Source organism: Phyllobates terribilis, unplaced genomic scaffold (genome assembly GCF_046119375.1).
Source record: "Phyllobates terribilis strain yellow unplaced genomic scaffold, ASM4611937v1 Scaffold_7__3_contigs__length_470593459, whole genome shotgun sequence".
Taxonomy (NCBI): domain Eukaryota; kingdom Metazoa; phylum Chordata; class Amphibia; order Anura; family Dendrobatidae; genus Phyllobates; species Phyllobates terribilis.
Window position 1 is genome coordinate 262,362,598 of NW_027362767.1, and position 222,019 is coordinate 262,584,616.

The following is a 222,019-nucleotide window of genomic DNA, read 5'->3' on the forward strand; positions in this document are numbered from 1 at the left end:
TGTGGCTGTTCCACTGCGTGCTCTGGGTGCTGTGGGTGTCCCGCTGCGTTTTCTGGTACTTTGGGTGTTCCACTGCGTACTCTGGGTGCTGTGGGTGTTCCCGTGCGTGTTTTGATTCTGTGGGTGTCCTGCTGCCTGTTCTGGTTTTGTGGGTGTCCCACTTCATACACTGGGGGCTGTGGGTGTCCTGCTTCATACTCTGGGTGCTGTGGGTGTTCCACTTCATACTCTGGGTGCTGTGGATGTCCAGCTTCACACTCTGGGTGCAGTGGGGGTCCAGCTTCATATTCTGGGTGCAGTGGGTGTCCCGCTGCATACTCTGGGTGCCCCGCTTCATACTCTGGGTGCTGTGGGTGTTCTGCTTCATACACTGGGGGCTGTGGGTGTCCCACTTCATACACTGGGGGCTGTGGGTGCCCCACTTCATATTCTGGGTGCTGTTGGGTGTCCCGCTTCATATTCTGGGTACTGTGGCTGTCCCGTTCATACTCTGGATGCTGTGGGTGTCTCGCTTCATATTCTGGGTACTGTGGGTGTCCCGCTTCATACTCTGCATGCTGTGGGTGTCCCGCTTCATATTCTGGGTACTGTGGGTGTCCCGCTTCATACTCTGGGTGCTGTGGGTGTCCCGCTTCATACTCTGGGTGCTGTGGGTGTCCCGCTTCATATTCTCGGTGCTGTGGGTTTCCTGCTGTGTGCTCTGGGTGTTTTTGGTGTTCCGCTGCGTGCTCTGGTTCTGTGGGTGTCCCACTGCATACTCTGAGTGCTTTGGGTGTCCCGCTTCATATTCTTGGTCCTGTGGGTGTCCTACTGCGTGCTCTGGATGTTGTTGGTGTCCCGCTGCGTGCTCTCGTTCTGTGGGTTCCCACTGCATACTCTGAGTGTTGTGGGTGTCCCGCTTCATACTCTGGGTGCTAAGGGTGTCCCGCTGCATGCTCTGGGTTTGGGCATGTGCCACTGCGTAGTGTCCTGCTTCATACTCTGGGTGCTATAGGTGTCCCGCTGGGTGCTGCGGCTTTTCCTTCAGTTGTCTATGACCTCCTGATGTGACACTGAGGAATGTGCATATCCATAGATAAGTGCTGTGTACAGGAGATCGCCTCATAATAGGTTACCTATTTATCACCAGTCATACAGGGAACCTTCTGGGAGCAGTGCTGTTCAGGACTCTAGGAAAGCTGGGTGTGTGATGTCACTACAGGCTGCACTGAATCAATCTCTGTGGGATCAGTCAGCGCTGGATGAAGGGCTCTGGGATTTAGGATCGTTTCCTCATCTACATGAGGAACAACACGTTTGACCAGTTCTCCCACTAATAAGAAAAGGCCACCGGTATCTCGATTTCACAACTAGGGCGGACTGGATATGATGGAAGATGTGTCATGTTTCTCACAATTATTGTGTGAGGGAAGCCATAGACATAGTCACCAGCTATCCCGAATAGAGGGAAGGAAGGATTGCTCCTGCTCTCGCTCACCCGGCCAGTCCATATTTTATATTCCAAGTGCTTATTACTGATAAAAACACATAACAAGAATACTGGATCAGTCAACAACTGCTTGCTGATGGTTTCCACATAACAACAATAGAAACAATTCAAACAATGTTGATTCGTTGACACAAAATGACCATCTACCTTATAATTAAGTGACAGTGGTGAACAAGTCATCCAGAGAGCTGTAAAAATCAGGTTAAACGTGTTACACCAGTAATGTCGGATAGTGTTAGAGATGACTAACAAACATGGAGGATCTGCGACATCAGTTGTCACCGGCAGGATCGGCCATCTCTCTTGACGACCTGGCCGTATATAACTTTGTAGGCACCAGGCGAGGAAGGGGTTGTGTGCATGCTGGTAGGACAAGGGAGCTGTCGTTCACCCTCACATGAACATCACCACACTTACCCACGGCAGGGCCGGCTCCAGGTTTATCAGGGCCCTAGGGCCGCTCTTCACTTTTGATCTCTCCTTCTCACCTTCCAAGATTTTTGGTAAATTGTTTCTTTTTTTTGTATGCTGCAAGCTGTAGTTTTCACAACTACCATTTTGGGATCCACCTAACATTCTGATCTCGTTTTGTTTTATATTTTTTGGGATGCAAAGTGACGAAAAATCAGTGATTCCGCAATTTTGATGTTTTTTTTCATTTAGGCGTTAGCTGAATAAAATAAATATGACATTTTATTAGTTCAGACAGTTATGCACATAGGACTTGAATCTGTGTGATTGCTTGTGATACATGTAGGGCAGTATGGTGGCTCAGTGGTTAGCACTGGGGTCCTGGGTTCAAATCCCACCAAGGACAACATCTGCAAGGAGTCTGTATGTTCTCCCTGTGTTTGTGTGCGTTTCCTCTGAGTTCTCCAGTTTCCTCCCACACCCCAAAGACATACTGATAGGGAATGTAGATTGTGAGCCCCAATGGTGACAGTGCCGATAATGTCATAGTTACATAGTTTATAAGGCCGAAAAAAGACAAGTGTCCATCCAGTTCAGCCTATTTCTTGTGCACTGCAGCTATTCCGCAGCATTGATCCAGGGGAAGGCAAAAAAACCCCATGCGGTATAGGTCAATTTACGTCATTGAGGAAAAATTCACTTCCCGACTCCAATCTGGCAGTCAGATTAAATCCCTGGATTAATTAACTATCACTAAGCATAAGATGTAATTTTATTGTTCTCAAGAAAGGCGTCCAGGCCTCTCTTGAACTCATTAAGTGAGTTGGACATCATCACTTCCTCTCCCAGAGAGTTCCAGAGTCTCACGGCTCTGACCGTAAAGAATCCCCTTCTATGCTGGTGCAGGAACCTCCTTTCCTCCAGACGCATAGTGTGCCCCCTCGTCTTTGTCACCATCCTTGGTATAAACAGGTCATGGGAGAGATCTCTGTACTGCCCCCTGATGTATTTATACATGTTTATGAGGTCTCCCCTAAGCCTTCTCTTTTCCAACGTAAATAGACCTAATTTTGACAACCTCTCTGGGTATTCTAGTCCCTCCATTCCCTTTATTACCTTAGTCGCCCTCCTTTGTACCCTCTCTAGCTCCAATATGTCTTTCCTGAGCACCGAAGCCCAGAACTGTGCACAATATTCTAAGTGCGGCCTTACCAGTGCTTTATACAGAGGAAGAACAATGTTCTCATCATATACCCCTATTCCTCTTCTGATGCATGCCATGACTCTATTTGCCTTCGCAGCTGCTGCCTGACACTGGGCACTCCAATTTAATTTGCTGTTAACCAAGACGCCCAGGTCCTTCTCCATGTCAGATTTCCCCAACGGTTTCCCATTTAATATGTATGGGTGACTGCTGTTTTTCTTTCCCATGTGCATGACCTTACATTTATCGGCATTGAACCCCATTTGCCACTTTTTGGCCCAACTCCCCAATTTATCTAAATCCTCCTGTAGCTGTGCCCTATCCTCATCTGTATTAACTACTTTACAAAGTTTAGTATCATCTGCAAATATTGCTATTTTACTATGCAACCCTTCCACTAGATCATTAATAAATATATTAAATAATATAGGGCCCAAGACAGACCCTTGAGGCCCCCCGCTAGTAACCCTGACACCCCCTGAGCTTACTCCATTGATAACCACCCTCTGCTTTCTATCACTCAGCCAGCTATTCACCCACTTGCACACATTATCCCCCAGACCAAGCATTCTCATTTTATATACCAACCTTTTGTGTGGCACGGTATCAAACGCTTTGGAGAAGTCAAGGTATACAACATCCACTGACTCTTCCCGGTCCAGCTGTGAGCTCACCTCCTCGTAGAAGGCCATCAGGTTTGTTTGGCAGGAGCGATCCCTCATGAATCCATGTTGATATGGAGTTAGACAGTTATTATCATTAAGATATTCTACAATAGCATCTCTAAGAAATCCTTCAAACAATTTACCCACAACAGACGTTAAGCTGACTGGTCTATAGTTCCCAGGGTCACTTTTAGACCCCTTTTTGAATATTGGTACCACATTTGCTTGGCGCCAGTCTAGTGGGACAGTCCCTGTCCATAAAGAGTGCTTGAATATAAGATACAGCGGTCTGTCTATCACATTACTTAATTCTTTTAGTACCCGGGGGTGTATGCCATCTGGGCCTGGTAACTTGTCTATTTTGATATTATTTAGGCGTTTCTGAACTTCCTCCTGGGTTAGGTGGGTGATATTTAGCGGAGGGTTTACTTTATCACTCTGCATTTCCTCCGATAAATTGTTTTCTTTTGTGAAAACAGTGGAGAAGAAGCTATTGAGTAGGTTTGCTTTACCCTCATCGCCCTCTATGATTTTACCCAGGTTATTTTTCAATGGGCCAACTCCATCAGTTTTAATCCTTTTACTGTTTATATAGTTAAAGAACAGTTTGGGATTCATTTTACTTTCTTTGGCAATTAGTCTCTCTGTCTCCTCTTTTGCTATTCTTATTTGTTTCTTACAGATTTTGTTTTTTTCCCTATAAGATATTAGCGCTTCCTCGCTGCCTTCTTGTTTAAGTTTAGTGAAAGCCCTTTTTTTGTTTTTCATTGCCCTCTTGACTTCCTTATTTAGCCACATTGGCTTCCTCCTATTCCTAGCCCTTTTATTCCCATAAGGTATGTACCTTCTACAGTGACTATGTAGGACTGTTTTGAAAATTTCCCATTTTCTATCCGTGCTCCTATTACTAAAGATACTATCCCAGTCTATAAGGTGAAGGGCATCTCTTAGCTGATCAAACTTTGCCCTCCTGAAGTTCAGTGTTTTTGTGACTCCCTTGCTGGGCACCTACTGAAGCACATGTGGAATTGTATAATGTTGTAGTCACTATTTCCCAGGTGCCCCCCGACCTGCACCTCAGTTATTCTGTCTGGCCTGTTAGTTAATATTAAGTCTAAAAGGGCCGTCCCTCTAGTTGGTTCCTGCACAAGTTGTGACAAATAATTGTCTTTGATAATTGACAGAAACCTGTTTCCTTTCTGAGATCTACAGCTTTCAGTTTCCCAGTCTATATCGGGGTAGTTGAAGTCCCCCATAATAATCACCTCGTTATTTTTTGCTACTTCGTCTATTTGTCTCATTAATAGACTTTCCGTGGCTTCTGCTATATTTGGTGGTTTATAACAGACTCCTATGATAATTTTATTATTGTTTTTTGCCCCATGTATCTCCACCCATAAGGACTCGACCTCCTCATTTCCCTCCCATACATCCTCCCGTATTGTAGGCTTTAGACACGTCTTTACATATAGACAGACTCCACCCCCTTTCCGATTTCTTCGATCCCTTCTAAACAGACTGTAACCCTGTAAGTTAACTGCCCAGTCATAGCTTTCATCTAACCATGTCTCGGTTATTCCCACTATGTCATAGTTACCTGTAGATATTTCTGCTTCCAGTTCATCCATCTTGTTTGTCAGGCTTCTGGCATTTGCTAGCACGCAGTTGACACGATTTTGTTTTGTTCCAATCTTCTCCCTGTGGATTGTGTTAGAAATTTTCTTACCTCCCTTCCAAGTATCTTGTCTTGGACCTTCTTTGTCGCACTTCATATCTTTCATTAGTATGTTCTCTGGTTTCATGTTCGTGTCCGGCGTTTTTCTTCCCATGTCTGTGAAGCGATGTGGAATTAATGATGTTATATAAGTAAAATAAATAAATAAAATACAAAGTAATAATGTAAAATTACTGATCTCCTATGATCCCGTGACACAGGTGTATACAAACATGGTGGGCACGGGGCCATTCAGAAAACCCATGACAACATCATCAGCTCCCCATTTCTAACTGCTTAAATGCCGCTGTCACAATTGGCAGCAGCAGCATCTAAGGGGTTAAGCAGCTGTGATCAGAGCCCATGTCACACATGCAATATGCAGGGGGATGAGTGGCCCCTAGGTGCAGTGGATATAGCCCATGCAGGGCTAGCTGGGTGCAGGTGCCAATCTTGCCCATGTGCTTGGTTAGGCAGCAATACCAGTCACAGCCCATGGGCAAGAGTGGTGCTATCTGTAAAATCACATTCTAGTTTCCTTTTTGAAGGGTATTCCCAACTAATAAAGTGACGACCCCCACAGACCCTAAAATTAATTGTAACATCTTTCTTTTTAACGTTTTCCCTGCACAGTAATCCTCCCTGACCAACTGGCTGCACAGGGGACTGCAGCTGGCCCAATTCACTGTGGTGGAGGCACATGCTCCAGTTTTCCGCACACAGGCGCCAATTTTATATGGAGCTTAAAAACATTCGGGTAATAAAATAACATTTCTTAGGCCAGATGCGAAATCATCGTGTATAGCCGGGGACTGGTGCATGTGCCTGGCAATATATCACCATGGAAACATAACCATATGGACTCAGACTTCAATGCCCTTGCAACCAATCAGATTCCAGCTCTCATTTTTAACCCCTCAACCCCCCCTTGGACACATGAAAGCGGAAACCTGATTGGTTGCCACGTAAATCTCCCCTTAGTACTGGCTGTGCCGCTTTTTTTGCACTGAGATTGTGAACTGTAGCAGGTCAGGGCTATAATATCCAATAGGACCGGGACTCTGGTGGTGAGGCCGAGACAGTGCACAAGCGTCACGGGTACAATTCCCACGTGTAAGGGGAGGAACCAAAGCGTCCCGCTCAGCGGGGAGGCTTTTCCAGGTAACACCCGGTCCCTGGTAACCGGCGCCGCGTTGCTAAGGAGGCAGGGAGTCAGCAGCAGAAGGTGGCGGGGAGGATGAAGCAGCCCCGGGGGCGGCAGGAGGAGCCGTGTGGGGTAACTGCTCTTCCTTTATGTGTATACTGTGTGACTACGACCCGCATCACCCCAGCCTGTGGGCGTTCTCTCATATCCCGCACTATTTGTCCATCAGTTGTATCTGCTTTCTTATATCCGCTATTATTTTCTATGTAGACATGTGTATCCTGTATATTCTCGCCTCTTATGCGCCATATTGTATCTGCACGTGACGTCACATTCGCAGTTTCGCCATGGAGTCGTCCTGTCAGTCATATAGTTAGGCCGCGACGATTGTGTGGCGAAACATCGCCGTACGCCGCTGCTAAATCACAGCGAAAGGCAAGCGAATGGCGCAAGGTGCCGCGACCACAATAAGGGTATGTGCACACGGTTAGGAGCCGCTGCTGGATCACAGCAAATGGCGCAAGGTGCCGCGACCACAATAAGGGTATGTGCACACGGTCAGGAGCCGCTGCTGGATCACAGCGAAACGCAAGCGAATGGCGCAAGGTGCCACGACCACAATAAGGGTATGTGCACACGGTTAGGAGCCGCTGCTGGATCACAGCGAAAGGCAAGCGAATGGCGCAAGGTGCCGCGACCGCAATAAGGGTATGTGCACACGGTTAGGAGCCGCTGCTGGATCACAGCGAAACGCAAGCGAATGGCGCAAGGTGCCACGACCACAATAAGGGTATGTGCACACGGTTAGGAGCCGCTGCTGGATCACAGTGAAAGGCAAGCGAATGGCGCAAGGTGCCGCGACCGCAATAAGGGTATGTGCACACGGTTAGGAGCCGCTGCTGGATCACAGTGAAAGGCAAGCGAATGGCGCAAGGTGCCGCAACCACAATAAGGGTATGTGCACACGGTCAGGAGCCGCTGCTAGATCACAGCGAATGGCGCAAGGTGCCGCGACCACAATAAGGGTATGTGCACACGGTCAGGAGCCTCTGATAGATCACAGCAAATGGCGCGAGGTGTCGCGACCACAATAATGGTATGTGCACACGGTCAGGAGCCGCTGCTAGATCACAGCGAAAGGCAAGCGAATGTCGCAAGGTGCCACGACCACAATAAGGGTATGTGCACACGGTCAGGAGCCGCTGCTAGATCACAGCGAAACGCAAGCGAATGGCGCAAGGTGCCACGACCACAATAAGGGTATGTGCACACGGTCAGGAGCCGCTGCTGGATCACAGCGAAACGCAAGCGAATGGTGCAAGGTGCCGCGACCACAATAAGGGTATGTGCACACGGTCAGGAGCCGCTTCTGGATCACAGCGAAACGCAAGCGAATGGCGCAAGGTGCCGCGACCACAATAAGGGTATGTGCACACGGTCAGGAGCCGCTGTTAGATCACAGCGATACGCAAGCGAATGGCGCAAGGTGCCGCCACCACAATAAGGGTATATGCACACGGTCAGGAGCCGCTCCTAGATCACAGCGAAAGGCAAGCAAATGGGGCAAGGTGCCGCGACCACAATAAGGGTATGTGCACACGGTCAGGAGCCGCTCCGAGATCACAGCGAATGGTGCAAGGTGCCGCGACCACAATAAGGGTATGTACACACGGTCAGGAGCCGCTGCTGCATCACAGCGAAAGGCAAGCAAATGGCGCAAGGTGCCGCGACCACAAAAATGGTATGTGCACACGGTCAGGAGCCGCTGGTAGATCACAGCGAAAGGCAAGCGAATGGCGCAAGGTGCCATGACCACAATAAGGGTATGTGCACATGGTCAGGAGCCGCTGCTAGATCATAGCGAAACGCAAGCGAATGGCACAAGGTGCCGCGACCACTATAAGGGTATGTTCACACGGTCAGGAGCTGCTGCTAGATCACAGCGAAACGCAAGCGAATGGTGCAAGGTGCCGCGACCACAATAAGGGTATGTGCACACAGTCAGGAGCCGCTTCTGGATCACAGCGAAAGGCAAGCGAATGGCGCAAGGTGGCGTGACCACAATAAGGGTATGTGTACACGGTCAGGAGCCGCTTCTGGATCACAGCGAAACGCAAGCGAATGGTGCAAGGTGCCACGACCACAATAAGGGTATGTACACACGGTCAGGAGCCGCTGCTGCATCACAGCGAAACGCAAGCAAATGGCGCAAGGTGCGGTGACCACAATAAGGGTTAGTGCAGACGGTCAGGAGCCGCTGCTAGATCACAGCGAAACGCAAGTGAATGGCGCAAGGTGCCGCAACCACAATAAGGGTATGTGCACACAGTCAGGAGCCGCTGCTACATCACAGCGAAACGCAAGCGAATGGCGCAAGGTGCCGCGACTACAATAAGGGTATGTGCACACAGTCAGGAGCCGCTGCTAGATCACAGCGAAACGCAAGCGAATGGCGCAAGGTGCCGCGACTACAATAAGGGTATGTGCACACAGTCAGGAGCCGCTGCTACATCACAGCGAAACGCAAGCGAATGGCGCAAGGTGCCGCGACTACAATAAGGGTATGTGCACACAGTCAGGAGCCGCTGCTAGATCACAGCGAAACGCAAGCGAATGGTGCAAGGTGCCACGACCACAGCGAGCGACTTATAACAAGCCGTTTTTTGCGTCTTGTTTGCGGCGGCTGCGTAACGATCTTGTCCACTACGTTTCGCTGCCATGTAGAAATGGATCAGTGTCATCTGTGGCCACAGCCAGAGAGTAAATGTCGGTCTGCACTGCCACTCCCCAGAAGGATCGCACTCGTTGCTGTTTTCGACATAAATCAACCACGAGTTGTTTTTTTTGTTACACGTTGCGGTTGTAATGCGGTTATTTATTAGGTCTAGGACACATCGCACATTATGTTAATTGTTGTGTAGTCCTAGACTAAGGATAAGGCCTGATGGTGCAGATGCTGCTGAACCCCCCCCCCCTCCTTCCCTATGTCAATGGTCAGTTGCCGCTTAATTTCGTTTCACTATTGGCCGCGCTGTCACCGTCTGGTCGAGCCCTTACTTACTGCCATTATATGCCTCCTACTGGTACAATGTACCATTTTGGTGTCTTCTTGTGTAGCAGAGGGGCCTTAGGCCCCCTTAGGGACCAGGTGCGACCTATTCCACTTCTCCATCTGCACTCTCAATATTTCCAGACAATGTCCTCCCTTAGGCCACAGCTCCACTATCAGTATTCGGTCAGTAATTTTTCTCAGGAGTGGGAGCCAAAACCAGGAGTGGGTGATAAATACAGAATTGGTGACTTGTTTCTATTATACCTTTTCTCTGATTGTTCCAATAAAAACAAGTCACCAATTCTGCATTTATCAAGCACTCCTGGTTTTGGCTCCCCCTCCTGAGAAAAAATACTGACCAAATACTGATAGTGGGGCCGTGGCCTTAGAAGCGGATCCTACACTTTTAGGGAATTGCTATTTAAGCAATAAGAGCATGTTTTAGCAAATCATTGAGACCTTGGTGCCCCCTAGAGGAGTGTAGTGCCTGCTGCTCCTTTGCTAGTGTTTTCATCGAGCCGTAAATCTTATTCTTTGAGCCAAGCTACTGCTCCCTGTTATCAGACAGGCTGACTGTAGTCTTCTTCACTGGCATAATTGACAAAAAATACAGAAACCTCCATGCTCTACCTCTTCCTAAACCACTAATTTATGTCCCATATCCAGTGCTGAGATCTCGCCCCCCCCTCCGAGACCCTTCCATCATGTGTGACTGATCTCAGCCCTGAGGCTCATTATACGCTGCTGACTATAGGCCGTGGCCCTTTAAATCCTTGTCCTCAGCCTTTTGACACAGTGTAAAGACCTCAGGCCACGCTGAACCCTCCTCTCCCCATAGCGGGCGGGCTTGCGTCCTGGTGGGGTTACGTCAATCAGACTGACACCCTTTATCCTAATGAGATCTCCCTTAGAAACTTAATGCCGAGAATTGGGACAGGTGAGCGGACGCCACATTTTCCTTTCTCCTTCTCTGTAATAATTGTCTGCTGTGATCAGATTTGTGAGATCCCCCGAATATGAAGGGGCCAGTCTGTAAATACATGAGAGCCTTTCTATATCCGGATAGTCTGTAATCTGCTCAGACTGGAGCGAGGATTGTAATATATCCAGCGGTAATGAGCCACTTATCCCACTCGTCTGTCTGGTGTGGATGCCCCGGTAGTAAATATATTGGTAATGTTATTAATCTGTGGCTCTTCTCCTCTGCCGACGTTGATTTTTAGGAGGCACATCTTCGCCTCAGAACTACTGATGAGGGGTCCCCTGTATTTTCATGCCACGTCCATAGATGAATTTTGGATGAATTTCCGCTTTCACTATTTGAAGTGGAAGATGAAAGAGGGGGAAACATTAACATGCTGTACACTTCCTTTGTTCTTAGCCAATCAGTAACAAGAGCCTGAGGAGCAGTGATCATTTGAGAGGGTTCACATGGACATCACCGTGATCCAAGTATCAGTTCTGATGGGGGAGCTTCTATATGTCTATTACATAGAACAGATGATACCGTGACGTTAGTGATTCCGGATCACCAGACGTTCATTTGTTATCTTTCCTCCTGGCAGGTGGCACTTTAGGATTCCTGATGTCTGGCCCTGTCATTCTTCATCGGCTTCTGTCATCCCGTCACCAGTTGGGATAATGGGAAAATTCCAGAGTAAAGTCAAGCGGAACAGCTCTAAATACAGGTAAATATGTTACCAGAGATGGGAAAACCAAAGACTGCCCCCCCCCTCCAGAGGACCAGCCAATGTGCAGAGGGGAAATTTTGGAATCTTTAAAGTAACGGTGCTAATCCCCCCCCCCTCATGTGGAAAAGCTTCCATATTTCCGCTGTACACATTGCATCATTGCCCCATGTGACCAAAAAGTCTTTAGGAGAAACTTTCATCTACTGGTGCTGACCCTGTGGGGAGATCTTGGGGGGCACAGCTAGGTAGGTATGACTTACTTGTACCCCCCCATTCTAGTACTGCAGCACTCTGTATACATCTCAGCCATAGACCTCAGCACTTTGTATCATCTGTCCTGGTATACATTCACATTGTTTCTTCCATGTGCAGGGCTGACAGTCACGTAGAGGAGAGGTTGCCGGTTCAGACAGTCCCGCAGTACAGTCGGGCCCACAATGACGCCGTCACCTACATCGCTGCCCTGAAATCCGACCTCTGCGTGTCAGGTGGCAAAGACAAGGTAAGTACTTAACCGCGGAGTCGCTGAGCACCGGATACTGCGGCTGCCCTGCCTTGTAATTAACAGACCGGGGCTCAGATTCCCACCTGATGACGGGCAGAGGTTAGGCGTGTTCATTGGCTGATCCCTATCATTTCATTGTGATCTGTATACAATCTACGGACCAGACAGACATTTGCCCAATAAAGATCCATATTATTGTCTATTCGATCCTTTGTTTCCAAAGCAGTGGAAATGTCTTTTGACTGCTTATCCCCCTTTTTGCCAAGAGAAAATGATGAGAAAATGAGCCGATCATGTGTGCTAAAGGGATCGACCAGAATTAGAAAATCATGGCTGCTAAATGCTAAAAGCAGCGCCACACCTGCCAACAGGTAGTGTCTGGTATTGCAGCTATACTGATGTGAATGCAGCTGAACTGCAATAGCCTGAACACATCACGTGCTGCTTTTGGAAGAAAGCCGCCATGTTTTTCTGTTGTGTGACATCCCCTTTAATAGAAGGTGAGGGTGTGATATTTGCTGGCTGAGTGTACAGCCAAGGTATGTTTTGTGCCTTATTGTGGGGTGATCAAAAGCCCTGCTTTGTGGTGCATAGAAATGTTTTCCCTTCCCGTGCCCTGTGGACATCGTACGTGAATCACTTTGCCCCAACGTATCGAGGTCCCCTGATAGCTTTAAGCATGGGTATGGCGGCAACTTCTCAATCACCCGGGTCTGGACGTATCTCTGCTTGCTAAATTTGGGGGCAAAGTATGACTGATGCTTTACTATCTTGCAGGCTGTGGTTGTGTCCAATTGGAGAACGGGCAGTGCCCTGAAGAGGTTTGTGGGGCACGAGCGAGAGGTGTCTAAGGTAATTCTGTGCCTACGGAGCGAGATGTAGAGAGCACACATCACATTCACACGGGTGAGAAAACAGACGTGTTCATCAGGCTGTGTCATGTCTCCACCGTACAGATCGCCTGCGTGTTCGGATCCAACCGCATCTTCAGCGCCTCTCGGGATAAGTCCGTCCTCATGTGGGATCTGCACTGTAAGGCTGGCAGTGCCCAGAAGTTCATCGGGCATCACTTAATTGTCACTGGATTGGCAGTAAGCCCCGGTCTGTACTCGCTCATGCACACTGTTATTCTTATATTAGTTGTCACCCACCTTCTGACTTTCTTCTTGTCACTTGCAGATTGTACCAAGATGGTGACGGGGTCTCGAGACAACACCCTGTGTAAATGGGATGTGGAGTCCGGACAGTGTCTGCTCAAAGCTGCAGTGTCCAGAAATTTGGTAAGTTCAGTGTTCTAGATAGGACTGAGGTGCTGCCACAATGTGCTGCACATGATCTCTGTATAGATAGCAGTGTGGGGGGCAACAGTAGCAAATCTGAATTATTTCACTATTCAGCATCATGTCCTTCGGACAGGCTGTCAGTGTGTGATTGGTGAAGGTCTGCTCAGCAGAGCATAATCACTGTGTGCAGGATCCTGACCTCGACGCTCTGCCCTATAGGTGACGCACTTATGCTGGGTTCCCGGAGAGTCCTACATCGTTCAGACCTCAGAGGATAAAAGCACCCGGTCAGTTATTCTTGTGTATTCAATAGGATGTGATGTCTCACCACGTACAAGCATTATATGTGTGATAAACAGGCAGAATTCAGATCCAGTAATGACATGCTGGAAGGCCAGGAACGGTGCAGAAAGCAGGGATGTGGGTGCCTGACCCCACACACCACTTAGGTCTCCCTCAATTTGTCAGAACAGAGGTCTGCTTGGCTGTTTTACAACAATACTCCTCCTTTTACCGGTAGTAGTAAAACATTTTTTACCTCCTTTTCACTTTCCTAGTTTTCTGAGTAGATGCCTCTCTTTCCCCAGTAGTCACAGCGGGACCCCTCTACTTCCCGAGTAGTTACAGCGGGACCCCTCTACTTCCCGAGTAGTCACAGCGGGACCCTCTACTTCCCCAGTAGTCACAGCTGGACCCCTCTACTTCCCCAGTAGTCACAGCGGGACCCCTCTACTTCCCCAGTAGTCACAGCGGGACCCCTCTACTTCCCCAGTAGTCACAGCGGGACCCCTCTACTTCCCCAGTAGTCACAGCGGGACCCCTCTACTTCCCCAGTAGTCACAGCGGAACCCCTCTACTTCCCCAGTAGTCACAGCAGGACCCCTCTACTACTTTCCAAGCAATGACAGCAAAACTCTCTCATATAACATAACCTTGCTCTCACAGTAGTCACATTTGATTTCCACATTTCCCTCAAGCTCCAGCATTGAGAAATGGCAAAACCGATATGATACTGTAATTTCCCTCAAGATCAATAAAGTGTATCACAGTAGCAGAACATAGAGACGAATTACAACGTAACAGTAGAATTTTTCAGGTATAATCTCATACATACCCATTCATGACCAGTCAGTACGATATACAATTATAGCACCAATAATACACCAGTCACTTCTGGAATTTCACACTTAGGTAGCTGTTGTACATTCCCTTAGCAGCCGGCACGAACGATTTCCTGTATCTTTCCTCCTTACACCTTAGTAGGATTAGACGGTTACTGAAGGTGCTCCTCTGCCTCATGAACTGCTCATATAATGGGGGTGTGTTATTGCTCCTTATCGCCATATAATGGGGGTGCGTTATTGCTCCTTATCGCCATATAATGGGGGTGCGTTATTACTCCTTACCGCCATTTAACGGTGGTGCGTAAGGCTAAGTGCCCACGAAGCAGAAATGCTCCGGATTTTTTCTGCATCTCCCTGGCAGGAAAAACGCATGCGGATTGTACATGCGGATTGTACATGTGGATTGTACATGCGGATTGTACATGCGGATTGTACATGCGGATTGTACATGCATTTTTCCTGCCAGGGACAAGCGGATGTGAAGCGTTCTTCACTGGCATTTCCGCATGCGGATTCACAAGAGATTTTAGCATCACTTGGAAAGTGCTTGACAACTTGGTCACACTATATAAATCCATGCAACCGTAGTAAAAAAAAAAAAAAAAAAAAGAATAAAATGGTGAAAAATAAAATATTATACTTACCTTCCGATGGCCCCCGGTCTCCTTCTCCTGTGTCTTCGACGGCTCACGGTGGTGTAAAAGGACATTTCATGACGTCATTTAGTCATGTGACAGGTCACGCGACGGCCGACGTGACCTGTCACATGACTAAATGACGTCATGGAAGGTCCTTTTACACCACCGTGAGCTGCCGAAGACACCGGACACATCGTACAGTAGACCGGGGGCCATCAGAAGGTAAGTATAATGTTTTTTTTTTTATTTTAAATTCTTTTTTTTTACAGGTACTGTGGTACCCGGGTCTGGATGAGAGTCTCCTGTCCTCCACACCCAGGTACCATCCACACATTGAATCGCTGAATATCCGCATGTGCACATGTACTCATGCGGATATTATGCGTTTCAATGCAAGTCAATGGCAGCAATTACGCCGCGTTTCTGCAAAATTAATGGACGTGCTGCGGATTTTTCCGCAATGATAATCCACAGTGTAAATTTCCGCAGCATGTGCACAGAACATGTGGATTATCATTGGGGAACATGGCAGACCTTCTACCAAGCGTTTTTTAAGCGTTTCTGCGGCGGAATTGCCACTGCAGAAACGCTTAAAAAACACATAATGGGCACACAGCCTTATTGTTCATTATCGCCAAACACTTCTGAATTCTTTTCTCGACTACCTCCTCAAAAGTGTCAAGATGGCAGCCAACAGTGGAGCTTGCCTTCTTGATGAGTTTATTTAGCTTATTAGCATCAGACACCCGCACACTACTTCCCAGGTATATGATTGCGGAAAAGATGGCACTTGCTCCTACGGACTGGGAGAACACTCCTAACATTACAGACGGGAAGAGGAGGAGGCGCTCTGCCTCTAGCTCATCCCTCCCATCTACATAGATGAGAGCTGCTACTGATACAATTCTATCTCAGTAATGGGAAAGTCTTCACTGAATGCAGATTTCACCTCAGAATTGAGAATTTTGATAATCACTGATCAATTTTGGCAGAGGAAGAAGCAGATTTCTCTGATTAGAGATATTACAAAGTTTCTTATTTTCACATGTACTATTGATTTATGAAATAAAAATTAAAATGCTGGTTATTCTTTAAAGGGTGACTCTACCCAAGCTGGAAATATCATATGAAAGAAAATCCGGCTGTCCTGCACCAGTGCTAGGAACTTCTATACTAATGTGCTAAACTACCCTAAGTTCATATTACCATTAATCTCTTCTTACCTAGTATATGGGACACCCGTGACCTGCAGGTGGCGCACACGTTCCCCATGAAACAATATATACAGACGCATTGTGATGTCAGTGAGGACGGCAACTACTGTGTGACCAGTAGCAATGGGTTCAGTGGACAGGGCTGTGAAGCTACGGTGAGACATTATACGGTGGACTGCGGGGTGTCCTTCTTCACATCCCATTGGCTCTTTGACACCAGCGGCTTTCAGAGACTTTTACTTAAAATCTGGCAACAACACAAGTAAAAACCCCTAAAAGCCGCTCACCTGTATATACCTCTCTATACAGGATTTGTGCCCCAGGTGGATGTTCTTAGCCCTAGAGATATGTGACATCTAGGGCAAGTCGTTTTCTACACTTCCTTTCAACTACCCCAGTCATGAACATGGCTGTCATCTCTCAACTGCTTGAAATGGCTGACAACAGAGAGCAGTAGGTTTTAGTCAACAACACAGCTTATGAAGTCAAACTGAACTTTAATGTCATCTTCACAGCTGTGGGACCTCAGGAAGACTAAAGACATAGTGTGCGAGTATAAGGGGCACCTACAAAGCACCACCTCCTGCGTTTTCCTTCCAAAGGGTACCTCCGACACCCCACTGGTGGCCACCGCATCACATGACTGCACCGTGAAGGTTTGGGAGCGAGATACTGCTGGTATGTGATCAGTCTATAGTCCTCTTTATGACTTGCGTGGTAAGTGATACTACATTGTCAGCACGTGCCATCACTTTATAATTGGTGAGATCTGACCCTGATAATGAAGGGGCTGCAGTGATGATTTATAACTGCAGACCCTTCTAAATGTTTCCAGCACAACAGCGCTCACATCATCCTGGCCGTACGAGGAACTGCAGCCAACCCTGTGTAATAGAATAGGAGGAAAGTGAGGGGATATACATATATAGTATCTGGCTTGTATTGTGGAAAATGTAGTCCGATCTTATGTAAAGAATTAATTTCCCACAGTGCAGTAAAGCATTGATCAAATGGATCAAAACTATTCCTAGAAATCCCCCTCCATACAAGCATGCGTGTGTCACCAATATGCAGAGGGGAATAAGTCCCATTGAACACCACTGAAAGGATTGAGCATGTTAAAATTTAATATGCCCCCTCTGTTTCTTACCAGTGGAGGCGGAACTTCATGGTTTGCTTCTTTCCCTCTCTCCCCAGCGTGTCGGAGTAGCCTGTTCCTGGACGGCTCGGGGCCCCTTTCGTCTTTGGCAGTTTGTGATAATTCATCCATCCTGTGTGCCAGCTTCAACTCCGGGATCCAGTCCCTACACATAGACTGCAGCAGAGGAGCCTCACTGCAACGGGTGGCAAACTTCTAAGCGGGGGTGCCGCAGAAAGTCCCCCTCCCCACCAATATCACACCCAGGGTCCTATCACTGCGGCAAGGATATCCACATTGTGTATGGGATAAAGAGGCGGCGATTACCTCTAAGCACTTCTATAGACTAATAATCACACTAGACGATGGCGCTCCTGTCCTGTCCTGCTGCTAGGGGCGATCTCAATGGAGTCAGTGAAAGTTTAGAGGCAAAACATGGCAGCTCAGTGGTTGGCATTATTGCATCACATGGCGGCAGTCCTGGGACATCAATCGAGAGATGTAGCACTGCCTATCCGTGACCTGTCCTCCTGATGAACACTCATACTTGAAGCGGTTTCCATTAGTGACCGCGCACTTAGATCTGTAACAGCCAATATTTTTGTAGATTTTTTTTTTTAATATTTGTGTATATGAATTATTACTGTATATTTGGTGTTGTGTAGATATAACAGAAGCGGTCATCACACCACTGGACCGGGGGAGATCAGAGGCCGCCCGGCTCTTCTGCAGTCGCTTATTTCCTGGGTGAATAATCTGGTAGGAAGATCCTTTCCTTGTGGGAGGGTTTGGCATTAATCTTTCATTTATGCGGAGCGGTAGACCCTCTTTACAGATTTTCTCTTATTTTATTGTTCATCCGGATGATAATCAGGTTGCAGGCAGCCCCTGATCTCCCAGAATCCAAAGGACAGTTTGTTTTTTAGAATATGTGTTAACTGCGAAAGCATCTGTGACTTTTTCCTGTGGATTGGTACATGGAGGAGGGTGAGATCCTGGTCAAATTAATCCCTTTCAATGTACCGGGGGAGAATCCTGCAAGATCTGCTTTTTTCACAAGTGGATTTTGCAGCAGATTTGCAGCGAAATTTAGGCAGGTGCCAAGGATGATGGGACTGGACTAGAGGTGAGCAACAAGATTCACAGGACCCTGGCCTCGTCGGAAGTCTGTGCCCACCGGAGCAAATTTCCTCCTACCTGCCGATATCTCCTTCTCCGCACTAGTAGTCCCAGCACGACGCACTCACCAGGCCTACTGATCAGAAGAGGTGCCGGGACACTGGCAAGAAGGAGGTTCACAGGGCTCTGGTCCGAGGCTACACACTACCGACATGGCTGCTGGGCAAGGGTCCTGCAAATCTTTTTGCTCAACTCTTGATTGGATTAAGTTGTTGTTTTGTTTTTTTTTTACACTTTCTCATCTCCAATATCTAGATGAGGATTTCTAAAATCTTTCTAATATTTGAAGCCTTTTCATTTACTACCTTTTTAGGATCTCTGCTTACTGTCAGGGAACCCGTCCTGAGCTCACACAGCCGCAGGGCTCATTAGAAGCGGGAGGTCTGATGCACGGTACCATCCACGCACCTTATCCAAGATAACAGCAGGAATGATTCCTTTCACTTTCAGCAAGCAGAGATCTTGAAAATAATGAGGCGTCAATACCCAAAGTATATTACAAGTTTGTATAACTTTGACTTATATGCAAAAAATAGAAAAATGTGGAATAATTTGTATCTCCCCTGCGTTGGCCACATGGGGGCAATGTTGATAACCCCCCTCTAGCTGTTTAGGAGCCTGTAGCCTGTAATGGGAGGGCCATTATAGCCCCCATACAGACCCCTAATAGTTTACTGTGCCAGGAAGAACACTTGTTTTTACTGTTTGTTTTTGCATATATTTAATGTGTATAGTGACATTCCTTTAATCCAGCACCTGAAATTCCAGTAGTCCAGCATAAAACTGTACGATGAGAAGCAGAGGGAACCAACTAAGTGACAAAGGCAGATACTGTGGCAATGGGGTGAGGTTTGGAGGTTCTCTTCTCTTACAGGTTAGTGGCGCTTTGTCCACTGATCCAGAATGTCTGATAATTCAGCAGCGATCAGGTCCTGTAGTTCTGGTTCTGATTAGACTGTATAATGTTTACATTTTGTATTGTACTTTTGAGTTTAAGCCTGTGAGATAGATGCATCCTCCATGTACTGTGTGTAGATATGACCATACTGTGAGGCTTTATTACCCTCTGGATCCATGTTGTGCATAGGGAAATACTGAATAAAGCAGATACTTGTGCTCTGTACTTAGACTTTTGTGATATTATTTTATAATAAAAAACAACTCCCATGATCAAAGGTTTTCTGTTGATGCTACAAGTCAGGACCCCTGAGAAAGTAATGCCAAAACTAGACAAGAGTCAATGGAGCCCTGTGAAGGAGTATGAAGAAAGGGCGCTGTACAATCACATGATGCCCGCAGAACATTGCCCCTCACGCTACAGAACATTGCCTGACTGCACTGCCTCTGCCGGCTTATCTTTCCATGGTGCCACCTCCTCCCCATGTAAGTGACGTCCCCAGCCATCCACATGTTTTCAGTACCGATTCATCAAACCAGGCCACCTTTGCTTGCTCTATGGTCCTGTACCCTCTTTCTACCAAAGCTTTGATGCTCTGTGTGTCCTGACTCCTTTTTATCATACATGTGATGCTCTGTGTGTCCCGACCCCTTTCTTTCATAGCTGTGATGCTCTGTGGGTCCTGACACCTTTCTATCATAGCTGTGATGCCCTGTGTGTCCTGACTTTCTATCATAGCTGTGATGCCCTGTGTGTCCTGACTTTCTATCATAGCTGTGATGCCCTGTGTGTCCTGACTTTCTATCATAGCTGTGATGCTCTGTGTGTCCTGACTCCTTTCTATCATAGCTGTGATGCTCTGTGTGTCCTGACACCTTTCTATCATAGCTGTGATGCTCTGCGAGTCCTGACTCCTTTCTATCATAGCTGGGATGCTCTGTGTGTCCTGACTCCCTCTATCATAGCTGTGATGCTCTGTGTGTCCTGACTCCTTTCTATCATAGCTGGGATGCTCTGTGTGTCCTGACTCCTTTCTATCATAGCTGTGATGCTCTGTGTGTCCTGACTTTCTATCATAGCTGTGATGCTCTGTGTGTCCTGACACCTTTCTATCATAGCTGCGATGCCCTGTGTGTCCTGACTTTCTATCATAGCTGTGATGCTCTGTGTGTCCTGACTCCTTTTTATCATACATGTGATGCTCTGTGTGTCCTGACTCCTTTCTATCATAGCTGTGATGCTCTGTGTGTCCTGACACCTTTCTATCATAGCTGTGATGCTCTGCGAGTCCTGACTCCCTCTATCATAGCTGTGATGCTCTGTGTGTCCTGACTTTCTATCATAGCTGTGATGCTCTGTGTGTCCTGACTCCTTTTTATCATACATGTGATGCTCTGTGTGTCCTGACTCCTTTCTATCATAGCTGTGATGCCCTGTGTGTCCTGACTTTCTATCATAGCTGTGATGCTCTGTGTGTCCTGACTCCTTTTTATCATACATGTGATGCTCTGTGTGTCCTGACTCCTTTCTATCATAGCTGTGATGCCCTGTGTGTCCTGACTTTCTATCATAGCTGTGATGCTCTGTGTGTCCTGACTTTCTATCATAGCTGTGATGCTCTGTGTGTCCTGACACCTTTTATATCATAGTCAGCAGTACATTTACCAGTAATTTAAGGTTGTGTCGCTCTTCTGTGGGATCGGACCAGTAGGCCTCCTTCCCTTTCGTCACATTGAGCCTCGGATGCACATGGCTTTCGCTGGGGAATAAAGCTGTGCAGCAGGAATGACTGTAATACGTCCTTCCTCCAGCAGAGGGCAGAGCAGGTTTCCACCTTACGCTATTGTTGTAAAGGTTTTTTTTCGTCTGCATTTTATCAGTTTACCAATTTGTCTATTAACACTTCTTATGCCATGTTTTATGATAACTAGTAGGAATCCTAAGAATTTTGCTGATTTTTAATGTCTGCTTTTATGTTTAGCTATAGTTTAGTGTACCAAGACGAAGCCTGAAGAGAGGAGGGAGGAGGCCGTAAGTGAGATTAATGGTGCTGCATGGACACTTACAGGGATTGTTCCACTAAGATACAGTATGTATAAGGCCACGGCCCCACTATCAGTATTTGGTCAGTATTCGGTCAGTATTTTTTCTCAGGAGTGGGAGCCAAAACCAGGTGAGGAACAATCAGAGAAAAGGTATAATAAATGCAGAATTGGTGACTTGTTTCTATCACCCACTCCTGAGAAAAAATACTGACTGAATATTGATAGTGGGGCCGTGGCCCAAGGGTGATGATATCGTGTGAGTGGTAGTCAATTTACAATATGGAAGTCAGGAATACAGTGGGTTGCAAAAGTATTCACCCCCATTGCTTTTTACCTATTTTGTTACATTACAACCTGTATTTTTAAATATTTTTGTAATCTGATTTGTGTGTGATCAGCACTAAATAGTCTAAGTTGGTGAAGTGAGAAAAATATAAGCATAAATTTAATTTATGGGATCAAATAACTAAAAATTGTCATGTGCATATGTATTCACCCCTTTTGCTATGAAGCCCCTAAAAAATTTCTGGTGCAAGCAATTCCCTTCATAAGTCACATGTTTAGTGACAGGATGTCCACCTCTGTGCAATCTAATGTCACATATCTGTCAGTATATACACTTTACCTTTTCTGAAAGGCCACAGAGGCTGCAAGATCATTAAGCAAGAGGCACCACTAACCAAACAACACCATGAAGACCAAGGAGATCTCCAAACAAGTCAGGGACAAAGGTTGTGAGAAGAACAAGTCAGGGTTGGATTATGAAAAAATATTCTAATCTCTCATGATCCCCTGGATCACCATCAAATCCATTATCATCAAATGGAAAGAACATGGTACCGCAACAAACCTGCCAAGAGAGGGCCACCCACCAAAACTCTCAACCCGGGCAAGGAGGGCATTAATCAGAGAGGCACAGAGACCAAAGGTAACCCTGAAGGAGCTGGAGAGTTCCCAAGCAGAGACTGGAGTTTCTGTCCATACGACCACAATAAGTCTTACACTCCACAGAGGTGGCCTTTATGGAACAGTGGGCAGAAAAAAGCGTTTACTTACAAAAATTGTAAGGCTCATTTCGAGTTTTCCAAAAGACGTGGGAGACTCCCAAAATGTATGGAGGAAGGTGCTGTGGTCAGATGAGACCAAAATTGAACTTTTTGGCTACCAAAGTAAATGCTATGGCTGGCGCCAAACCAACAGGGCTCATCACCTCAAGAACACCATCCCCACAGTGAATCATGGTGGTGGCAGCATCATGCTGTGGGGATGTTTTTCAGCAGCAGGGACAGGGAAAATGGTCCAAGTCAAGGGGAAGTACAGGGATATTCTTGAGAAAACCTGTTTGTCAGTGATCTGAGACTGGCACGGAGGTCCAACTTCCAACAAGACAATGACCCAAAACATACTGGTAAAGCAGCACTCGGTTTAAGGGTAAATGTGTAAATGTTTTGGAGTGGCCTAGTCAAAGCCCAGACATTAATCCAACTGAGAATCTGTGGCCAGACTTGAAGATTGCTGTTCACCAAAAGAAACCATCTAACGTGAAGGAGCTGGAGCAGTTTTGTCTTGAGGAATGGGCAGAAATCCCAGTGGCAAGATATGGAAAGCTCAGAGACTTATGCAAAGCGACTTGCAGCTGTAATTGGTGCAAAAGGAGGCTCTACAAAGTACTGACTTTAGGGGGGGTGAAGTTTTCAATTATTTTTTCCTATTTGTTGTTTGCTTCACAGTAAAAAGAGAATCAAATGTTCATAGATGTAGGCATGTTCTTTACATGTAGATAAACGGACCGAATCCTATAGTAGTATGGCATACTAAGTAGTCGGGTTATTCCTCAAGATATACATAAAGCCTACAAAAAAAATCGAGTATCACCCAAGAAATATAGAACAATCATAGGTATATATTAGAAACAAATTTTATTAAATAGACATAATAAAACCGTACAACAAGAGTAAAAATAATAGGTCACTAGGGGTAGGAATACACACAGTTATAGAACGGCCGGTGTAGGTAAATCCACATAGTATGAGTTAATAAACCCTCTCATCAATATTATCACTGGTAGCAGTAAACCCCTGGGAGAATATATACAACCCAAATATCCTAAGGAGTCATATATGGGGATTGAGGAGCCTCCGTAAGATCGGGGCTACAACACTTGTATATTAGTGAGAGCCACATCAAGCGTGAATAGTAAATAGTAGAAAAAGGTAACGATCAGACCAAGAGGCTCACCCATAAAGATCTATGGATCCACTCAGCCGCTCTGAAGCCCCGACGCGCGTTTCGCACAGCTTCTTCGGGGGGCTGTGGTTGTGGAAGCAGGTGGACATCATTATATACCCTGCAGGGTTATGTTTGCAGATGGCGCCACTGCCGTGTGCGGCGCATGCGTGGTGACGTACGTCCCCATGTGCCGCGTCACGTCCGGCCAAATTCCCGAAGGGTCTTGTGGGTGGAGGCGTCACCACCCACAATCCCATCGTACGGAAGCCCGACAGGACGCAGCTGGGCAGGGACGGCACCACGCATGCGTAGCTCAGCGGCGGCCATATCTGGTAAGGGACAAAGTTTGGGCAAACGCATAACATTACAAGGATGGGATAGAGCTCAATATCCACACAGGAGGAATAGTAAGACACCAGCTACATCTACTGCTGGCCTAAGCCACAAACGTTATACAGAAAAATAATTGTATGCATAACACAATATATAATAATGCAATTACAATATTAAGTAGTCTGTTGGATCTTTCGATGTACTTTCAGACATCACTTCCATGTGGATCAAAGGTAAATGTCCCTGATATGTCCAATATCCTGTATGTTATTCAAGGTATAGTATGATGTCACCAAGATAGAGACACTATAAAGAAAACATATATAACATTAAAATCCACATTAAAAAGACAAGGGAGAAGGTTCTATAGGAATGAGGCAAAACTATTAAATTCTTTTAGACCCCTAGGGGTCACCGTGTCAAGGATCGCTATCCAGCGGCAATCCAGCTGTGCCAAAATGCGTTTGTAATTGCCACCTCTGGTTCCCAGGTGTACCTGATCGATACCTCTGAACTTGAGATGGGAGGGGTCACAATTATGGCACGACTTGAAGTGCCGCGGGATGCTTTTCAATGTTGTTACATCTGTGGTGTCTCGTGCCGAGGCCACGTCCCTGACGTGTTCTCTAATACGGACCCGAAATTCTCTGGATGTGAGCCCCCACGTAGCTCAAATTACAGGGACACGTGGCCAGGTAAACAATGTATGTGGAGCTGCAGGAGATATAGTGCCTGATTTTAAACTCTTCTTTACATGAACTGATGCAAACCCTCAAACAAACTGAAATTCAAGGTTGTGACGTAGCAAAAAAAATGCCAAGGGGGTGGATGAGGTTCTACAGTAGCTGAGGAGTATTATGAGGTTCTGCAGCAGATGAGGCATAAATTGTGATATTCTGCAACCTCAGCTCCTCATAATACACCTCAGCTGCCAAAACAAAGCTTCTTGTGACTTGGTGATGACTGTGGGACATGACATAGTGGCGGCTCCTGTGACTGGGCCAGGGCTTACAATTGTATCAGGGTCTATATGATAAATTTCTATAGTTCGGCACCTCTATGTCCAGTGATCCGGACCCTTTGCCCTTTACATTGCTATACAGGAGCACTCCCATCATACACTGGAAGAGCGGTTCCTGCTTTGCATGTGCTTTGAATGCAGCTGGGCTCGTCTTTGGCGTCATACCCCTCCATTGTATTTGTGAATGTCCTGCTCCGGCTGCTACAAGCCTTGTCTTGCCCTAATTACACCCTATTCAGCGGCTGCCATTCATTCCACGGGCGCACACCCAGTAACAACCCGTGGCCCCCGCTCCTTGGTTACACAGGGTGATGATGGGTGTCTGCACCTCTGATTATGTCATCGGAGATTACCTTGCATTGGATCATGTGCAAACAAAATGCAAAGTCAGAAGGGCACGGTCAAGAGGGCATGAGGTACAGTCAGAAGAGCACAGGCTGGAGGGCATGAGCACGGTCTGGAGGGCATGGGCACGGTTAGGAGGGCACAGCCTGTTACTAATCAGAGCTACCGTGCTGTGCCAATCCTGCTAATCCAGCAAAGCACAAATGTTCTTGACTATTGGCAGCCTGTAGAAACGGTGATCAGTTTATTTTCTTATCACTATTGTATCGGTGGGATGATCCAGCCACTGGAACCCACAATCCCTAGAATAAAAGGGTCCTCAGCTGCCCCTTCAGACTTTCCCTGCTCCCAGTTCAGATACCAGGGCTCTCCCCACAGCTGATTTTGCACAGGAAGCCTCGGGCTTTATGAGACCGCCACCCTTCAGCGAAAGATTACTTGTCTGATTGTACACAAACTTCATATTTTATTTGCAAAATGTAAAGATTGGTCAAAAAAATGCAACTATAGAGCGTGAAATTCTGCTAAATTATCTTATAGGGAGACGGTAAGAATAGTCCTAATTGTCTGCAGTGTGGAAGTCCGGTAGCTGAGACCCCCCAAATCCATACCTGGCCCAGTCCTTTCTTGCTTGCATCATTTTTGATTAAGATATATGGGCAGGAACAGAACGGCAAACAGGAGGATGCCGACAGTGAGAATTGTGAGCCCGATGCCCCACACGCTCTGGAAGAAGGCCCGGCAGCCTGTCCGCTGCACCGCGATGAGCCTTCCTGGGGCGGGCCGCTGCTCCCCACCGGCGGACAGCAGGTGTAATGTCACCACAGATCCTCTACCTTCCGATGAGTCTTTCTTTTGCCTCCAGCACAGTTTGCACCCGTCCGCCCAGACGTCTTGGAGAGTCTGCATCTCGGGTGGGAGGTGGGCTATGACGTCAAGATCGGGCTGCATTTTCGGGATCCCTTCCGGAGGGATTTGAGCCAAGATTCGGCAAAAAGGGCATGGGAACTCCTGAGACTTATGGAGGAACAGGCAGAGTCTGGAGAGGCACTCCATGCAGAAGGTGTGAGAGCAGGGAAGGAGCAGCGGCGTCTTAAAGACGTTGTCATAGGGGACATAGCAGATGGGACACTCGAGGAGGCTGCCGATCTGTTCTTCAGGACCAGAAGAGACCGTGGCCATGTCATATCCACATCTCCACACTGTCCAAGATGGGACTCAGCTGGGGAGACACAAGGACATCTATCACCTCCTCCTCACCCTTGGGTTAGGCTCGCAAAGCAAGCGATGGCTTCTCACCTGTAAAGGCTTCTCCATTTTTAGCGTCTCTCCATCTCGCTTGTCTACGTATTTTCCATGGAAGCTTCTTCTGGAGCCTCCGCTCTGGATCTGCAGCCTTCTATATACGGATCTTTCTTCTCTTGGTAACTGGCAGTTGGCTTCGGGTTTCATTCAGGCTTCAGCCAAGAATGATTCTTGGGTCGTCGGTCCTCCCTTCATCACATAGCAACACAAACAATTGGGGAAGGAACCATCAAACACTCCTCAAACACATTCTCTCACTGGAGAGAAGGCCGGACGGGCCCTCATTAGACACGCAGGTCACCGGTGATATCAGGGATTTGTGTATCCTGTGCTTGTAGATCTGCAATCAGTCACCAAGAGGCCGGCAATACTTCACACCGACCATGCAGAAGCCATAAACTTAAACGGTGGTACAGGATTAATGGCGCCACACCTGTCATCAGGTTGTGTCTGATATTGCAAGTCAGCCCCATTTACTTCAATGGAGCAAAGCTGCAATTCCAGCCACAACTCGGAGGTGGCGTTATTTATCCTGGCAAAGCATTTTTCTATTCTCCCTACACATATATATGTATATATAACCTGTAGATTGTGAGCCCTCACGGGCAGGGCCCTTGCTCCTCCTGTACCCGTCGCCAACTTGTATTGTTCAAAATTTATTGTAATTGTTTGTGCCACGTATACCCCTTTCACATGTAAAGCGCCATGGAATGAATGGCGCTATAATAATAAATAATAAGCCTGGTTTCAGGCAGGGTAACAACCAATATGGCTGTGGTTCTAGGTCTCACTCGCCTTTTCTTTAAGTGCATTTACTGACGATGTGACCACATAGTATGACAATGTAAAACATGCAAAAATGTGTGTGGGTTTTGTTTCCGTGGCACTCTTTTTACATATGTGCCATGCTGCGGGGTTGGCTTTTTCTTTAGGATGTTTGGGGCCCTTTGAAAACTATCGGTCTATAATATTTATTTTAGCATAGGTTATAAAATTGCAGGTATCAATATGCTTTCTGTATTTAGTTGTGTAGTGGTCGGTTGTTTTTTTTGTTTATGAATTGTAATTTTTAGAGGGCTGTTCCATAAAAATCAAGATATCTTTTTTTTTAATCAGCTTTTTTTTTTTTTCATTTTTAATCAGTTTGATGCAATTCATAGATTATTTGATTTTGAAGGATTATTCCCCCAAAAATTCAATTTATGCCCTTTCTATGGGAGAGGAGATACAGTAACTTGTTGGTTGCTGAGGGGTCTGAGTGCTGGGACCACCCATTAATCCCTAGCCCTTGGCTTGATAACAAGGCTCCACAGACCCATCCTGAGGTGCACATGCTCGGTCTCTGTTCCATTCATTGTCTATGGGGCTGCCACGTGCTGCACTCGGCTCTCTGCGGAAGTCCCACAGGCAATGAATGTAGCCGAGGTCATACCTGCGCAACTCCGCTGCATTCAGGATGGGGCTGCTGAGCCCCGATTTTGGGTTTCTGAGCCCCGATTTTGGGATTATTGAGGGTCACAACGATCAGACCCCCAGCTATCATAACTTTAAGGAATTACACTTTAAATCAAATGATCAATGAATCGCTTCACCTTGCAATATTAAAAACGCTAAAAATACAGGTTCTGAACACAAAACAAATGCTGAAAAAATGGCAAAATAAAACGTGTTGTTGGAAGAAAAAAAATGAATGAAGTAGTGTTTGCAAAAGGAATGATTGGTGTGGAGTTCTGTAGCGATCATTTAGTCACAGGGTCACCCGGTGTTATATTAGGGCATGGCCCCTGCTTGCTCCTCCCACTTCTGTGACTCCTCCTTCACCCTTACTCCAGGACAGTTCTTGTTTTTCTTTTTTTTTCTTTAGTGGTAGGAACTGTTACTGTTTGAGCATTCGTGACCCCTTCATTGTGCTGCTTACTGGAGACCCCTCAGGGCAGTGATTGATCACCTTATGGAGCAGCGGCCCCCTCCCCCTAGAGGAGATATGTAGTATTACATGGCACCCATAGGTCGGCTATAGATTCTGGCTCAGGGTGCAGGGCCCTCCCAAGCTGCAATACCCTCTCAGCCATCCAAAGGTGGTGTCGTCTTTAAGAAACAATCCTTTTTAGGTAGGGGGGTGTTTTGTAAAGTTGCAATGAACTAAACTACTTTACTGCCCGATCCATAAGTTACAGAAGAAATTTTCTACAACAAGGCGCAGATAAAACATTTTATTCCATGAGACTTTCATAACATTGTTTTGGTGCGATCATCTTATGTTGTGCCTTAGGTGCACAGTGAGACTTTCCATGAGTTTCCCCGTCTCTTAGATAAAGTAAGAACGCAGAACTGGCCGCGGGTCATAGTCTGATATTTTACTGTTCAGGTAAATGCCCACGGGCCGAGAGATTTTTGCAGATTCGCCGCACATTTTTCTACTTGCATTTCCCCAGTGTTGTAGCCAAAGACACAAAACTAATTATAGATTGATATATGGGACCATAAAACCCAGTAATGGATTCTCCCAACTTGGGCCATACCATATGTAACTATAAGGGGATGCGGGGTAACAAAATGGGTAATGGAAGGGGACCCGGCCTCAGGTGGTGCGTGAAGTCTTGGGAACAGTCTCTCATGGAGTTCGCCAGGGAGGGACCCTGACATCTCCCGGATAGAGGATAGTCGACCATCACGTTGGGTTAAAGGCGCAGATATGTTGGGAAAAACACCATGAAAAACAGCAAAATGATGCAGCAGATGAAGATCCAGAGGATGCAGCCGTAGTTCCTCAGCATGATGTTGCAGCGGTGATAATGAGGTTGTCGTGGGACCACCATCAGGTCACCGGGCTGGGAGAAACGTGGTTGTGTTGGACTCAGGAGATAGACGCTGATGACCATGTCCTGTTCCTGCCCCTGCCCCGGGGGGAAATGAGACAACGTGTTGGGTGTACTCATAGTGTAGTTATGGCCGTACCCTTTCTTCCAGCACAGTTTGGACCCTTCCATCCACACTTTCTGAAGCTCGCCCATCCATGGGGGGAACCGGGCTACAATGTTCATATTGGGGGGCAGCTGTGGTATGCCCCCTGGTGGGATGGTGACTATGGCCCGGCACATGGGACAGCAGAATGTCTCCAACTCCTTCTGGAAGATACAAAGCTTGGACAGGCACTCCATGCAGAAGGTATGCGAGCACGGCAGGAGCAGCGGGGTCTTAAAGACGTTGTCGTAAGTCGCAAAGCAAATAGGACACTCGGGCACCGAATACTCCAGCTCCATGGGAGGACTGTATTCAACAGGCCAACGGCAGGAGGTAGTTCACAAAGGTTTTATAGGACAAGACTTCAGAAAACGTGGTCCCTACAGCTTTGCAGATATCCTGACCACATCTTCAGCCCAAAAGATGGGAAGTTCTGCCAAGTCATGGAGGTCCTGATGAAGGCTCCCTGAATGTTCCTCCACAGCATGGGACTACGGTTGTGGGCACCGTCCCGCAGGAGAATGTCCAGGGCTCGGGTACTCGCTCGTCCGGTCTGTGTTCACACCGTGCCTGGTAACTATATTTACTCACTATGTTGGCGTGGCTTCATCAACTCACACAGGATCACGTTACTTCGGGACAATGACACCGCACATCACACCCGCTGCTGCACAACTTCTCATTGTGTGATCCCTGCGCTCATTTACATGAATGCAAATGGAAACCTTGTGTCAGAGAACAGATCCCTCTAATTTAAGGGGGTGCACATAACTTCCCCCACTAGTTACTGAGTGCAGATCATTTGTAAGGGAAATCTCAAAGCAAATATCACGTCACAGAATCAATAACCAAGAAAGAAGGACGACATCTCACATCGTCCTGTACCCAGAGTGCCAGCGTCATGATCCGCTACCCCGAAAGTCAGCGTCATGACCCTGTATCCCGAGTGTCAGTGTCATTATCCTGTGCCCCAAGTGTAAGGGTAGTTATCCTGTGCCTTGAGTGTCAGCGTCGTTATACGTACTATATAATGCTCCTGAACTGTTACAAGCCTCCGTTTTTTGGTTCAGTGGCTGCTTTAATTATCTCCATGCAGTTCAGTTTGTGTTCAGCAGGTGGAGAAAGAGCAGCGTCTTGTTCTCTGTGTCTCATAGAATCATCCAAGGGGTAACGTTTCTCCTTGTGGAGAGCGACCTGTCAAGCCTGATATGCCAAGGTGAGGAGACTTTTAAGATGCAATGCTCCTCTGGGAAATATGCAAATTGTCTCTTCAGTGAGGAAGAGGACTAGTACTCTGGCTTTTACCCTAAGTCATCTGACAAGGCTGGTTAGCGAGTTGATATTGACTTTTAGGATTGCTACTTCCTATAGGTGGCACTAGAGTCGTAGTCTCGCATAGAATCATAGAATGTTAGAGTTGGAAGGCACCTCCAGGGCAGGGCCGGCTCCAGATTTTCGTGGGCCCTGGGTGAAAGAGTCTCAGTGGGATATAGATATAGTACAATGCCGAAGATTTCACTTCTTACATTACATGAGTGATATCTATTGTAAATTCTACAATAGCTCAGAAACCGGCGAATCCTCGCAGCGCACAATGCGTGACCTGGGGGGAGTCAAAAGTTTTCATTTTAGACCGGACAGTATAGTCCTCCATACAGAATAATGGACCCCATATAATTCTCCATACAGAATAATGGACCCCATATAATGCTCCATACAGAATAATGGACCCCATATAATGCTCCATACAGAATAATGGACCCCATATAATGCTCCATACGGAATAATGGGCCCCATGTAATAGTCCATACAGAATAATGAGCCCCATATATTGCTCCATACAGAATAATGGACCCCATATAATGCTCCATACAGAATAATGGGCCTCATATAATGCTGCATACAGAATAGTTGACCACCTCATGGTACGCTGATCAGTAAGCCCATCAAACATCCATAGCTGACCACCTCATGGTACACTGATCAGTATGCCCACCAAACATCCATAGCCGACCACCTTGTAGTATGCTGATCAATAAGCCCACTAATAATCGGCGTGCCACGAGGTGGTTGGCTGTGGGTGTTTGAATTCATAATTTTTAGTGTAGGCGCTTTATATACTGTGTTTGATTATATCAAACTACTCTACTTTTACTCCAAAAGTTGGTGGATCTTCACTGTCTCTTATTGCAGAGCAGGCATTTGTCACTGAGGAGCACCCATCTGTTTCAAAACCATTGACACTGGTGTATTCATGAAAAAAACGTAGGTGATCATGAATGAGACGGTCCTGGGTTCCACTACGAACAACATCTGCAAGGAGTTTGTATGTTCTCCCCGTGTTTGCTTGGCTTTCCTCCGGGTTCTCCGGTTTCCTCCCACACTTCAAAGACATACTGATAGGCAATCTAGATTGTGAGCCCCATTGGGGACAGTGGCCATAGTGTCTGTAAATTATCTGAATTGTAAAGCGCTGCGGAATATGTTGGCGCTATATAAATAAAAAGATTATTATTAATGGATCCCATATAATGCTCCATACAGAATAATGGATGCCATATAATGCTCCATACATAATAGGCCCCATATAATGCTCCATACAGAATAATGGACACCATATAATGCGTCATACATGATGGGCCCCATATAATGCTCCATACAACATGGGTCCCATATATTGCTCCTTACATAATGGGCCCCATATAATGCTCCCTACATAATGGACCCCATATCATGCTCCATACTGGAAAAAAAAATCAAATACCTCTCCTTGTTCCTCGCTGGCTACAGCTCTGGACTCCTCAGCATTGCCATCTTCCCACTCTCTGCACTGTGAAGCTCATAGCTGAGGGCGCGCTGTAGTGATGTCATCTCGCCCTTTGGCCTGAGATGCCACAAGTCAGCAGATTCACAAGAAGCTGGAGCTGCGGGGAACGGGGAGAGGTAAATATTTCAAGTGCCGGGGCCCTGAGAAAGCGGCGGGACCCACTCGCGGGTGCTGGCATTAGACTCCCCCCAACTCACTGACCCCATAGCGCGTAGGTGTCCCTGACGGCGAGTGGATCCCCCGCTGGCTCAGGGCCCCGGCACTTGCCCAGGTGCGCCGGGTGCTGATGCCATCCCTGCTCCAGGGTCATCGTGTCCAACCCCCTGCTTAATGCAGGATTCACTAAACCATCTGAGACAGACATCTGTCCCTCTTCTTGAAGACTTCCATTGAAGGAGAACTCCCCACCTCTTGTGGCCGCATGTTCCACTCATTGATCACCCTCACTGCCAAAAAGTTTTTTATAATATCTAATCTGTATCTTCTCCCTTTGTTTCATTCCATTGCTTCTCGTGTTTCCATGTGCAAATGAGAATAAGGATGATCCCTCTGCTCTGTGACAGCCCTTCAGATATTTGTAGACCACTATTAAGTCTCCTCTTAGCCTTCTTTTTTGCAAGCTAAACATTAAACATTCCCAGATCCTTTAACCGTTCCTCATAGGACACAGTTTGCAGTCCACTCACCATCCTGATTGCTCTTTTCTGAACTTGGTCCAGTTTTTCGATGTCTTTTTTGAAATGTGGTGCCCAGACTGTACACAATATTCCAGATGAGGTCTGACCAAGGAGGAGTAGAGGGGGATAATTATTTCACGTGATCTAGACAATATACTTCTCTTAATACATACCAGAATTGTGTTTTCCTTTTTTGCTGCTGCATCACACTGTTGACTCATGTGCAGTCTGTGATCTATTAGTATACCCAAGTCTTTTTCACACATGCTGTTGCTTAGTTCTATTCCTCCTATTCTGTAGATGTAATTTTAATTTTTTTTGCCCAGATGTAGAATCTTGCATTTCTCCCTGTTAAATATCATTATATTAGTCGCTTCCCATTGTTCAAGCTTATCTCGATCCTTCTGAATCCTTTCTCTGTCTTCTCTAGTGTTAGCTAACCCTCCTAGCTTTGCATCGTTTGCAAATTTGATTAGTTTACCTTCAGTTCCCTTATCTAGATCAAAAAATGTTGAACAGGACAGAGCATTGTGGTACCCCACTTGAAACACTCTTCCAATTGGATGTGCAACCATTTATTATCCCTCTTTGAGTATGATCAGTGAGCCAGTTATGTATCCACCTAACCGGAGCCTTGTCAATCCTATACTTGGTAATTTTTTCAGTAGCGATAGTATGAGATACTTAATCAAATGATTTGCTGAAGTCTAGATATACTATATCTACCGCATTTCCCTGATCCACCCAGTCAGTGATTCCATTATAGAAGGAAATTAGATTAGTCTGGCATGACTTGTTTGCTACAAACCCATGCTGGCTCCGGTTAATTACTGTATTCTGATCCAAGTACTTGCATACATGCTGTTTAATTTGTTCAAAGATCTTTCCTGGTATAGAAGTAAGGGTCACTGGCATGTAATTTCCTTGCTCCATTTTCTTTCCTTTTTTTGAAGATGGGGACATTTGCCCATCTCCAATCTTCTGGAACTTCTCCTGTTTTCCATGAATTTTCAAAGATTCTGGCTAGTGGTTCTGCAATTTCCTCTACTATCTCTGTCAGTACCCTAGGATGTAATTCATCTAGACCAGGAGATTTAAATTCATTTAAATCAGCTAAGTATTCCCTCACCATCTCTCTGTTTATAGATGTTGTGGATCAGACCCGGAATGGGCATCTGCCCAGGCCTGTACTTATGTAAGAATATTTATCTGTATCTGTGGGTGGAGTTCATGCCCAGCATGCGTCCCCATGGGATCTGCTTCTCTGCGCACCCACCTGTAAAAGTTACCACTGATCCCGACATGCGTCCCCATGGGATCTGCTCCTCTGCGCACCCACTTGTAAAAGTTACCACTGACGCCGACATGCGACCCCATGGGATCTGCACCTCTGCGTACCAAGCTCTACAACCGCTGAAGCCTATCATCTTCCCCCATCTCCAGAATCTGGGTGAGTCCTAGCCACATGGAGCCCTTATTAGTGTTTGCAGCAGTCACATATATCATACAGTCCTGCTCATCGTTATTGGCACCCATGAAGTTTAAGTACATAATGTGGAATATCTCCTGAAAAATTGAATCAAGCAAAACAGTTTTTTTTCATATAGAGCACTAGTTTTAAATACAAAACAGCAAATGATAAACAATCATTTAAAACAAAATACAATAGGAGGAAAAAATAGAAAAACCTAAAGCTTGCCGTGTCACTGGCACTGGCATCCTTTTACATTAATTTAGTATGGAAACACATTTTGACTCGCCCGTGGTAAATCACAAGAGAGTCACCTGTGATTAATTGTCGGTGCCCATGTGACATGAATTAGCCAATGAATGACGACTTCGCTGTTTTAAAAAGCCACATGGTAGGCCTTGTTCCTTTGTCACAATGGTGAAGACAAATTTGCTGTCTGAGGACATCAGAACTGCTATTAGCAAACACAAGATTTCCAAAGGGTATAAGGCCATCTCCAAAGACCTTGGTATCTCAGTTTCAACAATGCGCAATGTTATTAAGAAGTTTGCCAAGCATGGAACCGTGTCTTCGAAGGTTGGTGCGAATGGTGGAAAAAATACCACGTCAAATATCCAAATACCTGAAGGCCAACCTGGAACAGTCTGGGGTCATGGTTTCAACAAGGACCATATGCCGCACACAAAACCAAGCAGTGCTTTATGGGCGAAGGCCAAGGAAGAAACCATTGCTGAAGAAAAGACATAAAAAGGAACGACTGACAAACCACAATCCTTCTGGGTAAATGTTCTGTGGACAGATGAAACAAAAATAGAGCTTTTTGGCAATGCAAAAGTTTGTTTACAGACGGCGCAATTAAGCTTATAAGGAAAAGAACACCTTACCAACAATTAAGCATGGCGGAGGATCCGTAATGCTGTGGGGTTGCTTTTCTATGTCTGGTACTGGAGGCCTTGACCGTATCACAGGAATCATGAAATCAGAGAATTATCAATAGATTTTAGAGCGAAATGTCCTACCCAGTGTAAGAAAACTTGGTTTGAGTCAAGGATCATGGGTCCTCCAGTAATACAATGACCCAAAGCACATATCCAAAAGTACACAGGAATGGTTGAAAAAGGAAAAATGGACTGTTTTAAAATGGCCAGCAATGAAGTTCTGACCTCAATCCCATTGAAAATCTTTGGGGTGAGCTGAAATCTGCCATTGGGAAAAAGAATCCTGCAAACATTCAAGAGCTTGAACAAACTGCAAGGGTATGTGCACACGATGCAGAAATGAAGCAGAAAATTTCTGCATCATTTCTGCATCTCCCTGGCAGAAAAAACGCATGCAGATTGTGCATGCGTTTTTCCTGCAGAATACATGCGGATCCACATGCAGATTCACATGCGTTTCCGCATGCAGATTGACAAGCGCTTTCCAGGCGATTTTAGCATCACCTGGAAAGTGCTTGATAACTAGGTCACACTATATAAATCCATGCAAACAGCATGGATTTATACAGTGTGAACCGAGAGAGTGTATATACTTACCTCTGATGGCCCGCGCTGTCCTGCTCACTCCGTTCTCCCGGCTGCCGGCAACTTTGAATTGAAAGACCTGCCGACGTCAGCGTCACGTGACCCGTCACATGACTCTGACGTCACCGCAGGTCCTACAACTCACTGCAAGTGCCGGGAACCAAGCGGGAGCGCTGCGCGGGCCGACAGAAGGTAAGAATACATTTATTTTTTATTTTATTCTTCTTTTTACAGCTTTTTTAATGGTACCTGGGTGTGGATGAGACTCTCCTCTCCTCCACACCCGGGTACCATCCGCACATTAGAACGCACCAATTACGCAAGTACAAATGCTGTCTTGCGGAATTGGCGCGTTCTAATGCAAGTCAATGGCGGCGAAATCGCCGCGTTTCCGCAAAATTAATTGACATGCTGCGGATTTTTGACCGCAGCGTTAACGCTGCGGAAAAATCCGCATCATGGGCACAGCACATGCGGATTTCCATTGGGGAACATTGCTGCCCTTCTACCATGCGTTTTTCATGCGTTTCCGCGGCGTTTACGCAACTGCAAAAACGCCGCGGAAACGCATGAAATACGCATCGTGTGAACACAGCCCAAAGGAAGAGTGGGAGAAAATTCCAGCTGAGAAGTGCAAGAAGCTTTTAGGTGGCTACAAGAAACATTTGGAAGCTGTCAGCAATGCCAAAGGGTGTGCAACCAAATATTAAGTACAGGTGCCTTTATTGCTGCACATGCTGTTTATTCTGTTTCTTCTTTGAAATTGCGACATGGAAGTTGAAAAACAGTGTTTTATTGTTGTATTACTTTGGACCATTAATTAAAAAATCCTAAGAATATAACTTTGGTACATTTCCATTTATTCCTGAAGATATTGTACAGTCTATGAAAAAAATTAAGCGGTTCCAATAATGGGGAGCAGCACTGTATACATATAGAGGGGCTGTGACTGCAGTGTATACAGTACATCATATAGGGGACTGACTACAGTTTATACATCATATAGGAATATGATGTATAAACTGTAGTCAGCCCCCTATATGATGTATACAATGCAATGACAGCCACAAATCTATGTATACACTGTAGTCAACCCCCTATATCATGTATGCACTGCAGTCAGCCCCCTATATGCAGTATACACCAGTCAGCCCACAATATGATGTATGCACCGCAGTCAGCCCCCTATATGCTGTATACACCAGTCAGCCCACAATATGATGTATGCACCGCAGTCAGCCCCCTATATGCTGTATACACCAGTCAGCCCACTATATGATGTATGCACCACAGTCAACCTCCTATATGTTTATACGCCAGTCAGCCCTCTATATGCTGTATACACCAGTCAGCCCCCTATATGCTGTATACGCCAGTCAGCCCACTATATGCTGTATATACTAGTCAGCCCCCCATATATGCTGTATGCATCAGAGTCAGCCCCTTATATGCTGTATACACCAGTCAGCCCCCCATATATGCTGTATACACCAGTCAGCCCACTATACTGTATGATGTATGTACTGCAGTCCGCCCAGTCAGACCCCTATATGCTGTATACACCAGTCAGCCGCTCCCCATATAAGCTGTAGACTCCAGTCAACCCACTATATGATATATACACGTCAGCCCCCTATATGCTGTATACACCGCAGTTGGCCCCCTATATGCTGTATATACCAGTCACCCCACTATATGATGTATGCACCACAGTCAGCCCCTTATATGATGTATGCACCGCAGTCAGACCCTACATACTGTTTACACCAGTCAGCCCACTATATGATGTATGCACCAGTCAGCCCCCTATATGCTGTATACACCGCATTCAGTCCCTTATATGATGTATGCACCACAGTCAGCCCCCATATATGCTGTATACACCAGTCAGCCCTCTATATGCTGTATGCACCAGTCAGCCCCCCATATATGTTGTATACACCAGTCAGCCCACTATATGCTATATACACCGCAGTCAGCCTCCTATATGCTGTATACACCAGTCGGCCCAACATACAGTGCTGGCCAAAAGTATTGGCACCCCTGCAATTCTGTCAGATAATACTCAGTTTCTTCCTGAAAATGATTGCAATCACAAATTCTTTGGTCTTATTCTCTTCATTTAATTTGCTTGCAAGAAAAAAACACAAAAGAGAATGAAGCAAAAATCAAATCATTTCACACAAAACTCCAAAAAATGGCCGGACAAAAGTATTGGCACCCTCAGCCTAATACTTGGTTGCACAACCTTTAGCCAAAATAACTGCGAACAACCGCTTCCGGTAACCATCAATGAGTTTCTTACAATGCTCTGCTGGAATTGTAGACCATTCTTCTTTGGCAAACTGCTCCAGGTCCCGGATATTTGAAGGGTGCCTTCTCCAAACTGCCATTTTGAGATCTCTCCACAGGTGTTCTATGGGATTCAGGTCTGGACTCATTGCTGGCCACCTTAGAAGTCTCCAGTGCTTTCTCTCAAACCATTTTATAGTGCTCTTGGAAGTGTGTTTTGGGTCATTGTCCTGCTGGAAGACCCATGACCTCTGAGGGAGACCCAGCTTTCTCACACTGGGCCCTACATTATGCTGAAAAATTTGTTGGTAGTCTTCAGACTTCATAATGCTATGCACACGGTCAAGCAGTCCAGTGCCAGAGGCAGCAAAGCAACCCCAAAACATCAGGGAACCTCCGCCATGTTTGACTGTAGGGACCGTGTTCTTTTCTTTGAATGCCTCTTTTTTTTTCCTGTACACTCTATGTTGATGCTTTTTCCCAAAAAGCTCTACTTTTGTCTCATCTGACCAGAGAACATTCTTCCAAAACGTTTTAGGCTTTCTCAGGTAAGTTTTGGCAAACTCCAGCCTGGCATTTTTATGTCTCGGGGTAAGAAGTGGGGTCTTCCTGGGTATCCTACCATACAGTCCCTTTTCATTCAGATGTCGACGGATAGTACGGGTTGACACTGTTGTACCCTCGGACTGCAGGGCAGCTTGAACTTGTTTGGATGTTAGTCGAGGTTCTTTATCCACCATCCGCACAATCTTGCGTTGAAATCTCTCGTCAATTTTTCTTTTCCGTCCACATCTAGGGAGGTTAGCCACAGTGCCATGGGCTTTAAACTTCTTGATGACACTGCGCACGGAAGACACAGGAACATTCAGGTCTTTGGAGATGGACTTGTAGCCTTGAGATTGCTCATGCTTCCTCACAATTTGGTTTCTCAAGTCCTCAGACAGTTCTTTGGTGTTCTTTCTTTTCTCCATGCTCAATGTGGTACACACAAGGACACAGGACAGCGGTTGAGTCAACTTTAATCCATGTTAACTGGCTGCAAGTGTGATTTAGTTATTGCCAACACCTGTTAGGTGCCACAGGTAAGTTACAGGTGCTGTTAATTACACGAATTAGAGAAGCATCACATGATTTTTCAAAGGGTGCCAATACTTTTGTCCATCCCCTTTTTTAGGTTTGGTGTGGAATTATATCCAATTTGGCTTTAGGACAATTCTGTGTTTTTTTCATTGAAGACAAATTAAATGAAGAGAATAATACCAAAGAATTTGTGATTGCAATCATTTTCAGGAAGAAACTGAGTATTATCTGACAGAATTGCAGGGGTGCCAATACTTTTGGCCAGCACTGTATATGCTGTATACACCAGTCAGCCCACTATATGCAGTATATACTGCAGTCGGCCCCCTATATGCTGTATACACCGCAGTCGGTCCCTTATATGCTGTATACACCGCAGTCGGCCCCTATATGATGTATACATGGGGGAGGGCCTAATTAGAAGTTCTGCTATGGGGCGCCATGATTTCTATGTACGCCCCTGTTTGGGAGCATCACTATTGGTTTATTATTTTAATAAAAAAATGTTGGAAAACCTGTTTAAATTGGTTATCCCACGATTGGATGTTATGCAATCACTGGTGATCTGACCGCTGGGACCCCCACAATCCTGAGAACCGGAGCTCTGAAAAGCACCATGTAAATGGAGCTGTGGTTGATCATACTCACTGCTGCGCCATTCACATGTGGCTCATCAGATAACTCCTTTAAGACAGTGATGAGGGGCATGATGAAGTAAAGTAAAATTCACTGATCGGAGGTGATGGGTTTTATGGTATGTGGGCTCGTGGGGTTTGTGTGCCATGGCTGCTTTTTTGTCCCAGTCCTGCCCTGGTGTGGATTCTTTTATTCATTCGATAGCTCAGTGAAGATCAGTTGATATTACACTAGATTTCTTAGTGAACACAGATGCAAAATAGGAATTTAAATGTTCGGCCTTCTCCACATCATTTTTGACAACCCTTTTCATCCTGTAAAAATCCTATAGCATCTTTGAGTTTTCTTTTTACATACCCCCAAAATCCTTTTTTATTGCTTTTGGTCTCCCTTGCAAGGTTTGCTTCATTACTGACTTTAGCTCTTCTAACGCTTGCCCTGCTTTCCCTGCAGACAGCATTATATTTTTCCTTAGATATGCTCTCCTCTTTCCATTTGATATACATTTCTTTTTTCCTTTTTAACAAGTGTTTATGTTCTGTGTTCATCCATCCTGATCTCTTTAAATGCTCCCAATTCTTCCTTCTTTTCGGAATCTCATTTAGCAGAATCTCCCATCCTTCTTGGACATTTCTGTCCTGTAGAACATCCGGCCATTGCACCTTTCCTATCCTCTTTCTGAGTCCCTTAAAATCAACCTTTCTGAAGTCCAACCTTAAAGCGCACCTGTCAGCAGGATTGTGCTTAGTAAACTACATACACTGTCAGGTGGGTGCCATTACACTGAGTAAAATGATACCTTTGTTGATGAAATCCGTCCAGTGGTTCTTTTATAATCTTTATTTCATTTCTGCCATAATGATATGCATGTGCTCTGGTGCTCTCATTATGTTTTCATGTATTCCTATCTCTGGCCTCTGACAGGTCACTGTGCTTTCAGTCACTTGCCTACTGTTTTAAATATTGCCTGTGCAATTTCTCTGCCAATGTGAAATTGACATGTCCCAAAATGGCCGTCGGAGCCTGCGCATGCGCAGTAGCACTTTTCGGTTGCCGATGCTACTGCGCACGCCATTTTGCTTTTGGAAAAATAATTTGGTTGCAGCAATATGGCGCCGCGCATACGCATTAGCATTGACAATCGAGAAATGCTACTGCGCAAGCACAGGCCATATTGCTGCAGGCGAGTTTCTTTTTCCAAAAGCAAAATGGCGCCTGCGCAGTAGCATCTCTTGGCAACCGACAGATGCTACTGCGCTTGTGCGGGCGCCGGCGGCCATTTTGGGACATGTAAATTTCACATTTGCTTAGAAATTACAAAGGCAGTATTTAAAACAGTAGGCAGGTGACTGAAGACACAATGACCTGTCAGAGGCCAAAGGTAGGCATATATAATGAGAGCACCAGTTATAACCCCTCCCTAAAGTCCCGCCCCTGAGCACAAGCATATCATTATGGCAGAACTGAAAATAAAGATTATGAAAGAACCACAGGACGGATTTCATCAACAAAGGTATCATTTTACTCAGTGTAACAGCACCCACCTGACCGTGTATGTAGTTTACTAAGCACAATCCTGCTGACAGGTGCGATTTAAAGTCTTCCTCCTCGCGGGTCTTCCGCCTTTACAGCTCATACACAGATCTATGTATCTCCATGGTAACAGCCAATGGGTTCATGGATTGTGTTACACAAAAATGGATGAACTCTGCACAGGTCAGTAGCACGGTATCACACAGGATAAGTTTAGATACACAGCTCAGCAGACAGTATCACACAGGATAGGATTAGATACACAGCTCAGCAGACAGTATCACACAGGATAAGATTAGAGACACGGCTCAGCAGACAGTATCGCACAGGATAGGATGAGATACACTGCTCAGCACCCACTTGTAAAAGTTACCACTGACGCCGACATGCGACCCCATGGGATCTGCACCTCTGCGTACCAAGCTCTACAACCGCTGAAGCCTATCATCTTCCCCCATCTCCAGAATCTGGGTGAGTCCTAGCCACATGGAGCCCTTATTAGTGTTTGCAGCAGTCACATATATCATACAGTCCTGCTCATCGTTATTGGCACCCATGAAGTTTAAGTACATAATGTGGAATATCTCCTGAAAAATTGAATCAAGCAAAACAGTTTTTTTTCATATAGAGCACTAGTTTTAAATACAAAACAGCAAATGATAAACAATCATTTAAAACAAAATACAATAGGAGGAAAAAATAGAAAAACCTAAAGCTTGCCGTGTCACTGGCACTGGCATCCTTTTACATTAATTTAGTATGGAAACACATTTTGACTCGCCCGTGGTAAATCACAAGAGAGTCACCTGTGATTAATTGTCGGTGCCCATGTGACATGAATTAGCCAATGAATGACGACTTCGCTGTTTTAAAAAGCCACATGGTAGGCCTTGTTCCTTTGTCACAATGGTGAAGACAAATTTGCTGTCTGAGGACATCAGAACTGCTATTAGCAAACACAAGATTTCCAAAGGGTATAAGGCCATCTCCAAAGACCTTGGTATCTCAGTTTCAACAATGCGCAATGTTATTAAGAAGTTTGCCAAGCATGGAACCGTGTCTTCGAAGGTTGGTGCGAATGGTGGAAAAAATACCACGTCAAATATCCAAATACCTGAAGGCCAACCTGGAACAGTCTGGGGTCATGGTTTCAACAAGGACCATATGCCGCACACAAAACCAAGCAGTGCTTTATGGGCGAAGGCCAAGGAAGAAACCATTGCTGAAGAAAAGACATAAAAAGGAACGACTGACAAACCACAATCCTTCTGGGTAAATGTTCTGTGGACAGATGAAACAAAAATAGAGCTTTTTGGCAATGCAAAAGTTTGTTTACAGACGGCGCAATTAAGCTTATAAGGAAAAGAACACCTTACCAACAATTAAGCATGGCGGAGGATCCGTAATGCTGTGGGGTTGCTTTTCTATGTCTGGTACTGGAGGCCTTGACCGTATCACAGGAATCATGAAATCAGAGAATTATCAATAGATTTTAGAGCGAAATGTCCTACCCAGTGTAAGAAAACTTGGTTTGAGTCAAGGATCATGGGTCCTCCAGTAATACAATGACCCAAAGCACATATCCAAAAGTACACAGGAATGGTTGAAAAAGGAAAAATGGACTGTTTTAAAATGGCCAGCAATGAAGTTCTGACCTCAATCCCATTGAAAATCTTTGGGGTGAGCTGAAATCTGCCATTGGGAAAAAGAATCCTGCAAACATTCAAGAGCTTGAACAAACTGCAAGGGTATGTGCACACGATGCAGAAATGAAGCAGAAAATTTCTGCATCATTTCTGCATCTCCCTGGCAGAAAAAACGCATGCAGATTGTGCATGCGTTTTTCCTGCAGAATACATGCGGATCCACATGCAGATTTCCGCATGCAGATTGACAAGCGCTTTCCAGGCGATTTTAGCATCACCTGGAAAGTGCTTGATAACTAGGTCACACTATATAAATCCATGCAAACAGCATGGATTTATACAGTGTGAACCGAGAGAGTGTATATACTTACCTCTGATGGCCCGCGCTGTCCTGCTCACTCCGTTCTCCCGGCTGCCGGCAACTTTGAATTGAAAGACCTGCCGACGTCAGCGTCACGTGACCCGTCACATGACTCTGACGTCACCGCAGGTCCTACAACTCACTGCAAGTGCCGGGAACCAAGCGGGAGCGCTGCGCGGGCCGACAGAAGGTAAGAATACATTTATTTTTTATTTTATTCTTCTTTTTACAGCTTTTTTAATGGTACCTGGGTGTGGATGAGACTCTCCTCTCCTCCACACCCGGGTACCATCCGCACATTAGAACGCACCAATTACGCAAGTACAAATGCTGTCTTGCGGAATTGGCGCGTTCTAATGCAAGTCAATGGCGGCGAAATCGCCGCGTTTCCGCAAAATTAATTGACATGCTGCGGATTTTTGACCGCAGCGTTAACGCTGCGGAAAAATCCGCATCATGGGCACAGCACATGCGGATTTCCATTGGGGAACATTGCTGCCCTTCTACCATGCGTTTTTCATGCGTTTCCGCGGCGTTTACGCAACTGCAAAAACGCCGCGGAAACGCATGAAATACGCATCGTGTGAACACAGCCCAAAGGAAGAGTGGGAGAAAATTCCAGCTGAGAAGTGCAAGAAGCTTTTAGGTGGCTACAAGAAACATTTGGAAGCTGTCAGCAATGCCAAAGGGTGTGCAACCAAATATTAAGTACAGGTGCCTTTATTGCTGCACATGCTGTTTATTCTGTTTCTTCTTTGAAATTGCGACATGGAAGTTGAAAAACAGTGTTTTATTGTTGTATTACTTTGGACCATTAATTAAAAAATCCTAAGAATATAACTTTGGTACATTTCCATTTATTCCTGAAGATATTGTACAGTCTATGAAAAAAATTAAGCGGTTCCAATAATGGGGAGCAGCACTGTATACATATAGAGGGGCTGTGACTGCAGTGTATACAGTACATCATATAGGGGACTGACTACAGTTTATACATCATATAGGAATATGATGTATAAACTGTAGTCAGCCCCCTATATGATGTATACAATGCAATGACAGCCACAAATCTATGTATACACTGTAGTCAACCCCCTATATCATGTATGCACTGCAGTCAGCCCCCTATATGCAGTATACACCAGTCAGCCCACAATATGATGTATGCACCGCAGTCAGCCCCCTATATGCTGTATACACCAGTCAGCCCACTATATGATGTATGCACCACAGTCAACCTCCTATATGTTTATACGCCAGTCAGCCCTCTATATGCTGTATACACCAGTCAGCCCCCTATATGCTGTATACGCCAGTCAGCCCACTATATGCTGTATATACTAGTCAGCCCCCCATATATGCTGTATGCATCAGAGTCAGCCCCTTATATGCTGTATACACCAGTCAGCCCCCCATATATGCTGTATACACCAGTCAGCCCACTATACTGTATGATGTATGTACTGCAGTCCGCCCAGTCAGACCCCTATATGCTGTATACACCAGTCAGCCGCTCCCCATATAAGCTGTAGACTCCAGTCAACCCACTATATGATATATACACGTCAGCCCCCTATATGCTGTATACACCGCAGTTGGCCCCCTATATGCTGTATATACCAGTCACCCCACTATATGATGTATGCACCACAGTCAGCCCCTTATATGATGTATGCACCGCAGTCAGACCCTACATACTGTTTACACCAGTCAGCCCACTATATGATGTATGCACCAGTCAGCCCCCTATATGCTGTATACACCGCATTCAGTCCCTTATATGATGTATGCACCACAGTCAGCCCCCATATATGCTGTATACACCAGTCAGCCCTCTATATGCTGTATGCACCAGTCAGCCCCCCATATATGTTGTATACACCAGTCAGCCCACTATATGCTATATACACCGCAGTCAGCCTCCTATATGCTGTATACACCAGTCGGCCCAACATACAGTGCTGGCCAAAAGTATTGGCACCCCTGCAATTCTGTCAGATAATACTCAGTTTCTTCCTGAAAATGATTGCAATCACAAATTCTTTGGTCTTATTCTCTTCATTTAATTTGCTTGCAAGAAAAAAACACAAAAGAGAATGAAGCAAAAATCAAATCATTTCACACAAAACTCCAAAAAATGGCCGGACAAAAGTATTGGCACCCTCAGCCTAATACTTGGTTGCACAACCTTTAGCCAAAATAACTGCGAACAACCGCTTCCGGTAACCATCAATGAGTTTCTTACAATGCTCTGCTGGAATTGTAGACCATTCTTCTTTGGCAAACTGCTCCAGGTCCCGGATATTTGAAGGGTGCCTTCTCCAAACTGCCATTTTGAGATCTCTCCACAGGTGTTCTATGGGATTCAGGTCTGGACTCATTGCTGGCCACCTTAGAAGTCTCCAGTGCTTTCTCTCAAACCATTTTATAGTGCTCTTGGAAGTGTGTTTTGGGTCATTGTCCTGCTGGAAGACCCATGACCTCTGAGGGAGACCCAGCTTTCTCACACTGGGCCCTACATTATGCTGAAAAATTTGTTGGTAGTCTTCAGACTTCATAATGCTATGCACACGGTCAAGCAGTCCAGTGCCAGAGGCAGCAAAGCAACCCCAAAACATCAGGGAACCTCCGCCATGTTTGACTGTAGGGACCGTGTTCTTTTCTTTGAATGCCTCTTTTTTTTTCCTGTACACTCTATGTTGATGCTTTTTCCCAAAAAGCTCTACTTTTGTCTCATCTGACCAGAGAACATTCTTCCAAAACGTTTTAGGCTTTCTCAGGTAAGTTTTGGCAAACTCCAGCCTGGCATTTTTATGTCTCGGGGTAAGAAGTGGGGTCTTCCTGGGTATCCTACCATACAGTCCCTTTTCATTCAGATGTCGACGGATAGTACGGGTTGACACTGTTGTACCCTCGGACTGCAGGGCAGCTTGAACTTGTTTGGATGTTAGTCGAGGTTCTTTATCCACCATCCGCACAATCTTGCGTTGAAATCTCTCGTCAATTTTTCTTTTCCGTCCACATCTAGGGAGGTTAGCCACAGTGCCATGGGCTTTAAACTTCTTGATGACACTGCGCACGGAAGACACAGGAACATTCAGGTCTTTGGAGATGGACTTGTAGCCTTGAGATTGCTCATGCTTCCTCACAATTTGGTTTCTCAAGTCCTCAGACAGTTCTTTGGTGTCTTTCTTTTCTCCATGCTCAATGTGGTACACACAAGGACACAGGACAGAGGTTGAGTCAACTTTAATCCATGTTAACTGGCTGCAAGTGTGATTTAGTTATTGCCAACACCTGTTAGGTGCCACAGGTAAGTTACAGGTGCTGTTAATTACACGAATTAGAGAAGCATCACATGATTTTTCAAAGGGTGCCAATACTTTTGTCCATCCCCTTTTTTAGGTTTGGTGTGGAATTATATCCAATTTGGCTTTAGGACAATTCTGTGTTTTTTTCATTGAAGACAAATTAAATGAAGAGAATAATACCAAAGAATTTGTGATTGCAAGGAAGAAACTGGAGTATATCTGACAGAATTGCAGGGGGGGTGCCAATACTTTTGGCCAGGCACTGTATATAGCTGTATACACCAGTCAGCCCACTATATGCAGTATATACTGCAGTCGGCCCCCTATATGCTGTATACACCGCAGTCGGTCCCTTATATGCTGTATACACCGCATTCGGCCCCTATATGATGTATACATGGGGGAGGGCCCTAATTAGAAGTTCTGCTATGGGGCGCCATGATTTCTATGTACGCCCCTGTTTGGGAGCATCACTATTGGTTTATTATTTTAATAAAAAAATGTTGGAAAACCTGTTTAAATTGGTTTATCCCACGATTGGATGTTATGCAATCACTGGTGATCTGACCGCTTGGGACCCCCACAATCCTGAGAACCGGAGCTCTGAAAAGCACCATGTAAATGGAGCTGTGGTTGATCATACTCACTGCTGCGCATTCACATGTGGCTCATCAGATACTCCTTTAAGACAGTGATGAGGGGCATGATGAAGTAAAGTAAAATTCACTGATCGGAGGTGATGGGTTTTATGGTATGTGGGCTCGTGGGGTTTGTGTGCCATGGCTGCTTTTTTTGTCCCAGTCCTGCCCTGGTGTGGATTCTTTTATTCATTCGATAGCTCAGTGAAGATCAGTTGATATTACACCTAGATTTCTTAGTGAACACAGATGCAAAATAGGAATTTAAATGTTCGGCCTTCTCCACATCATTTTTGACAACCCTTTTCATCCTGTAAAAATCCTATAGCATCTTTGAGTTTTCTTTTTACATACCCCCAAAATCCTTTTTTATTGCTTTTGGTCTCCCTTGCAAGGTTTGCTTCATTACTGACTTTAGCTCTTCTAACGCTTGCCCCTGCTTTCCCTGCAGACAGCATTATATTTTTCCTTAGATATGATCTCCTCTTTCCATTTGATATACATTTTCTTTTTCCTTTTTAACAAGTGTTTATGTTCTGTGTTCATCCATCCTGATCTCTTTAAATGCTCCCAATTCTTCCTTCTTTTCGGAATCTCATTTAGCAGAATCTCCCATCCTTCTTGGACATTTCTGTCCTGTAGAACATCCGGCCATTGCACCTTTCCTATCCTCTTTCTGAGTCCCTTAAAATCAACCTTTCTGAAGTCCAACCTTAAAGCGCACCTGTCAGCAGGATTGTGCTTAGTAAACTACATACACTGTCAGGTGGGTGCCATTACACTGAGTAAAATGATACCTTTGTTGATGAAATCCGTCCAGTGGTTCTTTTATAATCTTTATTTCATTTCTGCCATAATGATATGCATGTGCTCTGGTGCTCTCATTATGTTTTCATGTATTCCTATCTCTGGCCTCTGACAGGTCACTGTGCTTTCAGTCACTTGCCTACTGTTTTAAATATTGCCTGTGCAATTTCTCTGCCAATGTGAAATTGACATGTCCCAAAATGGCCGTCGGAGCCTGCGCATGCGCAGTAGCACTTTTCGGTTGCCGATGCTACTGCGCACGCCATTTTGCTTTTGGAAAAATAATTTGGTTGCAGCAATATGGCGCCGCGCATACGCATTAGCATTGACAATCGAGAAATGCTACTGCGCAAGCACAGGCCATATTGCTGCAGGCGAGTTTCTTTTTCCAAAAGCAAAATGGCGCCTGCGCAGTAGCATCTCTTGGCAACCGACAGATGCTACTGCGCTTGTGCGGGCGCCGGCGGCCATTTTGGGACATGTAAATTTCACATTTGCTTAGAAATTACAAAGGCAGTATTTAAAACAGTAGGCAGGTGACTGAAGACACAATGACCTGTCAGAGGCCAAAGGTAGGCATATATAATGAGAGCACCAGTTATAACCCCTCCCTAAAGTCCCGCCCCTGAGCACAAGCATATCATTATGGCAGAACTGAAAATAAAGATTATGAAAGAACCACAGGACGGATTTCATCAACAAAGGTATCATTTTACTCAGTGTAACAGCACCCACCTGACCGTGTATGTAGTTTACTAAGCACAATCCTGCTGACAGGTGCGATTTAAAGTCTTCCTCCTCGCGGGTCTTCCGCCTTTACAGCTCATACACAGATCTATGTATCTCCATGGTAACAGCCAATGGGTTCATGGATTGTGTTACACAAAAATGGATGAACTCTGCACAGGTCAGTAGCACGGTATCACACAGGATAAGTTTAGATACACAGCTCAGCAGACAGTATCACACAGGATAGGATTAGATACACAGCTCAGCAGACAGTATCACACAGGATAAGATTAGAGACACGGCTCAGCAGACAGTATCGCACAGGATAGGATGAGATACACTGCTCAGCACCCACTTGTAAAAGTTACCACTGACGCCGACATGCGACCCCATGGGATCTGCACCTCTGCGTACCAAGCTCTACAACCGCTGAAGCCTATCATCTTCCCCCATCTCCAGAATCTGGGTGAGTCCTAGCCACATGGAGCCCTTATTAGTGTTTGCAGCAGTCACATATATCATACAGTCCTGCTCATCGTTATTGGCACCCATGAAGTTTAAGTACATAATGTGGAATATCTCCTGAAAAATTGAATCAAGCAAAACAGTTTTTTTTCATATAGAGCACTAGTTTTAAATACAAAACAGCAAATGATAAACAATCATTTAAAACAAAATACAATAGGAGGAAAAAATAGAAAAACCTAAAGCTTGCCGTGTCACTGGCACTGGCATCCTTTTACATTAATTTAGTATGGAAACACATTTTGACTCGCCCGTGGTAAATCACAAGAGAGTCACCTGTGATTAATTGTCGGTGCCCATGTGACATGAATTAGCCAATGAATGACGACTTCGCTGTTTTAAAAAGCCACATGGTAGGCCTTGTTCCTTTGTCACAATGGTGAAGACAAATTTGCTGTCTGAGGACATCAGAACTGCTATTAGCAAACACAAGATTTCCAAAGGGTATAAGGCCATCTCCAAAGACCTTGGTATCTCAGTTTCAACAATGCGCAATGTTATTAAGAAGTTTGCCAAGCATGGAACCGTGTCTTCGAAGGTTGGTGCGAATGGTGGAAAAAATACCACGTCAAATATCCAAATACCTGAAGGCCAACCTGGAACAGTCTGGGGTCATGGTTTCAACAAGGACCATATGCCGCACACAAAACCAAGCAGTGCTTTATGGGCGAAGGCCAAGGAAGAAACCATTGCTGAAGAAAAGACATAAAAAGGAACGACTGACAAACCACAATCCTTCTGGGTAAATGTTCTGTGGACAGATGAAACAAAAATAGAGCTTTTTGGCAATGCAAAAGTTTGTTTACAGACGGCGCAATTAAGCTTATAAGGAAAAGAACACCTTACCAACAATTAAGCATGGCGGAGGATCCGTAATGCTGTGGGGTTGCTTTTCTATGTCTGGTACTGGAGGCCTTGACCGTATCACAGGAATCATGAAATCAGAGAATTATCAATAGATTTTAGAGCGAAATGTCCTACCCAGTGTAAGAAAACTTGGTTTGAGTCAAGGATCATGGGTCCTCCAGTAATACAATGACCCAAAGCACATATCCAAAAGTACACAGGAATGGTTGAAAAAGGAAAAATGGACTGTTTTAAAATGGCCAGCAATGAAGTTCTGACCTCAATCCCATTGAAAATCTTTGGGGTGAGCTGAAATCTGCCATTGGGAAAAAGAATCCTGCAAACATTCAAGAGCTTGAACAAACTGCAAGGGTATGTGCACACGATGCAGAAATGAAGCAGAAAATTTCTGCATCATTTCTGCATCTCCCTGGCAGAAAAAACGCATGCAGATTGTGCATGCGTTTTTCCTGCAGAATACATGCGGATCCACATGCAGATTCACATGCGTTTCCGCATGCAGATTGACAAGCGCTTTCCAGGCGATTTTAGCATCACCTGGAAAGTGCTTGATAACTAGGTCACACTATATAAATCCATGCAAACAGCATGGATTTATACAGTGTGAACCGAGAGAGTGTATATACTTACCTCTGATGGCCCGCGCTGTCCTGCTCACTCCGTTCTCCCGGCTGCCGGCAACTTTGAATTGAAAGACCTGCCGACGTCAGCGTCACGTGACCCGTCACATGACTCTGACGTCACCGCAGGTCCTACAACTCACTGCAAGTGCCGGGAACCAAGCGGGAGCGCTGCGCGGGCCGACAGAAGGTAAGAATACATTTATTTTTTATTTTATTCTTCTTTTTACAGCTTTTTTAATGGTACCTGGGTGTGGATGAGACTCTCCTCTCCTCCACACCCGGGTACCATCCGCACATTAGAACGCACCAATTACGCAAGTACAAATGCTGTCTTGCGGAATTGGCGCGTTCTAATGCAAGTCAATGGCGGCGAAATCGCCGCGTTTCCGCAAAATTAATTGACATGCTGCGGATTTTTGACCGCAGCGTTAACGCTGCGGAAAAATCCGCATCATGGGCACAGCACATGCGGATTTCCATTGGGGAACATTGCTGCCCTTCTACCATGCGTTTTTCATGCGTTTCCGCGGCGTTTACGCAACTGCAAAAACGCCGCGGAAACGCATGAAATACGCATCGTGTGAACACAGCCCAAAGGAAGAGTGGGAGAAAATTCCAGCTGAGAAGTGCAAGAAGCTTTTAGGTGGCTACAAGAAACATTTGGAAGCTGTCAGCAATGCCAAAGGGTGTGCAACCAAATATTAAGTACAGGTGCCTTTATTGCTGCACATGCTGTTTATTCTGTTTCTTCTTTGAAATTGCGACATGGAAGTTGAAAAACAGTGTTTTATTGTTGTATTACTTTGGACCATTAATTAAAAAATCCTAAGAATATAACTTTGGTACATTTCCATTTATTCCTGAAGATATTGTACAGTCTATGAAAAAAATTAAGCGGTTCCAATAATGGGGAGCAGCACTGTATACATATAGAGGGGCTGTGACTGCAGTGTATACAGTACATCATATAGGGGACTGACTACAGTTTATACATCATATAGGAATATGATGTATAAACTGTAGTCAGCCCCCTATATGATGTATACAATGCAATGACAGCCACAAATCTATGTATACACTGTAGTCAACCCCCTATATCATGTATGCACTGCAGTCAGCCCCCTATATGCAGTATACACCAGTCAGCCCACAATATGATGTATGCACCGCAGTCAGCCCCCTATATGCTGTATACACCAGTCAGCCCACTATATGATGTATGCACCACAGTCAACCTCCTATATGTTTATACGCCAGTCAGCCCTCTATATGCTGTATACACCAGTCAGCCCCCTATATGCTGTATACGCCAGTCAGCCCACTATATGCTGTATATACTAGTCAGCCCCCCATATATGCTGTATGCATCAGAGTCAGCCCCTTATATGCTGTATACACCAGTCAGCCCCCCATATATGCTGTATACACCAGTCAGCCCACTATACTGTATGATGTATGTACTGCAGTCCGCCCAGTCAGACCCCTATATGCTGTATACACCAGTCAGCCGCTCCCCATATAAGCTGTAGACTCCAGTCAACCCACTATATGATATATACACGTCAGCCCCCTATATGCTGTATACACCGCAGTTGGCCCCCTATATGCTGTATATACCAGTCACCCCACTATATGATGTATGCACCACAGTCAGCCCCTTATATGATGTATGCACCGCAGTCAGACCCTACATACTGTTTACACCAGTCAGCCCACTATATGATGTATGCACCAGTCAGCCCCCTATATGCTGTATACACCGCATTCAGTCCCTTATATGATGTATGCACCACAGTCAGCCCCCATATATGCTGTATACACCAGTCAGCCCTCTATATGCTGTATGCACCAGTCAGCCCCCCATATATGTTGTATACACCAGTCAGCCCACTATATGCTATATACACCGCAGTCAGCCTCCTATATGCTGTATACACCAGTCGGCCCAACATACAGTGCTGGCCAAAAGTATTGGCACCCCTGCAATTCTGTCAGATAATACTCAGTTTCTTCCTGAAAATGATTGCAATCACAAATTCTTTGGTCTTATTCTCTTCATTTAATTTGCTTGCAAGAAAAAAACACAAAAGAGAATGAAGCAAAAATCAAATCATTTCACACAAAACTCCAAAAAATGGCCGGACAAAAGTATTGGCACCCTCAGCCTAATACTTGGTTGCACAACCTTTAGCCAAAATAACTGCGAACAACCGCTTCCGGTAACCATCAATGAGTTTCTTACAATGCTCTGCTGGAATTGTAGACCATTCTTCTTTGGCAAACTGCTCCAGGTCCCGGATATTTGAAGGGTGCCTTCTCCAAACTGCCATTTTGAGATCTCTCCACAGGTGTTCTATGGGATTCAGGTCTGGACTCATTGCTGGCCACCTTAGAAGTCTCCAGTGCTTTCTCTCAAACCATTTTATAGTGCTCTTGGAAGTGTGTTTTGGGTCATTGTCCTGCTGGAAGACCCATGACCTCTGAGGGAGACCCAGCTTTCTCACACTGGGCCCTACATTATGCTGAAAAATTTGTTGGTAGTCTTCAGACTTCATAATGCTATGCACACGGTCAAGCAGTCCAGTGCCAGAGGCAGCAAAGCAACCCCAAAACATCAGGGAACCTCCGCCATGTTTGACTGTAGGGATCGTGTTCTTTTCTTTGAATGCCTCTTTTTTTTTCCTGTACACTCTATGTTGATGCTTTTTCCCAAAAAGCTCTACTTTTGTCTCATCTGACCAGAGAACATTCTTCCAAAACGTTTTAGGCTTTCTCAGGTAAGTTTTGGCAAACTCCAGCCTGGCATTTTTATGTCTCGGGGTAAGAAGTGGGGTCTTCCTGGGTATCCTACCATACAGTCCCTTTTCATTCAGATGTCGACGGATAGTACGGGTTGACACTGTTGTACCCTCGGACTGCAGGGCAGCTTGAACTTGTTTGGATGTTAGTCGAGGTTCTTTATCCACCATCCGCACAATCTTGCGTTGAAATCTCTCGTCAATTTTTCTTTTCCGTCCACATCTAGGGAGGTTAGCCACAGTGCTATGGGCTTTAAACTTCTTGATGACACTGCGCACGGAAGACACAGGAACATTCAGGTCTTTGGAGATGGACTTGTAGCCTTGAGATTGCTCATGCTTCCTCACAATTTGGTTTCTCAAGTCCTCAGACAGTTCTTTGGTGTTCTTTCTTTTCTCCATGCTCAATGTGGTACACACAAGGACACAGGACAGAGGTTGAGTCAACTTTAATCCATGTTAACTGGCTGCAAGTGTGATTTAGTTATTGCCAACACCTGTTAGGTGCCACAGGTAAGTTACAGGTGCTGTTAATTACACGAATTAGAGAAGCATCACATGATTTTTCAAAGGGTGCCAATACTTTTGTCCATCCCCTTTTTTAGGTTTGGTGTGGAATTATATCCAATTTGGCTTTAGGACAATTCTGTGTTTTTTTCATTGAAGACAAATTAAATGAAGAGAATAATACCAAAGAATTTGTGATTGCAATCATTTTCAGGAAGAAACTGAGTATTATCTGACAGAATTGCAGGGGTGCCAATACTTTTGGCCAGCACTGTATATGCTGTATACACCAGTCAGCCCACTATATGCAGTATATACTGCAGTCGGCCCCCTATATGCTGTATACACCGCAGTCGGTCCCTTATATGCTGTATACACCGCAGTCGGCCCCTATATGATGTATACATGGGGGAGGGCCTAATTAGAAGTTCTGCTATGGGGCGCCATGATTTCTATGTACGCCCCTGTTTGGGAGCATCACTATTGGTTTATTATTTTAATAAAAAAATGTTGGAAAACCTGTTTAAATTGGTTATCCCACGATTGGATGTTATGCAATCACTGGTGATCTGACCGCTGGGACCCCCACAATCCTGAGAACCGGAGCTCTGAAAAGCACCATGTAAATGGAGCTGTGGTTGATCATACTCACTGCTGCGCCATTCACATGTGGCTCATCAGATAACTCCTTTAAGACAGTGATGAGGGGCATGATGAAGTAAAGTAAAATTCACTGATCGGAGGTGATGGGTTTTATGGTATGTGGGCTCGTGGGGTTTGTGTGCCATGGCTGCTTTTTTGTCCCAGTCCTGCCCTGGTGTGGATTCTTTTATTCATTCGATAGCTCAGTGAAGATCAGTTGATATTACACTAGATTTCTTAGTGAACACAGATGCAAAATAGGAATTTAAATGTTCGGCCTTCTCCACATCATTTTTGACAACCCTTTTCATCCTGTAAAAATCCTATAGCATCTTTGAGTTTTCTTTTTACATACCCCCAAAATCCTTTTTTATTGCTTTTGGTCTCCCTTGCAAGGTTTGCTTCATTACTGACTTTAGCTCTTCTAACGCTTGCCCTGCTTTCCCTGCAGACAGCATTATATTTTTCCTTAGATATGCTCTCCTCTTTCCATTTGATATACATTTCTTTTTTCCTTTTTAACAAGTGTTTATGTTCTGTGTTCATCCATCCTGATCTCTTTAAATGCTCCCAATTCTTCCTTCTTTTCGGAATCTCATTTAGCAGAATCTCCCATCCTTCTTGGACATTTCTGTCCTGTAGAACATCCGGCCATTGCACCTTTCCTATCCTCTTTCTGAGTCCCTTAAAATCAACCTTTCTGAAGTCCAACCTTAAAGCGCACCTGTCAGCAGGATTGTGCTTAGTAAACTACATACACTGTCAGGTGGGTGCCATTACACTGAGTAAAATGATACCTTTGTTGATGAAATCCGTCCAGTGGTTCTTTTATAATCTTTATTTCATTTCTGCCATAATGATATGCATGTGCTCTGGTGCTCTCATTATGTTTTCATGTATTCCTATCTCTGGCCTCTGACAGGTCACTGTGCTTTCAGTCACTTGCCTACTGTTTTAAATATTGCCTGTGCAATTTCTCTGCCAATGTGAAATTGACATGTCCCAAAATGGCCGTCGGAGCCTGCGCATGCGCAGTAGCACTTTTCGGTTGCCGATGCTACTGCGCACGCCATTTTGCTTTTGGAAAAATAATTTGGTTGCAGCAATATGGCGCCGCGCATACGCATTAGCATTGACAATCGAGAAATGCTACTGCGCAAGCACAGGCCATATTGCTGCAGGCGAGTTTCTTTTTCCAAAAGCAAAATGGCGCCTGCGCAGTAGCATCTCTTGGCAACCGACAGATGCTACTGCGCTTGTGCGGGCGCCGGCGGCCATTTTGGGACATGTAAATTTCACATTTGCTTAGAAATTACAAAGGCAGTATTTAAAACAGTAGGCAGGTGACTGAAGACACAATGACCTGTCAGAGGCCAAAGGTAGGCATATATAATGAGAGCACCAGTTATAACCCCTCCCTAAAGTCCCGCCCCTGAGCACAAGCATATCATTATGGCAGAACTGAAAATAAAGATTATGAAAGAACCACAGGACGGATTTCATCAACAAAGGTATCATTTTACTCAGTGTAACAGCACCCACCTGACCGTGTATGTAGTTTACTAAGCACAATCCTGCTGACAGGTGCGATTTAAAGTCTTCCTCCTCGCGGGTCTTCCGCCTTTACAGCTCATACACAGATCTATGTATCTCCATGGTAACAGCCAATGGGTTCATGGATTGTGTTACACAAAAATGGATGAACTCTGCACAGGTCAGTAGCACGGTATCACACAGGATAAGTTTAGATACACAGCTCAGCAGACAGTATCACACAGGATAGGATTAGATACACAGCTCAGCAGACAGTATCACACAGGATAAGATTAGAGACACGGCTCAGCAGACAGTATCGCACAGGATAGGATGAGATACACTGCTCAGCACCCACTTGTAAAAGTTACCACTGACGCCGACATGCGACCCCATGGGATCTGCACCTCTGCGTACCAAGCTCTACAACCGCTGAAGCCTATCATCTTCCCCCATCTCCAGAATCTGGGTGAGTCCTAGCCACATGGAGCCCTTATTAGTGTTTGCAGCAGTCACATATATCATACAGTCCTGCTCATCGTTATTGGCACCCATGAAGTTTAAGTACATAATGTGGAATATCTCCTGAAAAATTGAATCAAGCAAAACAGTTTTTTTTCATATAGAGCACTAGTTTTAAATACAAAACAGCAAATGATAAACAATCATTTAAAACAAAATACAATAGGAGGAAAAAATAGAAAAACCTAAAGCTTGCCGTGTCACTGGCACTGGCATCCTTTTACATTAATTTAGTATGGAAACACATTTTGACTCGCCCGTGGTAAATCACAAGAGAGTCACCTGTGATTAATTGTCGGTGCCCATGTGACATGAATTAGCCAATGAATGACGACTTCGCTGTTTTAAAAAGCCACATGGTAGGCCTTGTTCCTTTGTCACAATGGTGAAGACAAATTTGCTGTCTGAGGACATCAGAACTGCTATTAGCAAACACAAGATTTCCAAAGGGTATAAGGCCATCTCCAAAGACCTTGGTATCTCAGTTTCAACAATGCGCAATGTTATTAAGAAGTTTGCCAAGCATGGAACCGTGTCTTCGAAGGTTGGTGCGAATGGTGGAAAAAATACCACGTCAAATATCCAAATACCTGAAGGCCAACCTGGAACAGTCTGGGGTCATGGTTTCAACAAGGACCATATGCCGCACACAAAACCAAGCAGTGCTTTATGGGCGAAGGCCAAGGAAGAAACCATTGCTGAAGAAAAGACATAAAAAGGAACGACTGACAAACCACAATCCTTCTGGGTAAATGTTCTGTGGACAGATGAAACAAAAATAGAGCTTTTTGGCAATGCAAAAGTTTGTTTACAGACGGCGCAATTAAGCTTATAAGGAAAAGAACACCTTACCAACAATTAAGCATGGCGGAGGATCCGTAATGCTGTGGGGTTGCTTTTCTATGTCTGGTACTGGAGGCCTTGACCGTATCACAGGAATCATGAAATCAGAGAATTATCAATAGATTTTAGAGCGAAATGTCCTACCCAGTGTAAGAAAACTTGGTTTGAGTCAAGGATCATGGGTCCTCCAGTAATACAATGACCCAAAGCACATATCCAAAAGTACACAGGAATGGTTGAAAAAGGAAAAATGGACTGTTTTAAAATGGCCAGCAATGAAGTTCTGACCTCAATCCCATTGAAAATCTTTGGGGTGAGCTGAAATCTGCCATTGGGAAAAAGAATCCTGCAAACATTCAAGAGCTTGAACAAACTGCAAGGGTATGTGCACACGATGCAGAAATGAAGCAGAAAATTTCTGCATCATTTCTGCATCTCCCTGGCAGAAAAAACGCATGCAGATTGTGCATGCGTTTTTCCTGCAGAATACATGCGGATCCACATGCAGATTCACATGCGTTTCCGCATGCAGATTGACAAGCGCTTTCCAGGCGATTTTAGCATCACCTGGAAAGTGCTTGATAACTAGGTCACACTATATAAATCCATGCAAACAGCATGGATTTATACAGTGTGAACCGAGAGAGTGTATATACTTACCTCTGATGGCCCGCGCTGTCCTGCTCACTCCGTTCTCCCGGCTGCCGGCAACTTTGAATTGAAAGACCTGCCGACGTCAGCGTCACGTGACCCGTCACATGACTCTGACGTCACCGCAGGTCCTACAACTCACTGCAAGTGCCGGGAACCAAGCGGGAGCGCTGCGCGGGCCGACAGAAGGTAAGAATACATTTATTTTTTATTTTATTCTTCTTTTTACAGCTTTTTTAATGGTACCTGGGTGTGGATGAGACTCTCCTCTCCTCCACACCCGGGTACCATCCGCACATTAGAACGCACCAATTACGCAAGTACAAATGCTGTCTTGCGGAATTGGCGCGTTCTAATGCAAGTCAATGGCGGCGAAATCGCCGCGTTTCCGCAAAATTAATTGACATGCTGCGGATTTTTGACCGCAGCGTTAACGCTGCGGAAAAATCCGCATCATGGGCACAGCACATGCGGATTTCCATTGGGGAACATTGCTGCCCTTCTACCATGCGTTTTTCATGCGTTTCCGCGGCGTTTACGCAACTGCAAAAACGCCGCGGAAACGCATGAAATACGCATCGTGTGAACACAGCCCAAAGGAAGAGTGGGAGAAAATTCCAGCTGAGAAGTGCAAGAAGCTTTTAGGTGGCTACAAGAAACATTTGGAAGCTGTCAGCAATGCCAAAGGGTGTGCAACCAAATATTAAGTACAGGTGCCTTTATTGCTGCACATGCTGTTTATTCTGTTTCTTCTTTGAAATTGCGACATGGAAGTTGAAAAACAGTGTTTTATTGTTGTATTACTTTGGACCATTAATTAAAAAATCCTAAGAATATAACTTTGGTACATTTCCATTTATTCCTGAAGATATTGTACAGTCTATGAAAAAAATTAAGCGGTTCCAATAATGGGGAGCAGCACTGTATACATATAGAGGGGCTGTGACTGCAGTGTATACAGTACATCATATAGGGGACTGACTACAGTTTATACATCATATAGGAATATGATGTATAAACTGTAGTCAGCCCCCTATATGATGTATACAATGCAATGACAGCCACAAATCTATGTATACACTGTAGTCAACCCCCTATATCATGTATGCACTGCAGTCAGCCCCCTATATGCAGTATACACCAGTCAGCCCACAATATGATGTATGCACCGCAGTCAGCCCCCTATATGCTGTATACACCAGTCAGCCCACTATATGATGTATGCACCACAGTCAACCTCCTATATGTTTATACGCCAGTCAGCCCTCTATATGCTGTATACACCAGTCAGCCCCCTATATGCTGTATACGCCAGTCAGCCCACTATATGCTGTATATACTAGTCAGCCCCCCATATATGCTGTATGCATCAGAGTCAGCCCCTTATATGCTGTATACACCAGTCAGCCCCCCATATATGCTGTATACACCAGTCAGCCCACTATACTGTATGATGTATGTACTGCAGTCCGCCCAGTCAGACCCCTATATGCTGTATACACCAGTCAGCCGCTCCCCATATAAGCTGTAGACTCCAGTCAACCCACTATATGATATATACACGTCAGCCCCCTATATGCTGTATACACCGCAGTTGGCCCCCTATATGCTGTATATACCAGTCACCCCACTATATGATGTATGCACCACAGTCAGCCCCTTATATGATGTATGCACCGCAGTCAGACCCTACATACTGTTTACACCAGTCAGCCCACTATATGATGTATGCACCAGTCAGCCCCCTATATGCTGTATACACCGCATTCAGTCCCTTATATGATGTATGCACCACAGTCAGCCCCCATATATGCTGTATACACCAGTCAGCCCTCTATATGCTGTATGCACCAGTCAGCCCCCCATATATGTTGTATACACCAGTCAGCCCACTATATGCTATATACACCGCAGTCAGCCTCCTATATGCTGTATACACCAGTCGGCCCAACATACAGTGCTGGCCAAAAGTATTGGCACCCCTGCAATTCTGTCAGATAATACTCAGTTTCTTCCTGAAAATGATTGCAATCACAAATTCTTTGGTCTTATTCTCTTCATTTAATTTGCTTGCAAGAAAAAAACACAAAAGAGAATGAAGCAAAAATCAAATCATTTCACACAAAACTCCAAAAAATGGCCGGACAAAAGTATTGGCACCCTCAGCCTAATACTTGGTTGCACAACCTTTAGCCAAAATAACTGCGAACAACCGCTTCCGGTAACCATCAATGAGTTTCTTACAATGCTCTGCTGGAATTGTAGACCATTCTTCTTTGGCAAACTGCTCCAGGTCCCGGATATTTGAAGGGTGCCTTCTCCAAACTGCCATTTTGAGATCTCTCCACAGGTGTTCTATGGGATTCAGGTCTGGACTCATTGCTGGCCACCTTAGAAGTCTCCAGTGCTTTCTCTCAAACCATTTTATAGTGCTCTTGGAAGTGTGTTTTGGGTCATTGTCCTGCTGGAAGACCCATGACCTCTGAGGGAGACCCAGCTTTCTCACACTGGGCCCTACATTATGCTGAAAAATTTGTTGGTAGTCTTCAGACTTCATAATGCTATGCACACGGTCAAGCAGTCCAGTGCCAGAGGCAGCAAAGCAACCCCAAAACATCAGGGAACCTCCGCCATGTTTGACTGTAGGGATCGTGTTCTTTTCTTTGAATGCCTCTTTTTTTTTCCTGTACACTCTATGTTGATGCTTTTTCCCAAAAAGCTCTACTTTTGTCTCATCTGACCAGAGAACATTCTTCCAAAACGTTTTAGGCTTTCTCAGGTAAGTTTTGGCAAACTCCAGCCTGGCATTTTTATGTCTCGGGGTAAGAAGTGGGGTCTTCCTGGGTATCCTACCATACAGTCCCTTTTCATTCAGATGTCGACGGATAGTACGGGTTGACACTGTTGTACCCTCGGACTGCAGGGCAGCTTGAACTTGTTTGGATGTTAGTCGAGGTTCTTTATCCACCATCCGCACAATCTTGCGTTGAAATCTCTCGTCAATTTTTCTTTTCCGTCCACATCTAGGGAGGTTAGCCACAGTGCTATGGGCTTTAAACTTCTTGATGACACTGCGCACGGAAGACACAGGAACATTCAGGTCTTTGGAGATGGACTTGTAGCCTTGAGATTGCTCATGCTTCCTCACAATTTGGTTTCTCAAGTCCTCAGACAGTTCTTTGGTGTTCTTTCTTTTCTCCATGCTCAATGTGGTACACACAAGGACACAGGACAGAGGTTGAGTCAACTTTAATCCATGTTAACTGGCTGCAAGTGTGATTTAGTTATTGCCAACACCTGTTAGGTGCCACAGGTAAGTTACAGGTGCTGTTAATTACACGAATTAGAGAAGCATCACATGATTTTTCAAAGGGTGCCAATACTTTTGTCCATCCCCTTTTTTAGGTTTGGTGTGGAATTATATCCAATTTGGCTTTAGGACAATTCTGTGTTTTTTTCATTGAAGACAAATTAAATGAAGAGAATAATACCAAAGAATTTGTGATTGCAATCATTTTCAGGAAGAAACTGAGTATTATCTGACAGAATTGCAGGGGTGCCAATACTTTTGGCCAGCACTGTATATGCTGTATACACCAGTCAGCCCACTATATGCAGTATATACTGCAGTCGGCCCCCTATATGCTGTATACACCGCAGTCGGTCCCTTATATGCTGTATACACCGCAGTCGGCCCCTATATGATGTATACATGGGGGAGGGCCTAATTAGAAGTTCTGCTATGGGGCGCCATGATTTCTATGTACGCCCCTGTTTGGGAGCATCACTATTGGTTTATTATTTTAATAAAAAAATGTTGGAAAACCTGTTTAAATTGGTTATCCCACGATTGGATGTTATGCAATCACTGGTGATCTGACCGCTGGGACCCCCACAATCCTGAGAACCGGAGCTCTGAAAAGCACCATGTAAATGGAGCTGTGGTTGATCATACTCACTGCTGCGCCATTCACATGTGGCTCATCAGATAACTCCTTTAAGACAGTGATGAGGGGCATGATGAAGTAAAGTAAAATTCACTGATCGGAGGTGATGGGTTTTATGGTATGTGGGCTCGTGGGGTTTGTGTGCCATGGCTGCTTTTTTGTCCCAGTCCTGCCCTGGTGTGGATTCTTTTATTCATTCGATAGCTCAGTGAAGATCAGTTGATATTACACTAGATTTCTTAGTGAACACAGATGCAAAATAGGAATTTAAATGTTCGGCCTTCTCCACATCATTTTTGACAACCCTTTTCATCCTGTAAAAATCCTATAGCATCTTTGAGTTTTCTTTTTACATACCCCCAAAATCCTTTTTTATTGCTTTTGGTCTCCCTTGCAAGGTTTGCTTCATTACTGACTTTAGCTCTTCTAACGCTTGCCCTGCTTTCCCTGCAGACAGCATTATATTTTTCCTTAGATATGCTCTCCTCTTTCCATTTGATATACATTTCTTTTTTCCTTTTTAACAAGTGTTTATGTTCTGTGTTCATCCATCCTGATCTCTTTAAATGCTCCCAATTCTTCCTTCTTTTCGGAATCTCATTTAGCAGAATCTCCCATCCTTCTTGGACATTTCTGTCCTGTAGAACATCCGGCCATTGCACCTTTCCTATCCTCTTTCTGAGTCCCTTAAAATCAACCTTTCTGAAGTCCAACCTTAAAGCGCACCTGTCAGCAGGATTGTGCTTAGTAAACTACATACACTGTCAGGTGGGTGCCATTACACTGAGTAAAATGATACCTTTGTTGATGAAATCCGTCCAGTGGTTCTTTTATAATCTTTATTTCATTTCTGCCATAATGATATGCATGTGCTCTGGTGCTCTCATTATGTTTTCATGTATTCCTATCTCTGGCCTCTGACAGGTCACTGTGCTTTCAGTCACTTGCCTACTGTTTTAAATATTGCCTGTGCAATTTCTCTGCCAATGTGAAATTGACATGTCCCAAAATGGCCGTCGGAGCCTGCGCATGCGCAGTAGCACTTTTCGGTTGCCGATGCTACTGCGCACGCCATTTTGCTTTTGGAAAAATAATTTGGTTGCAGCAATATGGCGCCACGCATACGCATTAGCATTGACAATCGAGAAATGCTACTGCGCAAGCACAGGCCATATTGCTGCAGGCGAGTTTCTTTTTCCAAAAGCAAAATGGCGCCTGCGCAGTAGCATCTCTTGGCAACCGACAGATGCTACTGCGCTTGTGCGGGCGCCGGCGGCCATTTTGGGACATGTAAATTTCACATTTGCTTAGAAATTACAAAGGCCGTATTTAAAACAGTAGGCAGGTGACTGAAGACACAATGACCTGTCAGAGGCCAAAGGTAGGCATATATAATGAGAGCACCAGTTATAACCCCTCCCTAAAGTCCCGCCCCTGAGCACAAGCATATCATTATGGCAGAACTGAAAATAAAGATTATGAAAGAACCACAGGACGGATTTCATCAACAAAGGTATCATTTTACTCAGTGTAACAGCACCCACCTGACCGTGTATGTAGTTTACTAAGCACAATCCTGCTGACAGGTGCGATTTAAAGTCTTCCTCCTCGCGGGTCTTCCGCCTTTACAGCTCATACACAGATCTATGTATCTCCATGGTAACAGCCAATGGGTTCATGGATTGTGTTACACAAAAATGGATGAACTCTGCACAGGTCAGTAGCACGGTATCACACAGGATAAGTTTAGATACACAGCTCAGCAGACAGTATCACACAGGATAGGATTAGATACACAGCTCAGCAGACAGTATCACACAGGATAAGATTAGAGACACGGCTCAGCAGACAGTATCGCACAGGATAGGATGAGATACACTGCTCAGCACCCACTTGTAAAAGTTACCACTGACGCCGACATGCGACCCCATGGGATCTGCACCTCTGCGTACCAAGCTCTACAACCGCTGAAGCCTATCATCTTCCCCCATCTCCAGAATCTGGGTGAGTCCTAGCCACATGGAGCCCTTATTAGTGTTTGCAGCAGTCACATATATCATACAGTCCTGCTCATCGTTATTGGCACCCATGAAGTTTAAGTACATAATGTGGAATATCTCCTGAAAAATTGAATCAAGCAAAACAGTTTTTTTTCATATAGAGCACTAGTTTTAAATACAAAACAGCAAATGATAAACAATCATTTAAAACAAAATACAATAGGAGGAAAAAATAGAAAAACCTAAAGCTTGCCGTGTCACTGGCACTGGCATCCTTTTACATTAATTTAGTATGGAAACACATTTTGACTCGCCCGTGGTAAATCACAAGAGAGTCACCTGTGATTAATTGTCGGTGCCCATGTGACATGAATTAGCCAATGAATGACGACTTCGCTGTTTTAAAAAGCCACATGGTAGGCCTTGTTCCTTTGTCACAATGGTGAAGACAAATTTGCTGTCTGAGGACATCAGAACTGCTATTAGCAAACACAAGATTTCCAAAGGGTATAAGGCCATCTCCAAAGACCTTGGTATCTCAGTTTCAACAATGCGCAATGTTATTAAGAAGTTTGCCAAGCATGGAACCGTGTCTTCGAAGGTTGGTGCGAATGGTGGAAAAAATACCACGTCAAATATCCAAATACCTGAAGGCCAACCTGGAACAGTCTGGGGTCATGGTTTCAACAAGGACCATATGCCGCACACAAAACCAAGCAGTGCTTTATGGGCGAAGGCCAAGGAAGAAACCATTGCTGAAGAAAAGACATAAAAAGGAACGACTGACAAACCACAATCCTTCTGGGTAAATGTTCTGTGGACAGATGAAACAAAAATAGAGCTTTTTGGCAATGCAAAAGTTTGTTTACAGACGGCGCAATTAAGCTTATAAGGAAAAGAACACCTTACCAACAATTAAGCATGGCGGAGGATCCGTAATGCTGTGGGGTTGCTTTTCTATGTCTGGTACTGGAGGCCTTGACCGTATCACAGGAATCATGAAATCAGAGAATTATCAATAGATTTTAGAGCGAAATGTCCTACCCAGTGTAAGAAAACTTGGTTTGAGTCAAGGATCATGGGTCCTCCAGTAATACAATGACCCAAAGCACATATCCAAAAGTACACAGGAATGGTTGAAAAAGGAAAAATGGACTGTTTTAAAATGGCCAGCAATGAAGTTCTGACCTCAATCCCATTGAAAATCTTTGGGGTGAGCTGAAATCTGCCATTGGGAAAAAGAATCCTGCAAACATTCAAGAGCTTGAACAAACTGCAAGGGTATGTGCACACGATGCAGAAATGAAGCAGAAAATTTCTGCATCATTTCTGCATCTCCCTGGCAGAAAAAACGCATGCAGATTGTGCATGCGTTTTTCCTGCAGAATACATGCGGATCCACATGCAGATTCACATGCGTTTCCGCATGCAGATTGACAAGCGCTTTCCAGGCGATTTTAGCATCACCTGGAAAGTGCTTGATAACTAGGTCACACTATATAAATCCATGCAAACAGCATGGATTTATACAGTGTGAACCGAGAGAGTGTATATACTTACCTCTGATGGCCCGCGCTGTCCTGCTCACTCCGTTCTCCCGGCTGCCGGCAACTTTGAATTGAAAGACCTGCCGACGTCAGCGTCACGTGACCCGTCACATGACTCTGACGTCACCGCAGGTCCTACAACTCACTGCAAGTGCCGGGAACCAAGCGGGAGCGCTGCGCGGGCCGACAGAAGGTAAGAATACATTTATTTTTTATTTTATTCTTCTTTTTACAGCTTTTTTAATGGTACCTGGGTGTGGATGAGACTCTCCTCTCCTCCACACCCGGGTACCATCCGCACATTAGAACGCACCAATTACGCAAGTACAAATGCTGTCTTGCGGAATTGGCGCGTTCTAATGCAAGTCAATGGCGGCGAAATCGCCGCGTTTCCGCAAAATTAATTGACATGCTGCGGATTTTTGACCGCAGCGTTAACGCTGCGGAAAAATCCGCATCATGGGCACAGCACATGCGGATTTCAATTGGGGAACATTGCTGCCCTTCTACCATGCGTTTTTCATGCGTTTCCGCGGCGTTTACGCAACTGCAAAAACGCCGCGGAAACGCATGAAATACGCATCGTGTGAACACAGCCCAAAGGAAGAGTGGGAGAAAATTCCAGCTGAGAAGTGCAAGAAGCTTTTAGGTGGCTACAAGAAACATTTGGAAGCTGTCAGCAATGCCAAAGGGTGTGCAACCAAATATTAAGTACAGATGCCTTTATTGCTGCACATGCTGTTTATTCTGTTTCTTCTTTGAAATTGCGACATGGAAGTTGAAAAACAGTGTTTTATTGTTGTATTACTTTGGACCATTAATTAAAAAATCCTAAGAATATAACTTTGGTACATTTCCATTTATTCCTGAAGATATTGTACAGTCTATGAAAAAAATTAAGCGGTTCCAATAATGGGGAGCAGCACTGTATACATATAGAGGGGCTGTGACTGCAGTGTATACAGTACATCATATAGGGGACTGACTACAGTTTATACATCATATAGGAATATGATGTATAAACTGTAGTCAGCCCCCTATATGATGTATACAATGCAATGACAGCCACAAATCTATGTATACACTGTAGTCAACCCCCTATATCATGTATGCACTGCAGTCAGCCCCCTATATGCAGTATACACCAGTCAGCCCACAATATGATGTATGCACCGCAGTCAGCCCCCTATATGCTGTATACACCAGTCAGCCCACTATATGATGTATGCACCACAGTCAACCTCCTATATGTTTATACGCCAGTCAGCCCTCTATATGCTGTATACACCAGTCAGCCCCCTATATGCTGTATACGCCAGTCAGCCCACTATATGCTGTATATACTAGTCAGCCCCCCATATATGCTGTATGCATCAGAGTCAGCCCCTTATATGCTGTATACACCAGTCAGCCCCCCATATATGCTGTATACACCAGTCAGCCCACTATACTGTATGATGTATGTACTGCAGTCCGCCCAGTCAGACCCCTATATGCTGTATACACCAGTCAGCCGCTCCCCATATAAGCTGTAGACTCCAGTCAACCCACTATATGATATATACACGTCAGCCCCCTATATGCTGTATACACCGCAGTTGGCCCCCTATATGCTGTATATACCAGTCACCCCACTATATGATGTATGCACCACAGTCAGCCCCTTATATGATGTATGCACCGCAGTCAGACCCTACATACTGTTTACACCAGTCAGCCCACTATATGATGTATGCACCAGTCAGCCCCCTATATGCTGTATACACCGCATTCAGTCCCTTATATGATGTATGCACCACAGTCAGCCCCCATATATGCTGTATACACCAGTCAGCCCTCTATATGCTGTATGCACCAGTCAGCCCCCCATATATGTTGTATACACCAGTCAGCCCACTATATGCTATATACACCGCAGTCAGCCTCCTATATGCTGTATACACCAGTCGGCCCAACATACAGTGCTGGCCAAAAGTATTGGCACCCCTGCAATTCTGTCAGATAATACTCAGTTTCTTCCTGAAAATGATTGCAATCACAAATTCTTTGGTCTTATTCTCTTCATTTAATTTGCTTGCAAGAAAAAAACACAAAAGAGAATGAAGCAAAAATCAAATCATTTCACACAAAACTCCAAAAAATGGCCGGACAAAAGTATTGGCACCCTCAGCCTAATACTTGGTTGCACAACCTTTAGCCAAAATAACTGCGAACAACCGCTTCCGGTAACCATCAATGAGTTTCTTACAATGCTCTGCTGGAATTGTAGACCATTCTTCTTTGGCAAACTGCTCCAGGTCCCGGATATTTGAAGGGTGCCTTCTCCAAACTGCCATTTTGAGATCTCTCCACAGGTGTTCTATGGGATTCAGGTCTGGACTCATTGCTGGCCACCTTAGAAGTCTCCAGTGCTTTCTCTCAAACCATTTTATAGTGCTCTTGGAAGTGTGTTTTGGGTCATTGTCCTGCTGGAAGACCCATGACCTCTGAGGGAGACCCAGCTTTCTCACACTGGGCCCTACATTATGCTGAAAAATTTGTTGGTAGTCTTCAGACTTCATAATGCTATGCACACGGTCAAGCAGTCCAGTGCCAGAGGCAGCAAAGCAACCCCAAAACATCAGGGAACCTCCGCCATGTTTGACTGTAGGGACCGTGTTCTTTTCTTTGAATGCCTCTTTTTTTTTCCTGTACACTCTATGTTGATGCTTTTTCCCAAAAAGCTCTACTTTTGTCTCATCTGACCAGAGAACATTCTTCCAAAACGTTTTAGGCTTTCTCAGGTAAGTTTTGGCAAACTCCAGCCTGGCATTTTTATGTCTCGGGGTAAGAAGTGGGGTCTTCCTGGGTATCCTACCATACAGTCCCTTTTCATTCAGATGTCGACGGATAGTACGGGTTGACACTGTTGTACCCTCGGACTGCAGGGCAGCTTGAACTTGTTTGGATGTTAGTCGAGGTTCTTTATCCACCATCCGCACAATCTTGCGTTGAAATCTCTCGTCAATTTTTCTTTTCCGTCCACATCTAGGGAGGTTAGCCACAGTGCCATGGGCTTTAAACTTCTTGATGACACTGCGCACGGAAGACACAGGAACATTCAGGTCTTTGGAGATGGACTTGTAGCCTTGAGATTGCTCATGCTTCCTCACAATTTGGTTTCTCAAGTCCTCAGACAGTTCTTTGGTGTTCTTTCTTTTCTCCATGCTCAATGTGGTACACACAAGGACACAGGACAGAGGTTGAGTCAACTTTAATCCATGTTAACTGGCTGCAAGTGTGATTTAGTTATTGCCAACACCTGTTAGGTGCCACAGGTAAGTTACAGGTGCTGTTAATTACACGAATTAGAGAAGCATCACATGATTTTTCAAAGGGTGCCAATACTTTTGTCCATCCCCTTTTTTAGGTTTGGTGTGGAATTATATCCAATTTGGCTTTAGGACAATTCTGTGTTTTTTTCATTGAAGACAAATTAAATGAAGAGAATAATACCAAAGAATTTGTGATTGCAATCATTTTCAGGAAGAAACTGAGTATTATCTGACAGAATTGCAGGGGTGCCAATACTTTTGGCCAGCACTGTATATGCTGTATACACCAGTCAGCCCACTATATGCAGTATATACTGCAGTCGGCCCCCTATATGCTGTATACACCGCAGTCGGTCCCTTATATGCTGTATACACCGCAGTCGGCCCCTATATGATGTATACATGGGGGAGGGCCTAATTAGAAGTTCTGCTATGGGCGCCATGATTTCTATGTACGCCCCTGTTTGGGAGCATCACTATTGGTTTATTATTTTAATAAAAAAATGTTGGAAAACCTGTTTAAATTGGTTATCCCACGATTGGATGTTATGCAATCACTGGTGATCTGACCGCTGGGACCCCCACAATCCTGAGAACCGGAGCTCTGAAAAGCACCATGTAAATGGAGCTGTGGTTGATCATACTCACTGCTGCGCCATTCACATGTGGCTCATCAGATAACTCCTTTAAGACAGTGATGAGGGGCATGATGAAGTAAAGTAAAATTCACTGATCGGAGGTGATGGGTTTTATGGTATGTGGGCTCGTGGGGTTTGTGTGCCATGGCTGCTTTTTTGTCCCAGTCCTGCCCTGGTGTGGATTCTTTTATTCATTCGATAGCTCAGTGAAGATCAGTTGATATTACACTAGATTTCTTAGTGAACACAGATGCAAAATAGGAATTTAAATGTTCGGCCTTCTCCACATCATTTTTGACAACCCTTTTCATCCTGTAAAAATCCTATAGCATCTTTGAGTTTTCTTTTTACATACCCCCAAAATCCTTTTTTATTGCTTTTGGTCTCCCTTGCAAGGTTTGCTTCATTACTGACTTTAGCTCTTCTAACGCTTGCCCTGCTTTCCCTGCAGACAGCATTATATTTTTCCTTAGATATGCTCTCCTCTTTCCATTTGATATACATTTCTTTTTTCCTTTTTAACAAGTGTTTATGTTCTGTGTTCATCCATCCTGATCTCTTTAAATGCTCCCAATTCTTCCTTCTTTTCGGAATCTCATTTAGCAGAATCTCCCATCCTTCTTGGACATTTCTGTCCTGTAGAACATCCGGCCATTGCACCTTTCCTATCCTCTTTCTGAGTCCCTTAAAATCAACCTTTCTGAAGTCCAACCTTAAAGCGCACCTGTCAGCAGGATTGTGCTTAGTAAACTACATACACTGTCAGGTGGGTGCCATTACACTGAGTAAAATGATACCTTTGTTGATGAAATCCGTCCAGTGGTTCTTTTATAATCTTTATTTCATTTCTGCCATAATGATATGCATGTGCTCTGGTGCTCTCATTATGTTTTCATGTATTCCTATCTCTGGCCTCTGACAGGTCACTGTGCTTTCAGTCACTTGCCTACTGTTTTAAATATTGCCTGTGCAATTTCTCTGCCAATGTGAAATTGACATGTCCCAAAATGGCCGTCGGAGCCTGCGCATGCGCAGTAGCACTTTTCGGTTGCCGATGCTACTGCGCACGCCATTTTGCTTTTGGAAAAATAATTTGGTTGCAGCAATATGGCGCCGCGCATACGCATTAGCATTGACAATCGAGAAATGCTACTGCGCAAGCACAGGCCATATTGCTGCAGGCGAGTTTCTTTTTCCAAAAGCAAAATGGCGCCTGCGCAGTAGCATCTCTTGGCAACCGACAGATGCTACTGCGCTTGTGCGGGCGCCGGCGGCCATTTTGGGACATGTAAATTTCACATTTGCTTAGAAATTACAAAGGCAGTATTTAAAACAGTAGGCAGGTGACTGAAGACACAATGACCTGTCAGAGGCCAAAGGTAGGCATATATAATGAGAGCACCAGTTATAACCCCTCCCTAAAGTCCCGCCCCTGAGCACAAGCATATCATTATGGCAGAACTGAAAATAAAGATTATGAAAGAACCACAGGACGGATTTCATCAACAAAGGTATCATTTTACTCAGTGTAACAGCACCCACCTGACCGTGTATGTAGTTTACTAAGCACAATCCTGCTGACAGGTGCGATTTAAAGTCTTCCTCCTCGCGGGTCTTCCGCCTTTACAGCTCATACACAGATCTATGTATCTCCATGGTAACAGCCAATGGGTTCATGGATTGTGTTACACAAAAATGGATGAACTCTGCACAGGTCAGTAGCACGGTATCACACAGGATAAGTTTAGATACACAGCTCAGCAGACAGTATCACACAGGATAGGATTAGATACACAGCTCAGCAGACAGTATCACACAGGATAAGATTAGAGACACGGCTCAGCAGACAGTATCGCACAGGATAGGATGAGATACACTGCTCAGCAGACAGTATCACACAGGATAGGATTAGATACACAACTCAGCAGACTATCACACAGGATAGGATTAGATACACAGCTCAGCAGTGTCACACAGGATAGGATTAGATACACAGCTCAGCAGTGTCACACAGGATAGGATTAGATACACAGCTCAGCAGTGTCACACAGGATAGGATTAGATACACAGCTCAGCAGTGTCACACAGGATAGGATTAGATACACAGCTCAGCAGACAGTATCACACAGGATAGGATTAGATACACAGCTCAGCAGTGTCACACAGGATAGGATTAGATACACAGCTCAGCAGACAGAATCATGCAGGAGAGGATTAGATACACGGCTCAGCAGACAGTATCACACAGGATAGGATTAGATACACAGCTCAGCAGTGTCACACAGGAGAGGATTAGATACACTGCTCAGTAGACAGTATCACACAGGATAGGATTAGATACATGGCTCAGCAGACAGTATCACACAGGATAGGATTAGATACACAGCTCAGCAGACAGTATCACACAGGATAGGATTAGATACACGGCTCAGCACACAGTATCACACAGGATAGGATTAGATACACAGCTCAGCAGACAGAATCATACAGGAGAGGATTAGATACACAGTTCATCAGACAGTATCACACAGGATAGGATTAGATACACAGCTCAGTAGACAGTATCACACAGGATAGGATTAGATACATGGCTCAGCAGACAGTATCACACAGGATAGGATTAGATACACAGCTCAGCAGACAGTATCACACAGGATAGGATTAGATACACGGCTCAGCACACAGTATCACACAGGATAGGATTAGATACACAGCTCAGCAGACAGAATCATACAGGAGAGGATTGGGTACTGCACACGAGATGATTGACAGGCTTTGCTCCGCCTCCTGATCAGCGCTCACCTGTTACCTGCACAATGTGTCAGACTTTGCTTCTCTCCTGGCGTCTCTTCTCCTCTCCTGTCTTCTCCTCTCTCCTGGCGTCTCTTCTCCTCTCCTGTCTTCTCCTCTCTCCTGGCGTCTCTTCTCCTCTCCTGTCTTCTCCTCTCTCCTGGCGTCTCTTCTCCTCTCCTGTCTTCTCTCTCCTGTCTTCTCCTGTCTTCTCTCTTCTGCCGCCTCCCTCGGTTCCTGGGCTCTGCGGCTCTTAGCTTAACCCCTTCCCCTGAGGGCTGGGATCCCGCAGACATGCCGGCCGCTCTGCCCGCTCCCGGTAAGTGTCTGCTCGTCTTGTGGATGATGGGAGTAGTTGCTGCTCCCCGGATGATCGCGCCTGGTACCGCGCTTGTAGTGTGGAGGAGCCACACAGTAATGTGCGTTCATAGATCCGGGTCCTCTTGCGATCTGATCAGAGAAACCGCATGGGGTTAGCTGCAGAGGACAGATGAACGCAAGAGGACCCTGTTATCAACGTGTGTCTGTGCCCTAATGGAGGGTAAATGCACGGTGTTGTCTTCTGTTATCAGCCATTCACACCCATAAGTGACTGATCTCAGCCTCTACCGAACTATTAGAAGCTGCCGGATCTGACACCAGCCAGTGCCTTGTGCAGCACAGAGGAGTCTGACCCAGAAAAGGCTGATAACATAGGACAATAGCTGTATATTACCTGCACTGCACAAATGGACAACACCGTCATTCCGCAAAATAATCTGTCATCTGAGTGAATCTGAGCCGGCCACAATGGAGGGTCCACGTCACTGATATGTGGGGGGATGACAGTAATGTACGAGGGTCCGCGTCACTGATATGTGGGGGGACGACAGTAATGTACGAGGGTCCGCGTCACTGATATGTGGGGGGACGACAGTAATGTACGAGGGTCCGCGTCACTGATATGTGGGGGGACGACAGTAATGTACGAGGGTCCACGTCACTGATATGTGGTATGGGGGGGGACGACAGTAATATACGAGGGTCCACGTCATTGATATGTGGGGGGACGACAGTAATATACGGGGGTCCACGTCACTGATATGTGGGGGGACGAAAGTAATATACGAGGGTCCACGTCACTGATATGTGTGGGGACGACAGTGACTACGAGGGTCCACGTCACTGATATGTGTGGGGACGACAGTGACTACGAGGGTCCACGTCACTATGTGGGGGGACGACAGTGATGTACGAGGGTCTACATTACTGATATATGGGGACAATGACAGTGCTGTACGAGGGTCCACGTCACTGATATGTGGGGGGGGGCGACAGTGATGTACGAGGGTCCACGTTACTGATATTTGGGAGGGGGGACTATAGTGATGTACCAGGGGGATTAGTGATATATGGGGGACATTGGTGATATTTCTTGTTCTCCTGTATACGGAAGTGACAATGTTTATCTTGATCCCCGGGACAGGGCGACATCCTGCTGCCTCAGGGCTCAGATCCGGATTCACAGTCGTCCTGGATTCTAGAGCCTGAGAAGTGCGAGCCCAAGACGGAGGGGTGCAGGGGCCACACGGTGGAGGTAGGTATGGGGGTTGGGGCTCTGTGATTAACCAAGACTTCCTAATGCACTACTCAAACTGTTTTTTATCTAGAACCCCATGAGTCACTGTCCTAGCTCTCCCAATGTTGGCATATTGTGGTCTGTTCCCTCCCACGCGTCACTGTGTAATTGTCCTCCGAGTGTCGCCTCTGTCCTATACCCCTCATGTCACAGCTATCCTGTGGCGATACATATTTTTACTGTTCCCTACGTCTCTCACTGGCGTCCTCCGTCTTGTTCCCTTCCGCATATTAGTCATTGCTGTGCATGATGCGATCCGTATGAGAACGCTCCCCATGTTTATAGGTACAATGTTCCCAGCGCTTCCTGAGCAGATGGCCGCAGCGAGTGACCGCAGAACGACGGGGCAAAGTTCTGTAGACACAGTGATAGAGACTTTAGTGCGGTCAGAGTTCATGGTGATTTTTTGGGGGTTGTAAGTAAACAGGATCCGTGAAGGGCGGTGGCGTCTGCTCCTATGCAAACTCCGTTGTCTCCTCGTGCTTCTTTACAACATTTTCCGTGTTTCTCTTTTAGAATCTAATTGATCAACATCCCGGACTGTAACCGGCAGTAAATGAGCGATAAACATGGCGGACGCTTCCAAGCCCGATCCGGAGTACGAGTGTCCCGTGTGCTGGAATCCGTACAACAACACGTTCCGCACCCCCAAACTGCTGAGCTGCCACCACACCTTCTGCATGGAGTGCCTGGCCCACCTGAGCTTCACCACCCAGGTGAGGAATCGCCTGCACTGCCCGCTGTGCCGCCATACCACAATGCTACGCCTGGACCAGGTGATCACAGACCTTCCCACCAACCTGGACATCCTCGGCCATCTCAAACTGGAGCCAGAGAAACATGAACTTTCTGCCCAAGACACCCAGAGACTGACTTTCTTCCAGCGTCCCTCCTCGGTCTATACTCTTAACGTCACCCAGGACACTGGGTCCTTGTACGGTGCTCAACAAACTCAGGTACAGACTCCCCCACCGGCCACTATTCCCTCTGACGACTCCTCCTGGCAGTGTCTCCGGAACCCCCAGTTCCGCATGTTCTCCTACATGATGATGACTATGCTGGTGGTCAGTATGCTTCTGATCTTCTCCATTTTCTGGACTCGCAAGTTACTGTGGGGACCGGGATGACCCCACTGGGATCTATGGACAGTCGTCTTGGAAGACGATGCAGCAAGATCTGTAGTATACGTATACCATTATACAGCATGCGGCCTAATATCAAGTCAGTGTTTCTTAATAAACCGTGTAAGGATCATATCCAACACTATCTGGTTTCCACATTTTAAATGCACATAGGATTGTGAGCCAATAATTGGTGTATCTTGCACTCCAGTCACATCCAGAGCTGCAAAGTTCTGCTGGTAGGTTCATACAGGGCAGAGACTAATAAGAGGTGGAATCTCCCTCTAATGGGTTTGATCAGCATATATTAGCTGATTATGCCAGTAAGACACTAGAGCCTGGCACTGCCCCTTCTGCGTAGGGACCTCAACGACAACACCATATAAATGTGTTCCTTCATGTCTGCAGGTTGAGTCTGGTTTTAAAGAGAACGTCCTGAGCTTCAATCTCACACCCAACCTGAGGCCAGATGTGGCGCTGTCTTTGGCAGCCATGTTTTCCTTACCATTTCTACATACTACCAACAGGCAGAGACAGATCCATCCACCACTATGCAATAAACATTTATTTTAGAGGTGTAAAAAATATATATACATAAAACTTAAACATTTCCAAGACTGCAACCCGTCTCGTGCTAGTTGTTCCAGAACTACAACTACCAGCATGTCAGAAGCTGGATTAACGTTCATTGGTTTAAATCGTCATTTTATTCCGCCATCCAAAGCTTGAAAGTTCTGTCGTAGGAGCAGGTGGCGATGAGTTCTCCGTCTGAGGATATGTCCACACCCATCACTTTCCCCTCGTGACCGGCAAGCGTCTTTAGAGGAGACCACAGCGGGTGCGTCCACACTTTGGCTGTGTTGTCATAAGCACCGGTCAGCAGGTATTGTCCATTTGTGGCTGGAACAGAAGGGGATGGGTGTTATATATTTAGAGGGACAACACAACTTGCTACAACTGCGGATCGCTTAGTGTTCGATAATAATTCAGGTGCCAGCAGCCACCACTAGAGGGCGCCTGTGCACACATTGGAATCAACAGATGGCTCTCCCTCGTGGTGGCTGCAATATCAACCTTTACCTGTGTGTCTGTGCGGATAACGCACAAATTGACCCTGTTAAGTAGCATCTATGGGCTGACAATGGCCGAAACTTGGGCCCGGCTTACAGTGTCACGTAGTCTATAGTGGAGATGGGTACAGAGTACGTGCCCTGTTATGTGACCAGACACATCTTGGCCAGGAATAAAGAGTAGATGTTGCAGAACAGGACCCAGCTATCAGCTGCACCATTCTGCCCCTATACACGTGTAGCGTAGAAATGAACACACTGATGATTTTCCAATCATGCACTGCTTTGGGGTTAGCAGGGGTGGGTGTTGTATTTTTGCAATGCTAAGGGTATTTATAAAAATCTGCAGCATGTAGCCTTAGCACTGCAAACTACAACTCCCACCATGCGCTGCAGCCTACAGCCACATATCATCATCTTCTCTGCTGCAATGCAAAATCCCCCCCCAAAATCCCATGAACTTACGCTGGAACCGCACTGCGCTGACCAGGTTCTGGTGAGCCGGGATGGTATAGATGCAGCGCCGCTGCCGGAGGTCCCAAACTTTACAGGTGTTGTCCCCACTGCCGGTAGCAATATGAAACCTGACACAGAAAACAGAAAAACATGAAGGGGCACAAGTAACCATCTTGTCTGGATAAATAATGTGCAGACAGTGAATTCCTTTAATCCACCATCTGATAATCTGGAATCTCAAGATTAAGCAGAAAGAATCAATTATGTGGCCAATAATAGCAGCAGATTTCATGTTTTTATACTGCGATGTCCACCATTCAGCAAGTCCGGATAAAAGGAATTGACTCGATCTCCACCCATCATCCGCTGATAATTCCCATCATCGTACCCATTAGGAGAGAAGTTGATGCTGTAGATTTCTTTCAGGTGCCCTTCCAGGAACATAATACAGCGGCCGGTCCGCAGATCCCACACTCGCCCAAAGGCATCCAGACCTCTGTGTTGGGTGAGGATGGAGAGAAAAAAAATAAAACCATGTAAAAATACATCTAGTAGAACGGCCAGCAATGCCTGCATCATGCTCTACGCAGGATGCGTCTGCTGATAGCTGTAGTTTCACAACAGCTGGAGAGCTGCAGGTTGCTGACCACAAAGCAGCCATGATTGTAAGTAGTTCAGCAGTTGCTGTGAAACTACAGCTCCCAGCAGACCCCATAAACATAAGTAATGTCCCCACCCTTAACAGCAGCGATAATATTCTCATTGCTCCTTACCCAGTGCCAGCCAAGGAGCCGTCCAGGTGGAAGGAGAGGTCGTATACCCCTTTACTGTGCCCCTCCTGATGCAGAATTTCCTCCTGCGCTTCCAAGTCCCACAAGCGCCAGGACTTGTCATAACTAAAGAGATAGTAAGGGGTTAAAAAATAAAATACCGCCTACTTATAGACTCGTAGGCAAATTGTACATACCATGTGGTGCCCAAAAACCGCCCAGATGGATGCCACGTCACTCGCGCCACCCTCACTGTGTGTCCTTCAATATCTGCAACTGGTTCATCGCTGCAGAAAAAGACAAAATGATCATTGGATCCATCAGAGGAGAGCTGGGATTTCTACACAAGTCAGTAAGTGATGGCCAGGGGCGCCATTCATATTTAAGAGGTATCGCACCTTGCACACCGCATATCGCAGTTGGAGCTCCATTTCGCTAATACAAAGCTCCTGCATAGAAATTATAAAGTAGCTCCCCACAATCACCACTGGGGGGGAGCAAACTGTACTACTCTGGCAATGTATACTCAGTATGCAGCGTGCTCCCCCTAGTGGAGCTCTGACATCACCAAAAAATACAAAACTTCCAGAACAGGTTGTCGGACCAGTTTAAGATAAAGTCTGTGGATCCAAACTAATCATAGAACGGATCCATATACTTATAGGATCCGCCGGGTAATACCGCTGTTCACCCCCAGAGCTGTTGTGTGCGCTTGATTCCCACATCTGGGGGATTCCACTCCCTGCGGGACATGAGTGGTGGGATGGGGGAGGGGTCACACGACGAGTCCACAGGTAGAGTGTGATATGTATTCCCCGCAGGGATCATTCACCACGACGACGGCTCCCGGCTCCAGTGCCGGCATTAATTACCTCTTCAGAGACTAAGGCAGTATGACTTAATGAGGAAGAGCAAGATAAATACTCATCAGACGGCTAATCACCGCGAGTAATGAGAGCAGGGGCCGCCAGCCATATTACACAGGCCGTGCTCGCTGCTCTCCAGGAAGGAGGCAAAGTAAAGCAGCTTATGGCAAGGTTCCTGCCCCATTATCACATCACCTGCTGCGCAGACACAAAAGCTGTTCGAAAATATAAGCCCTCTATTATTGTGTTCATAGCTCAGGTGAGAAGCAGGGTGAGCCCCACAATGACCATGGGGTTCAGGAAGTCAACCCTTCTATGTCCTGAGGGGTCCCTGCAATCTGTACAGTGGGACAGAGAAACTATTGTCTAGGGGGTTAACTGCAAGGAATGTATAACACACGTCTCTATGTGCCAATACAGCCTCATGTGAATGGGGAGTGAAGAGGAAACCAGGTGTACTGCACAAAAAAAGTATTAAAGGGAACCTGTCATGTCCTGTGTACTATGTAAACTGCCCCCAGGTTGTTGTTAGTGATGCAATGTTCATCACTAACACACTTTTTGCATTAAAATCGGCGCTATAATCTTTTGTAAAAAACACTTTATATAGATATATCTTACTTGCTCGTTTAGTCATAGGGGTGTTCCTTTCTTTATGCAATCTGGCTTGTCGCCCACTCAATTTGAATTGTCCCCGGTTTGCGCCGACGTCACATGAAGTCTTGTTGAAGTCCCGCACTTGCGCACTGTATGCTGTCAGCCACGCTTTGGCAAGGTGTATTGGAAAGCCGCATGTCGCCGTGTGTGCGCAGTGACGATCGGCTCCCAATTGCGTGCGCGCAGGGGGCTACTCGTCACTGTGTGCACGAGGCTTTACAATACACATTGCACAAGCGTGGCTGACAGCATACAGTGCGCACACGTGGGACTTCAACAAGACTTCATGTGACGTTGGCGCAAACCGGGGACAATTCAAATTGAGTGGGCGACAAGCCAGACTGAATAAAGAAAGGAACACCCCTATGACTAAACGAGCAAGTAAGATATAAGTATATAAAGTGTTTTTTTACAAAAGATTATAGCGCCGATTTTAATACAAAAAGTGTGTTAGTGATGAACATTGCATCACTAACAACAACCTGGGGGCAGTTTACATGCTCCAATTGACATGACAGGTTCCCTTTAAATTAATGCACAGGTGAACAAATACACCATGTGGCCAATACGCTAGCATACACATACACAATGTGTCAGCACACTGCGACTAATGAATACATGAACTACAAAACAGCCTCATTCATTAGTCGCAGTGTGCTGACGCATTGTGCCCCTTGTCCACCAATCTTTCCCACATAAGGTTTAGTTGCGAGCTATGCCTGGTTTCCTTTTCACTCCCATTCACGAGACTGTTTTGGCACAGGGAGGTAAGACATTTAGGGTTTAGGGACCATTCATATTAAAAGGTCAGCTTCATGTGGTTGGAGGCTTTTGCTCTCTTTTACGTTTTTCCAGCAATAATGGAGTTTGTGTATTCATTAGTCGCAGTATGCTGACGCATCGTGTATGAATAGTGCAGAAAATTAGTCTGAGCTTTAAAAAGTAGGCACACAAGGACAGCATAGGACAAGAGCCTGTTCTACAGGGGCCACAAGGCTGATATATACAAGGCTGATATAGAGGACCCTCGTCTACTAAGGCAACATGGAAAATATACGAGAAGTGCACAGAAAAATAGCCCATGAATAGGCATCTCCCTAAGACTATGTGCATACCGAGTCCTTTTGCCGAGTTTTCGGAGCAGAAACTCGGAATCCTTTTTTCAGAAGGATTCGTAGATTTCTGCTATAAAAGCACCTCAGATTCCAGCACAGCGACACCGCTTTATGGCCAGCCACGTCTGCAGAACATGAGGCCGATCTTAGGTGAAATCATGTCAGTGCCTTGGAAAACAGATGATAGTAAATAATTCCCAGAGGCCGGAGCTATATCCAGGGCAGATTACAGCACTACGTGAGCCCCTGGGGAGACCCTCACTCACAACACAACAGTGACGAGCAGGACAGAAGTGAAGAAAACATGAAGAAAAAACATGGGAACGCGCAGATACAGGAGGAGGTTATGGAGGGTTTTCTGGATGCACAATGATTGGTCTGTAATCTCGGCCAGCCTCGCACCAGGAGTGTCTCATTGTTCTCCTGCTCGATAAAAAAATCATGAAGATTCTTCTATGACAGGAGAGTCCTGTAAGAGGCAGCAAACCCTGCACATCCGGTGATCCCAGAGTCTCCCAAGCTGCAGCGCTCTGTGTGGACAGACGTTTTCTCACCTTTCCAGGTTCCACAGTTTGACGGAACCGTCCGCAGCACAGGACGCCAGATTCACGTCCTTCTCATCCAGCGACAGCGTGGACTTGGGGTGAAACACTATGGCGCCTACATTTGTGTTGTGTCCTGGAGGAAGAAAAAAAATCTCAATGTATTACCCCAACTAATGTCTCCTTCACTACCTGTGACATACAAAAAAAATATATATATTATACACACACACACTTATGCATATTTGGTATTGCTGTGTTCGTAAAAGTGTGATCTATCAAAATGGAAAATGAATCAAATCAGTAAACAGTGTAACAAGGGAAAAAAAAATCTAAACTCCAGAATCATGGGGCTTTTTTGGCCGCCGCAATTTTGCAATAGAATGCAATAAGAGGCTATCAAAACATCATATCTATCCCAAAATGGTATCAGTACAAACGTTAGCAAAGTTTTTTCCACCACTTAAATAAAAAACAACAAACTATATGTGTTTGTATCTGTGTACTTGTACTGACCTGGAGAATCATAATGACAGGTCAGTTTTACCATATAGCGAACATGGTAAACAAAAACAAAACCCAAGTGTATAATTGCACTTTGTTTTCAATGCACTTAAAAGTACAACTAGTCCGGCAAAAAACAAGAACTCGTACGGTTATGTGGATGGAAAAATGAAAAAAAGCTATCACTTTTGGAAGAAGGGGAGGAAAACAAAAAACAAAAAAGGAAAATCGCCTGGTTGTGAAGGGGTTAATGTCCAGTAACATAAACCCAAGACTCTCCAATCTTGTGGGAAACTACAACTCCCATCGTGGTGCAGCTGGAGATCATACTTGCCCCACACAATTATTAGCTCCCCTCACTTCTGCCCTCGCTAGTTACCTCTTAAGGTCCGTACAGGTTGACAATCTGGAATTGACCAAAGCTTGCACAGTCCGCTCCTGGGAAGAAAAACCGAAAATCATCAAAGTGACTGCGACCAGCACAATGGGGTCATCACACAGAACTGGACTGAAAGGGCTTGTCCAGAATGATAAAAACACTGCTAGTTTCTTTTAAAGACAGTGCCACCCCTGACTATGGGTTGTATCTGGTACTGCAGCTCAGCACTATTCATTTTAATGGGGCAGAGGTCACAGTACCAGATGGGTGGCGCTGTTTCTGACATAAAGTAGCCATATTTACACCCCTTCTAGCCCACAAAATCATCTCCTTCACACTAAATAAGTCAGTGTGGGAGCCACCACTCGGACCTCGACCAACCTGTAGAACAGTGAACACAGGGTTTTTCTGTGTCCTCCCCTGGTTCCTCCTGGCAATAAGACCACGGCCAGGAAGAGTTGAACGGAGCAGATGCTCCATGATTGGCAGCAACGATCATAGCCAAGCCTGATCGGCGGCTCCACTGAACAATGCAAGCACATACCGCCCGAGACACGCACACTAAGCACATTATAGAATACTTACCAGTCTGTCTCCTCTTCTTCAGATCTTCTAGATACCTGCACGGTACAGGACCTGTGGTGACATCATGGTCACATGACTGTGATGTCATCACAGGTCCTGAAGTAGTCTCAACATAGAAAACTACACCGATAATGAAGAACTGCTATTATCAATGTATTTTCTGCCGTAAATGCTGGGGTCTCTGGGCGATTGTCCAGTTTGGTCCCCCCAAAGTTGGTCCTGAGGGGATAACAGATTACTTAAAGGGGTTTTCCCACGAACAAAAAGTTCATTTTAAAAATTGTCTGTGTCTGACCATGTACAGAACATACCACATCTCCTGGGCAGGGGAGGAAGCAAAAGACAATACAGACATTACAGCAGGGGATCACAGGATTCATTTTCTGAGGTAAAACATTTCACTGCCTGTTTGTAACAATATTTTACCACACAAAATTAATCCTCAGCAATCCCCTGCTGTAATGTCTGTTGTCTTTTGCTTCCTCCCCTGCCCAGGAGATGTGGTATGTTCCTTACACGGTCAGACACAGACAATTATTAAAATGAACTTTTGTTTGTGGGAAAACCCCTTTAAGTCCCGCTTTCCTGTGACTGATAAGAGGATGCAGGTGAAGGATATAAACTGTAGGTCCCAGGGGTGAAGTATGCTCCGTGGCAGGTGATAGCCACCACAGTAGGGTCAGACTTTGTTGTCTTATGGATGAGACTAATTCAGATGCCTGAGACCGATTAGTCACTTACCAGCACGCTGTCGCCAAAAGTTTTGAGTTCGGACTAAAGTGACAGAAGGACAGAGGGCGGTCGTCTCCGATCTGACTGCAGAAATTGTTCAAGGACTGTGAAACAAGAACAGACAGCGATGGTCACAGTCTCAAAGTCTCTGCTCTCAGAGGCTGAATTCGTACCCACACCCTGTCCGGTGGAGCGTTTGGCCCAATGTATCAGCGTAGATGATGTTAAACACATCTGGATCCGGACTGGTAACGCTCACACTGATACATTGTAACAAATCTTCAGAAGTGTGTTAGTTCAGGAAAGCTTTCCAGGCTCCGAATCTACACTAAAGTGCTTTCATTTACTGAGAGCAGAGATTTTGGAAAGGCAGCATTAATAAACTGCAGTATCCTTATGTATAGCGTCTGCCCTCCATTCTACTCACGCGCAGGGAATTATGCAGGTCTTGTTTCTGGGATGTCCTGGTGGATTCTGGGATGACTCTATATTCCCGGGCATTTTCCAATCGAAGCATCGCCCTGCAGAAGACGGGCATACGGGGAACAGTCATGTCTATTGTAGAACTTATGGGCAAATACAGAGGAGGGAAATGATGACCAACCAATCATGTGGCTGCTTTTAGTCTCCAAACTCCAACCAATATGATTGGATAGGAACATAATCCAACACGATTTAAAGAAACACTCCGGGCAAAACAGAGTGTGCAGAGCATGGCACAGTGACCAGCACATGCAGCACCGATGCTCCGCTCGGCCACCGCGGGCCATGCACGCTTCACCAGGAGTGTTCCCTATAGGGTGACGAGACCAACTACACAACATACCGAGGTAAGGAGTATCGTGCAATCCACAGTCTAGCGATTTTCAGCGTGTTTGGCCCCTCGTGATACCAAGTGTGCTGGTACTGAAGACAAGAGCAATCCACTATAAGCGGGATCCAGTGCAATATTCCCAGAATGCAACGCAGCTTCATCCGGTCTTATGTCCCTCCCTCCCCACATAATCCTGAGTTTACAACTATATTCCTGAGCGGCACTCACTATTCTGCTGGTGCAGTCACTGTGTACATACATTACAGATCCTGTACTGATCCTGAGTTACATCCTGTATTATACTCCAGAGCTGCACTCACTATTCTGCTGGTGCAGTCACTGTGTACATACATTACATTACTTATCCTGTACTGATCCTGAGTTACATCCTGTATTATAATCCAGAGTTGCACTCACTATTCTGCTTATGCAGTCACTGTGTACATACATTACATTACTGATCCTGTACTGATCCTGAGTTACATCCTGTATTATACTCCAGAGCTGCACTCACTATTCTGCTGGTGCAGTCACTGTGTGCATACATTACATTACTTATCCTGTGCTGATCCCGAGTTACATCCTGTATTATACTCCAGAGCTGCACTCACTAATCTGCTGGTGCAGTCACTGTGTGCATACATTACATTACTTATCCTGTGCTGATCCTGAGTTACCTCCTGTATTATACTCCAGAGCTGCACTCACTATTCTGCTGGTGCAGTCACTGTGTACATACATTACTTATCCTGTGCTGATCCTGAGTTACATCCTGTATTATACTCCAGAGCTGCACCCACTTTGTACATACATTACATTACTTATCCTGTGCTGATCCTGAGTTACATCCTGTATTATACTCCAGAGCTGCACTCACTATTCTGCTGGTGGAGTCACTGTGTACATACATTACTTATCCTGTACTGATCCTGAGTTACATCCTGTATTATACTCCAGAGCTGCACTCACTATTCTGCTGGTGCAGTCACTGTGTACATACATTACATTACTTATCCTGTACTGATCCTGAGTTACATCCTGTATTATACTCCAGAGCAGCACTCACTATTCTGCTGTTACAGTCACTGTGTACATACATTACATTACTTATCCTGTGCTGATCCTGAGTTACATCCTGTATTATACTACAGAGCTGCACTCACTATTCTGCTGGTGCAGTCACTGTGTACATACATTACATTACTTATCCTGTACTGATCCTGAGTTACATCCTGGATTATACTCCAGAGCTGCACTCACTATTCTGCTGGTGCAGTCACTGTGTACATACATTACATTACTTATCCTGTGCTGATCCTGAGTTACATCCTGTATTATACTCCAGAGCTGCACTCACTATTCTGCTGGTGCAGTCACTGTGTACATACATTACATTACTTATCCTGTGCTGATCCTGAGTTACATCCTGTATACATCCAGAATTGTGAATCTACAGCTCTGAAGTGTAATACAAAATTAAAAACCACAATACATTGGCCAGTCTGGACCGGTCCTCCATCATACCTCTTCCCTTGAGGCTTTGGCTTTTTCATCTTCCTTCTTGGTCTTCTTCAGGGCATCTGTGCCGACCACAGAGAGAACGTTTCGCAACCTGCAAAGCAGAATGATCATTTGACATCAATCACTGTGTGATGGAAGTTTCAGGAGCCTGATAGAAGGGGGTCAGAAAAGTGTTCTAAGATCTCTGCTTTCTGTCACTGAATTAGAGAAATCAATGTTCAGCTGACAGGAGGGCAGGATTTGTTACAACAGACAGTTGTGATACACTGTAACGAGCTCTGCATCTGCGCGAATAAAACATTATCAGAAAAGCTTTACTGCACACATTCTCTCACCTTTCTCTCCGCTCCGCCGGCCCCTCTCCAAACAGAGTGATGGGCTCCCCGAGGGCCCTCAGACAGGCCTTCACCTCTGAGTCGTCGGTGGACACATTGATCTGTCGCGCTCGCTTCCTGCGCTCGAACTCGGCGAGGACCTCGGCCTGTCTCTCGCTGATGTGCTCTTCAAGGTCAAATGACTCCCCTAAGGAGGAAGCGGGATTAGAGGACTCCATAGCAAAAGAAACTTTCTAATGTGCTGTTTTTTTTTCTGATCAATTTCAACATCACTGCTTGCTGTCAGTGAATAGCAACATTCCTAGCTACATCAAGAAGCTGATCACTTGTCCTGTTATCACAGCTGAAGGTTGGTCACAATTGCATGCAGTCCACGTAACCCCTCAGCCAGTAAAAAGAGTTATTACCCCACAAAAATCAAGTTATTCCCTCCCCTCTGGAAAGAAGATAACTTGCTGATTGCTGGGGGTCCAGGGATCCCGAGATCGGGGCTCTAAACACCGCCCTGAATAGAGCAGAGATACACATACTCGACCTCTGCTCCATTCATTGTCTATGGGACTGAAGGAAATAACTGAACGCACTTCCATAGACAATGAATGGAGAAGAGGTCGAGCATGTGCATCGCCACACTCTCAGGCTCCTCTCTCAGACCCCCAGTGATCATCACGTTATCCCCCCACCTATATATAACTTGATTTTTAGCAGCAGCAGCGCACATATCACCCCAATGCTGATCATTTGTTACAATGTATCAGTGCAGGTAAAATGCAGCTGAATGAAGTCAGAGGATTGTCAAGACTGGATACAATTGCAGGAAACCCTCAGGAATAGCAGTGCTAGATATGTACTGACTGTAACCCTCTGGATGTAAACAGGAATGATTCTATTCACTGACTGCAAGAGAAGATCTTGATAATGCAAACACAAAGTACATGAGAAAGTTACAGAAGTTTTCATGATAAATCCTTGATGACGGGCAGCAAAGCAACGGTGAGACAAGGTCTCAGTCACCTCCTCCGATATTGATGTTCCCGGACTCTATGCCGGCCTTCACCGCGGCTTTCCCCATAGACGTCTCGCCCTTGGAGATTCGCTCCTTCTCTTTATCCGCCAAACTGCCATAGAAAATACGAGACTTCTTCACCACCGGAGGCCCCTCATCGTCCGACATGTCTGCTTCTGTGGAAGAGGCCGGGCACTGTAATAAATGAGGGTCTATATAAGGGGTCTGGGGCAGGTATATGGTTAGGGGGCCAGGTCAATGGGCAGTATAAGGTTAGGGGTCTTGTATAAGGTCAGGGGCTCCGGTATGGGGCCGGTATAAAGTTAGTGTTCCTGGTCAGGGGTCGGGTCCGGGGCAGGTATAAGGTTAGGGTGTCCGGATATGGTTCATGTCGCTTTCACACAGTAAATCCTGCCCGGTGTCTCGGTTACACCAGGCAGGTGGCCCACACAGCCAGCACTGAGGAGCTATACTGAGGGGCTCAGTCACCACCGGTTGCTGACACAGCGGACAAAACATGACACCGTTGCGGGGAGAAAATATCAGGAATTACCGGAGAAATAACGTCAATTATCTGCTCTCCGCCTCCAACAGCAGCTACACGTTACAGCAACTACTTCCGGGTCATCTGAGGGGAACGGGAATGACGTAAACCGGAAGTGAGAAGAGAGGGCGGAAGTAGCGGTTGTGCCAGGAAAGCAGGACAGGTGAGGACGCCGGGGAGGGTGATGTGCCCGGGGCAGAGAACACAGGAGGTACCGCTGAGATACATCTACCACAGCTGTATCTAATATCAAGGCTCAGGGGATAAGCTTAGTTGTATCACATCAGCTTAGATACAAGAGCTCAGCAGAGATATTACACAGGATAGGATTAGATACACTGCTCAGCAGTCAGTATCACACTGGATAGGATTAGATACACAGCTCAGCAGACAGTATCACACTGGATAGGATTAGATACACAGCTCAGCAGACAGTATCACATAGGATAGGATTAGATACACAGCTCAGCAGACAGTATCACACAGGATAGGATTAGATACACGGCTCAGCAGACAGTATCACACAGGATAGGATTAGATACACGGCTCAGCAGACAGTATCACACAGGATAGGATTAGATACACTGCTCAGCAGACAGCATCACACGGGATAGGATTAGATACACAGCTCAGCAGACAGTATCACACAGGATAGGATTAGATACACGGCTCAGCAGACAGTATCACACAGGATAGGATTAGATACACGGCTCAGCAGACAGTATCACACAGGACAGGATTAGATACACGGCTCAGCAGACAGTATCACACAGGATAGGATTAGATACACAGCTCAGCAGACAGTATCACACAGGATAGGATTAGATACACAGCTCAGCAGACAGTATCACACAGGATAGGATTAGATACACAGCTCAGCAGACAGTATCACATAGGATAGGATTAGATACACGGCTCAGCAGACAATATCACACAGGATAGGATTAGATACACGGCTCAGCAGACAGTATCACACAGGATAGGATTAGATACACAGCTCAGCAGACAGTATCACATAGGATAGGATTAGATACACAGCTCAGCAGACAGTATCACACAGGATAGGATTAGATACACGGCTCAGCAGACAGTATCACACAGGATAGGATTAGATACACGGCTCAGCAGACAGTATCACACAGGATAGGATTAGATACACGGCTCAGCAGACAGTATCACACAGGATAGGATTAGATACACTGCTCAGCAGACAGCATCACACGGGATAGGATTAGATACACAGCTCAGCAGACAGTATCACACGGGATAGGATTAGATACACGGCTCAGCAGACAGTATCACACAGGATAGGATTAGATACACGGCTCAGCAGACAGTATCACACAGGATAGGATTAGATACACGGCTCAGCAGACAGTATCACACAGGACAGGATTAGATACACGGCTCAGCAGACAGTATCACACAGGATAGGATTAGATACACAGCTCAGCAGACAGTATCACACAGGATAGGATTAGATACACAGCTCAGCAGACAGTATCACACAGGATAGGATTAGATACACAGCTCAGCAGACAGTATCACATAGGATAGGATTAGATACACGGCTCAGCAGACAATATCACACAGGATAGGATTAGATACACGGCTCAGCAGACAGTATCACACAGGATAGGATTAGATACACAGCTCAGCAGACAGTATCACACCGGATAAGATTAGATACACAGCTCAGCAGACAGTATCACACAGGATAGGATTAGATACACAGCCCAGCAGACAGTATCACACAGGATAGGATTAGATACGCGGCTCAGCAGACAGTATCACACAGGATAGGATTAGATACGCGGCTCAGCAGACAGTATCACACAGGATAGGATTAGATACGCGGCTCAGCAGACAGTATCACACAGGATAGGATTAGATACACAGCCCAGCAGACAGTATCACACAGGATAGGATTAGATACACAGCTCAGCAGACAGTATCACACAGGATAGGATTAGATACACGGCTCAGCAGACAGTATCACACAGCATAGGATTAGATACACAGCTCAGCAGACAGTATCACACAGCATAGGATTAGATACACAGCTCAGCAGACAGTATCACACAGGATAGGATTAGATACACGGCTCAGCAGACAGTATCACACAGCATAGGATTAGATACACAGCTCAGCAGACAGTATCACACAGGATAGGATTAGATACACAGCTCATCAGACAGTATCACACAGGATAGGATTAGATACACGGCTCAGCAGACAGTATCACACAGGATAGGATTAGATACACAGCTCAGCAGACAGTATCACACAGGATAGGATTAGATACACAGCTCAGCAGACAGTATCACACAGGATAGGATTAGATACACGGCTCAGCAGACAGTATCACACAGGACAGGATTAGATACACGGCTCAGCAGAAAGTATCACACAGGATAGGATTAGATACACAGCTCAGCAGACAGTATCACACAGGATAGGATTAGATACACGGCTCAGCAGACAGTATCAAACAGCATAAGATTAGATACACGGCTCAGCAGACAGTATCACACAGGATAGGATTAGATACACAGCTCAGCAGACAGTATCACACAGGATAGGATTAGATACACAGCTCAGCAGACAGTATCACACAGGATAGGATTAGATACACAGCTCAGCAGACAGTATCACACAAGATAGGATTAGATACACAGCTCAGCAGACAGTATCACACAGGATAGGATTAGATACACTGCTCAGTAGACAGTATCACACAGGATAGGATTAGATACACTGCTCAGCAGACAGTATCACACAGGATAGGATTAGATACACAGCTCAGCACACAGTATCACACAGCATAGGATTAGATACACAGCTCAGCAGACAGTATCACACAGGATAGGATTAGATACACAGCTCAGCAGACAGTATCACACAGGATAGGATTAGATACACAGCCCAGCAGACAGTATCACACAGAATAGGATTAGATACACAGCTCAGCAGACAGTATCACACGGGATAGGATTAGATACACGGGATAGGATTAGATACACGGCTCAGCAGACAGTATCACACAGGATAGGATTAGATGCACAGCTCAGCAGACAGTATCACACAGAATAGGATTAGATACACAGCTCAGCAGACAGTATCACACGGGATAGGATTAGATACACGGCTCAGCAGACAGTATCACACGGGATAGGATTAGATACACTGCTCAGCAGACAGCATCACACGGGATAGGATTAGATACACTGCTCAGCAGACCATGTCACACAGGATAGGATTAGATACACAGCTCAGCAGACAGTATCACACGGGATAGGATTAGATACACAGCTCAGCAGACAGTATCACACGGGATAGGATTAGATACACTGCTCAGCAGACAGCATCACACGGGATAGGATTAGATACACTGCTCAGCAGACCGTGTCACACAGGATAGGATTAGATACACTGCTCAGCAGACCGTGTCACACGGGATAGGATTAGATACACGGCTCAGCAGACCGTGTCACACGGGATAGGATTAGATACACGGGATAGGATTAGATACACGGCTCAGCAGACAGTATCACGCAGGATAGGATTAGATACACAGCTCAGCAGACAGTATCACACGGGATAGGATTAGATACACTGCTCAGCAGACAGCATCACACGGGATAGGATTAGATACACTGCTCAGCAGACAGCATCACACGGGATAGGATTAGATACACTGCTCAGCAGACCGTGTCACACAGGATAGGATTAGATACACTGCATAGCAGACCGTGTCACAAAGGATAGGATTAGATACACGGCTCAGCAGACCGTGTCACACGGGATAGGATTAGATACACGGGATAGGATTAGATACACGGCTCAGCAGACAGTATCACGCAGGATAGGATTAGATACACAGCTCAGCAGACAGTATCACGCAGGATAGGATTAGATACACAGCTCAGCAGACAGTATCACGCAGGATAGGATTAGATACACAGCTCAGCAGACAGTATCACACAGCATAGGATTAGATACACGGCTCAACAGATAGTATCACACAGGATAGGATTAGATACACGGCTCAACAGACAGTATCACACAGGATAGGATTAGATACACGGCTCAACAGACAGTATCACACAGGATAGGATTAGATACACGGCTCAACAGACAGTATCACACAGGATAGGATTAGATACACAGCTCAGCAGACAGTATCACACGGGATAGGATTAGATACACGGCTCAGCAGACAGTATCACACGGGATAGGATTAGATACACGGCTCGGCAGACAGTATCACACGGGATAGGATTAGATACGCGGCTCGGCAGACATGATGGGGGTAGTAGTTTTATAGTTGCAGTCCTTTGCAGTACAATGACAGTTCTTCCTTCTTTGCAGTTTATAAGATGCTGCGCAGGAAGCCCACCCGCCTGGAGCTGAAACTGGACGACATTGAGGAGTTTGAGAACATCCGGAAAGACCTGGAGGTGAGAAAAGTACAGACTACTCCCCCCATCCTCTCCATCTAATGGATAATGTACTGCTCTACACTGACACCCTGTGGTGGAGAGAGGTCACTACAGAAATTTATTTTTGGCTCTGAGAACAATTAAGTGGTTCGTTATATGATAAGTAACGCTTTTCCAGTATACTTTGTTTCAAATCACCACTGTGTAAAAGACTTGTGCTTCCTGTCAGTGAATGGAAACTTTTGACATCTAAGGGTTTCTTACAGTTGTATTTGTTCTACCTCAGACAATGGTCAGTGGTTCCAGACTGATACATTGTAACAAACAGGGTAGGGGAGAAATGTTGCTTAGGGATTGTCCAGAATGGATACAGCCCCTCAGCTGTGACAAGTATGTTATCACGGGGTCTTTTCTCTGCAGAGCCGGAAGAAGCAGCGGGAGGAGGTGGACCTGTCATCCAGCGAGCAAGATGCTGCCGCAGTCCTCCTCAGCGCCGACACGAAGACGCGAGAGCAGACTATACACGATCGGATCGGGTACAAGCCACAGCCGAAACCCAACAGTCACACAACACAGTTTGGAAACTTTGAGTTCTAGTGTCTGGGGGGGCTCCAGCACTTAAGACTTTGGGGTCCCATTGATGGAGGGGCTCCATGAACAATGTGCATCAAATTCGCCTATAACCTGCGGCCTCGGGGATCTGATTACTTTCTTACTTTTAGAGAATTGGCGTTTTGGATGTGAAATTTGGACTCATCATTAACTTAATACAACAGGTGAAATGTCGCAGAATTTGGACCCCAGGGGTGATTTAAAGGAAAGTTAAATATGCAGGCTGCAAGAAGTTATATTAGTGTCAGTAGCTTTTTAAAAGAAAGATGACATTTTATCTTCTATCTTTGATGTGCAATTGCTTGCCACCCACTACCAGGGAGTAGCCATAGGCCTGATGACGGTGGCTGTTCAGTGCCGAGACACGAAGCTGGAATAAAGTGACCGTCCTACTTATGGGCTGTCATCTCTTCCAGTGGCACCTTGTCTGTCTTCTACACTTCTAGTTACCAGGATTAGTGTTCAGTATGATAAACACTAAACCTTGGTTCGCTCAAAAAACAAAAAAAACAACAAAAAAAAGCTGCATTCATTTTGCTTGGGGTCACATTCACACCGGAGCATGATGACAAATGCTGATGACCTGAGCTACCAGCTATGCAGGGATCAATAATGTTAGATTGGGTCATTAGACCCAGAAAATGTAGTAAAGGCTAAATAAATCAGGTATCAGTTATATTATGTATTGTGGTAATCTTAAATTACAGCCTCTATTCTAATCCAGTCACATCCAAAGCTGCAATCAGCCAGCAGCAGTGCTACCAAATACATACATTTTACAATGCACTTTATGCTGCTTCATTGCATTGTGGAAAATATACACATTTCCTACTTTATATTAAAAGAAAAAAAGGCTTTGGTACTGTGTTAGCAATCTTTTTTTTAAACTGGCTCTGTGGGTAAAAACAAGATAGTCAGTAGAAGGTATCATAACTACAAGATTAACAAAAATAAATGAGGATACAAAGCAAGCTGTCGAGACTTGGATCTCTTCCTCAGGCATGGTATAACAAAGTATCTGAAGAAACAAATATACCTGCAGCATCGCACCACTTCTGCCGTCACCGGGTTCCAGAGGGAGGTACCCTGCTTCCTGTGCTCCTGTTCCACCACCACCGCAACCCCCTGTTCCTACCCAGGGCCCGCAGCATTGTTCAACTTCTACCACCGCCGGCTTCCCGAGGGACCATTCCTCCTGTGACCCCCCCCCCCCCCCGCCACAGAAATAAGATACCTATTTGGACTATAAGAGGGACCCTCATTTTATAAAAAACTATTTTTCATACCAAAATTTGGGTTACGTCTTATGGTCCAGTGCGTCTTATCTGAAAAATATGGAATACACAAAGAGCAGAGGCATGCCATAATAAATAGACATTTAAATAAACAAACTGAGCTCAGATAATTAATCTTTCATTAGATTAGTGGTGTGAAAGGTTTATAGTCCCAATATCCATGTAAGATCAGAAGCCTGGTGTCCTCCTGTCTCTGGAGCAGATGCCTCAGATTTCCACACAGGAATAAATATAAAACTAAAGTTTATATTCACAAACCCTTCAATGTTTTTTGTGATTTGAAGTTGTCTTTTAATATGACAACTTTCATATTTATGTTGTGTCCTGGACCACAGAAATGTTTGAATAGAAAAAGTACTTACGTCAGCTCACCCATTGAGGCGTCCGGAGCACGGATAGCCTGCAGTGCAGCAGGAAGACTAATTGATAGCAGAAAAATTATCCAGCTTGGCAGATGTGTTTCAGACAATCAGGTCTTTCATCATTGCAAGACCTGATGGTATGAAGCACATCTGCCCAGTACCTTCCCCGCATGGGGCTGTGACTATTATCCTATCTCATCCTTTCAATTTCTGTGGTCCAGGACACAACATAAACAATATGAAAGTTGTCCTATTAAAAGGCAACTTCAAATCACAAAAAACATCGAAGGGTCTGTGAATATAAACTTATTAGTCTTTGATTCCCTCCACACAGGACGATCTGTCAGGAGGATTTATGACTCACTACAAAATCGGAGGAATCTGCTCCCGAGACAGGAGGACACAAGGCTTCTGATCTTACATGGATATTGGGACCATAAAACTTTCCCACCACTAATCTAATGAAGGATTCATTCTCTGAGCTCAGTTTGTTTAATTGTCCATTTATTACTCCTTGCCTCTGCTCTGTGCATCTTCAGATATTTTGTCATACCATGTGAAAGCAGGAGACAAATGGAGCTTTTTAAATGCAAATAAAAAAAATCTTTATTAAATACATATTTGGATTATAAAAAGTCATGTAAAGTACATTAAAATACGGTGTGCTCAGAGCAGAACAGACACCCTGACGAGTAACCAGCCAAGGGTAGTGAGGGTATGAATATATTGAAGTGCAAAATGGTATAAAAGTTCATAAATGCACAAGTCCACATGTAGCAAACTGGCACAGAGAAAACCTTTTAAATATACAGTACAGACTAAAAGTTTGGACACACCTTCTCATGTAAAGATTTTTCTGTATTTTCATGACTATGAAAATTGTACATTCACACTGAAGGCATCAAAACTATGAATTAACACATGTGGAATTATATACTTTACAAAAAAGTGTGAAACAACTGAAAATATGTCTTATATTCTAGGTTCTTCAAAGTAGCCACCTTTTGCTTTGATGACTGCTTTGCACACTCTTGGCATTCTCTTGATGAGCTTCAAGAGGTAGTCACCGGAAATGGTTTTCACTTCACAGGTGTGCCCTGTCAGGTTTAATAAGTGGTATTTCTTGCCTTATAAATGGGGTTGGGACCATCAGTTGTGTTGTGCAGAAGTCTGGTGGATACACAGCTGATAGTCCTACTGAATAGACTGTTAGCTGCTTTTTTCTTGCCATAATACAAATTCTAACAGTCTATTCAGTAGGACTATCAGCTGTGTATCCACCAGACTTCTGCACAACACAACTGATGGTCCCAACCCCATTTATAAGGCAAGAAATCCCACTTATTAAACCTGACAGGGCACACTTGTGAAGTGAAAACCATTTCCGGTGACTACCTCTTGAAGCTCATCAAGAGAATGCCAAGAGTGTGCAAAGCAGTCATCAAAGCAAAAGGTGGCTACTTTGAAGAACCTAGAATATAAGACATATTTTCAGTTGTTTCACACTTTTTTGTTAAGTATATAATTCCACATGTGTTAATTCATAGTTTTGATGCCTTCAGTGTGAATGTACAATTTTCATAGTCATGAAAATACAGAAAAATCTTTAAATGAGAAGGTGTGTCCAAACTTTTGGTCTGTACTGTATATAGTCTGTAAAGAGGTGCAGACAGTGCTGCTATAATGCCCCATGAATGGTCAGAGCCAAGAAGCAAAAACTATTAACCCTCATAAGGTATAGTGCCAAGGACGTAACTGAAATTGGACTTATGGTAAGTCACTTACCCAGAGGCTGGAGATGGAAAAGGTGCTGTTGCGGCTTCCTAACGTGCGTTTCGCATTGACCGTGCGTTGCTTTTTCAAGGGAAGGTACTAAAATCGCCCCTCTAGGACCGTTAGGGAACCGTAGCAACCGGTCACATGGGATGTCATGTGACCGGCGGCAGGCCAATGGCGCTGCTTAGAGTGGCACATGTGCGTCCGGCAGGCCACACCCCCCTCCCCCTGCCGCACTCCCGGCAGTCAAGCCCGCAGGGTGCGCGCACCGCAGACAGTCAGCAGAGAGGGCTGCCGCAGTGCGCGCGTGGGCATAGAGACACCGAGAGGCAGCAGTGGGACGCGACCCCAGGAGGCGCATGCGCTCCACAGCGCCACCAATGGTGAGTAAACAAGAAAATTATCCATGTAATATAGTTATACTGGCAGGGCATAACCAGCCTAAACCCCAGAAATATTACAGGTGGAACAAATAAACAAAAATAAATACAAATAAGAAGAACATCAATTCTTAATTTGTTCCACAGAAGGGGGAGGAGGTAGGTGTCAATCTTGAACATTTCCTCAAGAAGAATGGTTTATGTCCCGCCTCAGAAACTATCATTCCAGAGGTGATGTGCATTGTAGGATATGATACTAAGATGCTTGCAAAGGCCAATAATCGGAGACAAAAAGGGTCCTAAATGGAATACATATTACATATAAACCCTCATAGAGAACCAATATATAAAATGACTTTAAAACTAATAGTCTATAAATGGAGGAATCCACAGAATAGATCACGGCCTCAGACTAGGGGTGAATCTTCTTCTAGATCGAGATCATCCCCTCTCAGGTCATCACATGAAAATTTCCAATTCAGCAGCCATAGGACATACAAATAATATTAATCGTGTTAAAACACGTCAGAATGCCAAGTGTCAGGGTCAAGGAGGTAGCCAGCCAGAGATGGATGCACAAGGAGGGCTACAGGTGATTCATTTGTCTACCCGTGTCCTCTCTAAAAATGAACTTGATGTTCTGAGCAGGGGTGTTACTTTTTCACCAACTAATGGGTTTCATTATTTTACAGCTCTGAAAGATCTGCAGCTCTTCTCCCGGAAATTGATTTTCAAAAAATTATATTACAAAAATCATACTACACCTTCACTTGTGAGTCCGGCCGAGAGGGAGGCCATCCAGGTGCAGGAGGACCTCCTTAATGAACAGACATCTGTTACCCAAGGTGGGTTCCCTCAGAACATTCTACCTAAAGGCCCCGTCACACTTAAGCGACGCTGCAACGATCCCGACAACGATACGACCTGTCAGGGATCGTTGCTGCGTCGCTATGTGGTTGCTGGTGAGCTGTCAAACAGGCAGGCTCACCAACGATAAGGGGAGCAGCGACATCGTGGAAAGAATCTTTCCACGATGTCCTGCTCCTGGTTACGAGCCTGCTGAAGCAGGAGCAGGCTGGTAACTATGGTAAACATCGCGTTACTAGGGGCACACGCGCACCTAGTAACCTGTTATTTATCATGGTTACCACTCTGCTACAGTGAGCAGGAGGTTACCGCTCACTTTAGCAGGCTCGTAGCCATGATAAACAGCGGGTTACTAGGTGCACGTGTGCAAGTGTATACACTTGCATTGAACATGACGATGGTTTGGAGGCTGTCTGCCTCTTCCTGGGTGCCTCCGACCTGGACGGCCCTTTGTGCGGGTTTATCCTTGAGCTGCTGCGCTTTATACTTACCCACAATTTTTTTTCCTTTTAAAGACCTGTTTTACCTGCAGAGGCGCGGCATGGCCATGGGTACGGCCTGCGCCCCCTTTTATGCCAATCTCTTCTTGGGTTCATGGGAGAGATACATTTTTGAGGGGTGTGGGCCGGTGACCATGTGCTGTGCTGGCACAGGTATATTGACGATATTTTGTTTTTGTGGAGAGGTACGGCGCAGCAGCTTGGGACTTTCATGGACAGACTAAATAAAAATAATTTAAACATCCGTTTATCATATAAATATCACTCAACGAAAATTGATTCCTTGGACGTTGGCCTCGGGGTAGACTCCCGGTCGTCCGTCCAGACTGACGTCTTTAGAAAAACAGCAGCAGTCAATGCTCTTATTCATGCTTCGTCTGCCCACGATCCCGCCACCATAAGGGCCTTTCCGGTCGGACAGTTCAGTTTCTCCAGGTGAGGCGGATATGTTCCTCCAACCAACTATTTGAGGCACAGGCAAAGGACCTCCAGACCCGATTTATACAACGTGGTTATAGCAGTCGTTCTATTAAGAGAGGATATGCCAGGGCCAAAACAACCCCAAGATCCCAATTATTATACCAACATAGAAGAGAGGACACAGGGAAAGACAAAATTTGCTTTATTTCCACATTTAATAGCGAGTGGAATATTATGTGGGCAATTTTAATGAAACACTGGCCTATCCTGAGTGCGGAACCATGTCTGGCTCACCTTTTGGGTGAACGACCGTCTATGACACCCAGAAGGTCTCGCAATTTAAGTATCTTTCTTTTCTTATAATCAGGAGCCATTACGTTCCTCCTAACAGTACGTTTTTGTCATCTTTTAAACCCACACTGGGGTGCTACCCCTGTGGCCACTGCCTGGCCTGCACAAATGTACTTCGCTGCAAGACCTTTGACTCTGCTGGAGGGGACCGACAATTTAAGATCCTACATTGGACCTCGTGTAGCAGCAGTAATGTTATTTATTATGCTACATGTGGGTGTCCCCTCATCTATGTGGGACTCCCCTCCAGAGAACTCAGTCAGGGTCCGCAACGATGTTAGGGACATTAATGCCGCAAGACATGTGACGAATACCTCGGAACTTAAAACGATTCCCCGTCATTTTAAAGAACTCCACAACTGCAACTCTCGATCCCTCATGATTAGGGGTATCGATCTGATACACCTTGGGACGAGAGGTGGCAATATAAAAAAAACTTCTTGCACAAGGCGAAGCATGATGGATCGTTACGCTTGACACCATGGCCCCCAAGGGCCTCAATGAGTCTCTTAGTTTTGCCTCTTTCCTCTAGATGACCTCTCTGTTTTCTTAAAGGATTAAAAAATTGACCAGTTTTGTTATTTTTCTGTTACTTCCCCTAGCTTTTTTTCTGCTTCAGTGCTGTTTCCCCTTCCCCCACCCTCCCATCCTGCCTTTTCCCTTAGGGTTTTATTTTATCCCCTTTTTCTCAATTCTCATTTTTATTATTTGTGGATTTGGTGTTTGCTTTGTCTGTGTTATTGCCCCATTTTATATATTGGTTCTCTATGAGTGTTTATATTAACTTTTGTAATATGTATTCCATTTAGGACCCTTCTTGTCTCCGATTATTGGCCTTTGCAAGCATCTTAGTATCATATCCTACAATGCACATCACCTCTGGGATGATCGTTTCTGAGGCAGGACGTAAACCATTCTTCTTGAGGAAATGTTCAAGATTGACACCTACCTCCTCCCCCTTCTGTGGAACAAATTAAGAATTGATGTTCTTGTTATTTGTATTTATTTTTGTTTTTGTTCCACCTGTAATATTTCTGGGGTTCAGGCTGGTTATGCCCTGCCAGTATAACTATATTACATGGATAATTTTCTTGTTTACTCACCATTGGTGGCGCTGTGGAGCGCATGCACCTCCTGGGGTCGCGTCCCCCTGCTGCCTCTCGGTGTCTCTATGCCTGCGCGCGCACTGCGGCAGCAATCTCTGCTGACTGTCTGCGGTGCGCGCACCCTGCGGGCTTGGCTGCCGGGAGTGCGGCGGGGGAGGGGGTGTGTGGCCTGCCGGACACCCATGTGCCACTCTAAGCAGCGCCATTGGCCTGCCGCCGGTCACATGACATCCCATGTGACCGCTGCTACGGTTACTTAAAGGTCCTAGAGGGGCGATTTTAGTACCTTCCCTTGAAAAAGCAACGCACGGTCAATGCGAAACACGCGTTGGGAAGCCGCAACAGCACCTTTTCCATCCCATTGGGGGGTCTCAGCCTCTGGGTAAGTGACTTACCATAAGTCCAATTTCAGTTACATCCTTGGCACTATACCTTATAAGGGTTAATAGTTTTTGCTTCTTGGCTCTGACCATCCGTGGGGCATTATAGCAGCACTGTCTGCACCTCTTTACAGACTATATATATTTAAAAGGTTTTCTCTGTGCCAGTTTGCTACATGTGGACTTGTGCATTTATGAACTTTTATACCATTTTGCACTTCAATATATTCATACCCTCACTACCCTTGGCTGGTTACTCGTCAGGGTGTCTGTTCTGCTCTGAGCACACTGTATTTTAATGTACTTTACATGACTTTATAATCCAAATATGTATTTAAAGAATTTTTTTATTTGCATTTAAAAAGCTCCACGATCAAGAGTCGCTGCAGGTTTTAAGCTGTGTGTTTATGCAGCGTCCAGATGTTACAGCATAGTGGATGGGATCTCTAGAAAGCCCATGTCCACTATGCGTCTCCGTGCATCGGGGGCTGCAGATCACCTGTGGACACTGACATGCCGCACATCTTTGAGGACCGCAGCATGTCAATTTCTCTTGCAGAGTGGCTAGTCTACGCAACAGAAATTTGAAAATTAGAATGTATTGAATGCGGTAAATCTGCATGGTTCAGTGAATACATGGATTTACCTGCGTTCAATAGAACGCAGCAAAAATGTGCTGCGTCTGGATTGTGGGCATATAATGTTATATTAAAACCACACTGGCGTTTGTGGTTTGGTTATATTTCTGGCTTAATATTTATGTTCCTCACTTATATAGCGCCATCATATTCCACCGTGATTTGCACACATTATAATCACTGTCCCCATTGGGGCTCACAATCTAGATTCCCTATCAGTATGTCTTTGAAGCGTGGGAGGAAACCGACGCAAACACAGGGAGAACATACAAACTCCTTGCAGGTGTTGTCCTTGGGGGTGGGGGATTTTAACCCAGGACCCACCCCAGCGCTGCAAAGCAACAGTGCTGCCCAATAGACTTTAATCACCACTATCGATTCTTTGCCTGAGGACCGGATTGTCATTGAAAAAAAGCTCAGCACTCAAGCTGCTTTTAGTTTAAAAACTCCTCAACTGTGACCCCTCTGCCCCAACCCCCCAAAAATGAGCTCTGATGAGAATAACTGCACCTAGCTGCAGTACCACCATCTACCACTAGAGGTCACTCACATCCAGTTGGAAAATTAAATAAATGACAAGCACAACATTTGCAAATTGCCACTATTAATATTTTATTAAAAGGATTGAATATTTTTAAGGTTTCAACTAGTGGAACAAAAAAAAACCCAATCATACATTTCTTCACTAGAAAAAAAATATAAAATAAGATTTTAAATAAAAAAGCTGAAACTTAAAAAAACGACGATTCTTGTGATCTACATTACAGGTCACCTATGTGACAACTTCATTTAGTTTTTGATTCTATCATTGATACTGCACCTAATTGTCAAAAAATGAGTAAATGGAGATCCTGAGCAGATCCTTGAGGAAGGGACTGTGCAGGAGAGGGGCTTACATGCCATTGGCGAGTTACGATTCGTCTGTATCCGGATAGGCAATGATCTCCATGACTTGATTTTTTATTAATTACGTATAATTGGGATTGAAGCTGAATTTTTGTCTTAGAAATATGAATTAAAAGTAGAAAACGTCACTGATTGGATAAGGATTTAAGCAATTAAGGAATTGTCCATGTCAACCATCAACTCGGATTTTAAGGCTTGGCTTGAGTCAATGGGGGCCCCTACTGGTTAAGGGAGGCATTGACTGAGTAACGACAGCGGGGGTTCAAGGAACAGTCCATAAACAATCCATTACTGGTCAAGAAATCCCCAAGTACGAGGACATCAAGGTGACGGTAATACACATCTGATATAAAATAAAGGCATAGGAGGATTTGGTTGCGTTGGTCACTCATCATCTCGGTCAAGGAGGCGGAGCTCTGTGCCAGCGTCACCAGAGGTCCCATCACCCAAACCCTTGGGGTGCTGGTCCTTCATTAATGGCAATGTTCGGTTATGTCCACCACCACAGCCTTCTTCCAGCTGAAGAGGAAGTAGCCGGTGCCTGCTCCGGCTGCCACTGCGATGCACAGGTAGGCGTTGTAGGTCATGAATACCAACATAAGGAAGTAGCTGACCACCACTTGGATTATGTGCAGGAAGGTCTGGAAAACGTGGGGTAGGCTCAGCATCTGCTGTCTGGAGGAAAGAATAAATATAGTATTATTTAAAAGGGGAAGTCCAACATGTGGGGAGAGGAGGGAGATGCAGCTGCAGAATAAATATCAATAATAGCCTCCACCATTTGCACAAAAGGGACGGCTGAGCCCTTCTTACCCTACGGTCTTGTGAGTCTCCATCAGGGTTGTGCCGTTGGGCCCTGGTACCGGCATGGAGTTATAGCGGATGCTGACTTGCGACTTCCTGAGCAGAGATTCCCGAGAGATCTTCAGCCCCTCATACAACAGAGCGAGCAAAAAGACAGCCACAAAGGCTCCGGCCATTTCTATTACCGCGCAAGGTGGAAAAAGATGCAGATCAGTATGTGCATTTTAGAGCAACATTTTACCTGCACTGGTACACTGTAACGGGGTTGCATAGCAGAAGAGAGATTATACTGCCATCTCACACGGTGCTGGTACACTGCTAGACTACGCCGTCACTTTACGATTAGTGGGTCTTAGATCTCCAGGACTCCAGCATCATCTATTGTCAAGTGTACGCAGCTCCTAAGCAGCTCTATGTGTCTCCATAGTAAGACTACAAACAAGCGTTGTGAAGCCTGATCCCGTAGTGATAGAGGGTAAAGAGTATCCTGACTCCACTACTGCCAGGATGAAGAATCGGCAGAAGGGAAGGGTTAAATGAAACGTTGATATGCGAGTACGTACTGACCTCCCGCCGTATTGATCACCAATCCCGTGAAGAGAAGCTCCACGTTATCGTATCCAAAGTAAAACGTCATGTGCTGCGGAAAAATAAGAAGAGATGTCAGCGGCCATCTGCAAGGATGGAATTTACACCCTCCACCCCCCATTTCTTGTAGACAGGAGGGCATTATGGCCCACCTGGGATGTAAGTCACTACCTGCCATGATGTCTGCTCGCCCTGGATGACCCTAAAAAGGTGCAAGGAATTATGAGCATCCAGGACTGGTACTCACCATCATATGCATAGACCCTCCGTCTCCACCTCCATGATTGTGCCCAGTCGTGGTGGGATGGTGGTGCCCACCTGAGGTGGGATGGTGGTGCCCACCGTGCGGATCAGACGTGGTCATACTATTGTGTGTGTGGGACATTTTGAAAACCTTCAAGAACAGCTATTCCCTCGTATCAACCCTAAAAAAAAAAAAAACTTCAGAAACATTGTTACATACTAAGAACAGTGGAAGATACAAAATAACAAAGAACAAATCCCAGAGTGATGGACGGTATTTAAGTAGAAGGGCCGCGATTCGCCCGGACGTCATCAGCGGAGGAGCAGAGAAAACTCATCCTGTTTTATTAGAGGTTTGTCTGTCCAGATAGCGCCCCCTGGGGACAGCCTCGGCCTTTTACTGGCTCCAACTGCAGATTGGACCATTAAAGCTGATAACTAATAAAAAGGAGAGACGGCCGATCTGTGTCATCAAGAAACGCCCCAACGGAGGATGAAATGTGGCTGTGTGTGGGTGAATAGTATATATCTGAGCACTACCCGTGAGTATATTCATCAATAAGAAACAGTAAAATTATATGATATATTATATAGATAGATATGCACACATTCTGACAGCAAGCAGAGATCTTAAAAATGGTAAGGAATTGAGACAAAAGTACACTGCTCAATAAAATAAAGGGAACACAAACAGAATATAACTCCAAGTAAATCAAACTGCTGTGAAATCAAGCTGTCCACTTAGGAAGCAACACTGATTGACAATCAATTTCACATGCTGTTGTGCAAATGTAATAGACAATAGATGGAAATTATTGGCAATTATCAAGACACCCTCAATAAAGGAGTGGTTCTGCAGGTGGGGACCACAGACGACATCTCAGTACCAATGCTTTCTGGCTGATGTTTTGGTCACTTTTGAATGTTGGTTGTGCTTTCACACTCGTGGTAGCATGAGACGGACTCTACAACCCACAGAAGTTGCTCAGGTAGTGCAGCTCATCCAGGATGGCACATCAATGCGAGCTGTGGCAAGAAGGTTTGCTGTGTCTGTTAGCGTAGTGTCCAGAGGCTGGAGGCGCTACCAGGAGACAGGCGAGTACACCAGGAGAAGTGGAGGGGGCCGTAGGAGGGCAACAACCCAGCAGCAGGACCGCTACCTCCGCCTTTGTGCAAGGAGGAACAGGAGGAGCACTGCCAGAGCCCTGCAAAATGACCTCCAGCAGGCCACAAATGTGCATGTGTCAGCACAAACTGTTAGAAACCGACTCCATGAGGGTGGTATGAGGGCCCGACGTCCACAGATGGGGGTTGTGCTCACAGCCCAACACCGTGCAGGACGCTTGGCATTTGCCACAGAACACCAGGATTGGCAAAGTCGCCACTGGCGCCCTGTGCTCTTCACAGATGAAAGCAGGTTCACACTGAGCACATGTGACAGACGTGACAGAGTCTGGAGACACCGTGGAGAGCGATCTGCTGCCTGCAACATCCTTCAGCAAGACCGGTTTGGCAGTGGGTTAGTAATAGTGTGGGGTGGCATTTCTTTGGAGGGCCGCACAGCCCTCCATGTGCTCGCCAGAGGCAGCCTGACTGCCATTAGGTACCGAGATGAGATCCTCAGACCCCTTGTGAGACCATGGGCTGGTGCGGTTGGCCCTGGGTTCCTCCTAATACAGGACAATGCCGGACCTCATGTGGCTGGAGTGTGTCGGCAGTTCCTGCAAGATGAAGGCATTGAGGCTATGGACTGGCCCGCCCGCTCCCCAGACCTGAATGCGATTGAGCACATCTGGGACATCATGTCTCGCTCCATCCACCAACGTCACGTTGCACCACAGACTGTCCAGGATTTGGCGAATGCTTTAGTCCAGGTCTGGGAGGAGATCCCACAGGAGACCATCCGCAACCTCATCAGGAGCATGCCCAGGCGTTGTAGGGAGGTCATACAGGCACATGGAGGCCACACACAATACTGAGCCTCATTTTGACTTGTTTTAAGGACATTACATCAAAGTTGGATCAGCCTGTAGTGTGTTTTTCCACTTTAATTTTGGGGGTGACTCCAAATCCAGGCCTCCATTGGTTAATAAATGTGATTTCCATTGATGATTTTTGTGTGATTTTGTTGTCAGCACATTCAACTTTGTACAGAACAAAGTATTCAATGAGAATGTGTGTGTATATGTAGCATTGGCGTCTCTGCCCCCTGCCAGGCAGAGACGCCGTCCCACTCACCTCCCCGCGCTCCTCTTCCTGCTGCCGGCGCGCGCAGCTCCCCAGGCACTGTCCTTAGGGCGCTCTTAAAGGGGCCGCGCGCGCCGTCCTAAGGAGTCCCCGGCCAATTGCCGAGGGTTCTCCCATATATAAGGCACCTCCTCCAAAATGGAGGTGCCCGAGCAAAGTTGTTGCACAGTGTTTCTGACCTTTGCTTCAGCCCTCAGGTCCCGCTGCTAGCCTGACTTCCAGTCCTGCCCGCCAGCCTCTTACCTGCCTATTTCCTGCTGTGCCTGCCAGCCCGCTCACCTGGGAGCACCTGCCTGTTACCTGCCGTGCCTGCCAGCCCGCTCACCTGGGAGCACCTGCCTGTTACCCACTTATTACCTACCGTGCCTACCCGGAGGCTCCTGCCGTCACTTGCCGTGACCACCTGCCTAGAGACTTCCGCCGTCACTTGCCGTGACCACCTGCCTAGAGACTTCTGCTCACCAGCCTGCCTGCTGTGCCTACCTGTTATTCTGGTCAGTTCCTGCCATCTGTACCGTGGGAGTCACCCGCTCCCTTACAAGGTCGTCCCCAGAGTAGCACCTGGTCCCTCTGCTCGGTCCCTCCCTGGTCACGGAGTCGTTAGCCGCCGTACGACCAGGGTCGGTCCGAGTTGATACTTAGTCACGCCCCCCCTGGGTCCCTCCTTGCACCGTAGCACAGAGGTTCCACCTCCCGGACGGACCCGTAACAGTTTGCTCGGGCCAACGAACCCGGTGGCACCCAAGCCCCCTCGCTTACGGACCTGTACCAGGAGGTTTCTCGTCAGAGATCCCAACAGGAAACCATTGTGAACTACCTGAGGAATGTCAACTCCCGTCTGGACACGCTGTCTGTCCCACCTGTATGCACCTCGAGTCGTGTGACTTCCGCTCTGGCAGCACCGCTGCCCACCAATACCACAGCATCCGGCCCAGGTCCCCAGCTTTCTGCGCCTCCTCGTTTTGGAGGTGACCCCGTCTCATGTCAGGGCTTTCTGAACCAGTGCACGCTGCACTTTGAACTCTTGGCACATCAGTTCATCTCCGACCGGGCCAAGGTGGCATTCATCATGTCCCATCTCTCTGAGGAAGCACTGGCATGGCTAAATCCCCTGTGGGAGAGAGGGGATCCCCTGGTGTCCTACCTATCGTCTTTCCTCGCTGCTTTCCGGAAAGTCTTCGATGAACCAGAACAAAAATCCTCTTCAGCCTCCTCTCTGCTACGTCTCTGCCAAGAGAGTCTCACCGTGGGCCAATATGCCATACGGTTCCGTGCCCTCGCTTTTGAGCTTGCCTGGGACAACGAGGCTCTGGTGTCCGTCTTCTGGGAGGGTCTTTCCGATCGGATAAAGGACGAATTAGCCGGTCAGGACATGCCTACCACTCTGGATGACCTGGTGTCACTAGCTACACGGACTGACATCAGTTTCCAAGAACGTACCAAAGAGACTACCCGGGAGAGAAAGTTTCCTCGCCTTGCTCCTACTTTCCAGAGACCTGCCTCTCAACCAGTCACTCCCCGGGCGCACTCGCCCGAACCTATGCAGATCAACCAGACCAAGATGGTCAAATCTCGCCAAGAGTCACGCCGAGCCGAGGGGAGCTGTTTCTATTGTGGCAGTAAGGAGCACTTCATCCGTTCCTGCCTGGAGAAGCCGGGAAACTCCAGTGTCTAGGACCGCTCGGAGAGGTCGTCCTAGGCAAAAGTAAGCCCTCTCCGTCCCTGACTGTCTGTCTCTATCTCCTGGGGAGAGAACCGTCACTTTAAAATTGCTCACCTGGATTCTGGAGCTACTGGAAACCTCATTTCCTAGTCCCTGGTAGAGAGATACCGGATTCCCACCAAACCTCTGGCTGAACCATTGTCAGTCGCCTCCGTGGATGGAAGACTCCTTCCGGTGACCATCCTGCTCGTCACTGAACCCATAACCCTGCAGGTGGGAATGCTGCACTCTGAGAAGATCTCCTTCCATGTGCTGTCCGGACTCTCTCACTCCCTATTGCTAGGTCTACCCTGGCTCCAGACACATGAACCCGTGCTGAACTGGCAATCCGGTGAAGTACTCCGGTGGGGGCAGGATTGCCATAGGACCTGCCTGGTTCCGGTTCACCCGGCTCGTCCTCCACCTACCCCGGCTAATTTACCCGGTTTACCGGCACCTTACTGGTCCTATGCAGATGTCTTCGGTAAAAAGGAAGCAGAGACACTGCCACCTCATAGGCCATATGATTGCCCGATCGACCTGGTACCCGGCGCCACTCCACCCCATGGGAGTATTTACCCGTTGTCGTCAGCCGAAACACGAGCCATGTCGGAGTACATCGAGGAGAATCTGGCCAGGGGATTCATCCGGAAATCTACCTCCCCGGCTGGAGTCAGATTCTTCTTCAAGAAGAAAGATGGTTCTTTACGCCCCTGTATTGACTATAGAGGACTCAACCTAATCACGGTAAAAAACAAATACCCCCTGCCGCTCATCTCCGAGATGTTTGACCGTCTTAAGGGAGCTAGGATCTTTTCCAAGCTAGATCTACGTGGGGTGTATAACCTGGTCCGAATCCATCAAGGAGACGAATGGAAGACGGCATTCAATACCCGTGACGGTCACTATGAATACCGTGTGATGCCTTTCGGTCTCTGCAATGCTCCCGCAGTCTTCCAAGAATTGGTCAACAACATCTTCCGTGATCTTCTTTACTCTTGCGTGGTGGTGTACCTGGACGATATCTTGGTCTTCTCTCCGGATCTTCCCACACACCGGAGGGATGTTCGTCAGGTCCTGCTTAGGCTCAGGCAGAATCACCTCTATGCAAAATTCGAGAAGTGCCTCTTCGAGCAGACCTCTCTTCCATTCCTGGGCTATGTTATTTCCCAGACAGGCCTACGAATGGATCCCGAGAGGCTCTCTGCTGTCCTAAAAAGTGGCCCCGTCCAGAGGGGTTGAAGGCAATTCAGCGATTCCTGGGCTTCGCCAACTACTATCATCTCTTCATCCCGCACTTCTCTTCCCGGACTGCTCCCATATCTGCGCTCACCCGTAAGGGAGCAAATCCCAAGGAATGGTCGCCCGAAGCTGAGGAGGCCTCTCTTTCTTTAAAGCAAGCCTTCTCCTCTGCCCCGGTGCTGCACCGTCCGGACTGCAACAAACAGTTCTACCTGGAGGTTGATGCTTCCTCCTCTGGAGCCGGAGCGGTGCTCACCCAAAAGTCTTCATCCGGGAGAATGGAAACCTGCGGCTTCTTCTCCAAGTCTGAGAGCAACTACTCCATAGAAGACCGTGAACTGTTAGCCGTTAAATTGGCACTGGAGAAGTGGCGTTACCTGCATGAAGGGGCTCTATACCCGGTGATCATCTATAAGGATCACAAAAACCTGGCATATCTCCAGAATGCCCAAAGACTCAATCCGCGTCAAGGCCAGTGGTCTTTGTTCTTCGCCCGCTTCGAGTTCGTCCTACATTTCCACCCAGCGGACAAGAATGTCAAAGCCGACGCCTTGTCCCGATCCTTCCTGTCCTCCGATCAAGAGGAGGAGCCTATGCACATCATCGACCCCTCCAAAGTGAAGAATGTGGCCCCCTTGGATCTGACTCGTCTTCCACCCGGTAAGACGTTTGTAGCGGTACCAGATCGTGAGAAGGTTCTTCACTGGGGTCATTCATCTAAACTAGCCGGCCATGCTGGCCAAAAGAAGACCTTCCTGCTCATCACCCGGCATTACTGGTGGCCTACTCTGCGCAAGGATGTGGTAGACTTCGTCTCGGCCTGTTCGTCCTGTGCTCGCAACAAAGTTCCCAGACATCTTCCAGCCGGTCGCCTCCTGCCTCTTCCCGTACCTGCTGCCCCGTGGCAGCACATTGCTATGGACTTTATTACTGATCTCCCTGTTTCTGCCGGTTGTTCAGTCATTTGGGTGGTCGCCGACCGCTTCTCTAAGATGGCCCACTTCATCCCTCTGCCTGGTCTCCCGTCTGCATCGGAGCTGGCCAAGTATTTCTTCCGTCATATCTTCCGTCTCCATGGCCTACCCCTCCACATTGTGTCGGATCGAGGGGTTCAGTTCACCTCACGTTTCTGGAGAGCTACCTGTAAGCTACTGGATGTCACCCCGGATTTCTCCTCTGCTTACCATCCACAGTCCAATGGCCAAGTGGAGCGTATCAACCAAATCCTTACCAGCTACCTCTGGCACTTTGTTAACGCTCACCATACCGATTGGGTGGAGCTCCTACCATGGGCCGAATTCTCCTACAACAACCATGAGAGCGAATCTACTTCTAAATCCCCGTTCTTCGTGGTCTACGGTCAACTTCCTCGGATTCCGTTTCCCATCTCCGCCTCGGTGGACAACCCTGCCGCGGAGGCTCTTGTCAGCGAATTCTCAACCATTTGGGAAAATACTAGGTCCGCACTTCTTCAGTCCTCCGAGCGGATGAAGAGACTGCTGACAAGAGACGTCTGGATCCGCCTCAATTCCGCCCGGGAGATAAAGTCTGGCTCTCTTCCAAACATGTCCGACTCAAAATACCCTCCTATAAGTTAGGCCCTCGGTTCATCTGTCCATTTGAAATTCTCAAACAAATCAACCCAGTGGCCTACAAGTTAAAACTCCCGGCCACCTTACGGATTCCCAACTCCTTCCATGTATCTCTCCTCAAACCAGTTGTGTTTAACTCTTTTTCCAACAATCTATGTACTCCCCCTGCTCCGGTTTCCGCTGAGGACGTTTTTGAGGTAGAGAACATTCTGGCCACTAAGAGGGTAAGAGGAAAAACCTTTTTTCTGGTGGATTGGAAGGGGTTTGGCCCAGAGGAGAGAACATGGGAGCCCCGGGAGAACATCCATGCCCCGCTTCTCCTTGAAAAATTCCTTTCTGGCATAAGAAAGAGGGGGTGTAAAGGGGGGTACTGTAGCATCGGCGTCTCTGCCCCCTGCCAAGCAGAGATGCCGTCCTACTCACCTCCTCGCTCCCCACGGGCACTGTGCTTAGGGCGCGCGCGTGCGCTCCCTCCCTCTTAAAGGGGCCGTACTATAATATAGATAGATAGAGTACAGACCAAAAGTTTGGACACACCTTCTCATTTAAAGATTTTTCTGTATTTTCATGACTATGAAAATTGTACATTCACACTGAAGGCATCAAAACTATGAATTAACACATGTGGAATTATATACTTAACAAAAAAGTGTGAAACAACTGAAAAAATGTCTTATATTCTAGGTTCTTCAAAGTAGCCACCTTTTGCTTTGATGACTGCTTTGCACACTCTTGACATTCTCTTGATGAGCTTCAAGAGGTAGTCACCGGAAATGGTTTTCACTTCACAGGTGTGCCCGGTCAGGTTTAATAAGTGGGATTTCTTGCCTTATAAATGGAGTTGGGACCATCAGTTGTGTTGTGCAGAAGTCAGGTGGATACACAGCTGATAGTACTACTGAATAGACTGTTAGAATTTGTATTATGGCAAGAAAAAAGCTAAGTAAAGAAAAACGAGTGGCCATCATTACTTTAAAAAATGAAGGTCAGTCAGGCCGAAAAATTGGGCAAACTTTGAATGTGTCCCCAAGTGCAGTAGCAAAAACCATGAAGCGCTACAAAGAAACTGGCTCAAATGAGGACCGCCCCAGGAAAGGAAGACCAAGAGTCACCTCTGCTTCTGAGGATAAGTTTATCCGAGTCACCAGCCTCAGAAATCGCAGGTTAACAGCAGCTCAGATTAGAGACCAGGTCAATGCCACACAGAGTTCTAGCAGCAGACACATCTCTACAACAACTGTTAAGAGGAGACTTTGTGCAGCAGGCCTTCATGGTAAAATAGCTGCTAGGAAACCACTGCTAAGGACAGGCAACAAGCAGAAGAGACTTGTTTGAGCTAAAGAACACAAGGAATGGACATTAGACCAGTGGAAATCTGTGCTTTGGTCTGATGAGTCCAAATTTGAGATCTTTGGTTCCAACCACGGTGTCTTTGTGCGACGCAGAAAAGGTGAACGGATGGACTCTACATGCCTGGTTCCCACCGTGAAGCATGGAGGAGGAGGTGTGATGGCGTGGGGGTGCTTTGCTGGTGACACTGTTGGGGATTTATTCAAAATTGAAGGCATACTGAACCAGCATGGCTACCACAGCATCTTGCAGCGGCATGCTATTCCATCCGGTTTGCGTTTAGTTGGACCAGCATTTATTGTTCAACAGGATAATGACCCCAAACACACCTCCAGGCTGTGTAAGGGCTATTTGACCAAGACGGAGAGTGATGGGGTGCTACGCCAGATGACCTGGCCTTCACAGTCACCAGACCTGAACCCAATCGAGATGGTTTGGGGTGAGCTGGACCGCAGAGTGAAGGCAAAAGGGCCAACAAGTGCTAAGCATCTCTGGGAACTCCTTGAAGATTGTTGGAAGACTACCTCTTGAAGCTCATCAAGAGAATGCCAAGAGTGTGCAAAGCAGTCATCAAAGCAAATGGTGGCTACTTTGAAGAACCTAGAATATAAGACATTTTCAGTTGTTTCACACTTTTTTTTGTTAAGTATATAATTCCACATGTGTTAATTCATAGTTTTGATGCCTTCAGTGTGAATGTGCAATTTTCAGTCATGAAAATACACAAAAATCTTTAAATGAGAAGGTGTGTCCAAACTTTTGGTCTGTGCTAATATATATATATATATATATATGAGAAACGTCTGACCTCTAATTGCAAAATTGCAAACAAAGGTTTCAGTACCAAAGTTCTGTTTTTCTATTGAATTAAATGCTAATTTAATGCAATAAAAGGCAAATTAATTGTGTAAAAATCATAAAATATGATTTTCTGGATTTTTATTTTTAGATTCTGTCTCTTACAAGTGACGTGTACTTACACATACATAAGGTATATACAATCTATATATAAATATGCAGTCACTGTGTACATACATTACATTATTTATCCTGTACTGATCCCGCGTTACATCCTGTATTATATCCGAGAGCTGCACTCACTATTCTGCTGGTGCGGTCACTGTGTACATACATTACATTACTTATCCTGTACTGATCCTGAGTTACATCCTGTATTATACTCCAGAGCTGCACTCACTATTCTGCTGGTGCGGTCACTGTGTACATACATTACATTACTGATCCTGAGTTACATCCTGTATTGTACTACAGAGCTGCACTCACTATTCTGCTGGTGCAGTGACTGTGTACATACATTACATTACTGATCCGGTACGGACCCTGAGCTACATCCTGTATTATACTCCAGAGCTGCACTCACTATTCTGCTGGTGCAGTCACTGTGTACATACATTACATTACTGATCCTGTACTGATCCTGAGTTACATCCTGTATTGTACTCCAGAGCTGCACTCACTATTCTGCTGGTGCAGTCACTGTGTATATACATTACATTACTTATCCTGTACTGATCCTGAGTTACATCCTGTACTATATTCCAGAGCTGCACTCACTATTCTGCTGGTGCAGTCACTGTGTACATACATTACATTACTTATCCTGTACTGATCCCGAGTTACCTCCTGTATTATACTCCAGAGCTGCACTCACTATTCTGCTGGTGCAGTCCCTGTGTACATACATGAGCTGTATGACTGTAGTGGAAGACCATCAGCTGCACATTTGGGTCTTATCTCAGAAACCTGATTACATTGGATGCAGGGAAAGGTCGGTGGTCGCCTGCAGCTTGTTCTCTGCTGTAAGGAGGACGTCTAATGGATCATGTTTCTTACAGGTAATCACATTAGATTGGACTAAATGCAATTTGTACCAAATAAGTGTAATTACGCCTAATATGTCACTGCCTCCTGCTTTTTCCCCTTGTTTTGGACAGATTTTGATTATCAGTTTTAAGACTCTTAGAGGAGCACACATTCCACCCCCACATAGCAGAGTCTGAAGAGACCACCTGAGTCAGGCAGTTCCTGCTGTACTCGGCACTCTACAGCATAATAGAGTGCTTAACCGGTGTGGACCCCCAGTGATAAAGAACGCACTCCTCATTCAGAGCATCCTCTCCAGGATGTCAAGTGTCAGTATGACTCCAAGGGAAAGTCAGGGCTGCTGAAAACAGGCAGATATTGAGGGGCAGCTCTAGAGAAGACTGTCAACCAAATTCAGCAAGCAAAAAGTATTAGTGCGTATGATATTACAAGCGAAGATAGCTGTCTATCCCGGGTGTTAGCATTGTCACCATCAGAGGGCACCCTATTGCCGTCTGTGCTATGGGGTCTCTGTCATTGCCCCCCTGATGGTCCACTATTGAAATACAGAGCAAGTCACTGTATTGGTTCTGCCAGGTGATGGCACGGATGACAGGTGGCGTTACATAACCCGGACATTCATGGTTAGAATATTGAGCAAGTCTGGAAAGGAGCACTGAACTGATTTCATCCTGTGAATGTTTAATAATCGGATGACGAAGGACGCGGAGGAAACATCACCGGGAAATCAGAAAGATTGCTACATCGGCTTTCAACATGGATGTCAGCACCGATGGCGTCTCCCTCTCTGGAGGACCCGGGGCATCCATCCAAGACATAACATGGATTTCAGTGGGTGCTATCCAATATAAAAACCAAAAAGCGACCAGCACCTTTGAACAGAATAGAGCAAGTGTGAACAGATGCAAGCTGCTATGACCATATAATATAGAAAGAAAAGATTACAGCTGCCTCTGTAAGCGCTAAATGCAAACATTGGACATATGAAATTTGAACTGCATTACTGCCATATGGAATATACTTATAAAAATGAAGGTACTTGGAGCATAAACTGGCCAATTCATGAGAGCCCATGGGCCACAATAAAGCGACCATACATTGATGGGACCCTACACCCAATATTTATCAAAACATGCAGAAGTGGTGATGTGTTTCGATTATACTTTTGCTCTGTTTGTTCCACTCCTGATTTTGGGTTACAAATACTGGTGTCAAATACTGACCAAATACTGAGGTGTGAACGCAGCCTTAAACTCACTCTGAAGAGCAAGGGAATAGAAGAAGGATCATTCAACGCTCGACAGGAGAAAACACCAGACAATCACCTAAAGTGATGTTTTCAGTGTGCTTTAAAGGGAAACTGTCACCCCACTGGGAGATATCTGACCTCTACTATGGCCATACAGGGTATAGAAAAGTAAATCTATACATACCTGTATGGTCCATAGTAGAGGTCTCATTACAGAGAAATGTAGATTTATCTCCCGGCGCATGCACAGAGCGCGGCTCACAGGGAGCGCCCTTTGTTTCCTCCCGGACCCGTTTGGCTGAGCACAGTGCAGCAGTGCTCTATTGCGCAGGCGTCGGGTTATCACTGCATGTCTATTGCGCATGCGCCGGGAGGTAAGGGAAAAAAGCCCACGTCGGGGGGGGGGGGGGGAGCAAATATGGTAAACGTGGACATAGGCGGGGAATTGGTGGAATAATAAGCAGATGGGCGTGGCTAGCTTGGCGTCCGGGGGACGCCAAGCCTGTGAAAAACCAAGTAGATAAAACTACATTTCTCTGTATTCAGACCTCTACTATGGCCATACAGTCATGTACAGATTTACTTTTCTATACCCCGTATGGCCATAGTAGAGGTCTGATATCTCCAAAGTGGTGACAGATTCCCTTAAGTAAAGCTGCCGGACCAGAGACCAGGGCTGTGGAGTTGGAGTCATGGAGTCAGTGTCCATTTTGGTGGAGTCAGAATCGGAGTCTGTATAAAATGGACCGACTCCAACTCCTAAAATATATAATAAATTGGGTACAGTAGTTCAATGTAGTTTGTGGGGAATATTTTTTCATAACAATTTGGGAAAGTTATGAAATGTCCTAGAAATGTCTGTCCTATTCCTGATCTAAGGGTCTAGACTTTTAGCCGAGATGAATCTGTGCTACAGTAAATTTATCACTTAAACATGAGCCGTGTATGAGGGAGTCAGAGCCAGAGGTTTGGCTTACTGACTCCACAGTCCTGCCAGAGACACACGCGATCATATTAAAATCATGATGAAGAGTGAAAGAATCTGTAGAGGGAAAAAAAGTGTGTAGGGAGGGGGTGCAAGTAGGCAAATAGGGAAAAAGTGAAATACGGAACATGAAAAGAGTGAAAAAATCTGCTTAAAAAGGTTAAAAAAATGAAAAAAAAAGGAAGAAAAAAGTCAAGGAAATTATGAAAAAAAGGGTAGAAAAAGGGGAAAAAAAAAGGAAAAGCAAGTCAAAACCTGGCCTCTGGTATAAAGGCAGGTGTACTAAGAAGTTTTTGGCACTTGTCATAAATAGGAGAAATGGATTGTGCAACAAAAATAAAGAATATCACAAATGTAATTGATGAAAGTGAATCCAGAATCAAGTGTGAATGAGATGGGCAGGATATTGGGGGCAGCGATGCCCAAGAGGGTGATGAAGAAAAACATGGACACATCATGCACAAAAATTTACATTTGTCTCCTAATTATCCCGTTCTTCCCAATTCATTTGCACAGTCCTGCTATAGTGAACCCCAACTAATCTGTGCCCCCCCCTTGTTAAACATGGTGGTTGAGGAGGCTGAGACATGCGGTGCCGTTTGCAGGCTCCTTAAGTTGTACAGCTGCTCCTCTATCGGCCTGTGACATGGAGGGGAGAAGGAAGTCAGTGGTGACCCCAAAAACAGCTCCATGCATCTCAACTTCCAGGACTCATGGAAAAGCGTATCAAAAGAATATTGGGGTTTACAATTCGGCCGTGTGCCATGTACCAAGCATCCATGCCAAGAATAGGTGAAGCAAACGATTGCAGCCATAAAGGGTCCACTCAGTCTTGCAGGGGCTGCACCTGCATATAGATGACTGCCCCTTTAATTGCAAAAACAAAACTACAATCTAAAATATTGGAGCGTTATTTACTATAATAAAAAATCAGAGCTCACCAGCCCAGAGGAGATCTCCTGACGAGTCCCAGAGGTGCGGAAGAGTGAGCAGAGGGTTAGGTACTCAGGAACTCCTCCCCTACCGGCTAAGAAACCGGCTCATCATTTACATGTGCATCATCCGGAGCGTGGACTCGCACCCCCTGACACATCCCTGTGTCCTAGGACATCCACAACACGCAGAAAATCATGGAAGTAATAATGGACATGTACAGTGATTGCAATCTCTATTCCTGCTGATAGCAGCAACATAGTTTCAATCAACTAGGAAGTTTCCATCCTATTAACATTAGATCTATTAAAAAAGGGAAAAACGAAAAAAGAAAAAAAAAATCCTATTTCATGGTTCCAGATAGAGGTTGTCAAATTACAAGTCTAGACCGAAGAGGCGAGACCACACTGTCATAACGAAGCCTCACCACTCTTCTTTATTAATTATGATTTTAGCTACATGAAAAAGTGTAAAAACAAACAAAAAAAACCCCACAAAATATAATCTTTACATTTTGTGCAGTGACAACAAATATATCTAAATACTCGCAATGTATCTGTAGGTCGCCCCTTTAAGGATCTGATTTTTACCCTCTTCCTTAATACGTGATGGGTCGAGCTCCTGCACACGACAATCCCTATAAGTACACAGTAAGTGTATGCAAACAGCACAACACTTTGGCAGAACACAGATTCCTCATCCACGTTTCCTTGATGGGGACAAGTCAAAAAAACAAGAGCAATGTCCAATGTCGCTTCTGTTATACGAGGTGTCAGGCTTAAAAACAAATAAATCCAAAAACAAGCAAACAAGATAGAAATAAGATGGGAAAAGTAAAAAAAATACCAAACAGAAGAGAATACAAAAGAAAAACAATGAGGAAATGCTACAGGTGATGAGCAAAAATATCAGAAGTACCCTGGTCTGGCGTCCAGTTCAGCCCTCCACTACAGCTGGGCTAGGGCAGTGATCAACCTCTGTCTGGCACCATGGGCATCTCTGCCACTCATTAGGTGACACAGGATTGCCAAAGCAGAGGTGAACGATGCTCTAGTCCAGCAGTCTCGAAAACCGTACTGGACCACGGTACTTTGGTATTTTCAAGAAATTAGCAAAAAAATATACATATAGAAAAAAAAGTTACAAAAATTAGGACATATACATCCACAGTACTGGACGAAAGTTTGGACACCCCTGCTCATGTAATGGTTTTCCTTGTTCTTATTCGAATGCACACATTGTAGATTCAGACTGAAAGACTATGTGTAACACCTTAGGCTCCTCACAGTGCCTCTCTGTAACTCTGATGACGGCTTTACACCCCCTTTTCAGTCTCTCCAGCAGCTCAATCAGGTTGTCTCCTGGAATCGCTCCCAATGAACAGATAGCCTTGTCAAGAGTCCATCTGTGGAATCAGAAAGTGTTTGCAACCATCATGGAGGTCAGAATCTGAAAAATTGCTAGAACCTGAAGGTATCTTCACTTGCAGTCATGAAAATTATCATTCACTAAGATGAAACTGGTCATGAACACCACTCCAGGAAAGGAAGACTAAGAATTACAGTACCTCTGCTGCAGAGGATAAGTTCATCAGAGTCACAAAATTCAAATTGACAATACTACAGACAACAGCCCGCAAAAATGCCATTATGTAGCAGACAATTTCACATCAGCTGTCCAGAAAAGACTGCAAGAAGCGGCCTTTATTGTTGAATTGCTGCAAAGAAGATGCTACCGAGGACCGCAAACAATAAGAGACTTGAGTGGACCTAACACAAGGACTCAATGTTAGATCAGGGAACATCTGTACTGTGGTCCGAGGAATCAAAATTAGAGACTTTTTGTATCAACCACCGTGTCTTTGTAAGACACAGGAAAATCCAACTTCAACAGCATGGCACCATAGCTTTCTGCAGTGACCACCGACCCATCTGGTTTGCTATTAGTGGGATCATCATTTGTGCTGCAACAGGACAATGACCCCAAAACCCTCCAGGAGAGGTATGGCGGCTGCGTAAGAGGACATGGTCTCCACAATCACCGACATCAAGTGAGATGGTTTGGGATGAGTTGGATGCAGAAGGAAGACATAGCAGCAACAAGTGCTCAGCACTCTGGGAACCCATTCAGGACTGATGGAGCCAGTCCAGGTGACGACCTAATGAAGTTGCTGGAGAGAAAGTCAAGAGGGAGTAAAGCAGTGATCAGAGTAAAAGGGGGGCACCAGGAGGAAACGAAGGTGCTACACATTCTGATTTGTGTCACATATTGGCAGCAAAACCACGAAGAAAGCAGCATTCAGTCTGAATCTGCAATGTGCACATTCCAAAAAGGACAAGTACAACCACTGCATAAAAGATGGAAGTCCAAAGTTCTGACAAGTACAAAATGTGTGTTTGAACGAATTGGGATCACCATTTTTCATAGATTCCCTATCGTATTCCAGGGTCAGGGGCCCCCGACTGCTCGTGGCGATTCAAAAAAGTGTCCTGCAGTAAAAGCCGGGCAGAGTCCAACAGACGGGTGTGATGGCTCCTTCAAGAAAGTTCAAACTCATTAAGACATTATTTTTTTGGTTTATGATGCCACCGTCCTTACAGCCTGACACTATGGAAAGTCATCACATGTCTACAGGTCGCGCCGTCTTATCTATGTGGGATAAATGCAGCTCTCGAGGAGGAGCGAAGGGGCTATTGACATTGATGTACATGTACTGTACATACTTAGGTACAGGAGAATGTCGCTATTAGTCTTTCACTGAGTCAGCATTTTGCATCACTGAGACACTGTCTTATTACGGAGTGTATGAGATAGTCACTGTGCATACAGTACAACTGTAGGAAGGGTCACGTCGTCAACTTACCTTGAAGAAACAAGCCAAAAGGCCAAGAAGAAAGACCTCTTGTAGTAAGCCGCTGAGTACTTGGGGCTTCTTTGCTCTAGACCTTGGCAGGTGGGCACCCTGAGCCCCCTCCCCCCCCCCCCCATGATATCCAATAGTCCCCAGTCACAGAAAGTGACAGTAAAGAGGGACACAAAAACTTCCTAAACAACAATGTGATTTACATGCAACCTTTTTTCCACTTAAGTCAATTAGATGTTATATATGATGCTTTGCAAAAGTTGCACCCGCAACATGGAGCCTGGAGGGGCCCAATAGGTTGCTTTGGCCCATATGATAAGACCAATACAATTAGAGACTCCATGATTATTTGGAAGATTTTGCATCGGGCCCATGAGCTTCAAGTTACGTTACTGGGTAGTGCCACAAAAGGTCTCTATACCTATAAGGGGGACGCGTGTTGCAAAAAAAAAAAAACTAAATGAAATAATGCAGCCCCAGCCTAAAGAGTGAAAAAAACCCTCTCAGGCTGTGTGCCCACGTAGCATTTTTCAAGCGTATATGCTGCGGAATTTCCGCAGCGTAAACGCTTGAAAAACGCATGTATATCCGCACCCCATGGTCCCCAATGGGATTCCGCAATGTCAATGCCCATGCTGCGGATTTTTCCGCAGCGTTTATGCTGCGTTCAAAAATCCGCAGCATGTCATTTAATTTTGCGTTTCCGCATGCAGAATTGCCTTTGTCCAATGCATAAAAAACGCAAGGCAATTCCGCATGTGGAAAACGCGTGATAAACGCGCGATAAATGCGTGCGGAATTCCGCATGCGTTTTTTCCGGGAGAGGACTTGCAGAAATGAAGCAGAAATTTTCTGCTTCATAAATGCAACGTGGGCACATAGCCTCAAAATTCAAAAAAAAAAAAATCAAAGTCACTAGATACAGGGGGCACAGGGCTAATCACGCTTTCCCTTTCTGACTGGGTTGTCACGTCGCAGCAATTAAACAATTATTTCTTCCCCAATTAGGACAGGTTTATTGATGTTCAAAGTCTCCCAAGTGAAGTCAATCATCCTCATCACTGATCAGCAAACCAGCGCTCCGCAGATCATTAACCTCACACTGATAAGCCCAGAAAAAAAAAGAAGAAAAACCCCTGCATGGATTCAGGAGCGAGAGCAAAAGCCATGCCGGATCCCTGGGAAGCCGCTCGTCATTCTGCACTTGGAAATGGTGAAGGAGCAGATTTAAAGCGTAGACTCCAGAGTCATTTTTACATTTATTTCATGCTTTACGTCCCCCTTACCTCCCCCTCCACTTTGGGCAAAATTCTACGCACAAATTAATTATCAATACTAAAAAGACAAGTGACAGGAAATTACATCCTGCACCAGTTAAATAAAAAAAAAGCGCTACCAGCAGTTCATGACGCAAGTAAAGATCGGAAAGCAGCGTTATTCCATGTCATAGTGAGCAAGAGGAAACCCTGATCCGTGTCCCCATGTGTGCAGCCGCGGGGCCCGTCCAGCAGTCACACATGGCTCCTCAGTACAAGGCTTGGCGAGAGGACAGGGAAATAAAGAATGCAAGACGGAAGCAATGACAAAGTCTATCCAAGATGCCAAGAAGCAGGATTAGTCAGGAACCGATCCAACAAGTAGTTAGGAACTGATCCAACAACGGACCCCCGAGATTACGTCACACCCGACGCCTGATGCATATACAACACAAACTCCTCCAGAAGAAGCTCACAAATCACACAAAAACCAACATCAAAACGTATAGTATAGTCCATCTGGAGGGGGGAGTATTATAGTAATTCTATTCTTTGTACATAGGGGGCAGAATTATAGTAGTTATATTCTTGTACATAGGGGGCAGTATTACATGTCACTGAATCTCATATTTGCCTCATATTTTGGTTACAGCAGTCCTCATTTACTTCCACTTCGGCCCACACACAATCACTATTGTTCGGCCCGGTACTCAGTCTCGGCTGCAGATTAATGAGGCTTCTGCTTGTTTGTGAGCGCTGAGCCGGAGTGTAGACAATAGTCACATATTTGGTGATAGCTGACATGTTGACATATTATTGAGGTTCCCGGGCAGGACCACTCAGGGAGAGAATCCCTTGTTGCAGATGAACTTTGATCCCAGTGATTTGTAACTTGTCACTTTTCTACAATCCAGCGGTGAACTGCAGCTTCACATACTACACCTCAACTTTAATGTGACCCTCACTAAACTCAATGACAGCACAAACCCAGGTCTCTGCAATGTCCAATAGAAAGAACAATCCTGAGTAGTCCATAAAGAAAGATTGGGATCCTAAGGAATCTGCGACAATGTTTCCAATTATATTGGTTAAAAAAGTTGCAAAATAAAAATGCAAACAAACCTCCCTTCTATTTCACAACAGCAAGCTCAATTTTTCTAAACAGAACCACAATCCCCAAGTCTTAAAGGGACAGTTACACAAAAGCTGTTATAGTCTAAACATCGCAGACCCCCGGGATGCAGAAAGCAAGAGCAGCGTGCGGCCTGACAGCATGTGATCAGGAGCGTGAATGACCGAACAATGCGACAGAGAATGTAAGTTTTTATATCCCTCCCCAGGATCTCTTTCCTCTTTTTAGAGGATCAAGGAACAAAACTTTCTATATTCGGGGATAATGGGTCAAATTGTAAATATATCACTTAAAATCTGACATTGCGGATTCTGGAAAAGATGGCTGATACCAGTGAGGGGTGTAATAGCGGGTGCGGATTGGGTCAGAAGCCGGTAATGAGAAAACACAAAGTAAACTATCCAACAAATAACGCGGGTGCCAAGCACAACAAGCCGGGCGCAATGTCCATGCAGTGCCTGTACAAATATGTGGGCTGGGATACACACAGGGGGGTGCCCCTTTACAGAATACTCAGACCCTCTCAACAGACCCATTACTTAAGAGACCTCCAGATTATTGGAACTGACAGATTATAGGACTATATACAGTATTTATAGATTTGGCCGAGAGGAAGAGGGGTAAAAGTGACCGGAGGGGCGGCAGCTACAATGAACTAGAATACAGACTGCAAAGAAAATGCCCTCACATGACCCCCTTAATCTCAGACAAACCCTCAGCAGGGGCAGCCTGACCCTAAAAGTCGGATGGTTAATCCTGGGAATGAGCTGCCAAGATCTGCAGAACTAAGCAGCTAAATCCATGAAGGTAGAGAAAAAAATGGCCTCTAAGACGTTCAAGCAGTGGCCTATGGAGGAGTTATATTTCTCATTGGTTATAGGGATGCTCATTTCCAATTAGGAGGAAAATGCCGGGGAGGGCATCTGTACTCGGGGCTGTGACAGGGGCCACATCAAAGGACAGATTTACAGAGTGAGTGACGTATAAAGTTCTTTTCAGTTATACAGGAATGGAACGTCAGAATCCTTCCCTACATAAAACTAGACATAAAGTCACTACATGGCAAAACTTTGTATTTCCTTCACTACATAAATGATACAGAGTAAAGAATTGGGCCACAAGTCCTTAATCACTGAATTCTAGTGTACACCCTCTGGCCCCTTCTCCCCCAGCCCATTGCTCCCCCCCTATATATAACCTCCCAGAACTGCTGGTGGTGCAGAGCTCTCTGATACCAGTGTCATCCTGTACTAGGACCAGCGGGGTAAAAAATCCTTTCATGACATTTCCGAAATCATCCCTATCATCTGTGAGTAATATTATTGAGAAGTGAAAGGAACCGCAGCAACTCAGCTATGAAGTCGAGACCCCGTAATGTTACAGAGCGGGAGCCGAGTGCTGAGGACAGAAAAGTCACCACCACTCTGCAGACCCTATAACTGCAGGGTCCAGACCTCCTCTGGTATAACCTCAGCACAAACACTGCGCCCCCGCCGGGAGCATCTTGCAGACGTACATCACCAAGCACAATGCTGAGCGTCAGATGGAGTGGTGTAAAGCCGCAACCACTGGACTCTGGAGTAGACGTGTTCTGTGCAGTGACAGATCGCACTTCTCTATTTGGCATCTGATGAACGAGCCTGGATTTGGTGATTCCAGGAGAACGTAGATGCATTGTGCCTGTAGTACAGATGGTGGAGGAGGATAATACTATGGGCTGTTATCAGGGGTCGGCCTTGGCCCTTTGGTTCCAGTGAAGGAAAATCCTACATCTTCATCACTAAACAATACATTATGGACAATTGTAGCTTCCAGCTTTGTGGGAACAGTTTGAGGAAGACCTTTTTATGTCCCCCGTGACTGTGCTCAGTGCACAAGGAGGGGGAGTTTGGTGAAAGAACATGAGCCCAGACCTCAGCCCCACTCAAGAATGGAGATTGTGAGCCTCGTCTTCACCAAATTCAGGGTCTAACCTCACAAATTCCCACAGATGCCTCCAAAAGCTTGTAGAAATCCTTCCCAGAAGAGCGGAGCCATTATATTTGCAGAGGGGACGACTCCATATTAATGTATATGGATGTAGAATGGGAGGTCAGAAAAGTCCTCGAAGGGGCAATGTGGAGAGGGCACATACTTTTCTCCAAGCAGTGTATATCACACTTTTACCACATTGCATCATTAGTATCTGCCACTTTTTCATATGACACCAGACATAAAGCCCCTGTAATGTGGTATTATGTAGACACTATATGACAACATTTTACTACTAATGGCACTTTATGCTTTATTGTTTACATGGCCCTAGAGCAGTGATGTCAAACTCAACCACACAGAGGGCCAAAATGAAAAACTTGGACAAAGTCGCGGGCCAACCATTATACAGTACAACAGAGTCCTCCAATACAGTCTAACGGGCCCCACAGAGTCCTCCAATACAGTCTAACGGGCCCCACAGAGTCCTCCAATACAGTCTAACGGGCCCCACAGAGTCCTCCAATACAGTCTAACGGGCCCCACAGAGTCCTCCAATACAGTCTAACGGGCCCCACAGAGTCCTCCAATACAGTCTAACGGGCCCCACAGAGTCCTCCAATACAGTCTAACGGGCCCCACATAGTCCTCCAATACAGTATAATGGGCCCCACATAGTCCTCCAATACAGTATAATGGGCCCCACATAGTCCTCCAATACAGTATAATGGGCCCCACATAGTCCTCCAATACAGTATAATGGGCCCCACATAGGGGTGATGGTTCTGGTGTCGTGGGCCAAATAAAACCACACCGCTGGCCAGATTTGGCCCACGGGCCAGAGTTTCACATATATGCCCTAGACTGTGCCTGTTTAAAACAGTAATACAGTGCCCATATGACATTTTTACTACTATTGGCACGATGTTTCCTATATGACATTAGATATATTGGCATTGTATTGCAGCACTACATTGGCATCATATGGCACTATTACTACTACTACTAATGGCAGCAGCATGGCATGAAACATAACAGTTGCATGACATGAGCGCTATATGGCACCTTTATATAATGCCGTCACTGTATGACAAATATTAGCACAGTTACACTGGTGTCGCACTACATCCCACATTGTGCACGGTCAGATGTAATTTCATGGCGCTAATACCTAGTAAGGAGTCCACGGCGATATCATTATCAGATGACCCAGCGCTGGGGCGCAGCCAATATGTCACAGAGAAGCTGCATGTGCCAAACCCTCCCGGACGGCACCCGCCAAGGATTTTCTGAAGAGTTCCCTTTCATTTTCTCCCAGTCTGGGGGCAGTGGGGAGATTGGCACAATTTTAGTAGAAATGCTAATTACAAGACTTACGAGAACAAAGTCAACGAGATCAGAATGCACATTAAGCCGCTGTCAACCATTCAGTGACTCCACCCCAAGGACTCCTAACGCTCATGACTTTAAAGGGATACTTCACAAATTAGACCCATCAGTCTCCCTCTGCTGGCAGAAAGAAGTATGTGCAAGGCAACAAGTCCAGGGATGCAACATTTTTAGTGGAGTGTGCCTTTAAGTTAAAGGGGGGAGTCCTTACGGGATGGAGAGGCCAGAGGTAAATATCCAGGTCTCCCTATTATAGGGTCCTATGACTAATAACTGAGCACATCCGCCCACATGACTGATGAGCAGTGAACTAGGAGAACTACAACACCCAGCAGAAATCTTCAGAAGATGTCAAAGAAGTTCTCCACCACTGAGGGTGCCCTAAAGCGGTTACCATGACAACTGCAATGGCAGAAATAGGGGGAGACCCCACTAAACAATGCCATACTACCACACTGGGAACCAGGACAGGGACATGAAGCACCAGCTGAGCCCCTCCTGGTCCATGACCCCAATATTCTGGGTCGGTGCTGCTCCTGGGAGGCTCTGCAGAGCATTGCTCTACCAGCGCAGGACGCAGAGCCTCTCACTGACCATGTAGGAGGGTTACGGTGACCCCTATTAAAGGTGAACTCTGCCTCCACGTGTAACTTTCCACAACTCTGATAGTTTGGCCCCCAGCGCAATGCCAGGGCCTCTCCCTCCTCACCCGGCTGCCACCGCCGCTGTCTGACCGCTGTTACCTCCGCGCTCCACAGCCACTATCCAGCGCCTCCGACTCCGAGAGATCCGCCGACAAGATTCCGCCCCTTGACGTCATCGAAGGGTGGGGCGTGATCAGAATGCCTCAATGAGCCATAACACCAAGCCACGCCCTCTCCTGCCAATCACCTTCTACTACCCACGGCAGCCGCTCTCTGATTGGCTAACCACAGCGAGGCGTGAAACCGTCACACCTGCGTTCCAGCGAAAGCCATGGGCGCCACGTGATACTTTTTGACGTGAATTCCCGACGTTCGCTTTACAGCAGCGGTAAAACGAGATCAGAGTAGGAGTGTAGGGGGTCAGCTGACAACCCTGTGACTGTCAGGCAGCCCGGAAGAGGCAGCTGGCTGGCGGTGGGGGTTTACTGCTCCGGGTCCTCGCTGCTCTGAAGCTGTCATGTTTGGGCCAGACGAGGAGGATGCTGACTTTTTGTCCCCTACTGGAGGGTAAGTGGCCCCTGAGAGCTGGGGCCCCTCCACTCACTGTCATAGAGCCTGGCTTCACATAAAGTGTAAAAACCCCAACAATCACTGTAACTTAGACACTCAGAGGCTGTGTGTGGAACTATAAGCCCCAGCATGCTGTGTCCCTTGGAATGCTGAGCCTTGTAGTTCATCAATACTTGACTTTCATTGTAATGTGTTTGTGGTCAGTGGAAACAGTCAGCAATGAATGCAGCGGAGGCCGTCAGCTTCATTAACCCTTAAAAGTTTCACAACTTTCTAATATGCTTTGTACATCAATTCCGCTCCCTGTCCAGGACCTCCGCTCGCAGTCAGTGAATGGATGAAGTATTGCCTGCTGCTAAATCTTTTGACTTTCAGATCTTTGTGTGACTATGGTAACTGCAGTGCTGGGAGTTGTAGTTCCACATCAGTCCTGCGTTACAGTATCCTGTATCATTGGATACCACTTTTAAGGAGTTGCAATCTCTTGCTCAATGTGATGTTGGATGTAGAGAGACGCAACCAAGGAAAGAACGACCTGTGCTGCGTTGTCCTGCGCTGTATGACGGATTGATTCATCCTGGCTAAAGCTTCCCTATAAATAACAACTGAGGTCACTATTGGCATTACAAGGAAGCGATTATAACCCCATATTGATGCACTGCCAGCGGATGACGAAACACAGAGGTCCCATTCACCCACTGCCGGCTCCAGTAATGATCACCGGGAAATCGCTGAAATACCAATGCGCTCATACAGCAACAATCCTCCAATCTGAGGTATAAGTGTAATCCAGGCAACGTGACACAGGCTGAAATAGCTGATAACAGGGAGTAATAGATTGTAGCTCTGTCCGACAGTCTTCTCTCCCCAGTAATGGCTGATAACAGGGAGTAATAATTGTACTCACCTGTCATACAGTCACCTCTCCCCAGTAATGGCTGATAACAGGGAGTAATAGATTGTACTCTCCTATCCTACAGTCACCGCTCACCAGTAGTGGCTGATAACAGGGAGTAATAGAGTGTACTCTCCTGTCCTACAGTCACCGCTCACCAGTAGTGGCTGATAACAGGGAGTAATAGATTGTACTCACCTGTCCTACAGTTACCTCTCCCCAGTAATGGCTGATAACAGGGAGTAATAGATTGTACTCACCTGTCCTACAGTCACCTCTCCTCAGTAATGGCTGATAACGGGGAGTAATAGATTGTACTCGCCTGTCCTACAGTCACCTCTCCTCAGTAATGGCTGATAACGGGGAGTAATAGATTGTACTCGCCTGTCCTACAGTCTCCTCTCCCCAGTAATGGCTGATAACAGGGAGTAATAGATTGTACTCACCTGTCCTACAGTCACCTCCTCCCCAGTAATGGCTGATAACTGGGAGTAATAGATTGTAGTCACCTGTCCTACAGTTGCCTCTCCCCAGTAATGGCTGATAACAGGGAGTAATAGATTGTACTCCCTTCCCCTGAGCTGGAAATGGCTGCTAACAAAGAACAATAGACTGTCTTCTGTACCTGGTGAGATCACATTTCCTATGCAGTGATTGGGTTACGAGGAGGAAGTGTTCTTGATAAGCAGAATGCTGAAAAGCAGAACTTCACAGTGGTTCTGCTGTGTAACCAGTGTCAGCTGAACTGATCCGTCATGTGGCTGCGCTCCTTGTATCAGCAGCTCCAGGGCCTCTCCATCCTGGGAAGGTTTCCTGACCTCTGAGGCAGTGGATCTACTTCAGGAGACGCAGGCGCCTGACACTGCTGGGTAACAACCTTGTGGGATCAGCAGTACTGGCCGTAATGGTTGTCACCCAACGTTCTAAGACAAAGCTCCATAGACCTATAGTAGTGCGTCCCTCCTGCTATGATTGCTATTTACACAGATTTGTCCGTGTTTTTATTGACGAATCTTCTGTGGAACTATTAGTCCCAGCAGTGCTGTCAAATCTCAACATGTCTTCCATAAGTTTGGGGAATTTTGCTGCCCCTTGTTTGATTTTTCATTTGTGAATATGGGGCATTGATGGAAGCATCGCCCCCTAATGGTTGGTTATTCACTGATGAATATGGGACAGTGATGGAAGCATCGCCCCCTAGTGGTTGGTTATTCAATGATGATTATGGGGTAGTGATGGAGCATCGCCCTCTAGTGGTTGGTTATTCATTGATGAATAAGGGGCTGTGATGGAAGCATGGAATCTTAGGGGTTGGTTATTCTCTGATGTGTATGGGGTAAAGATATAAGTATCACTCCCTGTGGCTTTCCATTGATAAATATGGGGCAGTGATGGAAGCATCGCCCTCTAGTGGTTGGTTATTCTCTGATGTGTATGGGGCAGTGATGGAAGCATCGCCCCCTGGTGGCTTTTTATGTTTTTTTGGTTAATGGTGCTTTGGCTGCCCTCGTGGTACTTATCTCTCCATAAACAGTCGTCTTTTTCAATGATCTCTTGTACTGAGGAGAATTGAGGGAATTGAGGATGTGACTGGGGCACCAGTGGCCGCGCTCCGAAACTGGTGTCAGATGATCTTTATTACTGGCGTTCGGGGCGGACATCCTGCTGCCTCCACAGGCTCTTTTGCGGCTGCTCAGGGCAGGGGATGCCGATCGCTGGGTGACTTCTTGGACTGAGGTGGTAGAATCTCACGGAGAGGTGACGGATTTCACACGCTCCTATCCATCTGCGTCACTAGACATGGGTCCTGGAGAGCCGGGGGAGAGCGCACCTCGACCGTGGAAGATAGACTACTTCTGGCACGAGAACCATGGGTCAGTGGTGGGTCTGGACGTGGAGGCAGACCCTTATTGTGCTCTTTATGCATCACTTTATTGCCAGGTTGTAAGATCTCTGCTTGCAGTCAGTGAAGTGGGATCCTCCCTATATACTCATTAACCTAATGTTTCACAGCAGAGGGGTCGGTCCATTTGTATTCACATTGTAGCAAACTTTCTGGAACCGGATGTGAACTTCCCATGGAGGTTTAGCTCCCAAAGTATTTTCTAGAATGGATACAATTGTAGCAAACCTTCAGCTGTGAGGAATTTCTTGCTCTTTTTCAGGTTGGATGTAAGGGCTATGTAATCATTCACTGACAAGAAGCAGAGATCTTAGGTATAAAGGACAGGTGCTGTGTGTAATGCCGTCTTCATATATCTCATAGGGCCAAGTTGGCATCTCTGTTTGGAATGGACCAGGGCGTCAGCGCGCAGGGGAATGAATCCTTCCACTACACCGCTCCAAAGCAGCCGAAGAAGGGCGGCGTGCCCGCGGGTGAGGATACAGGCCGCAGATTGCTCGCCGCGGGGAATAAACCTTTGAAGCCATTGTGGGAGCTGGCGGGGGTCTCAGGAAGGGAAGGGAGGCGGCTGTATGAAAATAATGTCCGCATTGTGCTTGCTTCTCTTTATTCACATTCCAGGTACAAAATCCCCCAAACCACCCGGAGCCTCTGGGGCTGCACCCTCCGTCCTGTACGCTACCGCCGTCCACGCCTATAAGTAGTAAGTCCCGGGCCGGCCTTTATATACTGCCCTCACCATCAACACCACCACAGTCTGTGTGTGGAGATGACGAGAAGGTGACATCTGTACTGTACTGACCCTGTATGATACCCCAGAGCTGCGCTCACTACTCATGTAATGTATGTACACAGTGACTGCACCAGCAGAATAGTGAGTGCAGCTCTGGAGTATAATACAGGATGTAACTCAGGATCAGTAATGTAATGTATGTACACAGTGACTGCACCAGCCGAATAGTGAGTGCAGCTCTGGAGTATAATACAGGAGGTAACTCAGGATCAGTACAGGATAAGTAATGTAATGTATGTACACAGTGACTGCACCCGCAGAATAGTGAGTGCAGCTCTGTACTATGTATGACATTATAAATACACTTGATCTGAATGGCTTCTTTGCCTTTGCTGTACAGTGTGAATGGACAGTATGTGAAGCAGGGTAAGTTCGGTGCCGCTGTCCTGGGTAACCATACTAGTAAGGAGGTGAGTCTGGATCTGTAGGGGGCAGTGTGTTAGGTGTCCTGCTGGCTCGCTGTGCAGCTCTCTGACCCCCTGGCTTTGTCTTTGTCCTGTAGTACAGGATCCTGCTGTACATCAGCCAGCAGCAGCCGGTCACCACCGTCCGGATACATCCGGGATTTGCTTTCACAGTAAGTCCACTGTCATCGTGCAGGACACCCGATCTAAATCCCAAGGGGATGTGCTCTCTCCACCCGGATCCCGTAGAACAATGCTTGTTGTTAGAAACTGGCAGCGATCCCAACAGACCTTCACATGGAGATGTAGCCGAGCCACCGAGTGTATCGGTGAGGAGCCATCCATTGCTCCCCATCAATTGTCGCCAGCTGTTCTCTTCCTAATCCTCCAGCACCTCCTCAGATCTAGAGGTTTGCGACCTGAAAGAGCGCCCCATCTCCTGGGGATATTACAGCTGGTCCCAATATTATCCTTTTAATGTACCTTGTTATGCTTTATACATGTTCCACAATGTGCCATGCTGCATCTCTGGTGCCCGGCATCGGGCATAACCTCCCGCGTAGTGTCTGTTCTAGGTACTACAGCTCATCTACAGTATTATAGTGAATGTGATCTGAGTTGCAGTACCAAGAACGGCCACTACATGGTGTGCAGAGCTGTTGTATTCGGCTCAGCTGCTGCAAACTGCGTGTGAATGGTAGGTGCTTAGTGCAGACCACCACCAATCCAAAAGCTAATGACAAGTCCCAGAGAACCCCCTTTAATGCTGTGTCTTCTGATCTGCGCAGGTGCAGCTTAATCATTACGCAGCTTTCTATGACGAGCAGCGGCAGAGCTGGTCTGTTATGTTCGAGTCCGAAGTAGCTGCAGTGGAATTCAGTAAACAGGTGAAGTATATACATGTATGTGTGTGTGTATATATGTTATGTATCTGCTGTGTCTAACATGCCGTGCCCATCACAGCTCTGCCTTGCCAAGTGTAACAGCGCCCCATCCATTGATGCCGTGGTCTCCCAGGATCTCCTCCCCGGTGATGGACAAGCGGCGGATGTTGGAGACTTGATGGAAGTGGCGTATACGGGCTGGTTACTCCAGAACCACGGGATCGGACAGGTACCATGAAGGGCATCTAGTAGTCTGTGACTGACCATGTCTTACTCTCAATCATGGCTGTGCAAATAATTACATAATTCTTGTAAAGAAGCGCCCTCTAATGAGCACAGAGGGAACTGCAGCTCTGGCATTAGAAGTGTTGATGCAGCTTTGCTCCTGTCTGACCATCCTGCATGCTTGTGGCTGTCTCTTGTGGTCATCGTCCCCCCTCTCCCCAGGATTCACTCATCACTTTTATTTTTATTTTCAGATGTTTGACTCCAACGTCCAGAAGGACAAATTACTGCGCCTGAAGCTGGGCTCCGGGAAAGTGATCAAGGTGATTTCCTCATATAGAGCAGAACTAGGTATAACCTGTGATGCCAGCGACCCGTCGGTCTGGCGTTGGACCCGTCGGTCTGGCGTTGGACCCTGTTGACACTGAGGCACTGGAACAAGATTGGGCAAAACCTATTATATTTAGCTAGAAAACGAGCAGTCCCGTCCAGGTGGAAAATGAATGCAGAGGTGAACGAATCTCTCCATTCACTACTATGGGAGTTACAGAAACAGCCGGTCATGTCTTGTGACTACCATAGAAGTGAATGGAGAGATCATTCATTCTCCACCTGGCCACTCGCTCTGGAGATAGGTGCAAGGACCCATCCAGCATTACGGCATGTCTTCTAGATATGCTATACATTTCTAAGGTAGAAGTGCCCCTTTAAGAGCATATTATAGCAGCAGTAGTATTTGTGGTGCACAGGATGGGTCACTTTTTTTTCTTGTTCGTCCAGGGCTGGGAGGAAGGAATGCTGGGGATGAAGAAAGGAGGGAGAAGGTTTCTGGTCATCCCTCCAGCACTTGGATACGGTCCTCAGGGACTGACCGGCAGAATCCCTTCTAATGCCACCCTCCTGTTCGAAGTGGAAGTGAAGCGGGTGAGTGACGTTCTACTTTTGGAAGCCATATTTTTTTTTTTTTAAATGATTGAGTCAACTATTGTCTGCACAGCTGTCCAAAAAGTATTGCTTCTACTGAGGCAGGAGGGATGTTCTTCATGATTTGCAGCAGGTGAACTAGTTTCCTGTTAATTAACCCTTTCCCAACATCCGCCATGTATGGCACATGTTGAGGCAAGAGAGCAGAGTTCTCTCCATACGTAGTGGGTGACAGCCAGGGCCGGCTCCAGGTTTTTCTGGGCCCCGGGTGAAAGAGTCTCAGTGGGCCCCTTTAACACATACCACGATTCATGATGCACAGATACTGCAGAGAAATATAAATATATATATATATATAGTACAATGCTGAAGATTTCACTTCTTACATTACATGACCGATATCTATTGTAAATTCCACAATAGCTCAGAAACCGGCGAATCGCTGCATACAGAATACTGGCCCCCATATAATGCTCCATACAGGATACTGGCCCCCATATAACGCTCCATACAGGATACTGGCCCCCATATAACGCTCCATACAGGATACTGGTCCCCATATAACGCTCCATACAGGATACTGGTCCCCATATAACGCTCCATACAGGATACTGGTCCCCATATAACGCTCCATACAGGATACTGGTCCCCATATAACGCTCCATACAGGATACTGGTCCCCATATAACTCCATGCAGGCTGCCCCCCCCCCCCCCTTATAATGTCCCATGCAGGATGTCCCACCCCCCCCCCATATAATGCCCCATGCAGGATGTCCCACCCCCCCCATATAATGCCCTATGCTGGATGTCCGTCCCCCCCCCCCTCCCATATAATGCCCCATGCAGGATGTCACTTCTCCCCCCCATGTAATGCTCTATGCAGGATGTCCCTTTCCCCCCATATAATGCCCTATGCGGGATGTCCCTCCCCCCCCATATAATGCCCCATGCAGGATGTCACTTCTCCCCCCCCCCCCATGTAATGCTCTATGCAGGATGTCCCTTTCCCCCCATATAATGCCCCATGGCTCCATACATTAAAAAAAAGAAATCAAATACTCACCTCACTCCTCCTCACCTGCTGCCGCTGCTGAGCTCCGGACTCCAGCGTCTTCCCGCTCTGTGCTGCGCTGTGACGGCTCAGGGGAGGGCGCGGTGGAAAGACGTCACTGCACCCTCTGACCTGAGACGTCACAGGGAGCGCAGAGCAGGAAGACAGCGGATCTGCTGAGGCACGGGGAGAGGTAAGTATCCGGCTGCCGGGGCCCTGAGCAAGCGGGGGAGAAGGGCGGGCGCTGATACCGCTCTCCTCCGCCCATAGCCCGGCGGGGTGCCCGACCGCCAGTGGGCCCCCCGCCTGCTCAGGGCCCCAGCATTTGCTCGGGTGCTGGCACCGACCCTGGTGACAGCTGTGTTGTACTGCTGACACCTTCCTCTAACAGCCTCCGATGGTTAACCGCTTAAATGCCATTGTCAGTCTCTGACTACTGCATTTAAGTGTCTCAATTGCAGTGGAGCTTGGATTCAGGCTCCCATTGCCACCCGTCCTCGCCATCTTTATACTCTCATGCTAGGATCATTAATTTCACAGGATATTAAAGAATATAATGCAAGCAATCAAACAATCACAGGTTCAAGTCCTATGGGGGTGGAAGGGCTAAAAAATACTGTGAAAACTATTACAAAAAAGTTTTTAAAAATATTACAAACACACACACACACACACACACACACACACACACACACACACACACACACACACACACACACACACACACACACTTGAACACACACACACACACACACACACACACACACACACACACACTTGAACACACACACACACACACACACACACACACACACACACACACACACTTGAACACACACACACACACACTTGAACACACACACACACACACACACACTAAAATAAAAAAAATTGAAGCCCCAACTTTTTTATAGCTCAAAAATAAAAGAATAAAATAAATAATGTATTTGGTTTTGCAGTGTCCAAAGAGTCTGATCTATCAGAATCTAAAATGATTCCACACCCGAACCTCAGTAAAAAGCTTTCCTTATGTTCCCCAAAATAGTATTGATAAAAACCGCAGCTTGACACGCAAAAAACGAAGCCCTCACACCGCTCTATAAAAAATCTCCAAAAAAAAAAGTTAGATGTCAGGAAATATTGATGCAAATTAAATTTTTTTTTCTTTTTTTTTATATTTTAGAATTCTTTATAAACCGCTAAAGCATTATAAAACTAATATTAGTACCACTGTAATCTTCTTGACCTGAAGAATCATGTCACCAGCTCATTTTTACTGCTCATTGAATACAGTAAAAAAAAAAAAAAAAAAAAACGAAAAATAAAATTGGCTGTGGCTTTGACAGGGTTAATATCCAATGTGTTTTTTTTTTTTAAATTAGATGAAACAAAAGGAGCAGGGATCTGACCGGCAGAGCATCGGTTCCCGGGACTCCCCAGTGTCCATCACAGACAGTATGCCTGTCGAGAGTCTACCGCAGCCGCCAACATCGGTGCCACCAAAACCTGGGTACGTGCTGATGCCGGCGCTGCAACCAACATGACGCTCTTACAGATCCATTACAGCATGTCATCCAAGTTTCCTCATGCTTGTGCCATTTACTCATTTATTCTCTTTTTCAGGGATCCGGATGTTCGTGCAAAGTCCAACTCCATCAGCGAGCAGTTGGCAGTAAGTGACCCGGGGCTGGCAGTAGCTGACCCGGGGCTGGCACGTTAAAGCTTATCAATCATTATTGAAGTTTTCACTGATTGGCAGAATCCTGATATGGCGAAGGCGAAGCTGATCTCCCGTATGGCAAAAATGGGTCAGCCCATGTTACCCTTCCTGGCGGGAAGTTCCACTCCACAACCGGACTCCAGTGACTCTGAGATCGAGGTAAAATGCTTCTCTCACATCGATAGACACCTACGACACTAAAGAGTAACCCATAAGAGTAATCCATATATTCTGCAACTTGCTAATACACTTAGTCTCCATTCCCTTACATTTCCATGATCTCTGCGTGCTTTCAGTGAATAGTAGCATTCTTTTCACTTCTAATCCCAATACTTTCCGCTACATAGAATTTTCTACAGTTGCATCCAGACACTTTATATGCTGGGATTGCCTGCATTTACACACCGCAAGGCTTATCTTTACACAGTTTTAGCTCTTCGTTAAAAAATAGTACGTTTCAATTCCTCGCCCTTTACAAGATCTTTGCCATACGAGAATGGAAACAAAGATTTAATAAATAGATATAAAACATAAGAAAAAAAATTAGTGCTGTGCCACATGAAATCTAAATGTATTTGCCTCAGTATAAAGGATTAAATCAATAAATAAATGTATATATATTTTTTTACAGGATCCTAACGCACAGAGAATTTCACCGTATCCCACAGCTCCGCTCCCTGTCCGGCCCACCCCACAGATTAGCCAACCCCCTCATATAGCAGCTCCAGGTAATGTGCTTACCCACCTGGGCACTTCACTCCTTTACTTTCGTTTTGGACTTTTTAATGGTTCCATTTACAGTCCCTCAGCAGCAGCCAGTGCCGGGGCTCGCCGCCTCGTCTGCCGCCCTGTTACCCGTCGGGCACCTCCCCTCCCAGGGCGTTCCTGCAGCTCCCGGCTTCCAGGTCAGTACAACTTTTAGCATTTGGTAGATATAACTGTAGAGCCATCTGGTGGTGGAGTTTGGAAATTGCAAGTGCCAAACTAGTTTATTTGCGAGTTGGTGGCATTGACTTTCTAATAATAAAATGTCTTGCATCCTTGTAAAAATCAGTTTATCAATTTTTGCCAGTCATATTAATTGTGCATTCCCCTAATTATCTGCCATTGCTTCCTGGAAACCTGCGGGCAGCTGTAATAAATATTATCTTTCAGCCGTACACTGGAATCCAGTATACGTATCCGCAGAACCCTACAACCCAGCTGCAGCCAGTCGGCCATGTCTACCCTGCTCCCATACAGCAGCCGGCGACTTACCAAGGTAAAGGAGCTATTCATTAAGCTGCCGTGATTTTGCAAAGCCGCATGGTTTGTTTTGTCAATGTGATTCTGACTGCAAGCTGAGATCTTGGAAAATAGTCACCATTCCCATGCTGCTGTCAATCACTGACAGCGGAAAATATATGTGACATGATTGCACCTCCTCCTATCAGCCATCCGAGACTCTATCACGGGTGCTGATGGCTTGTTACGACAGCTGGGGACTGAAAAGTAAAAAAGTTATGGCTCTTAAAAGAAAGTGAGGAAAATTGGTGGGAAGGGGTTAATGTATTAAGGCCTTTCGTTGTGTACTTTCAGCCTCGGGTGATGTCACTTCTTTCCTGATGACGGAGGCACGACAGCAGAGCACCGAGATCCGGATGGGCATCGGCAAAGTCATTGATAAAATAGACACCCTGGCCTCTAAGGTGAGGAGACCCCCGCATCCTCCGCTCTGCAGTGTCCTCTGCTTCTGGCCATCTCACTTTTGTGTCTGTCAGAGCAGGTGGACAATCTGCAGAAGGAGAATTCATCCGGAGCCTCTCATCTACTCCCCGGAATATCATCCATCACCATGGAAAGCGCCATGATCATGAATAATATCCAACGTATCATCCAGGTGAGAGCAGCGCGGGGCGGCAACTCGTCTCTATGCTGATCCGGATCGTTGGGGTCCTGGCAGGCATCAAAGGGTTACATTTTATTTTACCTACCAGGAAAATGAATGTCTGAAGCAGGAAGTTCTGGATAAGAGCAGCCGGATAGAAGAGCAGAACGTGAAGATCGGGGAACTGATAAATCGTAACCAGAGGTACGAAGGGGCGAAGATTAGGAATGATTGCTGGGTGTACGGCCGATCAGCAGGAGCTTAACCAGTTATACTAATTTACTTTTCTGTTTGATTTTGACATTGTTGCATTTACCATCTTCATCCTCTCCGGGAAGATATGTAGAGCAGAGTAATATGTTAATGGAGCAGAGGAACGACTCTCTGAAGAACTCAACTGAAAGCACACAAGCCAAGATGCTCCATGCCATGCAAGAAAAGGTATTTATAAGCCACTAGGTGCCTGTGCTTAATTCACCTGTCACTGCCTTATTTATAGGGATTATAATTACTACAATACTGTCCTCTATGTACAAGAATATAACTACTATAATACTGCCTCCTATGTACAAGAATATAACTACTATAATACTGCTCCTATGTACTAGAATATAACTACTATAATACTGCTCCTATGTACAAGAATATAACTATTATAATACTGCTCCTATGTACAAGAATATAACTACTATAATACTGCTCCTATGTACAAGAATATAACTACTATAATACTGCTCCTATGTACAAGAATATAACTACTATAATACTGCCCCCTATGTACAAGAATATAACTACTATAATACTTCTCCCTATGTACAAGAATATAACTACTATAATACTGCCCCCTATGTACAAGAATATAACTACTGTAATACTGCCCCTATGTACAAGAATATAACTACTATAATACTGCTCCTATGTACAAGAATATAACTACTATAATACTGCTCCCTATGTACAAGAATATAACTACTATAATACTGCTCCTATGTACAAGAATATAACTACTATAATACTGCTCCTATGTACAAGAATATAACTACTATAATACTGCCCCTATGTACAAGAATATAACTACTATAATACTGCCCCCTATGTACAAGAATATAACTACTATAATACTGCTCCTATGTACAAGAATATAACTACTATAATACTGCCCCTATGTAAAAGAATATAACTACTATAATACTGCCCCCTATGTACAAGAATATAACTACTATAATACTGCCCCCTATGTACAAGAATATAACTACTATAATACTGCCCCCTATGTACAAGAATATAACTACTATAATGCTGCCCCCTATGTACAAGAATATAACTACTATAATACTGCCCCCTATGTACAAGAATATAACTACTATAATACTGCCCCCTATGTACAAGAATATAACTACTATAATACTGCTCCCTATGTACAAGAATATAACTACTATAATACTGCCCCTATGTACAAGAATATAACTACTATAATACTGCTCCTATGTACAAGAATATAACTACTATAATACTGCTCCCTATGTACAAGAATATAACTACTATAATACTGCTCCTATGTACAAGAATATAACTACTATAATACTGCTCCTATGTACAAGAATATAACTACTATAATACTGCCCCTATGTACAAGAATATAACTACTATAATACTGCCCCCTATGTACAAGAATATAACTACTATAATACTGCTCCTATGTACAAGAATATAACTACTATAATACTGCTCCTATGTACAAGAATATAACTGCTATAATACTGCATCTATATGCAAGAATATAACTACTATAATACTGCTCCTATGTACAAGAATATAACTACTATAATACTGCCCCTATGTACAAGAATACTGGGAAACGGATAAATCCAGCGACAAACATCTTTCTTAAACACTTGTCTTTATTAAATGTGTTCCATAAAAAAATCACATTCCAGTTAAAATGCCAGACAGACGCGTTTCGATCTTCCGACCTCAGTCACTGCACACAATAAATCCGGATACATGCTACTTCTTATGTCATTTCCTATGGGTGCCTGTGATCTCCTTGACCAATAGAAATGAAGCACTGATATATATATATATATATATATATATGAGTACATAAAGACATACCCAAGCAGCCATACATCCTCATAAACACACATGAAGCATTTATAATTATAGCAAAGGGAGCTACTTCCAATCCTTATTAATAATAATATATCAAGTCCTGTCTGATGTTAATGCCTTCCGGTGATCTAGTTTCCAGGACATAAATCCACCAGGTCTCACCATTAGTCAGCTTTCTTTTCATATCCCCCCTCTTTCTGGTGGTTTAACCCTCTCTATCCCTCTGACCTCAAAGGATGACACATCCCCATTATGTGCTATAGTGAAGTGTTCGGATGCAGCGGAGGTTTTATGTAAGATTCTACTTGTAGCATCTGAGAGATGTCTTCTAATTCTGACCTTCAGAGGGCGCTAGTACATCCCACGTATTGCAGGTTACCAAGGTTACAAGTGATAAGGTAGGTTACATTAGTGGTATTACAGTTAATAAATGAATCCACATTATGCACACACGTTGTGTTACTGAGGATGTGACATTGTTGGAGTTGCATATACTTGCAGCATGTACACACCGTGTGTCCGCATTTATATCTGCCTTTCATTGCCATCTAATTTTTATTCAATGAAGAGCTCTCTGTAACAAACAAGCTTGGGGAGAGAATGTCCCCTAAACCTGGTGCCCGTTTGGCTACAAAATTCACTGGATTTGTCAGAATTTGCTCCAATTTAGTGTCCTGGTGGAGTAAGGTGACACGTTTTTAATGATATCAGTGATGGCTGTGAACTGTGGGCTGTATGTGGTGGAGATGGTAGCCCCTCTATCAGGCTCACTTGTATCTTTTTTCCCATCCTGCAGCATGTTAACCCTTTGTTCTCCACTATCTGATTAGCCCTGTTCAGCATCCACCTGGGGTATTTCCTGGGCATTAGTCCCCCTGCAGTCTGCTCAGCCTGGTGTTCATAGCAGGACGGGAGGGTAGAGTTCCTCTTAAATCTGAACAGTTCTCCTACCGGGACATTTTTTATAACATGCCGTGGGTGACATGAAGTGGCAATCTCCTTTCTATAAGGGGAAACTGTAACCCCAATATCCTTGTTAAAGGTTAGGGAGACATCCAAAAAATGTATAGTATTTTCCTCTATATGAGAAGTAAATTTCAAATTCATTTCATTGTTGTTATCCACAAACTCTGACCCCAGTCCTCTAGGACCACCCCATATCAGGAGCAGGTCGTCCCAATATCGACCATACCACCTGATATAGGAGGAGAAGGGACTGGTGCCAGAAATAAATGAACAGGTTCTCCCATTCTGACATGAAAATATTAGCAATAGATGGTGAGAAGCCCACTCACACCGGAGCACCTTGTCATAGACAGAATTCCCCTTTAAAGGAGAAATAATTATGTTTTAAATGGAATTCTGTAGCCATGACTATAAACTCCTGGATTGGTCTACAGCAGCTACTAAACTTCCCTAGGTGTCTGGATAGAATTGAGATGGCAGGTCGTGTGGTATGGAGGGATATAGGGCAGCGACATCGCAAGTCACCCATAGACATGTGTCTGGTCTAGGGATACAATAACATGTTTGTGTCTTTCAAAAACCCAGGTAAATTATAGGTCAAAGGTTGTAGGTACATATCTACCCATGAGCTTCATCGTTCACTGTAATACCCTATTCCTGCCACAATGGGCCTTAGGGCCGGTGGAAATGTCATCTTGTGTGTCTTGGGTAGTGAATGGAAAATAGGGGTAATAGGGGATTGTACAGTGAGTATGGAAATAATTCAGACCCCTTTAAATGTTTCACTTTGTTTCATTGCAGCAATTGGGTAAATTCTAAAAAGTTCTTTTTTTCTCATTAATGTACACTGTGCACCCCATCTTGACTGAAAAAAAACAGAAATGTAGAAATTTTTGCAAATTCATTAAAAAAGAAAAGCTGAAATATCACATGGTCATAAGTATTCAGACCCTTTGCTCAGACACTCATATTTAAGTGACATGCTGTCCATTTCCTTGTGATCCTCCTTGAGATGGTTCTACTCCTTCATTGGAGTCCAGCTGTGTTTAATTAAACTGATAGGACTTGATTTGGAAAGGCACACACCTGTCTATATAAGACCTCACAGCTCACAGTGCATGTCAGACCTAATGAGAATCATAAGCTCAAAGGAACTGCCCAAGGAGCTCAGAGACAGAATTGTGGCAAGGCCCAGATCTGGCCAAGGTTACAAAAGAATTTCTGCATTACTTAAGGTTCCTAAGAGCACAGTGGCCTCTATAATCCTTAAATGGAAGAAGTTTGGGACCACCAGAAGTCTTCCTAGACCTGGCCGTCCAGCCAAACTGAGCAATCTTAGGAGAAGAGCCTTGGTGAGAGAGGTAAAGAAGGACCCCAAGATCACTGTGGCTGAGCTCCAGAGATGCAGTAGGGAGATGGGAGAAAGTTCTACAAAGTCAACTATCACTGCAGCTCTCCACCAGTTGGGCCTTTATGGCAGAGTGGCCAGACGGAAGCCTCTCCTCAGTGCAATATTGTATCTAGACTAATGTCACTTTGAAAAATGAAGGCTTTTTGCGCATAATTTGGCCAATTTATGTGTGCCCATCAACCACGACAAGGTCACCTTCGTATGATGGGAAACTACGCTATGCTACCACTGGATATGCCACTCTTGGGCTGTAAGCCTGTATGGACAATATGTCTCTGCTTGGGCTTTTAACCTACAATGTAGTTTTGTGCCATGTCTGTGATCTGCTTTTTTTCATCAACATTAAACAACTGAATGAACATCCTCCAAGCCCGGTGATTCCATAATTTTTGCCAGGGGTTGTATAATACTGCCCCCTATGTACAAGAATATAACTACTATAATACTGCTCCTATGTACAAGAATATAGGTACTATAATACTGCTCCTATGTACAAGAATATAACTACTATAATGCTGCTCCTATGTACAAGAATATAACTACTATAATGCTGCCTGCTATGTACAAGAATATAACTACTATAATACTGCCCTCTATGTAAAAGAATATAACTACTATAATACTGCCCCCTATGTATAATAATATAACTACTATAACTACTATAATACTGCTCCTATGTACAAGAATATAATTACTATAATACTGTCCTGTATGTACAAGAATATAACTACTATAATACTGCTCCTATGTACAAGAATATAGCTACTATAATACTGCTCCTATGTACAAGAATATAACTGCTATAATACTGCTCCTATGTACAAGAATATAACTACTATAATACTGCTCCTATGTACAAGAATATAACTACTATAATACTGCTCCTATGTACAAGAATATAACTACTATAATACTGCTCCTATGTACAAGAATATAATTACTATAATACTGCCCCCTATGGACAAGAATATAACTACTATAATACTGCTCCTATGTACAAGAATATAACTACTATAATACTGCTCCTATGTACAAGAATATAACTACTATAATACTGCTCCTATGTACAAGAATATAACTGCTATAATACTGCTCCTATGTACAGGAGTTTGGAGAACTGTTAGCATACTTGCTCTGTCTGCCGCATGTTGTGTCCCCAACACCCCAACTTCATTGCTCTGTTATTCTCGGGCTTGTTCTCACTGTCGCTGCTTTCTCTTTCCCAGCATGCTTTGCATATGGATCTGGGCAGGTATCAGGTGAGGTCTGTGGGGACTTCCTTCCCTTCCCTTCCTTTCTTTCCTTTCCCTTTCCTTCCCTTTCCTTTTCTTTCCTTATATAATATGATACATTGCACTGCCAAGATAGGTTGCAGATCATCATAATTTGTCACTCTGCAACTGTTAGAAAACTACAACTCCCAGCATGCCTTGCCATCTTCAGGAATTACAGTTTTCTCACAGTTGGAGAACTGCTGTATTAGTGATCTCTCCATGATGGCGTCGCCCACCATCCGCTCCGTCTTACAGGCCAAAGTAGCAGAGGAGCTCTCCTCCGCCACCGGCCAGTTGTCCCGCCTTCAGCTGGAGGTCACCGCCTATCAGAAGAAGGAGATGGATCTCCGGACACAACTCGCTGCCTCCTTGCAAGAAGCGGAGAAGTGTCGGGTGGAGCTCGACTCTGTGCAGGCTCAGCTCATAGGTTAGTGCACTCTGCAGGCTCAGCTCATAGGTTAGTGCACGCTGCAGGCTCAGCTCATAGGTCAGTGCACGCTGCAGGCTGAGCTCATAGGTTAGTGCACGCTGAGCTCATAGGTTAGTGCACGCTGCAGGCTGAGCTCATAGGTTGGTGCACGCTGCAGGCTGAGCTCATAGGTTAGTGCACGCTGAGCTCATAGGTTAGTGCACGCTGAGCTCATAGGTTAGTGCACGCTGCTGGCTGAGCTCATAGGTTAGTGCACGCTGCTGGCTGAGCTCATAGGTTAGTGCACGCTGCTGGCTGAGCTCATAGGTTAGTGCACGCTGCAGGCTGAGCTCATAGGTTAGTGCACGCTGCAGGCTGAGCTCATAGGTTAGTGCACGCTGCTGGCTGAGCTCATAGGTTAGTGCACGCTGCTGGCTGAGCTCATAGGTTAGTGCACGCTGCAGGCTGAGCTCATAGGTTAGTGCACGCTGCAGGCTGAGCTCATAGGTTAGTGCACGCTCCACTGTGGCCCCTCGGGTCACCAACCAGCAGCGGTGTAATGACTCCATCTATACCCAGAGCTGAAAGAGACGTCAGAGCAGACCAAAAACCGCGCCAAAACTGAAAAGGACAGCCGCCGCACCCTGGGGCTCAGACTCTCTGCCCTAGAAGAAGAAATCTCAGACTTGAAGATCGAGAAGGAGAATCTGGAGAAGGTGACGCACTTCTGCTTTACTGTAATAGAAATCAGTCTGTGTGTGTACTGCAGTGTAAAGTACGGGGGATTTTAGACTAACATAACTTCCAGTAGACTGTGTTGGAGTCTTCATGTAAGTAGGATATATTTCCTGTGTGTGATGCAGAGTCTGACTGAGAGAAAGAAGAAGTCGCAGCAGGAGCGGCGGCGGGCTGAGGAGGAGCAGGAGGAGCTGCGAAGATCCTTCCAGGAGGAGAACGAGAACCTCAGGCAACAGCTGAAGAAAAGCCGCGAGCAGGTGACCGCCGAACAGGTCAGTAGGAGGCAGAGCGGCGGGTGTGCGGACAGTGGCCGCCCTCTGCACCAGGCCATACAGAAATATTACTGCACAGCGCCTGAATAATTCTCTATAAAGCAGCTGGATACACAGGGCCACGTAGTGTGACGGCAAATGGCGTTACACAGGATCCTGGCATAGTGGAGTGAAGGTTAGTGTATGTATCCCTGGTGGTCAGGGGTAGTAAAGCAATGACAGTGTCAGCATCCTTAGTCATCTAAAGCAGTGAAAGGGTTAATGACCGTATGCTTGCTGTGGATTTAGGGCAGCAAACAGGTTAATATTCCTATTCTTGATGGTCTAAGACAGTGAAAGGGTTAATGTGAGGATCCCTGGTGGTCTAGGGCAGTAATAGGGTTAAAGGGGTATTCCCATCTCCAAGATCCTATCCCAATACAGGACCTTAGGTATCCATTGCTACGTCCACTGATAAAGTCACAGTTAGTTAGCTAGTTGCTAGTGGTCTTAACCATGGATTCCTAAGGTCCTGCGATGCCTACACATGAGGTAAGAGAGATAGCGAATCAAAAATACTATACTACATTTCTAATTGGAGGTATTTGCTAATGTTATTATTACATTGCATCCAACCTTCTTCAGCCTCCAACTACACGTGGGACACCGCTCCCAACGCGTTTCGTCACCTCAGCAACTCAGACTCAGACGAAACGCGTTGGGAGCGGTGTCCCACGTGTAGTTGGAGGCTGAAGAAGGTTGGATGCCCCACTACATGGAGCTGTCTTAAAGCTGGAAGGCGAGAACTGACATTTCATAAGGTGAAGTCGTTCCATTAGCATACACAAGGTTTGAGTGCTCACCATAATTATATAAAGTGTATCAAGGTCCGTAAGCGCTGAGACATTGTCTTGACAGCTCCACTATTATCTGCCACTAATCTCGGTTATGTCACAGGTGGACTATATCTGGTTAATATACCGTTGAATTCCTGTATATAACGATGTATTGATTGGTGTGGTTATTTCTTACCACAGGCAGGCATTTACTTGATTTTAGGTCCTATTGACTTTTGTATTAATAATTTTACCTATTCATATTAAAAGTTTTGTTTTAACTCTTTACACCACAATATCTGCTTTATTATCTGCTTTACTGTGTTCTTACCTTAGAAACCCCATTGCTGTACTCAGTAAAGAGATTAATATAAATATCTCTAGTGGCTCAGGTTAAAAAAAGGGGTTAATTTAAGGATCCCTGGTGGTCTCGGGCAGTAAAGGGGCTAATGTAAGGATCCCTGGTGGTCTCGGGCAGTAAAGGGGCTATTGTAAGGATCCCTGGTGGTCTCGGGCAGTAAAGGGGCTATTGTAAGGATCCCTGGTGGTCTCGGGCAGTAAAGGGGCTATTGTAAGGATCCCTGGTGGTCTCGGGCTGTAAAGGGGCTAATGTAAAGATCCCTGGTGGTCTCGGGCAGTGACCCTGTTGTGGCGGTCACATGCTTACACTCTTGCTGTCCTGTCTGTGTGCAGCTCTCCTCCTCTTCCTCCCGGGATCGCGATGAGCAGAGGCTGATGGAGCTCCAGGATCAGGCCGCCCAGTTACAGCCCCTGAAAGAGAAGGTGATTGGGGGTCTCCATGTATAGGCCTCTATTGATTGTGCAGATTCTGGGTCACTCATGCCGCTCCATGTCTCCTTGCAGTGCACCCAGTTACAGAGCCAGATAACCTCCCTGAGAGACCAACTCGGAGAAATGCGCGATCGGGAGAGCGACCTGCTCTCTGCGAAAGACCGAGTGGAGCAGGTGAGGGGACACTGTTATTAACAATTATTAAAGGTTTTTTTTTTTTCAGTTTTGTATAATTAAGTTGCAATAATTTGCATAATTTCCTGTTTCTCACCATTTATTCCCCACCCTAATATCTCTGCTTGCTGACATTGAATGCAAACATTCCCTTTTCTATTCACAGCATAATGTTTCCATTTACTGACCACAAGCAGAGATATTGAAAATGGTGAGGAATTTATAGGAAAAGTATATTAGAAAGTTGCATTAATTATGTAATAAAAAGTTGTGTAACTGGTAAAACTTTGTTTTATTTCTTTCCTGATATTAATGTATTTGTTTTGATCACATTTGCGCATCATGACCTCGTCCGTCACAATTACCAATCTCTACTGCTGCCACAAGCAGAAATTATCCCGACTACGAGAGAGGTCAGAGCAGCTAGAGCCCCTGCTGCTGCAGGTGAGTCCAGAGCCATCCTGACCACAAACGCACGCATGCACACGATCTGACAATCTGGACCCTTTTGGTAACCTTTGTCTCCTCCTAGTGTACACAGCTCCAGACGCAGGTCGCTTCGCTAACGAGTCAGCTCGGGGACGCTAGTACGACTAAAGAAGAAGGCCGTCCGCTGGGCGATCCTGCCGAGGAGGTGAGACGCCACGTGATGTCTTAGTCTTCGGTGAGGCCGGGAATAGATGGCAACTAAGGCTGCGCAGTTGCATGACGGATGCATTGAGCTGTAACCTATAGGGTCCCTATATTTGTGGGGTCCCAAATCAAAATATCCCGTGGGTCTCCAGTTGTTTGAAAACTGAAACTCCCACCATGGTCATGCTGGGACTTGCAGTTTCTCATCAGGAGGAGAATCACAGGTTGCAGACTTTTATTATACAAAGTGATGTCATATGATGCCATTCTCTTTACTTTTAGGATCACTGGATTTATGCATTAATTGTCATTTAATTAATATTCATGATGTCTAATTAACATTTGTGAAGGTGGGTACTGATTATTATCCTGCTTGTCCCCACTTCCTTAGGTGAAGAAGATCATGAACGGAGTTTTCCAGTCCCTCCGGAAGAAGTTTGACTTGGAGGAGTCATACACAGGACGGGCAGTGCTGGGCGCCATCATGAGCACCATCAAGGTAGAGGTCGCCATTATGGTTCAGGGACATCGACGCACTAGCGAGTTTGTTACGGTGTATCAGTTTTGGTAGTGGCCTGTGCTGCTGTGTTTAGCTCACAGAGGATTGCCTACACCGGTACATCATATGTGTGAGAAAAGTAGCCTGTATGCAAAAATCAAAGCAAGCAGAGATCTTGAATGGTGTGGGGTGCTTTATATGCAGATGAATGTACAACCTCTTGTATCTTTTCAGGCAACCACACTTCAGTTACTGAATAAATCTCAGGACGAGCCGCCAGCAGGAAGCAGCAGTGAGGAGGAGACAGAGGAGGCGGACGGGGATGAGGAGGCGGAAAGAGCTGCACACCCTGGGCCACATGCTTTTGTGGCGACTCCTCCAAATCTAAGTGTACCCCCTTCTGCAGACCATGCACAGATTGACGAGACCCCCGAAACTAAAGAAGTTGTCAATAGGTATCCAAACCAAGAAAAATCCACAACAAAGGAGGAGGAAGTAGTGAAGGTGATTGAGGAGGATCTGGAGACACCGTCAGCTCTTGTGCACATGATCTCCAGTGATTTGCCGGAGTCTAGTATGGTTACCCAGGTGGAAGAGATCGCTGGAGAAGTGCCACAGTCTGGGACTACTGTCTGTGATGAAGTGCTGCTCCGTGAACCTTCTCCTGAGATCGGTGAAGACCTGAAGGGTGATATTCTTAAGTCAGAACAGCCTCCTGCTGCCTTATCCAAGACTAACGACTCTGAGGACGAGAAACATCGTCCGCCTCCATTCGGAAGTGATGAGGACAGCAGCCGCCCTGTACCGCTGAAGGGAGAGATCCCAACTCTCAGCTCTACGGGAAGTCCTGAGACAAAGGGGAAGGGGCACGTCAGTCCCAAGCATGAGGATACTGCTAATGTCAGGTTAGATGTCGGAGATCTGCCTGGTAATGCAAGGCGATGTTGTGACATGGCAGGTTCGGACGTGTGCATCTGATCCGTCCATAGAGGTGTGAATGGTGGCCAACGGGTCCAAGTTATATGAACTTATAGCTTGGCCATCGTGTGTGTTTGTGTGTGTGTATGTATATATATATATATATATATATATATATATATATATATATATATATATATATATATATATATATATATATATATATATATATATATATATATATATATATATATATATATATATGTGTGTGTCTGCTTTCACCGATTATCTGTTTTCTTTCAGTCTGGTGGAATCTGATGATGAAGAGAATTTGTTTAAATATTCATCTCCTGGGACCAAAGCGAAACATGAAGATGAAGAAGAGGAGGAAGTGGTAGGCTTCTAATCTCATTCACATAAGGGGTTTGTACAGGACTGACCTATGCTTGGGATGGGAACAATATCAGATGGTGGTAGTCCTACACCAAACACCACTAGTGATCGTTCTGCAGCTCAGTCACATTGAAATGAATGTGTTCAGAGCTGCAGTACTGAGAGCGACCATTGCTGCTGCCTGTATCTGGCTCTGTACACTATACATCCTACCTCTTTGAAGGTAAAATATTATGACATTTTGTAGTACTGAACCACTCAAACCCCTAGATGGTTTATATAAATACAAGTGGAGGACCCAGGTCTAGCAGCCAAGTCAGTAATCTGCGGCCTCTGGACATGAACTCTGCTCACCTCCCCCTTTTAATGTGACCTGTAAAGTTGTGTCAGTGGTGTAGTACTGACACTCTCCCTTTAAATGGAAGTAATATCACTAACTTCATGTGAACATGGCCTTATAAGTACCGATTACTATAGAAGTGTCTGGTGGTATCTCTAATCTCAGACAAGTAAGCCGACCGTGTCTTCCACCTTTAGAGCATGAAGGGACGTCCTCCTCCGGCGCCTCTCTTCGGAGATGACGAAGAAGATGAAGACTTGGACTGGATGGGGTAATTATGATCTCCAGGCCTTTAAAGAAGAACCTTAGTAGCAACATCTCAAGCTCATGAGAGTGTGACTGCCCAAAAACTGGAGGAACCATGAACTTCTAAAGTCACAAAGACACGTCTGCCACTAATGTCAGCGCCAAGGAATCCACGTCTGATGCCCATAGACTTATGTACTGGTGAAATAAAGGCTGCAGAATAACCTACATTTTCAGGTACAGCACCCAGAATACAGTGCAGGAAGGTGCTCATGACCCAGAAGGAAATGCAAGAAGGTGTTTATGACCCAGAATGCTTTGCAGGAGAGAATGTGGATTTGGTTACCTCTGCAGTCTGTGAGCAGGAGCTCTGCACCTCCATGTCTATCAAGTTATATGTTACTAACCGGATCCACATTTGGAAGCGTAACTAATTCCTTTGGTTTTTTTAATGCTCCGTAGATGCAAAAAAAAATAAAAATAAAAAAAATGAAGTTTGGCTATGTCCGATTTTCCCAGGAGCCTCCGCTTGTAATCGTTTGTTTTTTTTTTTTTTCTTTGCAACAATTTACGGTAGAATTTTTTTTCTATATATATTTATATAATAATTTTACATTTTCAATGTAAACTTTTTTGTCCAGTATTTTCTGGGAATGGAGTTTTTTTTTTTTTTTTTTTTTTAATCTGATTTTTTGTATAATACAATTATATTAAAAGGGTCATCCAGTGCTGCTCATTTTTGCAGCGCCGCTTGATGTCGTCCCTGCTGATGCAACGTCATCAGCGCCGCTCACCTCTCTAGGACAACCACTTACAAAGTTGTTTTCCCAAGATAGCAATGATCTACGTACCCATTGCTAGGAGATAATTTACTGATCCCTGGGACCCCCTGTGATCATGAGAACAGGTCTGAGAAAATCCTGGATAATTTAGAGATTATTTGTCTTAGGTTCACTTTTAATACATAACCATTTTTTTCCACTACAAGTAATCTCATACCAATCATACAGAGCATGTTAAAATGTGAATCATGTGATCAAAAATACATGGAAGCCCCCAACGCCCAGCTTATTACTTCATTCTGGCAGAGGTGGAAGAATCTCACTTCATAGTCTGTGAATGGATGAATCTCAGATTCCGCCACTAAGGGTGATGGGTAAGTAATGGGTTAAATAGTGTATAGGTGGTATCAGTGATCAATGCTACTATCATAAAGGTTATAAACTACATGAGTTCTGCTTGTTCCGTACACCATGCATCGTCCGGTGGAGTAGACCTTGGTGCAACTAATGATCTGCTCATGTCATCGTTGACTTGTGATTTCGGTAGCCTCTTTACTTCTCTTGCTCCCCTTACCGTCCGCTTACTTGAAGAAGATAAGTATAAAGAAAACACAGGCCAGTAATACGATAAGTCCCAATGCAAAGCAAAGTCTCAGACTGTCTGCTGAAATAGATGTCGGATTTGGCGAGGGGTGGGCTTCAGAAAGTGCCACCCTCCGTGTGATACCTAAGAGATAGGTGCTTCGAATTTCTTGCATGTACCTGCCTCCCCATAGCTGGCCTTCATCAGGGACCATAACTTCGCTGACCGTGAAGATGGATGGTCGGGGAGACTGCATGCGGTCATCGGAGAAAGATGGTGAATTTCTGCCACTGGAGAAACCAGAGGCCTCTGACTGACAGTCGTTGCTGGCCACCGTGGCCATTGATGCTCGGCGTAAGGTCTCTTCGTCAGTCTTCAAGGCTTGCACCCCTTCATCTGGTATTATGGTGACTTTGCGACAGAAAGGGCAAACCACAAAGGTCAACAGTAAGCTATGGCACACCATCTTCCGGAGACAGTGCACGCAGAGGTTGTGCCCACACTGTAATGTTTTTGGTGACCTTGACTTGGACGATGTCTTGTAAATCTCATAGCATATGGTGCACTCTCCAGGACTATCCACGATCTGGGCCTCCAACGTTGGCAAATCCATGGCGCCCGCCTCACTTAGGATCTACTTGCCCGAAATGTATGGAATTCTCCTTTAATTAATGAACATCCCATTCGTTACTTGCGTCTCCTGCTCCACGTGTACATGTCACCATGCCTTGAGACGAGATGTTTTGGGGTTTTTGATGGCCAAATTCTGGGTGGTGAACCTTGGTTTTGGTGTCAACTGGATGTCTGGAACCTCAAGTTTATCAAAACAAATCTTTATAGTCCCATAAAACAGCATCACCGAAAAGTACGTGATGATCTCCACAACTCAGGAGGGCCGAAACAGAAAGTTTGAAATCTCCGGAAATTGAAGGTAGGAATCTTTCTGGAGGAGCTGGAGAAATTAAGGAATCACAAAGTCCCACTGCTCAGCAGTGCTAATGTATGACCTGATCCTTCTCCAGCCAGATCATGAATGACCTATGGATCTACGGTCATCTCCAAAAATTGTCTTCCACTCTGCATTGCTTCCATTCTTCATGTAGAATATGGGTCTATCTCCGAGTACTGTCCACCTCAGGAAGGACCTGGTGCTCCAGAGGCAGATTCTCCAGAGGCGTCTAGGGAATGACTGCTCCAACCTTCTTGTGGTGCTGGGTTTTGTCCTTTGCTGCGTGGACTTTGAATCCATGTACAGGGCACGGCCGGTGGGTTTATCACTAACAGAAGTATGTGTTCCTGCATTGGATTAGGATGGGAGTAGTTGCATTGGGTATTTGTGGGGTGTGCCGGACTTTGGCTGCAGTGCCCGCTGGTGTCCTGACTGCTCAGGAGGAACAGGGTTAATCTCGTACATAAAGGGCAAGTTATATCAGTTACTGCAAAAACAATGAAAGGGTCAGTTTTTCTGCTTTGGTGTATATTTCTAGTGTGTGTCCTTACTAGCACTCACATCATACAGGAACTGAATATGACCGTATAGTGACAAGTTATGTAGCTTTCTAATATACACTGCTCAAAAAAATAAAGGGAACACTCAAATAACACATCCTAGATGTGAATGAATGAAATATTCTCATTGAATACTTTGTTCTGTACAAAGTTGAATGTGCTGACAACAAAATCACACAAAAATCATCAATGGAAATCAAATTTATTAACCAATGGAGGTCTGGATTTGGAGTCACCCCCAAAATTAAAGTGGAAAAACACACTACAGGCTGATCCAACTTTGATGTAATGTCCTTAAAACAAGTCAAAATGAGGTTCAGTATTGTGTGTGGCCTCCAAGTGCCTGTATGATCTCCCTACAACGCCTGGGCATGCTCCTGATGAGGTTGCAGATGGTCTCCTGTGGGATCTCCTCCCAGACTTGGACTAAAGGAGATGATGTCCTAGATGTGCTCAAGGCGTCTCCAGACTCTCACGTCTGTCACGTGCTCAGTGTGAACCTACTTTCATCTGTGAAGAGCACAGGGCGCCAGTGGCGACTATGCCAATCCTGGTGTTATGTGGCAAAAGCCAAGCGTCCTGCACGGTGTTGGGCTGTGAGCACAACCCCCATCTGTGGATGTCGGTTTCTAAACGTTTGTGCAGACACAAGCACATTTGTGGCCTGCTGGAGGTCATTTTGCAGGGCTCTGGCAGTGCTCCTCCTGTTCCTCCTTGCACAAAGGCGGAGGTAGCGGTCCTGCTGCTGGGTTGTTGCCCTCCTACGACCCCTCCACGTCTCCTGGTGTACTGGCCTGTCTCCTGGTAGTGCCTCCAGTCTCTGGACAATACGCTGACAGACACAGCAAACCTTCTTGCCACAGCTCACATTGATGTGCCATCCTGGATGAGCTGCACTACCTGAGCAACTTCTGTGGGTTGTGGAGTTAGTCTCATGCTACCACGAGTGTGAAGGCACAACCAACATTCAAAAATGACCAAAACATCAGCCAGAAAGCATTGGTACCGAGATGTGGTCTGTGGTCCCCACCTGCAGAACCACTCCTTTATTGAGGGTGTCTTGATAATTGCCAATAATTTCCATCTATTGTCTATTCCATTTGCACAACAGCATGTGAAATTGATTGACAATCAGTGTTGCTTCCTAAGTGGACAGTTTGATTTCACAGCAGTTTGATTTACTTGGAGTTATATTCTGTTGTTTGTGTTCCCTTTATTTTTTTGAGCAGTGTACTTTACGTCTCAATTCCTTACCATTTTTAAGATCTCTGCTTGCTGACAGTGAGCAGAATATTTGTGAAGCACACTTTTATCCTCAGATTTGCACCTGGGCGAGTAGTGTAGGACAGGATTTCAATTTCTGAGTATAAACAAGAATTTTCTTATTCGCTGTCAGCAAACAGAGACATTGAAAATCATATATTTGCTGTTTAGCTCACTTAGGATTGTCTAGAGGATGTAATAGTAACAAACCCTCAGCAGTGGTATGTGATAAGGACAGTTAACAAACCGGTGAGCTAAACCATTCACAGCACCTTGGTGCACAGCCCTCAAACTATTACTGGTCGGCATCCTAGGTGCCCCATCTGATTAGTAGGCCGCGCCGTGCCATGACTTGCGTCACAGCTTGGCTTCTACTAACTAGAAAAGACGCTGGGTATGGCGGCAGCTAGTAGGAGGTCTGCAGTGATCCGGCCCACCTGACACTTAGTGCTGACGTTGTGGCTCATCCAGCTCCTTGTCAGCCTTTTGGGTAGAAAAAGAGGAATGTTCATTCACTGACAGCAAACAGAGCTAGTGAAAATAGGCCGGATTTAAAAATAAATCTTTTAAGAAAGTTGTAGAACTTTTCCTTGACATAAATTAGGTTCCCATTAGAGGGAATTCCCTATCTGCCAAGATAGAGGTCTGATGTGACTGCCTGGATTTGATGGGTATTGTAGTACTACTCCTATCATCTGATTAGCACTGGTTCTAGAATGTTCCTATTGATGAGAATGCGTGGGAACTACAATTCCACTTAGAACCTGCGGACAGGGGTGGCGCTGTTTTTCTTTATCTTTAAAAACGTCTTTAAATATTTTTATTTAGGAAAAACACACGCTCCAGTCTCCATGCAAAGGCACTTTTTATTATAAGGACAGGTGTAGAATTTGCGGATATCCTCTTACAATGTTAATACAGATGTGAAACCGATGCACGAGGGTTATCTATTTCTGTGTGGCAGAGAGGATCTGATGGGGGTAGTAGTCCATACATATATACATCAATTTCAGGAACATGATCCCATTATACCCCATGGTACATGACATGTTAAAAATCCCCCCACATGCCCCATCTGGACGTGACTGGTCCCCCGTGTCTCTTCCTGCACAGTTTAACTGGACGGTCAATGATTTTCCTGCAGTCTAGTCCTAGCTCCCAACATTTTCATTATCTGGTCATGGGTGAGACATAAGACGGCCCCGTTAAAGATGGGGGCCACACCTACAGTGAGGAAAATAAGTATTTTATACACTGCCGATTTAGCAAGTTTTCCCACCTATAAAGAATTGTGTGATCTGTAATTTTTATCATAGGTACACTTCACCCGTGAGAGACAGAATAAAAAAAAAAGATCACATAGTATGATTTTTACATAACAGCATTTTATTGCATGAAATGAGTATTTGATCACCTACCAACCAGCAAGAATTCTGTCTCTCGCAGACCTGTTCGTTTTTCTATAAGAAGCCCTCCTACTCTGCACTCATTACCTGTATTAATTGCACCTGTTTGAACTCATTAACTGTATAAAAGACACCTGTCCACACACTCAATCACACTCCAATCTCTCCACCATGGCCAACACCAAATAGCTGTCGAAGGACACCGGGGCCAGAATTGTAGACCTGCACAAGGTTGGGAAAGGCTAAATGACAATAGGCAAGCACCTTGGTGAGAAGGCAACAACTGTTGGCACAATTATTAGAAAAAGTAACAAACACAAGATGACTGTCAATATTCCTTGGTCTGGGGCTCCATACAGGATCTAGCCTCGTGGGGTAAGGATGATTCTGAGAAAGGTCAGAAATCAGCCCAGAACTACATGGGAGGACCTGGTGAATGACCTGAAGAGAGCTGGGACCACAATCTCAAACATTACAGTTGGTAACACACTACGCCGTCATGGATTAAAATTCTGCAGGGCACTCAAGTTCCCATGCTGAAGCCAGCACATGTCTCGGCCCATTTGAAGTTCGCCAATGACCATCTGGATGATCCAGAGGAGGCATGGGAGACGGTCATGTAATCAGATGAGACCAGGATAGAACTTTTTGGTGTCAACTTCACTCGCCGTGTTTGGAGGAAGAAGAAGGATGAGTACAACCCCAAGAACACCATCCCAACCATGAAGCATGGTGGGGGAAACATCATCCTTTGGGGGTGCTTTTCCGAAAAGGGGACAGGACAACTGCACCGTATTGAAGGGAGGATGGATGGGATCATATATCGTGAGATTTTGGCCAACAACTTCCTTCCCTCAGTAAGAGCATTGAAGATGGGTTGTGGCTGGGTCTTCCAGCATGACAATGACCTGAAACACACAGCCCGGGCAACTAAGGAGTGGCTCCGTAAGAAGCATTTCAAGGTCCTGGAGCGGCCTAGCCAGTCTCCAGACCTGGACCCAATAGAAAATCTTTGGAGGGAGCTGAAACTCAATGCTGCCCAGCGACAGCCCCGAAACATGAAAGATCTGGGGAAGATTTGTATGGAGGAGTCAAAATCCCTGCTGCAGTGTGTGCAAACCTGGTGAAGAACTACAGGAAACGTCTGACCTCTGTAATTGTAACAAAGGTTTCTGGACCAAATATTAAGGTCTGTTTTTCTATTGTATCAAATAATTATTTTGCATTTTCTTGCATGAATTAAGTATGTAAAAATCATACAATGTGATTTTCTGGATTTTTTTTTAGATTCTGTCTCTCACGGGTGAAGTGTACCTGCGATAAAAGTCACAGACCTCTCTATTCTTTATAGGTGAGAAAACTTGCAAGATTGGCAGGGTATCAAATACTTATTTTCCCCACTGTACGTCTTGCTGTAGAGGGACTTAGCTGGATTTTTACCATCTAATACCCCTGATGGAAATGCACAAATTCCGACCCTAAGACCGGTAATATGCATGCGAAATGCGGCCTGGAATTCCAGCCCCAGTGAATCAGAAAAATGGCGATAGTGCTGGTTCTTATAAAAGCCAATCAGGTCGCTGTTTTTAAAGTTCAAAAGCGCCTCTAAGAAATTAAAGCTGGGACCTGATTGGTTGCCGTGGGCAACATCTAATTCACAGGTATTGCAGGGCATCGTTATAAACCAGGTATTGAATACATTGTAGGGAAGAACTTAATGACTAAACTTGGTTAAAATTTTTGTCTACATTTCCATAAAAACAAAGAAAAAAGAATTTGATAATGATAAAAAAAAGTCATAGCAAAATTATTTAAAAACAGACATGGTGATTATGGGCATCAAATAACCCAAGACCCAAAAGGGTTCAAAGGCTATAAGGCAAGATGGAGAGATGGGCCTGATGAGGCCGAGGCCTAGTTTGCCTCGGAGGCTGGTAACCCAGAGCGACCAATCTCCCACACTGCTAAGAGCTGCTCTCTGATTGGTTGCTATGGGTTACCAGCCTCTGGGCGTTTAGGCCACAACAAGGCCGGGTCATTTTAGCCCTTTAGGGATATAATAAGGAATGTCTGGACATGACCACCTGATAATAAAATATTTTTCTCCCTCATGGTACAATAATGCGATAATATGCCGCTCCGGCCTCACAGTATCACTATTTACCTCATCTATCACTATTTGTCGCGCTGACACTGAGTTTACCGTGTTCAATGGCCTCACCCATTAAGGCTTGTGGTTCCAAAAAAAAACAAAAACCCAAAACGCATAGGTCCTATGGAGAGAACCCCCTAAAGAGTGTAGATTATATGTAAATATCCCCAAAAGTGCATTTCTGGTGGTCGGTACAAGCGCACACCGGCCTTAAACGATTGGCGGAGAAACATCATGTGACCTTTCACACAAAGGCGTCATCGGTCAGGTCACATGACTTCCCAGAGCGCGCGTTCTCTTACATAACAGTGCCTGCTAGCGCCCCCAATGGGAACCTGTCATCTGTGGTGCGTTTTTACTGATCCTACAATTTGGGGTCTTCCAATCAGCATGATGGTGTCCACACAGCAGCGCCACATAGGAGTAGTAGTACAAAGGTGAAGGAAGCTCATGACATCGGGCTGTAAATTGCTATGAGTGCCGGACATGGTTCACATTGCCATACAACGTAATAAATTAATCTATGGTACACGTACATTTACATACAAAATGACATTTATAGAAATGGCTTTAAGGTCTGTGTCTCGCCGTGTAACCCTCCTCCGGCACCTTCAGTAGGATGACTATGGAGCACAAATGACCTAATAAAAAAGCCACTCAGGACATGGAGGAGTATATAAAGGTTGACCGTGGCCACGTAACGGCCACCAGACCCTGCAATGCTGTGACTATCCACAGGAGGCAGACTAGAAGTGCGGACATAAGCATCACTATAGACATACATGGCCGTAATCTACAATGCAGCGCACCCAGCAGCGAGCATCGCAGATTAAGACCTAACAGTTCGGCCTTCAAAACCAAATTTGTTCCTTTATTAGTGTTACGTGGGAGGACAGAAGCGGCCTCCTCTCTAAGGTTGATCTTAAGTGCTCTGGTAGATCCGTATACGCTGGCTGATGTCTCTGCGGCACAAGGGGCATGTCTGGAGGGCATCTCCACAGCTGGCGCAGCAGCAGACGTGCCCACAGGGGAGGAATATCGCCTGGGCCTGAAAAACAAAATGGACAGAGTAAGTAAATTGTCCCGTGACACAACCCAAAAGAGGCGTCATGTGCACATGGGTCCTAACATGGAGCACATCCTATATCGGGGGTATAGCAGGGCTGTATGTTATGCAGGCAGCATCTCCCTTGTAACAGCATCCACCCGTTTGGCATTGTTAATCTTTAGTAGCCTAATGTGTGCAGCCACTGGCTCTCAAGAAAAGTGGCTGATTAGTCCAGGAGAAGAAAGAAACAGATTTCCCTGTTCAGATATAATACAAAGTTTCTTATTTTCATGTGCACTATTACTTTATGAAATAAAAATTAAGACGACAGTTACTCTTTAAGTTTTGTCTTAAGCCTGTAAAATGCTGCTCAATGGGGGGTGAGATCTGGTGATTGACTCGGCCATTGCAGAATATTCTACTTCTTTCCCTTAAACTCCTGGGTTATTTTCTCAGTATGTTTTGGGTCATTGTTCATCTGTCCTGTGAAGCGCCGTCCAATCAACCTTGCTGCATTTGGTTGAATCTGAGCAGAAAGTGTCGCCCTGTACACTTCAGAATTCATCTGGCTCCTTATGTCTTCAGTCACATCATCAATAAACGCTAGTGGCCCGGTGCCATTGGAAGCCATGTATGCCCAAGCCATCACACTGCCTCCACCGTGTGTTACAGAGGATGTGCTGTGCTTTGGATCATGAGCTACTCCAAGCCTTCTCCATACCTTCTTCTTCCCATCATTCTGGTGCAGGTTGATCTTAGTTACATCTGTCCAAAGAATGCTTTTCCAGAAATGGGGGGTTTCTTTAGATTTTTCTTTGGCAAAGTCTAATCTGGCCTTTTCTATTTCTAAGGCTGATTAATAGTTTGCACCATGTTGTGAACACTCTGTATTTGCCCTCATGAAATCTTCTTCTTAGGCCACGGCCCCACTATCAGTATCTGGTCAGTATATTTTCTCAGGCGTGGGAGACAAAACCAGGAGTGGGTGATAAATACAGAATTGGTGACTTGTTTCTATTATACCTTTTCTCTGATTGTTCCTCACCTGGTTTTGGCTCCCACTCCTGAGAAAAAATACTGACTGAATACAGACCAAATAGGTGGGCCTTATGGTAGACTTAGATACTGAAGCACCTACTTCCTGGAGAGTGTTCTTCACTTGGGTGGATGTGAAGAAAGGATTCTACGATCATCCACCACTGCTGTCTTCTGTGGACGTTCAGGTCTTTTTGAGTTCCCAACCTCACCAGTGCACTGTTTTTTTGCAGAATGTACCAAACTTAATTTGGCCACTCCTAACATTTCTGATATCTCTCTGATAGATTTCTTCTTTTCTTTTTTTTCAGCCCAATGATGGTCTGTTTTCTTCCACTGAGAGCTTCTTTACCGCATGTTGTGAGTTCACAGAAACAGCTTCCAACTGCAAATGCCACACCTGGAATCAGCTCCAGAACTTATACCTGCTTAATTGATGATGAATTAATGAGGGAATAGCCTATGCAGCCCATTAAAGATAAATATTAAAGATCTGTAATTCCTAAACCCTTACTCTAATTATAATGCGAATATCCTCATATTAAGGCCACGTTCACACGTTCAGTATTTTACATCAGTATTTGTAAGCCAAAACCAGGAGTAGGTGAAAAATGCAGAAGTGGTGACGTGTTTCTATTATACTTTTCTGTGATTGTGCCACTCCTGGTTTTGGCTTACAAATACTGATGCAAAACACTGACCAAATACTGATAATGTGACTGTGGCCTAAAGCTCAGAGTCTGCATTTTAAGCCCATATTGATTATATAACTGTGCCTTGATTAACTTTTGGTAAACTGCTAAAATGCCGAAATGTGTGACACGGTCTAAATATTTCTAGACCTAACGGAACACTATAATACTCTAGTATTGCAGTACATAGAATAAGTGATCAAATGATCGCAGGTTCAAGTTCCCTATAGGGACAAAAATAAATAAAAATGTAAATAAACACCACAAATGTTTGAACAGCCCCCTTTTCCCTGTTTAAAAATTAAATAAATTAATCAAAGATACTTAGGCTATGTGCCCACGATGCAGAAATGAAGCAGAAAATTTCTGCAGCATTTCTGCATCTCCCTGGCAGAAAAAACGCATGCAGATTGTGCATGCGTTTTTCCTGCAGAATACATGCGGATCCACATGCGGGTTCACATGCGTTTCCGCATGCAGATTGACAAGCACTTTCCAGGCGATAGCATCACTTGGAAAGTGCTTGACAACTAGGTCACACTGTATAAATCCATGCAAACAGCATGGATTTATACAGTGTGACCGTAAAAATAAAATAAAGCTATACTCACCCCCGAGGCCCCGGCGTGGCTGCAGCGCTCGTTCCTGTCTGGTTCCCGGCATATCGCGAGACAGAGCGGTGAAGGGCCTGCGGTCACATGACTGTGACGTCACCGAAGGTCCTTCAGCGATGCCGGCATGCAGAGAAGCCTTCAGAAAGGTGAGTATAAACTTTATTTGTTATTTTATTCTTTTTTTACAGGTACAATGGTACCCAGGTCTGGATGAGAGTCTCCTCTCCTCCAGAACTGGGTACCATCCGCACATAGAGACGCATAGAAGCCGCTTGTCAAATGTACAGACACGCATTCTATGCGTCTCAATGCAAGTCAATGGCGGGATTTCCGCTGCGCTTCCGCAAAATTAAATGACATGCTGCGGATTTTTGTACGCAGCATAAACGCTGCGGAAAAATCCGCAGCATGTGCATAGAACATGCGGAATCCCCTTGGGGACCATGGGGTGCGGATTACCTAGCGTTTAACAAGCGTTTACGCTGCGGAAATTCCGCAGCGGAAACGCTTGAAAAATGCTACGTGGGAACCCAGCCTTAATATTGGTACGTCTGTAAGGGTATGTGCACACGTTCAGTATTTTGTATGCAGAAATTTCATCATCATTTCTGCATTCTCTTGGCAGGAAAACACAGCCTTAAAAACGTTGCGTTTTTCCCTGTGTTTTTTCAGTGCACGCAATGGGTGAAAAACGCAGGCAAAAACACCCAGAGAATTGACATGCTGCAGATTATTTTCTGCACCAAATCTGCAAGTCAAAAATACTCAACGTGTGCATGACACTTCAGCTTTCTTATTCACTTTGCTGGCATCAGGTTTTGCTAGGAAATCTGCACCAAATCTGCAATCTGTGCACACAGCCTAAAAGTCTGATATATCAAAAAAGAAAATTAATTAACCCATATGGTAAACGGCATAATGAGGGGAAAAAAAAATCGAAACGCTCGAAATACCATTTTTCGGTCACCGCATCTCCCTAAAAACACACCATATGCATCTCAAAATGGTATCAATACAAACATACATCAGCTAGACATGTAGAAAGTGGAAAGTAAGCGCCCCCACATATCAACTGAAAAATGAAAAAAAAGTTATGGGAATCAGAATTTTTTTTTTCACCACTTTATCCCTTCATGACCTAACGATTTTCAGTTTTTGCACCCTAATGTTTTCCTCCCCTTCCTCCAAGAGCCATAACTTTTTTTTATTTTTCCATCAATATAGCCGTAAGAGGGCTTGTTTTTTGTACTTTTGAACATCACCATTGATTTTACCATATAGTGTACTGGAAAAAGGGAAAAAAAATTCCAAGGGTGGTGAAATTGCAAAAGAATAGTGCAATTCCACAATTGTTTTTTTTTTTTTAAATTTTTTTTTTTTTTATTTACCATGTTCACTATATGCTAAAACTGACCTGGCTATAAGATTCCCCAGGTCAGTACGAGTACACAGATATCAAATATGTACAAGTTTTTTTTTTTTAAATTTAGGTGGTGGAAAAAAATTCAGAAATTTGTAAGAAAAAAAAAATTTCGCTCATATCGCCATTTTCCTGAGATCCGTAGTGTTATAATTTTTTCGGGATCTGGGGCTGGGTGATGGCTTACTTTTTTTTGCGCCCTTTATTGATACCATTTTGGGGTAGATATTATGTTTTGATCGTCTTTTATTGCAGTGTTGTGGCGGCCAAAAAGAACTTTAATTCTGGCGTTTTGATTTTTATTCTCGTTCAGATTAATTTATTTTATATTTTGATAGTTTGGACATTGAAAGCAACGATGCCAAATATATGTATTTAATATTTTTTTTTGGAATTGTTTTATTTTCAATGGGGCAAAAAGGGGGGCGATTTGAACTTGTGTTTATTTTTAATGTTTTTCATATTTAACATTACTTTTTTAGTGTTTAGTGTCTTCAATAGTCCTCTTAGGAGACTTGAAGCTGCGTTCGCCACAAAAATCACAATCTCCTATGAAGAGTTTCACAATGACAGACACAAGGGTCTTCTGCAGACCCTCAGCTGTCATCACAACCCATCGGCGCCCCACGATCACGTAACAGTCGCCGATGGGCGGGATTTGTGATTCACTTGTGGCTGGTGCGCTAAATCCTCCAGTCAGTGATTGACAGTGGGATTTAACTGGTTAACAGCCGCAGGTGGTGCTCCGATCCTCTAGTGGCTGTTAAAGGCACTTGATGGCTGATTAAATCAGCCAAAATTAAAAAACCCAACCACTCAGGGATGGGATTATAGACATGAGTGGATTTGTGGCTGGTTGTGCAGATCAATCTGTGGCTGCTGTACACAGGATACATCTCACCTCTAGCTCCATGCACACCACACACTCCGACAGCCTGTTCGCCACATCTGGTAATGAGAGCGTGGCAGAGCCCGGGCTGGGCTGGCTGGCAGCTGCAGGGGCACTAGGTTCAACCTCCGAGGGACTTTGTTTGTCCAAAGATTTGGGTGATTCTGTGAGACAGATTTACATTAGAACAAGTTAAAGGAGAACAAATGATGTATACATTGATATGAGGTGATCAGACGTGGAAGGTGCCAGGCCCAGAGATCAGAAGTTAGAATGGTTCCAGCGAGCGATTCTGGTGTTTGCAGGATACACAGGAAGCCTTACTGGGGTGGTCTGGTTTGGAGAATCCCCTTAGTTAATGGGGTCTGATCATGCAGAAATGATGTGTGTCTTACTACAATGTAATGTGTTGTGTCTTCATAGCGGCTAAGTATTCTAGTAACACTAGAGATTTGGGTCCCAAATAATTTAAGTGTAGATGATAGGATATCATCTTGCTTTGACAACCCCTTTAACTACCCACCCTTACCCCCCTGTCACTGCCATTCAGCGGCCCCACAACACCTAGAAAAGGAACGCTCTGGGTAAATCTAATCTGCTACCATAGTGCACTGCCTTCTGCCCACCTCCTGGGCCCACAGATGCCCCCTCCTGTACATTGACCACACAACTTACCTCTCCTGCGTTCTTGAATTTCTCTTGCCTTCTCGATAATGGATATCTGCAAGCCAACTTCCTCCACACCGATCTGCAGAGACAAAACACAACATGTCCCCATAGTAAATCCTTTGCAAACGTATGAGAGATACCGCACTGTTAACCTTGCACAATTACCTTCCTAAGATCATCCGGTGCCATCTTCTCCAGCATCTCCAGACAGAATCTATGGTGAGCAAATATAGGCAAATACTTCTCTGCAGAAAGCTCCTTGAGGAGATCCACCAGTTCTTGCTCCAGCCCTTCCTCCTAAGAAAGCAACAGGAGATGCCTGAGATCCAGAAAAGATCAATGATAAAGGGGGTTAAACAGTGATCTAGATCCCACCTGGAGCCTGAGCGAAAGAGGTTTCTGGTTCAGGAGCCTCTGGTACTGGATCAACCAATAGTTTTCTTGCCTTGCCTCGCTCTTCGCGTCCATTTGCATCTGGAAGAATAGGAGGTACATATAAGAAAATGATACCCTAATTCCACATTGGGATGGAGTGGCATGCATGCTGCTTCTCCATTTATTATGGGATGGATAGAGATAGTCAAGTACACCTTCAAAATAATGGCAGGCAGGTGCATGGCTGCCCCTCCCCTGCCCCTGAGAGATCAGGACCCCATTTTTGTGATCAGTGAGGGTCTTAGCAGTCAGACCCCCACTAACCAGATACTCATCATCTATGCCTACTTCAAAAAATCCCATTTTAGTTAAGAGGTGGGGCACCAATAGTAATAGGAATGCAATACTTCATTTCACCTGTGAAGGCACTGCAGAGAAATAGAGCAGCTGGAGAATTTATGATCAAATAAACTTTGGTGGCCCCAAAAGATTGTTCAAAATAAACTACCCCTTTAAGACCAGAACTCACCAACACGGCCAACAGCTCCTCTTCCCTCTGTTTCTTGTCCTTAAGGAGCTGCTGTAGGAGATCGCTCAGCGCCCGCCGCTGCTCCGCAATCGCCCACTGGTGCAACAAAAACACAGTTAGATACAGGGGGCAATGGAAAAGCACCAGCTGATCCTGTATAGGGGACATACATGCCATCAGCTCACAGGTCACTAACCCAACAGGTGGCAATATTCACAATGGACCACGTGTGGCTCACGGAATGGGCTAGTGGGGCAGCCATGGGACAAGCATGATATATGAATGGGAATGAGCTGCTGGTTGGAAGTAATGATGCAAAAGAACCCAAAAAAGCTAGTGAAACGAACACTACTCCTTTATGTACTAAGGCTTTACTAGTTGTTACAGTGCGTTTTTTGGGAATGTGCCAAGGGTAGCAGTTCGGGGCTGCGGTGCTGGCATTTGGGCTTAGGCTGACACTACTGGGTAAAAATATGCACCATTTTATTCTTAAGCTACAAAACCCGCATCTCTCCAACTACCCATCAAATACAGGGAAAATATTCTCCAAAAATCTGACGTTCCACTGCACAGCAAGTGGCATCTTTTTTTTTTTCCCAACTACAAAAAGGCAACAGCGCCACCCTCCATGGTTTTAAATTAGGTCAAATGTTAATTTTTAAAGCGAATTAACTTAGAAAGTAAGTGAACCATAAAAATAACTGGCATGTTCCTTCCATCAGCACGAACAGCTCTATAAAATGCGTATCAGACAAAAAGTGCAGACGCTGCTCATTAAAATGAATCATTTCCTAGAAATGGGCCGTAATGAGAGGTGTGCACAAACTTTTCATTAATAGAATTGTTATAATATTTGGGTTTATTGTACAATCAACATAAAACAGTAAAAACAGAGAACACAAAAAGGTACGAGAAAAGGAAAACAAATTCAATTAAGAACTTAAATTAAGGATTAAATCAGAACACAAAAATAATACAAATCTAAGAACATATAGAATATATAAAAGCAAGAAGCAACCAAAATACTAAAACTGGGACAGAAGTGCTATCCTAAAGCAATTCAGAGGCTCTCTAACTGCATTACTACCGGACGTAAAGCAGGATCATCTCCACCAGCAGAATAGTGAGTGCAGCTCCGGAGTATAATACAGGACATAACTCAGGATCAGTAATGTATCTACACAGTGACTCCACCAGCAGAATAGTGAGTGCAGCTCCGGAGTATAATACAGGATGTAACTAGGGATCAGTAATGTATCTACACGGTGACGCCACCAGCAGAATAGTGAGTGCAGCTCTGAAGTATAATACAGGATGTAACTCAGGATCAATACAGGATAAGTAATGTAATGTATGTACACAGTGACTGCACCAGCAGAATAGTGAGTGCAGCTCTGGAGTATAATACAGGATGTAACTCAGGATCAGTAATGTATCTACACGGTGACGCCACCAGCAGAATAGTGAGTGCAGCTCTGGAGTATAATATAGGATGTAACTCAGGATCAGTAATGTATCTACACGGTGACGCCACCAGCAGAATAGTGAGTGCAGCTCTGGAGTATAGTACAGGATGTAACTCAGGATCAATACAGGATAAGTAATGTAATGTATGTACACAGTGACTGCACCAGCAGAATAGTGAGTGCAGCTCTGGAGTATAATATAGGATGTAACTCAGGATCAGTAATGTATCTACACGGTGACGCCACCAGCAGAATAGTGAGTGCAGCTCTGGAGTATAGTACAGGATGTAACTCAGGATCAGTAATGTATCTACACGGTGACGCCACCAGCAGAATAGTGAGTGCAGCTCTGAAGTATAATACAGGATGTAACTCAGGATCAATACAGGATAAGTAATGTAATGTATGTACACAGTGACTGCACCAGCAGAATAGTGAGTGCAGCTCTGGAGTATAGTACAGGATTGTAACTCAAGATCAGTAATGTATCTACACGGTGACGCCACCAGCAGAATAGTGAGTGCAGCTCTGGAGTATAACACAGGATGTAGCTCTTTTGAATAAGGTCTGGCTCCCATCAAGCAGGTTCAACACCCAGTGATAGAGCAAATGTAGTATTACATTCAGCTATTGAGATGGACAGCCTGCAACAAGCAATCCCCACAGCTTTTTAGCAGATCTGCTCTGGCTGATAAATATGTCCCCCACCCAGTGTGTGACCCCCTAGTACATACTGACAAGGATTACCCTAATGGTACAGTCAGATAACCTAATGAGCCTCAGCCGAGTGATTCTATCCACTGGTGACAAGTATCTGGCGCTAAATGGACTTTTTCTTGAAATCTTTAGATCCAATAGACTTGTATGAGATGTTCATCCCGATCTCGGAGCTACGCAGCGACACCATAAATAAGAAGCGGAGCACCGATTACCTGACAACCATCTGAACATTTTCACATTACTTTCCGGTGGAGAGACTTTTTAACAGTTTTTAAAACTTTTTTTCCCTGGTGCTAATTATTGAATGCTCTGCTCACAAAGAGACGAGACACAGGACCGAAAAGTGTTAGTGACGAGGAGAACCCTGGACAAGACTGACAAGACGGACAGGACAGACTCGAGACCAAGAAGACTACACACAAGACTGCATGCCACATGGCATTAGCCATCACCTAAATCAGCGAGTTATGAGGCATTGGTTACCTCGTGCCTCGGGAGTAATGGCGGCCATTGCCGTGTATTAATGCCATTGTACTCGATATACCAGCAGCGGCACATCCCAATGGGGGGCAACATTATAACAATGATTGTAAAATTCCCTACCCCCGCCACGCGATCAGCTCATGCTGCTGAGGTTTGGAAAAAATAAAAATATAAAAAAAAGCTTCCGGGGGGGGGGGGGGGATTTTTTATTTTTAAGATCCCCGGGGTGACCACATACCTGGAGTTCCTCCGTTTCCAGTTCTTGCCTCTTTACCTCCAGCTGAGTCAGCTGCATTAACTCAGCCTCTATTAATAAAATCTAGACAGAAGATGAGACAGCAGGGTTCGGGTGAACAGGATTGTGCTTACGGAGCAAAGCCTAGGGGGAAGGGTTGGGGGTGACCTCTGCAGCAGCCTAGGGGTTAACCCCCATGGGTGCAATATGTTCAGTGTTGCAATTCATGCATCGGACGACTACAATTACCTGCATACGTGGCAAATGTACACACAATTCTATGTAGGCAATTACTTAAAGGGGTATTCCATCTGTTATTGCTAGGATATGCCATCACTTTATGATCCTGCATCAGCGCTGAAGCCCCTTTATTCAGGAGGGGTGGGGGTCCCAGAAGACTAACCATCAAGTGATGACATATTCTAGTTGTAGTCATATAAATTGCCTCCTAAAATTAAAGATTGCAGACTAGCCTGCAATATCAGACACAACCCCTGGCCATGTTTTTTCCCCCAATCCTTTAATTGTTCAATTTACACTTCCCCAATAAGCTCCCGCCAGATAAAGGAGCTGCAGGGGATGCACTTTCCTCCAGGAAGCTAAAAGGACACTAATGGAATTGTCATTTAAGCAATTGCCTGAATTATTTTGGCTCCTAGAAGCTACTAGAAAGAGTAATTCCGGATTTTGCAAAACAGTCGCAATCAACAGAAAATACTCTAACTTGCAACTTTTTTTTTTCCTACAAACCTTTGCAGATCTCACAGCTGAGGTTTTGTTACAATTGTACCCGCCTCTGTGAGCTAAAGCAGATCAGCTGCACACATCTCTCTCCCTGTCCTGATTGTTTTGTTACAGAGTATCAGTGCAGGAAAAAATAATGTACCAGACTGGATGAAACTGTAGCAAACCTCCAGCTGCCGTAAGTGTTTGGTGTAGTTTGGTTTTCCAGCCTCTGGGTGTAATCAGGAATGTTCCTATCCACCGACATGATTCAGAGATGGTGAAAGATTGAAGCGCGAAGTGAAAAAAGTCCTGAAATTTTCTGCGGATCTCGACGATATCATAAGAATAGGGAAACGTGTATAAGCCACAAAGAGATGAGCAGCGATTAGGAGCGTAAGATGTTCTGCTTTGTGGAGATAAGCGGCAGCGATGGCGACTGTTAGCTGCTGATCTCCCTCCGTGGAAGTACCAAAGCCGAACGGGCATATGCAGCCATCGCCAATCGTTTTGCAGGCTTGTGTCTTGCGTCTCCAGCTGGCACGACTACTACCCTCCCGCCTACTCCAAGCACATTCTCTCCGTTTTTCTTATCACGGATGTGACGCAAGAGTAAATCAAGAAAAAAAAAATAGCAAAGCCAGGCGGAGGAAGAGAGCAACACGGCATGCTACAATGTTGGCAATGAAAGGGAGGAGCGCTTCAGAAAAATAAATCCACAGATCAACGGGTTAACTGTAGGCAATACATCGGTATTTCTGGCTAAAGCAATTTTTTAGGAGTTTTTTGAACAAACCGGATGACCAAATCTCTATCTGACTGGTGGGGATCTGACACGCAGGTGGTGCGCCCCTTGTTTATCAAGCACAGCGCCACACACCTTGTTGGTGGCAGTGCCTGGTACTGCAAGACAGTCCCATGTAGGTGAATAGGACAGCTGAGCTGATGGTAGAGCTGCCCGGAGTCAGCCCCCCACCAGTCTGATATAGATGACCTATCCTAAGGATAACCCACCGGTATCAAAGTCTCAGAAATCCCCTTCAGTTTTGCAACTTTCTAATATTCTTCCTCTTCCCCTGACTCACCATTTTCAAAATCTCTGCTTGCTGGCAGTGGTTGTTAAGAATCCCATTTCCATCTACATCCTGAATGCCCATCCTTTCTAACATTTCACACAGCAGAGGATTTGTTACAGTCTCGACAATACTTAGCAGTCTAGCAAAAATCTCTCATCTGGATTTCTGCTGCAATGTATCGGCCAAGGGTTTAGCCCCTTAGTGACCAGACCAATTTTTTAAAATCTGACCAGTGTCACTTTATGTAGAAACAACTCTGGAATGCTTCAACATATCCCATTAATTTTGAGATTGTTTTTTTTGTGACACATGATACTTTATAATAATAGTAAATGTAGGTTGATATTTTTCTAAATAAATGCGAAACATATCAGAAATTTGACAAAAATGTTTTAAAAATTGCAATTTTCAAACTTTGAATGATTATCCCTTTAATCCCAATAGCCATACCACACAAAAACATTAATAAATAATATTTCCCTCACGTCTGCTTTACATCAGCACCATTTGTAAAGTGTTGTTTTATTTTGTTAACATTTTAGAAGGTTTAAAAAATGTAGCAGTAATTTTCCATTTTTTCACAGAAATTTACAAAACTTATTTTTATAAGGACCTATTCAGTTTTGAAGTGACTTTGGAGGTCCTCCTATATGTTGGAAACCACCCAAAAGTGATACCATTTTAAAAACTGCACCCCTCAACGTATTTAAAATTGCTTTCAGGTAGTTCATTAACCCTTCTGGTTCTTTTCAGGAAGTAATGGAAAGTGGCATGACAAAAATGAAAGTTTATTTTTACCACCTAAATTTTGATAACTTCTGAACAGGCCGCTATAGCCGGCAGACTCTAAGGCCGTTATTTGGCCATGAACTGCCATGGGAAACATCAGGACCACACAATCAAGATCTCAGGGTGCCGATGAGGTTAAAGAAGGAACCCCCACACTTTGTTAACTATTTAGATTCTGTAGTCACTATTGACAGCAGAATCGAAGGGGTTAAACGTCCATGGTCGATGCCAACACTGATCGTGACAAGTTGTCAGCTATAGTGTACAGTTGACAGCTACAGGATAGTCACCTGTCGGGGAACGCTAGTCTCTTATATCGCAGATCAGTAAAAAGACGTCTGGTGGTCACTAAGGGGTTAGAGAAATCGTCCCAATGGGACACCATTGTAGCAAACCCTATGCTGCGAACACTACTAGATCCGCCAGGATGTTTAGCCTGTAGATGTAAGCATGAATGTTCTCAAGTGGTGACAGCAAGCAGAGATCTTGAAAATGGTGATGAACTGATAAATAAAGTCTATGGCTTGTTGTGCCACGGCAACTCCAGAACAGGCACTGTTGAAAGTCACTCTCGTCCCACAGGCTGATATGGGGTCAGGGCGCAGCCTTACCCCCTTATCCTAAATTGGGGGGGTGCACAAAATACTGTTTCATCACTGAGTCATTTTTTGGGCTGCACCAGTATCCAGTTGGATTACATAGACTGAATGCTGTGTCTGCTCACCAAAAAATGTCCGCCCCACACTATAGAATACCTCTTCATCTCACGTACCTGTTCTCGTATCTGCCGATGCATCAGATCCTTCTTCAGCTGCAGGGCCTCGAAGGCTGCCTTCTGGATTTCAGACTGTAAAATGGAGAGACAACATCGGTTACGTGCGCCCCACCCTGTGCAGTGGCCACGCAGTGGCTTGTATGGGATGACATACCTCTTGCAGGATTTGGCTGATGGCTTTGTTCTGATCCAGCTGCTGCCAGGTCTGAATCTGCTGAATCTTACGATCCATTTCTGCCATGCTGAGAAAAGAGAACATCGGGGGTTGTCATTACTGATACACATGTCTAATATAGCGCCGGAGAGTGGGGGGGCAATGACCAAGATTTAAAGGACACCACCTAGAATAGCTGTGACTTTTCATGTGTTGCCAGAGCTATAATGCAGTGTATCGGTTTTACCGTGTATCCCTTTAATCATCCCCGCTGGTGGGGGTCCGCAATCCAAAGTTCCATCAATCACCAGGTGGCATCAAGGGGAGCATTTGGGGGTCTCAGTGGACCTCCTGTTAAAGATCGGGATTTGGCTGGTGGGTTGTACATAAGATAGCTTGTACAGACATCCCATTTTTTTTTAAGCTGTCCCTTTAAATTCGGTAACGGTAAATAACAGTTGTGCAGATCACCTATCACCGACTGTTCCGATCCCTGCGGCCGCAGTGGTCTCTTATAGGAAATGATTAATAGCTCATCACTGATCTCCCATATGCAGGGGTAATCATCAACAAACGCCGAGAGCGTGCAAGTTATTAGGTGACTTATGACGAGCCCCCACGCAATCATTGACCGCTATCATGCGTCGCTCCCGTCATCAGTGGATTTTTCCACCTCACCTGGAGCAGGTCTGATAAACCATCTCTTGGCGCCGGGATTCGTACGTCATCTGCAGCAGTTTGTTCTTGTAACTTTCGGCCAACATTTGTTGCATCGCCGCTGAAAAGAGAGAAAAACATTGTGTAAATGCAGCGCAAGTGGAGTAGTGTCACGTGCAGCCTGGCTCCTCTGCTAAGGGCCTATGCACCGCGTTCCAAGTTATTATGCTAATTAGATTTAAGTGTCAGAAAAAATGTATTTCAGAAAGATGTGTCTCAAGGTCTCTGAATCACTAAAATCAATCTCAAACACCTGGGATAAAGTAGGAAAACTACTTAAGGACATTTTACATTATTAAGCAACCACAGGTTTCACACAATAGGAGAAAGAAAAAGGATCTCTCTGCTGCCGAAAAGCATCAAACAGTGCAATGCCTTGGACGAGATATGAAATCATTCGATATTTCACATGATCATCGTACTGTGAGGAGACGTGTGGCTGATATAGACGGGTTCGTGCAGATAAAGGCATAATGAGGAAGGTTTCTGCCAGACAAATTCATCGGACTAAGAGAGCAGCTGCTAAAATACTATTATAAAGCAGCAAACAGGTATTTGAAGCTGCAGTTGCCTCTGGAGCCCCATGAACCTCAAGATGTAGGATCCTCCAGAGGCTGCAGTTGTGCATAAACCTACTATTCAGCTGCCCCTAAAGAGTGCTCACAAGCAGAAACAGTAGCAGTGGCCCAGATGTACAAGACGACTAACAGTCTAGTTTACTGATGAGTGCTGTGCAACCCTGGATGGTCCAGATGAACGGAGAGGTGGATGGTTGGTGGATTGCCACCATGTCCCGACAAGCTGCAACATCAGAAAGGAGGTGGTCGGAGTCATGTTTTGGGCCGGAATTATGGGGAGAAAGCTGGTAGGGCCCCTGAAGGTGTGAAAATGACCTCAGCAAATATATAGTTTCTGACAGACCACTTTCGTCCATGGTACAAATAGAAGAACCGTGCAATCGGTAACAAAATCATCTTCATGCTGACAATGCACCATCTCATGCTGCAAAGAACACATCTGGCTCACTGGCTGCTATGGGCATAAAAGGAGAAAAACTCATGGTGTCGACTCCATCCTCCCCTGACCTCAACCCTATTGAGAGCCTTTGGCGTATCCTCAAGCAAAAGATCTGAGGGTGGGAGGCCATTCACATCAAAACAGCAGCCCTGGGAGGCTATTCTACCATCCTGCAAAGAAATTCAAGCAGAAACTATCCAAAAACGTACAAGTTCAATGTAGGCCAGAATTGTGAAGGTGATATCAGAGAAGGGGTCTATGCTAACATGTAACTTGGCCTGTTCAGATGTTTTTGAGTGTAAAAGCTTTTGATTTTAGTAAATGTGACCTCGTAATGCTGCAAATTCAACAAATGATCATTTTCAGTTCTTTACAACCTATAAAATATTTGGAAATTCTGTTGTGCAGAATAATTTGGAACAGCATGTTGTGTTTTATCATTGGGAGGTTTGTCCAATAACATGTGATTTATAGGCCACGTTCACACATTCAGTATTTGGTCAGTATTTTACACCAGTATTTGTAAGCCAAAATCTGGAGAGGATCAATCAGAGGAAAAGTATAATGGGAACACGTCACCACTTCTGCATTTATCACCCACTCCTGGTTTTGGCTTACAAATACTGAAGGTGTGAACATGGACTTACTCTAATAGTTAATGATTTCAACTTTATACCGACTTATTTGCATCAACCATTTAGGAAAATCAGAGTAAAATAGCATTTGCATAATAATTTGGAAAGCGGTGTAGGCCACATCGGTAGGGGGTCAGACATACTATATTTGCAGGTACATCCCTTTTAGGAAGTGAGTCCCATAAATCTTGCTTTAAAAAAACTCTTAATTTGGCCTTATCAGTCTGTAAGTGGGTGACAATATGCCCACTCTTACAGCTGCTATGGGGTTGGATACCCAGCTGTCTGAACGGCACCACTTACCAGCCACTTCTTTTCGGCGCAGATTTTCTGCCTCTTCCTGCGTAATTGCCATAAGATGCTCCATTTTAATCCTGCAAAGCAGAACATAAATGAATAAAGGGAGATAAATGCAAACTCCCAACACAGAACAGCCCCTGTCTAATACTATAATGATTAATGGCCTCACCTCTCATCCTCCAGGGACTTCAGAATAGACGCACTCTGCTTCTGTCTGCAAATTAATGGTAAGGTTTGATGAGAGAGAACCAAAATCAAATCAGACAATGCACAGAAGAAGAAGAAAAAGAGGCGTTTGCATATATACCATGTAGGGGTTTCTGCCCTCTGGTAGCCACTTGGATATGCACAGGCACAGGGGGTTTTATCAAAGCAGAATAAAGTTTATTGTCTTTCATAAACTTTACAGTTCCAAAATGTAACGGACCTTTCTTCAGCACAAATGAATAAGAAAACAGACCTTTCTCTGGGTAAGGCAAATCACCCGCTCCCACCAACTTGGTATTACAGCAACCTCTCAGGCTGCAGTACAGACTATCCACCAGCTGTTATACTCCAGCCTCCGCACACTACACTACCTGGGCTGGACCAGGTGCGTTTTATTAGGCCAGTAAAATCCGGACTGGGGTATGGGAGCGACCTTTCCCACCCATGCTCTTTTGGTTGCTCCTAAACCCCAAAACCAAAATCCAGTAAAAAATATAACCATCCAGAACCTTACCTCCTGCTTTCTTACATAACCCCCCCCCCCCTTTCTTCCTCTACTGCCCAAAATCATGGCTGGGCACCAGCTGCCAATAAACAGTGTACCCTTGACAGAGCATCTGCATTTCCATGTGGCTTATCAGGCCTGCTCTATAACTGAGTAATTTTATCACATGAGAAAACCCTTCTACCCGAGGAGATTATCGGGTGTTCCTCCCCATTTACAGTTAGATCCATATATATTTGGGCAGAGACAACATTTTTCTAATTTTGGTTCTAGACATTACCACAATGAATTTTAAACAAAACAATTCAGATGCAGTTGAAGTTCAGACTTTCAGCTTTCATTTGAGGGTATCCACATTAAAATTGGATGAAGGGTTTAGGAGATTCAGCTCCATAACATGTGCCACCCTGTTTTTAAAGGGACCAAAAGTAATTGGACAGATTAAATAATTGTAAATAAAATGTTCATTTCTAGTACTTGGTTGAAAACCCTTTGTTGGCAATGACTGCCTGAAGTCTTGAACTCATGGACATCACCAGACGCTGTGTTTCCTCCTTTTTGATGCTCTGTCAGGCCTTCACTGCGGTGGTTTTCAGTTGCTGTTTGTTTGTGGGCCTTTCTGTCTGATGTTTAGTCTTTAACAAGTGAAATGCATGCGCAGTTGGATTGAGATCAGGTGACTGACTTGGCCATTCAAGAATATTCCACTTCTTTGCTTTAATAAACTCCTGGGTTGCTTTGGCTTTATGTTTTGGGTCATTGTCCATCTGTAGTATGAAACGACGACCAATCAGTTTGGCTGCATTTGGCTGGATCTGAGCACACAGTATGGCTCTGAATACATCAGAATTCATTCGGCTGCTTCTGTCCTGTGTCACATCATCAATAAACACTAGTGACCCAGTGCCACTGGCAGCCATGCATGCCCAAGCCATCACACTGCCTCCGCCGTGTTTTACAGATGATGTGGTATGCTTTGGATCATGAGCTGTACCACGCCTTCGCCATACTTTTCTCTTTCCATCATTCTGGTAGAGGATGATCTTGGTTTCATCTGTCCAAAGAATGTTCTTCCAGAACTGTGCTGGCTTTTTTAGATGTTTTTTAGCAAAGTCCAGTCTAGCCTTTTTATTCTTGATGCTTATGAGTGGCTTGCACCGTGCAGTGAACCCTCTGCAGTTACTCTCATGCAGTCTTCTCTTTCTGGTAGATTTGGATATTGATACGCCTACCTCCTGGAGAGTGTTGTTCACTTGGTTGGCTGTTGTGAAGGGGTTTCTCTTCACCATGGAGATTATTCTGCCATCATCCACCACTGTTGTCTTCCGTGGGCGCCCAGGTCTTTTTGCATTGATGAGTTCACCAGTGCTTTCTTTCTTTCTCAGGATGTACCAAACTGTAGATTTTGCCACTCCTAATATTGTAGCAATTTCTCGGATGGGTTTTTTCTGTTTTTGCAGCTTAAGGATGGCTTGTTTCACCTGCATGGAGAGCTCCTTTGACCGCATGTTTACTTCACAGCAAAACCTTCCAAATGCAAGCACCACACCTCAAATCAACTCCAGGCCTTTTATCTGCTTAATTGAGAATGACATAACGAAGGGATCGCCCACACCTGTCCATGAAATAGCCTTGGAGTCAATTGTCCAATTACTTTTGGTCCCTTTAAAAACAGGGTGGCACATGTTAAGGAGCTGAAACTCCTAAACCCTTCATCCAATTTTAATGTGGATACCCTCAAATGAAAGCTGAAAGTCTGAACTTCAACTGCATCTGAATTGTTTTGTTTAAAATTCATTGTGGTAATGTCTAGAACCAAAAGTAGAAAAATGTTGTCTCTGTCCAAATATATATGGACCTAACTGTATCTCCTTGGACATGACAGCTTCTATCCTGAGATCCAAAGCATTTCTCTGGACAATGAACGATTTGGACAAATCCGGCGCCACCACCACTGGTTGCCTACAGAGGGCCAGATTAAGCTCCTGAAATGCCTTCTCGGCCTCTGGAGGCCACTTAACCACAACTGATTTTGTGCCCTTTAGATAGGTTAGAGGTGCTGCTATTACGGCAAAATTGGGGATAACCCGCCTGTAATGACGTACAATTCCCAATGCTCTGACCTGTTTTTTCATGAAGGGGTGAGGCCAGCTCTGTATCGCCTCCTTAGACATTACCTCCCGATGGGCTTTAAGAATACTATTGGGCTTTGAATAAGGCCGAGCGTGAGGCTCTGTGAGCATCTCCTGCTTGATGAAGTTAGTGAGACCGGATAACTCAGAAAACATGTCCCTATTTCGGTGTAACAATTTCCGGTACTGCTGTTTTTGGGAAGGTGACAAAGTTTCTGCCACTTTGATACCCTCAATGTCGGTATCTCACTGGGCCAACAAGCAAGAAGTTTTGAGCGGGTCCCTATCCTTCCAGGGATTTAGTACGCGGATATAAAGGGAAGGCCTTCCTTTTCCGTAGTCGTTGTATTTGATAGTTGACCTCTCCCACCACCCTATAGGGTCTTTGCCACTTGGTAAGAAACTTGCTCTCCCCTGTGAGCACTAACACAAGTACTCGATCTCCAGGCTTAAATTGTCTCGCTCGAGCTGACTGATTATATTCCCTGGCTTGTGCCATGAGGAGGCGCTCTTTTACCTCGGCCCTCACTTTGGTTCCTCTATACAACAGATCATTATTCCTAGCAAAATATGGAAAACAATTATCGGCTCCCGAGGAACACCATTCAACACAGTTATATTTTCCAGGGAACCTTTCACCATTAAGTCCCTGAGCATAGTTGTCCTGGGACTCCTCCAGGCCCGGGGCATTGGCTTTAGCGGATACTTCCTCATCCTGCTTTCCCAGTGGAGTGGAAAATCTTGTCCAATAGCATGCCATAACTCCTCAACCATTCCTACTTGGTAGGACACAGAACCACATTCTGTGCATATATCGACCTGGGCCATGGGATAGTTCTTGGCATCTCCATGAATACATCTTACCTCCTTCTCAGGGATTAGCACATGCAGAAGTGTGGCCCTTACCAGGGTCACCAAGCTCCAGAAGCCCCTTCAGTCACAAGGCTCACCATCACCTGGCACAGCTGAGCTCCTTAACCAGGGAGAATGCGGGATGTGCAACATGAGAAGCATCGGCCTATGGAGCAGTCCATCAATTCTGGGGTCTAGGACAATGGTCTGCTATATGACCCAGGGCACGACACCTTCAACAAACAATGGTATGAGATGTACCCCTTGACCTCTGCTCCGACAGTTCCTGGATTTTTGGGTGCCAGAAAGATGACCTCAGGCTCCCTTGACTGCTCAGGGAGTTATCCACAGCCAAGTATCTTTCCATGAGGCTCTTTGCATTCTGGAGTTCTCCTTGAGGAACCCAGCTTTGCACGGACTTAGGTAGTGAGTGGATAAAGCGGCCCACTACCACTCTTTCTACCATCTGTGCTGGGGAGCAGGTCTCACACTGCAGCCATTTCTGGACCAGGAGTAACAGGTCAAACATCTGGCACCGGGGAGGCTTGTCCCTATGGAAGCGCCAGAGGTGCACCCACTGCGCCCTGACTGCCACGGTTACGCCCAAATGTGCCATAATCTCCGCCTTCAGCTTGTCGTACTGCTTGGCATCCCAGAGGGCAAGATCGTAGCACGCTTTCTGCAGTTCCCCAGTAAGGTATGGAGCTAGAACCTCGGCCCATTGCTCTGGGGGCAGTTTTTCCTGTCAGCCAACAATGATAGTCAGGAAAGCCTCGTCGTCCTCCAGAGTCATTTTCTGCAAGGCCTCCGCTACTGTTCGCCTCACTCTTTAGATGGCGGATGTGCCGTCTCCATGGCCGGAAGGTTTCTGTCAGGAGAGCCATCTGCTGCCCCTTTTGTTGCTGCTGGTAAAACTGCTGGGTCAGGATTTTGTTGGTTTTCTGTTGGGTCTGCTGCTGCTGCTGGTACTGCAGATTGGCTTGGACCAGTTGCCTAATACGCTCCTCTATGCTTTCAGACTGTGCTTGCAATGCTGTAGCTGCCTTTACCCAGGGCAGTCAACCTTTACACTGCAATCACTTGTGATCTTTGGGACTTTTGCCCACATTCTCCACCAATTATAATAGAAGCTTCAGATCTCTGGTAGACACTGGACTGGATAAGCACAGGCACAGGTTTTTTTTTATATCAAAACAGAATAAAGGTGATTATTCTTCATAAACGTTACAGCTCCAATATGAAATGGTCCTTTAATCAGCACAAATGAATAACCAAAACAGTCCACTCTCTGGGTAAGGCAAAGTAAATCACCCGCTCCCACCAACTTGGTATTACAGGAACCTCTCGGGCTGCAGTACAGACTATCCACCAGCTGTTATACTCCAGCCTCCGCACACTACAATATCCAAGCTAGACCAGGTGCATTTCATTAGGTCAGTAGCATCTGGACTAGAGTATGGGAGCGACCTTTCCGACCCAGGCTGTTTTGGTCGCTCCTAAATCCGGGAACCAAAACAAAGTCCAAAAATAAAACCATCTCAGTAGCTCATACCTGTTATCCTGGACCTTACCTCCTGCTTTCTTACAACAAGCACCCCAAAATGTAAGAATGAATATAGGTCTTCAATATATCCAGCTATGCACCACCATGATTCTCCACATCCAGCGTGCACCACTGCAATTCTCCACATCCAACCGTGCACCACTGTAACTCTCCATAACTTGAATGTAATATTACATTTCTCCTGTCGAGGGCATTGCAGTTGGTTAACACTTACCTGTGATTCTCCTCCAGCAGATTTGAGATCCGGTAAGAGATCCCCTCTTCCATCTGTCTGAGCTGCTCCTGCAGCTTCTGCCGGTCACTCTGCAGCTGCCGCTGATGCTCCGTCAGTCCTTTCTCCAATCGCGATTGTTCCTGAGCAAACAGAGATGCAGACCCCAGTATATCTACCTGGCATTGTGGCTCACCAGTCTCGCCCAGGTCTGGGGCGCTTGGCACTCACCTCCCTCACAGTCTGTAATATCTCATTTTTCTGAGAGTTGCTCTGTAGGAGAAGCTGTGTGTGCTCTCTCTGCCCCAAGTCCAGGCGACGCTCAAAATCCAGTTTTTCTAACATTTTCTGTTCCTGAAAATAACAGAACATGTGCGACAGATGAGATGAGCAGAGGTGACTGACCCCATATACCACGTAGTAAACATTCAGTGGTCTATGATGTGTTCAGATCTGGACTTCTATAGACTGTACTTGGTTCTGGACCGATAGAGGCTGGGTGCCATGAGCTGTAGGTAAACCAGAGGAGCCAGGAGCGAAGAGAAGGAAATACCTAGAAATTTGGTGTAAGTTCTGAATAAAGTTGGGAGTCAGCTGTGGGGTCTAAAAAAAATTAGCGGTCTGGGGTCTGAATTAATTTTGCTGTATGGGGTCGGCATTTATTTTACCATCTGGGGAAATTAATAGTAAGGTTTTTGAGGTCTTGGGTCTGAATTCATTTTGGGGTCTGGTGTCTGTTTTGGATGTGCCTTGTGTATATCAGAATCAGTAGATTCCGGTGACACCTGAGCTGGGCGTTAGTACTACGTATACCAATGGTCAAGAGTTTAGGCTCTGGACAATAAAATAGATCTAAATTCCTTTGAAAGTGACTTAAACAATTAAAAAAAAAATGATTTACGGGCTTACTCTCCACACAGCCATTGTACCAGCGCAGGACTCACCTTTCTCCTCTCATATTCGGAAAATTTGTTCTGCAAGACAAAGACGATCATATTATTACCAGCTTTATTCCCCATCTGTCCCATTTATGTGATCACCTAAAACAAGTGGCAAATGCAAGCTTTAAAGCAATAATGTTTGCATTCACCGCCAGCAAGCTGCGATCTTCTCCTGGTGCAGGCATGGCATCCAGGTACAATAACTAGCACCCACATTCGGATGCTGGCACTGGTAGGAACAGTCATGTTTGCATTCTCTCCCAGCATTAGGGCAATGTGATAAGTGCAGTTCCCCATTTTACACTTGACAGCTCGTCAACGTGACGGCTGCACCCCGAATCTCTGCAGAATTCTGACCTGCCACTCACTCTCCTCCTTCAAAGACATTAGGAGAGCGCCATCTACAGTGTCGGCGGCTGCATCGCAGGTATCGTTCTCCAGGACAGACAGCAAGTACTGAGAAGGTGGGCAGTAGTTAATGCCGAGCTCTGCAGGTGGGAGGAAGAAATCTGCATTATATGTCTGCAAGCCAGATAACCGAGCGGATCTCACCAATATGGATAGCTACCTCTGCATAGAAACTGCTGGATTGCCTCTGTCCCCTCGCTGCAAACCGAAACCGGAGGAAAGACCATCCCTGAAGCGTCCAGAGTCAGGGTCTAGAAGAAAGGGTGAGAAGCCATTACTGCAATAATACACCAAGTAAAAAACAATAATATGGGCAGCAAATAGATATGAGAAGAATATTGTAATTAAACAAGGCAATTAATAATAAAAAGTTTTGTCATTATCTCCTGTCATCTTATGAGTTCCTAGGAAAGCTGGGTGACAACCATTACAGCTGTAGAACTGCTCCCAGTGTCATTTACCAGCTCTCTCAGACTCCTTACAGTGAATGTCCACCAGGGGGAGCTCACTGCATACATTTATTCTATGCACTCTAGGATAAAGTAAGCGGTGAGCTCCCTCTAGTGGTAACTGCACATAATAGCAATCTTCTCTTTTAAAGGGAATCTGGCAGCAGGTTTTTGCTATGTAACGTGAGGACAGCATGAGGTAGGGGTTAAAAAACTGAACTCAAAGATGTGTCACATGTTCACTCAGCCTGAAGGTTTCATCACCTTGTGATCATCATTGTATTACTACAGAAGAGTGCCTCCAGCTCCAACTCTGTTTTTGTGAACAGATAAGCAAGTTGAAGATGAAATGATCTCTAAAAGGCCTAAAGTTAAAGATGCCACATTTCCTTTTTATTTTCGGCAAAAAAAAAAAATATATTGTAATTTTTTTCATTTTAAAAATAAAAAATAATGGCGGGTGCAAAGTTTGGGCACCTTTTGGAGACTTGTGCTCAGATAACTTTGACCAAGGTTTCAGACCTTAATTAAGCTGTTAGGGTTGTGGCTTGTTCACTATCATTGTTAGGGAAGGCCAAGTGATGAAAATTTCCCAGCTTTATAAAAACGCAGCCTCCTCTAACCTTGTGCCAAAAAGCAGCAGCCATGGGTTCTTCTAAGCAGCTGCCTAGCACTGAAAATGGTGGAAGCCCACAAAGCAGGAGAAGGCTATAAGAAGATAGCAAAGCGTTTACAAGTTTCCTCAGCTCGAAATGTAATTAAGAAATGGCCGTTACCAGGAACACTGGAGGTCAAGATAAGGTCTGGATGCAAGACGCCCAGGAATCTCACAGAACTGGAAGAATTTTCCAAGGAAGAATTGATGAAAATCCCTCAAACAAGAACTGAAAGACTCTTGTCTGGCTACAAAAAGCATTTACAAGCTGTGATAGTTGCAAAAGGGGGCGCTACTAGGTACTAACCATTCAGGGCGCACAACTTTGCATCGGCCCATTTTCCTTTTTGCAATTTTTAAAATGTAAAAGATTATTTTTTTTGCCTAAAATATAAAGGAAATGTGTCATCTGTAACTTTAGGCCTTTTAGAGATCATTTCATCTTCAACTTACTTAACTGTTCATAATAACAGTAATTTTGACCAGGGGTGTGGAGTCTGTGTCCATTTTGGTAGAGTCGATATAAAATGGACCAACTCCTAAAATATATAATACATTGGGTACAGCAGTACAATGCAGTATGAGCTGTAAATGTTTTGATAAGAATTTGGGAAAGTTATGAAATGTCCTATAAATGTCTGTTCTGTTCCTGATCTAGGGATCTTGGCGTTTAGTTGAGATGAATCTGTGCTGCACTTTATGTACACGCTCAGTAGTGAGGCCGGGCTGTGGAGTCGGAAGTCAGGGAAATTGAGGAGTCGGAGGTTTGGCTTACCGACTCCACAGCCCCGTTTTGACCAGGGGTGCCCAAACTTTTACATGCCACTGTACATGGAGAGCCTGGTGTGGGTGGGGTCAGCTGTGATATTGGGGCGGGGTCAGCTGTGATATTGGGGCGGGGTCAGCTGTGATATTGGGGCGGGGTCAGCTGTGATATTGGGGCGGGGTCAGCTGTGATATTGGGGCGGGGTCAGCTGTGATATTGGGGCGGGGTCAGCTGTGATATTGGGGCGGGGTCAGCTGTGGCATGGGCAGGGTCAGCTGTGGCATGGGCAGGGTCAGCTGTGGCATGGGCAGGGTCAGCTGTGGCATGGGCAGGGTCAGCTGTGGCATGGGCAGGGTCAGCTGTGGCATGGGCAGGGTCAGCGTTCTCAGCTCTGCTTCATTCTAAATCTAAAAGCTCTGATTGTGTGAGGACGGCTGCACCCAGTAATCTAAGTGATACATCCTTGGATTCAGCTTCTCTTTACCTATATCATGCTGCTCTCAGATGAGGTAGAAAAAACCCGCTGACAGATTCCTTTTTAAACCGGCAATTTGTTTTTTTCTCCTATACTTCCACAAGCCATATATTTTTTTATTTTTCCATCTCCATAAACGTATGCAGTTTTTTTGGGTTTTTTTGGCAGGACAACTTGCAGTTATGACTGACAAAATTCACTTTAAGAAAATTTTGAAAAAAACGTTTTCGTTACCGTTTCCTGAGACCTATAACATTTTGTAAGATTTTTCCATGACTGTAGCTGTGCGAGGGCTTTTTTTTTTTTTGTGTGCTGACTAGTGATGAGCGAGCGTGCTCGTTTAACCCTCTCACCGAGCATGTTCGGCGTGCTCGTAAATTATGTTCGAGTCCCTGCGTCTGCGTGATTTACAGTTGTAAGACAGCCGTATATCATGCAGACGCAGGGACTCTAACATAATATACGAGTAAGCCGAAGATACCCGGTAAGCACCCGAGCGTGCTTGGCGATAGGGTTAAACAAGCACGCTCACTCATCACTAGTGCTGACCTGTAGAATTCATTGGTACCATTTTGGGCTGCAAATAATGTTTTAATTGCATTAATATGGTGGCTGAAATATTTTAACTTATTGGGTGGGCTTTTATGGATGTAGCAATACCAAATATGCTTTTTTTTTTTCATTTTTTAGAACTATTTCTTTCTTCCTTTTTTCTTATTTTTTAATCCCTCCTAGGGGATCTAAACCTGTGATATTTTGATCACTTGTTCTACAGCATTGCAATTTGTAAAGAAAGTCATGATCTCCTATGAAGTCTCACCCATGGCTTCACAGGAATACCAAGATGGCATCCATGCGGTAACTGAGCTGAACAGACGTCCCGCAGCTGGTAGGGCTTTCACAAGATGGCAGCCATGAGGCAGAATGGGCGCCCCCACCAGGACTGATATTTGTACTACATACTGGTTCTCTCAATTACCTCTAATGTGCGGACATTGGCCAGAGCCGGAGGAAGCTCACTGAGTCTATTTTCACTGATGTTCAAAGTACGCAGGCAGCGCAGACCACCAACAGTCGGGGGAAGCAGCTTCAGCTTATTTCCTGGAGGATAATTACAGAATAATTAGCTAAAAAGTGATTGTGAGATAAGCGGGACCAAGAGCCAGCCTCCGATGCCGCTTATCCTGGGAAAAGTCGACACGAAGCCTCCGTAACCATTTTATTCTGAAAACTTCTGCAACTTTCTACTTCCCTTTCTTTGTAGACATTTTAAAACTTTAAATTCCTCAGCAGTTTTAAGATCTCTGCTTGCTGTTAGTGTTTTGGGTCACTTGAATTGGAAATAAAGAAGGCTTCAATTCACTGACAGCAAGCAGAGATCTTGGAAATCGTCGAGATCTTAGAACAGAAGATAAAAAGGAAAGTTACAGAAGTTTTTGCCATGTCATGGTGCCTATACTGGGTGCTCACCTTTCACATTCAGGGTCTGGAGTTGGACTAAGTCTCCTATGGAGTCCGGGAGAGAACGCAACACGTTCCGCTCCATGTTCAGCACCTGGAGATGAAGCACGGAGACAGACTCATTTTTACACGCTGCCGAAATAAAGGATGTTCACAGCACGGGGTGTGGAATTTTCAAATCATTTTTCATTTTTACTGCAACAAGTTCTGCTCCACCTGTACTGGGCCCACTACAACCCCCAACTAAAAATCACTTCTTGGTCCCCAATTGTCCCCTCCCTTTACCCGCAAGGACTTGAGCTGTCCTATGTCGGCAGGAATTGATGTGATCTGATTATCATGGAGATCCAGAACCTACAAAAAGAAAAAATAAAGACGAAGTTTGGGAACAATCAGATCTGGAGATGAGAGACCTACTGCAAAACCGCAATGGATAATTACCTTTAAAGTGGCTAAATCTAAGATCTGGATGGACTTGGGGAGCAGCTGCGATAAACAATTACTATGAAGAATCAACACCTGGAAAGAGGAAAAACATTGGAATTAAAAATCCTGAAATACTCTGTGCTGCTGTGGGCTCTGATTCATCCACTCCCAGTCTGCGAGACCCCCTCTTTACGTCCTGACACGAACCATGTAGCACATGAGAGGACAGATAAATAGAATTCTCCTGAAATACTCTGTGCTGCTGGCATACAAATGCCTAGTCTCGCTAGCCTGCATCCTCCTTCCTCTCCCCATACTTCGGTAACACAGGCCAGGGGCACCGGACGCCATTACTGACCTTCTTCTGCAGGACCCGACAAGTGGAGAAAGCAGCATCGGGGACCTGAAATCCAGAGAGGATGGGGGTGATGATTAATTATTTGTGGTGACACGGAGGATGGACGGATATGACAGACAGATGATGGTGTTACCTCTGACAGTTCACATTTAGAGATGTCCAGGATTTCGTCAGCGCCGGCTTCCTTCGCCTGAATATAGACAGATACACTTATTATAAATCCAGGAGCTCAAAAAAAAGCACACTGATGTAGCAGAGCCAAGTCTGTCATGTTTCTGCTGCAGTCCTAAGTAAACCTACCAATACCACAGCAGACACACTCCGCTCTGCTGGATCTCCGCCATAAGCGCAGATAACGAGGGTGAGTGCCAGGGCCGCTCTGTTCTAGATGATGATGATGGGAATGTGACAGGAGCACTATCTAGACCCGGACGAGTGGCAGCTCCTCAGCCCAGCGCACTGCTGCAGAACATCTTATGAGGAGGTCAGTCTGATGTCATCTCCTGGCATCAATATTACATTATAAGCGCACTCACCAGGCACATCTGATATTCTAGGCGTTTTCTCGCCTCTCCGCTCTGCTTCTTCCTGAAAAACAGCGGCATCATGTCTGGCGGCACGCTCCTCGGGCAGACAGCGAGCTGGAACAGAAGACATGCAGAGCTCGAGCCTCCAGAGACTGTACAGCAAAAACTAGGCGATTACACTACCAGACCACTCCCTGACAGCGGCTGCAAGCAGAGAGCAACCGCACACAGACACCAAGAGGAGAGCACACTGACACCAAGAAGAGAGCACACTGACACCAAGAAGAGAGCACACTGACACCAAGAAGAGAGCACACTGACACCAAGAAGAGAGCACACTGACACCAAGAAGAGAGCACACTGACACCAAGAAGAGAGCACACTGACACCAAGAAGAGAGCACACTGACACCAAGAAGAGAGCACACTGACACCAACTAGAGAGCACACTGACACCAACTAGAGAGCACACTGACACCAACTAGAGAGCACACTGACACCAACTAGAGAGCACACTGACACCAACTAGAGAGCACACTGACACCAACTAGAGAGCACACTGACACCAACTAGAGAGCACACTGACACCAACTAGAGAGCACACTGACACCAAGAAGAGAGCACACTGACACCAAGAAGAGAGCACACTGACACCAAGAAGAGAGCACACTGACACCAAGAAGAGAGCACACTGACACCAAGAAGAGAGCACACTGACACCAAGAAGAGAGCACACTGACACCAAGAAGAGAGCACACTGACACCAAGAAGAGAGCACACTGACACCAAGAAGAGAGCACACTGACACCAAGAAGAGAGCACACTGACACCAAGAAGAGAGCACACTGACACCAAGAAGAGAGCACACTGACACCAAGAAGAGAGCACACTGACACCAAGAAGAGAGCACACTGACACCAAGAAGAGAGCACACTGACACCAAGAAGAGAGCACACTGACACCAAGAAGAGAGCACACTGACACCAAGAAGAGAGCACACTGACACCAAGAAGAGAGCACACTGACACCAAGAAGAGAGCACACTGACACCAAGAAGAGAGCACACTGACACCAAGAAGAGAGCACACTGACACCAAGAAGAGAGCACACTGACACCAAGAAGAGAGCACACTGACACCAAGAAGAGAGCACACTGACACCAAGAAGAGAGCACACTGACACCAAGAAGAGAGCACACTGACACCAAGAAGAGAGCACACTGACACCAAGAAGAGAGCACACTGACACCAAGAAGAGAGCACACTGACACCAAGAAGAGAGCACACTGACACCAAGAAGAGAGCACACTGACACCAAGAAGAGAGCACACTGACACCAAGAAGAGAGCACACTGACACCAAGAAGAGAGCACACTGACACCAAGAAGAGAGCACACTGACACCAAGAAGAGAGCACACTGACACCAAGAAGAGAGCACACTGACACCAAGAAGAGAGCACACTGACACCAAGAAGAGAGCACACTGACACCAAGAAGAGAGCACACTGACACCAAGAAGAGAGCACACTGACACCAAGAAGAGAGCACACTGACACCAAGAAGAGAGCACACTGACACCAAGAAGAGAGCACACTGACACCAAGAAGAGAGCACACTGACACCAAGAAGAGAGCACACTGACACCAAGAAGAGAGCACACTGACACCAAGAAGAGAGCACACTGACACCAAGAAGAGAGCACACTGACACCAAGAAGAGAGCACACTGACACCAAGAAGAGAGCACACTGACACCAAGAAGAGAGCACACTGACACCAAGAAGAGAGCACACTGACACCAAGAAGAGAGCACACTGACACCAAGAAGAGAGCACACTGACACCAAGAAGAGAGCACACTGACACCAAGAAGAGAGCACACTGACACCAAGAAGAGAGCACACTGACACCAAGAAGAGAGCACACTGACACCAAGAAGAGAGCACACTGACACCAAGAAGAGAGCACACTGACACCAAGAAGAGAGCACACTGACACCAAGAAGAGAGCACACTGACACCAAGAAGAGAGCACACTGACACCAAGAAGAGAGCACACTGACACCAAGAAGAGAGCACACTGACACCAAGAAGAGAGCACACTGACACCAAGAAGAGAGCACACTGACACCAAGAAGAGAGCACACTGACACCAAGAAGAGAGCACACTGACACCAAGAAGAGAGCACACTGACACCAAGAAGAGAGCACACTGACACCAAGAAGAGAGCACACTGACACCAAGAAGAGAGCACACTGACACCAAGAAGAGAGCACACTGACACCAAGAAGAGAGCACACTGACACCAAGAAGAGAGCACACTGACACCAAGAAGAGAGCACACTGACACCAAGAAGAGAGCACACTGACAGCAGAGAGCAACCGCACACCGACACCAAGAGGAGAGCACACTGACAGCAGAGAGCAACCGCACACCGACACCAAGAGGAGAGCACACTGACAGCAGGGAGCAAACGCACACCGACACCAAGAGGAGAGCACACTGACACCAAGAGGAGAGCACACTGACAGCAGAGAGCAACCACACACCGACACCAAGAGGAGAGCACACTGACAGCAGAGAGCAGCCGCACACCGACACCAAGAGGAGAGCACACTGACAGCAGAGAGCAACCACACACCGACACCAAGAGGAAAGCACACTGACAGCAGAGAGCAACCACACAATGACACCAAGGGGAGAGCACACCGACAGCAGAGAGCAAACGCACACCGACACCAAGAGGAGAGCACACTGACACCAAGAGGAGAGCACACTGACAGCAGAGAGCAACCACACACCGACACCAAGAGGAGAGCACACTGACAGCAGAGAGCAGCCGCACACCGACACCAAGAGGAGAGCACACTGACAGCAGAGAGCAACCACACACCGACACCAAGAGGAAAGCACACTGACAGCAGAGAGCAACCACACAATGACACCAAGGGGAGAGCACACCGACAGCAGAGAGCAGGCGCACACTGACACTAAGAGGAGAGCACACTGACAGCAGAGAGCAACCACACACCGACACCAAGAAGAAAGCACACTGACAGCAGAGAGCAGCCGCTCAACGACACCAAGAGGAGAGCACACTGACAGCAGAGAGCAACCGCACACCGACACCAAGAGGAGAGCACACTGACAGCAGAGAGCAACCGCACACCGACACCAAGAGGAGAGCACACTGACAGCAGAGAGCAACCACACACCGACACCAAGAGGAGAGCACACCGACACCAAGAGGAGAACACACTGACAGCAGAGAGCAACCACACACCGACACCAAGAGGAGAGCACACTGACAGCAGAAAGCAACCGCACACCGACACCAAGAGGAGAGCACACTGACAGCAGAGAGCAACCACACACAGACACCAAGAGGAGAGCACACTGACAGCAGAAAGCAGCCGCACACCGACACCAAGAGGAGAGCACACTGACAGCAGGGAGCAAACGCACACCGACACCAAGAGGAGAGCACACTGACACCAAGAGGAGAGCACACTGACAGCAGAGAGCAACCACACACCGACACCAAGAGGAGAGCACACTGACAGCAGAGAGCAGCCGCACACCGACACCAAGAGGAGAGCACACTGACAGCAGAGAGCAACCACACACCGACACCAAGAGGAAAGCACACTGACAGCAGAGAGCAACCACACAATGACACCAAGGGGAGAGCACACCGACAGCAGAGAGCAAACGCACACCGACACCAAGAGGAGAGCACACTGACACCAAGAGGAGAGCACACTGACAGCAGAGAGCAACCACACACCGACACCAAGAGGAGAGCACACTGACAGCAGAGAGTAGCCGCACACCGACACCAAGAGGAGAGCACACTGACAGCAGAGAGCAACCGCACACCGACACCAAGAGGAGAGCACACTGACAGCAGAGAGCAACCACACACCGACACCAAGAGGAGAGCACACCGACACCAAGAGGAGAACACACTGACAGCAGAGAGCAACCACACACCGACACCAAGAGGAGAGCACACTGACAGCAGAGAGCAAACGCACACCGACACCAAGAGGAGAGCACACTGACACCAAGAGGAGAGCACACTGACAGCAGAGAGCAACCACACACCGACACCAAGAGGAGAGCACACTGACAGCAGAGAGCAGCCGCACACCGACACCAAGAGGAGAGCACACTGACAGCAGAGAGCAACCACACACCGACACCAAGAGGAAAGCACACTGACAGCAGAGAGCAACCACACAATGACACCAAGGGGAGAGCACACCGACAGCAGAGAGCAGGCGCACACTGACACTAAGAGGAGAGCACACTGACAGCAGAGAGCAACCACACACCGACACCAAGAAGAAAGCACACTGACAGCAGAGAGCAGCCGCTCAACGACACCAAGAGGAGAGCACACTGACAGCAGAGAGCAACCGCACACCGACACCAAGAAGAGAGCACACTGACAGCAGAGAGCAACCGCACACCGACACCAAGAGGAGAGCACACTGACAGCAGAGAGCAACCACACACCGACACCAAGAGGAGAGCACACCGACACCAAGAGGAGAACACACTGACAGCAGAGAGCAACCACACACCGACACCAAGAGGAGAGCACACTGACAGCAGAAAGCAACCGCACACCGACACCAAGAGGAGAGCACACTGACAGCAGAGAGCAACCACACACCGACACCAAGAGGAGAGCACACTGACAGCAGAAAGCAGCCGCACACCGACAGCAGAGAGCAACCACACACCGACACCAAGAGGAGAGCACACTGACAGCAGAGAGCAACCACACACCGACACCAAGGGGAGAGCACACTGACAGCAGAGAGCAACCACACAATGACACCAAGGGGAGAGCACACCGACAGCAGAGAGCAGGCGCACACTGACACTAAGAGGAGAGCACACTGACAGCAGAGAGCAACCGCACACCGACACCAAGAGGAGAGCACACTGACAGCAGAGAGCAACCGCACACCGACACCAAGAGGAGAGCACACTGACAGCAGAGAGCAACCACACACCGACACCAAGAGGAGAGCACACTGACAGCAGAGAGCAACCACACAATGACACCAAGGGGAGAGCACACCGACAGCAGAGAGCAGGCGCACACTGACACTAAGAGGAGAGCACACTGACAGCAGAGAGCAACCGCACACCGACACCAAGAGGAGAGCACACTGACAGCAGAGAGCAACCGCACACCGACACCAAGAGGAGAGCACACTGACAGCAGAGAGCAACCACACACCGACACCAAGAGGAGAGCACACCGACACCAAGAGGAAAGCACACTGACACCAAGAGGAGAGCACACTGACACCAAGAGGAGAGCACACTGACACCAAGAGGAGAGCACACTGACAGCAGAGAGCAACCACACACCGACACCAAGAGGAGAGCACACCGACACCAAGAGGAGAGCACACCGACACCAAGAGGAGAGCACACCGACACCAAGAGGAGAGCACACCGACACCAAGAGGAGAGCACACCGACACCAAGAGGAGAGCACACTGACAGCAGAGAGCAACCGCACACCGACACCAAGAGGAGAGCACACTGACAGCAGAGAGCAGCCGCTCAACGACAGCAGAGAGCAATCGCACACCGACACCAAGAGGAGAGCACACTGACAGCAGAGAGCAGCCGCACACCGACACGAAGAAGAGAGCACACTGACAGCAGAGAGCAACCGCACACCGACACCAAGAGGAGAGCACACTGACAGCAGAGAGCAGCCGCTCAACGACACCAAGAGGAGAGCACACTGACAGCAGAGAGCAACCACACACCGACACCAAGAGGAGAGCACACCGACACCAAGAGGAGAGCACACCGACACCAAGAGGAGAGCACACCGACACCAAGAGGAGAGCACACCGACACCAAGAGGAGAGCACACCGACACCAAGAGGAGAGCACACCGACACCAAGAGGAGAGCACACCGACACCAAGAGGAGAGCACACCGACACCAAGAGGAGAGCACACTGACAACAGAGAGCAACCACACACCGACACCAAGAGGAGAGCACACTGACAACAGAGAGCAACCACACACCGACACCAAGAGGAGAGCACACTGACAGCAGAGAGCAACCACACACAGACACCAAGAAGAGAGCACACTGACAGCAGAGAGCAACCGCACACCGACACCAAGAGGAGAGCACACTGACAGCAGAGAGCAGCCGCTCAACGACAGCAGAGAGCAATCGCACACCGACACCAAGAGGAGAGCACACTGACAGCAGAGAGCAGCCGCACACCGACACGAAGAAGAGAGCACACTGACAGCAGAGAGCAACCGCACACCGACACCAAGAGGAGAGCACACTGACAGCAGAGAGCAGCCGCTCAACGACACCAAGAGGAGAGCACACTGACAGCAGAGAGCAACCACACACCGACACCAAGAGGAGAGCACACTGACAGCAGGGAGCAACCACACACCGACACCAAGAGGAGAGCACACTGACAGCAGAGAGCAACCACACACCGACACCAAGAGGAGAGCACACTGACACCAAGAGGAGAGCACAATGACAGCAGAGAGCAGCCGCACACCGACACCAAGAGGAGAGCACACTGACAGCAGAGAGCAACCACACACCGACACCAAGAGGAAAGCACACTGACAGCAGAGAGCAACCACACAATGACACCAAGGGGAGAGCACACCGACAGCAGAGAGCAGGCGCACACTGACACTAAGAGGAGAGCACACTGACAGCAGAGAGCAGCCGCACACCAACACTAAGAGGAGAGCACACTGACAGCAGAGAGCAGCCGCTCAACGACACCAAGAGGAGAGCACACCGACACCAAGAGGAGAGCACACTGACACCAAGAGGAGAGCACACTGACAGCAGAAAGCAGCCGCACACCGACAGCAGAGAGCAACCACACACCGACACCAAGAGGAAAGCACACTGACAGCAGAGAGCAACCACACACCGACAACAAGGGGAGAGCACACTGACAGCAGAGAGCAGCCGCACACTGACACTAAGAGGAGAGCACACTGACAGCAGAAGCACACCAATACTAAGAGGAGAGAGAGCAACCACACACAGACACCAAGGGGAGAGCACACTGACACTAAGAAGAGAGCACACTGACAGCAGAGAGCAATTGCACACCAACACTATCAGTATTCGGTCAGTATTTTTTCTCAGGAGTGGGAGCCAAAACCAGGTGAGGAACAATCAGAGAAAAGGTATAATAGAAACAAATCACCAATTCTGCATTTATCACCCACTCCTGGTTTTGGCCACCACTCCTGAGAAAAAATACTGACCAAATACTGATAGTGGGGCCCAGGCCTAAGAGGAGTGCACACTGACAGGAGAAAGCAAACACACACTGACAGCAGAGAGCAGCCGAGAGCAACAGAGCCGACACCGAGAATCAAACACAGTAACACCCTAGAACAGGAATGGGGCATCTACAGTACAGACCAAAAGTTTGGACACACCTTCTTATTTAAAGATTTTTCTGTATTTTCTTGACTATGAAAATTGTACATTCACACTGAAGGCATCAAAACTATGAATTAACACATGTGGAATTATATACTTAACAAAAAAGTGTGAAACAACTGAAAATATGTCTTATATTCTAGGTTCTTCAAAGTAGCCACCTTTTGCTTTGATGACTGCTTTGCACACTCTTGGCATTCTCTTGATGAGCTTCAAGAGGTAGTCACCGGAAATGGTCTTCACTTCACAGGTGTGCCCTGTCAGGTTTAATAAGTGGCATTTCTTGCCTTATAAATGGGGTTGGGACCATCAGTTGAGTTGTCAAGAAGTCAGGTGGATGCACAGCTGATAGTCCTACTGAATAGACTGTTAGAATTTGTATTATGCCAAGAAAAAAGCACCTAAGTAAAAAAAAAACGAGTGGCCATCATTACTTTAAGAAATTAAGGTCAGTCAGTCCGAAAAATTGGGCAAACTTTGAAAGTGTCCCCAAGTGCAGTTGCAAAAACCATCAAGCGCTACAAAGAAACTGGCTCACATGAGGACCGCCCCAGGAAAGGAAGACCAAGAGTCACCTCTGCTTCTGAGGATAAGTTTATCCGAGTCACCAGCCTCAGAAATCGCAGGTTAACAGCAGCTCAGATTAGAGACCAGGTCAATGCCACACAGAGTTCTAAAAACCAGGCAATGTGAACTGAGGTCTAAGATGGTAGACATGCAAGAAATAGGAGCATGTTCACACTAGCAAAAAAGAAACAAAACCTACAAAAGACAAAAATATATCTCATACCCTACCATCATTATATATAAATGTAAAGCAAAGTTGCATAATAAATATAGGGTACTTAGTGAACTATTTTTGATCAAAAAAAGTATACAAGCCGTCCCACCAGCGGCAAGGTGACCCTAAATTGGGACGGTACCTATACTGCCTATATTAAAAACCTTACTGTATATCAAAGTTGAAGCAATGCATATAAAAGGGTAGACAAATAGGACCGGGTCCCAACTCCAGACCACCCAGGCCCGTGGTAAGCTACATATATACCAGTCAGCTCAACAAAGGGGATGCCACACCCTTAAATTGCACAGAATGCAAACAAGACAAAAAACCAGGCAATGTGAACTGAGGTCTAAGATGGTAGACATGCAAGAAATAGGAGCATGTTCACACTAGCAAAAAAGAAACAAAACCTACAAAAGACAAAAATATATCTCATACCCTACCATCATTATATATAAATGTAAAGCAAAGTTGCATAATAAATATAGGGTACTTAGTGAACTATTTTTGATCAAAAAAAAGTATACAAGCCGTCCCACCAGCGGCAAGGTGACCCTAAATTGGGACGGTACCTATACTGCCTATATTAAAAACCTTACTGTATATCAAAGTTGAAGCAATGCATATAAAAGGGTAGACAAATAGGACCGGGTCCCAACTCCAGACCACCCAGGCCCGTGGTAAGCTACATATATACCAGTCAGCTCAACAAAGGGGATGCCACACCCTTAAATTGCACAGAATGCAAACAAGACAAAAAAACAGGCAATGTGAACTGAGGTCTAAGATGGTAGACATGCAAGAAATAGGAGCATGTTCACACTAGCAAAAAAGAAACAAAACCTACAAAAGACAAAAATATATCTCATACCCTACCATCATTATATATAAATGTAAAGCAAAGTTGCATAATAAATATAGGGTACTTAGTGAACTATTTTTGATCAAAAAAAGTATACAAGCCGTCCCACCAGCGGCAAGGTGACCCTAAATTGGGACGGTACCTATACTGCCTATATTAAAAACCTTACTGTATATCAAAGTTGAAGCAATGCATATAAAAGGGTAGACAAATAGGACCGAGTCCCAACTCCAGACCACCCAGGCCCGTGGTAAGCTACATATATACCAGTCAGCTCAACAAAGGGGATGCCACACCCTTAAATTGCACAGAATGCAAACAAGACAAAAAACCAGGCAATGTGAACTGAGGTCTAAGATGGTAGACATGCAAGAAATAGGAGCATGTTCACACTAGCAAAAAAGAAACAAAACCTACAAAAGACAAAAATATATCTCATACCCTACCATCATTATATATAAATGTAAAGCAAAGTTGCATAATAAATATAGGGTACTTAGTGAACTATTTTTGATCAAAAAAAAGTATACAAGCCGTCCCACCAGCGGCAAGGTGACCCTAAATTGGGACGGTACCTATACTGCCTATATTAAAAACCTTACTGTATATCAAAGTTGAAGCAATGCATATAAAAGGGTAGACAAATAGGACCGGGTCCCAACTCCAGACCACCCAGGCCCGTGGTAAGCTACATATATACCAGTCAGCTCAACAAAGGGGATGCCACACCCTTAAATTGCACAGAATGCAAACAAGACAAAAAAACAGGCAATGTGAACTGAGGTCTAAGATGGTAGACATGCAAGAAATAGGAGCATGTTCACACTAGCAAAAAAGAAACAAAACCTACAAAAGACAAAAATATATCTCATACCCTACCATCATTATATATAAATGTAAAGCAAAGTTGCATAATAAATATAGGGTACTTAGTGAACTATTTTTGATCAAAAAAAGTATACAAGCCGTCCCACCAGCGGCAAGGTGACCCTAAATTGGGACGGTACCTATACTGCCTATATTAAAAACCTTACTGTATATCAAAGTTGAAGCAATGCATATAAAAGGGTAGACAAATAGGACCGAGTCCCAACTCCAGACCACCCAGGCCCGTGGTAAGCTACATATATACCAGTCAGCTCAACAAAGGGTGTGGCATCCCCTTTGTTGAGCTGACTGGTATATATGTAGCTTACCACGGGCCTGGGTGGTCTGGAGTTGGGACCCGGTCCTATTTGTCTACCCTTTTATATGCATTGCTTCAACTTTGATATACAGTAAGGTTTTTAATATAGGCAGTATAGGTACCGTCCCAATTTAGGGTCACCTTGCCGCTGGTGGGACGGCTTGTATACTTTTTTTGATCAAAAATAGTTCACTAAGTACCCTATATTTATTATGCAACTTTGCTTTACATTTATATATAATGATGGTAGGGTATGAGATATAGTTTTGTCTTTTGTCTTTTGTAGGTTTTACACACAGAGTTCTAGCAGCAGACACATCTCTACAACAACTGTTAAGAGGAGACTTTGTGCAGCAGGCCTTCATGGTAAAATAGCTGCTAGGAAACCACTGCTAAGGACAGGCAACAAGCAGAAGAGACTTGTTTGGGCTAAAGAACACAAGGAATGGACATTAGACCAGTGGAAATCTGTGCTTTGGTCTGATGAGTCCAAATTTGAGATCTTTGGTTCCAACCACAGTGTCTTTGTGTGACGCAGAAAAGGTGAACGGATGGACTCTACATGCCTGGTTCCCACCGTGAAGCATGGAGGAGGAGGTGTGATGGTGTGGGGGTGCTTTGCTGGTGACACTGTTCGGGATTTATTCAAAATTGAAGGCATACTGAACCAGCATGGCTACCACAGCATCTTGCAGCGGCATGCTATTCCATCCGGTTTGCGTTTAGTTGGACCATCATTTATTTTTCAACAGGACAATGACCCCAAACACACCTCCAGGCTGTGTAAGGGCTATTTGACCAAGAAGGAGAGTGATGGGGTGCTACGCCAGATGACCTGGCCTCCACAGTCACCAGACCTGACCACAATCGAGATGGTTTGGGGTGAGCTGGACCGCAGAGTGAAGGCAAAAGGGCCAACAAGTGCTAAGCATCTCTGGGAACTCCTTCAAGATTGTTGGAAGACCATTTCCGGTGACTACCTCTTGAAGCTCATCAAGAGAATGCCAAGCGTGTGCAAAGCAGTCATCAAAGCAAAAGGTGGCTACTTTGAAGAACCTAGAATATAAGACATATTTTCAGTTGTTTCACACTTTTTTGTTAAGTATATAATTCCACATGTGTTAATTCATAGTTTTGATGCCTTCAGTGTGAATGTACAATTTTCAAAGTCATGAAAATACAGAAAAATCTTTAAATGAGAAGGTGTGTCCAAACTTTTGGTCTGTACTGTATGTAACACTGTCCACCATTCTGGCAGTGCCAGGCTGCTGTAGATTACCCCTGACAGTCAGTGTCACCAGAGCAATGTCCTAACAAATGACTCATTAGAAAATCCAGTGATGTCCTGATTATGACAGATTCCATATAAGGAGGAGCGGCACATAACACATATATAATCAGTGAGTGAGGAGTATTGATTACAGTCCTCACACAGAACACATCAATGAGTCACCTACAGGCATCCAGGAAAAACAGAGCACAGACTCAACTGGCTCAGCTCTGCTCAACCTGTATATCAGCTGTAGTGTAATGTCCCCTATGTCCAGCATCACTGCCCCCACACACCCACCAGTGGTACTGTCTGCTGAGCTGTGTATCTAATCCTATCCTGTGTGATACTGTCTGCTGGGCTGGGTATCTAATCCTATCCTGTGTGATACTGTCTGCTGGGCTGTGTATCTAATCCTATCCTGTGTGATACTGTCTGCTGAGCCGTGTATCTAATCCTATCCTGTGTGATACTGTCTGCTGAGCCGTGTATCTAATCCTATCCTGTGTGATACTGTCTGCTGAGCCGTGTATCTCATCCTATCCTGTGTGATACTGTCTGCTGAGCTGTGTATCTAATCCTATCCTGTGTGATACTGTCTGCTGAGCTGTGTATCTAATCCTACCCTGTGTGATACTGTCTGCTGGGCTGTGTATCTAATCTTATCCTGTGTGATACTGTCTGCTGAGCTGTGTATCTAATCTTATCCTGTGTGATACTGTCTGCTGGGCTGTGTATCTAATCCTACCCTGTGTGATACTGTCTGCTGGGCTGTGTATAAAATCCTATCCTGTGTGATACTGTCTGCTGAGCCGGGTATCTAATCCTATCCTGTGTGATACTGTCTGCTGGGCTGTGTATCTAATCCTATCCTGTGTGATACTGTCTGCTGGGCTGTGTATCTAATCCTATCCTGTGTGATACTGTCTGCTGAGCCGTGTATCTAATCCTATCCTGTGTGATACTGTCTGCTGAGCCGTGTATCTAATCCTATCCTGTGTGATACTGTCTGCTGAGCCGTGTATCTCATCCTATCCTGTGTGATACTGTCTGCTGAGCTGTGTATCTCATCCTATCCTGTGTGATACTGTCTGCTGAGCTGTGTATCTAATCCTATCCTGTGTGATACTGTCTGCTGAGCTGTGTATCTAATCCTACCCTGTGTGATACTGTCTGCTGGGCTGTGTATCTAATCTTATCCTGTGTGATACTGTCTGCTGAGCTGTGTATCTAATCTTATCCTGTGTGATACTGTCTGCTGAGCTGTGTATCTAATCTTATCCTGTGTGATACTGTCTGCTGGGCTGTGTATCTAATCCTACCCTGTGTGATACTGTCTGCTGGGCTGTGTATATAATCATATCCTGTGTGATACTGTCTGCTGAGCTGTGTATCTAATCTTATCCTGTGTGATACTGTCTGCTGGGCTGTGTATCTAATCCTACCCTCTGTGATACTGTCTGCTGGGCTGTGTATCTAATCCTACCCTGTGTGATACTGTCTGCTAAGCTGTGTATCTAATCCTACCCTGTCTGATACTGTCTGCTGACCCATGTATCTAATCCTACCCTGTCTGATACTGTCTGCTGAGCAGATGTATGTAACCTATACTGTGTGATACTGTCTGCTGAGCCGTGTATCTAATCCTATCCTGTGTGATACTGTCTGCTGAGCCGTGTATCTAATCCTATCCTGTGTGATACTGTCTGCTGAGCAGATGTATGTAACCTATGCTGTGTGATACTGTCTGCTGAGCCGTGTATCTAATCCTATCCTGTGTGATACTGTCTGCTGAGCCGTGTATCTAATCCTATCCTGTGTGATACTGTCTGCTGAGCTCTGTATCTAATCCTATCCTGTGTGATACTGTCTGCTGAGCCGTGTATCTAATCCTATCCTGTGTGATACAGTCTGCTGAGCTGTGTATCTAATCCTATCCTGTGTGATACTGACTGCTGAGCTGTGTATCTAATCCTATCCTGTGTGATACTGTCTGCTGAGCAGATGTATGTAACCTATGCTGTGTGATACTGTCTGCTGAGCCGTGTATCTAATCCTATCCTGTGTGATACTATCTGCTGAGCAGATGTATGTAACCTATGCTACCAGGATGTAATGCCCTTGTGTCACCCTATATACATAGGAGAAGATAAGCCGCACTCTTCTGTGTATATAGAACATCCGCAGTCTCGGGGTTACAGTCAGGGATAATCCAGCAGCGTCAGATGAGGAGAATATTCAGTGTCTCAGATGTGATATAATCCAGCATTAAAAGGACCCGAGAAGATCCAGTGGCTTCTTAGCACTTTCCCTTCATTATATAAATGTATATATAGAATATATTATACTAGATGGTGGCCCGATTCTAACGCATCGGGTATTCTAGAATATGTATGCGGCCAACCGGGCGCGACTAATCAGCGAAGCTGTGTTTAAATGGGTTGTGCACTACTTTAAATTAACCCCCCAATGTATCCCCCCGGGGCCTCTAATGAATTTTGGAGGACCGGGGAGCGAGGCCGCCGGTCGGGGAACTTCTGCTGCGAGCAGCCGGGAGATGACCGGCTAGCACAGGGTGAGCGTGTGTGAGGGCGAGCGTGTGTGAGGGCGAGCGTGTGTGAGGGCGAGCGTGTGTGAGGGCGAGCGTGTGTGAGGGCGAGCGTGTGTGAGGGCGGGAGGGTGAGCATGGGAGTGTGTGAGCCTGAGCGTCAGAGCGTCTGAGGGTGAGGGTGAGCGGGTGAGGGTGAGCCGCTAACGGCCGCCATATTTTTCTAAAATCCGCGTGAGCGTCAGAGCGTGAGGGTGAGCGTCTGAGGGTGAGCCGCTAACGGCCGCCATATTTTTCTGAAATCCCGCGTCGCTGATTGGCCGCAGCCTGACCAATCAGCGACGTGGGATTTCCTGGACAGACAGACAGACAGACAGACGGGATAAGACAATTATATATATTAGATGTTACTGATACAAACAAAATTAACCCTTTAGCCATTGTATGTACAAATAAGCAAAACATAGAAACTTTCTGCTGTTTGCAATAAACAAGAACAATGCAAATAACTAAACACAAATAATTTAAGGAGGTTTCTCCACATTCAGCACAAGAAGCCACTTTTACGGATTCCTGCAGTCTCAAATTATTCACCCCATCATGACCAGCGTCTTTAAAGCCTCAGGCTGTTACGACCTGACGCATCCTCACACAGCAGCTTCTGGCCTCATTCCTAAGGAACCGCAGCCCAGTCCTTATGGGCAGTGGTCTTCAGGTCACCAACATTCTTGGGTTTGCTGCAGCTGCCAGATCGGTGAGTATATTAATGCACCTCCTCTACATGTCATACACATTTATAAAGAATAAAAGGAAGAAAATTTGGGCAAGAGATTTTTTTTTTGGTCCTCTGTCTGGACAAATAAATCATTAGTAAACTGGAGTCCATTGCCAGAGAAGCTAAGATTCATCAGTAACAGCCAGGAGGTGCGGCGGGTCGTAACAGCCAGGAGGTGCGGCGGGTCGTAACAGCCAGGAGGTGCGGCGGGTCGTAACAGCCAGGAGGTGCGGCGGGTCGTAACAGCCAGGAGGTGCGGCGGGTCGTAACAGCCAGGAGGTGCGGCGGGTCGTAACAGCCAGGAGGTGCGGCGGGTCGTAACAGCCAGGAGGTGCGGCGGGTCGTAACAGCCAGGAGGTGCGGCGGGTCGTAACAGCCAGAGGGGCTCTATTAAAGTACGGACGCTTGTCACGAAGAGGTGAATAATCACGAGACTGCAGAACTCAGGAAAAGTGACATTTAGGGGTGATTTTTGGAGAAATCACTTGTTATATTAGTTTACAAGAGGGTGGACGGTGGGATTGTGACTGCGGATGTACAGGCAGTTGAGTAATCTGACACTTGATGAACCATAACGCTCCTCTGCCATCTGAGGCTCAATACTTTCCCTCCTACAGTAAATGTTACCTAAACATTTTATTTCCAGCCTATTTACATGTTTTCTATATTAATCTGATAATCCAGAATATTTGGTGATCCAACAATGGGAGTAAAACAACCTATCTATCCACAGCCATACAGCACCCTGAATCCGAGCAGCCAGAGATTACATAACGGCGTTATTACACGTAGAGTCACTAATACGGGTATCAGTCCATAAGGAGAACATCCAGTGAGGCGGGGGCCGGTACTCACCGCTGGAGAGGGGGCCACAGACTCCCCGGGGCCCCTCAGTGTCCTCCCAGCTCCAACAGTAACAATTCCTCTGCAGCCATCTGACGCTTCCGGGTTCGCCGTCATCACGTGATCCACTTCCCACATCACTACCAGTGCTCTATCTAGCGGTCAGTCCGCACACAACATGTAATGGCGGCTTTCATCTATCCGATATAAAACAGCTTGAGGATTATTCTAGTGGATAAACTGTGAGCGAGTTTGTGTCGAGCGTTTCCTTAGTTACTTATTTTGCTTCACGACTTCAGTCTCAGAATTCCGGGCAACCAGATACAAAAATGGCCGCCAGCAGTACACTTACCAGCGTCTGGACTGCCAGATACAAACATGGCCGCCCGGGGTATACTCTCGCGAGACTTGCTCCCTTAATAACGCAGCGTCGCCCTAATTCCGGCCTCTTTCTCTTTACGCTTCCCAGCTGGTGGAGGTGCAACTCTCATCGGTCGTCCCGAATCCGGGTTCATCCGACACCGAAACCGGCCAGAGTGAAGCGGAGTCTCTTAGTCCGGCACAACAATGCCTCCTAAGTTCGATCCCACTGAAATTAAAATCGGTACGTGAGGCGGGAGCGGGCAATGTGAGCCGCGGAGCCACGCCGGGCAGGCCGCAGCGCCGGAGCTGGGAGTGCGGCTCTCACGGAACGTGTCTGTCGGGGTAATGTGAACGGAGGCTTCTCCCGGGATGGGTGCGGGAGGCCCGGACTGTCACTGTTGCGGTACCGTAGAGCCGGCAGTGAGTGGGCGCTGTGCAGGGTCGCGCCCCTGGGGACGTTTGTCACTGGAGGGCTCATTTATAACTTTTTTGGAGGGGGAATTAAGTTTTATTAGCTACTCTTGGAGGAACTTGGATCTACAGGTGTTTGTCTTCCTGCTCTCCTCTGAAGCCCAGCTCTTGTCCTCGGTGACTGGTAGCAGCGGTTACATAGTGATAGGTGCTACCTGTGATCACTGCTGTACAGCCCAGCTGGTGCTCTCTGCCCCTGGGCTGCACTATGGTGGATCCTGCGGTCATGGGATGGGAAGGGATTAATGGGGTAGTCTGTAATGTGGGGGCTGCCTGTAGCCACCCGCCACTATGCCGGTCTGCCGTGTCTGGGCATACTCCAGTGGTGAGCTTATAGCGACCTCCTCTTAGGAAACAGGGCGGCTCTGTGTGTGATCTGCCCTGTGCCGAAAGCTGGAGAACATGACTGCTCAGCAGCGGGGCTGCGTACCCGGCTCGTCTCCTCTGTACTAATCTCGTTCTCGCCCTCAGTCTTCCTGCGATGCACCGGTGGGGAGGTTGGAGCCACCTCTGCTCTGGCCCCTAAGATCGGCCCTCTGGGTCTGGTAAGTTTCTATCTGTTGAGTTGTGCCCCCCGAATGTCAGATCCGCATTGATGTCCCTGTCCGGTGTCTGCACCTGCCAGATGCAACATGGGGTCTAATCATGTGGTTTTTCTTTTAGTCTCCCAAGAAAGTTGGTGATGACATTGCCAAGGCAACCGGAGACTGGAAGGGGCTGAGGATCACCATCAAACTGACCATCCAGAACAGGCAGGCTCAGGTAATGGTCCCTTCCCCCACCTTCATGCTAAAATGAGAAGAGGGGTTATTGCTCCTGCAGCTGGCATTCTTGAAGGGGTTTTCCATAGTCCCTTGTTTCAGCAGGGGAGGTATTACCGACTAGGCCCAATTAGAACTGAAGCATGTTGCCTGTAGGGGGCCAGGATGCTATGGTGATTGTCACCAAAGCCGAGGTGCTGGATAAACTTTAGTTCCCGGTTGTCTGTTGCCCATTTCAGGGTTCACTTCAAGACAACCCCCTTAATTGCACCAAGGTTCTGCATATTAAGTATACTTGCCTCCTGGACAGGCACTGCTACCCTGCCAGCCTTGCAACCTAATCATGACTACTGCAGCCTGTCACCAAACATTGACGGGCTGCAGCCTTGATAACTGTTTGTGGAAGTGATTAATAAGGGGTTGTCGAGCAGAGGTCTGATCGCTGCTTGCTCCCCTTAAAGGGATCCTGTCACCAGTCTTTCCACATACAGTAGGGCCAGCACCTTCCAGCCCTGTTACAGCACTCGAGTCAGCGGTGTATGTTCCCAATCCACTCTGCCTGGCACAAAAAAGCTTTTTATCCAAACACCTACTGTGCCCATGATATCTGTAAAATTGTCTGAATTGTAAAGCGCTGGGGAATATGTTGGTGTTATATAAATAAAGATTACTCAGAAGGCGGTTGGATCTGATGGGGTCTGGCCTTGCTGTAACACCTCCTTCTCTTACAATCGCCATTCTCCTTCCTGGCTTCATGTGGATGACCTACATCATTCAGTGTCTCAATCACGTTCCTCTGCAGGTACTCATCTCCAACCTGCCGAGGGCACGTCACAGCACTGTGGTGCCAATTCTCCATGTGAGACCGGTACAGGACTGCCTGTAGTATCTACATGACTTGTGCACAGCACCATGGAATCTGAGTGGTGCCGTTCTGTAACATTGTAGAGCAGAACATCTGCCTGAGTATCGCAGCTCATCCCTATTCATGTCAATGGAGCAGAGCTGCAGTACTCTCGGGGAACAGGTGAGGCGTGGTTCTTGGATGAAGTCGGCTGTTTTACTTAAAGGGGTTGTTCACTAATGGACAACCAATACTTAATCAATTTAGGAAATCGTCACCTGCCCTTTGCAAACGGCACATGAGTGTCTCCTCACCCTGCAGGAAGATCTCTGCTGTGGGAGAGGAATATCCATGGTTTTTAACTTGTGTCCTGAATTGGTTGTGCGGTAGTGGACATCCCCCTTTAAAGTGAATCTGTCAGCAGGTATTTGCTAATCTGAGAACAGCACAAGGTACGGATTAAAACACAGAATTCAAGGATGGCAAGTCTGGCTGCTTGCGGTTACCCTGAAGGTTTATCACCTGGTGATGATCACTGTTGTGACTAGCTGGCTTCTGCTTGCTAGTCAGACTCCTCCCCCTCCTGTGATGATCAGCTCACTGTCTATGGACACTGTATATACAGAGCCTGGTGTGGGTGGGGGCAGCCTTCTCAGCTCTGCTGCATTACTAAAGCTAAACACTAGCTGCACCCAGTAATATAAGTGATGCATTGGATTTCGGGGTCTTTGCCTACATCAGGCTGCTCCCAGATGAGAACCAGCTGGTGGATTCCCATACATGGTGGGAGCTTGCAGTATGTTGTGTTACTGACCTGGTTATAACTTGCAGACTCGTCCAATGGGAATTACCTTTGTGCTTTCAGATTGAGGTTGTGCCATCCGCCTCCGCTCTGATCATTAAGGCCCTGAAGGAGCCACCCCGTGACAGGAAGAAGCAGAAGAACAGTAAGTGCCGGCCACTTCTCTGTACAGGGCCGCTCTGCGGCCCCCTCAGCCACCCGCCACTGTAGCAGCCTGTGGTGACTGTGTATAGTCCAGTGGTGCGCTAAGAGAAGACTCCACCTTTAGGAAACAGGATCACTCTGCCCGTGAGTGACTCTGTGCCGTAAGGATGGGGACAGATGCCCCGATAATACCCAGCCTGTGCTCAGCTGCAGCTTTCTGTATTTTCACAGTAAAACACAACGGCAACATCTCCATGGAGGAAGTGACCAGCATTGCCCGTCAGATGAGGCCCCGGTCCCTGGCCAGAGAGCTGTCAGGTTAGTCTTGTGATAATTGGGGCCGATAATCCGCATTGTAGGATCGATCTCTCATATATGGTCGCCCTCTTCTGCAGGAACCATCAAGGAGATCCTGGGCACAGCACAGTCCGTGGGTTGCAACGTGGACGGCAGACACCCACACGATATCATTGACGATATTAACAGCGGTGCCCTAGAGTGCCCAGCGGTAAGTGCCACTCCACCGTACACTGCAATAGCCAGGAATGTAGAAGCTGCTGACTAATGTTTTGTTTTTCTCCTCCAGAATTAATCTATGAAGATGATGTGAACCCTTAATAAAAAGTCATCCACCCGATCGGCTCTGTCATTTGTTTTGTATTATAGCTGGGTCACTGGATGCTACTGTCAGGCTCTGGGGTCCCCATCCATATTTAGGACACACTCACCTGAAGGGTTGTGCCTTCTGTTTACTCTAGGTGGTGCTACAGTTCAGCAAATTGTGCTGTAAGATCTCCCACCCTGGGAGGGGACCAGTGGTGTTACACCTGCATGTATTGTGCACTTGTCCTGGTCATCACAATAGGACTTGGGGTCAGACAAGTATGTGTGGTGTTGGACCACCTTGTGCGGTCATTGGGCTACAGAAAACTAATGGCTTTTCTTTTCTTACCTAAAATGCCTTCTGATGCACAACACAAACAGTAGATCAGAAGAAATCACACGTTCTTCAATGAGGTGCATTAGAGGGAAATCTGTCCAGGAATGAAGCTGTACTAATTCATGAGAACTGCAGTGTGCTGGCCTCACAAATCTCACCTCTAACATGTATTAGTGGGAGAAATAATAATTTTTATTTATATAGCACCACCATATTCTGCAGCACTTTATGATTAAGCGGGGATATGTACAGACACTAAATTCAATACAAGGTAAGACAGTTTAAACAGTTACATTAGGTGAGATTCCTGCTTACAATCTACAAGGGAATAAGGGGGGGTGGGGGGGACACAATAGGTGAAAAGTGCTTGTTATTTCAGGTCAGGCAATCCTAATAAGGATTTCAATCTAAAGCTGCATGATCCGGTCATCGGCCAGTATGTTTAAGTGCAGTTACCGTGTGGAGACAGATGAATAGGGTGCAGATTCTGAATAATATTTAGAAGGAGGGAACAGGGTAAAGTTAGTTTACTGAGAAGTTCACTAGAAATACCTCCTTGTGAGACTACTGCAAACCACTGACCAGTGGTCACTCCATATAAGACCTGCACTTACCCTGTATAAAGGTTGTCAGGGACTGGGAAGACAGTGCTGTCTTTCACTAGTGGTTGTGTGTGGTACTGCAGCTTGGATCTGTAACACCACAGTGACTGGAAGAAAGCAGCTGTCCTGCCTAATCCATGACAACCTTTATCTTGGGTAGATGGCTGACTGATGATCCCATAACCTCCTGGCACCAGTGTATACTAAGTGTTTTAAGTAGTGGCCTAGCGTGGTCTACAGTACTGAATGACTGTAAAACCCCCATATAATGTATGTCATCAGCCAATATCTGCTATATAGTGGAATGTCTGGGAGGTGATCTGAGTGATGCACCATAAGGGACAGTAGGAGGGAGGCCTGACTCCTGTATACCCCTATATCAACTGATGGGGGGGGGGGGGGGGGGGGGAGTTCCTGGTGCTTTAGAGATTGCAGTACTCTCTGCTATATTTTATAATGGCTGTTTGCAATTACAGTAAACTTAAAGGGAAGTTGCGATTTCTACATTGACATAATTATGAATACAAAATGAAAGGCACTTCTTTCTTATTCCCACTTGCTGGTGTGTTTCTGAGCACAACACTTACCTCAAATACAGCAGCCCCTGAACAAAGACTACATGGACCCGGACCACATCTCCTACATTGTGGCTGCCTCCAGCTGTGACTTGGGTATGCCCCTGTGCTGCCCCCCCCTGGCCTGTGCAGGTCACTGCTGTGGAGGGGAGGTAGAGCTGTGCAGCTCTTCTGCTAGCTACTTTTCGTGCTGGGATGAGGCAAGTATCGCGAGCAGTGTTTAGCAGCATGGGATTAGTATTACAACACTGCCGATCACAACCATGTTCAGGGAGTAGCAGAATAACTGTCCCGCTGCTGTGCTCTGATCACTGACTTGGCTGGGCTAGAACACCCAAGTCTCTGAAGGAGGGTTAGTGACTTGATGGAGCAGGGTCACACATCACCACTGCTCCCATAGAATTGGATGGTGCAGGGGTCACATTACATCACTGCTCCCATAGAAGTGGATGGAGCAGGGATCACACATTACACCACTAATTCCATAGAAGTAATGTGACCCCCAGCTCCATCCACTTCTATGGAAGTAGTGTAATATGTGACCTCTGCTCCATCCACTTCTATGGGAGCAGTGGTGTAATGTGAACCCCGCTCCATCCAATTCTATCGGAGCAGTTGTGATGTGTGACCTCAGCTCCATCCACAACACTGCTCCCATAGAAGTGGATGGGGGGGGTCATCAGACATTACACCACTGCTCCCATAGAAGTGAATGGGGGGGGTCACCACACATTACATCACTGCTACCATAGAAGTGGATGGGGGGGGGGTCATCACATATTACACCACAACTCCCATAGAAGTGGATGGGGAGGGGGGGTCATCACACATTACACCACTGCTCCCATAGAAGTGGATGGATCGGGGGGGGGTGTCACATATTGCATCACTTTTCCCATATAAGTGGATGGAACGGGGGGGGGGGGGGGGTCACACATTACACCACTTCTCCCCTAGAAGTGGATGGAGCAGGAGTCACACATTACACCACTGCTCCCATATAAGTGGATGGAGCGGGGGGGGGGGGTCACACATTACACCACTGCTCCCATATAAGTGGATGGAGCAGGGGGGGGGGGGTCACACATTACACCACTGCTCACATAAGTGGATGGAGCAGGGGTCACACATTACACCACTACAAAATTGTTTACGTCGTTTAAGAAAAAAAGTCCCCAGAGGTGGAGAACCCAGGTGCATGCTGGTATTGCAGAAGAAGAGGGGTGATGTCACATCTACAGCTACCAACCAGGATTTATCACTATAAAGTAAAATATGGCCACAATGGCGGATATTACACTGACTACATTGAGACTGTTGCTGAAGGAATCGGATCAGTGGTTCTTTTTTAATCATGTTTTAAGTTTTCTGATGATGTTTTCTGTGAATGGGGGTGGGCTTCTGCTCCGGCCCCTCCGCCTGCCTCCTGTGTTTCTACAGGTTACTGATTATTCAGTGATCTGTCTCCATTCTGAAATTTTGCACTGCCACCATGATTGGGTGGGAGGCACGTGCGTAGTGTGGGATTCCACGTTGGGTCTGCAATAGATCTCAATCTGTGCATGCACCGACTCAGACGCCACATGTGGAATCGCACACCGCACACGCCTCCCACCCAATCATGGTGGCATCACTGCAAAAAAAAAAAAACACTCCCCCCTTCCCCCAGGGTTTTTTTTCCCACCCCTTTCCCTCTTTTTGTCTCCCCAATTTTATTGAAATGTTTTGTTCTTACATTTTACATTTTTTAAATAACGCAATTAAAAGTCATGTTTTAACAATTCATACCATGGGGGATGCTGTCTGGTAAAAGACCAGTGCTCACTAAGGACCGAGCCCTCTGCAAGCAAATGTTCGGGGCAGGTCTGGGGGAGTCAGTTGTGGGTCTATGCTCTGAGCTCACCCCGGATGGGGCTGCAGTCAGCATTCTGCGTCCTCGGCTCTGCCAGTAGCAGGTTTTAGAGAATCGTTCTGCTGGGTCAGCATCATCGGAGTTACTCATGCGTTCTGACCAGCGGTGAATACTTGTGGATCCGGCCGTCCTGCTCGAGAGAAGATCCAGAGCCGCCCGAATAGAAGTGGCTGCAGGGGCCACCGCTCCACCTGTGATGGCCTAGCATCATCATCATCCCTAACATTAGCAATTAGGAGCCATCGCACTGCCTCTTTGTGACCTATCAACATGCAACTCTATAAGAGTATTCATTAAAAATCTGCCGTTTTGTGTATGTAGCTCCTCTGCAGGGCTATGTGTCTCCATGGTTACAGACTACAAGTAAACCATTTGTTGTCTGCTTATGCAGTTGTGTGTTACTTGCTTGATCCTGTGATTCTGCAGGAAGTAGCTGACAGATGAAACAAGCTGAACCCTCGGCAAGTGCAATACTCTGCAGTGTGGAAGAGTCCTTGCAGAAAATAATGCAGCATTTGGGTAAATTTAAAGGGACGTGCCACCTTAGAAAGTCACGAAGATTTTGTGAGCCACAATGTGTTAGAAGTTTTATCCTCACTTGCTATGGGTGCATTACCCATCTGGCCAGCAGGGGCACAGTCACAAGCGGCCCTGGAGTCTAGGGGGGCCCAAAAGAGAAGACCACTACTATTAAAGTCCTGTGCCAGTTGGGGCTCCTGCTTGTTAAACTTTGGTGCTGAGGAAGCATTTATACATTGTGGCCAGTAATCACAGATGAGGGTTTGTTACAATTGGAATCCGTGTAGAATTCTTTTCAATTGCGCTGATACATTGTTGCATGTTGATTATTGTCTGGCTCTGTGGCAGTAACACAAACTAAGATTATAGGGCTGCGATTAGGGTAGATTGCACCTACGCTGTATAATTAGAGGGTGCGGGAAATGACGGCTCTGTGTGTTTCTCACCCGACTGCAACTAAAGACAGGGGAAAAAAAAAAAAAAAAAAAGATTTTGAGCGTAACAATCGCCACTCGTATATTCTGGAAATGTCGCATGTGGGCAGCTTCGGATTTCATCCAATTTCCATTCAAATCAATGGGTCTGCAGTAGAAAAAAAAAGCAGGAAAGCTCACTGATGGTGTCCATGTTTCCTGGGAAATCCAGCAGTTGCTTTTTCATTGGTAAAAGTTATAACCAAAGGTCCAAAAACAGATGAATATCGGATCCAGCGCACGTATGAATATCAGTCCATTTTTGCGTAGCAGGAAAAAAAAAAAAATGTGTGAATTGGAACTGAGAGTCTCATGTCCAGACGGCCCCAGCAGATTCCACATGAAGTGGCGTTTCCTGCATCCTGCCATACATGAGCGGGGTGAGCTCAGACGCTCTGCCCCATCTGCTGTGGTGGACCAGATTGGAGATAACTGGGAAAGAAAGGATTTAAATTAAAGAAAAAAAAACGATAAAATGTGACATTGCCAAAACTGTTCCGACTCCCAAGTTAAAGTTATAGGTTTATTCCCAACATTGAAAGTGATCATCTATTTTTAGGATACGCGCTGATCAGTGGGGGCTGATGGCTGAAATCCCAAGAAAGGGCTTCTGAAATTTGTAGGGGTGGCTGGGCATGTGCACCCTCACCCCATGTATTCTGTATTGTACTGCCGGACAGGGCAGAGCGCTGCGCTCAGTACTCTCATACAGTCCTATGGAATGAATAGGACGGAGCAGCACATACAAAGCTAAGCCTCCATTCTAAAGAGGGCACTTCTCAGCAATTTCCTGAGATCAATGATGGTCCCAGCAGTTAGACCCCCCCCCAAATCAGATGTACAATGTATCACCTAGTAACTTTAAGGGGTTCTCCACCTTTAGAGACTTCTTTTCCTCTTACTTAAATGCAGGTATTTTGGTCTAAAAATCATTTTTGCTGGGCTCCATGAAATATTTTGCACCGTCTGCTGCCTCCTATATCCTCTGGTTGCCGGCTGCAGAACGAGTTAACAGAGAATGTGTCAGCGAGCTAGCTCTGATGGTCTATACCTCTTATCTGCCATCTTCTGCGCTCCTCTCAGCTGATTTATTGCAGGAAAATAAAAACCCTGTAAAAGCCGAACGAGGCAAAATGTTTCATGAAACCCAAATCTTTAGCCCCAAATACCTGCATTAGGGGAAAAAATATGTAAGTCCCTAGAGATTTTTTATTCATATAGAGATGACAACCCTTTTAAATATTGCAACAATCCCAACACATCCGGCGCCCCGTGGACCTTATATAAAGGTTATGGCCTTTTTATCCACATAAAAATTCTAGTAAAGGATTACAAGGACCCAAAAATGGGGGAGATAAGATGCATCCGATTCTACAAGAAAAAACTGTGAAAAGAGGACATTGTCAGGAAATAGAAGACAGACCTATCACCTACTGAGGTGGGTCAGGAATTAACCACGTGACTGACCTGTACTGGCCCTTTAAATCGTGACACCTGTTCTTCCAGTGCTGACGTCACTTTCTGGCGCTCAAAACCATATTTTTTTTCCCGCGAAACTGACGTCAATATTCAGAGGCTCCGCCTTTCCCCCTTGTGATGTCAGGAGAAGGCGACAAGTCCCGCCCACCCTTCGCGCTGATTGGCTGGCGTGTACCGGCCGCGCGCAGTAGCTTTTCGTTCGCTGCCTTTTCTGATTGGTGTGTCGGATCCCAGGCCACGCCCCTTATGGGTGTCGCCTTGGAGCGCGGTCGGGGGAGAGGCGGTGCGTGGCATCCCAGGTCTCCCTCGTGTGGCGTCGGGGAGAGCCCGGTCGGCCGATCCTTCACGTTACCGGCGAAGTGGGAGGGGCTGGTCAACCGAAGACGTGGCGTAACCGCAGGAGGCAGCGACGGCGGAGCAGGGGAGAGCGGCGTGCGTCTGGCTGTCACTCCCTCACCTCACACCGACCATGACAGATTTCAAGCTTGGCATCGTGCGCCTCGGCCGGGTGGCCGGTAAGGTGAGCGCCCAGGCTGCGGCATCGCACGCTCAGATCCCGGACATCGATATATCGAGGGGTAATTGTCGGGTTTACACGCGCCGATACGTAGGTCTCGTGTGGACACACCCGCTTGTGGGAGGAGACTCGTTAGCCTGACCGGCGTGGTGAGCAGGGGACAGCAGGACGCCTGTAATTACAGCCGAGCAACCACACGGGGGCGCCCTGGGCTGTCTGCAAATGTGCTGCTACTGTTCCCTCTTGTGGTCACATCTAGTGCTGCCCCAATCTACTAATATACTCCACCACTAGAGGGCGCAGTGACCAGGAGGAATGAGCTGTCTGATTCCCCTGCTTTTCTGTATAGTTAGGGGGGGATACAGTGTGGCATGCAGCCCCCTGCCTTTCTGTATAGTTGGGGGGGGGGGGTATACTGTGGCGTGCAGCCCCCTGCCTTTCTGTATAGTTGGGGGGGGGATACAGTGCAGCATGCAGCCCCCTGCCTTTCTGTATAGTTGGGGGGGGGGTATACTGTGGCGTGCAGACCCCTGCCTTTCTGTATAGTTGGGGGGGGGGGGTATACTGTGGTGTGCAGACCCCTGCCTTTCTGTATAGTTGGGGGGGGGGGATATACTGTGGCGTGCAGCCCCCTGCCTTTCTGTATAGTTGGGGAGGGGGGGGGGATATACTGTGGCATGCAGCCCCCTGCCTTTCTGTATAGTTGGGGAGGGGGGGGGGGATATACTGTGGCATGCAGCCCCCTGCCTTTCTGTATAGTTGGGGAGGGGGGGGGGATATACTGTGGCATGCAGCCCCCTGCCTTTCTGTATAGTTGGGGAGGGGGGGGGATATACTGTGGCATGCAGCCCCCTGCCTTTCTGTATAGTTGGGGGGGATATACTATGGCATGCAGCCCCCTGCCTTTCTGTATAGTTGGGGAGGGGGGGGGGATATACTGTGGCATGCAGCCCCCTGCCTTTCTGTATAGTTGGGGAGGGGGGGGTATACTGTGGCATGCAGCCCCCTGCCTTTCTGTATAGTTGGGGAGGGGGGGGGGATATACTGTGGCATGCAGCCCCCTGCCTTTCTGTATAGTTGGGGGGGATATACTATGGCATGCAGCCCCCTGCCTTTCTGTATAGTTGGGGAGGGGGGGGGGATATACTGTGGCATGCAGCCCCCTGCCTTTCTGTATAGTTGGGGAGGGGGGGGTATACTGTGGCATGCAGCCCCCTGCCTTTCTGTATAGTTGGGGAGGGGGGGGGGTATACTGTGGCATGCAGCCCCCTGCCTTTCTGTATAGTTGGGGAGGGGGGGGGTATACTGTGGCATGCAGCCCCCTGCCTTTCTGTATAGTTGGGGAGGGGGGGGGGATATACTGTGGCATGCAGCCCCCTGCCTTTCTGTATAGTTGGGGAGGGGGGGGGATATACTGTGGCATGCAGCCCCCTGCCTTTCTGTATAGTTGGGGAGGGGGGGATATACTGTGGCATGCAGCTCCCTGCCTTCCTATATAGTTGGGGGGGGTGGGATATACTGTGGCATGCAGCCCCCTGCCTTTCTGTATAGTTGGGGGGGATATACTATGGCATGCAGCCCCCTGCCTTTCTGTATAGTTGGGGGGGGGGGATATACTGTGGCATGCAGCCCCCTGCCTTTCTGTATAGTTGGGGAGGGGGGGGGGATATACTGTGGCATGCAGCCCCCTGCCTTTCTGTATAGTTGGGGAGGGGAGGGGGATATACTGTGGCATGCAGCCCCCTGCCTTTCTGTATAGTTGGGGAGGGGGGGGGGATATACTGTGGCATGCAGCCCCCTGCCTTTCTGTATAGTTGGGGAGGGGGATATACTGTGGCATGCAGCTCCCTGCCTTCCTATATAGTTGGGGGGGGTGGGATATACTGTGGCATGCAGCCCCCTGCCTTTCTGTATAGTTGGGGGGGATATACTATGGCATGCAGCCCCCTGCCTTTCTGTATAGTTGGGGGGGGGGGGGATATACTATGGCCTGCAGTCCCCTGCCTTTCTGTATAGTTGCGGGGGGGGGGGGGGTATACTGTGGCATGCAGCCCCCTGCCTTTCTGTATAGTTGGGGAGGGGGGGGGGGATATACTGTGGCATGCAGCCCCCTGCCTTTCTGTATAGTTGGGGGGGGTATATACTGTGGCATGCAGCCCCCTGCCTTTCTGTATAGTTGGGGGGGGTATATACTGTGGCATGCAGCCCCCTGCCTTTCTGTATAGTTGGGGAGGGGGGGATATACTGTGGCATGCAGCCCCCTGCCTTTCTGTATAGTTGGGGAGGGGGATATACTGTGGCATGCAGCTCCCTGCCTTCCTATATAGTTGGGGGGGGGTGGGATATACTGTGGCATGCAGCCCCCTGCCTTTCTGTATAGTTGGGGAGGGGGGGATATACTGTGGCATGCAGCCCCCTGCCTTTCTGTATAGTTGGGGAGGGGGGGATATACTGTGGCATGCAGCCCCCTGCCTTTCTGTATAGTTGGGGAGGGGGATATACTGTGGCATGCAGCTCCCTGCCTTTCTGTATAGTTGGGGGGGGGTGGGATATACTGTGGCATGCAGCCCCCTGCCTTTCTGTATAGTTGGGGGGGATATACTATGGCATGCAGCCCCCTGCCTTTCTGTATAGTTGGGGGGGGGGGGGATATACTATGGCCTGCAGCCCCCTGCCTTTCTGTATAGTTGGGGGGGGGGGGGGGGATATACTGTGGCATGCAGCCCCCTGCCTTTCTGTATAGTTGGGGGGGGGGGGGGGATATACTGTGGCGTGCAGCTCCCTGCCTTTCTGTATAGTGTGGTGGGGGGGGGGATATACTATGGCCTGCAGTCCCCTGCCTTTCTGTATAGTTGCGGGGGGGGGGGATATACTATGGCATGCAGCCCCCTGCCTTTCTGCATAGTTGGGGAGGGGGGGGGGTATACTGTGGCATGCAGCCCCCTGCCTTTCTGTATAGTTGGGGAGGGGGGGGGATATACTGTGGCATGCAGCCCCCTGCCTTTTTGTATAGTTGGGGGGGGGGGGGAATATACAGTGCGGCGTGCAGCCCCCTGCCTTTCTGTATAGTTGGGGGGGGGGGGGGAATATACAGTGCGACGTGCAGCCCCCTGCCTTTCTGTATAGTTGGGGGGGGGGGGGCGGATATACTGTGGCGTGCAGCCCCCTGCCTTTCTGTATAGTTGGGGGGGGGGGGGGAATATACTGTGGCGTGCAGCCCCCTGCCTTTCTGTATAGTTGGGGGGGGGGGGATATACTGTGGCATGCAGCCCCCTGCCTTTCTGTATAGTTGGGGGGGGGGATATACTGTGGCGTGCAGCTCCCTGCCTTTCTGTATAGTGTGGTGGGGGGGGATACAGTGTGGCGTGCAGCCCCCTGCCTTTCTGTATAGATCGGGGGGGATACAGTGTGGCGTGCAGTCCCGTGTCTTTCTGTATAGTTGGGGGGATATACTATGGTATGCAGCCCCCTGCCTTTCTGTGTAGCTGGGGGGGATAAAGGGTGGCATGCAGCCCCCTGCCTTTCTGTATAGTTGGGTGGGTATACAGTGGCATGCAGCCCCCTGCCTTTCTGTATAGTTGGGGGGGGGATACAGTGTGGCGTGCAGCCCCCTGCCTTTCTGTATAGTTGGGGGGGGATACAGTGCGGCATGCAGCCCCCTGCCTTTCTGTATAGTTGGGGGGGTATACTGTGGCATGCAGCCCCCTGCCTTTCTGTATAGTTGGGGGGGGGGAATACAGTGTGGCGTGCAGGGCCCTGCCTTTCTGTATAGTTGGGGGGATATACTGTGGCATGCAGCCCCTTGCCTTTCTGTATAGTTGGGGGGGGGGGTATACAGTGCAGCATGCAGCCCCCTGCCTTTCTGTATAGTGGGGGGGGATACAGTGTGGCGTGCAGCCCCCTGTCTTTCTGTATAGTTGGGGGGATACAGTGCGGCGTGCAGCCCCCTGCCTTTCTGTATAGTTTGGGGGGGGGGATACAGTGTGACATGCAGCCCCCTGCCTTTCTGTATAGTTTGGGTGGGGGGGATACAGTGTGGCATGCAGCCCACTGCCTTTCTGTATAGTTTGGGGGGGGGATACAGTGTGGCATGCAGTCCCCTGCCTTTCTGTATAGTTTGGGGGGGGGGATACAGTGTGGCATGCAGCTCCCTGCCTTTCTGTATAGTTTGGGGGGGGGGGGATACAGTGTGGCATGCAGCCCCCTGCCTTTCTGTATAGTTTGGGGGGGGGGATACAGTGTGGCATGCAGCTCCCTGCCTTTCTGTATAGTTTGGGGGGGGGGGATACAGTGTGGCATGCAGCCCCCTGCCTTTCTGTATAGTTTGGGGGGGGGGATACAGTGTGACATGCAGCCCCCTGCCTTTCTGTATAGTTTGGGGGGGGGATACAGTGTGGCATGCAGCCCCCTGCCTTTCTGTATAGTTTGGGGGGGGGGGGGATACAGTGTGGCATGCAGCCCCCTGCCTTTCTGTATAGTTTGGGGGAGGGGGGGATACAGTGTGGCATGCAGCCCCCTGCCTTTCTGTATAGTTTGGGGGGAGGGGGGATACAGTGTGGCATGCAGCCCCCTGCCTTTCTGTAGAGTTTGGGGGGAGGGGGGGATACAGTGTGGCATGCAGCCCCCTGCCTTTCTGTAGAGTTTGGGGGGGGGGGTGGAGGATACAGTGTGGCATGCAGCCCCCTGCCTTTCTGTATAGTTTGGGGGGAGGGGGGGATACAGTGTGGCATGCAGCCCCCTGCCTTTCTGTATAGTTTGGGGGGAGGGGGGGATACAGTGTGGCATGCAGCCCCCTGCCTTTCTGTATAGTTTGGGGGGGGTGGATACAGTGTGGCATGCAGCCCCCTGCCTTTCTGTATAGTTTGGGGGGGGGGGGGGGGTGGATACAGTGTGGCATGCAGCCCCCTGCCTTTTTGTATAGTTTGGGGGGGGGGGGGGGTGGATACAGTGTGGCATGCAGCCCCCTGCCTTTCTGTATAGTTTGGGGGGGGGGGGGGTGGATACAGTGTGGCATGCAGCCCCCTGCCTTTCTGTATAGTTGGGGGGATATACTATGGTATGCAGCCCCCTGCCTTTCTGTGTAGCTGGGGGGGATAAAGGGTGGCATGCAGTCCCCTGCCTTTCTGTATAGTTGGGTGGGTGTACAGTGGCATGCAGCCCCCTGCCTTTCTGTATAGTTGGGGGGGGGGGGGGGATACAGTGTGGCCTGCAGCCCCCTGTCTTTCTGTATAGTTGGGGGGATACAGTGCGGCGTGCAGCCCCCTGCCTTTCTGTATAGTTTGGGGGGGGATACAGTGTGACATGCAGCCCCCTGCCTTTCTGTATAGTTGGGGGGGGGGTATACAGTGTGGCGTGCAGGGCCCTGCCTTTCTGTATAGTTGGGGGGATATACTGTGGCATGCAACCCCTTGCCTTTCTGTATAGTTGGGGGGGGAGGGGGATACAGTGCAGCATGCAGCCCCCTGCCTTTCTGTATAGTGGGGGGGGGGATACAGTGTGGCCTGCAGCCCCCTGCCTTTCTGTATAGTTGGGGGGATATACTGTGGCATGCAGCCCCCTGCCTTTCTGTATAGTGGGGGGGGGGATACAGTGTGGCCTGCAGCCCCCTGTCTTTCTGTATAGTTGGGGGGGATACAGTGCGGCGTGCAGCCCCCTGCCTTTCTGTATAGTTTGGGGGGGGGATACAGTGTGACATGCAGCCCCCTGCCTTTCTGTATAGTTTGGGGGGGGTGGATACAGTGTGGCATGCAGCCCACTGCCTTTCTGTATAGTTTGGGGGGGGGGGGATACAGTGTGGCATGCAGCCCACTGCCTTTCTGTATAGTTTGGGGGGGGGGGGATACAGTGTGGCATGCAGCCCACTGCCTTTCTGTATAGTTTGGGGGGGGGGGGATACAGTGTGGCATGCAGCCCCCTGCCTTTCTGTATAGTTTGGGGGAGGGGGGGATACAGTGTGGCATGCAGCCCACTGCCTTTCTGTATAGTTTGGGGGGGGGGGGATACAGTGTGGCATGCAGCCCACTGCCTTTCTGTATAGTTTGGGGGGGGGGGGATACAGTGTGGCATGCAGCCCCCTGCCTTTCTGTATAGTTTGGGGGAGGGGGGGATACAGTGTGGCATGCAGCCCCCTGCCTTTTAGTATAGTTTGGGGGGGTGGATACAGTGTGGCATGCAGCCCCCTGCCTTTTTATATAGTTTGGGGGGGGGGGGGGTGGATACAGTGTGGCATGCAGCCCCCTGCCTTTTTGTATAGTTTGGGGGGGGTGGGGGTGGATACAGTGTGGCATGCAGCCCCCTGCCTTTTTGTATAGTTTGGGGGGGGGGGGGTGGATACAGTGTGGCATGCAGCCCCCTGCCTTTCTCTTTAGTTGGGGGGGATATACTGTGGCATGCAGCCCCCTTCTGTGCCCCAGCTTTAACATTAGGTATGTTGTTTGCAGCCTGACAACAGGGAGTAGTAGCTTGCAATGTTGCCCAGCATGTGAGGATAGTCTTCTGGTGTAAGCGGATAGTTAATAAAGATCTGTGATCCCCCACTACAACTCCTATCATGTGGTGCTGTCTCCTCCCTGCCCGCTGCCGCCATGGTCGGGGGTGGTGTTGGTTTTGGGATTGTGTAAGATGTGCAGCTTGTTCCCACACGATGGGTGTGTCAGTACCTGGAGCTGCCGGCGTCCCACAGATCTTTGTCACGTACACGGCTGCTGGCGCCCATTGGGGTGGGGGGGGTGGGGAGTACTACAACTCCAGACTTTGGCACCTCCGTTCCTAATCCTCTGCTTACTGTCAGGCTGTGTGCCCACTATGCGTTTTTTATGCGGATTTTCCGCAGCGTAAACACTTGCAAAGTGCTTGGTAATCCACCCCCCATGATCCCCAATGATGATCCGCATGTGCTGTGCCCATGCTGCTGAATTTTCCGCAGCGGAAAAATCCGCAGTATGTCCATCATTTGTGTGTTTCTACATGCGGATTTGAGGTCCCAATGCACTTGAAAAACGCAAGTCAAATCCGCATGCAAAAACGCGTGTAAAATCCATAAGCTTTTTTGACTGCCAAGAACATGCAGAAATGCTGCATAAATTTTCTGCTTCATTTCTGCATCATGGGCACGTAGGCTCAGTGAATGTTCCCACTTAATATAGAATCCCACCTAAGGCTATGTGCCTATGATGCAGAAATGCTGCATATTTTTTCCGCTTCTCCCTGGCAAGAAAAACGCATGTGGTTTTTACATGCGGGTTATCAAGCGCTTTCCAAGCGATTTTAGCATCACCTGGAAAGTGCTTGACAACTTGTTCTCGCTATATAAATCCATGCAAACAGCATGGATTTATGTTGTGTGACCAAGTTAGTAAAAAGAATAAGAATGGTAAAAAATAATAATAATAAAAAAAAAAGATTATACTTCGATGTCCTCCCGGTGTTTTCTCCGCTGTGTCCAGTGTCTTGGGCGCCTCGCGGTGGTATGAAGGACCTGCAGTGACGTCATTGAGTGATGTGACAGGTCACATGACTCAATGACGTCATGGCAGGTCCTTCACAACACCGCGACCCATACAGCAGACCAGACGGAGCGGAGAAAACGCCGGGAGGACATCGGAAGGTGACTGTAATTTTTATTTTAAATTCTTTTTCTTACAGTTTCTATGGTACCCAGGTCTGGAGGAGAGTCTCCTCTTCTCCAGACCTGGGTACTATCCGCATGTACAGATGCAGTGATGCGGATGTCACGTGCTCCAATGCAAGTCAATGGCGGCAATTACGCTGCGTGGCCGCAAGATTAATGGACATGCTGGGTATTTTTCCGCAATGATAATCAGCTGCGGAAATTTCCGCAGCATGTGCACAGAACATGCGGATTATCATTGGGGACCATGGGGCACGTATTACCAAGCGTTTTTTAAGCGTTTTCGCTGCGGAAATTCCACGGCAAAAACGCTTGAAAAACACATAGTGGGCACACAGCCAAATAATTTGTACAGCTGAGGGTAGGTTACACTTGTAGCCAGTGAGGGCAATCTGCTGTCAGCTGATCTCAGACTGATACACTGTAACAAACCCTCAGCCTTGAGAGCTATTCAGATTGGGCTGGTTTTAATGTCAGGATGTTTCATTTCAGTGACATGAAGCAGAGATGGTGCGAAGACCTGCTGAATGAATGTGCACTAACCCGATGTTTCTGTCCCCCAGATAAAGTACACCCTCATAGACGAACAGGACATCCCGCTGGTGGACAGCTATTCCTTTGAAGTAAGCAGTCTTATTGCAGTGGTTTTGGTCACTGACAAGATCTGATTATTATAGGTTTTGTCCCATCAGGACTCTGGGGTACAGGGATGTCGGAGAGAGACCCCCTTATAGACCTCCCTTCTGAGCGTTGGGGTGTAATACTGCAGTTCCCCAGCAGGGATCACAAAATCTCTCAGACACCTGGTTTTCCTATTATGGCGTCACTCCGTCATATACATAGACTACAACTCCCAACAAGCCAGCAAACTGAGAGTTGTAGTTAGCAGCAGCTGGGGACCCCCTTATTAGGCCACCAACGTCTTACGGGGGGAGGCTCGAGTGCACAGGAATATGCAGCTAATATCCCACGTTTCCCCCTCCCCCAGGCTCGAATGGAGGTCGACGCTGATGGGAACGGAGCAAAGATCTTCGCGTACGCATTCGACAAGTACAAGGGGAGAGGGTCAGGACGCCTGCTCCACGAATTGTTATGGTGAGTGCTCATCCGGCTTAAGGCTTTGTGCCGGCTCTTCACGGGATAATTTACTTCCCCATCATTTCTTATTCACATCATCTTTATTTTTAGGCAGAGGCATAAAGGGGGTGTCACACCCGGCTTCCAGGTCCTGCACCTCAACGGCATCACTGTGGACAATAGACTGGACAACCTGCAGGTGGTTCCTTGGGGCTGGAAACCCGAGGTAGAAGAAGTGTCAAGCAAGCAGAGGTAATGATGAGTACTGTCTATACTCCAGAGCTGCCCTCACTATTCTGCTGGTGCAGTCACTGTGTACATACATTACATTACTTATCCTGCACTGATCCTGAGTTACATCCTGTATTATACTCCAGAGCTGCACTCACTATTCTGCTGGTGCAGTCACTGTGTACATACATTACATTACTTATCCTGCACTGATCCTGAGTTACATCCTGTATTATACTCCAGAGCTGCACTCCCTATTCTGCTGGTGCAGTCAGTGTACAGACATAAGTCCTAACTATTGACTGTTTTCCCTGTAGGGAGCAGTCCCTATATTGGCTGGCCATACAACAGCTCCCCACTGACCCCATTGAAGATTTGTTCCCGCTGCTGAACGTCACCCGCTGCTACAACGCCAACGGAGAGGTGGTCCGGGAGGAGGAGAATTCCTGCACTTACTACGAATGTCACTACCCTCCATGTACAATGATGGAGAAACAGGTGGGTGCCGGACTCCCCTGATAATGGGAGGGATGGGTGTCTGACTGATGTGGGGTGTCCCTCCTTCCGTTCTGACTACAGCTCCCGGGGGTCGGGACATAATCGGCCCTGTATTGGGCTACGTCCTTATATGGGCGTTTCCCCTGCTAATTGAATTTATTTTCTGCTCCATTTGTACAAACAGCGCCCCCCCCCCCCCCCCTTGTAGATAGCCGTACCTGGTATCTAGCGCAGCCCTATTTAAAGGGATATTCCCTTTTTGTAAGATCACTACATACGGTATCAGTACATAATTGTAGGAATGATGAGGATGCACCTATGAAAAGGGATTATCCCTTTAAGTCAACTCGGTAGTAACTTCAGGGGGAGCCGCCGTGGATGGACTGATTTTCTAATTCCTCAATGTAATTATTATTTTTTTTCTTTTGCAGTTACGTGAGTTTAATATTTGCGGCAGATGCCAACTAGCGAGATACTGTGGTACTCAGTGCCAACAGAAAGACTGGCCCGCGCACAAAAAGCACTGCTCGGAGAAGATCCGGATCATGCACTGCGAGCCGGACCCGGAGCGGTGACTGTGGCGGCGGCTCTTCCTCTTCGCTGTTCACGCTCCATTATTGATGGACATGGAGGCCGGGATGTTGTGTCTTTTTTGCACACATGTGAGTGACTGGTGACGCCAGAGGCACTGACGATGGATCCTGTGAGGCTTGAGTGGACGGAGGCTCCAGTGCCGCCTGGACTTCTGCCGGAGCTCCGTTCCAGTATTGGGGGCCGCCGGCTCTGCCCCGGCCGGGGGTGGGGGGCTTGTAATTTATGTTTGTATAATTTTCTGTACAGTTCTTCTTTATGTCGTTTTATAATGTTTCAGGCTCTTGGATTCGCCCTTTTTCTGTGCCGATTTTTCAGTTGTTTTTTTGTTTCATTTTTTTTTTGTATCGGCTCTTGGGAAATGAGGCACAAACCATCTGATGCATAAAGTCCGGTCGATGGGATCTGAAATATTATGCATGTAAAATAAAAGAGAAGTGGATGGGAGACGACTGGCCTGGTGCTTTGGGGGGTGATCGAGCCTGAAGGGACCAGGGACTGTTCTGCCGGGGGGGTTACTCAGGGTCTGACCTCTAGGGTCAAGTCTATGCACGGCAGCTGTAGCGAGAGCACAGGACGGGAACCTTTAAGTAACTACTGGTGATCTACAACCAAGAGTACTGCTCTGGAGGGAAAAATAACAGACGGCTGAACTGGTGCTTTTTATTATAATTCCTGTATCTGATACTCTGAATAGAACAGTATCAAAGGTCACGATGTAAGAATACAGATTTACCAATGTAAATAAATGCATCACATTTTGTAAACCTTATTCTGCATTGGAGCTGCATACACAAAACGGTAGCATTTTTTTTTTTTGTTTTGTGCGATTGTTTTTATTTCTATAGGACCATCAGCTTCCACAGCACTTGACAATAAGCGAGGACATGTACAGACAAAATCAGACATTACAGAGTAACACGCAGCTCACCAGTTACAGGAGGAGTGAGGGTCCTGCTCACAATCTATAAGGAAATAGAGGGGACACACTAGGTTGAGCATGCTCGTCATGTACGGTGTGGCCATCAGTATAATAAG

The 222,019-nt window shown here is 46.2% G+C and overlaps 10 protein-coding genes and 2 non-coding genes across 20 annotated transcripts; 8 read left to right on the forward strand and 4 right to left on the reverse strand.

The window, feature by feature from the left end:
- The first annotated feature begins 6,445 nt into the window (after window positions 1-6,445).
- WDR31 (WD repeat domain 31) lies at window positions 6,446-19,550 on the forward strand. 2 transcript variants are annotated; one of them, XM_073640550.1, is made up of 10 exons: window positions 6,446-6,759; window positions 11,245-11,367; window positions 11,743-11,872; window positions 12,653-12,727; window positions 12,832-12,976; window positions 13,055-13,155; window positions 13,378-13,445; window positions 16,148-16,289; window positions 16,650-16,812; window positions 17,332-19,550. In XM_073640550.1, the coding sequence occupies exons 2-10, from the start codon at window positions 11,321-11,323 to the stop codon at window positions 17,490-17,492; spliced, it is 1,032 nt and encodes a 343-aa protein (XP_073496651.1). In that variant the 5' UTR covers window positions 6,446-6,759; window positions 11,245-11,320; the 3' UTR covers window positions 17,493-19,550. The 2 variants fall into 2 exon arrangements, with proteins under 2 accessions (XP_073496651.1, XP_073496652.1); XM_073640551.1 differs by having other exon boundaries at window positions 6,446-6,644.
- A 9,272-nt stretch (window positions 19,551-28,822) lies between these two features.
- Window positions 28,823-30,836, reverse strand: LOC141153142 (E3 ubiquitin-protein ligase RNF183-like). The gene has a single exon (XM_073637835.1). The coding sequence runs from the start codon at window positions 29,888-29,890 to the stop codon at window positions 29,309-29,311; it is 582 nt and encodes a 193-aa protein (XP_073493936.1). The 5' UTR covers window positions 29,891-30,836; the 3' UTR covers window positions 28,823-29,308.
- Window positions 30,837-72,874: 42,038 nt separating this feature from the next.
- LOC141154513 (E3 ubiquitin-protein ligase RNF183-like) lies at window positions 72,875-75,753 on the forward strand. The gene is made up of 3 exons (XM_073640554.1): window positions 72,875-73,188; window positions 74,335-74,445; window positions 75,004-75,753. Exon 3 carries the CDS (start codon window positions 75,057-75,059, stop codon window positions 75,612-75,614), a length of 558 nt encoding a protein of 185 aa, XP_073496655.1. The 5' UTR covers window positions 72,875-73,188; window positions 74,335-74,445; window positions 75,004-75,056; the 3' UTR covers window positions 75,615-75,753.
- A 402-nt stretch (window positions 75,754-76,155) lies between these two features.
- Window positions 76,156-87,650, reverse strand: PRPF4 (pre-mRNA splicing tri-snRNP complex factor PRPF4). 2 transcript variants are annotated; one of them, XM_073640552.1, is made up of 14 exons: window positions 87,514-87,650; window positions 86,969-87,155; window positions 85,955-86,141; window positions 85,623-85,710; window positions 84,111-84,190; window positions 83,712-83,805; window positions 83,294-83,388; window positions 81,968-82,026; window positions 81,097-81,220; window positions 78,102-78,191; window positions 77,908-78,030; window positions 77,523-77,630; window positions 77,144-77,262; window positions 76,156-76,508 (listed from the first exon to the last, which is right to left on the reverse strand). In XM_073640552.1, exons 2-14 carry the CDS (start codon window positions 87,126-87,128, stop codon window positions 76,315-76,317), a joined length of 1,521 nt encoding a protein of 506 aa, XP_073496653.1. In that variant the 5' UTR covers window positions 87,129-87,155; window positions 87,514-87,650; the 3' UTR covers window positions 76,156-76,314. The 2 variants fall into 2 exon arrangements, with proteins under 2 accessions (XP_073496653.1, XP_073496654.1); XM_073640553.1 differs by having other exon boundaries at window positions 86,969-87,136; window positions 87,514-87,648.
- Window positions 87,553-93,417, forward strand: CDC26 (cell division cycle 26). Of its 2 annotated transcripts, none has more exons than XM_073640555.1 (3): window positions 87,553-87,667; window positions 91,876-91,964; window positions 92,367-93,417. In XM_073640555.1, exons 2-3 carry the CDS (start codon window positions 91,884-91,886, stop codon window positions 92,541-92,543), a joined length of 258 nt encoding a protein of 85 aa, XP_073496656.1. In that variant the 5' UTR covers window positions 87,553-87,667; window positions 91,876-91,883; the 3' UTR covers window positions 92,544-93,417. The 2 variants fall into 2 exon arrangements, with proteins under 2 accessions (XP_073496656.1, XP_073496657.1); XM_073640556.1 differs by having other exon boundaries at window positions 87,606-87,715.
- Window positions 93,418-101,675: 8,258 nt separating this feature from the next.
- On the reverse strand, window positions 101,676-125,779 carry SLC31A1 (solute carrier family 31 member 1). Of its 3 annotated transcripts, none has more exons than XM_073640557.1 (5): window positions 125,640-125,779; window positions 103,179-103,356; window positions 102,911-102,983; window positions 102,353-102,521; window positions 101,676-102,214 (listed from the first exon to the last, which is right to left on the reverse strand). In XM_073640557.1, exons 2-5 carry the CDS (start codon window positions 103,314-103,316, stop codon window positions 102,013-102,015), a joined length of 582 nt encoding a protein of 193 aa, XP_073496658.1. In that variant the 5' UTR covers window positions 103,317-103,356; window positions 125,640-125,779; the 3' UTR covers window positions 101,676-102,012. The 3 variants fall into 3 exon arrangements, with proteins under 3 accessions (XP_073496658.1, XP_073496660.1, XP_073496661.1); XM_073640559.1 differs by having other exon boundaries at window positions 125,674-125,774; XM_073640560.1 differs by lacking the exon at window positions 125,640-125,779 and adding an exon at window positions 116,328-116,409.
- A 191-nt stretch (window positions 125,780-125,970) lies between these two features.
- On the forward strand, window positions 125,971-149,325 carry FKBP15 (FKBP prolyl isomerase family member 15). Of its 3 annotated transcripts, XM_073640561.1 has the most exons (31): window positions 125,971-126,141; window positions 129,306-129,415; window positions 129,564-129,645; window positions 130,076-130,145; window positions 130,238-130,312; window positions 130,928-131,026; window positions 131,103-131,252; window positions 131,503-131,571; window positions 132,029-132,172; window positions 134,608-134,735; window positions 134,849-134,897; window positions 134,985-135,104; window positions 135,577-135,673; window positions 135,747-135,850; window positions 136,101-136,206; window positions 136,524-136,633; window positions 136,711-136,824; window positions 136,922-137,016; window positions 137,151-137,253; window positions 142,528-142,560; window positions 142,831-143,002; window positions 143,564-143,700; window positions 143,848-143,994; window positions 145,503-145,592; window positions 145,674-145,775; window positions 146,166-146,219; window positions 146,308-146,409; window positions 146,800-146,907; window positions 147,142-147,812; window positions 148,129-148,219; window positions 148,756-149,325. In XM_073640561.1, the coding sequence occupies exons 1-31, from the start codon at window positions 126,092-126,094 to the stop codon at window positions 148,831-148,833; spliced, it is 3,660 nt and encodes a 1,219-aa protein (XP_073496662.1). In that variant the 5' UTR covers window positions 125,971-126,091; the 3' UTR covers window positions 148,834-149,325. The 3 variants fall into 3 exon arrangements, with proteins under 3 accessions (XP_073496662.1, XP_073496663.1, XP_073496664.1); XM_073640562.1 differs by lacking the exon at window positions 142,528-142,560 and having other exon boundaries at window positions 125,972-126,141; XM_073640563.1 differs by lacking the exons at window positions 125,971-126,141; window positions 129,306-129,415; window positions 129,564-129,645; window positions 130,076-130,145; window positions 130,238-130,312 and adding an exon at window positions 130,332-130,468.
- Window positions 149,326-153,789: 4,464 nt separating this feature from the next.
- Window positions 153,790-200,715, reverse strand: LRSAM1 (leucine rich repeat and sterile alpha motif containing 1). Of its 2 annotated transcripts, XM_073640564.1 has the most exons (25): window positions 200,565-200,715; window positions 184,807-184,911; window positions 184,404-184,460; window positions 184,271-184,315; window positions 183,928-184,005; window positions 183,772-183,840; window positions 183,496-183,580; window positions 183,005-183,126; window positions 179,841-179,931; window positions 179,630-179,760; window positions 179,276-179,305; window positions 178,563-178,685; window positions 178,335-178,474; window positions 173,030-173,074; window positions 172,864-172,934; window positions 170,870-170,969; window positions 170,192-170,279; window positions 170,035-170,109; window positions 166,678-166,758; window positions 163,771-163,866; window positions 163,242-163,340; window positions 163,032-163,163; window positions 162,873-162,945; window positions 162,210-162,361; window positions 153,790-157,547 (listed from the first exon to the last, which is right to left on the reverse strand). In XM_073640564.1, exons 1-25 carry the CDS (start codon window positions 200,688-200,690, stop codon window positions 157,422-157,424), a joined length of 2,340 nt encoding a protein of 779 aa, XP_073496665.1. In that variant the 5' UTR covers window positions 200,691-200,715; the 3' UTR covers window positions 153,790-157,421. The 2 variants fall into 2 exon arrangements, with proteins under 2 accessions (XP_073496665.1, XP_073496666.1); XM_073640565.1 differs by lacking the exon at window positions 166,678-166,758.
- A 255-nt stretch (window positions 200,716-200,970) lies between these two features.
- RPL12 (ribosomal protein L12) lies at window positions 200,971-204,574 on the forward strand. Its single transcript, XM_073640566.1, has 7 exons — window positions 200,971-201,156; window positions 201,858-201,931; window positions 202,050-202,148; window positions 203,857-203,938; window positions 204,169-204,255; window positions 204,333-204,445; window positions 204,524-204,574. Exons 1-7 carry the CDS (start codon window positions 201,120-201,122, stop codon window positions 204,527-204,529), a joined length of 498 nt encoding a protein of 165 aa, XP_073496667.1. The 5' UTR covers window positions 200,971-201,119; the 3' UTR covers window positions 204,530-204,574.
- Window positions 201,669-201,792, forward strand: LOC141155616 (small nucleolar RNA SNORA65). The gene has a single exon (XR_012247544.1). It is a non-coding gene; the product is annotated as a small nucleolar RNA SNORA65 (small nucleolar RNA).
- LOC141155617 (small nucleolar RNA SNORA65) lies at window positions 203,991-204,116 on the forward strand. The gene has a single exon (XR_012247545.1). It is a non-coding gene; the product is annotated as a small nucleolar RNA SNORA65 (small nucleolar RNA).
- A 6,072-nt stretch (window positions 204,575-210,646) lies between the features above and the next one.
- On the forward strand, window positions 210,647-221,428 carry ZMYND19 (zinc finger MYND-type containing 19). The gene is made up of 6 exons (XM_073637836.1): window positions 210,647-210,957; window positions 219,148-219,207; window positions 219,573-219,679; window positions 219,773-219,913; window positions 220,210-220,390; window positions 220,822-221,428. The coding sequence occupies exons 1-6, from the start codon at window positions 210,907-210,909 to the stop codon at window positions 220,963-220,965; spliced, it is 684 nt and encodes a 227-aa protein (XP_073493937.1). The 5' UTR covers window positions 210,647-210,906; the 3' UTR covers window positions 220,966-221,428.
- The last annotated feature ends 591 nt before the right edge of the window (window positions 221,429-222,019 follow it).

Coding starts and splice junctions, on each gene's coding strand:
- WDR31 (XM_073640550.1), top strand. CDS start 11,321: ATGGGAAAATTCCAGAGTAAAGTCAAGCGGAACAGCTCTAAATACAG. Junction 11,368..11,742: donor CGGAACAGCTCTAAATACAG/GTAAATATGTTA, acceptor TTCCATGTGCAG/GGCTGACAGTCACGTAGAGG. Junction 13,156..13,377: donor CTGCAGTGTCCAGAAATTTG/GTAAGTTCAGTG, acceptor TCTGCCCTATAG/GTGACGCACTTATGCTGGGT.
- LOC141153142 (XM_073637835.1), bottom strand. CDS start 29,890: ATGGAGCTGGAGTATTCGGTGCCCGAGTGTCCTATTTGCTTTGCGACT.
- LOC141154513 (XM_073640554.1), top strand. CDS start 75,057: ATGGCGGACGCTTCCAAGCCCGATCCGGAGTACGAGTGTCCCGTGTGC.
- PRPF4 (XM_073640552.1), bottom strand. CDS start 87,128: ATGTCGGACGATGAGGGGCCTCCGGTGGTGAAGAAGTCTCGTATTTTC. Junction 84,191..85,622: donor CCAAAGCCTCAAGGGAAGAG/GTATGATGGAGG, acceptor TCTTGTCTTCAG/TACCAGCACACTTGGTATCA. Junction 78,031..78,101: donor CGGTTTTTGGGCACCACATG/GTATGTACAATT, acceptor CTATCTCTTTAG/TTATGACAAGTCCTGGCGCT.
- CDC26 (XM_073640555.1), top strand. CDS start 91,884: ATGCTGCGCAGGAAGCCCACCCGCCTGGAGCTGAAACTGGACGACATT. Junction 91,965..92,366: donor ACATCCGGAAAGACCTGGAG/GTGAGAAAAGTA, acceptor TTTTCTCTGCAG/AGCCGGAAGAAGCAGCGGGA.
- SLC31A1 (XM_073640557.1), bottom strand. CDS start 103,316: ATGTCCCACACACACAATAGTATGACCACGTCTGATCCGCACGGTGGG. Junction 102,522..102,910: donor GGTGATCAATACGGCGGGAG/GTCAGTACGTAC, acceptor GCGCGGTAATAG/AAATGGCCGGAGCCTTTGTG. Junction 102,215..102,352: donor GAGACTCACAAGACCGTAGG/GTAAGAAGGGCT, acceptor TCTTTCCTCCAG/ACAGCAGATGCTGAGCCTAC.
- FKBP15 (XM_073640561.1), top strand. CDS start 126,092: ATGTTTGGGCCAGACGAGGAGGATGCTGACTTTTTGTCCCCTACTGGA. Junction 143,701..143,847: donor AGAAGGAGAATCTGGAGAAG/GTGACGCACTTC, acceptor TGTGTGATGCAG/AGTCTGACTGAGAGAAAGAA. Junction 145,776..146,165: donor CGAAAGACCGAGTGGAGCAG/GTGAGGGGACAC, acceptor TGCCACAAGCAG/AAATTATCCCGACTACGAGA.
- LRSAM1 (XM_073640564.1), bottom strand. CDS start 200,690: ATGTGGGAAGTGGATCACGTGATGACGGCGAACCCGGAAGCGTCAGAT. Junction 179,761..179,840: donor CCAGCAGTTTCTATGCAGAG/GTAGCTATCCAT, acceptor TCCCACCTGCAG/AGCTCGGCATTAACTACTGC. Junction 162,946..163,031: donor CACCGGATGATCTTAGGAAG/GTAATTGTGCAA, acceptor TTGTCTCTGCAG/ATCGGTGTGGAGGAAGTTGG.
- RPL12 (XM_073640566.1), top strand. CDS start 201,120: ATGCCTCCTAAGTTCGATCCCACTGAAATTAAAATCG. Junction 201,157..201,857: donor TCCCACTGAAATTAAAATCG/GTACGTGAGGCG, acceptor TCTCGCCCTCAG/TCTTCCTGCGATGCACCGGT. Junction 201,932..202,049: donor AGATCGGCCCTCTGGGTCTG/GTAAGTTTCTAT, acceptor TTTTTCTTTTAG/TCTCCCAAGAAAGTTGGTGA.
- ZMYND19 (XM_073637836.1), top strand. CDS start 210,907: ATGACAGATTTCAAGCTTGGCATCGTGCGCCTCGGCCGGGTGGCCGGT. Junction 219,680..219,772: donor CTGCTCCACGAATTGTTATG/GTGAGTGCTCAT, acceptor CTTTATTTTTAG/GCAGAGGCATAAAGGGGGTG. Junction 220,391..220,821: donor GTACAATGATGGAGAAACAG/GTGGGTGCCGGA, acceptor TTTCTTTTGCAG/TTACGTGAGTTTAATATTTG.